The 288,358-nt window shown below is 37.0% G+C and overlaps 2 protein-coding genes and 1 pseudogene across 3 annotated transcripts; 1 reads left to right on the forward strand and 2 right to left on the reverse strand.

Annotated features, from left to right (window-relative positions):
* Nucleotides 1-38,581: 38,581 nt before the first annotated feature.
* COL5A2 (collagen type V alpha 2 chain) lies at nucleotides 38,582-193,272 on the forward strand. 2 transcript variants are annotated; one of them, XM_006073706.4, is made up of 54 exons: nucleotides 38,584-39,003; nucleotides 114,896-115,120; nucleotides 117,997-118,010; nucleotides 123,020-123,052; nucleotides 124,122-124,154; nucleotides 125,592-125,645; nucleotides 130,593-130,703; nucleotides 132,063-132,140; nucleotides 134,012-134,056; nucleotides 135,205-135,258; nucleotides 135,675-135,728; nucleotides 136,819-136,872; nucleotides 139,741-139,794; nucleotides 140,750-140,803; nucleotides 142,748-142,792; nucleotides 143,198-143,251; nucleotides 147,785-147,829; nucleotides 148,951-149,004; nucleotides 151,300-151,398; nucleotides 151,736-151,780; nucleotides 151,895-151,993; nucleotides 153,518-153,571; nucleotides 153,794-153,901; nucleotides 155,607-155,660; nucleotides 156,242-156,340; nucleotides 157,529-157,582; nucleotides 158,396-158,494; nucleotides 158,600-158,653; nucleotides 158,745-158,798; nucleotides 159,861-159,914; nucleotides 160,718-160,771; nucleotides 165,721-165,765; nucleotides 166,103-166,201; nucleotides 167,260-167,367; nucleotides 167,635-167,688; nucleotides 169,978-170,031; nucleotides 170,248-170,301; nucleotides 170,726-170,779; nucleotides 171,295-171,402; nucleotides 171,517-171,570; nucleotides 172,107-172,160; nucleotides 172,927-173,088; nucleotides 173,808-173,915; nucleotides 175,023-175,130; nucleotides 176,735-176,788; nucleotides 178,670-178,777; nucleotides 179,272-179,325; nucleotides 181,191-181,298; nucleotides 181,689-181,742; nucleotides 183,233-183,340; nucleotides 185,221-185,512; nucleotides 188,397-188,584; nucleotides 190,621-190,860; nucleotides 191,598-193,272. In XM_006073706.4, the coding sequence occupies exons 1-54, from the start codon at nucleotides 38,907-38,909 to the stop codon at nucleotides 191,742-191,744; spliced, it is 4,500 nt and encodes a 1,499-aa protein (XP_006073768.2). In that variant the 5' UTR covers nucleotides 38,584-38,906; the 3' UTR covers nucleotides 191,745-193,272. The 2 variants fall into 2 exon arrangements, with proteins under 2 accessions (XP_044788527.2, XP_006073768.2); XM_044932592.2 differs by lacking the exons at nucleotides 158,745-158,798; nucleotides 159,861-159,914 and having other exon boundaries at nucleotides 38,582-39,003; nucleotides 158,600-158,639; nucleotides 160,722-160,771.
* A 16,282-nt stretch (nucleotides 193,273-209,554) lies between these two features.
* On the reverse strand, nucleotides 209,555-249,260 carry COL3A1 (collagen type III alpha 1 chain). Its single transcript, XM_006073705.3, has 51 exons — nucleotides 249,047-249,260; nucleotides 238,420-238,622; nucleotides 238,144-238,194; nucleotides 237,609-237,722; nucleotides 236,233-236,313; nucleotides 234,427-234,480; nucleotides 233,911-233,964; nucleotides 233,103-233,156; nucleotides 232,433-232,486; nucleotides 232,229-232,282; nucleotides 231,515-231,568; nucleotides 231,042-231,086; nucleotides 230,849-230,902; nucleotides 230,382-230,426; nucleotides 229,749-229,802; nucleotides 229,243-229,341; nucleotides 228,474-228,518; nucleotides 228,228-228,326; nucleotides 227,977-228,030; nucleotides 227,752-227,859; nucleotides 227,509-227,562; nucleotides 226,820-226,918; nucleotides 226,155-226,208; nucleotides 225,900-225,998; nucleotides 225,513-225,566; nucleotides 225,149-225,202; nucleotides 224,765-224,818; nucleotides 224,247-224,300; nucleotides 223,868-223,912; nucleotides 223,227-223,325; nucleotides 223,029-223,136; nucleotides 222,765-222,818; nucleotides 221,267-221,320; nucleotides 221,130-221,183; nucleotides 220,386-220,439; nucleotides 219,288-219,395; nucleotides 218,796-218,849; nucleotides 218,463-218,516; nucleotides 218,056-218,217; nucleotides 217,833-217,940; nucleotides 216,756-216,863; nucleotides 215,862-215,915; nucleotides 215,633-215,740; nucleotides 215,094-215,147; nucleotides 214,599-214,706; nucleotides 214,251-214,304; nucleotides 214,047-214,154; nucleotides 212,851-213,148; nucleotides 211,985-212,172; nucleotides 211,370-211,612; nucleotides 209,555-210,642 (listed from the first exon to the last, which is right to left on the reverse strand). The coding sequence occupies exons 1-51, from the start codon at nucleotides 249,123-249,125 to the stop codon at nucleotides 210,496-210,498; spliced, it is 4,401 nt and encodes a 1,466-aa protein (XP_006073767.3). The 5' UTR covers nucleotides 249,126-249,260; the 3' UTR covers nucleotides 209,555-210,495.
* Nucleotides 249,261-263,865: 14,605 nt separating this feature from the next.
* On the reverse strand, nucleotides 263,866-267,425 carry LOC102397813 (annotated as a pseudogene).
* Nucleotides 267,426-288,358: the final 20,933 nt, after the last annotated feature.

Genomic DNA, 288,358 nt, shown 5'->3' on the forward strand with positions numbered 1-288,358 from the left:
TGTCAACTCCTTCAGCTCGGGTCTCAGCTATAGGGCATCTCCTCACTGAGGTCATGTCCTTCTTGTGGTACCCATGACTAGCGACTCCAGCGTTTGTGATCTTAACATATTATGTTATGTTATGTGTTGTTATTTATTTAGAATCCCACTGTTTGCTCTTTATTGTCACTACTATTTAATCGATTAATTTATCCTAGTGATGTGTATAGCTTTTGTGTGCATACTAAGTCACTTCACTCGTGTCTGACTCTTTGTGACCTTATGGACTGTAGCCCACCAGGGTTCTCTGTCCATAGGATTCTCCTGGCATGCATACTGGAGTGGTGCCCTCCTCCAGGGGATCTGTCTGACCTAGATATCGAAACTGCATCTCTTTCCTTAAGTTTCCAGCATTGGCAGGCAGGCTCTTTACCACTAGCGCCACCTGGGAAGTCCTGTTTCAGTTCAGTTCCGTTCAGTTGCTCAGTCGTGTCCGACTCTTTGCGACTCCATGAATCGCAGCATGCCAGGCCTCCCTGTCCAGCACCAACTCCCAGAGTTCACTCAGACTCACATCCATCGAGTCAGTGATGCCATCCAGCCATCTCATCCTCTATCGTCCCCTTCTCCTCCTGCCCCAAATCCCTCCCAGCATCAGAGTCTTTTCCAATGAGTCAACTCTTCGCATGAGGTGGCCAAAGTACTGGAGTTTCAGCTTTAGCATCATTCCTTCCAATGAAATCCCAGGGCTGATCTCCTTCAGAATGGACGGGTTGGATCTCCTTGCAGTTCAAGGGACTCTCAAGAGTCTAGCACTAATCACATTATAGTTTGTTGTTGTGTGGTTTATAATCTAGATTTTGAGATCCCCAGGCTGCAGGTATTTAGTTTTCTCATCTTTGAATTCTCATGCCCTAACTCCTAGAGAAAAGAACACTGAATGAATGAACGAGTTAGTTAATTGCTGAATGAATCTAATAGCAGTTAGTAGAGAATAGTGGCTTAATCCAAAAGGGTCACATTTTCTATAGAAAAATTTTAAAATGAGCTACTAAAACTTGGTCTGCTTTACATTATTAGTCTCCACTGACACAATGTCATTGGCAAAATAATTCTCTCTACCTAGATGGATCAGTCTCACGGTGCCACCTCCCCCTCCAAGCAATTGATCCCAAATTGGCTTACTGGAATTTTCAGGGAATACCTGCTGGCAGCTGTTTGGGGATTGTCTCCTTTGTCAAATCCACCAGATGCCTCTTGTCGTCCCTTGATTTCTGCACAGCTTCCCTTCTCTTGAGGGTTTGAGGCTACTGGTGGTTTTTTTTTTTTTTTTTGCACTTTCATTTATTGCCTTCTAGTTTTGCTGAACATGTTTCCCATGGGTTTTTGATTTTACTCTCTGGCTCTTTTGTCCATTTTCATACAGGTTTTCCAGAAGATCCAAAACCTCTGCTGTCCCTACTTCAGTCGTCTTCCCAGACTCCCCCTCAGTATTTTCATTTTTCATCTTTGGCAACATGAAATCTGAGAATGGCATCTCATTGCTTTTAATTTTTTTACTTGATATTTACTAAACCTGATAATGATTTTACAATATTATGTATATATTGATTATCAGCCTTTTGAGAATTTTTTTTCTTTTGTATATGGCCTTTTCCTTAATATGTAAGAACTCTTCTTAAGATATACATTTTAATTCTTGAGTATCACATAATGATAATAATGATGATATAATAATGATAATAATTTTTAACAGTGTGGTATTTATCATCTAAGTTTATTTTGACATAATATAGTTTTAAGTGAATAAGTTTCTCAATTTTTTCTATGTTGTTTTTGGCTATATTTAGTGACCCATTGACACAACATTGTAAATTAACGATATTTCAATTAAAGAAAAATAAAACTAGAGAGACTCACCCACTAGTTGGTAAAGAGCTTGATAAGTTTTACTGATGAATGATATTTAATGAATGCCACTTCAGGATGAAAAAAATGAAATCTTGGAAAGCAGAGCATTTTCTTAATAGGAAATGGCCCCAAACAGTGTTATTCCTATTCATAGATGATTCCTACATGTTCTTATCTATTAAACAAGCAATAACTAAGATTTTTGAAGTGCCTCATTATTTAAAGACTTCTTTCTCTTATATAATTTGTGTCACAATAATTCACATTCTTAGAAAAAGAATTGCCTAAAATCAGCAGCAGTGGGTTTGTTTTCCAAGTGCATTCTGCCTAATTATAAATCTCTCTTGTTAAGGGATCTGAAGGTCAGTATTAGTAACTACAGTACAGGAAAAAGAAAAAAAAAAACAGAATCATGGACAAACCAGTTAGAGACATTTGCCAGGAAGTGGATTGTTTGCAGATTACTTGGCATAAAGCCCTGTGAAGAAGCAAATCTGCCCCCCACCTCTTCAGTCTACTTTTCTTGCTGTGCTCTGTTCCAAAGACGGAAACGTTTAGACACATTTGAACCATCAAAACCAGCAGTTTCTACTAATCTGAACCAAATCAGTTATAAAGACCAGATGATATTCAAATATTACCCATTTTTTCTGCAGCTGACAAGATTTTTATATTTTTTTAAGTATTATAGATTACCCTTTTATAAGGTTTTCTCGGCTTGGTATGAAGTTAAAAGTTAAAAAAAGCTGTAAAGCACTTTTTATCCAACTTGGGGACTTACTTCTTAAAGAAGAGGTTTTTTTTTTTTTTTTTTTTTTTTTTAATGTCTCTCTTAGTCAAAGTTATTAGTTCCTATGATGCTGCAATTTAGTGAGTCAGAAACACACCGTATTTGGACTTTCAATTTTCCCTTCTCAATGGCTTCCTCTGTCCTTTTTTTTTCAAGCTGAACAAATGTAAAATATTTTAATCAAGTGAAAACAGACAAAATGTGACTCATTCTACTCGGCCAGGGGTTGGTCTGCTGATGTCATCTCATTCTCTGCTGCCAAGTCATTCTAAGGGGAAAAATCCATCTAGAGGAGCTTGCATTTCAGTGTGGGCACTAAAGCATTTTGTTTTAAACTCTTTATCTCCCCTTTCCCTCTCTTTTTGGTTCCTTAAAAAAAAAAAGTCTTGAATAATTTCATACTTAGCTTGTGTGTCATACCACATACATTTCCTTTCATCCCCCATGTCTCCATTCCACTGCTTAATATATATTTCTTCTAAAAACTGTTGGCTATGCTTTATGTAGGAAAAAGAGTATGAGATTTATATTTGGCAGCTTGAAAACTCGGCTCACTCTCTTTCCATAGCCTCCATTTCAGGACTGGCATTACTATCAATATCTGCTTTTCTTTTCTTTTTTTTTTTCATTAAAAATTATTTTTAATTGGAGGATAATTGCTTGACAATGTGTTGGTTTCTGACATACAACGACATGAATCAGCCATAAGTATACATATGTCCCCTCCCTCCTGGTCTTTGCTCCCACCTCCCACCATTCCCTCCCTCTAGGTTGTCGCAGAGTACTAGGTTGAGCTCCCTGAGTTATACAGCAACTTCCTACTAGTTATCTGTTTCACGTGTGGTCGTGTATATGTTTCAATTCTCCTCTTTCACTCTGTCCCACCCTCTCCTCCCCGTACTGTGTGTGTTCTTTATGTCTGCATCTCTTTCCTGCGCTGCAAACAGATTCATCGGTATCATTTTTCTAGATTCCATATAAATGCATTAATACAAGATATTTGTTTTTCTCTTTCTGTCTTACTTCACTCTGTGTAACAGGCTCTAGGTCCATCCACATCACTACAATTGACTCAAATTCATTATTTTAATGGCTGAGTAATATTCCCTTGTCTATACATCACAACTTGTTTTATCCATTCATCTGTCAGTGGGTATTTAGGTTACGTCCATGTTCTGGCTAGGCAAATCAAAACTACAATGAAGTGTCACTTCACACTAGTCAGAACAGCCATCATCAAATAATCTACAAACAGTAAATGCTGGAGATGGTGTGGAGAAAAAGGAACCTTCTTGCACTGTTGGTAGGAATATAAATTGATACAGCCACTATAGGGAACAGTATGGTGATTCCTTAAAAACCTAGGAATAAAACTACCATATGACCCAGCAGTCCACTACTGGGCATATGCCCTGAGAAAACAATAATTGAAAAAGATGTATGTATCTTAGTATCTGCTTTTATAACTTCATCTAACATCTGTATTCTAAGAGCTCTGAAATCTTTACTTTTATGAAGCATTTAAAGGACTTGATCAAAGTCAGCTTTCAACTGACATCACTCTTCAGATGTCCCACAAACATCTTTAATTCAAAATATCAAAATGGCATTTATTATTCCTACTGAGCACCCAAATCTGGTTTTTAAAATAATTTTTCATTGTTAATAGCTTCATTCACCCAATCTCCAAAACTAAGTCTCTGATGTCTTTTTAAACTCCTCCCTCTCTGTGATCCTTCTTGTTGAATAAGTGTTCAAATACTATTGCTTCCTTTTCAGAAAGAACTCAAGAATTTAGTCCTTTTTTAATTGTTCAAAGGAAGGACTTTGGAACCAGGTTTAAATCCTGTCTCCACCCACTACTATCTGTGTTACTTAGCCTGTTTGTTAAAACCTCTCTGGGTCTCAGTTTTCTTGTCTGTGAAAAGGAAATAAGTATAATACCTATATCATAGAGATTATGAATTTAGAAGAGTACTTGGTATATTGTAAGTACTCCGTATATATTAGTTATTACTAGGTTCATCATTATAATCTTCACAGCTTTACAGACTTACTTTATCTCTTGTTTAGAATATTGAAATGATCTTTTAAGTAGTCTTCTAACTCCAGTTCTTAATCACTTAATTTCCTTATTTAAGGAAAATGTGAGGGCTCAGTCAGAACAACTGAAGTTATACTAGGTATTTTAACAGGATTGAAAAGGTATTGAATAATAGTTATTAGAGAACTGAAAAAACAAAGAAGTAATCAGAGGAATAACTGCGGAAGCTGCTACCACTCCTAAGGCTGAGTGAAAAGAGGCCTTAGGCTGGGGTTTTCGGAAGCTGGATGATTAAGGGAAAAGCCCTGAGAAGAGGACTCAGACTTGGAAGGAGCACTACCTGAAGGTTCTGGTATCCACCCAGGGGCCTCATGAGGAGAGTCCGGGAAAGTCAGGAGAAGCCTGATCCACCCAGGGGCCTCATGAGGAGAGTCCGGGAAAGTCAGGAGAAGCCTGATGCACCCAGGGGCCTCATGAGGAGAGTCCGGGAAAGTCAGGAGAAGCCTGATCCACCCAGGGGCCTCATGAGGAGAGTCCGGGAAAGTCAGGAGAAGCCTGATCCACCCAGGGGCCTCATGAGGAGAGTCCGGGAAAGTCAGGAGAAGCCTGAGGGCCATGGCAGGGTGACTGACAAAGCCACACAGCGACCAGCCAGGAGCGAGTCCTTGTCCCTTTCCCCAGCCTTCTAGTCCAGTCCCCTACTGAAGAATCTAAAAGAACCAGATAGCAAAGGAGTGTTATTTGCAGAATCCCAAGCACTAGCCTCCCAGGAGAGAGTATAGAAGGGTGGACTGGAGACGAGAGTCGAGAGGTTAATAACTAGTACAGTGTGCTTTTGAAAATGCAACCTCCCCTCTGCACTTTGAAAACAATCAGCGGCCCTTTGCTACCTAAGGGACAGAGTTTTAGACTCCTCGCTCTCCAGCCAAAACCCACTTCTTCCGCTCTTTCCCCCATCCTCCCTTTCCTCCCTTATTTCTGTCCTCACTCACCTCCTAACTTTCAGCTGCCTCTTCACCATGCCCTTTGCTGTGCAGTCTTTGATTCATTTCTTCTGAAACATTTAATTACTTCCATTGTGTTACTCTGTTGCCTCTTCTGACTTTCTTTCATATTTTGACAAGATCTTGTCCATTCTTTTAGTCAACTCTTCCATTAAACTGAGTTCTAGACAAAATTAATGATGTATTCCTCTGTACTTCCATAGATTATTGGTAGATTCATTCAAATCAGGTGTGTATTGACTCTATATTATGTAATAGCCATTGTGCAAAGCATAGTGTATACAATGATGAACCAAATGCCCTTGGTCTTTGCTACATGGAGTTTCCTGAGGAAATTATTTTTGAACTTGGATTGGAGGAAACTGGGATTGATACATCCAAGAGAATTGATACAACTATTGTATAACTGAGCATGTAGGGTCAAAGTAAGGGCTAACTGGAAAAGTACATTGGCACTCTCTAGTATACACATTGGAGAGGGCGATGGCACCCCACTCCAGTACTCTTGCTTGGAAAATCCCATGGACAGAGGAGCCTGGTAGGCTGCAGTCCATGGGGTCACTGAGGGTCAGACACAACTGAATGACTTCACTTTCACTTTTCACTTTCCTGCATTGGAGAAGGAAATGGCAACCCACTCCCGTGTTCTTGCCTGGAGAATCCCAGGGACGGGGGAGCCTGGTGGGCTGCCATCTATGGGGTCGCACAGAGTCGGACATGACTGAAGTGACTTAGCAGCAGCAGCAGCACCATACACATTCTAATCACAGTCCTGGGAAGAGAGGAGAGGAAAGAGAAGAGACAGTTTCTAAATTTTTAATAGCTTTAATAATTAAAGGCTGAGTCATGGGGAATTGAGAGGATTAAAAGCAGAAACAATAAAAAAAAACATTTCAAAAAGATGAATTAGAAACAGTGTTGAATGCTGCTGAGGTTTAATAAAATGAGCATGCAGATTTTGCACGGGATTAAAATGACCTCATAGTGATCATAGGGAGATCTTTTTCAGTGAAGCAGTGGCACCAACACATAGAATAAGAACGAGGGAGTGAAATGGAGATAGCTAAATAACTTAAGAGGAATTTGACTTGAAGAACAAGACCCAGGATACTTATTTTCTTGTGTTAGAGTTCTTTTCCAGTTTTTCTAACCAGCTACAGCATGTACTTTCTGCAGGTACCTTATGTAACCTTACCACTTAGACCAGCAACTGGCACCTACTAGATGCTTGTTAAGGAGATGTATGACTGATGAAGGTTATTACAAGGGATTAATTAAAACTACAAAATAACAGAGTGTCTTAGTCTGTTTGGGCTGTTAATTACAAACTACCACAGACCAGGGAGCTTATAAACAACAGAAATTTATTTCTTACAGTTTTGGAGACTGGAAATCTGAGATCGGTATGCTTGCCTGGTCATGGTCTGGTGAAGACCCCCTGTTGGGTCACAGACTGGTGACTAGGGATCACTCTGAGGCCTCTTATAAGGGGCTATTTTCATTCATGAGGGTTCCCTCATGACTTCAACATCTCTCCCAAACTCCACCAACAAATATCATCATGTTTAGGGTTAGGATTTCAGCATATGAATTTGGGGTGGTTAGGTTCATTCAGGGACTTCCCAGGTGGCTCCGAGGTTACAGAATCCACTTGCAATGCAGGAGAATTAAGAGATCTTCCCTAAATCGGGAAGATCCCCTGGAGGAGGGCACGGCAACCCACTCCGGGATTGTTGCCTGGAGAATCCCATGGATGGAGGAGGCTGTCTGACTACAGCCCATGGAGTTACAAAGAGCTGGACACGACTGAAGCAACTGAGCAAACACGCACGTATGCACATTCAGGTCATGGCACAGAGCAAGTTTTTGTGGCTTAGGTTTAGTAGAATAGAAGCTAAAATATTTGTTACTTTTTTTCCTGAGTTATTTTTGGCCTAAATTTGAAGATATGTTTCAATGATTCAAAAAAACTTTGCATGTTAAAAGTTAAAGTTTAAAAAATAAAATAAAATTAAAAAAAAAAAGTTAAGAATAGGAATCAATGAGAAAATAAAGCCAATTTTTGAAAATAGCACAATGCCATAAACCTCACAGCTCTAATCCATATTCCTATTGTTTAAGTTTGAAAAGTCATAGGTGTACCCTAGTTTTATTCTGACTTAACATGTACAAGAAGAGTTTGGTCTGCAGTGGTATTACTAGTTTCTTTCAACATGTATTCTCCACTGTTATAGGAGTAATAGGCATCTTAATTTTTGTCTTTAATTTGTGTGAAGTCCAAGGTTATGTTACAAAATAACTTTTGATACTTTAAAAAGTATACATTTGAATTATGTATAAAAAATATCTGCAATATTGCAAGTCAAGCTCAGTAACATCTGACTCTTTGTGACCCCATGGACTATAGCTCACCAGGCTCCTCTGCCCATGAAATTCTCCAGGCAAGAATACTGAAATGGGTATTCCCTTATCCATGGGATCTTCCCAAACCAGGCATCAAACCTGAATCTCCTTCATTGCAGGCATATTCTTTACCCTCTGAGCCACCACGGAGGTCCCTCCAAGTTTAATATTTAATTGATGTTCTTACTGAATAGTTACTCATAATTGCAATTCAAAACAAATTATCAGAGGCTATTTGGCCCAATTCTACACAAAATTGTCAAATAAATGATATTGTTATGAAAACCTTTCAGTGTTACCTTTCATAGCCTTGTCGCCCCCTGTGGTTCTTCTTCTCTTCTCTGTTTCCCAGTCTTAAATAACTTTCACAAAATTGCTGTCAGGGTGACTTTGTTGGGCAAATACTTTTTAAGTAAGTCATAAATGACAAATAAAGATCAGTGGTTTTTCTTTCCTTTCCAATGGTTACTCAGGCTTGGTTCTATCCTTCATGTGTTTAACAGAGAGCCACCCCTTAGCTCAAAGGACTTTTATTCATCACAGGGTATATTTTAGAGAAGAAACTTCTTATTTCCTCACAAATCACAACATACAGGCAGCTACTATTTCTGTTCTGCATGCAGCTGGCCTGGAGGGCATTACATCCAAGATAAAACCACATCTGCCTTTGGTCCAACCAAACTGGGTATAGTGTCTTTAGGAGCTAAGAGTGCTATGACAGGTAAGGATGGTGGAATTTGGTCTGGGCCTCTGTACTTGTACTTCTTTGTTGAACCAACCCCCTTGAAGTTCCTTTCAGCATTTGTTTTAAGATTGGATGCTCTAACTCTTGCCATCTGCTTGTCTGGTTATAATCCCATCCCAGACTTTGACGTATTTCTACCACTTGCCCTTCCTATGGAGCCCATCATGAACTCACTTGAACCAGCTCTTTCTCTGTTAATTTCCCATTCTTGGTGTCATGTTGAGGCTCAGCATCTTGACACACATCATGTTATCCCTCCCCGTGCCCTCCTGTGGTCCTCTGCTCCCAGGCTCTGATGTGACATGTACATGGAATAATCGTTGAAAAGTTTATTGTAGACTTAAGAGATGCTAACAGCAGTTTGGAAAAGGAAGGGAGTAATTACTCTTTACTTTAAATAATTCATTTTAGGAAATTGGAATTTTGGTGGGATAATATGATGTTGGTGCCATATTATTACTTCAAAATCCACCAATTTTTCTAATAAATGTGATACCCTGGTTCTAGCATATTATACAAATTTGTAAATCACCAAAAATGCTCATGACTTTTGCTAGCTAATGAATTATAGGTCCCTTTTTAAACCTAGAGATCTTACTTCTAGGAACTGTAAGAAATTAAAATATGAGTGTGGAAAACTAACAATTATTGAAATCAACTGTTGGCCAGATATCTTTCTTACATGCGGTTATTTTACTAATTTTCATAATTTTTTCACAATATAGGAAACATTATCTCCATATTTTATGTAAGATAAGGGTATCTCTATAAGACACAGTTGGGTGGAAAATAGAGCATGAACACAGAAATCTAAGTTAAGGCCAAATGTAAACTGTCCTGTAACATTAACATTCAGTTCAGTTTTCTTACTAAGATCTAAATGTGGCCTTATTTCATGGGAAATAGATGGGGAAACAGTGGAAACAGTGTCAGACTTCATTCTTTTGGGCTCCAAAATCACTGCAGATGGTGACTGCAGCCATGAAATTAAAAGACGCTTACTCCTTGGAAGGAAACTTATGACCAACCTAGATAGCATATTGAAAAGCAGATATTATTTTGCCAACAAAGGTCCGTCTAGTCAAAGCTATGGTTTTTCCAGTGGTCATGTATGGATGTGAGAGTTGGACTGTGAAGAAGGCTGAGCGCCAAACAATTGATGCTTTTGAACTGTGGTGTTGGAGAAGACTCTTGAGAGTCCCTTGGACTGCAAGGAGATCCAACCAGTCCCTTCTGAAGGAGATCAGCCCTGGGATTTCTTTGGAAGGAATGATCCTAAAGCTGAAACTCCAATACTTTGGCCACCTCATGCGAAGGGTTGACTCATTGGAAAAGACTCTGATGCTGGGAGGGATTGGGGGCAGGAGGAGAAGGGGACGACAGAGGATGAGATGGCTGGATGGCATCATTGACTCAATGGGTGTGAGTCTGAGTGAACTCTGGGAGTTGGTGATGGACAGGGAGGCCTGGCGTGCTGGGATTTATGGGGTTGCAAAGAGTCGGACACAACTGAGCGACTGAACTGAACTGAAATGTGGCCCAATGTCTCATTTAGAGACATAGTCTCCCATTGTAATTAAGAATGTGATTTGGAATTAGATTTCCTGGGTTCTATCCCTTTTCTTCTACTCATTAGCACTGAGGCTCTGAGTGTACCACTTAACATACTCAAGACTCAATTTTGTGATCTTTAAGTTAGGGATGGTAATGGTGAAGATGATAATATTTCCTTTCTTCCAGGATTGCCTGTGCCAATCAGATAATACACGTAAAGCAGTTGGTGACTGGTATAGAGTAAACATAAAATAATTGTTGTTTCCTTAATTTGGACATTTTGGCTTTAAAAAAAATAGCTTTTTTTTCATTTGGATAACAAAATAGGAAACAAAGAAAAGCTATATATTTCAGGTAGTTCAATTCAGTCACTCAGTCCTGTCTGACTCTTTGCAACACCATGGACTGCAGCATGCTAGGCTTCCCTGTCCATCACAAACTCCCGGAGCTTGCTCAAACTCATGTCCATCAAGTCAGAGAGGCCATCCAATCATCTCATCCTCTGTCATCCCCTTCTCCTCCTGCCTTCAATCTTTCCCAGCATCAGGGTCTTTTCCAATAAGTCAGTTTTTCACATCAGGTGGCCCAAGTACTGGAGCTTCAGCTTCAGCGTCAGTCCTTCCAACGAATATTCAAGACTGATTTCCTTTAGGATGGACTGGTTGAATCTCCTTACAGTCCAAGGGACTCTCAAGAGTCTTCTCCAAAACCACAGTTCAAAAGCATCAATTTTTCAGCACTCAGTCGCTTTATGGTTCAACTCTCACATCCATTCATGATTACTGGAAAAACCATAGCTTTGACTACATGGACCTGTTCAGTAAGTAATGTCTCTACATTTTAATACTCTATCTAGGTTGGTCATAGCTTTACTTCCAAGGAGCAAAGAGTCTTTGAATTTCATGGCTGCAGTCACCATCTGCAATGATTTTGGAGATCAAGGAAAGAAAGTCTCTCACTGTTTCCACTGTTTCTCCATCGATTTGCCATGAAGTGATGGAACCAGATGCCATGATCTTAGTTTTTTGAATTTTGAGTTTTAAAACAGCTTTTTCACTCTCCTCTTTCATTTTCATCAAGAAGCTATGTAGTTCCTCTTCACTTTCTGCCATAAGGGTGGTGTCATCTGTATATCTGAGGTTATTGATATTTCTCCTGGCAATCTTGATTCCAGCTTATGCTTCATCAAGCCTAGCATTTCTCATGATGTACTTTGCATATAAGTTAAATAAGCAGGGTGACAATATACAGCCTTGACATACTTCTTTCTCAATTTGGAACCAGTCTGTTGTTCCATGTCCAGTCCTAACTGTGGCTTCCTGACCTGCATACAGGTTTCTCAAGAGGCAGGTCGGGTGGTCTGGTATTCCCATCTCTTTCAGAATTTTCCAGTTTGTGGTAATCCACACAATCAAAGACTTTGGCATAGTCAATAAAGTAGAAATAGATGTTTTTCTGGAACTCTCTTGCTTGTTCGATGACCCAATGGATTTTGGCAATTTGATCTCTGGTTCCTCTGCCTTTTCTAAAATCAGCTTGAATATCTGGAAGTTCACGGTTCACATACTGCTGAAGCCTGGCTTGGAGGATTTTGAGCATTACTTTACTAGCGTATGAGATGAGTGCAATTGTGTGGTAGTTTGAGCATTCTTTGGCATTGCCTTTCTTTGGGATTGGAATGAAAACTGACCATTTCCAGTCCTGTGGCCACTGATGCATTTTATAAATTTGCTGGCACACTGAGTCAGCACTTTCACAGCATCATCTTTTAGGATTTGAAATAGCTCAACTGGAATTCCATCTCCTCCAGTAGCTTTGTTCATAGTGATGCTTCCTAAGACCCACTTGACTTCACATTCCAGGATGTCTGCCTCTAGGTGAGTGATCACACCATCATGATTATCTGGGTCATGAAGATCTTTTTTGTACAGTTCTTCTGTGTATTCTTGCCACCTCTTCTTAACATCTTATGCTTCTGTTAGGTCCATACCATTTATGTCCTTTATTGAGCCCATTTTTGCATGAACTGTTCCCTTGGTATCTCTAATTTCCTTGAAGATATCTCTAGTCTTTCCCATTCTATTGTTTTCCTCTATTTCTTTGCACTGATCATTAGGGAAGACTTTCTTATCTCTCCTTGCTATTCTTTGGAACTCTGCATTCAGATGGGCATATCTTTCCTTTTCTCCTTTGCTTTTGGCTTCTCTTCCTTTCACAGCTATTTGTAAGGCCTCCCCAGACAGCCATTTTGCTTTTTTGCATTTCTTTTTTGGGGGTGCTCTTGGTCCCTGCCTCTTGTACAAAGTCATGAACCTCCATCCATAGTTCATCAGGCACTCTATCTATCAGATCTAGTCCCTTAAATCTATTTCTCACTGCTGACCCGTACCTCCACAGGAGATGCTCAAACACACTTCTGTCTCTGTCTCTGTGGGGTCCCTGGGTCCTGGTGCACACAAGGTTTGTTTGAGCCCTCTGAGCATCTCTGGTGTGAATGGGGTTTGATTCTAAATGTGAATTTGCCCCTCCTGCCATCTTGCTAGGGTTTCTCTTTTACCCTTAGGTGTGAGGTATCTCTTCATAGCTGCTCCAGTGCTTACCATCTTACTGGGATTCCTCCGACCTTGGATGTGGGGTATCACTTCATGGCTGCTTGCTTCATGCAAAGATGGGCACAATAAAGGACAGAAATGGTGTGGACCTAACAGAAGCAGAAGATATTAAGAAGAGGTGGCAAGAGTACACAGAATTATACAAAAAAGATCTTCATGACCCAGATAACAAGATGGTGTGATCACTCACCTAGAGCCAGATATCCTGGAATGTGAAGTCAAGTGGGCCTTAGGAAGCATCACTATGAACAAACCTAGTGAAGGTGATGGAATTCCAGCTGAGCTATTTCAAATCCTGAAAGATGATGCTGTGAAAGTGCTGCACTCAATATGCCAGCAAATTTAGTAATCTCAGCAGTGGCCACAGGACTTAAAAAGGTCAGTTTTCATTCCAATCCCAAAGAAAGGCAATGCCAAAGAATGTTCAAACTATCGCACAATTGTAGTCTTCTCACACACTAGCAAAGTCATGCTCAAAATCCTCCAAGCCAGCCTTCAACAGTAAGTGAACTGTGAAATTCCAGATATTCAAGGTGGATTTAGAAAAGGCAGAGGAACCAGGGATCAAATTGCCAACATCCGCTGGATCATAGAAAAAGGAAGAGAGTTCCAGAAAAATGTCTACTTCTGCTTTATTGACTATGCCAAAGCCTTTGACTGTGTGGATCACCATTAACTGTGGAAAATTCTGAAAGAGATGGGAAGACCAGAACACCCAACTTGCCTCTTGAGAAACCTGTATGCAGGTCAGGAAGCAACAGTTAGGACTGGACATGGAACAAAAGACTGGTTCCAAATTGAGAAAGGAGTACGTCAAGGCTGTATATTGTCACCCTGCTTATTTAACTTATATGCAGAGTACATCATGAGAAATGCTGGGCTGGATGAATCACAAGCTGGAATCAAGATTTCTGGGAGAAACACCAATAACCTTAGATATACAGATGACACCACCCTTATGGTAGAAATCGAGGAAGAACTGAGAACCTCTTGAAGAAAGTGAAAGAGGAGAGAGAAAAATTTGGCTTAACACTCAACATTCAGAAAAGTAAAATCATGGCACCTGGTCCCATCACTTCATGGCAAATAGATGGGGAAACAATGGAAACAGTGAGACACTTTATTTTTGGGGGCTCCAAAATCACTGCAGATGGTGACTGCAGCCATGAAATTCAAAAATGCTTGCTCCTTGGAAGGAAAGTTATGGCCAACCTAGACAGCATACTAAAAAGCAGAGACATTACTTTGCCAAAAAATGTCTGTCTAGTCAAAGCTATGGTTTTTCCAGTAGTCATGTATGGATGTGAGAGTTGAACTGTAAAGAAAACTGAGTTTAGAAGAATTGATGCTTTTGGACTGTGGTATTGGAGAAGACTCTTGAGAGTCCATTTGGACTGCAAGGAGATCCAACCAGTCCATCCTAAAGGAGATCAGTCCTGGGTGTTTTGGAAGGACTGATGCTGAAGCTGAAGCTCCAATACTTTGGCCACCTCATGCGAAGAGTTGACTCATTTGAAAAGACCCTGATGCTGGGAAAGATTGAAGGCAGGAGGAGAAGGGGATGACAGAGGATGAGATGGTTGGATGGACATCACTGACTTGATGGACATGAGTTTGAGCAAGCTCTGGGAGTTTGTGATGGACAGGGAAGCTTGGCATGCTGCAGTCCATGGGGTCACAAAGAGTCAGACATGACTGATCGATTGAACTGAACTGAACTGACTGAAGGTGCTTCTTTTTCATTCTTGTTTTTGAAAATGTTAAAGTGAGTTGATTTCTCCACAAGAATAGTATAATTTACTAAGTTGGAGAATTAAAGTGTGGTATGTGAAAATGCCTCAGTTTTCAGAACAGGGATAGTCCTGGGCCAAGTTCTCCAATATTATTCTCAATAATTTTTCAGTATTGCTTTTCAGAATGTCAGTGTAAGGTATTCCAGTTTTATTGAAATTTTCGTACATATGTTTTATATATTCAGGTAAGACTCTCTTAGGCTAACGGGTCACTAGTTCCTCTGGAGTTTGCTGGTGTTACACTGGAGAAAAATAGTAAACGTGGAACAAGGACTGTAGTCATGTAAGTAAGATGTGACCCTCAGTATTGAAGATTGAAGTACTATGTTACAACTGACATGATGACAAAAATGCTTTTTACAGATAACTTATTATATAAAAATTTAAAAATTACTTAGAATGGCGCTCTGTTCTCTAAACTTGCTGATACACCGCAACTTTGGATATTGTTTTATACCTGATTCAGCAGTTTTAGAAACACTGAAATACTCAGCATACAGCTGTGTTCCTATTTGCACAGACTTCACATCTGCCAAAGCAAATACTGGTCTGCTCCCTGTAATTCTACCATGCCACGAGAGTTTCTCCTGTATTTATGGGATGGGTGTGTTGATTGTAAGTTAGAGCTCTGGTGTTTGGTTCTTGACTACATTGTACTTAAGTTCATTCTAAGTTTTTTTGGTTGGAACTTGAAAGCAATGCCACTTTTAGATTTGGGAGGGTGCAAAGAAATAAGGCAGGACTATTATATTATGGTCATGCTATATCTTCATTATATGTCCTTTACTTGTACATACGTTTGAAGAACTCATACATTCTCTTGTTTCCAAAATATACCTTTAAAGACTTCATTTCAGATGTATAATCTGTACCAGTGGGAAGTTATTGAGCTTGAATTTTATTTTTAACATTTCTATGCCATTAGGGGAAAAATTATTTAGCTAAGAAGAGGCTTGGAATCTATCACTAATAATATTGTTCTAGTAATTGAGCTGTTTGGCAAAACTCTTTTGTAGAAAAAGAATTTCATTTAAATGTATGTAAGTAATAAAATATGAATGATTGAAATTGATCTTGAGAAAAGATTAATGAGCTTTATGTCTCTGATTCAGGTTTCCCTTCCCCTCATCCACATTTCTACTTTCTGGCTGAATTTTTCACCAAAGGCAATAATTTTAATGATAACTCAAATTCATCATGCCCACCGTGAATGTATCATAAATTTACCTTACATGCTTATATATGTACTACTCTCATTTTTGTCCTTTTGCTCAGTAGCTTTCACTTTTCTACCACATTAATTTTAAATCTGTAGAGATTGATTTCTGAGCCTCTGAATATGAAACCTCTGCCTTCTTGGCCTGTTCACTTATTGCAACGAATAAATAGAAGTTACTCCATCCTCCACTCTTTCCCTGCACTTATTCTCCTCATCTCTCTCTTCTATTCATTCCAAATCCAGCTTTTCTTCAAGATCCTCTCTGACAATCTTTGGCTTTAAACTGTATAATTCAATTGATTTACATTTACTATGTCTTAATTTTTAACGTTGCATTTCATTCTTTTGCTTTACCTTGTTTTTCTGTTTTATTTTCTTTTTTTCAGAGAGAGGATAAGTGGATTTTGTGTTTGCGTACATTCTACTCCCCTTCACCCAACTAGATTGTCTTTTATACATTTAATTTTTATTTTAAAAATTATTTTTCTACTTTTGTACACAAATATTAAGATGAACAGTCTGAAGAGATTATGTTTAATCTCTTACCAATTATGACAGCAGCTTAAAACGTTTTACTCCCAAAGCCCTACGTGTATGAGTGTATGTTGTTGTTTAGTCGCCAAGTCGTGCCTGACTTTTTTGTGACCCCATGGACTGTAGCCTGCCAAGCTCCTCTGTCCATGGGATTTCCTAGGCAAGAATACTGCAGTTGGTTGCCATTTCCTTCTCCAGGGGATCTTGCCAACTCAGGGATCAAACCCATGTCTCATGCATTGGACTATATATACATATATATAGACTGTATATACATATATACATTTATGATGCTTATATTTTTTATATAATACATAAAATACAACATATATAATGTTATCTATTATGTAGAATATTTATATGTATTATCTGTATTGTATAATACATAGACTATGTATATTTATCATATACTATGTAATACATTGCATACAATGTAACGTATGTATAATAATTAATATAAAATGATAATATATATAATTCTAGTTATTTATTAATCCATTGGACTTTTTAGAAATTGGCTTATATGTTCAATGATTTTTTTTTAATTTAATTTAATTTTATTTTTAAACTTTACAAATTGTATTAATTTTGCCAAATATCAAAATGAATCCGCCACAGATTTACACATATGGATAACATTTTTCTTTGGTTGTGTCGCAAATGTTTTTCTCAGATAATGTTTGTTTTCTTCTTATAGTGTATCTCTATTACACAGGTTTCTGCCTTCTATTTTTGCTTTTGAGAAATTAGCTATTGTTTGTTTGTTGTTTCCTTCACAATAATTTGTCTTTCTCTTTCTCTTGCTGCTCTTACAATATTATGTCTTTCGTGTGTTGCAGTTTCAATACAATGCACATATTTGTGAATTTCTTTTTATTTATCCTATTTAGGTATTTAAAATTTTTATCTTTGAGGATCAGAGTAATTTTGAAAAAATTATTAGCTATTATCATTTTGAATATTGCTTCTTTTCTGTTCTCTTGACTTTCTCCTTCTGGGATTTTAATTAAATGTATATTAGAACTTGTAATCTTAAGTTATATATTTCTTAATGTCCCTTTTATATATTTTTTTATGTTGCATTCTAGATATTTTCTTATATTCTGTTTTCTATTTTATTAGTTTTCTCTTTAGCTGTGTCTAATAGCTTGGCTCTTGGATTAATTGGGCATTTTGTATGATTTCATTTTACCTCCATTATGGAGTTTTTATGAATATATGCTTTTAATATACTTTTAGTGACGGCTCCAGAATTTATAATATACATTTTAAAATCAAGGCCAATCTTCACATGTAATATTAAACTTTACAACAGTAGATTTCCAATTTTTCTTTGTCATCTTTTATGCTATTTTACCTTAGTGTTTACTTTTCTGTATGCTATAATTGTTACTATAGTTGCTTTAGACATTCAGTTATATTTTAGGCAAAAAATAATAACATATATCTCTTATATTTACCATAATTTTAACTATTTACAGAATTCTTCATTTCTTTGTGTAGACCCAAGTTTCTGTCATATTCCTTTTGCCTAAAGAATTTTGTATAACATTTCATATATGCAGGGCTTCAAGTAACAAATTATCTCAGTTCAGATCAGATCGTGTCTGACTCTTTGCAACCCCATGAATTGCAGCACGCCAGGCCTCCCTGTCCATCACCAACTCCTGGAGTTCACTCAGACTCATGTCCATCGAGTCAGTGATGCCATCCAGCCATCTCATCCTCTGTCGTCCCCTTCTCCTCCTGCCCCAAATCCCTCCCAGCACCAGAGTCTTTTCCAATAAGTCAACTCTTCGCATGAGGTGGCCAAAGTACCGGAGTTTCAGCTTTAGCATCATTCCTTCCAAGGAAATCCCAGGGCTGATCTCCTTCACAATGGACTGGTTGGATCTCCTTGCAGTCCAAGGGACTCTCAAGAGTCTTCTCCAACACCACAGTTCAAAAGCATCAATTCTTCGGTGCTCAGCCTTCTTTACAGTCCAACTCTCACATCTATACATGACCACAGGAAAAACCATAGCCTTGACTAGACGAACCTTTGTTGACAAAGTAACGTCTCTGCTTTTGAATATGCTATCTAGCTTGGTTATAACTTTTCTTCCAAGGAGTAAGCGTCTTTTAATTTCATGGCTGCAGTCACCATCTGCAGTGATTCTGGAGCCCAAAAAAGTAAAGTCTGACACTGTTTCCACTGTTTCCCCATCTATTTCCCATGAAGTGATGAGACCGGATGCCATGATCTTCGTTTTCTTAATGTTGAGCTTTAAGCCAACTTTTTCACTCTCCACTTTCACCTTCATCAAGAGGCCTTTTAGTTCCTCTTCACTTTCTGCCATAAGTTATTGTTTGTCTAAACTATGCTTCTTTTCTGTTCTAAAAGATATTTTTTTCTGGATAAATAATTTTTGGTTGACATTGTTTTTTCTTTCACTACTTTAAAAGCAATATTCCATTGTACTCATCTCACCCAATAGCAAAGTGATGCTCAAAATTCTCCAAGCCAGGCTTCAATAGTATGTGAACTGTGAATTTCTAGATGTTCAAGCTGGAATTAGAAAAGGCAGAGGAACCTGAGATAAATTGCCAGCACCCATTGGATCATCAAAAAAGTAAGAGAGTTCCAGAAAAATATCTACTTCTGTTTTATTGACTATGCCAAAACCTCTGACTGTGTGGATCACCACAAACTGTAAAATTCTGAAAGAGATGGGAATATCAGACCACCTTACCTGCCTACTGCATACTCATCTGTATGAGATGAAGAAGCAACAGTCAGAACTGGACATGGAACAACAAACTGGTTCCAAATCAGGAAAGGAGTACATCAAGGCTGTATATTATCACCCTGCTTATTCAACTTATATGCAGAGTACATCATGAAAAATGCTGGACTGGATGAAGCACAAGCTGGAATCAAGATTGCTGGGAGAAATATCAATAACCTCAGATATGCAGATGACACCACACCTATGGCAGAAAGCGAAGAAGAACTAAGAGTCCCTTGATAAAAGTGAAAGAGTAGCGTGAAAAAGTTGGCTTAAAACTCAACATTCAGAAAACTAAGATCATTGCATCTGGTCCCATCACTTTATGGCAAATAGATGGGGAAACAGTGGAAACAGTGAGAGACTATTTTTTGTGGCTCCAAAATCACTGCAGATGGTGACTGCTGAATTAAATTCAAAGATGCTTACTCCTTGGAAGAAAAGTTATGACCAACCTAGACAGCATATTAAAAAGCAGAGACATTACTTTGCCAACAAATGTCCATCTAGTCAAAGCTATGGTTTTTCCAGTAGTCATGTATGGATGTGAGAGTTGGACTATAAAGAAAACTGAGTGCTTAAGAATTGATTCTTTTGAACTGTGGTGTTGGAGAAGACTCTTGAGAGTCCCTTGGACTACAAGGAGATCCAACCAGTCTATCCTAAAGGAAATCAGTTTTGAATATTTATTGGAAGGACTGATGTTGAAGCTGAAACTCCAATCCTTTGGCCACCTGATGCAAAGAACTGACTCGTTTGAAAAGACCCTGATGCTGGGAAAGATTGAAGTCAGGAGGAGAAGGAGATGACAGAGGATGAGAAGGTTGGATGGCATCACCTACTCAATGGACATGAGTTTGAGTAAACTCCAGGACTTGATGATGGAGAGGGAAGCCTGGCGTGCTGCAGTCCATGGGGTGGCAAAGAGTTGGGTACAACTGAGTGACTGAACTGAATGAACTTTTTCTTTCTACCTCAATATTCAGATCTTTTTTTATTTATCATTGAAACTCAATAAGTCCACTAAGATGACCTTGTGTTGACTGTTCAGTAACAACTTTTGTTATGATATATATACTCTTGTTGAAGATATGTAATATATGATATATATATTGTATGTTCAGGATGTTCTCTTCATCAAAAATGCTTTTCCTCTCATATGTTTTGTATACATTTTCTGTTTCTTTTTTTAAAATCAGAAGCACCAATTACATATATATTGAATCTTTGATTTCCTTAGTTTTACAATACCTATCATTGTCTTTATGTACTTTAGTAACTGTATTATCTTCCAGTTATTTTTGTATTAATGCCTTTAACCTGTTCACTATCTTTTCTGTTTTCAGTAATATATATTCCATTGCTTTTGCTTTCACTATGGCTTTTGTTTATATTTATCTTCGATTCCCTTTTCGAGCACTTATAAACTCAGTCTTCATCTTCTATAGACATGTAACACTTGATCTCATAATTTATTATTAGTATAATTTGTTAATAGAAATATCATATACCAATTTTACTGAGAGTCTGAAAAATTCTTTATTTGAACTATGGCTCTGTTTTTTTTCATGTGCCTTCCTATTCTTCCTCTTCTACCTTTTGCTTGCTTTCCTTTTCTCTTTTTATTTTTCCTTTCCTCTTTTTAGTTTCCGTGCTGGCATTAACAGGGCTAGGAATTTGCTGAAAGATAAAGTGGAGAAAGAAAAGTCGTGACAAAGAAACGAGCTGGAAGGGCCTGTGACTCTGGTTTGGATTTTTTTCTTAAGCACCCCTTCAAGGTACATCCTTACTCAGTTTTCAGCATCCATGAGATGGTATGACTGACAGTGATGTTTGCAGTGAAGGTCTCCATCCTGTTCACCCATCCTTTCCCCACAGACTTTCTGAGCTTTGATCTGGTAAATGTTATAGATCATTTGATTAAGTGCTATGCTATCACCTTGTGTAAATGTTATATATAAATACAATAATTGAAAAAGGTAGTAGAAATTATATGGCTAAATAATTATCTTGTGTTGATATTGTCTTGTAGCTGAGGGAATGGACTCTTGTCTTGCAGCTGAAGGTACTAGACTTTGAAACTCAGTTCTAACCACTGTCCTTGCCTGATTATACTTAACCATTCTAGTATTTGGTTTTCTTAACTTTGAACCTACTTCATACATGATGTTTGTATTAAATGATATTAATTTCCAAACAGCACTGAGTAGAATGCTTGGCACAAAGTATTCAATACATTTTATTATTACTGTTAGTAATTTGCATTTATTATATCCTTTTGCTTTCAACTACTCATTCTGTCTCACTTATAAATTTGTGAAATCCTTACCTACAAGTTGCTAAAGGAAAAACTCCCCCTAATCTCATCTGGATCACTTTTTCTTAGCCTTCTTTTTTTTTTTTTTTTTTTTTTTTGCCAATAGTCTGCTGTATCTAACACTTGGAAGAATTCTAGTTTTGATAGATTGTGTATACCAGAATCCTGGCAAGAAACAGATGAGATCCTCTGGGACGCAATAGAGGATGATGAATGAAAACATTTACAACGGTGTGAGAAGGAAAGTATGTTCAACAACAAATGGTAATGCACCCAAGACCTGTGTTTATCATCCTTGGGCCTGGATAAATAAAAGAAGAGAACAGTTTTTGGAACCTGGGGAAATGTTGCTTTAGGAAAAAGCTACCCTGCAGGAATGTAGCCATTCTCTAACCACAGCGGGGCAGGCGGGGGCCAGGAGAATAAATACTCTGACCTCATTCTCTTCCTGCTTTCCAATCCCCTACTGTGCTTCCCAATGCCCAGACCATAACTGGCCAAGCCAGAGAATGAGGTTGTTGATGGAACTGTAAATGTCAGCCTCTTGGGACTAGCAGATGTATAGAGAGAGATGGAGAATGAATCTGATGGGGCAAAAGGAGAAAACCAAGTACATCTGTTGCTTTCTTTGGGAATTTATTGTATCAGAATAAATATTCTAACTGTAGAAAAGTCTGTAGAACCATATCTGTACAGAGTTTAGACTTTAAATTGAATAGTCTTTTTCACCTGACTTTTTAGAGTTCTGGCTATAATTTTTAAATTAGCCACCCTACAGCTTTGTGTTTTGAAATAAAAGCAAACAAATATAACACTGTGGGTTGTTCTATATTTTAAAGAGAAGAGGAAAAAATTTGACTAAATGCTGCCTTAATAAATATTACTCTATAGATGGTTATGGCATTATCTCGTGTTTCATCTTCCTTGCTAACATTTACCAGCTAGTTTTACATTTAAGTTTTTAATGACCACCAATATGTGAATTATAAAAGTTTTTACTACATAAGAGTAGAATTAACAAAATAGTCATTTTACTTTTTCATCAAGGGTCTGCTCAACAATTTGTATTTATAAGAATTCAACTCAAAAATGTTACAAAACGAACTGGTCTTAATTCTGTTGAGTCATAGTCTATTGAAAAGATAGAACATCATGTAAAAACATAGTTTTAGAAAAGGAAGAATATTAATGTGGCTGAATGAAAGAATACATCGATGAAGTAGTTGATGAATAAATTAGAAATTAGAATAGAATTGCTCTGAAAATAAAAATCAATAACTCTCTCTTGCTTTCCAACTTGGAATCTAAAATAACGATTATTGCTGAAACAAAAAATTAGTTTACATCTCAAGTTGATAGATCGGTGGCTTAACGCTGACTATCATTTCTTCTGCTTATTTATTAATATAACTTTTGTCTATCCCTCAAGAGGATGACTTATATATGTTCTACAACAGTAGGTAAAGAGTTGATTTTCAGACCTTTAATTGTTTTCCATCTACTATTATAAAAGCAACTTATGGATGATTATTTAACTTTTTAGACATATCATTAATAGAAGTATCTGATAAATGGCTCTAGTCAGCATGTGTTTCCCACTTGTCAACAAACCAACAAATAAAACGTCATACCTCCATCCATTTTTCTAGCAAATATTCTACCTAGCCTATCCTTTCTCCCTAGATTTTTCCAAAAAAGTGGTACCTACCACCATGTTTCCCTTTTGCTATCGACATTTCATCCACTTAAAGATGAGCTTCATACTGTTTCCTTTTTAATAAGATCTTTTTCTCATAATCAAATAATCACAGAGTGGTGGTAAAAGAGGGGCTTCACACATGGCACTAGTGATTAAAAAACCCACCTGCCAATATAGGAAACATAAGAGACATGGGTTCGATTCCTGGATCAGGAAGATCCCTTGGATAAGGGCATGGCAACCCCACTCCAGTAGTTGTGCTTGGAAAATTTCATGGATAAAGAAGCCTGGCAGGCTACAGTCCACGGGGTTGCAAAGAGTCGGACACGACTGAAGAGACTTAGCACGCACCATGCGTGGTGGTAAAAGATCTCACTTTACTCCAACAGCACTGCGAAAGAGGAGTAACTGCCAGCCTAGATTCTGTGCTTGTAAGTGTATTCCTTATCTTTATGTCTATATATCTTTATCTTTATTGTATAAAGATAATATTTGTATATTCAATCTCCATGTGGAAAATTGATGTTAAAGAATAATATACACTTCTTCCAAGTAGGAGTGATATACTCCTAGATCTAAATATGTATTTTATTAAAGGTTAAATTTGCAGAATGAAAAATAACAAGGGCTTATGAGAAACTTCTGCTACATAAAAGAACAGTAATATGAAGCCTCTGGCCATACTGATTTTCTCTGTTTCTTAACTATATCAAGCAGATCCTATCTTAATGCATTTGTATGAGTTTTTGCCGGAGTTTTCCACCTTTGAAGATTTTCATGGCTAGCTACTTTTTGTCATTTGGCTCTCAGTTTAAACATCGCTAGTAAACTAAATAAACCTAAATAAACATTCTTTTTAAACCAATTCAACAGCTTTAACATATCTTTTCTTAGCCACAATCAAGCATATACTTGTCTCCAGCGGCTTTATCTATCACACAGAAACAGAGAATTCTTTCCAGGAACTCTTTCCATCTTTCTTTATTTATAATATTGTAAGTTAGGGAACAGCTTAATATCTGACAACAGGGGAATGACTAAAGGAATTCTAGATTAGATGTATGATAGAAAATTACATAGTCGCTAAAAGGGCCGTTCACGGACACTAGGAAACCAGTAGGACATCAAGAGATTGCATGTAACATGCATTCGCAAATGAAAGAAATTTGAAACAAATAGTGTGTTAAAAATTATTATATCGGGGTTTATTAAATGAAATCATTTTCTTTGTACTTTCTATATTTTCCATTTTCTAGGGATGGGGAAGTGTATGCTATGTTTACTCTTGTAAATATGAAAATTACATACTATCTTAAAAATGTAGAAGAGAACTGGACATGCTTGGATCATTGTGTGGAGCAGTGTTTCCTGAACTTTTAGTTTGGTTTCAGGAGACTTTTTCACTTGTATAATTATCAAGGACTCCAAATAGCATTTAGTAGTTTATACTTATTGATATTTACAATTTTAGAAGTTAAATCTCAGAAATTTTTAAAAAGTTATTAAGTCATTGAAAACAATATACCTATTTTATGTTAACATCAAAGATGCGTTATTATAAAACAACCATATTTAACAAAACAAGAACTTAATTAGATGAGTGGCATTATTTAAAAATTTTGCAAATCTCATAAATGTCTGGCTTAAGAGAATACAGCAGATTCTCATATTTGTATCTGATTTCCATCTCTCGCCATATTTTGTTATGGTTAAAGTATATTGAAAAACATGGACTCATACAGATATGTGATTGCAAAAAGGAAAGCTTCACAGACTTACTCTTACATTTTTACACCCCAACTCCCTAAATGTAGAAAGTCTTGGGAGCACCCGAGTATGTAGACCTTCCTCCGAGGTAGAGGAAGAATTGGAAGTCAGATCTGGGTTGAGTCCTAAATAAGTGATTTATTTACTAGTTGTGTAATTCTGACATTTCATTTAACGCCACTGAACTAAATGTTACGGAGAAGGAAATGGCAACCCACTCCAGTGTTCTTGCCTGGAGAATCCCAGGGATGGCAGAGCCTGGTGGGCTGCCGTCTATGGGGTCGCACAGAGTCGGACACGACTGAAGCGACTTAGCAGCAGCAGCAGCAACTAAATGTTATCTGTGAAATGAGATTCGTATTCCACTGTGTGGTTGAGAAAAGTCATTGTTGTTGTGAAATTCCTTTGCATTGTCAAAACAAAGACTTGAGATACAACATATGTCATTTTCCTATTTTCTCTGTTTAATCAGATAGTAGTAGTATTTATGTTTGTAGCTTTCATAGTCATAAGTGGTAAAGAAATAATATTTTAATTCTGTGCATTACTTCTATGCAAAAGGAAAAATCTTTTCTTTTTTTTCAGAAGGTTGTTGGACTGTCCCCCTCATTATTCTGTCCCCTCCTGTCTCTCCCGGAGAAGGCAATGGCAAGCCACTCCAGTACTCTTGCCTAGAAAATTGCATGGATGGAGGAGCCTGGTAGGCTGCAGTCCATGGGGTTGCTACAAGTCGGATGCGACTGAGCGACTTCACTTTCACTTTTCACTTTCACACAATGGAGAAGGCAATGGCAACCCACTCCAGTGTTCTTGCCTGGAGAATCCCAGGGATGGGGAGCCTGGTGGGCTGCCGTTTATGGGGTCGCACAGAGTCAGACACGACTGAAGCGACTTAGCAGCCTGTCTCTCCAAACTCTTGCTCTCCTCTTAGCTCATTCTATGAGATCAGTACTCAGTTGGAAGTTGTTTCTGAGTTTAGGCAGTCTAAAGGGAACCCTGCAAACCAAGGAACATCGCATTGTTCACTTGTCTTGTCCTTTTACCCATTGAAAATATGCGTTTAATGGCTAAAAATAGCTTTAGGATTCACTGTCCTTTCCTAAGCAAAGAATGGTATAGGATTTTTCTTAAATGGTCTGTTTATATTTAATCATTCTTTAAGTGTATTAATAATGAGAATGATAGCTTATATTTTATTAATTTTTAGAATTTTTAATGCTCATTCATGAATAGCCTCTGTGACAATACCTGGGAATATGAAGGGACTTCTACTACTTCATTTGGTAAATAAGAAACTGGGCTCTGATAATGTAGAGGGGTCCTTCTCAGGTCAAGAGGTTGATCCGAGATCGTCCCAGGACCAGGTTTGTGTTTCCCAAGGCCCAGTACTGCTGCTGATAATAGTCTATCAATTCTTTCAGAGATATCACACTTCAAGTTCTTAATGACAGAAGATTAATTTTTGTATTTTTTTTGTAATCTAAAATTACTTTGATTTTACTAGCTACTCATTCCCTCTCTTCAAGATTTGGAATTTGAAATGGTATTTAATCTTTCCAAATATTTTAAAGGGATAGTAACACTCACAGACAGATAAGATAGGGATCTTCAGATGTGTATTTTCTACTTCTCCTTGGTGTGTTGACTCAAGCTGCTGAAAAATCACTTTGGAGAGAGCTTAGATGAGATGAGGTTGCTATGTGAAAAACAATTCAAGTTTATGTATGGTTACTGATTCATGCATTTTTTCTTGAACTATGTCTTCTTTTGGAAGCTAAGATATGGGTGTGGTTCTACAAGAAACAAAACCATGCAAAGTATTAGAAAAGTTTTTTATTTTTGCTACAAGACTAAAGATGTGGGGATATTATCAATGTCTTTCTGTGCTTCTTGAATGACAGAGAGTTCTGCAGAATCCAGTACAGTAGTTTATTAGTTTAGTGAAATCATTAAAAAAATCCCTATACCCTGAAATACAATAATTACCATAGATGTTATCTTGAAATACTAAATAGACTTTTAAAAGATAAAGGTATTTTTAAGGTTGGGATTTATTGCAATTGGCTTTTAAATATTTTGGGGCTCATCTTCCTATTTCTTTTACTGTAAATACCTTATACTTTTAAAATATCAAGTTTTCAGAGAAGGAAAAATATTGTATGGCATCTCTTATATATGGAATCTAAAGAGTAATGATACAAATGGACTTATTTACAAAACAGAAACAGACTCATAGTCCTAGACAATGAACACAAATGCCATGGGTAGGATGGGTGGAAGAGGTAGTTTGGGAGTTTGGGATCCACGTGTACACACTGCTATATTTAAAATGGATAATCATCAAGGACTTACTGTATAGCAGAGGGAAATCTGCTGGATGTTATGTGGCAGCCTGGGTTGGGCAGGTAGTTTGGGGGAGAATGGATGCATGTGTGCGTATGGCTGAGTCTGTTTGCTGTGCACCTGACACTATCACAGTATTGCTAATTGGCTACACACCAATATAAATTAAAAGGCTTAAAAAATAAAATATTAAGTCTTACTAATAATATTTTAAGTTAATGTGTTTTACTTTAATACTTCACACTTTTAAAAACACCGAGTTTTTATTCCTTCCTTTGTACTGTTAAGTGGCTTCTGATTTAAATCTGCTAGATTACGATCAGATTCTCTAAGTCACTTGTTCTCTGTATCTTCCCTAACCTCCCTTCAGTCAATCTTTGTTGAAGCATTATTCATTCTTTGATGCTCTGCTTAAATTCCATCACATCCATGGGCTCTTTCCCAGATTCCTTGCGATTCTGTCCTTCTGCCCCGCTCTGTTCTTCCATTGCTCTGTGCACTTTTACAATACAGAACTCATGCCAATATCATGTGGGTTATATCAATAGATACCAGGGCTTAAGTCTATTACCACCAAACCCGGTAAGCCCATGGAGGACCCAGACTAGGTGCTATATATATTTGCATCCTCAAAGTAATTTCCTGAAAAATGTACCTTATATTGAATTGCATATATCTTCTGAAGCCAGAACCTCCTCTTCCCTAAGTAAGTAGAATGGACATATTAGGATGGGCAAGGTATACTACTCATGCTTCAGCAGTACAGTGACTTATTAACTCCCCCTGTTACTGCTGATTTCCATGTCACAGATAACTGAAGTAATTTTTAGAGTTTTTAACAGATTCATAAAAATTGAGCAGAATCCAGAATAAATTTAGTCAAGTAGTGCATTGTGGCTTTTGGAGACAACTGATGGGCCTTAGAGATTCACTACAAGACGTGAATTAATAAATGATCTTTTCTTACAAATAAATGTGTATAAAATTAATGCTAACTAGTGTAACAGGAAGGGAAATGGCCAAATGTTCTAAGCGTCCCTTGATTGTTTTAGCTATATATTTATGGAGAAAGGACTTCTAATGTCCTAGGAACAATTTTCTGGATTCCTCTCATTCCAAAATCATGGAAGTGGAGATGATACTGAAAGAGAAGACAAGGCACATTTATAAAATTTCACTCATTCAATAGTATCTTATGATTGCAATTATTCCAGAGAAAACAAAAGTAAGTCTTTGTAAAACAGAAAATGAGATCCATGTGTTCCTTCTAATCTCATGACACGATATCACTCACATACTTAAAAAATAAAAATAAAACATTATTCAACTGGTGAGTGAAACCTACATTGGTATTTTCTATATATTAGGAATAATGACCCATTTTTTGGCAGTAAGTGATCACAGGAGGCTATGATTTTCTTATCCTTCGGTATTCAGGACTCAAATTTATGTGGCTGAAATAACTCAAGAACATATTAAAAGTCAAGCTTGTAAATTGTTCTCTTGCCAACTCTTTGTATATGTGATATCTAAATATTTTAATTAAATAGTAATTAAGGCAATATGTGATAAATATGTAGAATGCTCCTGATTTCTAAGGCATATTGTCAGTCAGCCACTGGGTCCTTGTGGTGTTTTGAAGACTGAAAAACTTGGATACAGAGTGACTAATTTTAATAATTAATTAAGACTTTAATACTGCAGTCAGAGCCTATCTTAATTTATACTTGTAAATTCATTTCAAAGTAACTCGTTAATTACTTGGAGGTATTCAAACAAAAATTGTAATCTAAATGTGTCATATGTTTTTAATCAATATATTTCAGCTTTTTCATGATTATTAAAGTACTTGCATATGACAAATAGTTGTGATAGTAGAGACTGTGAGCAGAAGTTTGGCCATTTCCCATTTGATATATGCACATTGGAAAGCGGGAGTTAGGGATGAATTTTTTATTGCTCATAGATTATCTAAAAGTGCTTTAAAAATTGGCATCAAATACTTCTGACATATTGACAACTGATGTAATTTTTGGTGTAGTTATTTTTCATATTCACATTCTGCACACAAATATAAAACATCAAGCAAAATTATAGCATAAATCACACTTGAAATGGCAGGCTATATAAAATGCTATACTTTCTCAAGTAGCCAATTATACAAAAATTTCTTTTATGACCTCTCAAAGCAGAGAATTCCATAGCTCTGTAAAACAAAAATGAACTTATAAAAGGGTCTGAAGGGTAGTTTGCCCCAAGCAAGGAAAATGTAGAATATTAAGCAAAATATTGATGGAGGTATGAAGTGTGATAAAATGTATTACTTTGATTTCTTTGCTTTCTGCTGCCCTCTCCATACCAAGGACCAATTTCCCAGACTTCTGATCTCCACATAGTTGTCAGCTGAACAGTATAAGAACTCAAAAGTCTTATGGGCTGAAAGAGTCCTTATTTTGTTGAGAAACAACTTGGGACTCTCAGGCCTTTAATTTTCTCAAAACAGTATACGGAGCATGGCAAGCTCATTTGGTATAAGTGGCCTTTGGTGTCATTGAGTTTCTGGACAATTTCCCCTTTGTAGCTTGTATGTACTCCTGCCATCTAAGAAGTTTCCCTTAGGGGAGCCCTGACTCATAGACTCTCATTTTAGCTACAGAGAATTGTCTATTCCAATTCAAACAATCATCCACATTTTAGGATTTATTAGGCTTAATAAATAATGGATTAATGGTTAAGAATGAGGGTCAAATTTTAAAAATGTGAACATAAGTTCTTTAAAAATAAGGAATGAACTACTGATACATGAATGAATCAGGACCAGATACAAAAGTATGCATATGTCTGATTCCACTTACATAATGTTCTGGAAAAGCAAAGCTATGGGAATAGAAGTCAGATCAGTGGTGCCAGGAGTAGGGTTGGGAAGACAAGGTTGAATTCACAAGTGGAGGCAATTTTGGGGGTGAAAAAAATGTCCTCTAGGTGGTGATGGAAGTTATACAACTGTACACCTTTGTCATACTTAAAGATCTGTACATCTAAAATGGTGAATTTTACTCTGTCTAAAATATACCTTAATAAATATAACACAGTTACCTTTTTTTTTTTTTGGTGGTGAGAACAATTAAGACCTACTCTCCTACCCAGCTTGCAGATTTTTTTGATGCTATCTTCCTACTTAGTAAAATGAAATTATATTATAGTTTAATTATCATGAAGTACAGGGCCTAGACTGCTAGGATTTAGAAACCATTTTATAACTATTGTTTGCATTGTCTAAAAAGTCACTTAATCTCACTGAATCCCAGTATAAAATGGGAATGATTATCCTGCTCATTTCACTGGGTTATTGTTAGTCTCAAAGCGTATGTACTCAAAGAGTATGTAAGCAGTTAGGTGCTATATGAGCTAACATTATTTGCTAGATCATTTTATGGTTTTCATTTACAGGACTCTCCATAACTTCTAAATGTGACCATTGATTGTCTTAAGAGATAAGAAAATATTTTAAAATTTAAAATTGCAAACTTCTTAAAATATGACTTATTCTAAAATATAAAGATCCAGATTAAAATGAAAGTTCAGAGTTTAAGAAGTTAAAAAAGAAAATATTCCTTATTATGCCTACCTGTAAAAAATTACATTTTTAATACAAATATTCAGATAGAGCTAACCTTTATTTATAGAGTTTGAATATAGATAACATTTATAATTAAATTAATTGATTCATATATTTGTTTACTTGAAAAGCTACTATGCTAAAGACATTTTGAAAGATTCTCTAAGTGTTGTCATTTGTTTTAAAAAAATCAGTGATGGAACTTAAGCTAAATAAATAATTATCATATAATTTATTTGCACCACATCTCCTTAAGAGAAAAGGCTGTGAAATGAGAGTTCCATCCAGGACCTAGCCCTTTCTTGACTAGTATGTCATTTCTTGACTAGTTTAGTATGACTTGACACAAGTTATTTAGCTTCTCTGAGCCTCAGTATCCTTCCTTCATTTGTAAAACAGAGAAAATAATAGGACTAATTCTACAGTATTGATATGATGATTAAGTTGATGAGTCCATACAAAGTACTTACATAGTACTTGACCCATAATAAATACTTAATATGGGCTTCCCAGTGGCTCACACAGTAAAGAATCTAACTGAGGTAGGAGACAGGGGTTTGATCCCTGGGTCAGGAAAATCCCCTGGAGAAAGAAATGGCAACCCACTCCAGTATTCCTGTTTGGGAAATCCCACCGACAGAGGAGCCTGGTGGGCTACAGCCCATGGGATTGCAAAAGAGTCGGACACAACTTAGAGACTAAACAACAACAACAAATATAAATAACCAGACAATGAACATAATCTTAAGGCACTTTCAGTCTGACAGGGAGGTCAGACATGTAAATATTGTGTAAGATTAGGGAGGGCCCTGGGCTTCCCTGATGGCTCAGATGGTAAAGGATCCGCCTGAAATGAGGGAGACCTGGGTTCAGTCCCTGGGTTGGGAAGAGCCCTTGGTGGAGAGCATGCAGCCCACTCCACACAGACAGAGGAGCCTGGCGGGCAGTCCATGGGGTTGCAAAGAGGCAGACGTGACTGAGCGACTAAGCACAGCACAGCACAGGAAGGAACATACAGAACACGCTGGTCAGCTCTATGAAGGAAAAGGCTAGTTTGTCGGGGGACCAACACTTGAGCTTTGCTGGCTCTATCATCCACTTAGTTGGCAGAAGTTTCCTCTTCAAATTCGTACTTCAACTTCTCATAACTCATTAGGGATTTTATTTCCAGAATATATTCTGAATTTTTCTTCTTCTTTCTATTTTCATCATATCTCATTTGGACTAAAAGTGCTTCCTAACCTGTGTCCCCACTTCTATTCTTGCTTTGCTATAATACATTTCTCACAAGCCATTCAGATTTTTTAAAAAATCAGTAAATTAGAGAACATCATTCCTTTGTTTAAAACCCATCATTGGATTCTAATTGCATATAGAAAAAAAATCTCAATTCTTCCACACGACCTACTTTACAGTAGGTACATAGAGTAGGTACTTTACACTAACGTACACAGATCTTATCTCCAACCTCACATCATATCAGGCTGGTTATAACAGTTTTCTTTTATTCTTGCACACTCAAAGCTTATTCCTATCTTTGGAAAGAGGAATTATAGCTTCCCAAAGATGTCCATGTCCTGGTGTCTAGAACCTGTGAATATGTTACTTTACATGTCAAAAATGATTTTGTGATATATGATTAAGGATATTGAGATGGGGAAATTGTTCTGGATTGTTCAGATAGAACCAATGCAGTCATACGTATTATTACAAGCAGAGAACCTTTCCTGGCAATGGTCAGAGAAAGAGACATAACCCCAAAAGTAGCGTCAGAGAGGCTCTACCTTGCTGGCTTGAAGATGAGACAAGGCCGTGAGAATGCAGGTGATCTCCGGAAGCTTGGAAAGGTAGAGACACGGGTTCATCCCTAGATCCTCTGAAAAGGGGCACAGTCTTGTTGACACCTTGATTTTTGCTTAATGAGACCTAGGCTTCTGACCCATAGAACAGTAAGATGATACATTTGTCTTCTTTTAAGCCACTCAGTTCAGTTCAGTCACTCAGTTGTGTCCGACTCTTTGCAACCCCATGAATCTCAGCATGCCAGGCCTCCCTGTCCATCACCAACTCCCAGAATTCACTCAGACTCACGTCCATCGAGTCAGTGATGCCATCCAGCCATCTCATCCTCTGTTGTCCCCTTCTCCTCCTGCCCCCAATCCATCCCAGCATCATAGTCTTTTCCAATGAGTCAACTCTTCACATGAGGTGGCCAAAGTACTGGAGTTTCAGCTTTAGCATCATTCCTTCCTAAGAAATCCCAGGGCTGATCTCCTTCAGAATGGACTGGTTGGCTCTCCTTGCAGTCCAAGGGACTCTCAAGAGTCTTCTCCAACACCACAGTTCAAAGCATCAATTCTTCGGCACTCAGCTTTCTTCACAGTCCAACTCTCACATCCATACATGACCACTGGAAAAACCATAGCCTTGACTAGACGGACCTTTGTTGGCAAAGTAATGTCTCTGCTTTTGAATATACTATCTAGGTTGGTCATAACTTTTCTTCCAAGGAGTAAGCGTCTTTTAATTTCATGGCTGCAGTCACCATCTGCAGTGATTTTGGAGCCCCCCAAAATAAAGTCTGACACTGTTTCCACTGTTTCTCCATCTAATTCCCATGTAGTGATGGGACCAGATGCCATGATCTTCATTTTCTGAATGCTGAGCTTTAAGCCAACTTTTCACTCTCCACTTTAAGCCATTAGGTTTGTGCTAATTTTTATGGCAGCCATAGAAAATTACTACATCATTCCAGGCCACTTGCATTTGCTGTCCCGTCTGCTTGGAATGCCATTTTCCTCATACTTCTCCAGGGATAGATCCTTTTCCAATTTTATGTCTCAGATTCATTGTTACCTCCTACAGTGGTTTACTCTTATGGCCTTATCTGCAGCATCCTTTCCACTCCTGACTCCTGAGCAACTCTAAACAACACACTGTTTATTTCCTTCATGGAGTATCACTGTCTGGAATCACCTTGCTTGCTCACTTATTTTTTGCCGTTTTAAGCTTTGTAGCATCAGAGACCCTGTCTGTGTTGTTCATAGCTCTACTGCAGACCTTGTTTGTGTTGTTCACACTGTATCCTTTGGCAAATAATATACAATCAACAAATAGTTGTTGAATGAGAAAATAAACCTGGGAGGTGGTTATTTCAGGCAAAAATCAGAGCCTGAATAAATTTGGAGGTGTGAAATTGCTTATGTTCCTGGGAAAAGCTGTGTTTCCAATGGCTGAAGCCAAAAGAGGAAAGCAGAGGAAGATGGAGACCAAGAGCTAGGCATTTTCCTTCTCTTCTTTTATTATTATTTTAAATATCAGGTTGCTACTTCATGTAATTATTTAGGAATTAACAAGTATAAAATGGAGACTCATAGAGAATGAACTAGTGTTTACCTGTGGGGAGAGGGTGGGAGGGGCTACACAGGAGTAGGGAATTAAGAGATACAAACTATGTATAAAATAAGCTGCAAGGATATATTTTACAGCACGGGGAATATAGCCAATATTTTATAATAACTGTAAATGGAGTATTATGTATAAAAATATTGAATTCCTCTGTTGTACACCTGAAACTAACATAATATTGTCAATAAACTACATTAAAAAAATTCAAACGCATAACAAAGCTAACAAGACCCAGTGAACAATTGTGTGTGGGCTGAGTGGAGAAGGAAGAGTGTCCTCTGTGTCTCATCTTGGGACGAGGATAATTGTGGTAGTGTTAACTGGTATAAAGAACAATGTGAAATCATGATTTGTCTCATTCTGGACTCAGAGCTATATGGACTTGTCCAGAAGGAGATGTTCAGTGCAAGTACTTAGGGTCTGAAACTTGACTGGAAGTTATTAGGATGTAAATAGACACAAAGTCAAGGGATCTAATAATTAACAGATAAAGACAATGGGCAAGGAGAGTAAAAAGCTGATAATACAGCACTAGAAAGCACAGTAACTTTCTGAGAGGGACTGGCAAAGGAAATTGGACCCCAAAAGCAGAGGAGTAAAAGTAGTATCTGGGTCCAGGAAGCCATGGGGAAGAAAATTTCAGAAAGAAGGAGGGAGTAGTCTGAATATCACACACTACATGAGGAAAGAGGAAAAACCTTTGGATTGATCAACAAAGGGGTGAAAAGTGAAAGTGAAGTCGCTCAGTCGTGCCTGCACCAAGCTCCTCCGTTCATGGGATTTTCTAGGCAAGAGTACTGGAGTGGGTTGCCATTTCCTTCTCCAGGGAATCTTCCCAACCCAGGGATCAAACCCAGGTCTCCTGCATTGTAGACAGACGCTTTACCGTCTGAGCCACCAGGGAAGTCCAACAAAGGGGTACTGGTGTCTTTTGCAGAGCTGGTAATGATATCCTCACGCACAGGTGAAGTATAACCAGGAGAGGACTGAGAGGAAAAAAAAAAGACGGTAGAAGATGTGGAGTTAAAAGAAACTTTTGGTTTTTTGTTTCTCTTTTGAAGAAATTGAGGAAGACACATAGTAATGTCTTGAAGGACATGTAAAGAGAAGGGATAAAGAGAGCAGAGGGAGGGATTAAGCCTGCAGGGTGCTGAGACAGCTGAGATTGGAAGTGTTGGTGGCAAGTAGATCAAGTGTCGGGGCTTCCCTGGTAGCTCAGCTGGTAAAGGATCCGCTTGCAATACAGGAGACCCCAGTTTGATTCTGGGTTGGGAAGATCCCCTGGAGAAAGGATAGGCTACCCACTCCAATATTCTTGGGCTTGCCTGGTAGCTTAGATGGTAAAGAATCCGCCTGCAATGCGGGAGACCTGGGTTCGATGCCTGGCTTGGGAAGATCCCCTGGAGCAGGGCATGGAAACCCATGTCAGTATTCTTGCCTGGAGAATCCCTATGGACAGAGGAACTTGGTGGGCTACAGTCCATGGGGTCATGGAGAGTTGGACATGACTGAGCGACTAAGCACAGCATAGATCAGGTGGCTCAGTGATAAAGAACCCGCCTGCCAAGCAGGTGATATGGATCTGATCCCTGAGCCAGGAAGATCCCCTGGTGAAGGGAATGGCAACCCACTTGAGTATGCTTACCTTGGAAAATCCCATGGATAGAGGAGTCTCGCAGGCCACAGTCCGTGGGGTTACAAAAGAGTTGGAGTTGGACTTAGTGACTAAATAGCAGCAGCAGATCTAAAATCTAGAAAGTGGTGAGAACACTCGTTTTTAGAGTAATAGAATACTGAATCTACCACTTATTAGCTAAGCAAACTTGAAACTTCTTTGAAGCATAATCCCATCATACATGACTTGAGAAATATAATAAATACCTTTCAGTGTTTCTGTGAAAAATTGGACTAGTAAAAATTCACCCACTAGGCACATATTATTATAATATGCACAATTCACTGGAATTGTGACAGATATCTGAGCTCTGCACTCAAGCACTGAGGCCTAGAATCAGTTCTTTGGGGACCAAGAAATGGTCAAGTCTTCCTGAATTCAGCCACATGTATTAAACAGACGCACCTGGTCAACACCTGTATATGTTTCACTTTTTTCCAAATTTTAATGTAGAACCTAAAGCCAACCATAGAAGAAAAGCCCAGGTCACAAACTTACAAAGATAAGAGATAATGCTAATTTATCTCAGTTCTCCTGAAAATATTTGCGTGGTCCCTATCGTAACATGTGCTTTTGGTATGATGGGAAGAGGAGACTGAAGCTGGAGGAAACTAGGAGAGGTTGCTTTAGACTTTTAACCACTTTTATAGAAACTGTGCTTACATTTAAATGGAAAATAGCTGTATTGTTATGCTGATGATATCTGTTTTACTAACAGATACTGAGATGCAAGCACGGAGTGTTCATGGACACTGACTCTGCTACAAGCCCTGTTACCATCTCTGTGCCCTCAGCACCTAGAATACTTTATGAGAATTGCAGATTCTCCATAAATGTCCTTAGTCTCTGTGGCTCAGTAAAGATTCCACACAAGATGCCTGAAAACTGGGCCAGCCCTTTGGTATTGTGGTGTTGGTGTCTCAAGATGGTTTCAAAGTAGAATAGAAGTGGGAAGCACGTGGAGTAGTTAATTTTTTTTTCTCTGCATTTTCCACTTATTCTTTTTGAATATTTGGCAAAATGTTTTTCAAGTCCTGGCCTCTCTCAGATATTCTAGTTAGAATTAGCAGAACGCTGACTTTTTGATCCTTACTCAATGCATTCATTTAAGTGGAAGCAGGGCCCTGTGTTAAGTGTGGTGGTGCCAGAGCAATTGAAAAGGTTCTTGGATTTCTTCTACAAAAAAAAGTAAGGATAATGCATTAATTGCCTAATCTTACCCTATAATCTCTCCTTTCCCTGAATTTCTGCTGGGTCTAATGTATATGCTCTGGCTTATGGTTCTTGCTTTACGTAAATCTTTTTTCTTAGTGTGTTCCTTGGAGACAGTGGGCATGCCTCTCACTTATTTTGTGTCATCCTCTCCCTCCAATGCTTAGCACAATGCAGGGTTCCTGGTCATTGCTGAGTAATTTTAAACCACTGACTCACCTGTGTTGTGTAGCACAGCCATTCGCATTCTGCGTGGACTCGAGGTAGCAAATCTACTAGATTATGTGGAACTCTCTGAGGTCATTAAGATCTTGGCAAGCATGAGTGTGGCACAAAAACTCATGAACAGTGCTCTCGAATGACATGTACAACTGGAACTACCAAATTCCCTGCAGAGCTAGTTTAGGGGTAATATCACCACTGTAACTACTTTTAGGTAGTTCTTTGCAGCTTGAAACTTAGTTAATAATGTATTACTCATTTTAATGTCACTAAACTCTGTCCTCTGATGAGAGCAAAGCTCTGTTCTCAAATGAGAAAATTGGAGTGCACAGAGATAAAGGGCTTAGTGTTTACAAAATGGGTGAGTGGCAGAGCTGATGTCTGAAGCAAGGCTTTCTGCATCCAAATACAGTGTCCTTCCCATCCCTCTACACTGACAAAGTGGACTGCTTTTCCGCATAATAAAACTCTCTGGGACAAGAAGGCGATGAAGATGTATTTCCCCAAATAAGAGAGATGGAGAGATAAGGAGATGATCTTAATCCCAAGTATGATGCATTTGTCTAAAATAATTTCTTCACCTGGACATTTAAGGGTCCTGTTCCAGAATCTGGGTAAAGAAACAGAATGTAGCAAGGGGACAAGAATAAGTCCTGCTTAGTAAAAAAGAAAGGGTTAAAATTTGACCCTTTGAAAGTTTAACGCGGACAGTTTAAGGTTTAATTATCTAGATACCAAAAACTAGGCTGAAAGGCTGTGTTTCCTTCCTGATGTCTTTTCAGCTTATAGGGAAAAAGTGAAGGGGTGTGTGTTTGGGGGAAGGGTTAGGGAGGGAAGAATAAGACTCTTTCCTTCTAACAGGCTTTCTTTAAAAAAAAAAGAAAAAGAAAAGGAAAGAGAAACAAACGTTTGCTTCTGTGATTAAGCCATATTTATGTTTAAAACATAAATGAAATAGGGACAGTTCAAGGCACAGGGGCTTGTGTTCTGATTTGGTTGTTTACCATCAATCATACCGTTGCTTGGCAGACACTGGATGGTTATGAGCCTGAACAAGCTGAAAAGGGGCAGGAAAAGAAGTGGAGGCAGCATTCTTCCTATTTAAAGCTGCATCGCTTGAAAAAAGTTTTCGCAGACTGTGCTGGAGCCGGTGCTGAAAAAGGGGGTTTGCAGAGGCTGCCCTGGGGCTGGTGCTGAAAGAAGAGCCCGCAGCTGACTTCATGGTGCTACAATAACCTTAGAATATACTTTTAACTCCCAGGAGGACCCACATGTCTAATATTTAGACATGATGGCAAACTGGGTGGAAGCAAGACCTCTGCTCATTCTTACTGTTTTATTAGGGCAATTCGTCTCAATAAAAGCCCAGGAAGAAGACGAGGATGGTAAGTTTGCCGTTTGCTTTCCTTCTGGTGTTTATTGCACGGTTTGGGAAATGGGTGGAATATTAAACCTCAGGAAGAGCATGAAGAGGAGGTTCTGGTTTGAAGTTGAGAAGGGGGCTGACAGATTTGCACCTGGGAAACGGCTCGGAAGACAATCGGGGACTTTGTAAATCCGGAGCCTCTACATCTGCCGTTCGAAGAGTACACTACTGAATTCTTTTTGGGAAAGCCTAGGATAAGTCCTTTTCCCTGAATGTGGAGAGTGGGAAGTTTAAAAGAAAAGGAGAGTGCTTAAAACGGAGGGCTAGAGACACTCTTAGAGGAGGTCTGTTCTGTGGGCTAGCGTTCTCAGAGCAAGGAAAAGTCGCGGCAGAAGCAGAGTAGGGTGGAGCCTTTTTTGTACGGAACTTCAGCTGCTACATAAAATTCTTTGTTTAGAAAAACCTCTGTAGCCACTCGTAACTGATTTTTCTTTTGTCTTTGGCTTCTTATTCTTTTCTCTTTATAGATTTTTGCGTCCCTTCTGGTTTCATTTGTGATCTTACAATCACTTTTGCTTTCTGTGAGACAAGTCTTTCTTTCTCCATAGCAGAGGTTGATAGAAGCCAGATTTCTTATTTTCCCACCCTACTGACTTGACTATCAGGACAGTGGTGGTTCCCTGTTGGAGGCGGAAGGCAGGAAATCGGCATGTCTTATATAATTTATTTATCACGGAGTATTTGCACGGGCATTATTCATTAGACACAAGTTTCCTTTCTTCTCTTTTGAAAAAATGTAAGACAAATCTTGCCTGGTTACCAATTTTTTCCCTATGAAATTTGCATATGTTAGGGTTGCTTTCTATGGTATGGTTAAGCAAAAATGTGTGGCTGCTAGCAAATATAAGAAAATATTTAAATTGGTTTCACATTGTTAAATCCTTACCCTCCAGGCCTGAAGTTTCAAATACAGACATGTACTCTTTCATAATAGGCTTTAAAGATTTTCATAACAATTTAACATCAAACTCAAGCTTTTAAAACTTAGCACACTTATTAAACTTTTCTGTTACTGTCCTTCATATATATTTTATGGCTATATATATATTTAAAACCTTTCTGTGTATTTTTGCTCTATAAATGTTCATAAAATTAATCTAGAGACCCCGAGGTCTAAAAAACATTTAGAGTGAAAATAAGAATCTGGAATGAATACCCAAGAATCTGTCCAGAGTCCCATAGAGGGGGCACTTTCTGAAATCTTGAAACTTTTATGTTACTTTCTATGCTTTAAAAAATGAGACAATTCATAGAACATTAAACCTCTTGAGTTTCTTGTAATGTTGTGAAAAGCATGTGTAGTTTGGAAGGGCTGTGGGGTAATAGAATAAGAAGTAGAAGTCAGGAAAGGGGAGGGAAAAATGCACAAAATTACTATAGCAATAGAAATATCTGAATATAAAAGAAGTCGACTCCCCTCCCCCACCAGAAAAACCAACAACTTTCATTCAAAATTTTACACAACTTTCCTTGTTACTATATTTTAAGATAAAAATTTTCATTTATAAGGTATGAAAATAATTGAACATGTGAATAAATGAATGTTTCCTAAAGTATATGGAGTAGGCCATATGTTAAAAGACTTTCTCAAATAGCTGTAATTACACTGTAGGTGTTTCTAAAAAATGCGCAGAGTTCAATTTACCTTAATACTAATTTATATAAATGTTATAAATGTGATGCTTGGTGCAGAAAAGCCTTGTCTCCCCAATATAGCCAAATAACATAGAACATGGAATTCCAAACATTTTACAGAAAAAGGGTAAATTGCTTGCATACATATTGTAAAAGAATAAATTGCTCAGTTATGTTACTCAAGCTAAGAGAATATATGTGATAAAAATTCAATAGCAAAAGTAAATAGTTAAGGTCTTAATTAAAGGTGATATAAAAAAGAATTCCATAATCCAGGATATTCAGAACTACATAACTTGAACTTACCATGCATATTTTAGTTTAAGTTATATTGTGTGAATACTTGGCAATACTTTATTTTTCCTGTTCAGGCTTGTCACAAACTTAATAGAAGAATCAGAATTTTGAAACTCCATGTAATTTTAAGTTTGGAGAAGAGTAAGGTAAATGTTTTAAACTAAAGAAGCTTCTAAGGCACTCATGCAAAACAATATGTTTTTCAAATTTTAGCTCTAAGTCATATAATGTGGTGCTGACTTTGTGTATGAATATGTCCTCTTTGAAATGTAGAGACTTATTATCATATGTAAGTACATACTTAATAAGTTTTTTTCTTTTCAGGACTTCAAAGTATATTTTTATTCTGTTTGTGATTATTTTTACTGGAAATTTAAAATTTATATTTTACACAAGTTACATATATAATGTCTTATAGAAATACTTATGAATGATGAGATAAAAGAAAACAAATAAAGCTTTAGGTCTCTTAAGCCAAAATCGTTACTACTTCTCACTAAATTTTAAGAACTGAGTTGATTTTTTAAATTCGTAAAAGTGAGAAAGTTTGAGAGTTGGACTAACTTTAGTTGGGGCTATTAAGTAAAATTAAGTAAACAAATGAGTTAAGATAACAAAAATCAGCTTTTCATGAGTTTGTGTGTGTGTGGAAGTGTGTTGGTTTTGGGGGAGCTGCTTGAAGAGATTTTCCCATTTGTTTTTTGTAGGAGAAAATACTAGTGCATTTATACTAATTTTTATATTCCTGAATAAAGGTCTAATACCTAGGTCTAATACCTAATAAAGGTCTAATATCTAATACTTGAATACATTCTTGTTATTAGAAGTGGACATACTTAATCTTGGAAAATAATCTTTGATATGAATCATTGATTTCAACAACAGAGAAACAGTGGAGAGAAGGAAAGCTACAGAAGTGTAGTGTTTTATTTCCAGAGACTATAAATGTCAGTGCTTCTCAGAGGTCAGGCAGATGACATCAACAAGTGAAGCAAGAGCGTGTGTATCAACAGGTGATGGCGGGGCTGTGGGGAACTGAAGATGCATGCCCACTTGCAGCCATTCATGTCTAATGTTTTCACAAAGTATTACCTAAGCCAAATACAGTATATTTGGAATGTCAAGTGTGGCTCATGGACCATAAATTTGCAACCCTCTTATTTGTAACCCTGTACTAGTATCACGGACCCAAGCTGACTTCTGATTACAAAGAGATGAAGGGCTCACAGAGGATGAGATGTTTGGATGGCATCATTGGCTTGATGGACATGAGTTTGAGCAAGCTCTGGGAGCTGGTGATGGGCGGGGAAACCTGGAGTGCTGCAGTCCATGGGGTCACAAAGAATCGGACACCACTGAGACTGAACTGAACTGAGGGGCTCACAGTTCTTTCTATAGCATGAGTGCTTAGTCGCTCGGTAGTGTCCAACTCTTTGTGACCCCATGGACTGTAGCCTGCCAGGCTGCTCTGTCCATGGGGATTTTCTAGGCAAGAATACTGGAGTGAGTTGCCATACCTTCCTCAAGGGGATCTTCCCAACCCAAGGATCTAACTCAAGCCTCCTGCACTGCAGGCGGATTCTTTACCGTCTGAGCCAACAGGGAAGCCGTTTCTGTAGCATGGCCTCTTGCATTTTTATTATATTGTGTCTGGCATTTATCTCATCATTCAAATACAAATAACAAGAAACGATGCTTAATATTCAGCAATATTTGGATGGGATCATTTTAAAGGCAGTAGAGAATGCAAATATATAGTTTAAGATACTTGTTCACTCATAAATTGTTTTAAACTTTTTACTGTTGAAATTGATACTTTGAATCATTCAGTTCAGTTCAGTTCACTTGCTCAGTTGTGTCCGACTCTTTGAGACCCCATGAATCGCAGCACGCCAGGCCTCCCTGTCCATCACAAACTCCTGGAGTTCACTCAGACTCACGTCCATCGAGTCAGTGATGCCATCCAGCCATCTCATCCTCTGGCGTCCCCTTCTCCTCCTGCGCCCAATCCCTCCCAGCATCAGAGTCTTTTCCAGTGAGTCAGCTCTTCGCATGAGGTGGCCAAAGTACTGGAGTTTCAGCTTCAGCATCATTCCCTCCAAAGAAATCCCAGGGCTGATCTCCTTCAGAATGGACTGGTTGGATCTCCTTGCAGTCCAAGAGACTCTCAAGAGTCTTCTCCAGCACCACAGTTCAAAAGCATCAATTCTTCAGTGCTCAGCCTTCTTCATAGGATATGCACACTTTTCTTTTATAGTGAATGTTTTAAGCTAGGTCCACCTGCATATAGGAAAGTGTAGTAGTTTAAACAACAAAAAAGTGTTTTTTTCTTATTTTATAAGCTTCTAGTTTAGTAGTGAAAGGTTGGTTTACCAACTCTACAGAATCATCAGGGATTCAGTTTTTTCTAGCTCTCTTATATTCCCCTAGGTACAGTTTTTGATGTTCTAAATTCCTAGACAGCTACTGGAATCCCAGCCATTATATTTACTTTCCTGGCTTCTAGATAGAGAATAGGAGATAAAGGCTGTGATTCTTTTTTAATGGAGATTGTTAAGTCATCATATCATTTCTTACTTGTAAGTCATGTGGTCACACAAAGCTACAAGGGCTGCTGGGAAATGTAGTCTTAGCTGGGTAACACTGACAATGTACTCTGTTGAATAGCGTTATGGAGGATATAAAAGAGAGAATAGCTAATAGGAGGCAACTGTAATCCTGGCCACAGTGGGCATAATTGTCAACCACTTTCAGTGGAATGGATCTGGTTTCAATGGACAGAATATAGTTGAGTAACCAGACTTACCCTGGTTATTGTTCATTCCTAGGTAGAATACAAAGCCAAGAACACCGGATGGCACTTAAACATTAGGTTTTATTCTTTACAATTTTTTCCGTAGTCTCTTCAAATAACTTTACTTTTATAAAAATTAGAATGAGGCTTTATTTTGGAGAGTATCTCTCTACATATGTGATTGGTAGATTGATAGGTACAGTCCATTTTTTATATTGACACATACAGGGTAGACTTTGATCATGACTCTTTAGGTTAGTTGGTAAGCAATCCACACAGATCAGTGCTGAGCTGATTGCATAAAAAGTCACCTGAAGAGCTTGTTGCCAGTATAGAGTCTAGGCTGCTCTTGTTCCCAAATAGCCTGATTTGGTGGTTGTGGATGGGATTTGGGAAGCTTTCTAGGTGACGGATTCATGCTGGTGAACCAGTGTTAAGTCCCTGCCTAGACTCTTGATCTTGATGTGGCATCAGTTGGCTTCCTCTTCTAAGGCTACACACTGTGACTTTGCTAACAACTTGCTATTCTAGTCATTCCTTTCACTTATAAACCTGCTTATTGAAAATTTGTAGATAAGACATTGTGAATTCACAATCATTTCTGGAAAAAATAATCAAGACCCCAATCCTCCTTATGGCAAGTTAGATGAATCATTCTACTATACAAAGGCCACACTATTAAACTGTATTTCCAGGTGACTATATAGTCTCTTTTTTCTTTCTTTTACTTCCTGCTCTTCACACTTTTATCATATCCCCGAAGGCCAAAGACTCATTGCGTTGATCATTCTAGAAGTGCACATAATGCCATATGTTAAGTAAAAACATCAAGAGGAAGTTTTGTTTTCAGAGGAGGAGACTTGGAGATTAAAGTTATGTTAATCTATTTTTTTTCTTTTTTTAATCAAATGGTTTGTTCCTACTTGAAGGAGAATTCATGTATCATTTCTCAGTCTTACATGGCAATTTATAAAATATTTAAAATTGGATTAGTCACTTTTTGATGTTTTGTGTTCTGAGATTACAACATTGAAAAGTTTAGAGTTATATATGAGAGATATAGTAATAGTAGGAAAAAAAGACTAAAGTTATTAATTATTAATTGACCTACTATGTACATTTTGGCCAGTTGAACAAGTTTATTTAAGACAGTGGAATTGCTAGGAATATATTGACAATTCAGTTTTCCTCTAAATTTCTTTTCATGTAAATTTCATGTGGCTTTTTCTAAATTTTATTTAATGCTGCAGAGCTATTACACACAAAGAGTATCTATTCTTGGCATTTGTGTGAGAAGTAGTCTATCCAGTGGAAAATTTTTCTTTGAAGTTGTGACTTGCATTGGTGGCTTTAGTGTTTTTACTTTATTTTATTGGTATGTTTAAAACTAAACTCTTTAACAGAAATCAGGATGGTTCCATTTTATACTGAGTATTTTTCCTAAGGAACAGTGTCTCAGGGACATTATGATAGCACAAGATTTTCCTTACCCACTTGTTGTCTTCTACAGAGAAGTAACATTAACACTGTTAAAAAGTTAGCATCAATAAATTAATGAACGTTGTCTCTATACCTTTCTGGTATCATTTTCAAACTCGAAAATGTTTGTGTGCTTTAAAAAGTTTTTTTTTTTAGTGTACATCTGGGAAGGAGGAAAGACAGTCTCACAGTTGGTTTTCTCTCCTTTTTCTTTCTGGGTGTCTATTCAATCAGAATTATAAGTTCAGTTTAAAGATGACACTGTTGCTTCATAGCATCACAGCCCTGTTGTAGTCTACATACTTTAGTAAGTAAAGTAAGCCACGGTCCTGCCATCACTGGGAGGACACCTGGATTCTGATCCATCTCTGCTATTTAGGAGTTTGGCAACCTTTAGACTCCTTTCTTGAGGGCAGGAGGAGAAGAGAGCGACAGACAATGAGGTGGTTTGGTGGCATCACCAAATCAATGGACATGAGTTTGAGCAAACTCCAGGGAAACCTGCCATGCTGCAGTCCATGGGGGTCACAAAGAGTCAGACACGACTTAGTGACTGAACAACAACAACAAACCTTACAAAACCTTTGGGTCCTCATCTGAATTTGAAGAAATTATACACACCCCTGTCAATCTGATGGAACTCTTAAGAGGGTCATTTGGGAAATTTACCTGAAGGCAATTTTAGAGCATTTACATGAGACTCACAAAGTGATATTTTGGCCTGATCTCAGTCATCACAGCTATAAATCGTGGTGGCATAAATTCTACTGTTACCAAATCTTTGAATTTGTTTTGAAGAACCTTCCGGATTTGTCTTCCTTCTGTATTGTGTTTGTTCTCCACCTCCTGGGGCAAGTTGCTCCGTTAATTGTGCTCTCTTTTCCATAACTTCAACAGCTTCCTTCCTATGAGCTCTTTCCCCTTAGCCTGTAAACAAGCTCAGCTCTCTCCCAGGGACTGCTTCCGGCTTTCACCCTTTATTCTTAGCCTAGCTGCTTTAAAGGAGCAGAACAGTTTTCTGTCTGACTCCGTGCCCTCGCTCACCCCACGCACCCTCACTTTTGCTCCCTCTGTTCCTCTTAAGCTTGTCCAGTAATGTGTGACGTTCCAGTGGACTCCTTTCACCTACCGTTAACTACCCCGGCTTTCTTGAAAGGCAGTGCTCTGAAGGTTCTCGCTTTACCTTCCTGACCTTTCCTTCTCAGCTTCATGGGCTCCTCCTCTCTCTCTTTTTTATCCCTTAGCAATTTGTTTTCTCATAGGATTTAGTCCACTGGTTCTGTCTATTCTCTTCCTAGATTATCTAGGAATCTTACTCTCAGGGTTTTGCTTAACAACTAATTGCTGATCATTTTCACATCTCTCTCTTCAACCCTGACCTTCCACATGAACTTCGGAATACCCAATTTCCCACTGGCTGGTCCATAACCACTTCAAGTTCAGCGTACCCAAAACTCAACACATTATCTTTCCTTCCAGACAGGATCATCTTTCTCATGTATTCTTTATGTCAGTTAATGGCAACATCATCCTACTCGGTTATTCAAGCAAAATTCTAATCAGTTACTAAATTCTACCATTGTACCTGCTAAATATTTCTCAAATATACCTCCTCTCCATCTCTACTACAAACACCCCAGTTTAAGCTCTCATGGATTACTGCTTTTTACTGCAATAGCATGTAAGTTTATCTCTTTGGCTCCCATGTGGCTACTTCCCATCTGTACCTATTGGGACCACTTCTGTTGCTAAAATCTGATCACTTCATTACCTTCCTTAAAACCTTCCATTGACTCCCATAACTTGAGGAAGGAATAATGTTCAAGCTCCTAAGCAAAGCATACAAGACCTTTCATGATCTGTCTCATTTCTAGAATTTAAGTCCCGTGGCTATCATTCTTTGCCTCAAAATAAGGAATTGCCTGCAGTTCTCACCTCCCATGACATACATGCACACACACTTTTCCTTAGTCTACTTCCCAGGTTCCACTGTATGTCATAAAATTATTTTATGTATTAGGTATATGATTGCTATTCCTTGCACATAGGCCAATTGAATATTATTTTTTTTAAATCTAAAAAAATCTCTCCCACTATTTATTCATTCAAATATGAGTGAACCAATTTCAGATTTAGATTTTTCAAGTTATATTTGCATATTCTTGAGTAATTTTCTTGAGTGCTCTATGTTTTAGTTTTCTCATCTATAAAATTAGAGTAGTAATATTTAACTTAAATAATTATTTTGAGGACTATCATGTATTAAACCACCTACAAAGTAGTATGGTTCCTGACAAAGAGTAGGAGCTCATCAAATGATTATTGATACTATTATCCAACATAATTATCCAGTTGATATTATTATTCAACTATTTAATAATATAACAATAATAATAAATGCTTATTGGGTAATTATAAGAACCAAAATGTTAGATGTTATGGAAAAAATAAACAACTTTTCTCTCAAAGAGATTAAAATTATTGTAAAACTTAAAATGCACATTTTATCTACTACAGTCACTTAGGCAATGCGTCAGTATTTTTATCTAATGTCTAAATAGGCTATAATTTAAGCTTACTTATACATTTTGCCTTTCAAATAGAAAAGCAAAAGGACTGTAGTGTCTTCTTGTGTAGGTTTACTATAGGAAAAAAAAGAAATAAAAACCTCTTTCCATTAAATACTTTCTAAGGGCCATGTGATTTGAAGCATTACTCCTGCTCTCCTGATTCACACCCCACACACATTTCATTCTCTGCGATTGTCTCCAAGATGTGAGCAAGCCAAGCACGATCCATGCCATGCCACAGTGCTGCCTCATGTCTGTCTACCAGCTCTCTCTGTTTCAGAGTTTATTTTCTGAAAATATGATAGTCATAAAAGTCTGTATTAAAAACTGGAAGCGTGTTTTCCACCCTGCATTGCTCTGGGTTGCATCTGGAATGAGAGGAATTGCTTCACTGCACGGGGATTTACAAGGCAGCTCCCAGGACTATTGGATACAGTAGTGGGAGTGACCATCTTTTCCCAGATTTTGCAGCAAGTCTCCTCATTTTCCAAAGGCTGTTGGTTTCTTCACTCCCTTCACTCCCAGGAGATTTTTGTGAAATTGACTCCAGAAAGCAGACACTGATGTAAAATGTAGGCACATTCTTCATGCTCACACTTTCCTTATTTTGCTGCAGTTTTCTTTCTTCTCAGTTTTTCAGACTTGAACAAAATGATGGGTTTCACTTGGAAGAAGGTATGGACATGGAATTTCACCAGATAATTAGTAGCTATGAATTACTTTAATTAAAAAAATTTTTTTATTCAATAGAGCTGTTCTGTCGCCATCAGCTTTAGAGTTTTTCATTATGGAATTTAAAAATGTGGATACTTCCCATAGCAAATACAACTTATTTATAGAGATTTAATATTTTCATTAAAAAGTTTAACTGCTTAAATAGCAGTTATATAGTTATTATTTGCTCCTGATGTAGAAGAACCTATCAGATTCATTTATGCTAGTTTGAAATTATTTTTAAATTTTTTCTTTCTCATTCTTTCCAGAGCTTTCTATTGAAGAAATGATCAAGTTACAATTTAATTCAGAACATTATGCTTCTCATTTAGTGCTCAACTTTTATCTAGAGTTTCTGATAGGATGGACTGGTGGGTGAACAGTGAGGTTAACTGGTTACCATGGCAAGATGAACTGCAAGGAAAAAGTTTCTAGTTTTCTGGTCTTTGGCTACAAACACAAACCCTCTGAAGTTTTATAAAGAAAGCTTATACTTTCTTTTGAAAGGCAGAAGGGCACTGGCCATTCTAAGGCAAATGCGTGGTTCTGATATAGGAATCTTCTTTTTGTGCTGAAACAAAGGAAAAAACACTTGGAGTCAATGAAGGAGGAACAACTGAACATTCCATTGACAGCTTGTGTTAAAGCTTTCAGGTGCTACAAGTATTATGTCTTTCTGAGTATTCCCCAAGAAATGACTTCTTTTTTCATCCCTTCCCCATTTCCTTTTAAATCTTGGTCTCTACATGTTAGATTAGGCATTTGTTTGTTTGTGTTTTTATTTTCTCCCTTAGGCACATTAAAATTGAACTGAATTTTATTGAGAAACAACTAATAAGTTCCTGAACCAATGGAATTCTCATTAGCCTGGGAAGATTTCAGGATGCTTGTAGTCTATTTCATTAAAAAAAAAAATGGGGTAATTACTTTATGAATCAAGAAGGAAACAATGAGTTCTAAAGAAATTAATCAGTGAATGCATTCAAAGTTCCGTTGGCAGTGTTTGTATTTGGGTATGTGGAGGATGATGAAATTAAATTAAGTGTTTTATGATCATTAGTATTTTCATGATATTTTGGTACATTCAGGATATAAATATTTCATAAAACTGTTAAAGCTATACTCACTTGATCTACCTGGTACCCCCTCCACATCTATTCTGTGGACGCAGTGTTGCTAAAGTCCTAGGAGGACAAGCAGTTCCAGTTTTAAGAAAACAGATTTGAAGTAGATGACTTTTAATTTTTTTTTTTTAAGGGAAATATGCTTTAAACTTTCAGTTTGAAGGAAAAGCATTCAGGAATCTACCTGAGAATCAGGGTCTCACACTGAAGGTTTATTTGGATGTCTCCTTCTCAAATATGGGCTTCTCAGGTGGCACTGGTGGGAAAGAACCCTTCTGCCAATGCAGGAGACTTAGGAGATATGGATTTGATCCCTGGATGGGGAAGATCCCCTGGGCTGGGAAGATTCCCAAGAGAAGGGCATGGCAACCCACTCCAGTATGCTTGCCTGGAAAATCCCATGGACAGAGGAGCCTGATGGGCTACAGTATCATGAGGTCGCAAAGAGTCGTACACAACTGAGCAACTGAGCATTCACCCAATCTGAGTGTATTATTATATGGTAATTTGCCTTTTATGATTTTCCCCCAATAGTCTCTGGCCATCAAAATCAGCTGGCATCATGGCTCTGGGGGAAAGTCCCAGTGCTGGGTGGGCTCTGGGGGAAAGTCCCAGTGCTGGGTGGGCTCTGGGGGAAAGTCCCAGTGCTGGGTGGGCTCTGTGGCTCACGCCACAGGCAGATGAAGCACAGCCGTCATGCGCAGTCCATGTTTGTCCGTGGATGGTTCCACAGTCAACACTAGAATCACTTCAAATCCAATCTAATAGAAACTGAAAGTTGACTTCGTATAATCAAAATGGAAATTTGTCCGCAGGATTCCCGCTGTTTCTGAAGAGGATATTTGAGTTTCTCCAGAATAGAACTGTATGATTGTGCATCATATACAAGGTATAAGTACATGGGAAGAGGAGTTTTCTGTGGTACCCAAGGATACCAATTAACAGTTGGCACAGATAGCCTCATTAAAGGCTATTGTGTCTTGTGGGATTTATTTGGAAAATTTCAAAGAGGCTGGGAAAGTTTGTGATATCTCTTAATTTTTTTTCTTAGATTTCTCTAATTTTTTTAACCCTATATGCCTAAGACACGTTCATTTTGGAAAGAACACATAAACACAACCACAGTCCTGTATCTCTATTATTTTGAGCTAACAACATAGATACTTATAACTAGGCCAAATAGGCCATAGGAATAGTAGGAAGAGGGTAGCGTCTCACAGTTAGATTTTTTTAATTCTGGGAAATTTCTTCAACTCCTAATTACTACCATTTTTCTACACTTAGGACCTTTAACAGTGAACAGTTTCTACATTTAGAACTTCTCCTTTTCCATTTAGTTTCAAAAAGCAGTTAACAGAGCCTGGGTTTTTGGAGTCTCACATTTGAATCCTGTGTTTTTGCAACCTTGTGACCTTGAGCAAGGTACGGATCTTTGAGATTCAGTATTTTCATCTGCATATTGAAAAATTGAATTGCAATTTATAGGCACTGAAGAAAAGTAGATATTATTCTTTTAGGATGAATCCTCTGGTTGGGCCATTAGAGTTTTCCCCATAACTGAAATAATTTTTATCAGACCATTCCCAGTTACAAAAATGTGTAAGAGAAACGATGGAGGAGCAGAATTCCTGGAGCAGAACAGGGCCGGGGATGGGGGTGGGGAGGAGTGAAATGGTGATAAGAAATTTTGTTTATTTCATGCTTTTCCCTTGGGCCAGGCCTGTGCTCAGCTCTTGATTATTCACAAAGGAAAAGCAAACTGGTACAACTCCTGAAAGTTTTACTTTGGTATTAGGATGCATTCACAAACTTGAGTGGTACATATACTCATTTGATTTTATTCTTTTTTTCTATTGTAATGCTTTTGGTAATTGAACATTTGGTTCATGTAGAGTTGTTCCAGAAAAGTAAAAGTATGCTCAATACATACAGCATTTATTTCCTTTCCTGAGATTTCACTGGTTCAAGACAGACTTATCTGGACCCTGGCAATGCTTTTATGAGGGATGGTGTGCACCTCCACCTGGGTGGTCAAGGTGGAAGAAGGAGCTGTGTAAGCTCATTCCACTTCTCCTAAGTCAACATGGCAACGGGGTCCAAAGACCACTTGGCCCTAAGTCAGACAACTCTAGTAAAGTCCTGATTCTTTCCTCATAAATTCCTTATAAATACAATATGTTGGCACCTTAATTTCCTCATTTATAAAACATGGATAATACTTTGTATTTTTCTATCTCACAGGTTCAGAATGAAGAATTCATAATATCTGCAGAAATTCTGTGTCAGATTTAAAAACCTCAGTAAGGGTCCATATGATTTATTGTAATTAAATTTTAGATGAATATAAAATAAGTGTTTATTTTAGGTAAATGAGAAATATTTATAATCCAAAGGAACAGAAAATTCTTCATGAAAATGAAAGAAAGTAAGTTAGTGGGTTTCTTTAAAACCTTGAATTGCAGAAGTAAAATACCTTGCTTACATAATCATCCAGAAAACTCCCAAAGCCCCAAAATAGGAATTAAATAGGAAAAAATGAGAATAGAGACCTTGCCTTGAGGATAAACAGAACAGATGGAAAAACAAAACGTGATTTTTCTAATATAACTGGACTGCAGTCTCTCTACAAGCAAAAATGTAGCTTCCTGGCAGAAGGCTGAATCCACTGTTATTATTACTTTTCCCCTATTCATCTCTCATCAGGAAGCCTGTCTCAAAATCAAAGTTAAGCTCTGAGGGCCTGTTTGCAGCATGGTATCCCTTTTCCCGGGGTCAGAAGGTGACTGTGAGACAGAAGTTTAAACTGATGATAAATATCCACAGCAATCTGAGCCAAGTGTTTAGACAAAGGTTCCATCATCCCTCAAGCCTGTCTACTTTCTGGTATATTTTAAGACTCTCTACTTTTTCAGAGAGAAACATGCAGTTAAAGAGATGAGGGCCTCAACTAAATAGACTGTTTCTTTCTTTCATGAATGAATTGTTGAAATAATTTTAAAGAAAAGTTTCTAAATTAAAACTAGACCAGGTCGCATGAAATCTGCATTCTAAGTGTAGCTCTGTCATGAACTAAATCGGTGATCTTGCGGAAGTGGTTTAAAATCTCTGGGCCTCAGTTTCCTCCTCTGTAAGACCGATGGCATATTATCCAGGGCTACTTCCTACTCTGAAAGTCTAGGACTATAGAAGGTTTACATAAACTTATTCACATGGGTTAGATTTGTGCTATACCACCATGAAGAATTTCATGTATGAGTTTTGGTAGGTTGAGGCATTATGCATAATTTCTATAGGTAATATCTTTCTGTACTTTAAAATTAGGATTTGAAGTTTTGATCCAGGTTTCTGATTATTTACCTGTGTGTAAGGCTGAGCACTGCAGAATTGATGCTTTAGAGCTGTGGTGTTGGAGAAGACTCTTGAGAGTCCCTTGACTGAAAGGAGATCAAACCAGTTAATCCTAAAGGAAATCAATTCTGACTAGTCATTGGAAGGACTGATGCTGAAGCTGAAACTCCAGTACTTTGGCCACCTGATGTGAAGAGCTGACTCACAAGAAAAGACCCTGATATCACTGACTCAATGGACACGGATTTGAGCTAGATCCAGGAGATGGTGAAGGACAGGGATGCCTGGCATGCTGCAGTCCATGGGGTTGCAAAGAGTCAGACATGACTAAGTGACTGAACAACAGCAATGTGCTAAGTCGCTTCAGTCGTATTTGACTCTGCGACCCTATGGACGGCAGCCTGCCAGGCTCTTCTGTCTATGGGATTCTCCAGGCGAGAATACTGGAGTGGGTTGCCATTCCGCCCTCCAGGGAATCTTCCCGACCCAGGGATTGAACCTGAGTCTTATGTCTCCTGCATTGGCAGGAGACTACCTTACTGTGATTTATTTAAGTAACGCAACTTCCAAAATGATCCGTTTTCCAGTGAATGGCTTTTCAGGTGTCCTAGGTGGCTCAGATAGTAAAGAATCTGTCTGCAATGCAGGAGACCTGTGTTGGGAAGGATCCCTGGGTTGGGAAGATCCCCTGGAGGAGGGAATAGCCACCCACTCCAGTATGCTTGCCTGGAGAGTTCCATGGACAGAGGAACCTGGCAATCCATAGGGTCACAAGGAGTCAGACATGACTGAATTGATTTAGCCCACACACACACAAATGGCTTTACAAAGTTTCAGACTTTGTTGTAAAGGTAATTGTGGAAAAAAAATTCACAGTAATCTGGCAATGTTTTGTATATTTCAGATTAACTTTGAATTTTTCAATTAGAAAATATGGAAATACATTCAGTGCTGTGTTATACTATTTCAATCATAAGACTTGATACTCTATAAATATTTTTTGGTGGGATAGTGGTCAAAGTTTAGTGGCATCCTAGGCTCTTGCCCTTAAAGCTGATGGATTTGTCTTTGCAGAGAGGACATTGCTTACTTTTCCTGGCAATCTGCTGAACCTACTAAACTGCTATTTTATCTAGCCTTTTACAAAAAGTTGGAAGGAAGGAAGAATAGAAGTAAGGAGAATTTAAAGCTTATGAGATTTCCCTGAAGAGTAGATCATGAGATTATCATGATTGTTCTTGATTCCTTATACCTGTTCCCGAGTCCTTATTTTTCTTTATTAATAATGTTTGTTGGGAGATATTTACATATTTAGTTTGAATATTTAGAAGGTTTGATTTAATCCATTGATATTTTTTGAGCATATGGGGTTGCAAAGAGTCAGTCACGACTGAGTGACTGAACAACAACAACACCATGCTAAGTTGCTTCAGTCATGTTTGACTCTTTTCAACCACCTGGACCGTAGCCTGCCAGTCTCTTCTGTCCATGAGGTTTTCCAGGCCAGAATACTGGATAACTTTTTGGAACATGCTACTTGCCTCCCATTTTCTTCAGGGAAAATGAGGAACTCCATTTTTGTGTTTTATTTCCCAGTTTTCCTCTTTCACTGATAGGGATTTAGTTCTCTAAACATTTAGGTACCCAAGATCTGCTAGAATTTCACTCCCAGGCATTCTGGGCAGAAAATGGCCTTAAAAATGTCTTTACAAGAAGTATGTTTGTTTAATTAAGATACAGGAAAAATTTAAATTAAAAATCTGACAAGATTTTTAAAAGGCACTCACAAATGCTCACAATCCATGTTAAAATCAGAAATACCAGTAGGAGAAAGCTGTCAGGTTTTAGATTAAGGTACTCGTTGATAATGAGATATACTTGGTCATCTCAAAGCAGATAACAATAGTTTACTTCTTTAGGGAATATAAATCTCATTCTGTTCTCAAAAACCATTATATAAGTGTTTTAGTGACAGAATTTCCTTCAGATGATTCTGAAAATTTTGATTTTTTTTTTTAAAGAAATAGTTTTCTGATCTCAAGCAATGATGATTTTGACTTGCTTTTCTCTACAGAGCAGTATATTCCCACCATGCAACCTACTTTCATCCCTTCATTATTTATTATAATGATTAATGAGTACTTATTGTTAACCAGGCACTTTACTGAACTTTAAATACAGAAACAAGTATTTAATCTCCCCGCCGCCCCACCCCCTCCTCCCACCACCTCTGGCTCAGGGAGCTAATTGTCTAATGAGTACAATAAAAATCAAGAACAATTGACTACTACATGCCAGGCGGTGTCTAGGAGGCATCCCTACTACACAGTGCCTGAGAGGTGGAAGGCGGGATGCAAGGTCAGGAAAGGTTTCAGAGGAGGGAACACCTGAGCAGTCTTCCCCTGCATTCACCCCATTATTTCCTCTGTCTATGTCATCCTCGTCTAGCACATCCTCGTCCTTCAAATCATAGTCAAATCCGATGTGTATCCTCTTTGAAACCTTTTGATTATGCTCTTTTCTCTAAACTGTAGCACTTCTCCTTTCTTTGACATAGTTAGCATTTAATAAAAACCTTTTCCGTATAACCTATTGTTTTAATTTCACTTAATAAATGTCATTGGGGAAGAACATGGTAACCTACTCTGGGGTTCTTACCTGGGGAAATCCCATGGACAGAAGGAGCTGGATGGGCTACAGTCCATGGAGTCGCAAAAGAGTCGGACACAACTTAGTGAATAAACAACAAGAGTAATAAATGTCATTAGTTCCCTACTTATATCATATGCCCCTTGAGTGTAAAGACCATTTCTCAAACCCAGAAAGTCAGATACAGATTCAGTGCTATGCATGTATTAGCTACTCAATAAATGCTTGTGATTAACAGTTTGAACAAATTATATTTCTCTTGACGATTCAAATAAAATGCCTTCTCTCCATTGATTGTCAGATTGCCGTCTGACAACAATTACTCAATCTTGGTTGTTTTTACATTTGTAACAGCAAATTTTAAAAAGTGGAACCAGTTTTTACATATAGGTTAGCTGTATTTCAGAGAAGGCAATGGCAGCCCACTCCAGTACTCTTGCCTGGAAAATCCCATGGGCGGAGGAGCCTGGTGGGCTGCAGTCCAGGGGGTCGCTAAGAGTTGGACATGACTGGGCGACTTCTCTTTCACTTAGCTGTATTTAGTGCACTTTTGTGTGAAGCCGCATAAAAATACATACCTCAAAGCACACTAATTGACTTAATAAATACAAATGTAAGTTAATTTTATAACGTACCTATTTTACTTACCATGATTTTACTCAGGTTATAGGGATGCAAAGATATACTACCTGTATTTAAGGGACATCTAAATGAGAGCAATAGACATATGAACAAATAATTATAAAACAATATAATAATAAATATGATGAAAAAGAATTGCATGGGAATATTCAACTCACCCATTAGAGCAAAGGTTGGTTTCCTGGAGGAGATAAATCCAAAATATGAATGATGAATGGACACTAACCAAAATGAGATAAGAGGAGCAAGTAAATAGTATGTAGATAGGAAAAAAAATGCTTGAAATACTCAGAAGTAAATTTAGTATTGTTTCACAGGAAACTACAACTACTTTGATGGCTTGGAGAATGGAATGCAGGATGATCTCATTTATTATTAATCATTGTTGTTTAGTCACTAAGTCACGTCCGACTCTTTGTGACCCCATGGACTGTAATGCTAGGCGCCTCTGTCTGTGGGATTCTCTAGGCAAGAAGACTGGAGTGGGCTGCCATTTCCTCCTCAGGGGCCTCTTCTCAACCCAAGTATCAAAGCTGCGTCTCCTGCATTGGCAGGAGGATTCCTGGATACTACTGAGCCACTAGGGAAGCCCCATTTATTATTAGAGACTTGACTTTTTGGGATAATTTATTACTTATTTTAAAATTCAATACAACAACAACAGAGACAGAAGGTATAGACTTTTTTTTTTTTATTTCCCTATTTATTAAGCAACTTCAGTTGTAAGAAGAAGAAGAGATATTGGACCATAGTTAGGTAGAGTCAAATGAGGATTTTTGTTTTATTTTGTTTTCAGATGACAGTTCATAAACTGAAAGAAAGAATCCCTTGGAGGGACAGATGTCAGATGTCAAAGATACAGAAAGAAAGAGGGTATAGACTGGCCAGGATTTAGAAAGATGCAGCACTGGGTGTGAGGGGGAGAGGAGTTAGGGTCTAAGAGAGATTGGCTATTGTATGTGATCTTAGATACAGGGAGGTAAAGATGCAGGTGTAGCTTCAGGGGAAAGAGATATGTTTGCGGTACAAGAGGTGAGGGTGTGATTGTTCATGCTTGAGCACATCAACTCTTTTTATTGTCTCAATCATTTTTAATATCTCAGTCATTTTAATGCAACTATTTTAATTTAAGTTAAAATTGAATCAACTTAATTTAAACAGAGTACATATACTAGGAGGTTGTTTGAGACCAGTTGTTTCACCTGTTGCTCTGCTTGTGCTAGCATCATGTAAAGATTAAGTTATCAGTAAATCATTTGTTTTTATTGTGAATGTCGATTAGATACCAAACAGTTGCTCAAAATGCTTGCATCATGACACGTGATGTTCCTTTTTCTGACTAGGCAATGTGTTGTGATTTTGTATAGTCAGCTTCAAATTTCCATCAGTTACTAGCTCTCCCCACCCCCCACTTCAGCCCCACTAAAGGTCAACTGTTACTAAATCACAACAATAAAAAGAGATTCACTCTCTCAGAGGCAAGGCTAGAGTAGTATAGCCTTTACAGGCCTATAGGCTATATTCCGTTGATGTTTATTTTTAGATTTTTCTGCTTTTATTAGTAATAATATCACACTATACCTAAAAAAAAATCATACAATTCACAAAGTGCATCCAATCTTTTGATGTCCCTGTAAACCTAAACACCTTAGATTACAGATGAGGGACTGAGGTGCATAGGCATAGATGATGCAGCAGACATTGGGCAGAGAACCGAGGTTCCCAGTCCAAGACGCTTTCAATTGTATCTCATAGAGAGAAGAAAAGGAAAGAGAAAGACAGTTTTAGTTACCAAGAAAAGCACTCCACACTACTATATGAAAATCACTTCTATGCAGTGCCACATTCTTAAAGACTTCGGTAAGACCAAACCTGTGACAGGCAAAGACTAGGGAAAGTATAAATCTATCTTGTAGAAGCTTAGATATTTTTTTAAACCTGGAAGTTAGGGATTTTCATGAAGACTGTAGTGAGGAGGAAAGAACCATACAACTTTTGATTTATCCAACTAAAATTTTTCCTTGAGATGTAATAGGAAGCCTTGTAGTCTGGAATCTGTATAGCTGTGAAAGCAAATGCTATCACAGGTTGTGTTACAGGGCAGGAGGCAAAAGGGACTCTTGGAAAGAAAAACTAATGCTGATTTAGCATTTAGTGAGATCCCTCTATTAGGCTTTCTGTCCTGGTTTTATGTACCCCACTGATTATAAAATTAAGGAAACCATCATTGGCCATATATTTATTAAGTGTTTCATTGAACCTTAACTACTAAGTGCCATACTAAAAATAGGAAGTAGAAAGAAAAATAATAAGTGATCTTTATATTGAAGAATTCCATTACGAGAGACCCAATCTGTTACTCATTTTTGTAAAAAGATGTGATGGATGTATAGGTAACAACATGTGTGTAGACCATCTTAAGCTGGTTTATAAATTAGTCAAAAACTATAAATATCAGACATCTGAACCAAACACTTTCAATGGGAGTATCTGCAATGAAAATATTTATTTTCTAAGAAAATATTTTTCTTCCCCCTGCAGTGACATTTTTGGTCAAAACATTTGAAAGAGTTTCTGTTGATGTTGTTACAAATGAGTTAAAACTTCAATCACCTGCAAAAATGTTTTACCAATTTGTGTACATGCTGCCATTGATAATCACTCAAGCTGCCAATAAGAAATATTTATTTGACTTCTATGTACCAAGTCAAGTGCTATGGTGCAGTTAACCTATATATTTATTAATAAATTAGGAAGTAGAATCCTTGATTCCAAACCATGAGGAGTTTCTAATTTAGTTGGAAAGTAATTAGGCTGAAAAATAGAATATGTAACATGAACTAAAGCACATTAAACCTTTCAGAATAAACCTGGAGTCAGTTCAGGAGGGGGGAAAAACAGCGGGAGTTGTCAGGAAATGAATGAAGGTTTCGACTGGAGGATGTAGTGTTGTGAGAGCTATCAGAAGTGTCCTAAGCAGCAATCAATGTCATTTTATCACCGAGAGCCAAGGGAAGGGTGATGGAGACAAAGCTCTGGGTCTGGCAGTGTGGAGTTTCCTGCTCATCTTTGAGAGTGGTTGTCCAAACAGTTAAGAACCAAAGCAAAATTTCCACAGGTCAGACTTCTTGTATATTCTAAATATACTGATTTCTGAACTAATTTCATGTAGTAGCCATTTAGGTCATATATTTAACTAGTTTGTACTCAGCTAGTTTTAGTTCTGTGCTGTTTTCTAATTCTAATGGCTTATTGGATGTCATTAATGAAATGATAGATATGATCTGTTGGTGTTTCCATTATGTGAATATTTTTAGTGCCAAGAAATGTTTGTGGTTCAGGTTAGGTATTACAAAAAATAGAGAATGGTGATCTTGGATTAGGTAGATAGCTGCATAAAATTCTCTCTGGCTTGATGATATTTAATCTACATGTGAGAAGAATACTTGTTGTTACCATGAAAGTAACATAAATTTCCATAAATTACTCAATAAAGTCATCCTTATGGAGTCAGTCATTGCACATATCTTCTGCTATCATTGTGCTGATACTCAGAGACTAATCTATTAAATATTGGTATGATTACCTAAAAATCTTGACTTTCTTATTACAATTATACATACATTTATTGGACACTACTGTGGTCCAGATATTATGTGAAGCTGTAGTCAGGGCTATGGTTTTTCCTGTGGTCATGTATGGATGTGAGAGTTGGACTGTGAAGAAAGCTGAGCACCGAAGAATTCATGCTTTTGAACTGTGATGTTGGAGAAGACTCTTGAGAGTCCCTTGGACTGCAAGGAGATCCAACCAATCCATTCTGAAGGAGATCAGCCCTGGGATTTCTTTGGAAGGAATGATGCTAAAGCTGAAACTCCAGTACTTTGGCCACCTCATGCAAACAGTTGACTCATTGGAAAAGACTCTGATGCTGGGAGGGATTGGGGGCAGGAGGAGAAGGGGACGACAGAGGATGAGATGGCTGGATGGCATCACTGACTCAATGGATGTGAGTTTGAGTGAACTCCGGGAGTTGGTGATGGACAGAGAGGCCTGGCGTGCTGCGATTCATGGGGTTTCAAAGAGTCAGACACGACTGAGCGACTGAACTGAACTGAGGGATACTGCAGTGGATAAGACATATATATATAGTCTCTCTAGAGAGAGAGGAAAAACCAAATACATAGAATAGGGATGTTTAAAAATTTAATCGTCACAAATAAAGTACTATTTTCTATTTAGATCAAGAAAAAGTCATATATGTATCTCTGCATGCGTCTGCGTGCTCAGTAATTTCCAGCTGGATCCCATAGACTGGAGCCCTTCCCGCTGCCCTGTCTGTGGAATTTTCCAGGCAAGAATACTGGAGTGGGCTGCCATTTCCTCCTCCAGGGGTTCTTGGCAGGCGGATCCTTTACCACTGCGCCACCTGGGAAACCCTGTAACTAATATCAGGTAAAAACTGTTTATTACTTCAGTGATTTCATTGATGGTAAAAATATTGTTTCTTTAAACCAGGACATACCAGAGGGAGTAGGGCATTTTGACCAAACTCTTGGCAAAGTTTTATTTCAAGCAAGAATACCACAAAACATTTAGTTCCACTGAAGACTTAGCCCACATTTTATTTTTGTCATCCAGAGCACTTTGTATTCCGGACTTCCTGTAACTGGTACGTGTGAAAATCACTGTGAAGCAGACAATAGTGTGGGCTGGAATTCCGTGTTGTTTACTCCATCCAGTCAGTTCAGCAAAGTGGTGTGACTAGGCCTTCCTTTGGCATAAGGAAATAACGAAATCCTCTGTTTGTGATTGTTGTTCAAGATAATTGGTGAAATTGAATTCCTGTTCTTTGTGTACTTTTTACTGAAATGTTCTTAGAATGCCCTGTTAACTGAATGAATATTTTAAATTCTTTTGTAACACTGTGTTGTTTTGTACTTTGGTTTTAGGTCAAGCTTCCAGATGTGTTATCATTTACGTATGCTTTAACAAACATGGAAGAAACACATTTTTGAAAAAGAAAGCAAATTTACACAACTTACACTTTAAATGTGATTGAGTAGTTTTAGCACTGGTTGTATTCAGATCTTCATATTATCTCACAAAACTCATGTAGAACATTGTACTGTGCATTGTAATATAATCTATCTATCTAGATCTCTAATCTTCATTGAATGGTATAGAACATTTAGCTACTTGCTAAATTATAGCCTGAGTGCTGAGGGCTCTCTCCTGGAAGATGGGTGAAAAATACAGAAGTAGAAGGCAGTCAAAGCTATTACATAGTCATATTAACAGCTTCTTAGGCTGAATTTTTCATTTTGTTACCAGATGTTATTCTTCATCTACCATGGCAACTAATCCCCCATCATATTTCCACTATTTTATTGCAAATTATTAGAGTAGCTTAATAGACCATATGCTTATTATATTCCCTAGTGTGAATTAACACTGGATTTTGCACTAGCTTTTTGGAAAATTTCAGGAGATAACATACCACTGAAAATTTAATGGAAATTATTCTTAGATAACAGAATCAAACATTTAGCACACAATCGTCATTTTGGCACACCAATATACATTTTGAGGTATGCAAAAGTAACATTAATTTTATTCTGTTAATGCATCTATGTGTGATATTTTTCTGCTTATGTAATGCCTGTGAGTCTTTGGGGAATCTCTCCAACAAAGCAGGATAGCCAGACTCTTTTTAAATTAATATATGAGGGCAAGACCACTAATATGTATCAGAAAACAGTATATTTGAAACTTTCAGGTCTTGACAAATCCTTATTAAAGGACAATATGTTGCAAAGAAGAAATAATGTACTGATTTGTTTTCAAATAATGTAAATTGTGATTTATGGTATGCTTTATCTTGTATTTTTTAATTCTGTAATCTTCAGTATATATAGTAAAAAATTGTTCCCTAGGGACTTCCTTGGTAGTGCAGTGGTTAAGATTCTGCAGAGGGTATGGGCTGAATCTCTGGTCTGGGAACTAAGATCCCACATGCCATATGTGTTCCCCCCACCCCGCCAAAAAAATTGTTCATTAAAAGGGAAATTAGAATTGAGTTATTTATTGACTGCAATGTGACAGACACAATTCTGAGACTCTGGGAATGCGGCAAGGAGTAGAGCTCTGACCATGTGGAACTGGAATTCTGCTCCAGGGTGTGGCTGGCAAATAATGGCCCTCCAAAGAAGTCCATGCTCTAATCCCTGTGACCTGTGGATATGTTACTTCACACAGTAAAGAGGAATTAAGTTGATCCGTGGCATTATGGATCCATGGTATTACTAGTTGACTTTAAAAGAGGGAGATTAACTTGGATTAACTGAGTGGGCCCAATGTAATCACAAGAATATTTATAAGAGGAAAAAAAGAGGCAGAAGAGATGCAGTCAGGAAAAATATGATGACTAAAGCAGGGGTCGGAGTCAGAGAAAGACACATGAAGATGCTACATTGCTAGTTATGAAAATTGAGGAAGGGGCCATATGTCACAGAATGCAGGCCTGCAGAAGCTGGAAAAGGCAATAGAACGGATAATCTTCTAGGGCCTCCAGAGTGAGTGTAGCCCTGCTGGCACCTTGAGGTTAGCCCAGTGAGCCCTATTTCAGACTTCTGATCTCCAGCGCTGCAAGGTAATACATTTATGTTGTTAAGACAGTAAATGTGTACCAGTTTGTTACCGCAGCAATGAGAAGGAAATTCAGCAATATAAAAGTAGAGGAGGGAACTGGAAGAGAGAAAGAGAGAAATGGCAGCATTGGGCGTACTGGGCTGTTGTTGCTGGCTTTGAATTTGGAATGGCTCCATGAGCCAAGGAACACAGGCAGTCTCTGGAAGCTGGAAAAGACCGTGGCATTAATTCTCTGCTAGAGCCACCAGAGGAATGCCAACACCTCGCTTTTAGTCAGTGAGACCTGTTTGGGATGTTTGGGATTTTTTTTATCTCCAGAACTATAAAAAATAATACTGGTGATACTTTTAAGACTCTTTAGTCAGTGAGGTTGTTACAGTAGCAATTAAAAATTAATACAATGGGATAAGACAATACATGAGTAAAATATTTCTCTTAAAAAAAGAGATAATTTCAGTTATTAACTGGCATAAAGGAAGAGTAGGATCCTGAAGCTGTGCTGGCTAGTATATATTCACTATCCACTTTTAACAAGTTAAATTTAATTTAATTAAAATCTAATTGCTACTAGTATAGCTAGTGGTGTTGGACACTACCGTGTTGGACAGCGCAGGCAACAGAACATTTTCATTGGAACAGAATGGCCTCTTGGGCAGTGCTCTTCAGGAGAGCTGGAGTGTTGTGCTGCTTTACATAAGGTGGGTTTAGTTTGTGTGAAAATCTGAATGAGAAAAAGGAATCAGGCATGTGAAAGGCCAAGGAAAGGCATTTCTGGCAGGAGGTGTGGAATTCAGAGCAATATATGCTATAAAATAAGTAAAACAGACAAATGAGATGCAGAGCACTTAAAATCCTCTCAATGTCCTTTAGAGACATGGTTCCATTTTAAGTACCTGTAAAGAAACATTCATCCACTCAGCAAGCATTTATTGACAGCCTAATTTTGCATCAAAGTCTATGTCACATAGTTCAGTTCAGTTCAGTCTCTCAGTCGTGTCCGACTCTTTGTGACCCCATGAATCGCAGCACGCCAGGCCTCCCTGTCCATCACTAACTCCTGGAGTTCACTCAGACTCACGTCCATCGAGTCAGTGATGCCATCCAGCCATCTCATCCTCTGTCGCCCCCTTCTCCTCCTGCCCCCAATCCCTCCCAGCATCAGAGTCTTTTCCAATGAGTCAACTCTTCGCATGAGGTGGCCAAAGTACTGGAGTTTCAGCTTTAGCATCATTCCTTCCAAAGAAATCCCAGGGCTGATCTCCTTCAGAATGGATTGGTTGGATCTCCTTGCAGTCCAAGGGACTCTTAAGAGTCTTCTCCAACATACATACAAAAGTGATATGACAGAGTTGTTAGACTCATGGAACTCACAGTTTGGTAGAATTCTCCTTTTAAAAATTATGGTTCATTGGAAATCAGTCCTGATTATTCATGGGAAGAACTGATGTTGAAGTTGAAGCTCCAATACTTTGGTCACCTGATGAAAAGAACTGACTCATTGGAAAAGACCCTGATGCTAGGAAAGATTGAGGGCAGGAAGAGAAGGGGACAACAGAGGATGAGATGGTTGGATGGCATCACCGACTCGATGGACATGAGTTTGAGCAAGCTCCGGGAGTTGGTGATGGACAGGGAGGCCTGATATGCTGTGGTCCATGGGGTCACAAAGAGTCAGACACAACTTAGTGAGTCTCTCTAGTGTCTTTCTAGAGGTAGAGAGTTAAACTAAAATTTTGCTTTGTTTTAGGGAGGGTGAGGAAAGAGGGGGTTTGTCAGAATTCTGCTCTGCTGGGAACTGCCCACCTGTTCAGTATCAAAGACATTTTCTTGATCATTTTCTGGAATTGATACATCCCTGCCAAAAGCACAAATTCACATCAGTGGAAGGTGCAGAAGTAAGAGTTGTGAATTATGGCTTCCCTAGCTGATAAGGCTCATCTTCAGTAAAACCTAAGTCCTTCTATTAGTAAATCTTGAACTAGAACTTTATCTTCATAGTGTATTTTTGTTGTTGTTGCTACTAAGTATTCATTTCATTGTTGTTTTGCAGTTTATATTAGTGATATTGACTTTCAACTGTCATGTCTTATAGGATGAACAATAGAGTTTCTGGTATGGCTTTCTCCTTTAAGGAATCCAGGGTGTTGTGTATGTGTATGTGTGTGTGTTGTTGCATGCTTTCTTGTTTGCTTCATCATTTGTTTTAATTTTTCCTTTTAAAAGTATTTTACTTTGCTGCTAAGTCGCTTCAGTTGTGTCCGACTCTGTGCAACCTCATAGACGGCAGCCCACCAGGCTCCCCTATCCCTGGGATTCTCTAGGCAAGAATACTGGAGTGGCTTTCCATTTCCTTCTCCAATGCATGAAAGTGAAAAGTCAAAGTGAAATCGCTCAGTCGTGTCCGACTCTTAGCAACCCCATGGACTGCAGCCCACCAGGCTCCTCCATCCATGGGATTTTCCAGGCAAGAGTACTGGAGTGAGGTGCCATTTTACTTTAGAATGCTACAATATTGACTTGTAAAATACATCATTATTCAGCTGATAGAAAGTGCCAGAGTTTGCAGTCAGTGGATTGCAATTTCCATAGTGAGGAAACACTGAAAAGTTGTTACTCAGAGGTAACGTGGAATCTCCAGGGGTCTATATGGGAACTACCTTTTAAGGCAAATGCATTTTACCAGGGAAAGTGATGGGGGATGATTTCCAGATGTTGAAATGCTTGTTTTGGCTTTTGCTCCAAAAAAAGCTAAAGCATGTCTTGCCAGAACAACCAGAAGGGATGTGAAGCCCTGATGTAAGCAGAATCAAGCCCGTGGAAAGCAAGGTCAGAAGAACCCAGAGAGTATAGATACAGGGATGATAGATGAGCCAAGAGATCAATATTCGGTGCCCCCATTGATTGCATGAAATGAGAGTATGTCTGTCTCTGTCCTGGCATGCACACACAAGCTTATCACAGCTGTGCACCTCACCTGCCCCTTCCTGTGTCTTCGTTATCTTTCTTATAACTGTTTTTGACAATATATTAATAAAGAAACTCTTTCTGGATAACATGTTTGTCAGATATTATGGGGTTAATAAAACCAGTGTGGCTGGAGGGAAACAGATTTGTCTTCAAATTCTGGGTTCCGTTTAACACCAGGGTGGTTTTGACTGAGTTGTTCAACCCCTAAGCTGTCCAGTTTCTTCATACGTACAATGGAGGTTATGATATCATTGCCAGAGGCCTGTTGTGAGAATCAAATGAAATAATGTGAAGTGCATGCATGAATGAATTTTTTCTCCTTTTGGTCCTCTTCAGCCCACCTCCAGGATTAGCATTATGCTTTTGTCCAGTTAGGAAAAAGACATTTTCAGAAGACATCTGAGAGTTAAATATATGTGATATTGGCTGACTTACCAATTGGATATTTTTAGCCAGGTTGACTTTTTGTGAGCTCTTGTAATAGAATCACACACCATGTATTCTATCTATGTATCAGGCATCCTCTTGGAAATGTTTCATAAAGGGTGAGGAAAACATGAAAATAAAAATCTGTCCTTGATAAATTTCCTTTTACACACTGAATAGCCATGATGCTTCTTTTATTCCAGCACTCTTTTAGCCTATGTGGTGATTTTAAATAGGAGACTGGTAACTGCCCTACCAAAGTAGTCAACCAGTTCCAAGCAGTTCCAGACAGATAAATTCCCCATCTGCCTTCACATCTTGGTGAGATCTTGGACTTCCCTTTCTAAGTCATTTTCATTTTCACCTTCCTCTACAATCCTTCTGCCCCAGATCTTTTCTGAAATAGAGATCTTTTTTTTTTTTTTCCCAACCTCTGTGCTAAGCCTGGTCCTGGGCCAGAAAAAGCCAGGTTCTTCCAACAGGTCAACCTCTGCAGGAGTCAGAACCTAAAGACATAATTTATACTCCAACTATTTCCCCAAGGGGCAAAGTAAAGGGAGCCAGGATTACAGGAAGAGATCCCCATGGGGAGCTAGTCATTCCACACCTGGACCTTTGGCTGCGTTCCTCTGTGACTTTACTGTGGAAGCTTTGAAGTATGAATTTTGAGCTACACCTGTGTCAATCTTCCTGCCACTTCAATTTACACATTAGTTGCCCACACACCTTGCCATCCTGGTTTCTCTGAAGAAACAGCACAGGGATACAATTCATAACTTTTTTGTATCATGATTCATGTAGTACAAAGGTCATAGTGAAATTCTCTAGGCAAGAATACCAGAGCGGGCAGCTGTTCCCTTCTCCAGGGGATCTTCCCAACCCAGGGATCGAATCCAGGTCTCCTGCATTGCAGGTGGATTCTTTACCAGCTGAGCCACCAGGGAAGCCGAAGAATACTGGAGTGGGTAGTCTACCCCTTCTCCAGTGTATCTTCCCCACTCAGGAATCAAACCGGGGTCTCCTGCATTGCAGGTGGATTCTTTACCAATTGAGGTATCAGGGAAGCCCTTACCTGTGATTATCCTTGGAGTTAAAAATGTTCAGTACAACTCTTAGCTCTTCCATTGACTAGCTGCATGATCTTCTAGTTTAAATCATATACATAAGCCTCAGACTCTAGACCTATCAAGTGTAGAAGATAAGAAGACTTGCTCTGACTGCCTTGTACTGGGTGCAGACTGAAGGAGCTCATGTGTGCAGAAGTACTTGAAGCAGAGTGGATGGCTCCTCAGTTCTCTGAGATTTTGAATAATTCTGTTTACATTGTAATTTATCTGGTTCTGTATGGTGCTCGTGTTTAGTCATGTCTGACTCTTTGCGACCCCATTTACTGTAGCCCGCCAGGCTCCCCTGTCCATGAGATTCTCCAGGCAAGAATACGGGAGTGGGTTGCCTTGCCCTCCTCCAGGAGATCTTCCCAACCCAGGGATTGAACCCAGGTCTCCCACATTGCAGGTGGATTCTTTACCATCTGAGCCACCAGGGAGGCCCATGAATACTGGAGTGGGGAGCCTATCCCTTCTCCAGGAGATCTTCCCGACCCAGGGATCGAACTGGAATAGCTTGCACTGCAGACGGATTCTTTATCAGCTGAGCTACCAGGGAAGCCCCTTGACTCTGTCGGCTTAGTGACTAAAGGATGGAAATCATTTTTATTTCTGTGCATTTGTCACAGCCACAGTATCTAGTACTTGGCTGATCCAGGGGAGGTATATAGAACATTTTTGAGTGGGGCCTTGGAAATCAAGCTGCAGCAAATCCACATTTCAGGCTGCCTTGTTCTGTATGACTTTGAGCAGGAATTTAACCTCAGGAAGCCTCATTTATCTCATTAGTAAAATGGGATGAAAGTCTTCACTTATCTAATTGGTTTATCAAACAAGAGAATATAATTACAGTACTTAACACAATGTGTAGTATGGATTAAACTCACAAAATCTCTTAGATTTAATTTTGACTGTGGGTAACCAGTGATTTTTTAATATAAATGTTTCTAATGAGTTTTTTTTACCTAAATATGTTTTCTTCTACATTAGATTAGATGATTATGCTTTTTATTTTTCTGGAAGTTTGAAAACAATGTTATGCCTTGAATTATAAGGTGTTATCTTTGTAAGCTTCTAAGTAAGCAAAGGAACAGAACAGCTCTCTTTCAAATATAAATGCTAGGATCATAGACCCAACAATACAACTTTCAGATGAATTCCATAGTTATGTGATCTTTTAAAGAAGCAATGTGCTTTTTAAAATAAAAATAGCTTTTATATAATTTCTTACTGGCTTATGTAAAGTGTGTTTAATTTTTTTTTTAATTTTAATTTAATTTTATTTTATTTTTAAACCTGAAACACTGTATTAGTTTTGCCAAACATCAAAACGAATCCACCACACTTTTAAAACTCATTGCGGATGGAGAATAAGCTAACTGAAAAGGAATCTTTTACAAGCAGTAGCTAAATGTCAGATGTTTACTTGATTTTTAGATTATCTAGACCATCATTTGCATTGGAGAAGGAAATGGCAACCCATTCCAGTGGTCTTGCCTGGAGAATCCCAGGGACGGGGGAGCCTGGTGGGCTGCCGTCTATGGGGGTCACAAGAGTCGGACACGACTGAAGTGACTTAGCAGCAGCAGCAGCAGACCATCATTTCTTTTTAAGCTTTCCCATGCATCCATGTCTTCAGTCATGGGTACCATAGAAAAAAGAGTCAAACAAAACCCAGTTATTTTCACTATTGCTTGTCTTGAGAGGACCTTTTATGTTGATTATGAATGTCTTCACTCTGAAGATGCTTCATTTGTCATCATGCCTTTATTGAATATAAACCATAAAACCATCTTGGGATTGACTGACTGTAAGACCATTTGCCAAAGAGATCATTTTAGTTTAAAGAAAGTACATTTTGGAAGTATGTTCAGGGAAGAATATGGTAATTCTATTGTAATACAAAGGGTAAAGCGATTGAGTATGTATGAGAGAAGATAATAAGGTGGTGGCCTTGTAAGTGCATCTTAAAATATTTTAAGGGATCATCTGTGTGGGAATGAATTAGGTTTATTTCTTGCAACTCCAACAGGCCACGGTAGCTCCATATGGTAGAAAGTATAGGTAGGACGATTTGGCTGCTGCATAATCCATGACATGTTCATTGTATTACATCAAAGACTGCTCTGCTGTGTATTTATACATAGGAACACTCTGAAATCCCCTCTAGGATTCCCTGTGGAAGAGCTTTTTAATGGTTTGACCTAATCAAAAGTAGAATAGGTTACCATTTAGACGGTGAATTCTCCATCTCTTAAAGTAACCAAGCAGACAAATATCAGGGAACATTTATTGCATGTACAAAACTCTTTATCTTCCAAGGATCTTTTTAAACAAGGAATAAAACCCAAGCCTGGTTTAGATTTATTTTCTTAAAAAATAGAAAATAATGATAGCCTACAAAGATAGTAACATTTCAAACTAACATTTCAATCTTTGAGAACCTTTAAAGGACTTTAAAGTTTACAATCTTCAAAACTATTTGTGTCCCAGGGAATTCTAGTTGACTAAATTTCAAATAGAAATCTCTTCTGTGAACCGTGTCTCAAGGGTTTTTATACTGACGTAACAGAAAGTTTGTGTTTTGCCTTTATATGTGACAAGAGCATGAACGCTGCTCACTTCCTGTGATGTAGCTGTCATCTGAGCGCATTTTGGACGTAACTTATTGCCTGTTAAGCCATCTGCAAAGTGCAATTGTAATTCAGCAAACCATCACAACCGTTCAGTGGCTGAACATTTGGTTGCTTTCGTTTGACCTTGTTATGGACTGTGAGCCTGTTAGTTTGATTTCTGAAGGCACACACATTTTTCAGGAATGTTTGCCAGTAATGAGTGAGGGCTACTTTTCCATATCGACCTCATACATAATTACATAAATTAAAGCAAACCATAACAACTGAGGGTACACATAAAATACACTTCACAGAGAGATTTTAAAGCCCTTGCACTAAGCTTGAAATTATATAGCTATATGGTACATATATCATTTTTGCAAAGGGTATGTTTTAAGTTTCTAAGACTTCACAAAGAACACTAAATAAAAGGTTCTATTATAATAACTGTTATCATAAAGTTTTTCTCTAGAAAATTTGGTTATGGAAGAGGAATGTCAGTTTGTAGAATAGAAGCCCATATTTTTATTCTGGAGGTTAATGACTTGATGATAGAAGTTCCTAACGCTAGCCTTCCAAGCTGTCTGGAAGCCAGCAACTACTAAAAGGGAAAAGGGGAACACGGAATTTAGATCCTAACCTACCGGAAGGATCAGGCATTTTTAATGCACTTTATTTTCTGTATTATCAGAATATGTTGATATTAAGCCAAATCTAATTTAATTTTATAACTAACCTTTATCATGTGTGGGTTTTTTTGTTACTAATATGGGAGATAATTGTTTTTTTAATGTGAAGTATCACATTAGTTTTTATTCTATTAGACTTCTACAAATAAAATTGCATTTCATTTAATTATTAAAAGAATCATATACTCTCAGAATTAAATGGAATTTAAACCCAATATTAAAAATACTTGTTGTTCAGTTTCTCAGTTGTGTCCAATTCTTTGTGACCCCAGGGACTGCAGCACGCCGGGGCTCCCTGTCCATCACCATCTCCCTGAGTTTGCTCAAACTCATGTCCATTGAGTTGGTGATGCCATCCAACCATCTCATCCTCTGTTGTCTCCTTCTCCTCCTGCCTTCAGTCTTTCCCAGCATCAGGGTCTTTTCCAGTGACTCAGCTCTTCACATCACGTGGTCAAAGTACTGGAGCTTCAGCTTCAGCATCAGTCCTTCCAATGAATATTCAGGGTTGATTTCCTTTAGGATTGACTGGTTTGAACTTCTGAAGTCCAAGGGACTCTCAAGGGTCTTCTCCAGCACCACAGTTTGAAAGAATCAGTTCTTCGGCACTCAACCTTCTTTCTGGTCCAACTCTCACATCTATACATGACTACTGGAAAAACCATAGCTTTGACTATATGGACCTTTGTTGCCAAAGTAATGTCTCTGCTTTTTAATATTCTGTCTAGGTGGTCACAGCTTCTCTTCAAAGGAGCAAACATTTTAAATTTCATAGCTATAGTCACTGTCCTCAGTGATTTTGAAGCCCAAGTCAATAAAGTCTGTCACTGTTTCTATTGTTTCCCCATCTATTTGCCATGAAGTGATGAGACCGGATGCCATGATCTTCATTTTTTGAATGTTGAGTTTTAAGCCAGCTTTTTCACTCTCCTCTTTCATCTTTATCAAGAGGGTCTTTAGTTCCTCTTCACTTACTGCCATTAGGGTGGTGTCATCTGCATTTATGAGGTTATTGATATTTCTCCCTGCAATCTTGATTCCATTTTATGCTTTATCCAGCCCAGCATTTCACATTATGTGCTTTTAACATAAGTTAAACAAGCACAGTATTTACAACTAATTTATTTTAGCTTGTGGAAAGCCCAAAATTTAAGTTATCGGTTAAAATATTAATGTTCTAAGGTTATTAATCAGCAAAAGTTAATGTATTTGTTTCACTCTCTAAACTAATCTTGTTTGAATTTTGTAGAAATTTAGATCTAGTTGACTTCATCACTAGTGTCTGAAACAACATGAAAGATATAATGGTGAGAAAATCTTAACTTTAAAGTCACATATTAAGTTTTCTTTCTGATAAGGAGAAGTGAGAAGACTTTATGGAGAAATAAAATGTTCCTTTTTTTTTCAAACTTTTATTGGAGAACAATCAGTATTTCTTATGCAGATCATATTTCAGGAATTCTATCTTTGGTTAAGGCCATGGTCTATGTGAATTATCAATCTATATGTGGGATCAAGTTTGTGCAGTAATTCTTTGAGGCAAAATGAAGATTCAGCTTAATCTACAATTCATGGAGATGAAGGACTTTTAAAAATTCTTTGAAACATCTTTGTATTTTTTCTAGCATTCCTAAGTTTAGCTAAATCTTGTTGCAGTACTTCATAATTTTCTAATACCACATAGGAGGCAAATATGGATTTTATGTTTATTACCAACTTTATAATGTTCTTTTATTTTCAATCCTATATTTACATCTTTCAAGCCTCAATTTATATCCTTATGACTAAATAGAGGTCACTGGCCTATCCCACTCTTCTTGGCTTCATCTAAGCCTGGAAGCCTCATCTCTTCTATATGAATGAATTTATCCAGATGCCAGCCTCCCTTGGGTCTGTGCTTAGCCTTTGCTATATTCTTACTAACTCTATATATCTTTCCCTAGAAGTAGCAACCTAAGCTACATTACATGTTCCAGGCTCAGATACATTATGACTTTTAGTGTCAGATACTACTTTGCTTATATACTTTCCTCTCATCACAAATATGTTGCCTTTTTAAACTAGTGTCATGCTGGAATATCTTCCCAGATAGCTGTGCAAAACCTCGGATTATTTTTCTGAGTCTTTCCCATCAGAGCATAATTTTCTATCTAAGGATTCTCCCTTCCCCCAATGAATGGACATTTGTTTTTCTGTAAATGTAACCATATTTTCCACAGATAAGTTCATTAGTCCTTTTATCTGTCTACTTAGAGCATCACAGAACATTTCCTTAATAATCATAATTTGGTTTTTTAATCTTCAGAGGGCTGAGCATTGTTTACTAGCAGTTTTAAAGATTTGTGATAAAATGCTCAAATTTTTTTCTACCAGCTCATTTGGTATAGGTCCAGAAAGTATGAGAGAAGAGATCAGGCTTCTTTTTCTTTTCATCTTCCTCCTCTTATAATGCCCTCCTCTTTCTCCATCTCTTCCACCCTGCCACTCTCTCATCTCCCTACCCAAGAGATTTTGCTGGGGTGCTGGAATATTGGGGAAGACTTGTAGACAGATTTGAAGATAAAAATCACTCTCATTATTCGAGAGAATTCTCGGGGCCCTACTTTGTCTAAAGAAATCAGAGCACTCTACTCCTTAAAATGTTCCAGTATTTGAACTTCTCTATCTTAAGAAGTACTTATTTGCCCCTCCTATTTAGTGTTTCGGAGAAGGCAATGGTAACCCACTCCAGCACTCTTGCCTGGAAAATCCCATGGACGGAGGAGCCTGGTGGGCTGCAGTCCATGGGGTCGCTAGGAGTCAGACACGACTGAGCGACTTCACTTTCACTTTCCACTTTACTGCATTGGAGAAGGAAATGGCAACCCACTCCAGTGTTCTTGCCTGGAGAATCCTAGGGACGGGGGAGCCTGGTGGGCTGCCGTCTATGGGGTCGCACAGAGTCGGACGCGACTGAAGCAACTTAGCATAGCATAGCATACTTAGTGTTTCCTGACTCTAAGCGAGCTCCTTATGCAAGTCAAAACATCTTCCCAATTCTCTTGGTGACTCAATATTCAAGTAGTTTTGGTATGAATCGTGTCAGAGTCCTTTTGAAAATATAAATATATTTCAACCACCAGGTCTTTCCTGTCCAAACTGCTTACTTTTCTTGACAACTCTAACAGATTAGTCAAGCATCATTTGCCCTTCCAGGACAATGATTCCTCTGTGAGTTCTGTTGTATTAAGTACATAGTTATACCCCATTTAATAATAGGTTCCATAAGATTGCCTGGGTGGAAATCAGTCTTAGATTTCCCAGGTCTTCATTGGACTTTGTGTTTATAAATGAGGTCACTATTGACTTTTTACCTTTTCTGGCTTGGTGTAATTTGGTATTGATAAGTCACATGTCTTTCTTAGCTCACTGTCCAACACTCACTCTTAAATTCTTTCATAATTTTTGGGTAAAAGGTAAAATCACAGGTATTTATAATACCTGTATATAATAAATTTCTGGGCTGAAAAATCACTACAGATGGTGACTGCAGCCATGAAATTAAAAGACGCTAACTCCTTGGAAGGACAGTTATGACCAACCTAGATAGCATATTCAAAAGCAGAGACATTACTTTGCCAACAAAGGTTCATCTAGTCAAGGCTATGGTTTTTCCTGTGGTCATGTATGGATGTGAGAGTTGGACTGTGAAGAAGGCTGAGCGCCGAAGAATTGATGCTTTTGAACTGTGGTGTTGGAGAAGACTCTTGAGAGTCCCTTGGACTGCAAGAAGATCCAACCAGTCCCTTCTGAAGGAGATCAGCCCTGGGATTTCTTTGGAAGGAATGATGCTAAAGCTGAAACTCCAGTACTTTGGCCACCTCATGCGAAGAGTTGACTCATTGGAAAAGACTCTGATGCTGGGAGGGATTGGGGGCAGGAGGAGAAGGGGACGACAGAGGATGAGATGGCTGGATGGCATCACTGACTTGATGGACGTGAGTCTGAGTGAACTCCGGGAGTTGGTGATGGACAGGGAGTCCTGGCGTGCTGCAATTCATGGGGTCACAAAGAGTTGGACACGACTGAGCGACTGATCTGATCTGATCTGAAGTAAATATAATAAATCAGAGAAGGTAATGGCATCCTACTCCAGCACTCTTGCCTGGAAAATCCCATGGATGAAGGAGCCTGGTAGGCTGCAGTCCATGGGGTCACTGAGGGTCGGACATGACTGAATGACTTCACTTTCACTTTTCACTTTCATGCATTGGAGAAGGAAATGGCAACCCACTCCAGTGTTCTTGCCTGGAGAATCCCAGGGACGGTTGAGCCTGGTGGCTGCCATCTATGGGGTCACCCAGAGTCAGACACGACTGAAGTGACTTAGCAGCAGCAGCAAATATAATAAATAATCACAGGTATTTATCTGTGCCCAATTTCCTAATGAATAAAACACTTAATATATTTTTTAGCAACTTGAATCTAGTAACTCAATATACAGTTTAAATGTTGAAATCATAAAATGAATACATCAAAACAAAAAGTAACTATTAGAGAATTCCTCCAATATACTGTTTTATATTTAGCATTCTTTTGAATGCTGTGGTTGGATTTCTTCTTTTCTTTGAAAAATGTTAAGAGTCCTTTTCATTACTGGCTATGATGTTCCTTGTAACATAGTTTCCAGATATTTTTCTGATCTGCCTAATTTCTATTTGTATCTGATCCCTCACATTTTGGAATTTTCCCTTTTCTCTCTTAATTTGGAAATATTTACATTTTATGCTTACTGCTTTACTCTCTATGAAGTCAGCTTGTACTGTAGCAATCTGCTGTTAAAGCATTTTTTCTTTTCTTTTCTTTTTTTGCATTTGGCTTGTTTTTATGATTCAGGACAAAAAATTCATCTTGGGCTTCTATTGCTGTATTTTAAAATAGTCTCCAGACTTCCTGTGGTTTATTTTATTTCAAACTATTCCTTTTTACCTTTTTTTTTTTATATAATGGCCACATTTTCCTAGGCTTTCTTTCCTAAAATTAAATTATTTAATATGGCATTCCTTCTTTTGCCCAAATTCTGAACCTAATTGTTGTAAATAATGAGTAGACAGACTCAGGCACTCATGATACAGCCTACTAAATCAATTCCTGCTCAATTCTGTCTAGACACTCTGAAATTTCAGTTTCACCAAGCAGATGTTTGTAATCTCTTGTATTCTTGGTTATCTGCCTGTGGGAGAATGACAATATAAATTCACATGATCATTAATTTATCAAGTATTTTTCACTTTCTTAATTGTTGTATACTATTCTGAATATTTTGCTTAAAATGGTTCCCTATAGCATTTAGAATAAAAGGTTTATATTCTTTAACAAACAAGGCCTTTGATAACTTGGTCTCTAATTACATATCATCATTTACTTCCCACACAAACTCTTCCTTTGCTCTTCCAGTAAAGTTCTTTGTAATTGGTATAATTTCACAACTCTATACCTTCTCCCAGATCTTCTTGGAGTACTTGTTTCTATCTTCATGTATTCAAATGTAATCAAGATGTCCACTATAATCAAAATGTTATCTGTAGGCCACTTTTCAGTACATTGCAGGCAGATTCTTTACTGCCTGAGCCACCAGGGAAGCTAAATTACATATGTGTGTGCATGCGTGCATTGTTGCTCAGTCATGTCTGACCCTTTGTGACCCTATGAACTGCAGCCTGCCAGGCTCCTCTGTTCATGGGAATTCTCTGGGCAAGGACACTGGAGTGGGTTGCCATGGCCCTCCTCTAGAGGAACTTCCCGACCCGGGAATTGAAGCAGGGTCTCCTGCATTGCAGGTGGATTCTTTACCAGCTAAGCTACCAGGGAAGCCCTAAATTACATATGTATATGTTAGTTGCTTAGTCATGTCCGACTCTTTGAGACCCCATGGACTGCAGCCCACTAGGCTCCTCTGTCCATGGAATAATCCAGGTCAAAATACTGGAGTGGGTTGCCATTCCCTTCTCCAGGGGATCTTCCCAACCCAGGGATCGAATCTGGGTGTTCCACATTACAGGCAGATTCCTTACCATCTAATCCACCAGGGAATCCCTTAAATTACATATAACTTTACCTAAATCTATGATCCTTTGCCTTCTCTATAATTCTATTGTCTTGCCCTGTGTAAGTCTAGATGTGAGAGTCAGCATGTTGCTTGGAAACACAATAAAGACCGTTCGTACCAAGTGTCTGAGAATTTAATCATTTAATTGAAAATTTGGGATTCTAAGAAAGAGTCATGTTATTAAGGACTAAGATCACAATTACTTTCTTTCCTCATCCTTCATCACTCTTCTCTGTCTCTGACTCCATCTCTTTATTTCTATCTCTCTTTTTCTTCCATACCTTCCTTCTCAAGAAAAGGAAAAAAATCTTTCCTTATTTCATACATTTTTGTAGTCTGACCTTACCTTCTATACAGACTTTTTTTATACTCTAAAAGGTGAAAGGTGAAGTCACTCAGTCGTGTCTGACTCTTTGCAACCCCATGGACTGTAGCCTACCAGGCTCCTCCATCCATGGGATTTTCCAGGCTAGAATACTGGTGTGGGTTGCCGTTTTCTTCTCCATTATACACTAAACAACTTAGCAAATGTATTCTTTCTTTTGCAATGTTGTGCTTGCCCAATAGAAATCTTACTGAATAAAATCTTCTTCAGCTTATTACTTAACAGTAATTTTTAAAGTGCCCACAGCAATCTACGGAATGTAGTAGACAGCATTTCTACAGTGGTGAAAGGGCAGATAAAATTTTTGCCTTCTTGGAGTTTCTAATTTAGTATGTCATCCAAATAGCCATGCACAGTTACAGATTACTTGGTTTGGATCCCTAGTTGGATTTGATGTCATTCCTACGGCTACCATAGCATCCAATACATACTTCTATTCCTACAGGCAACCATGAATTATTATAATTGGTTATTTGTGGGTTAATTTCTACTAGTCTGTAAACTCAAAGGAAGGATGATGTCTTATTTCACTTGGCAATTCTCAGAGTTGAGTGTTGCTCCTATATATGTGTATAATGCTGTACTTAATAAGTATTGAATAAATATTTGGGTTTGTAGGGACTAATCATTTATATTTTCAGATTAGTTTCATTATTTTAGTGGACCATAGTGCATTTTCATTACCATGATTTTATTATTAAATAAGAAATCCAGTGAACACTGCCTTGAACCTATGTACAAATATTAAACAAGGAACAGATGCTCAGCGAATACGTTATTCTTCATTTCTAATGTAAGTGAATTTTCACATTATTTTACTCATTTAAATAAGGTTTATATTGGATTCATAGTCCCCAAGTAGTATTTTTAGTGCTTTCCAGATGAAAGAATCCTTCTGTCCTCTCATATCCCATTTTTTTCAGAGTTTGGGATTTAGGAAGTCTTTATGAGAATAAAGAAACACTCATGGCTTCCATTGTTCCATAATGTAAGAATTTAGAAGGAATTCTGCCATGCTCTGAAGGCAATGCTGGTTGCGGACTATAGCTCAGCTTTCCGTGAGTTTCCAAACTCAAAGGGCTAATTCAATAAGAATCACTGTAATAGGAAGAAAATTGCGTGCTAAAGTGTTCCGGGAGATGATGAAATCTCTTATCTTATTAATTTGGCAGTGCTGAGTTCCTCTTACGTAGAATGTAATTTCCTTTCTAAAAGAAAATGAGGCATCTGTTCCTACTCAGAACCAAATGGAGAATTCTTCATTCACCTCAGCAAGTCAGGGCTGTTCAGTGCTCACACTGCACTTCCTGCTCAGGATGTTTTATTCATATAAACTACTTAGTGTAGCTAGTGTTTCACATGATTTGTTGGAATACTAAGCGTTTGCCATTTCTCAAGTTCATTATGACTTTAAAAAAACTTTGATGAAAATGTATATATTTAAAAAGTTTAACAAAATGGCTCATGGAATTCATTCAGTCAAAAGTTTTTTGAAAAAGTGTCACATATCATATCAGGTATATCTATTTTTTTGGGGGGGGCTCCCAATCTTTTCAACATTTTGTGGTTACCACAAGGACATTGCAGTCTTCTGAGTCTTGATGAAGCTAAAGATATATTTATAAAGTCACAGTTCAATTTTCTAATCCAGCATTTAAACAAGCACTGATTATTTATTTTTCCTCCCTCTCCTTTTAGAAAACTCTTCTCAGAAATAAAACTTTTGCTCCCCTAACTAGATAAAACTAAACAAATTCCCAACAATGTACTCACTTATTGAAACTGAGATTCCTATTCTTCATGTGTCAAACAGCATATTTCTTTCTTTCCTTTGTCTATTTCTCTGATTTCTTGAATTGTTGAGAAAACTTTCAAGTACTTTTGAGTTCACTGTTTTTAGACTCTTGCATCACAACAACATGTTTCTTGCAGGGGAAGAATGTCTTTGAGAGTCCGCACCCATCTGGTTCGCAGATGAAAAATACAAGCACTAGATTTTTTTTTCCCCCTAATGATCTGGGAAAGAGATTGGACCTAAAATTCTACCCTGCTGATCCCCAATATAATAATCTCCATCACTGTGTCAAATTCTCCAGGAATTCAGTTCTCCAGCTACCTATTTTTTAAGGATGAAGCACACACTACCTATGACATTCCATTTGTAGGACGTTTACCATGGGGCTGTAATGTCTTCATTCTTTTCCATAGCCTGGCCACATCTTCCTCCTTTTTCAAGGGCAAGGCTGGCTTAAGGTTTTTGTTTTTTTCTCTTGTGAAGTCTTTCCTAGTTAAACCAACCTTCATGCATCTCTCTTTCATTGCCCAGAATACTTGTTTTTGCACCAAATCATGGTGTATGTTGGTTTAAATGTTTCACAAGTGTTTGGTTCCTCGATCAGAGTGTAAATTGTTTGATAGCAAGATTCTTTTTGTTTTATTCTGTAAAGTGTAAGAGACAGTATAAGAGACGCAATGGATAGTCAAGACCTCGTTGTTGAATAAATACTAATTAATGCCATTGAAGAAGCCTCATTCTAATAACAGAATGTGGGAGAGACTATATTAGGAAGGGATTAAGTTAGGGAAAAAATTGTAATGTATAATATTAACCTCAATTACAGGGCGGGGTCTAGCATTTACACAGGTGTCAACTCTGGGTGACCTTAGGTAAGAGGTCAGTGTGCTCTTCATCTAGTGGTGCAGCCTTCTAGCTGAGGCTCATAACAAGACAAAGGGAGCTTGGAATTAATTTCAGCTCCCATTGGGCCCCTCAGTTGGAGCTTTGTGAAGTGTTCAAAATGCAAATGATACATAGCAGCCCTCCAGATAGTGACACAGATGATGTATGGAAGTACAGGAAGTTTGGTAGTTTAGGAAGTGCCTACACTGTGTGATTTACTCTGTGTGGCATAAAGCTAGAGCCTATGAACCCAGGACATTTTATGAGTTACATGCCGGAAGAGAGTTGTGAGTAGCTGTGGCTGTTGCAAAAAAGATTTATTTAAGAAGGTAGGTTTTAAAATAGCTGTAGAAATATTTGAGATCGAAAAGGCCAGAGATAGGTAGGAAAGTAAGGGAGCAGTAGGTGAGGTTTGTAGGGTGTGAGCAACAGAGTGAAGAAAATGACACAGTGCTGAAGGTGTGGATGCATTTGCTACTGGGGTAGAGTGCAACCAAGGGCTATGGCTCAGATTCAACAAAGGTGACATGGTTGAGTGCCGTCGAGGAAGACAGTTTTAGAAGCTGCATTTAAAATAGGTTGCAGGGCATCAATAGTATTAAAAAATTTACAAGATGTCTATGGTATTGAAAGCAGAAAGAGAAGGGTGAAAGGATGTTGGTGAACCATGAAGGACGCCGGGATTCTTGGCCTCCAGAGGAGAAGAATTCAATCTGGGGCCAGAGACGAGGCTTGATCGCTCAGAGCTTTTGTGTAATAGAGTTTTAGCAAAGTATAAAAGGGATAGAGAAGCTTCTGACATAGACATCAGAAGGGGGCAGAAAGAGGACCCCCTTGCTCGTGTTAGCAATGGAGTTATATACTTTTTAATTACTTATTACAGTGAATCAAAAGAATGTCTGGAGGTTGTAAAGACCTTACTAGACCTACTCCTGTAATTTACATTTTAAGATAACAGGATTAGCCAGAAGTTTTTTTCTAGAAACTGTCCTCAAGCAGGATACATTATTGTTATATAATCCTCACAAATGTAGAGGAAGAAAAAAACGTTTGTCCTTTCTTCCTCCTTGAAAATTCCAGACCCCTCTCTCTTTGGGGACCCCTGGACTTCTTATCAACCTGCCTAGGAAGTGACTCTCTCAAGGGGAGTGATTAAGATAAAGTATAGAGAAAAATTTCTGGTTGACTCTATGTGGGTATAAAGTCTGAGGATGTGTGCTCTGAAAGCTGAGGAGATAGAATGGATAGTAATGACTTAAATTATTATTCTATTTGGATATTCATGAATGTAAAAATAATTATTACTGTTTTGGGAGTACTGATTATTGAGTTCTTAATATGTGCACTCAATTATTAAGCATTCTTAAAGCAAAACAGTATTGAATTGGCATTCAAAAATATGATCTCCCAGGTATAGGCTTAAAGTATTCATTTTTAATAAAGGATTATTTGTTTTCCTTAATTGAAAATCTGCTTATAATTTTAATGGCATAAACTATCTTCAAAAATTACTCACACTCTAAAATTCTGTGGTCTTATGGGAATGTTTCCCAAAGAATAGAATATTGGTCTATAATGATACACAGGATAATTTCAGGTAGCCCACATTTTATATTTTGCAGTTATGTGTTTCTATGTATGTTAGAGAAAAAACTGTATAGCTTATCAAATCTGAGGTTTGTTTAGAACTAAGTTTAAAAATTTAAAGCTTCAAAAATAGAAGAGTCAAATTAAAATAAATTTTAATGGAAAATACACAGAAATAATGGTTTGTAATATAAACAAGTACAGAAAATTTTTGATTATGGTGAACTAGTTGACTGTCAAAGGGGAAATACTGATCTATAGTTTACTTATTTCATAAATTTTAAGCATGTATCTCAAGAATAAGAATAAAAGGAAATCAGGGGTAATTATAAATGTTTAGCCTGGAGGAGCGGAGAAGGCAATGGCACCCCACTCCAGAAGTCTTGCCTGGAAAATCCCATGGATGGAGAAGCCTGGTGGGCTGCAGTCCATGGGGTCGCAAAGAGTCAGACATGACTGAGTGACTTCACTTTCCCTTTTCACTTTCATGCATTGGAGAAGGAAATGGCAACCCACTCCAGTGTTCTTGCTTGGAGAATCCTGGGGATGGAGGAGCCTGGTGGGCTGCCGTCTATGGGGTTGCACAGAGTCGGACAAGACTGAAGCGACTTAGCAGCAGCAGCCTGGAGGAGGGCATGGCATTCCGTTCCAGTATTCTTGCCTGGAGAATCCCCATAGACAGAAGAGCCTGGTGGGCTACAGTCCACAGGGCTGCAAAGAATCAGATTGACTGGGTGACTTAAGCACAGCATAGCACATAAATGTTTAGACATATTTAGTTGAAAAGAAAACTTGTAATAGAAAGAATTTTACTATTTTAAGGAAATTTTTGATTTAAAGTTATTTTCATTGTAAAGCAATCATCTTCCACTTAAAAAAAATAAAGTTATTTTCAATCACCAAAACATTTAAAATAGTTTTAATTTAAATCTTTTAGGATAGTTTGTATATATTCCAATTGTAGACTGTCATCTCTATGCAATGTTTTTAATATTTACATAAATTAGGGGAAAATTTAGCTGTCACATATCAAATTTATATAATCTGTTAGCATAAACCATAAGAGATTCCAGAAAAATTTGATAGTATCCATAAAACATCTCAATTTTTTCCTTATTATCACAAAGCTTAATTTGTGGTCTTTAGTCTTTGACGTAGACTTCATTATGAAATCAAGCAAGTGAAATCTATTGCACAACTGTATTTCTTTACATTTAGAAGATATGGCTTCACTACTAAGCTCTATAATCTCTTTGATCCAAGTAATTGACCACTTGATTTTGTCTACAGGTCAGCATTTACCTTAAGAATCCAGAGGAAATTTAGCCGTGAATTTGTTCACTCTTTCCCTGCAGCACTGATAAATTTCAAGAATCCAGGGGAAAGTTGAGAGATGAGACTATGTCAGCTATAAAGATTGCTTTAACTGTGTAACCCAAGTGACTATGTAAACTTATTTTATTTATTGCATGAGATGAGACCTTTAACCAGAGCCATAAATAAATTATCCTAGACAGCTGGACATTCTACTGTAGATCAGTGACATCAGTTCAGTTCAGTTCAGTCCAGTCGCTCAGTCGTGTCTAACTCTTTGCGACCCTGTGAATCACAGCATGCCAGGCCTCGCTGTCCATCACCAACTCCCGGAGTTTACTCAGACCCACGTCCATCGAGTCAGTGATGCCATCCAGCCATCTCATCCTCTGTCGTCCCCTTCTCCTCCTGCCTAGTTGTTGGCTAAAGTAATAGAAAAAACACACCTTCTGCAGTCACATTAATAAGCCTTTGAAAACTGACTCTTTAGTACTTTGGGGAAATCATTTGCCTCTGTGAGTCCCAGTCCTTTTATCTGTAAAATGGGGAAAGAGGAAAATAATTTCTATCTCAAATAGTTGTGAGCATTTATCAAATAACATCTGAAAAATGCATTGGAAAAAAATAAAGTTAATAAGTAATTCTTACGATTACTGATGATCTTGATAATCTAAATTAAGTAATATCTTCATTGTTCTGTTGCACACTATAGTTCCACACTAAACCACCTGGAATCTTTAGCTCGTGTTACTCATCTCCCATGTCTGCCTGCGAATCTTGTTTCAATTCTTAGACTGTTTCACTTTCAGCATATCTCTATGGTAAGGAATACATCTGACTGTATTATAGTTCTTTTCAATAAAACAATAATGATTTATTATTAAAAATGTTTTTAAATATCAAATGGGCAAAGTATGCTTTTTAGTACATTTTAGAATAGGATATTTGAATCTTTATTCATTAACAAGTAATATTTTTGTAGTGATTAGTAGAGTGCAGTACCTTCCTTCACACAACGTATCTCACTCAATTTGAGGTAAGCATTATTAAACCTGTTTTTTGAATTGGAAGAATTAAGACTTAGAATAATAAGTAACTTACTGAAGGTGTCCCTGTTAGTATTTTCTAGAGCTGGATCTTTAGATGTCAGAAATGATTTTTCCTAGTATACATGAAAACTCTACAATGGGAAATAATACTTAATAAAAACAAGGGGAAAGGGAGTATGAATATTTAAAGCTCTGACACTATAGCATTAGCATTTAAAGCAAAGATAAACTTCCCCATTCTTTCCCTTCCTTTTTGTATACATGTACAGTGGCTCAGATGGTAAAGAATCCTCCTGCAGTGCAGGAGACTTGAGTTTAATCTCTGGGTCTGGAAGATCCCATGGAGAAGGGAATGGCTACCCACTCTAATATTCTTGCCTGGGAAATTCCATGGACAGAGGAACCTGGTGGGCTACAGTCCATGGGGTTGCAAAGAGATGGACAGGACTGAGTGACTAAGCACACACACATACAATTTCTATATTCTTATCACCATGGACAGAGGAGCCTGGCAGGCTACAGTCCAAGGAGTCACAGAGAGTCACACATGTCTGAGCAATTAGGCACAAGCACATACATAGAATTTCTGTATCCTTATCATTAGCTTCGTTGAATTTCAGTGGTATCTCTGTGTTTAGCTATCTGTTCTACAAACAATTTTGTTTGTTCTAAAAACAATCTATACTTCATAATAATGTGCCAAATGTGTCTCCAGGCTTAAACTCTATGAATGTTCAGAATAGTCCTCTAATCTGTTCCACAGAAGAAATAAAAGAAGGTGAAGGCAACTTGGCCCTCAGGAAAGAGCTCTAGAGCGGGACTCAGAAGACTGTGTTCCTCTTTGATGGCTTGGGCATGATTTTTGTGTTTTAACGATCTGGAATATTTTTGTGTTGCTCTTTATTCTATATGGTTCTCTAAGTCAATGATCCCTACCTGAATTTCACAGGCTGAATGGGCTGGCATATATGTTTTGTTTGGACCACATGGTGTTTTTTTTTTTTTTTTTTAACTCTTTGAATTATGAAACTACCATTCGAAAATTGAGAGATGTCACACATAAGTGTTGATTTCCAGAGTCGCTTTAAAATTTATCACATCTGAGAAACTGTGGCCCCGTATTGTTCATCTATCAATCACTTTGCATCGACTGGTGGTTGAAACCTTGGTGAGGGTCGCACACTTGGACACTGAGGGGCCAGCTCAGGCTTCACCCACGTGCACTGTTTTTTCACATAGTCTTGAACCCGTGACTAGCACATTGGGAAAACAAAAGGTTGTCTATGACACATGTTTTTTAAGTAAAATGAGAGAAAGCACATTTCTCAATGCAAAGGAGAAATATCCCTATTTGCTTGATCTGCAAAGTGTCACTGCAGCAAAATAATACCACTTAAAATGTTAATGCAAAATAAGCCCTGTCCACCAAATTTGTAGGTTTGCCCTAATCCTTGGTTCTCCAATGAGGATCAGAACAAAATGTCTTCCTTCCTGCCACTTCTATAAAATGACTCTATAAAGTATTATGACCTAACATGGAGTTTGGATTTTTGTGTGGCCTTAAGGTATATACTATTATTATACCGTCAGGTTTTAAATCTTTAGAAGACATCTCTAATGTCATATTTTTTCAAGACAATTTTTGTAAATCTTGAACATGTTATTTTGTGTAAATGGCTAATGAAAATAATGTATTCAGGATCCATGAACTACATTTACTGCTATATGTAAAGAACTATATTTGTATTTTTTGGTTGCAAAGATCAGTCTAGTTAGTTTTATTCAGAAAGGAAATGAATAAAGACAACATTCATTAAAATTGTAGAATATAGATTGCTGGTATGCTAAATATAGAGAATATGGATTTAGCATTATATTTGGCATTTATCTTCTGTTTTTAAAATGATGAACATTATGATAAACTAGAAAGCTTGAGCAATTAACAGTAAAATGAAAATAAAGCCCGGATTATAAATAGCTGGAAGTGAAGCAAGCTTATAGTTTACTATGTTTTACTGATTGAACTATATTAGATATATTTGGCAAGACAATGGACTTATGGCAGAAGCAACAACAACAAAAAGGTTATAATTACCTGGAAAAGGTGGGGAGGATTTAAATCATTTTAAGTATAAAAATAAATATTAAAATAAATAAATAAATAAATAAATAAATATGTTTTTTAGTCGCAAGTTGTGTCCAAATCTTTTGTGATCCCATGCACTAGGGCCTGTCAGGTTCCTCTGTCCATGGGCTTTTCCAGGCAAGAATATTGGAGTAGGTTGCCACCCCCTTCTCCAGGAGATCTTCCTAACCCAGTGATTGGACCTGCATCTCCTGTATTGGCAAGTGAATTCTTTACCCCTGAGCCACAACTTCAGTTCAGTTCAGTTGCTCAGTTGTGCCTGACTCTTTGAGACCCCATGAAATGCAGCACGCCAGGCCTCCCTGTCCATCACCAACTCCCAGAGTCCACCCAAACCCATGTCCATTGAGTCAATGATGCCATCCAGCCATCTCATCCTCTGTCGTCTCCTTCTCTTCCTGCCCTCAATCTTTTGCAGCATCAGGGTCTTTTCCAGTGAATCAGCTCTTTGCATCAGGTGGCCAAAGTACTGGAGTTTCAGCTTCAACATCAGTCCTTCCAATGAACACCCAGGACTGATCTCCTTTAGGATGGACTGGTTGGATCTCCTTGCAGTCCAAAGGACTCTCAAGAGTCTTCTCCAACACCACAGTTGAAAAGTATCAATTCTTTGGTGCTCAGCTTTCTTTATAGTCCAACTCTCACATCCATACATGACCAATGGAAAAACCATAGCCTTGACTAGATGGACCTTTGTTGACAAAGTAATGTCTCTGCTTTTTAATATGCTGTCTAGGTTGGTCATAACTTTCCTTCCAAGGAGTAAGCATCTTTTAATAGAAACAAGGGATGCCCACAAAAATAAGTATAGTACAAAAAATTTTTTTTAAGTATATAAAATAAATCAGGTTTAGCAATTTGACCACCTCCCTTCCCCGGTGTCACTGAGTAACTGTCAGTATCATAAATTTTACCATGTTTTTGCATATTGTCTGTATTTATAAATTAAAAAAACACAAGATTCTTATCTTGTTTATGCATGTATAATATTAGGTGTATATATTTGTATTTATGAAAAATTACAGCTGCCTAATGAGTCTAAATAATGATTTATATAAAATAAAATATCTCTAAACACAGTACAAATAGCTGTGAAAATAAGAGAAGTGAAAAGCAAAGGAGAAAAGGAAAGATATACCCATATGAATGCAGAGTTCCAAAGAATATCAAGGAGAGATAAGAAAGCCTTCCTCAGTGATCAGTGCAAAGAAATAGAGGAAAACAACAGAATGGGAAAGACTAGAGATCTCTTCAAGAAAATGAGATATACCAAGGGAACATTTCATGCAAAGATGGACTCGATAAAGGACAGAAATGGTATGGACCTAATAGAAGCAGAAGATATTAAGAAGAGATGGCAAGAATACACAGAAGAACTGTACAAAAAAGATCTTCACAACCCAGATAATCACGATGTTGTGATCACTCACCTAGAGCCAGACATCCTTGAATGTGAAGTCAAGTGGGCCTTAGGAAGCATCACTACGAACAAAGCTAGTGGAGGTGATGGAATTCCAGTGGAGCTATTTCAAATCCTGAAAGAAGATGCTGTGAAAGTGCTGCACTCAATATGCCAGCAAATTTGGAAAACTCAGCACTGGCCACAGGACTGGAAAAGGTCAGTTTTCATTCCAATCCCAAAGAAAGGCAATGCCAAAGAATGCTTAAGCTACTGTACAATTGCAGTCATCTCACATGGTAGTAAAGTAAAGCTCAAAATTCTCCAAGCCAGGCTTCAGCAATACGTGAAACATGAACTTCCAGATGTTCAAGCTGGTTTTAGAAAAGGCAGAGGAACCAGAGATCAAATTGCCAACATCCACTGGATCATTGAAAAAGCAAGAGAGTTCCAGAAAAAACATCTATTTCTGCTTTATTGACTATGCCAAAGCCTTTGACTGTGTGGATCACAATAAACTGTGGAAAATTATGAAAGAGATGGGAATACCAGACCACCTGACCTGCATCTTGAGAAATCTGTATGCAGGTTAGGAAGCAACAGTTAGAACTGGACATGGAATAACAGACTGGTTCCAAATAGGAAAAGGAGTACGTCAAGGCTGTATATTGTCACCCTGCTTATTTAACTTGTATACAGAGTACATCATGAGAAACACTGGGCTAGATGAAGCACAAGCTGGAATCAAGATTGCTGGGAGAAATATCAATAACCTCAGATATGCAGATGATACCACTCTTATGGCAGAAAGTGAAGAAGAACTAAAGAGCCTCTTGAAGAAAGTGAAACAGGAGGGTGAAAAAGTTGGCTTAAAGCTCAACATTCAGAAAACTAAGATCATGGCCTCTGGTCCCATCACTTCATGGGAAATAGATGGGGAAACAGTGGAAACAGTGGATGACTTTTTGGGGGGGGGCTCCAAAATCACTGCAGATGGTGATTGCAGCCATAAAATTAAAAGACACTTACTCCTTGGAAGGAAAGTTATGACCAGCCTAGATAGCATATTAAAAAGCAGAGACATTACTTTGCAAATAAAGGTCCATCTAGTCAAAGCTATGGTTTTTTCAGTAGTCATGTATGGATGTGAGAGTTGGACTATAAAGAAAGCTGAGCACCAAAGAATTGATGCTTTTGAACTGTGGTGTTGGAGAAGACTCTTGAGAGTCCTTTGGACTGCAAGGAGATCCAACCAGTCCATCCTAAAGGAGATCAGTCCTGGGTGTTCATTGGATGGACTGATGTTGAAGCTTAAACTCGAATACTTTGGCCACCTATGCGAAGAGTTGACTCATTGGAAAAGACCCTGATGCTGGGAAAATTGAGGGCAGGAGAAGGGAACGACAGAGGATGAGATGATTGGATGGCATCACCTTCTCAATGGACATGAGTTTGAGTGAACTCCTGAACTTGGTGATGGACAGGGAGGCCTAGCATGCTGCAGTTCATGGGGTTGCAAAGAGTTGGACATGACTGAGCGACTGAACTGGACTGAACTGAAACACAGTACACAGTATGAAACTATGTTATATATATGTGTGTGTGTGTATGTGTATGTGTGTATAAGTATATATACACATATAATGATATATATGACATAGGGATTTTACTAGATATTTTTACATGAATGCGAAAGTGTTAGTCACTCAGCTGTGTCTGACTCTTTGTGACCCCATGGAGTGTAGCCTGCCAGGCTCCTCTGTCTTGAAATTCTCCAGCAAGAATACCTGAGTAGGTAGCCATTTTTTCCCCAGGGGATCTTCTCAACTCAGGGATCAAACCTGGGTCTCTTGCATTAAAGGCAGATTCTTTACTATCTGAGCCACCAGGGAAGCCCTATTTTTACACGAAAGTGAAAAGTGAAAGTGAAGTCGCTCAGTCGTGTCAGACTCTTTGAGACCCCATGGACTGTGGCCTACCAGGCTCCTATGTCCATGGGATTTTCCAGGCAAGAATACTAAGCAGGTTGCTGTTTCCTTCTCCAGGAGATCTTCCCGACCCAGGGATTGAACCCAGGTTTCCCGCATTGTAGGCAGCTGCTTTACCATCTGAGCTACCAGGGAAGTCTATTTTTACATACATAATAGTAATATTTCTATTAGAAGATGCTTCTGAATTCAATAGAAACTTCTGGTTTGCAGAACAATGTGTTGGTTTTTCTTATACAAATTAATTTCTTGTGAAATTATACCACATGAGTTAACATTTAGAGAAATAAATCTGATGAATATAGATTGAGTTAACCATCAAGATTCTGGCCTTTCAGTGCTGAGAAGCCAGAGCTTGAGTCATGACCCTATCTCAGCAAGTCTCATGCTACCAATCATTCTGTACTAATATCCGACTACATCCCATCCAGAAAATGAATGTGGCTGAGAAAAAAATGTATGATTAAATAAAACTTGTTTCTATGCTGATTTTTCATTCTTCATAAAAAAGCTAAAACCAACTATGCAGTCTGATTTCAAATCCAGGATCTATCACTTGTGAGGCGTGGGAATCTTGGTAATGGGGCAAGTTGTACTCATGAGTTACCTACTGGCAGTCAAAGTATGTTTAGGATTAAATGAGATCAAGAGTATAAAACAGTTTGGATAGTCCTTAGCACATATCGAGTATTCAATAAATATAAGCTCCTATCGCTATTTCTAGTGCTACATTACTGTGACTATCATTTTAAATAAAGTCCTTTGAACTTGAATTGTCTTTTATTTTAATAACTCTCAGAAAATCAAAAAAAGATTAGCATCAAAATGCTGAGCCACCAGTTCTTTGTCATTAATCCAGAAATTTCCTAAGTGTGTGTAAGTATGGCCATAGTGTTTGGCATTGTTGGAAGCTGCAACAATTGAAATATTTTAGCCTGCAGATTATTATGAACAATAAACTTCCAAGTGGAATACTACCTTGGGTTTCCCAGTTCACTGTTTGTAACCAATATTTATGACATGGAAGAGTAGAATTTGTTAGAAATCATTATAGTACTTCATTTACAAGCTTAGGTAGTGTTTCTCTTACCGGGTACCCTGCAGCTTCATGGAGAATTGAAAATATTTGGGTGCTGTTCAGAACACTGTATGTGGCAATGTTTTGTCCAAAAATATCTTCTTAATAAATTACATGTTGCATATTATTATCCAAGTTTGAGAAGAAAATAATTTCTAAAGGGGTTGAGATAGGTTCTGTTTTTACTGTTTGGGTGATTTGGATTAGAAATTATTTTTAAATTAAGCTAGTACTTTACTATTTGACTTCAGCCATAAATGTAAGTTGAAATGGAAAATAGAAATAGGAGAACAAAAATAAAAATTACTTTATTATATACAAAGATTCATTATATACATTATATGTATATTCCAGCTAACCATAGATTGTGGAGCTGAAGGTATGTTCTAAGGGCAAAGTGACTTTCCAAAACTTTTAAACTAATGCTTCTTATAACTTCCCAGATTGTACTAATTTCATGTGGTTAATAAGGCATGTAGGAGTTAGTGTTTTTACTAATAATGGAATAATTGGGACTAGGGAAATTTCATTTTACAAATCTTAAAACTGATTATCCACACCACTTCCTCCTTTATAGACAGGCTTAAGACATATAAATGGAAATTTTGCATTGCCATTTATTATATAATTTGCCTCACTTTCCTGAAACGTGCCCTTTATTTCTTGGTATTTGGCAGCTCCCAAATTCTAAAAGGATGTTTTTATGTAGTTTTTTTTTTTTTAACTCTGTGATTTCTTAAATTTAAATTTGCTTTCTGCAACACTGTTGAAAATGATGCACTCCAGCACATTCTACCAAGTTTCGGAGAGATGATTATGTTTCTTTGTAAACTATTTTGATAGAATAATTTTCAATCTCAAGATATAATTACTATCAACTCTGTAAAGACTACTGGCTGGTGAGAGAATAAGTTTTAAATGAGTGACTTTTGGAACAGAATGGAGGGCTAGAAGTATTAGTAACTCTCAGATCAGTATGGAGAGAAAGGTAGATCTAGGAATCTTACTTGATACCAAAGAACATTGATGAGCATATCATTTCCAGTATTTGTTTCTGTTTTTATTAGTCAAAGAAGAGCTTTCAGGAATGGTGAACCAAGTCTACATGGCTGTGTCCTCACTAGACTGTAAGGTCTATAAAGGCAGGGGAGTGATTTCCTACGCATTTCCTTAGTCTCTTATTCAGAAACAGCCACCTAAATGACGAATTAGTCAATCCACTCTTGGAGACAGGACAAACTGCTCCTGAAAAGCCTGTCTTGTAAGAAACATAACTTCTGAACTCCTCTGGCTCTGTCTCCAGTCTTTGGCTTCCCATGGCCTCTCTTGTTTCTTTCTTTTTCTCTCCTCTGTCCTTAGGCTGAACCCTCCTCAGTTCATACTAGGACCAGAATAATGACCTGGTTTGCTGCCTGGAATCTTTCTCTCCTCTGTGATTCTCCCTGTTTACAAGCTCAGGAGATTCAATCTTCTTCCTTTCATTTTTCTGCTCAATTAAGGAAAGGACTTCAGTGCTGTTACATCATCATCAATCAAGTTAAATACAACACTGTTAGTTGGTGTTCAGGATTTCTATGATTGGAAGTAACTGGCACTTTCTGGCATTTCTTCCCCTTGTTCCCTATAAAAGAATACTCAGTAAAAGGCAAACCAAATTCTGCAATGTTCCCTAAGCATATCCCATATTTAACTCCTGGTCTCTGAGTAACTGCTTGAGTATCTCCCCATTTATTGCTTTTAAAACTCCTAATAGGCATTTATGGGCAGTAATTACCTAATTGTTTTATTGAGTTTTGACAATAAATTAAATAGGGGTTATTATACATAATTTTTTTTTGCTATATATTATGATTTGGCCAGTTGAATTTTGTTTTTTGTTTTTAATTCTATTATGCTTAAAAATTCATAGCTTGGGTTTAAATAAAAGTAGAGTCATATTATTAGAAAGTCAGGATAGTTTTTATTTTAAATTTGAAGCCAGGGCTAAAACAATTTATACAACTTCCTTGAGTGTGCAAAATTCATTTTATCTGATTAACATTTTTTTTAATTTAAAAAGATATATCTAATCAAGATTATAACTCTTCCTAAAACAAGATCTTTTTTTCTTGGATTTTTTTGAAGTTGTCTGTACCAAAATGATACTGTTATTCAGGAATGTTGATGTGGTAGGAAACTTCTACTTATGTCTCTAAAAAGTAGGCCATGATTACATATCATAAAAATAGACATAAAACGTGGCTATTCTGGCTTCTTGAGGTCAAAGAAGCTTGCCATGAACATGTTCAATCACATGTCCATATGTCTCAATGACTTTAACCTTTTAAAAAAGAGGCATTTTATACAAGACAAGCAAAATATGAACCTCAGTATGTGAATTATAGATATCTTATAATAAAAATCTAATATCCTCTGAGTTAACCCAAATTTAACATCCATATTTTATTTTATCAGTTATAGTACATAGGATTATTTTGTTCAAAATGTAAATATTATGTTTAAAATCCAAATAGTATTATGACAAATATGATTAACATACATAGCCTCTCCCTTTCCTTTCTAATTTGTTTTGCCAAGTACAAGAGGTGAATTTAGCTAAAATTTTTACATATATATGAAGAAATTCTCTTGGAGAGACTATAAAACTAACCGAATCATAGTTTTCATTCTTTTCAACAATTCAGTTTTTAAATTCAAGTTTCACCAGAGTTGCTAAATTTTTACCTTTTAGAGCTGAAGAGAGTATCACTAGTGTATTCTTCTGAAGCCCAATTGCATCAAGAAGTATCATATATTTTTTCATCCTCCAGGGTACAGACAGTCTGAGCATCATATTAGTGAGCTCAAAGTCTAATTTATTATTGTTTCTGCTCAACAGAAGCCTCCCTGCTTGTGACACACACATCACGTGCCTTTCTCTATGAACTAAGCAGAGTGCTTAAAGCTGCCTTCAGTATTCCGCAGCAGTTCAAACCCAACCTCTGACTCTTAACTCTTCTGTCCAGTGAAGTATCTTAAGACTGTCTATTTTGATGCTTTAAGGCAATCTAATTCATTAGACTTGTTTTCGGCTGAGAACTCGTTAAGCAAAGTTAAATTTCCTCACTAAATGACTGTCATATTTTCTTGAAATTTTTGAAATGGTATGAACAACTTAAGGGCAAAACAGAATTCTTAAAATGCTTTGTATTCTATATGCTGTTAACTATCACTTGCAAAATGCCCCTTTATATGAACTTTCAATACACTTAACTGTCAAAGTCATCTCCTATAACCCAAGGATCAACTTGAAATCACTGTTCATTATTACAATTTTTGAAGATGACATTTCTTCTAATAAGAATGGTCATTTTAAAATACTATGTTATTTCCTTTAGATCTCTGTTCACACTCTGCTTTATCTGTGACATCATCCCTGATTATTAAAACATTTTCCTGCTTTCCTCTCCCCATTCAATTCTTTTCTCTTCTAGCATTCTTTGCCTCTTCCTTGCTACAGTTTTCTTTGCTCATCACTGTTAGACAGATCGTGTGATAATGTAGTTAATTTGCTTACCTTCTCTTTCCTTTCATTAGTTTGTAAGGTCTTTGAGGAAGAAATCTTTTTATATTCTGTCCATACTTACTTTCCTAATACTGGTATGGTGCCAGTACAGAGCAGTACTCAATATATATGTATTGAATGAATGACAAAGAAATATATTGAGCTTTTTGGGACTTTAAATCCAGACTCACAGTTCACAGTTACAGTGCTAAAGGTAAGATTGTAGACGGGTTTATCTTCTGAATATTTCTTCATCTAGAAAATGGACATATCCCTTTATAAGAAATGAAAGATATGTATGAAATCTTTTCTGGGCCAAAGTGGCTATTTAAATATGGTAACAATCCTCTGGTTTGATTTCTTCCTTTCCTTTTAGTTTACCACGCAGCTATAATGAACACCACGTCTCAGGTTGTCTGGTAGATGTCAATGATTCAGCTGTGAACAGAACAGAGTTACCTTGCCTCCGTGGAGAGTTTAGTCTGGGAGATATTAAAGCAAAAATTAGGGTTGAATATGATGAGCTTTTTATAGAAATATCTTTGTTAAATGAATCACATATTAGGTGCTCAATAAATGTTAAATGAGTGAGTAAATGAATTCTAAAAAATTCTCAATCAAAATTTACTCTTTTCACTTTTTAGTGAAAAGCAAACATTTTTTTTTTCATAGAATCTCCTCTCATGATATCTCTGTGATTAACAAGATTTGTATTAAATTGTCCAAAAGTATACACATGAATCCTACCTACCAATACTGTCATCTTTCCATGAATTACTAAAGGAAGGAGAGTTATTATGCAAAGCTGGGTGAGAAGTAAAATTATTCAGACATGTATTGTCCATCACTGTATTACCAGGGTCCAGGGAAATGCCTGACACAGAGAATATAGAAAATGCATTTTTGTCAAATTGAGCTGAAGAAATATAAGGAAGGAAAAGTATTTTAATTCTGTGGCCAAAAAGATCTCTAGATATCACAATTGAGATGTCTTACTTTAGTTAACTATTCATTTCTTTCATATTTCTTTGCTTCAGTGGCAGTTATGGTCATAAAATTCATAACTACTTTTAGACAGGACCATTAAAAAAGCAAAATTTAAAACAGCTAAAGCTTTCATACCACATGGAGCCAAGAACTTTATATCACTATAAACCTCCGAGCATACTATATTCCATAATATGTCTGTTTAGTAAATGGCTAAATTATAATCCAACCTCTTTTCCTATGTCCTTGCATATATTAAGTTTAAATGAATGCACACAATACAGTTAAGTCATTCTTTGATTCCTAACTTGAAAATAATTTCCTAGGCTATAAACTTTGTCTGTTTTGAGATTAAGTAGGTGATTTCCTTGGAGAAGGAAATGGCAACCCACTCCAGTATTCTTGCCTAGAGAATCCTTGGACAGAGGAGCCTAGTGGGCTGCTGTCCATAGGGTCGCACAGAGTCGGACACGACTGAAGTGACTTAACATACATGCATGCGTTGGAGAAGGAAATGGCAATCCACTCCAGTATTCTTGCCTGGAGAATCCCAGGGACAGAGGAGCCTGGTGGGCTGCCATCTATGGGGTCACACAGAGTCGGACACGACTGAAGCAACTTAGCAGCAGCAGCAGCAACAGGTGATTTCCTAGTAGTTTTTGAATGTAAAAGAGAGAAGAGGGTTTTAAAAGACAGCAACAAAAGTGATATTCATCATAGACCCTACTGTTTCGTTTACACTGTTATTCTCTATGTTCTCTTGCGTACTTGAGGAATGTTTCAGAATCATCTCTCAAAAGGAACTAAAAAGTCATTCTTCAATCATTTAACATATTTCATACCCAAAATATGGATTTTCAGATTTCTTTAACAATTCTTTATGGGTTGTACCCTTTTTGGTAAAACATAAGGGACTTTCCATGCCAATTTATAAAGGCACAGAAAATAGGCTGAAGGTACAGCTGACAGCCTTCCAGCTTGACTAACACTAGCATCTGTTTTCTATAAGTTAATTGTTAATAACTTAATAGTTAATAATAAGTTATAATAAGTTAATAATAAGTTAATAATAAGAAGAAGAAGAAAAAATAAGTTAATATTTTTTCTTGTTAAATTCTCCCTGTAATGTTTTCCTTGAGATTTTTATTTTGGTATGAAATCTGCCTAGTGATACGACTCACTAGTGGATCATAAAGACCCAATTGGATTCTCAAGGAACTTTGCAAGTTCTTACATTCACACCAGAGTCTCATTGTACTCGACATTGGACACTCTTCTAGTGAGATTTATTACTGAAATACCAGAGTCATAATTATTAAAGCAACTTAAACTTCAAGGTGTTTACACTTTAAAAGGATGATTATTGAGTGAGATTTCAGCTTTGTGGTCATTCTACATAGTAAATCCTCTATGGAGGGGAATGCTGTGTTGTTATAATGAAGGGGCAGAAAATATATTCTTTAATAACTTGTCCGTAAGGAAGGAAAGGTCCTAAATGGGCAGAATTACACTAAGCAACAATAGTTTTTCTATTGTTTCTTCCACTTAAAGAACATGGTACATCATTGGAAATGCTTGTTGTGATGATACTGCTATGCTGTACTTACTCGCTTGGTCATGTCCGACTCTTCGTGACCTCTTGGGCTGTAGCCCGCCAGGCTCCGCTGTCCATGGGGATTCTCCAAGCAATAATACTGGAGTGGGTTGCCATGCCCTCCTCCAGGGTATCTTCCTGACTCAGGAATTGAACTGGGGTCTCCTGCATTGCAGAAGGATTCTTTACCAGCTGAGCTACCAGGGAAGCTCATTGTGATGAGAGCGGTGTCCCAAATCTGGCATCAAAATACAGAGAAGCGTTTACAGAAATAGAGATTTCCAGTTGCAGAACAAAATTAGAGTCATAAGAGGTAGATTCTAGGAACTGGTATTTCAGAAAAAATCTTTTGAGTAGATTCTACTGGATCAACTTAAAGCGAAGACTGAAATTAAATTTGGGCATTTACAGCATTTAAAATCACAAAAATATATAGTTTTTATAGGAATGATTTTGGGTGAAAACTTTGAAGAAAGAAATAAAAAATCATAAACTGTGGACATAAAAATAACCCGAAACTTTAAATGGCTCTGAAAGATGACACTGAGGTTTGCCTCCCAACCCTGTAGGCTCAATACCACTTACTTTTTAGAAACATAAGTGGCAAGTTATGGATCATATTGGCTGAAATCACAAAATATACTGTGACAACTTTAAAAGCCTCTTGTCAAAATGCCATATAATTAACTGTGATTACATTAAATGCTGGTATATTGCTGTGGGCAGGTAGCTCAAGTATTGTGGCATTAACTGTGCTGTGTTTAGTGGCATCCAACTCTTTGCAACCCCATGGACTGTATGTAGGCTGCCAGGCTCCTCTGTCCGTCTAATTTTCCATGCAAGAGCACTAGAGTGGGTCACCATTTCTTCCCTCAGGGGATCTTCCTGACCCAGGGGTCAAACCCACATCTCCTACATTGGCAGCCAGATTTTTTTACCAGTAAACCACCTGGTACGCCCTTAGCATTCTGTATTTATTTCTATCAAGGTACTTATTATTACATACTTAAATTGCTTGATTATCTGCCTGTCTTCCTCATTGGGCTATAGCTATTTGGAATTAGGATGGCATATTTTGTTTTGTTCAGCTCTAGTACCTGGTAGAGAAATGGCATATAGTAAGTGCTCGATATTTGTTGGCAGGATAAAGACCATATTACCTCTCCTCATGGACTTAGCATTCCTTGGAATGTTTTTGTGGATATTTCTTTGGAGACTCTAATTAGTTGTTTCACTCTGCCCAAAGCTCTTCTGTAGCACATTTGGTTGCATATGTTTCATTTAATTAAATATGATCATTTTTGTCATTGCTGTTGTTGATTTAGAATGCATTTTTATTACAATGTTACTTCATAGGGGAAATAAGATTTGATTAACATTATTTTATTTACATATTTCACTAAGATACATAAGTTATTCCTCCTGAGTTTTAGGACTTTTTGATGTCTTAGTATAACTGCCAAAGAGCTTATTTCCTCTTTCCTTTAAAGAAAATTCTGCAGAATGTTCCACTTGATGTGCTCTAAGTGTTATATCACTTTTCTTGAAATTCTTCCTTGTTTGGCAACATGGAAAGAAATACAATTTTATAAATGTTATAAGGAAGAGAAATACTGTTTTGATTATTAAATAATTCCTAAGTATTAATAATATATTAAAATAGTAACTTTGTGTTAATGATCATGACTGAGGGAAATTTTCCATAGTCTCTTTCTATCACAATAAATACCACCATGTAAAGAATCCACATATATTTCCTATTAGATAATATACATTTTCTACCTTACCGTCACATGGGCTTTTTTCCTTTACTGATATTTTTACTGAAGATTGTTTCAGTCTTAAGATTGACAAACTGAGTGATTGTTGAGCTAAATTCAGTTCAGTTCAGTTCAGTTCAGTCGCTCAGTCGTGTCCGACTCTTTGCTACCCCATGAATCGCAGCATGCCAGGCCTCCCTGTCCCTTACCAACTCCCGGAGTTCACTGAGACTCGCGTCCATTGAGTCAGTGATGCCATCCAGCCATCTCATCCTCTGTCGTCCCCTTCTCCTCCTGCCCCCAATCCCTCCCAGCATCAGAGTCTTTTCCAATGAGTCAACTCTTCCCATGAGGTGGCCAAAGTACTGGAGTTTCTGCTTCAAGCATCATTCCTTCCAAAGAAATCCCAGGGCTGATCTCCTTCAGAAGGGACTGGTTGGATCTTCTTGCAGTCCAAGGGACTCTCAAGAGTCTTCTCCAACACCACAGTTCAAAAGCATCAATTCTTTGGTGCTCAGCTTCTTCACAGTCCAACTCTCACATCCATACATGACCACAGGAAAAACCATAGCCTTGACTAGACAGACCTTTGTTGGCAAAGTAATGTCTCTGCTTTTCAATATGCTATCTAGGTTGGTCATAACTTTTCTTCCAAGGAGTAAGTGTCTTTTAATTTCATGCCTGCAGTCACCATCTGCAGTGATTTTGGAGCCCAAAAAAATAAAGTCTGACACTGTTTCCACTGTTTCCCCATCTATTTCCCATGAAGTGATGGGACTGGATGCCATGATCTTAGTTATCTGAATGTTGAGCTTTAAGCCAACTTTTTCACTCTCCACTTTCACTTTCATCAAGAGGCTTTTGAGTTCCTCTTCACTTTCTGCCATAAGGGTGGTGTTATCTGCATATCTGAGGTTATTGATATTTTTCCCGGCAATCTTGATTCCAGCTTGTGCTTCTTCCAGCCCAGCGTTTCTCATGATGTACTCTGCATATAAGTTAAATAAGCAGGGTGACAATATACAGCCTTGACGGACTCCTTTTCCTATTTGGAACCAGTCTGTTGTTCCATATCCAGTTCTAACTGTTGCTTCCTGACCTGCATATAGGTTTTTCAAGAGGCAGCTAAATTAACCCCCAATAATTTTAACTATAATCTAGTTCTTAAGAATTAGTTTTTAAATTTCTGACATCTGTAGAACACTCTATATAATGGAGTTCGTAATCTGTCATACATGGGCTGGTATAAAATAGCAGAAAGTCATGGCTGAGAGAGGTATATCTCTTCATATTTCATATTCCTTTAAGTTCTGGATAAACTCTTCACTTACTCAAGGGACAGTTTAAGGACTCAAATCTTGGGAGCCTATGAAATGAAAAGACTTTAATTTTATGAGATGTAGTACAATAATGTTGAATGCATAAATTATGCCATACAGGACATACAGTTTGGTGTGAATATGAAGAATGATTTTGTCTTTGCCTTAGAATTCCTAACTCTAAGAGAAGTTGTTTGTAAAGGTTTACAGGCATGACATAATGCCTCTCAATCTATTCTGTTTGGCAATTTAGATGCTGAGAATGACCTGATTCTCCTGTGGTTGAATCTCTAACTCCAGGGAGATTTCTATTGGTGGAGATATACTGTAAGGGTTTTTGTTTCTTTGTTCATTTGTTTGTTTTTATATATAGCCCACATTTTCATCTAATTGTCTTATTTGATAATGTGATGCAGTCATGAAAAGTTTGACTGAGCTCATGATAAATCCCATCAGTCTTTATATTTGATATTTAGCCAAAAATTTCCATTAAATAAATCTTAATTACTGCTGTTCCATTAATATCATAAGAATATCCAGATTAACCCAATTATTTCCTGTTAGATTAAGATTACATTTTTATTAGATCACATTCCCTCTTTTCTTTAACATAAAGCAAAATGTGCAATCACATCTATTCCATTATTTTCTTTTATTTCTGATCATGATTGCCAGTCAAATAGATTGTGACTGAACTGATAGTTATTAAACAGGAAAAACTTGAAGTTGTAGATTGGTTCTTTGAGGAAATTTCTATTTTCAAAGCTCTTAAGAGAAGATTAAATGTTAAAAAAAAGAAAATAGTTAACTTTTGTAAAGACCAGTTCAGACTTCAGGAAAATGAAAGGAAATGAACTGAATATGATGTAATTTAAGAAGCAGGTGTTTGATGGTTTGCTTTTAAATTGTATTTTTTAATGTTGAATTTCCCCCAATGGCTTTTTCAGCATCCTTTTTTAGCTTAAATAAAGTAAATAGAATAAGTATATTGTTTGCTGTGAGGAAAATCACTTTTATGCAATGAAAGCTGAATTTTCTGGGGGAAATTTTCATTTCCTGTGCTCTATAAGCCAATCTGAAAAAGAACTGAATAATAGTTGGTATGCAGTCATTAACTACCCATGCTCATCAAAATGTCTGAGAGCGTATTTGTGTCATGGAGCTAGTTTTCCCCATCAATATCCTGTGAAGCCTCAGGAAAGCTAGGGGGAATTTCACAGGATATTAGAATGGTAACATTTGGTCGCTGCATAGGCACAGCATCAGGAAATGAAATATTGACCGTTTAGAGTTGGGAGCTGAACAGAAAGAAAAAAATGGAGTCCATATTCTTAATATGTTTCATTTGCTTCCCTTTGATAACAAATTCATTAAAAACCACACAACACTCTCTCTCCCTGTCCTTATCTCTAAGAGTGTTTTACTCTTTTAAATTTTTCTCTCAAGTCAGTCCAGACTCCTCTTGCTCATCATCCTTCATATGGATTGTCAGGTTATTATTCTCAATATTCAAAATATACAGTTAGAGTGTGAAGTTTAGGTCCTATATATACAAAACTGTCTTTCTTTTAGGACCTCCCTTGTGGCTCAGATGGTAAAGCATCTGCCTACAATGCAGGAGACCCGGGTTCGATCCCTGGGTCGGGAATGTCCTCTGGAGAAGGAAATGGCAATCCACTCCAGTACTCTTGCCTGGAAAATCCCATGGATGGAGGAGCATGGTAGGCTACAGTCCATGGGGTTGCAAAGTTGGACATGACTGAGCAGCTTCACTTGGTCTTGGTCTTTCTTTTATATACTAAGGTAGCAGTCTAATTTAGAATGTTGTAGTTAGGAGGATGTAGTTGCTCAAATACTGGCTCTGCTACTCACTAATTTTGTAATCCTGATTGACTCCAAGCCTCTACCAGGGTGGTTTAAGGATTAAATATGAAATGTACATAGGAATTTAGCATAGCTCTTACAATGGAATAAATAGTAGCTACTAATATTTATACTTCATTGTTATTCCTTAATATTCATCCAAATATGACTTATACAGGGTTTATAATTTTTTCCAATCAAATTTATGTATCTATCCAAAACTTTCATTTCATTCAATGTCAAGGCCATCTTCCTTTTCTACAGTTATCTGTATTAGTTTTCCAGGACTAGAGTTGGACACAAGTTCACTTTCACTTTTTACTTTCATGCATTGGAGAAGGAAAGGGCAACCCACTCCAGTGTTCTTGCTTGCAGAATCCCAGGGATGGGGGAGCCTGGTGGGCTGCCGTCTATGGGGTCTGAGTCAGACATGACTGAAGCTACTTAGCAGCAGCAGCAGCAGCTGTATAGCAAAGTATAACACGCTGAGTGGCTTGAAACAACAGAAATGTATTGTCTCACAGTTCTGGAGGCTTTAGTCCAAATCAAGGCGTCGGCGGGGCCATGATCTCTCAGAAACCTGAAGATTAGCCTTGTTTGCCTCTTCCTGGGATCTGGCCTTGCAATCTTGGATTTTCCCTGGTTTGCCGCTGCCGCACTTTAGTCCCTCTGCTTCTATCACGTGTGTCTGTGTTTCTCTGTGTGCTCTATTCTCCTCTCTTTATGAGGACACCAGTCATGTTGGATTAAGGACTAACTCTATTCTAGTTCATCCTCAACTTAATTAACTACATCTTCTAAAGACTTATTTCCAAGAAAGTTCAACATACCTTCTGGGTGGACACATTTAATCCACAACTGTATCCAATAGATGTTAATTCCTCCATTCTTTCCTGATGTTATTATTAACCTTGAAAGTTATTTTCTAGTTTTTCTAATACCTTATCCCATCCATAGTTAATCACACTCTACATATTTTCTATCTTGTGTCCTGTGGATTTACCCCTCTTGTTCCCAGAATGACTATTTCTCCTAACTACAGTATAATATTTTAAACTACTGGCCTTTAGTCTAATTTGCTTTCATCTTCAATTCTGTTGTTAGATTAATATTCCTGAAAGCTACTTATACATTCTTCTGTTTATTCACTTACTCATTTATTCAATAAGCATTTACTGGACATGTTGTTGGGCTTTCCTGGTAGCTCAGTTGGTAAAGAATCTTCCTGCAATGCAGGAGACTCCAGTTCAATTCTTGGGTTGGGAAGATCCCCTGGAGAAGGGACAGGTTACCCACTCCAGTATTCTTAGGCTTCCCTCATAGCTCAGTTGGTAAAGAATCCGCCTGCAATGTGGGAGACCTGGGTTCTGTCCCTGGGATGGGAAGATCCCCTGGAGGAGGGCATGGCAACCCACTCCAGTATCTTTGCCTGGAAAATCCCCATGGACAGAGGAACCTGGTGGGCTACAGTCCATAGGGTCACAAAGAGTCAGACGTGTTGTATATGTCAGACACTGTTCTACATTCACAATGCAGAGAGAAATTAAATGTGTTCTCCCTGATGAAATGTATCACCTGGTAGTGTTTACTTGCAAACAAACAATAGATTGTTGCAGGTATTTTGCCAGGTGTGTGGATAAGATAAAATCAGAGCACAGAGAAGCATGTGGGAAAGGGTTAAGTCAAGAAAACCTTCCTAGAGGAAAAAGCATTGCTTACACCAAGAATTCACATCCCCTGTCTTTTCCTACTATATGACATGTTTGCCCTCCTCTCCACACCTCTTTTAGGTGGTTTCTGCTCCCCTTCCCCAGTACTCTTGCCTGGAAAATCCCATGGATGGGGGAGCCTGGTAGGCTGCAGTCCATGGGGTCACTAAGAGTCAGACACGATTGAGGGACTTCACTTTCACTTTTCACTTTCCTGCATTGGAGAAGGAAATGGCAACCCACTCCAGTGTTCTTGCCTGGAGAATCCCAGGGATGGGGGAGCCTGGTGGCTGCCGTCTATGGGGTCACACAGAGTCGGACACGACTGAAGTGACTTAGCAGCAGCAGCAGCAGCACTGTGCTTTCTTCCTTTATTTGTCATGTCCTAGTATATTTCATCCCACCTGAAAGTGAAGGATCATATTTTATCTTTTCCTATACATTAATGAGTAGAGAAACTGAGGCACATTTTCCTTTAACAAACAGCCTAATTAATCTTTTTGTTCAACCTAAGTCTTACCCTCCATATTAGCAAATGTTTTACATTCTTGTCTTCTGATCTCAACATCTGCTAACCCACTGCATTAGCCCAAAAATGTGTTCCACAGCTATTTGGGATTGAACAAATAATAAAAATTATTTTGAAAACTCTAAATCTTTCAACAGATGTTTTAAGAAAATAATGTGTTCCTTTCCTCTATATACTTTTTATAGTCATCATGTTTTAAGAAACTAAAATATGAAATAAAGAGAAATTTAAAAAATTGTAATCTAAAACTAAAATGAATAGTATTGAATAATTATTAATAGTTTAAAGCTTTTGAAATTGCAATAAAGCTTGTCCCTGTTCACATTTTCTCTACATAAGGGTATTTTAATTTCTTCTGTACTTATTACTTATTTGGAGAAGGAAATGGCAACCCACCCCAGTATTCTTGCCTGGAGAATTCCATGGACAGAGGAGCCTGGTGGGCTACAGTCCATGGGGTTCCAAAGAGTTGGACATGACTGAGAGACTAACATTTAGTTATTTAGGATAATAACTTCTCAGAAGCACATGGCTTTACAGGTCAAATTCCTAGATTCCATTAAAAAATTTTTTTTTTCTTATTCAAACATAGGATAATGAAATATCACTAGTTTAGTTCTGCATTTTGCTAAAGAAATTTGAAATTAATCTTCCTTCTCTATGTAGTAAAAGTTTGTTGGAGAAGAAATGGTTATCTTGCTTGTTGGTCTTCTCAGCCTCCTTCCCTCTCCCTCTGCTTCTCCTCCTCCTCCTCTTCTTCCTGCGCCTTTTATCTTTGCTTTTCTTGTCTATTGTTTTCCCTACAAGCACAGAAATTTTACAATGAATAACTTTGTTGTACATCTAGAAAGTTATTAAGAAAACTTCCCAGGAAAGGCCACAACTTCTCTTTCTGTTCCTGAATATTCCTGGAGCATTTGTCCTCTGTTGAGACTGATGTTGAGGCTTGACCCTTAAATAAGGTGACTTCTATACAGTCATGAATGTGCATTATAGTAGGTAAGCTGAACATTAAATTAAAGAGATAGATTTATATTCTGAAATGATGGTAAGGGAATACCAGAAAGAAGGGTAAAATCCATTTCATTACTGTTCTTCAGAGAAATTACCTTCCAATTTTTAATAGCTACAAAATAGACATAAATTAAGTCTTGGTGATAGTGATAGTCGCCCACTCATGTACAACTCTTTGCGACCCCATGGAGAAGGCGATGGCACCCCACTCCAGTACTCTTGCCTGGAAAATCCCATGGACGGAGGAGCCTGGTAGGCTGCAGTCCATGGGGTCGCGAAGAGTCAGACACGACTGAGCGACTTCACTTTCACTTTTCACTTTCATGCATTGGAGAAGGAAATGGCAGCCCACTCCAGTGAGCTTGCCTGGAGAATCCCAGGGACGGGGGAGCCTGGTGGGCTGCCATCTATGGGGTCGCACAGAGTCGGACACGACTGAAGTGACTTAGCAGCAGCAGCAGGGCTGTAGTCTGCCAGGCTCCTCTGTCCATGGAATTCTCCAGGCAAGAATACTAGAGTGGGTTGCATTCTTTTCCTTGATCCTCAGGTATCAAACCCAGGTCTTCTTCATTGCAGGCAGATTCTTTACCATCTGAGCCAAGGGTAGATCAGGACAAAAGTGGGTATTATGGATACTAGTTCAGGTCTCTAGATATACTCAAGTGGATAAACATAGAAATTATGTCTTCAGAATGAAAGCACTAGAAATGAGTTCCAGAAGTGAGGTCCAGAGATAATAGTACACAAAGAGATAGCTCCTTCAGTTTCACTTTCAGTTCAGTTCAGTCGCTCAGTCATGTCCAACTCTTTGCGACCCCATGAATTGCAGCATGCCAGGCTTCCCTGTCCATCACCAACTCCCGGAGTTCACTCAGACTCATGTGCATTGAGTCAGTGATGCCATCCAACCATCTCATCCTCTGTCATCCCCTTCTCCTCCTGCCTCCAATCCCTCCCAGCATCAGAGTCTTTTCCAATGAGTCAACTCTTCCCATGAGGTGGGCAAAGTACTGGAGTTTCAGCTTTAGCATCATTCCTTCCAAAGAAATCCCAGGGCTGATTTCCTTCAGAATGGACTGGTTGGATCTCCTTGCAGTCCAAGGGACTCTGAAGAGTCTTCTCCAACACCACAGTTCAAAAGCATCAATTCTTCAGCACTCAGCTTGTTTACAGTCCAACTCTCACATCCATACATGACCACAGGAAAAACCATAGCCTTGACTAGACGAACCTTTGTTGACAAAGTAATGTCTCTGCTTTTGAATATGTTATCTAGGTTGGTCATAACTTTCCTTCCAAGGAGTAAGTGTCTTTTAATTTCATGCCTGCAGTCACCATCTGTAGTGATTTTGGAGACCAGAAAAATAAAGTCTGACACTGTTTCCACTGTTTCCCCATCTATTTCCCATGAAGTGGTGGGACCAGATGCCATGATCTTCGTTTTCTGAATGTTGAGCTTTAAGCCAACTTTTTCACTCTCCACTTTCACTTTCATCAAGAGGCTTTTGAGTTCCTCTTCACTTTCTGCCATAAGGGTGGTGTCATCTGCATATCTGAGGTTATTGAGATTTCTCCCGGCAATCTTGATTCCAGTTTGTGTTTCTTCCAGTCCAGCATTTCTCATGATGTACTCTGCATATAAGTTAAATAAGCAGGGTGACAATATACAGCCTTGACGTACTCCTTTTCCTATTTGGAACCAGTCTGTTGTTCTATGTCCAATTCTAACTGTTGCTTCCTGACCTGCATACACATTTCTCAAGAGGCAGGTCAGGTGGTCTGGTATTCCCATCTCTTTCAGAATTTTCCACAGTTTATTGTGATCCACACAGTCAAAGGCTTTGGCATAGTCAATAAAACAAAAATAGATGTTTTTCTGGAACTCTCTTGTTTTTTCTATGATCCAGCGGATGTTGGCAATTTGATCTCTGGTTCCTCTGCCTTTTCTAAAACCAGCCTGAACATCAGGAAGTTCACGGTTCACATATTGCTGAAACCTGGCTTGGAGAATTTTGAGCATTACTTTACTAGCGTGTGAGATGAGTGCAATTGTGGGGTAGTTTGAGCATTCTTTGGCATTGCCTTTCTTTGGGATTGGAATGAAAACTGACCTTTTCCAGTCCTGTGGCCACTGCTGAGTTTTCCAAATTTGCTGGCATATTGAGTGCAGCACTTTCACAGCATCATCTTTCAGGTTTCGGAATAGCTCAACTGGAATTCCATCACCTCCACTAGCTTTGTTTGTAGTGATGCTTGATAGCATATTCAAAAGCAGGGACATTACTTTGCCAACAAAGGTCCGTCTAGTCAAGGCTATGGTTTTTCCTGTGTTCATGTATGGATGTGAGAGTTGGACTGTGAAGAAAGCTGAGTGCTGAAGAATTGATGCTTTTGAAATGTGATGCTGGAGAAGAGTCCCTTGGACTGCAAGGAGATCCAACCAGTCCATCCTAAAGGAGACCAGTCCTGGGTGTTCACTGGAAGAATTGATGCTGAAACTCCAGTACTTTGGCTGCCTCATACGAGGAGTTGACTCATTGGAAAAGACCCTGATGCTGGGAGGTTCACTTTAGACACTTCAAAATACTTTAGAATCATTGGTAGTAAAATGAATGTGGTCAAAGAACGATTGAGAACTGTGGAATGTTTAGTTCACTGTAAGAACAAGTTCAGTTTAGTTAGAGTGAGGGCAGTGAATAAAGAATAATCCAATAAAGAATGAATTAGAAGGAATAAACTGACTACACTGATGTCTAGATTTTCTCCAGAAGCCTTAATATTCTTCTACATGAGAAAAGATAAGAAAAGAAGGCAAAATGCACCTTCAAAGAAATCATAAGATACAAAGTTGACTTGATTCTAAAAGTCTCATTATATATAATATTTAATTTTATACTCTTTTGAACATACCATACTAGATATTCTCTTATAATATAACAATAACTCTTTTTAGTCATACATAAACTCTTAGTCATACATAACTCTACAATTATAAGACAACTCTACCACCTAAAGTGGCTAAAACAAATAACTAATAACTAAATAACTAATAATTAAAAATTAATTCAACAGATATTTAATAAGCGTATACTATGATCCTGACTACTATTCTAAAACACCAGGCTATATCAGGATATATCAATGGACAAATCAGAATAAATGATATCTGTCCTTGCAGAGCTATAAATCTATCACAAGGAGGCAAAAAAAAGACAAAAAATACAATAATATAGTAGGTTCAAACGTGCTAAAAACCACATTAAAGAAAAAATAGAGCAGAGATTGTTAGATGGAGAGAGACATGGGTTTGTGTGTGGTAGTTTTCAATTTTTTGTAAGGTGGTCAGGGTAGCTTCATGGAGAAAGTGACATTTGAGCTAAAAACAAAGGAGATGAAGGAAATCTGAAATGTGGGCATTATACACTGCTCAGGATTTGCTACTTACTTATCTCCAGATACTCCATGACCAGAGTCTCGGGAGATAAATTTATCTCCATGACTACCTAAAACTCATGATCGTACCCGTTTGAAGAGAGAAATGGCTAGGCAGATTTTTGATTCTCTTCTTTATTTTAAGCAATGTCATTGCTGGGGATAGATTAGGTACCCAGACTTCATCCAACACAATTCAAAACCTTTCATGCATTTAGGCAGGCAGACACATTTTGCGTGGCACAGATGGTACTTAATTATTCACTTAGGATTAATATAATATTTGAGAATAGGACTAGAGTTTGCTAGAGATATTACTACTAACATTTCTAGTAGGCTCAATTCTTTTGGTGGAGTTTTTACAGCTCTTCATTATTGAGCCTTCTGTTTGGAGGAAAAAATCTATGTCAAATGGATTAACAGATTGAAAGTTGGTTTTCCAGACAAAACCATAGATGAGCGTTGCATGTGCATTATGTGCAGTTTTAGTTTCACAGTTTGGCCACAGTTATTTAGATTTCCCAGTGATACATGGAAAGTTAAGTAGTACCCCATATAAAAGTTTCCTTTGTATTTTTTCCATTTTAAGTAAAGGAAAAACAGCAGCTTTACTAGCTAACTGAAAAGCCCTTGGACATGAGACAGAAAACGTTCATGACTATATTGAAGAAACTAACTACCTTTGTACAGCTTATCTAATCTCATTTTATCTGTACTTCTCTGTTTCACTGAAATACTATGTATTAGTTGTCTTCTTTTTGCTTTCTCAAATTTCAAGATAAGTTTTCATAATTGATTGTTACTATGTTGCTTTTGGAGAAGGAAATGGCAACCCACTCCAGTGTTCTTGCCTGGAGAATCCCAGGGACAGGGGAGCCTGGTGGGCTGCCGTCTATGGGGTCGCACAGAGTCGGACACGACTGAAGCGACTTAGCAGCAGCAGCATGTTGCTTTAGAATATTAAGTATGTTATCTTGGTGGAAGAGAAATTCAACTCAGCTTAAATAATCATTGAGAGGTAACTTTATCCAATTGTTAAAAAAAAAAAATAGAGGACACAAGAAAGTAATAATTTGTGTAATCATCTTAAAAAGAGATTTAAATTCAGATGGTTTATTGGGAAGTAAAAATCTATAAGTGGATTGAAGAAACTAAAGATGCAAAACTTCACAGGTCTGCTTCTTACTCACCTATCCACCCACTCAGACCTTGAGGCTGAGGTGGAAAAGTATTGTCAAAGTATGTGACACGTCCCCCTCCGCTATCTCTGGCGGCCTCATATGAATCTAATTTTTTAAATGTGAGGGGTCAGACAGGGAAAGAGAGATGATCGGTGCAGAACTGTTGGCACTGAGTCAGAAGGGTCTAAAGGAAGGACTCAATACTCTAACCTCTTTGTCTCTCGTGATGATAAACAGTGCCTGAGAGCAGAAGGAAGGGAGGGATTTCCTTGGAAGATTCTCCAGGTCTGAGTCCAGCAGCTGGAGCTCTGCTGTGCATTGGTAAAGGCAGCGTCTGTGGTTTGGTCCATAGGGACCAGAGGGGCTGCCGTGCTGCATCCTCTTTGTCCTGTAAAGCATTCTCTGCCCACTTCAGAGGGGCACCAGCTGACTCTGCCATGATTCTAACCCTGCAAAAAACTTTTGCAATTAGAGAAACTTTAAATAATGTCAGCCCAGACTTTCATAACCTCCAAAGGGACCTAGACCAAGTGGGCCAGGAAGGCTGTGTGTTAGTCAATCAATCACGTCTGACTCTTTGCCATCCCATGGACTGTAGCACATGAGGCTCCTCTGTCCATGGAATGCTCCAGGCAAGAATACTGGAGTGGGTTGCCATTCCCTTCTCCAAGGGATCCTTCCCAACCAGGGACTGAACCCGGGTCGCTTTTCAGGCGAATTCTTTACTGTCTGAGCCACCAGGGAAGCCCAGGAAGTCTGAAGGACTGCTATTAACTTAAAATTTTTTTGTTTCAAAATATGAGCTGCTATGACTGACATGGACTTCTTCCTTTCTGGTCACACAGAAGGCTAGATGTCAGGGGAACACTTAGCAAGAACCACCAAGTGACCCATTTCCCTTTCATTCAAAATAGAGGTCCATAGTAGACATCCTGATTATGTAACATTGGGTATGAAGATTACCGAGATGAATACATGTCTGGCTCCCAAGGAGCTCACAGTCTAGTGAGATACAATGATCTGAACAAACACTTCTCTGAATAAAAGATTTAAAATTTCTGTGATAGCTGAGCATATTATTTCTTCAAGAAAAGTTCTTTAGTTAATGTCTACAGAATGTCCAGCATAAGCTTAGGAAGGTTTATTTTGTATATTTTTCAAAATTTTTAGATAAAGCCCAATAATTTAATATTAAAAATAGAATCACATCGCTCCTGAACAGTCAAAGGTTTCAATAAGGCCATTTCTATTCACACTTTTTTGCACAAGTATGATTATAAAGAAATGTAGCCATAGGGTGTGGCTCATAGTTGTCAAACAGCAATTCTGATGGCTGAGTTTTTAATTATTTATTATAATAAGATGGTGGATTTGGCCTGCCATCTAGTGATTAAGAACTGAATTCTTACAACCAAATTCCACAGCACCTAAAGTTTATGAGAAGACAAATCTATGAGGATGTTTGAGAAACACAGAACAACTGAGTTACTCTCAAACAAAACATGGTCAGATAAAATATATCTCTTCTCTCTTAAGAGATCAGTGCCAAGATGTTTGTGACCATGACTTTGCAATGGATTGGTTCAGTTTGTTGCAACATTTGGTAAGAGTGAAAGAAACATGTAGCTTGGGAGATGAAATTTCTGAAAGTTACAACACCATGAGAGATTACAAAATAATGGCAATACAACCAGGTATCTATCAGTCCTCCTCAATTATAGAAAAGTTAAAAAAATATAAATGGAGAAAAAAATGCAAGTGTCAAAGTGCTTTGGTTTTGGAGGTCTTTTTCAGATTTTATATGAAATGGTTTTTAAACTTCTGGGCCTTCAGTAAAGGCTAATGTCAGCTTACATTAATTTTATGATTTCTATAGAGGAATCCGGAGGGTGGTATTGACCCTCTCAGAATGTCATATAAAAATTCTTAGTTATTTTTAATAATATTGTCATTCATAAAATAATTATGTCATGACTACTTCACTGCAAATTGGCTGCAATTTTGCTTCCTCTATTTTACTTTTCTTTTCATTTAAATAAACATCTATGTAGAAGACAGAAAAGACAACCTAATCATAAGGTACACAACTACCATGTACAAACTTGAGAACTGCAAGCCACCCTGTATTTTCTGCCCAGTGTTTCTTTGTACACGTCTTTCATTCAGACACGAACAATGAGAATTCACTGAGTTTTTGCGCCGTCTGGGATGAGCATGGATTCTGTGCAGGGGAAGAGAAGGCAGGGTTTAGCAGCGAATGTGGTTTTTCATCTCCTTGCCATTTAAAAGCACTCCAACTAACTTTCCACATCATCCTAAATTTAATTATAAATCCTCAGGGGGAAACAGACCAGTGATGACTCAGAGTATAAAACTAACTTTTAACATTGTCATTTAAAGTAAGTAAGATAGTGGCCCACTTCTTTGTCTGTTGGATTGAGGTTGAAACTGTTTTAAGCTTTCAGGAAGAAACTGACTTATGAGTTAACACAAGTCTGAGGAGTGTGTCTTTTTATCCCAACCCTAAAGGAGACACAGAGAGCAGGATAACCCACCCCTGAAAAGGCTCTCACACATTTTAATGATATTTAATCGACGACATCATTGTATGTCGTTTTGTTGTTTGTTTTCCATATTCTCTATTTCCCCATTTATAATTGTTTCATCAGTGAAATTGAGATCCACTTCACAATGATAATATTTATTTTGAGAGCCGAATGCTTTAAATATTTTACATGTGCAGTACTAGGCCCACTTAGCCCTCTGTAAATATATGTGAACACTTTTGCCTCCCAGGGTGTGGCAAGGGAGAAGCAAGCGAATTGAACTTGGGGTGTATCTCATTTTCAGCCAATGGCACTTAGTCCTTGTGATTAGATATTTCTGTCTTAATCATAAAACTTAATGAACAAAAGTATTTTTTTGTTCTTAATGGAATAGCTCAATGGACTATGGGTGTGAATCCATTTCTATGGAAATTGTGTTTTATGGAAACATTCACCTTGGAATTGCATTGTTTCAAAGTGACTTTTCATGTACAAGTAGCACTGCTTTTTTGAAGTACTATTTTCTTATGTTTTCAAAATAGTTCTGTAGAAAAGCATGTTAAAGCTAGATATTTATTTTCTCCTTCCTTGAGCATGCCTATAGAAACACTGGATCAGTTCAGTTCAGTCACTCAGTTGTGTCCGACTCTTTGTGACCCCATGAATCACAGCACGCCAGGCCTCCCTGTCCATCACTAACTCCCGGAGTTCACTCAGACTCACGTAACACTGGATAGACAGAGCCAATTTTATTTTACTAATGAACTACATAGTATGTGATAAACATCTTTTGGTTAGACAGAAATTAGACAGATTAGAAATTTTGTGCTTTTCTTATGAATAGCACAAGAGTCAGGATGTGGTGCCATGCTTTGAAAACAATTTTCCATTTACCAAATATCTGTGATGAGAGACTAAATATGTGAGGCAAAGTATTCCATAGAGCAGTGAGAAGAATGTTATCCAAGAAAAACTTTCTGAAGTTATGAAGATGGATATTTAGACTAATGTCTTTTTAAACTGAAATCATTTCTGTCTGTAGTTCTATATTAGCATTTGACTATATCTGTTGTGAAAGACATATAAATGTTACTAAATATAACTATATTTCAAAAACGTATTGTAAATGCATGTAAAAATTTTTAGTGTTATTTTTGTAAAATAGTGGTACAATTTTAGTGAACCATAATTTAGATTCACTCATTCATTCATGTCCATCCATTGAACAAGTACTTGTTGAATGTTGATTCTATGTAAGGTATGATGTTAAGCTTTAGAAATACCATGATGAACAAGATACACTACTTCTCACTTTCATATTGCCTGGTAGTGGACATAAGAAAATAAACAAGTAAAAATAAATAAATAAATACTAATTGTGATAAACCTTATGAAAGCAGTCATTTTTGCCTAAAGATTCCATTTTAGTAAATGTTACCTTGCTTATAATACAAAATGAATGAATCAATGGATGGATGGATGAATGAGTTCTTTAAAGCGTTCTATAAAGCATATCAATGGGATAAAGAAAGTCTACTTTTAGAGATTAGTCAGAGAAGAATTGTGGGGGGACAGGTAGCAAATGTGATAGTGAGCTCCTGGAGTTGGAGTTGAGGAAAGGAAATGCAGTGCCAGGCAAAGGGATCAAGTTGTAGTGATTCCTTTGGGAGGAAGGGACTGGGAGGACTTTTGGGCTTTAAAAAGGAGCTTTGAATATAAGTAGCTGGAAATGAAAGGAATTAAGCAAGGATTTATGATCCACATTGTGTTTTAAAATACTATAGTTTTGTTTCTGGAGAATCACAATGTTAAAGATGTATGTGTTTATTTTATAGTAAATGTATAACAGAATTGCTATGTGTATAAAAGTGCATATATATTTCCAAGTCTGCATTAAATTTTTATCTAAAATAAAAAGTATTTGGCAGATATTATGTAATAGCTTACCATGTTGTCTTGGTCCTGACTTAGTTAATTTTGATACAAAGATAATTAATGCATTGGCATTAATTTCATTTCCACTACAGTTTAGGAAACTACTTTCAGATGTTTAGCGGAAATCCACTCCATGAATGGGTCACCATTAGCTTTTTTTATCTTAATGTTTAAAATAAATTTAAGTTTTTCTTCATGAGACATGAATACTTATTGTCTTCTGTTGTGGGATTTACTAATGGAAAGTTTCAAGTCAGTTTCAAGTCACATAGGGTTCACCAAACACTGAAATTATGTATTCTCTTTAGAACTATTCTTTTCGCCCTCTTTTCAAATGGTTTACTTTTATCCCTGAAACATGATCTTACATTGTTTGATTATTTGTATCTTCAAAAATGATTTTGGGAAGCACTCTGATAAGACTCTTGAGAGTCCCTTGGACTGCAAGGAGATCCAACCAGTCCATTCTGAAGGAGATCAGCCCTGGGATTTCTTTGGAGGGAATGATGCTAAAGCTGAAACTCCAGTACTTTGGCCACCTCTTGCGAAGAGTTGACTCATTGGAAAAGACTCTGATGCTGGGAGGAATTGGGGGCAGGAGGAGAAGGGGATGACAGAGGATGTGATGGCTGGATGGCATCACGGACTCAATGGATGTGAGTCTGAGTGAACTCGGGGAGTTGGTGATGGACAGGGAGGCCTGGCGTGCTGCGATTCATGGGGTTGCAAAGAGTTAGACACGACTGAGAGACTGAACTGAACTGAACTGATTTAGTATACTTTGGATCACTTTCCCTGCCCCCATCATGCCACAATATAAGTTTCACAATAATTTAATTGTGAATTACATGTTTGTCTTTAAATACTAATGGAGTAAGCCCATTTGTGTTTGGCTCCGTAGGAGGTTACCACTTAGCCCAGAGATTTTAGAACCCACAAGATGATTTACCTTCCTAAATATTTCCCAGATTCTGAAATTTCAGATCACTAACCTCTTTTTTTTTTCTTCTTATTCTAGAAGGATACGGTGAAGAAATAGCCTGCACCCAGAATGGCCAGATGTACTTAAACAGGGACATTTGGAAACCGGCCCCTTGCCAGATCTGTGTCTGTGACAATGGCGCCATTCTTTGTGACAAGATTCAGTGCCAGGATGTGCTTGAGTGTGCTGACCCCGTCACTCCCCCTGGGGAATGCTGTCCTGTCTGTCCGCATACAGCTGGAGGTGGCAATACCAACTTTGGTAAGAATGCATAAGGCCAACTCAGAATTTGTCCAGTGACTTATCTTTATAGTTGCAGTGTTTTTTGCTCTCAGAATTCAGCAACCCAAGAGAATAATCAAGCTGCTATTCAGTAGTCTTTGGTGTAATAATTTTACTCACCCGCTTTAATCTAACAGTAATGAAAAGAAAGTTATTTCTTCTTAAAAAACAAGGAATTTTTTGGGCTGCATTTAAGTGATTATGTCTAATTTGAGAATTCCTTGTACTACTTAAGATGTTCTTTTGTTATCCTATCCATGCTGGGTGCCTCCAACATATTTGTTGGTTTTCTATGAAGTCCATTAATGTCTAAGAGGAGATCTAAAACCACATTTCTCTTCCCTGTGCCAACTTGGCCCTTGGAAATGGAGTAATAATTTCTAATGTAATTTAGTGCCCACAGCACCCTCTGTTACATAGGTTCATAAATGCAGAATGCTTTTAATGTTGGCTAAGAGAAACAAGAGAATGGAATGGGTTTTCTGGAGAAAACGATAATATAAATTATTGGTTCTTAAAGCTTCTTTTTTGGAGAAAAGTGTCTGTGTTTAACAAAGACTGTATTTGAGTATACATGTTAGAAAAACTTACATATAAGAGAAACAAGTTCATGTTTATGTGTTTTAGTGAACCAGATAAGATTGGCATTAAACTTTTAGGTTATTTGTTTTAGCAGTCATGAATGGAGGCTTACATGCACCCTTGTCAAGACAGTGTCAAGGCTTTATTTTCTCCCCTAAATTTCACTGCAAATAACAGCAAATATAATGAAATGCTCAAAAGTATTTTCATGGAAACATTACACAGTAATTTACCAATTAGCCTCTTGGATATCATTCAACAGTAACAGTTGGCCTGGAATAAATACCCAAACTTAACTTTTAGCCACGTAATAAGAAAGATCCCACTTCGGTATTCTTGCTGGAGAATCACACGGACAGAGGAGCCTGGTGGGCTACAACAGGTGGGCTGCACACTACATAGGGTCGCAAAGAGTCGGACGCAACTGAAGCAACTTAGCATGCACACAGTAAGGAAGATATAATGGGAAGAATTAAAAACAGGGCACTAAAGGGCTACCTGAAGTGGATATGATCTGCACAGAATCCCCAGGAGTAAAGCAAAATTAAGCCTGTGGGTATAAGTGCATGTTGAGACAATGGTAACAAAAAAGAAAAAACAGAGCAAAATACACAACCTCCTGCAAAAAAAAAAACAAAACAAAACCAAAAATGAGCAAAATACACGACTTCCTGAAAATAGGTGATTTAGGAAAGGCCAATTTATTCCATGATGAATAATTTTAAAAAGTACTGACAACAGTGTTGATACAAAGATACTATAAGGCAAAAATGAGACTGTTTAACTAAATATATGAGATATCATCACAGAACAGATAAAAATTCTGACCAACCCTTATTTCCATTATCACAGAACAATTTAACATTATTAACTGCACCTGACCAAACAATTAGACAAGAACAAGGCATTGAAACATGTATAATATTATATATGAAATGAATCGCCAGTCCAGGTTGCTTGGGGCTGGTGCACTGGGACGACCCAGAGAGAAGGTACGGGGAGGGAGGAGGGAGGGGGGTTCGGGATTGGGGAACACGTGTACACCCGTGGCGGATTCATGTTGATGTATGGCAAAACCAATACAATATTGTAAAGTAATTAGCCTCCAATTAAAATAAATAAATTTATATTAAAAAAAAAGAGAGGAAAAAAAAGAAATTAGAAGTTTAGATATTAGAAAAGAGGAGGTTAAATGATCAATTTATAGAAAATATAATTGTGTACTTACACAACCTTAAGGAATGGAGTAAAATAATGCTACAAAACAATTTAGTAAGATATTGCAATATAAAATTAACAAATTAATAGATATACTATATACAATTACTTCACAGAATGTATGTGTGTTAGTCGCTCAGTCATGTCCAAGTGTTTTTGAGGCCCTGGACTGTAGCTCTCCGGGTTCATCTGTCCATGGAATTCTCTAGGCAAGAATACTTGAGTGTGTTGGCATTCCCTTCTCCAGGGGATCTTCCCAACCCAGGGATTTGAACCCTGGTCCCCAGCATTGCAGGCAGATTCTTTACCATCTGAGTCACCTATATATGGCTATTATAAATATTATATTTTTATTCCTATTATTAATTCTATGAATATTAATGAATAATAGGAATAAACATATATATATTTGTATATTACTTCATAGAATGAATAATAGGAATAAAAATATCTCATTTATAATAGCAATATATAGGATAAAGTGGTTAAGAATAAACAAAACAAAATATTTAAGATATGTCTGAAGAAAACTATAGAACACTACTAACTCAAATAATGACTTTAATACATGTAATGTTCCATTCTGTTCTTGGTTAGGAAGGCTAAAAGAAAATCAATAATAGTGACCTCTGGTGACAAGTGAAATGTGGGAAATAGAGAAAAGGGGAGAAGGAAAATTTTCACTGTACAATCTATACCTTTATTAATATATTTTAGGTTTGTTTTTTAATCATGTGAATGAATAACCTACTCAAAAAAGTATAAAAACCAAAAATTGAGAATATTGATTGAAGATAATTAGTTATAATTTTAATAGCCAATTTTTTTTCTACATAAAGGTTGTGAAGAATTTTCAAATGTCAGAATTTTCCTAAGGGTACGTTATTTTGCCTCTTATGAAAATATTGGTGCAAAATAATTTGGATTTCTATCTACTGGTGACAGGGAAAGCTTTTTAAATTAAATCTGACTCTATAAAAATTATTGAAATAAATATAGATTCTTAATAACTATGTATGCATAAAATAATATATTTACTCTTTTCTTTTTTATAGGAAGAGGAAGAAAGGTAAGTTTTACTTTGCATAGTTTCATTTTTGTAAATTTAAAAAATTCTAATGATATCTACATAATTCTGTGCTTTGAAGAGTTTGAAAGCTCTTTGTAAAGTACCATACGAATATAACTATATGACCATAGTTTAGCTACTTTGATTATAGATTATAGATGCCTCTATTTTCTTAACTTTTTAAATTTTTATTTATAGATGGTTCTTTCAGAAGCTTGTAAATCCTTAAGGGATTGAGACTATGTCATGTTAATCATATACCTTATATATATATATCAGAATAAGTGTCTAATTGCAATGCAGTAGACCCTGCAAAAAATGTTTAATTGAATGAAGTAAGGAATGAAGAAAAGAAGGAAGGAAGGGTAGGAGGGTATTTGTTCTACTTCAGTGGAATTGTGGTCCCTCTCCCACCAGTTGGGAAGTAAAGATTTGATTGGAGCTTCCCTAATAGCTCAGTTGGTAAAGAAACAGTCTGTAAAAAAAAATACTAATAAAATAAAATAAAATAAATAAAATAAAAAAAAGAAACAGTCTGCAGCGCAGGAGACCCTGGTTTGATTCCTGGGTCAGGAAGATCCTCTGGAGAAGGGATAGGCTACCCACTCCAGTTTTCTTGGGCTTGCTTTGTGGCTCATCTGGTAAAGAATCTGCCTGCAATGTGGGAGACCTGGCTTCAATCCCTGGGTTGGGAAGGTCCCCTGGAGAAGGAAAAGGCTACCCACTCCAGTATTCTGGCCTAGAGAACTGTAAAGTCCATGGGGTCGCAAAGAGTCAGACATGTCTGATTGACTTTCGCACACAAAGATTCAATGAAAAGAATTAATTGAATGACTTCTTATTGAAGGACCCTGAAATCTAATCCCAGAAACAAACATTACACTCAACAGGACAATAATGGGGTGTAGCCAAGACCTTGGTATACCTACTCAGTTTAGTCAATTGTTAATTGGACATGTGTATGTTAGAGTCGCTCAGTCTTGTCCAGTTCTTTGCGACCCCATGGACTATAGCAGGCCAGGCTCCTCTGTCCATGGAATTCTCCAGGCAAGAATACTGGAGTGGGTGTCATTCTCTTCTCCAGGGCATCTTCCCAACCCAGGAATTGAATCCAGGTCTCCTGCATTGCAGGCAGACTATCGTCTGAATCACCAGTGATTGGACATAGGTGATCCCATTCAGTGAGAGAGTTCCATCCCCTTGGAAATGTTCTTTGTTTTCTGGTTAAGTTGAAAAGTATGACATTTGCTCGGTCTTATCCAGATGGGATGGACACAGGAATTAAGAATGAAAATGAGGAGTCATCTCAATTTTCATGGCAGATATTAGATAGCAAATTTAAATTCTTTGCCTTTGCATGCAATGAAAATTTAGTAAATTAATAATTGTACAATGCAATGCAATACCTTCATGGTAAGTAAAAGTGATGTCATCAAGGGGAGGTCCTGGTCACTTTTTACATTTTTGGCTCAGAGGGCTATACTGTAAATTCATCTTATTTGTCATAAATATCAGTGAAGATATTTATATGTCAATATATGTCAGAGGAGAAGGACTGCAAATGCCAGCTCACATTTAATTTACATTTGAAAGCTAAAATATTATGAAACTTAAATGTTTGAATTTAGCCTGCAAACAGATAGATGAATTAGTAGGTAAATAGATAAACAATCTGTGAAATAAAAAAGGAATTGACTGTGAGAACTGCCTTGATGTAATCAATTTAATTTGGTTAGTAATCATCCAGTTTACTGAGGGACAATTGCCAGGCTGTGTCCTCTAGTTTACTGCCTCTTTCCAAAGGTGGTGTGGGACAGCTTGGAGACGGACATCCTCAAAGCAGCTGTTAATTAACACATTCTAGTTACATGATTATCTTCATGTCTCTGCCATTTATTATCAAGTCATCAGAAATATGAAAGCAGAGCAATATTGTATAAACACATTTTGTGCTAGGTTTATATAATATTGATTTTTATTTATAATTTATTCATTCATTCATGTTAAGCACCAAGTGATTATGAACCTTTGTTAAAATCCTGTAGGAGGCAAATAATGCAGATGACGTGATGGTGGGAAAAATAACTGTGACTGCCTCCTGTGGTAAAGGCTCCTATAAAAGTGATGAGGCATATCCACATAGCATTAAGTGATGATTAACAGATGAGAAGTAAAACCAAACTGTAATTCTCATCTGAACATGAATACTTGAATTTTGTTTCCCAGGGGTATGAGAATCAAATTTAGTAAAGCTATCATTCCACATAAATTGATTTATTCAAAGCTCATACTAACAAAAGTGACAAATATTTCCATTTTTGACTTATTTCCAAAATAAAAAATACATAGAATCATTAGATAAATTTGTTATCAAAACTTGATTATATAACATTTAATCCCATATCAAGTATTGTGGAACAGTAGAAGGCTCATTTTTCTAATTTTGGTTGAAATAATTTCTCCTCCCTTTTTACTTGTATTTCTAGGCTTGTTCCAAAAAGGAATTATTCTCATGTATGTGTGTGCTTACTCAGTTGTGTCCAACTCTTTGTGACCCCATGGACTGTGGCCTGCAGGCTCCTTGGTCCATGGGATTCTCCAGGCAAGAATACTGGAGTGGGCTGCCATGCCCTCCTCCAGGGGATCTTCCCAACCCAGGGATCAAACCCAGGTCTCCCTCATTGCAGGTGGATTCTTTACCATCTGAGCCACTAGAGTCCTTTATTTATTAGACACAGATTTACATACCCTCTCCAAACAAGTAAAATTCTCTTGATATTTCAAAGAAAGTTTTTTTTAAACTCTTAAAAGGTTAATTTGTATTACTTTCATGCTAAAAATGGAAAGATCTAGTCTAGAAGTTAGCAGAGGGAGAATGCAGAGATAAGCTTCTCTGCTTTGCTGCTCATATGTGTTGGCCCCTCTTCCTCTAGTCTTTTCGTGGGTGTTTTTCAGTCTCTTGTGTTCTGGCTTGAGGGATGCTCCTGCCTCTGTAGAGCCATTTCCAATACTTCTGAATTCTCAATTTATTCCCGGCTTCCTGAGTATTAGCTACTTCAGCATTAGAATCAGCAAGTATGATCAGGGTATTATTCTGTCATTGAGTCCACGATTAAAACTATCAAGATTGTAAAATAATTTTTTAAATGAAGACAAAATCTGAAAGTGAAATATTGAAGCATTGTTTAGGTAAAACTCAGGTACATGATGAAAAACTAAGATTGTCAGAATGTTAACAGTGATTATCTCCTGATTGACTATGATACATACTTTATCTCTAGATTTTCTATTATAATTCCTCACTAGTAACTCCTATTATTTTTATAAACAAATGTAAAGACAGTGTATATGAAAAGGAGAAGTTAAATAAAATAGAATTCATTACCCTTGTTTTTCCTATAGTTTGGATATAATTCCTAATGCATTCATTCTCTATAATTACCTGGGAAAAAGCATTTTTATAGTGTATTAATGATAATTACTATATTAATTTTATTGAGAACTTCTGTGTGCCCAACTGAGAATATAAAGTAGATAATCATTATCTTGGGGAGACCAATATCTATTGGAAGACAAATACTGAAATAAACGATCCAAGTGAATATGTGATACAATAGAGGCATTGTGTGCATTAGTCGCTCAGTCTTGTTCGACTCTCTGTGATCCCATGAACTGTAGCCCACCAGGCTTCTCTGTCCATGGAATTCTCCAGGCAAGAGTAGGTTGCCATTCCTTTCTCCAGGGGATCTTCCCGACCCAGGGATTGAACCTGGGTCTCCCACACTGCAGGCAGATTCTTTATCATCTGAGCCACTGGGGGAGTTCACAGTAGAGGTATATAAAGATATAATTCAACAATGTTATTTAAACAACATACTTGACATCATGCTATAAGAATACAATTTTTGAAAATGTAAAGTTCCAAGAATCAAAAGAAATCCCATCTATATCTGTGGTGTTAAGATATAGATGCAAAGATGGTGTTAAGATAAAGATAAAAGCAAATTATGCTTTATTTACTTTGAGTTATGATAATTTCTTGTGTTATTTTTTATTTTTCTGTTCAAATAGTCATTTTCCTAGGTTTTCCCCAGATATTGAGAATTACCTAATATCATTATGTCTTTTATTTTCTTTCCTTTTTTTCTTTAAAAGATGATCACATATCTCTTGTTATTTCTCATAGTCTGACATGAGTTTAAAAAAAGAAAATGATGGCACGTGTTTTAGGATTGGCATCTGATAAGTTACTAAAAACTAAATGGCATGTAATATGAGTGTGAGAGTTCAAATATATACATATATCTGGATTTTCCTTTGTGCTTTCAGCCTTTGGGTAGTTTTTCCTATGGTGTTTTGACTTTACATTTTTTAATCACAAGCATTTCTTCATTTTTAATTATATTTCTTATTCTTTAAAAAAAATGCTTGTTATTTTTGGTTGTGCTGTGTCTTCATTGCCGCGCACTGGCTTTTCTCTGGTTGCGGCGAGTGGGGCTCTCTCCAGCCGAGGTGAACGGTCTCGCTGCAGTGGCTTCTCTTGCTGCAGAGCATGCGCTCTAGGTGCTCAGGCTCAGTAGCTGCCGCTCGCGGGCCCAGTAGTTGCGGTGCACGAGCTTAGTTGCTGCGTGGCGGGTGGATCCTTCTGGGCCAGGGATCAAACCTGTGTCCCCTGCATTGACAGGTGGACTCCCATCCACTCTACCACCAGTGGCATTTCTAATCATCTCTTTGGGTCTGATTGCCGTAAAAACTGAACAGAAACTTTACACATTTCACACAGTGGATTAATTTTATTTTCATGTTTTTGAGAGAAGTAGTGCCTTTTCATGAATAAGGTCTGACTAACTATTCTAAAATTGAGTGTTAACCTTTTTCACATTTTATTTTTTACCTTTCTTACTTAAAAATTTCCATTGTTTATATGGAATATTTTGATATAACATGTTAATGCTCAATAAGCCACCATATTTTGCTAATTGCATTTTTTTTTTTTTTTGGCTTCATAGGGACAAAAGGGAGAACCAGGATTAGTACCTGTTGTAAGTATACATGTATATATGTTTTCATGTACCTTTGATAAACTTAGTTATAGCATTGTTGTATATTATTGCTTATATACATACTTTCAAAAATAGGGAATTTAATTATTTTATAACCAAACTTTTAGTATAAAGCAAGCAAAATAAAATAAATCAATTCTTAATTTAATATGATATTTTGTTTATTTTTCCTGACTTTTATTTATTTATTGTCCCATGACTAAAGGTGTAAATCAAGATTTACAAAATTAAATATATTGTATGTGAATATAAAGTGATAATTAAGATGTATATTTTTATAGTATATTTAGCTATATCATCCAAATGGAGAGGCATGATTTAATGTGCCACACTTTTGAAAATATGTTATGTTATTATCATGATGTAAAGTCCATAGTGTATAGAGTTCTTAGGAGTTATTTAGACTTGGAGATGATCATAAAGTATATCATTATATAGGATGAAAGTTCTTCACTATTCTTCTTGCTTTTAAAGGAGTTATCATTTTGTTAAGACAAAAGTAGAGCATGTTGATTTATTTAACAATATTTGCATTTTTGCTTTGCTTTTAAATTGACTTGTTTTTAACAAAGGTTACCTAAGAGGTGAAACCATTCATATTGTTAGTATTTATTTAAAAGCACAATGCCTAAGGTACTGTATTAAGCACTTCCTAAATATTTATTTGTTTGTCTTCACAACAACTCTGAGAGGGAGTTAATTTCATAATCATTATCACCATTTTACAGAAGAGGAATCTTAAGTACAGAGAGGATAATTAATTAGCTCAAGGTCATACAGTTGGTAAGGGTTGGAGTTAGGATTTGAACGCAGGTTTCCTGGGTCCAGCATTGGCTCGTAATCACTATACCAGTACTGCTTCCTTGTATTAGAATTTAAATTAATGTCTTAGCCTTATAAGAAAGTCGGGGAGGGAACGGGCACCAATTGTTAACATCCATTTGTTCTAAAATAATAGCCGGGCCTTTTGTTCTTCTTATCCATTTGACTATTGAGCTTTCTAAAACTCTTGAAACTTTCTCTCTGTGTTGTCTTGTCTATTGTTTAGGTGACAGGCATACGTGGACGTCCAGGACCTGCAGTAAGTAGTTGCCTCCAGTATTCATGGTATTCTTGAAGTGCTTTGAGATACTGAATCTTTATGGATATTATGTCCAAGAAAAGACAATAGATTAGAAAACAATGATGTGCTTGGTTTCTTGAAACATTTTGTTTTGAAAAAACTTAAACATTTCTTTGCAGCAGTGAATGAAATTGATGAACCCTATTTAGGTTAACTGTACTCATTGAAATTAGGGCATATTAGTCTTGTTGACAATGATTAAGGATAGACTACTTTTATCTATTTCATGAAATAAACTGTTAATTCCATCTGTTATTAAAATTAAATCAATAGAATTTGATATTATTGATATATTTCTGATATATTCTATTGTAATATTTACTATTACATTATATAACAATATATTACTATGTATTAGATTGATATAACAGTAAATATTACAGTAGAGTTTGAGAAGATATACATCAGAATGGCATATTTCTGGTTTAGCATAAAAGACTACTGATTTCAGGTTTGGATTAGTGGTAGTATTCACAGGTAGCCAGATGAGTAACACACACACACACACACACACACTCCTGTAAATTTTAAAGCACATTAGGTCAATGTAAGTGAAATACTGATACACTTCAACAGACCTGCTGTAGTCATTCTGAAGCATTTGCTTTGAAACAAAAGATTGTGTTCTGGATTGAGTAAATGCACAATCAAATTTTTATAACTCAGTTGAAACACTTTTGAAGAGAAATAAAATTCTCCTGGCAACTGCCATTTTCTGGGGAAAAAAGTTAATTTAAGATATAAGCACAAAATGCCAGTTTTGAAATATAATAATCATTTGTTATTTTAATGGAAAAATAACTGCAATTGCAGTTACCATTTGGAAAATTCTTGGTGGGTTTTAAATGTACAGTGGAGATGAGGCAAAGTTAAAAAATGATACTGGATACTTCAAGGCACACAAGGTAGGAGCAGAATAAGCCTTTTTTGCCATTGCTTTCATCAGCAACTTGAATAGCGATGAATAGTTTGGGGTATTGTGTACCAACATGAATTCATACCTTTCTTCAGAAAAATTGAAAATTTGGAGCTTGGACAATAATGTAGTTCTCAAAATTTGAATTGTAGGTTTTTGTGTCTAAGACAACAGAGCAAAAAAAAAAAAGATCCTTGCAAATTTACAATTATTGTTCAAACCAATTTATGCAACTCATTGGGTACCACGTTGTTATATTTACTTCTTTACAAGTCTTTAAGCTTCAGTGTGAAAATAAACAGCCTTTCTGTATACACAGAACTTTTATACATACATGGCTTTATTTTCTGTAGTCTTCAGCTGAAATTTTAAAGTAGATGCTATTTCTGTTTTCCAGTTTTCTTATATCAGTAACCTTTAAAGCAAAATTGTCTGAAGTATACATGTTTTACAGACATAACCATCATTTTCTGTTTTAGGGACCACCAGGATCACAAGGACCGAGAGGAGAGAGAGGCCCCAAAGGAAAACCTGTAAGTTGACGATGGAGCTCCCTTTTTGTGAACTTGAACAAGTAAGCCCATCGATGCCAAGTTCCGTGGATGCAGCAAAGAGCCAGTGGCACTCTTCCTTTCTTACCTCTATTAAACATGATGTAGAATTCAGGTCATGAAGTGATTGTGCATTGATCTTGATTCAGAGGAAAACATCGCATGCTAACAATTACCTATGATCTTCTCAGATAACACAGATGATATCCATGTGTCCTTTATGAGGTCAAATTAAAGTAGAATCTAAGGAAACAAAATGAATACCTCATACTGTTTTCAGAAGTTGTAGCTCATGAGTAAACAGTGCCAACAATGCATCCTTGAGAGAAAACACCCAAGTTGTGTGATCTGTGGTTGCTCCAGGAATAACCAAATTGGGTAAAGGAAAAAGAAATTATTAGAGGACAAAATTTTCTTTTAAGTGGTTCTGTGATGAATTTATTTCCCAAGTAATGCTGCCTTTTTCACTGGGTAGCTGCTGCAGAGCTACCAAATGAGTAATTTTAAACATCAACAAATTCATTACCATAGGGAATACCTTTAAATTTAAATAATCAACTCTGTGTTCTTGAGATAAGCCATGAGATTATTATAGAATACATGCTAAATGTTTTCTCTTATTATGTTAAGTCATGTTAAGTCGCTTCAGTCGTGTCCGACTCTGTGCGACCCCATAGACGGCAGCCCACCAGGCTCCTCCATCCCTGGGATTCTCCACTCAAGAATACTGGAGTGGATTGCCATTTCCTTCTCCATCTCTTATTAAGAAGTCCTATTATAGCAATCATTTTTCTTTTTTATATCTCACCCTCAAAATTTGTCTTTTATATATCAATACCAAATACTTAGATGAATTTGTGTATCAAAAATAGATTCAGATGAATCTATCATTATCCTATGTTTCAATCTGAAAACTTTATGCTGTTTAATTTTCTGTCTAATGATATCTACTAAGATATAACTTTCTATTGGGCTTTTTAACCTTCCAAATATGTACTTATCCATATCTAAATGGGGAAAATAGATGAGCAAGGAAGCAACAAACCACCTTAAATATATAAGTAAGGAAAAAAAGCATATTCTAGATCATGTTACTAGGAACCCTTTACTTGGTTTCATCTTTGATACTGTTTTTCGCTTCTACTCATTTCACCAAGAAGGGGATGATGCCAGTACTTTTTCCAAACTGCAGCTGAAGTTATGGAAAGTATTTGCAGGCATGCAGGTAAATGGCAGTGGTCCCAAGGAAGTAGGTCATAGCCATGTAGGTGGGCAGTAAAGCTGGTTTCTGTACCTCACGGCCCATTCTTCGATGGTGTTCTGCCATGCTGTCTCACCAGCACTGGTAGCTGAAACCCTGTTGGTGGATATTCGGACGTCTGTCCAGAAGTCTGGGATGACAGAGGCAGGTGGAACATGACTTCAGCTGGGTGGAGGGTGAGGGTCATGCAGGAAACACTGTGGCTCAATGTCCTTGTGCCCAGAATAATTGATAGAACTGAGTCCTAAGCGTAGGTGAAGCTGCTGTGAAACTCGTGGCTGGGATTACAGAATTTCTTGTTAGGGTTCAATGAATCTATTCCCACTCCTCTTAGTCTTCTCTTTCCTTTCTCTTATCTTCTCGACTTAGTATGTGACAAGCTCCCTTTCCTGTCTTGGTTTAGTCTGAGACAATCAATGGGAAGTGCGTGTGTGTGTGTATGTGTTGAAACGAGTGAGAAGTAATTATTTATTTGGAATTGAGCAAGACAGTTCTGGTAGATACCCAAGTAGGAAATCTGTTCCTCTCTTAATCCTAGCAAGCAGTGGTGTGATGGCCAAGTGTTTAATAACTGATTTATTTAAAAAAAATATGCCTCTAGCTTTTGCTGATTTCTCTGGTGTGAATACTCCCACCACAACTTTTTCCAAGATACTGGCATGATGTCACAAATGCCTATAGGTAGAATGTTTTACCTCCGGTCCTTAGACTGGCTGGTCCTAAGATCCTTACCTGGACAAAAGCTGTGGATGCCGCAACATAAGCTGGTAGTGCAATCATGGATGCCACTTTTCTCCCCTTTGTTACCATCGAACGCTACAGATAGCTCATAAAATAGAGCAGTTTCTCACTCTTAACACCGCTGATGTTTCAGTTCAGTTCAGTCGCTCAGTCATGTCCGACTCTTTGTGACCCCATGAATTGCAGCACGCCAGGCCTCCCTGTCCATCACCAACTCCCGGAGTTCACTGAGACTCATGTCCATCGAGTCAGTGATGCCATCCAGCCATCTCATCTTCTGTCGTCCCCTTCTCCTCCTGCTCCCAATCCTTCCCAGCATCAGAGTTTTTTCCACTGATGTTTGGGGGCAGATAATTCCTTGTGTTTTGTAGGATAATTTGGCAGCATTCTTGGTGTCGACCCTCTAGATGCCAGTAGGAACACCTGCCCCCCCCCCATTCAATTGTAACAAATGAAAACATCTCTTGGTGCTGCCAAATGTTCCCTGGCAGTGGGGAGGGAAGCAAATTGCTCAAAATTGGAAACTACTGATACAGAGATCCTCTCATGAAGCCCTCCTTACTAGCCAGTGATCACCATGATTCTCGCTCACACATATCCTTAGTTTTAAGTGTACTGTCCTGGTAACTTCATAGTGACAAACTAGCAACCTGTCAGGAGATGGGCGGCAATCAACGGTGTGCTGAGTTCTAATCGCGCCTGTCGCTTAACCTGTATAGGTCTCTTTTCTCATCTGTAAAATGGAGAATATACCAGTTATTACTAACTCTCACATTTCATAATGTGGGTGTGTGTGATATTCTAACTATCAGTGAAGAAAGTTCTTTCTGATTTGGGGGCATTATTATTCCTATTTGTGAATGTTTAAACGTGGCCACCTAGTGGCAGTCTACAAGTACTTTTTGTTGTGGATCATCTCCTGAGACAGTGAAGTGTCCTGGGGGAGGGGAAAGAATGAGTATAGACAGAATGCTTACCTTGATTCAAAACTTTTGTGATTCGTCACACCTGGAAATGTGAAAATATGTATTTTGATGTGTTCTGCAGTTATAGTTTCTGTTTTAAATATCATGTATTATAGGCTTTTTTTTTCTTATTTTCACTTATAGTCTTGCTTATTATGCTCACTTAGTTTTGGATGATTTTCACAGGTCTTTATTCATTTTAACCTCAATTTGTATAAAAGTAGGTCATGTAGGCTATTTAGAGGAGATACCATGGAGGCACAGAATGCATCATGAAGTCAGTGAAAAAGTGGGCTGTCTTCAGAGCAGACTTTGAAACAGGATTTTTAATCACAGAGGGCTGGGGAAAGGACCCAATTTTTGAGGATTAATGTTACCCAAACCTCTCTCTACTCCCAGTGACAGTAAATGTAGTTTTTGGTTTTGCTTTGGAAATCTCTTTGGGAGCAGAGAGAATGTTTTAGCTCATTTTTTCGTATTAACAATACCTGATTATTAATGAGCAATTTCACATTTTAAAAACACATTAAGTTTTCCACACATGGTCTGAGTAGTTCAGACTACTATCTTTTATATGCCTCCATTGGCAGCATACATTTCCAGACCATGGTGTCACATTTGTATGACCTAGAAGTCTTAGGCAGCAATGAAAAATTAGCCTCCGTTATGTAATACAATGAAAAAAGAGTAGAGTGAGTAGTCGGTTTCTGAGAAATTAGTTTTCAAAATGTGAGGTTTTATCAGGCTGTTATCTACTTCTGTTTGAATAGATAAATTTGCTTAATTATGCCACTACTCCAAGAAATAAACATGTCAAACAGGAGTGTTTGAATATATAAGAATATATATAAATTATATTTCAGAATAGCTCTTATGCCACCTTCCCCCAAACCATCATCTGCAAGCCACCTCTCCTCCCCACTCTGCTTGTCCTGTGCTTCCTCCCTCCACTGTATCAGCTCATGTTTGCTTATTGTGTGCTGAGAGATAGTCTCAGGTATAGGCATGGTAAACTTCCTTTACTGTTTAACTCATATATATATATATATATTTTTTTTTTTTGATCCCTGCTTCTAATTAGTAAAATCATATTGCATTTTGAGTTCTTTGATCCTCCCTTTTCTTTCTTTGGTCCTATTATGAATTTCCAGTGTTAAAAAGCTAGAAAATACTTAACAAGACTTGTGGGAATGATGAGGTTAGGAGATGGAGCATTTCCAGAACTGGGGACGTGGCTGTTCCCCAAGCTGCCTTCAGAATGTGGGTTAGGAGGAGGGTGGAATTTGGCAGCTGTAGCTCATTGCTCATTTCCTTGAGAACTAGACTTGGCTGCATCCCCATGCCTTTCCCTCTGCTTCTCATGGGTCTGGTCTACCTTTGGGAGTAGTAGGGAAAATAAAGTATATCAGACTTCCAGTACTAAAGAAACTGAAATGCGAAAATGTAGTAATCATATACTGAGTGTCTACTATGAGCCAGGAACTATGTAAAACATTAAAAAATTAGATGAGGAAAACCACAAACACTGTTCAAAGATCCATAATGTTCTTTTCTTTAGTGGGGGAAAGTTAAGCAGGAACATACACAGTTAAGTGAATTTAGAAATCGTTGACTAAATACCCTTAAACAGCAAAACTCAAACAAGTAAGGAAACTTTTTCTAGAATATTGACAAACTGAATACACTCTTATAATTATTCCAAAACAAAGCTGATTACTGGGAATTTAACACATCAAGAATAAAATTCCCACCCAGAATGTGTCCTCTCCTGATGGCAGAGGCTGTGACCAGTGCTGAAGTCTGCAGTTTTGGTGTAGCTGATGAAATTACTCTGGGTGGCTGGATTGCTCTTTTTCAAAAAATAATGAACACTTCACCTCCATCAAGAAGTTTGTGGCTTTTGTTTTCTCCTAGGTACATATTTGGCAATGGGTTCTAATTTCTTCTGGCTTACTTTTCCAGGGGCCTCGTGGTCCTCAGGGAATTGATGGAGAGCCAGGTGTTCCTGGTCAGCCAGGTGCCCCAGGACCTCCTGGGCATCCATCTCACCCAGGACCGGATGGCATGAGCAGGGTGAGTGGTGTGCATTGCTTAAAATCTTCTGTAGATAATATATTAAGTTTTTGGTACATTATTAGGATCTTAAATTGTGTTAGTTCACATATTGGTCCTTAGCTGTAAGAGCAGCTAAATGAACACAGTGCTGCTGTGAATAACAACAAAACTAGGAAATCCACAGGGAATTGTTGGAAAATTCAAAATATCACTTTTTAAAGATGCTGCTTCAAATGGTTTATCTTTCTTAATGTCAGTTCTGGGCACTGGGATTTTGTTCTTTCTGTCGATTCTCAAGGACCACTAATATTGTTCCCACTGTGAACTGGAAAGAGAAATGCGTCTCTCTCCTTTTTTGTTCTCTTGGCTCAGAATGCTGAAAGAATCTGTGTCATGTCCTCCCACCAAGGAAGGATGATACATCCAGATGATGCTTGCTAAAGGGCCACTGAGTTGACATCAAAAATGCATTCTGGTTATGTCTCTGAGTGTTAATTTCCTACCAGAAGTAAAATAAAATGTCTTTCTATGCCTGCCTGTTTGAATTCTTAGTGGCAGACTTTTGAGTAGATTTATGAGCAAATTGCATAGGGCAATTTATGAGCAAATTGCATACGAGGGAATGTATGGAACCCTGAAATGTGATTTTTGTTTTACAACAATTTTTACATTTGCTTTTCAACTCATTGTAGAAGGAATTGCCAATTTATTTTTTAAAAATACACACCTTCTTTTCCCATTAAAATCTGGAAATTGATAGAACTCCTGGAATGAAAATGGACAGTTTTAGTCAATTGGGTTACCAGAGATTTTTAGATGTGAAGGAGAGAAGGTAAAACTGTTACCAATTTTGGAATATTCCAGGATTCATTAAAAAGATCATAAAATTTTAATCAACTTATATAAATACAGTTAAAATTTACTGGCTACTAACAAAGAAAGAATACCATCTAAGTAAAGCAGTCTGGTATAATGGAAAAATCTTTAGGAGAAATGTTTTAAAGGCACCTTTAGGTTTTGTTCAGATGTTTGGCATGCTCTAACAATGGGAAGAAAGCAAATAAAGAGACTTAAACCTGAAATCGATTAGACTGGCTAAATGCTTATCAGAATGATCCATGCTTTTATCAAGTATCAGGCATTTGGCCCATTGCAGTAGTTATTTTGAAGCAACATAATGAGGAAGATTGTTCACTCAAAAACACGTACAGTGAAAACAGCGTGAATCTTTTTCCTTGCTTTGAAGTCAAAAGTTTACAATGATTCTCAAAAGAGTCATTCTTTAAGAATCCCAGATATCTTACACTTCTCAGTTTAAAAAGTATGTTGATACATATCTTTTACTGTGGAAATAATGTCAACACATTTCTTTAACAGCCGTTTTCAGCTCAGATGGCTGGGTTAGATGAGAAGTCTGGACTTGGAAGTCAAGTAGGACTGATGCCTGGATCCGTGGTAAGTGTAGATTTTATTGATAATCAAAGTGCTTTGGAAAAAACGTTATGCAGAGAGGTTTGAGCTAGCTAGTAAAGAAGTAACATGTGTCTTCTTAAAATATATCCATCCATCCATTCATTCAATTTACTTATCAAAAAAAAAATTTACTTATCAAACTCTGCTGTGTAATATTTGAAAGCCCAGTGGTGTTCCATTTGTAACTGTGCAAAGTTATTTGTCCTCATTAATAAAGGACTGTCTGTATTTTTCAGACAGTTATGTTAGGTTATAAGTTTCCTAACTTATAACCACCACAACAAAAACTGTACTTTCTAAAAACTAAAAAAAAGCAAAGCAAAGTCTGTTTTATGGTATTGTTAGAAAGTTATTTGGCAAAATGTATTCTTTCCTTATATTATTTCCTTACTTACTCTCTGGTTGCCTTATGCCGACAACTCTAAAATTCACTCACTGGGCCATTAGCATTCTCTTTTGCATTTCTTCAACAGCCAGAAAGATTCCCATTTTCTCTACTTTAACCTGGGTATTTGGAGCAATGTAATTTTATTAAATGAATTAACTCTCTGCAAAGCGATTCTTCCATACTTTTTTGCTCATAACATACTTCAAAGGCATTCCAGATTAATGACATTTCAGACAATATAAAGTCAGACTGCATAGATAAACACCCCTTCTACCTATCCTTTGGGCTTCCCAGGCAATGCTAGTGGTCAAGAACCTGCCTGCTAATGCAGGAGACATAAGAGACCTTGGGTCGATTCCTGGGTGGGAAAGATTCTCTGGAAGAGAGCATGGCAACCCACTCCAGTATTCTTTCCTGGAGAACCCCATGAAAAGAGGAGCCTGGTGGGCTACTGTCCATGGGACTGCAAATAGTCAGACAAAATGGAATGTTTGAGCACACACACTCATCCTTAAGGCCAGTGAGTAATTTAAATATTGTTGGTATATATTTTAAGTCACTTAAACATTGTTTGATTATACACATTCTAAGTCAGTAGCAGCATGGTCTCATTCAATGATTAACTGGGGATATTTTTCTGAAATACATGTTTTTAATCATTTGAAGTTCAAGTTACAGGTGTGTTTATTATTATTTTTTAATGAAGCTCTTATTTTCTCGCTATCTAAAAATCTGATCAATCCAAAACAAAAATTTAAGTTTTCACCATAAGAACAAACTAGATTTTGATTTAATTGCTTTCAATTTTTAAAGTGTGACATTTAAAAAAAATTACATAGACATTTACTAACAACTTTTTAAAATAGCATTTTCCTTTTCTTATCTTTGTTATGTCACATTGTAAGTGTTTCATAATAAATGGGGGAAGACTGTTTGGATACTTTAGATGTATGTCATGAAAGAAAGAAATAACCTACAAAACTCAGTGCCCCAGATCATTTAAAACTTACATTTAAAATAATCCAGTTGCTATTGTTAATAGTTTCATAAGCCTTTAATTCAATGTGCTCATTTAAATTATGAGTTATTTGTTGTGAAGCTGAAGAATTAAATAGACAGTTTGATAACTTATGCTTGCCAAGATTTTTCTTTGTTGGTTATTCTGCTTCAATTAAACCACCCCTTCAGTATGCAAGAGTTCTCATCCCAAGACATTGGGTGTGCACAGGCATTTTTATTTCTTTTCATGACTCTGAATTTGGGTATAAGATCATCCCAAACCTTATCCAAGCTTTAATCTGTTTGAATTTAGCTGTATTCCAGGTGAATACAGAAGGACAATGTCATCACCTTTTCACTGTCAGAGATTCATTTTTCCAGATTCTAAAGTGAATTCAACATTTTTGAAAGTTGTGAACTGATTGTCATGAACACTATGCAACTTTTCTTCTCATTTGTTTTTAAGGGTCCTGTTGGCCCAAGGGGTCCTCAAGGTTTACAAGGGCAGCAGGTAAGTCTTTTTATAATTAAATCACATACTGTAAAAAAAAAAAAAGAAAAATAAATAAGTTAGTTCTCTGGGAAATGACTGCTTTTGGTTAGGTTTTAAATTGCATATTGTAATGCTCAGAGGACCAGATGGTTGGATAGCATCATCAACTCAATGCACATGAGTTTGAGCAAGCTCTGGGAGATGGCGAAGGACAGGGAAGTCTGGCATGCTGCTGTCCATGGGGTCGCAAAGAGTCGGACACGACTGAGTAACTGAACAATAACAATACTCACTGAATGGGCTGTATTCAATTAATTTTCACTCACTTAGAAATATATTCAATATGTTTTTCAAAGATTTTTCATGACGCTGAAGTTTTATCACCTGTTTCTTTATGTGACTGACCTCCAATACAAAGAATTTTTATGTGCCTGTGTTTGTAAAATAACAGATCATTATCTCATGTCTGGTGAAAATCCTTATAATTAATTATGTGCCAACTCTGGAGCTATGAAATGAGGTCATAGAAGAATATCACCTCTTAGTATTATTAGAAAGAACAGTGACAATGATCACTCCATGAAATCTTTATAAAGCATATAATTCTGTACTTTCCTTCTATAACCTTTCAAATACCAATAAAATACTCATGTAGAGCTATTTTCATTTTTGTAGTGATTTGACAGGCTGTAGAACATGTTTTTTTCTAAAGAGACAGAGAGAAGAATTCCTAGCTCAAATATGCCATATTTTCATTACCATGTGTGTGGAGTTTTACCCCAAGCTATTTTACAGTACTGCCGTTGTGAATGGAAAATGTAGCTGATAAAGAAGGAGGAAGAGAAGAGGGAGATGACTATCACTATCGACACTGTGCCAGCGCTATTCTAGGCTCTCAACATGCGCTAGTTACCCAAAGAGTTACAGCAGCTTAATGAAGTAGGCGCCACGCTATTCTCATTTCACAGATTAGGAAGTGCGATATAGAGAGATGAAGCATTAACAACTCATCCAGAGTCATAGCTGGAGAGTGGTCGAGTCAACATTTTGAGTCATTGCACTGTACTGTGGACAGTATAGGATTCAGTATTGTGTCTTCTTTGATTTGTTCATATAATTTGTGTATTATATATAAATTTTATACAATTTTTTTTTTTGCATTTTAGGGTGGTGTTGGCCCAGCAGGACCTCCTGGTGAACCTGGTGACCCTGGCCCAATGGTAAATGTCAAGTAAGCATGTAGACCCAGTGAACTATGGGTCCACCATTACAATGATGTCATGAGTTATTTATGTTACCACCTCTTTCCTAATATAGCAATATATTCTAGTGCAGTTCAGGAGTCCTGTGTTATGGACTGCGCTTAAGCTACATATTTCTTGTGGCAGAGTATTTAAATTCAGAGGCTTTGAATGTGGTCAGCCGAAAGTGCTAAGATATGTGCATCTGGGAAATTAAATTTTTTTCCTTTGAGCACATAATCTGAAAGATACAACATAAACTTCAGAATATTAATGAAGTTGTTTTCTCTGATATTTTTCATTTGTCTCAATGGTATTTTGGATTATATCATTGAGGGATATGGGTAAATAAGGGTAAATATCCTTACTTTCCTTTTGTTTCATTTTGTTGTTAGGGTCCAATCGGTACACGAGGACCAGAGGGCCCTCCTGGAAAACCTGGTGAAGATGTAAGCTGCTTTTCTTCATTTTGCTTTGAAATTTTTCAAATTTCAACATTTGCAAAATTTTGGCTAGGAAAGAGCTGCAACATTAACATGAATATTATTCATTGGTTCCCATTTCATCCCCCTACTTTTTACTGTCATTAAATTTAATAAAAACAGGAGAGGTCAGAGTGGAATTTTATAAAATCTGAAAGTGCTCTTAGTTGTGATGGTGTTGTATTGTTAGGCACTGTATCTTTGCCTGCTCGGGTTTTCCATTATGATTTCTCCGTGGGGTACTAGAAGTCTTGTCACAACGGCAACAATATTTGGTGGGCAGAGCTTTTGAAGTGATCTTAAGGAAAAACACATTTCTTTGATTCCAGAAGATCATTATGAGGCCCTCATTAAATAGATTTTTAAAAATGTGTTCACAGAATAGTGTCAGTATTGCTCTCCAATGCTCAAAAAGTTGTTTCTTTAATTGAATTTTTAAAGTTCGGCCTAAATTTCAGATTTTAACATTAAGAACATGTGATACGTGTTCTTAACAACAGATTTGCTTTCCTGAATTCCTCTGTTAGTTGCACTAAAGTTGAGGATAAAATTATTAGGTAGGCCATTAATGTCTATGTGACATTAAACCAAGAAAATATTTTCTTTTTGTGTGTCATGAGATTTATTTAAGTGGATTACAATGAATTTGGCCATAAAGAAAATATCTCTGGTAGTTCTTACATTTTTTTTCATCACAAGAAATAAATGGTAAATTTATTTTGAGAAGCACTGTTTCAGTGCTGCATGTTGATGTGGAATTTCATGGCGTGTGTGTATCTGTGTGTGTGCAAATTTTGATGTTGAGTAAAATGGAGAGCTAGGTCAGACCAGTATAATTTATATTTATTTCTTCTCCTGATAAACGAATGGAATCTCCACAGACTGACTTGCTATAATGCACTGCCCTCAGGCGTAGGGCTATGTTCTCACCCTGCTTAGACCACTGGATGTGAGCTTTCTAAGGAAGACATTTTACCTGCAATTGATTTGTCATTTAGTCTCAGGAGAGAAAATTTTAAATTCCTCTTTCCTCCACTTTGCTTTTTTTCCCATAAAGGGTGAGCCTGGTAGAAATGGAAAACCTGGTGAAGTGGGATTTGCAGGATCTCCGGTAAGTTTATACTGATCAATACAACAATACAAAGACAAAATTCAAACAATGAAAAACATTTAAAACTAATTCACCATTCATGGCCTGCACATGTAGTAGACACTGTCACCAAGATATGTTCCCTTCTGTCATTGTGAAACAGGACATTTTGCCAGGATGAGAGCTAATTTGATTTCCCGGCTTTGCATTGGCACCATATGAATGACCCTCCCAGAGCTAGAGAATTAAAACCAAATTTTCAGATAAGTCACCAGCTTGACTTACTTACCTTTCATAATATCTCAATCCCAATTTATCTTTTAAAGATATTTTTAGTTTTTTAAAAGATTTTGTATTCATATGTCAAAAATGACAGCTTTAAAAAGTTTGTTGATTTGTTTTTTATATGCTAGAACAATAAATTGTGGACAGGATGCCTCTTTGGCTGTTCCCTAAACCCTAATGTTGACTGAAATTCTTTATTGATGTTCTGGCCCCTAAAAGCTTATAACCAGATATATTAATCACCAGCTCTCCTAATACAGTTGTTTTCTTCTCACTTGACTCAATACAGGGAGAGTAACTAGCTCTACCAGAATTCAAGACCTGGGTCACTTGGCCGCTCTGAACCCACCTGTCTTTCTTCACTCATGTTACTTTGATAGGTGCTCCCCTGGGATGTGCTACAGAGACAGTGGGGAAAGTTAGAAAATGATAAGTAAGCATAAATGCCCTAACATTCCTGCTCTTAGACTTTCTCTTGGTCCAGAATCCCCTGAACTGATTCAACTTCCTACTTATTATATCTCCTATAATATCCTAATATTTCTACCACCATATACATACAACAATACTGAATTATTTCCATATACTTTATGAAAATTGATGAGGTTCAATGCTAGGGATTTTTTGGACACACAAATGCTAATGATCTTTTACGGGAATTTAAGCACAGGGCTGTAAGGATCATTTAGTTTCGAACATAAAACCAGGCCTGCAGCTCCCTCCTCTCTTTTTCCTTTCTTCCCTAGTCAGCCTGCAAACAAAGCCTGCAGACAAAGACAGGTGGTTTAGTCATTAGCACAGATGTCGGTGTGAACCAATCCAGACTTGAAACTCCCGCCCTGCTGCACACTTGCCCCTACTCACAGCGTGGGCCCTCTGCGGGGAGGAAAGGCGCCCCGCCAGCCCGTCACAGATGCAGTCTGCAAGTGCAGAGCAACGATGTGTGATTGGGGTGTGATGACAGTCTTGGGTCAGCAGAACGAGAAAAATTTTATGAGCGCTAGTACATCTGGTTTATTTTCTTGCTGTATTAGAGATATGTAATCACATGAGAATTCCCTTACAGACCACAAAAACTCAAAAGTTTACTAATCGTTTGAAATAGCATAGCTCAGTAATTCCTCTATAGGCTTAGACGGATGTATGCTGAGTTTCTGCTCAGGATGGTGGGGAGATGAATCTCAGTAAAGGGCAGGATTCCATTCCAAACTCAAAGACCATTTTTGAAGTGAAAGAATTCCTAAGTAGGGCTGTGTAAACAGGAGCTTTAGTGGAACTTCATGTGTTCAGAGTGCAGGGTTTGATGTGCCCTTACTGTGATAACCCCCTACAAAACACTGCAGAGACATTTTTCCTGAAAGAGGTCATTGAAGAATTATTGCTTTGCTTTTATCATACAAAGTTTGTTTATTGAGTTATTTGTTCATTTAGTTAACACTAAGTAAAGGGTATGGTAATACAGAACAGAAGGATTTTGCTGCCTCTGTAAGATTGTACTAACACAAGAGACGTTCCTTGAAAGATTTAGGGGAAGCTCTATGAGTGTTAAGAAGATGAAGAAGATGATGAACGTGAAGCCATTTCTTTATTCAGTTGTTTATTCAGTTTTTATTCTTGAATGCCTACTAATAAGGCAGAAGGCTAAGTGTTAGGGATATGCGGATTGATAATAATAATTGATAGCGTCAGTCTGTGCTACCAAAGTGCTTACTCTACCGGTGGCAGTAGATAGGTTTCAACACAAAACCTATTTAATGCAGGCAACTGGAATAAGTGAGTAATTAAGTCACTGGATCCTTAACTATTTAAAGAGGGTATGAGGAAACAGTTTCAAGCATCATTTCAAAGAAGTCATGCCATTTTGGATTTGATTTAGTGTCTGATTTCGGGTTTTTTTTTTTTTTTAATTTATACAGTTAGGCAAAGGATGCATAGAATTAACAGAAATTAAGAAGTTGAGTCAAGGAACCAACCCATTCTCTTTGTATTACTTGACTTTCTTTTCTGTTGGATATCTCGTTTTCTCAGTTTTTAGAACAATCACAAATCCATAAGCTGCTCCTGAATATTTTATTAAAAAATTCTGATAACATTTTAATATAATCTTTCTAATCATATTTTACTGATAATATTTAGGAGTCCAGAAAAAATAGATTATATTTATTTGCTACAAATGCATTAATTATTCTACCACAAATAAAACACAATATAAAAGAGAAGCATAATTTTCCTTAAGTTTCCTGATTATTTTTCCTATACATTGACCTACTTGATTTAGACACAGAGAATGTAGATTAAGGCTTATTTTCTTATTGTTTATTCTTTACTAATTATAACACAGCAATATCATTTGAAAATTTAAAAATGTCATCAAATCAACACCTGGAATTAATCCATGTCTCTGTGTAAGACTTGTTTCCATTTGCCTTGCTAATTTTTTGATAACCTAGATGTATTCTGACATATAAAAATATATTTCTTCTTTTTCTTCTTAGGTTTGTTGGCAAAAAAAAAAAACTATGTACCAAATATCTTTTTTGGGGAAAAAAAGTGCCTTATGCAGTTAATGACTCTGAAATGCCTTATCTCTTTTTCCCCCCACAGGGAGCTCGAGGATTTCCTGGGGCTCCTGGTCTTCCAGGCCTGAAGGGTCACCGAGTAAGTTCAATCCTCTGTAATCCTTTTAGATACCCTGGCTTATGGAGTAAGGTCTGGGGAGCATTACCTTCAAAATCTTCACAATTTCATTTGTCAATTGCCCTTAACTGGCTATGGTTACAGTAGATGTCAGTTACCAAAATCACAATGCATTTTTACATTTCCTTTGAATTTCATTTGATTCTATAAACAAATGTATTTTGAGTTCTTACAATGTGCTGAATACTGTGCTATAAATAAGAAAGTAGTGATAAATGGGAAATGTCCGTGACTCTCAGCTTCAGTCTAATGAGATTTATTTAAGAAAACAGGCAACTACTACGTAGTGGAATATTTACCTAATACCATAAAGTGCACTGGATCACAGGGGCCTAGTCAACTCGGGTCCAACTCAGACACAGAAGGCTGTAGAATGCTTCTATCTTTAACTCAAGATAATTAATATGCAACTATTAGCTACATACATACTTACATAGAAAGTACACATCTATCTGAAAGCATAGTTGATATTCACTCAGTGTACATTGGCTGGCCTCTGTTTTGAGTGGTTGAGCTTATGATTAGAATGCGTGTGCTGTACTAGTTATTAAGTATTTTTAAAATCACTCCTGGATGTGAACCATATTTTATAACTAAATTCTATAACCATTTGTTTCCCCTAAGGCCACCATACATTTTTCTGTTTCTATTAATTAAATTTCTATGAAGTCACAAAAATTTGAAAGATGAGCCCATTGCAAATTGAAAATGTTAAAGAGGGGAAACCCTACTTTAATTTTCATTGAATAGATGACTTTCAAAAAAAGAGATGAGAATTTGGGAACATTTTGAATAATGACTTTACATTTGCAATCTATTTTCATAAGGCACTTCCTGTGAACTTGTTTTTGGTTCTTCTTTTACATGCCTGAGGCTCAAAAAAGCTGTTAATACAAATTTATATTTTTCTTCTCAGGGACACAAAGGTCTTGAAGGCCCTAAAGGTGAAGTTGGAGCAACTGGTTCCAAGGTAACTGAATAATATCTCAATACAACCTCACTACAAAATTTCTGTTCTGCTTCAAGTCTAAAATTTTTTCAAGTCCCCCTTAAATAGTTCTGGAGGAAAGAGTAGTATAAAGAATGAATACTTCAGTTCAGTTCAGTTGCTCAGACGTGTCCGACTCTTTGCGACCCCATGAATCACAGCACACCAGGCCTCCCTGTCCATCACTGACTCCCAGAGTTCACTCAGACTCACGTCCATAGAGTCAGTGATGCCATCCAGCCATCTCATCCTCTGTCGTCCCCTTCTCCTCCTGCCCCCAATCCCTCCCAGCATCAGAGTCTTTTCCAATGAGTCAACTCTTCGCATGAGGTGGCCAAAGTACTGGAGTTCCAGCTTTAGCATCAGTCCTTCCAAAGAAATCCCAGGGCTGACTGGTTGGATCTCCTTGCAGTCCAAGGGACTCTCAAGAGTCTTCTCCAACACCACAGTTCAAAAGCATCAATTCTTCGGCGCTCAGCCTTCTTCACAGTCCAACTCTCACATCCATACATGACCACAGGAAAAACCATAGCCTTGACTAGATGAACCTTTGTTGGCAAAGTAATGTCTCTACTGCTCAATATGCTATCTAGGTTGGTCATAGTTTTCTTACAAGGAGTAAGAGTCTTTTAATTTCATGGCTGCAGTCACCATCTGTAGTGATTTTAGAGCCCAGAAAAATAAAGTCTGACACTGTTTCCACTGTTTCCCCATCTATTTCCCATGAAGTGATGGGACCAGATGCCATGATCTTCGTTTTCTGAATGTTGAGCTTTAAGCCAACTTTTTCACTCGCCTCTTTCACCTTCATCAAGAGGCTTTTGAGTTTCTCTTCACTTTCTGCCATAAGAGTGGTGTCATCTGCATATCTGAGGTTATTGATATTTTTCCCGGCAATCTTGATTCCAGCTTGTGCTTCTTCCAGCCCAGCGTTTCTCATGATGTACTCTGCATGTAAGTTAAATAAGCAGGGTGACAATATATAGCCTTGACGTACTCCTTTTCCTATTTGGAACCAGTCTGTTGTTCCATGTCCAGTTCTAACTGTTGCTTCCTGACCTGCATACAGATTTCTCAAGAGGCAGGTCAGGTGGTCTGGTATTCCCATCTCCTTCAGAATTTTCCACAGTTTATTGTGATCCACACAATCAAAGGCTTTGGCATAGTCAGGGATGAGTGGTAGATTTAAGAAGATACATGGTACGACCTTACTTTGCCACTAGAAACCCCTACCATGCCATTTGGTTTCTACTGATGTAAGATAAGTGTTATCTTTATATAAAGATGCACTATGAGTCCACTCTCTAAAATGCATTCACTCTTTATTCTTCTTTAAAAATATCAGAGAGGTTTAGATGGTTCATTGGTCCCATTATTTAGTACCCTTTTAATTTTAGGGCCTTTTGGCCATTGTTTCTTCCCCAAATTTATGCTTCTTGAAGGAAAGAGAACATCCAAGAAGTGCATATGACTTTTTAATGGAAAGTACAATGAGACACATGTGTGAAAAAGCATTTGGATTTAAATTTGTCATTTCTAAGCTTCCTACAAGAGATCTTAAAGGAATATTATAGTCAATTTTAGTTTTGTAAAATTTTACTTTTATTGTCAGACATAGACTAAGCACTTGTATTAAAATTCAATTAATGTGGCTAGGTATAATGAAAATGAAAGTGAAAAAAAGATAGTCCCATAAGTCTTGCTTAAATTCCCAGTTTGATTTTAGGCTTATTTCTGTAGACACTAGATTTCCATTGTATTTTGAGAACAGGTGATACAGCATAGTTTTGAGGCCCTTTATTGAAAGTATGCCTTTCAAATGCTCACTTTGAAAATAAGCCTTTTAAATAACACTCTTGGAAGAGAATACTGTGAATATCAATTGTAGGCTTCCTGTATTGTAATGTGATCTCACTTTTGCTTTAGGGTGAAGCTGGACCTACTGGTCCAATGGGTGCCATGGGTCCGATGGTACGTATCAATTTAATTCGTTGTTATTTCTTTGCTTTTTAGCTTATGCTAAGAGAATATTTAAATGGAGAAAAAGACATAGAAAGCATATGTTAGCTGGTGAAATAATTCTTTATTATCAGCTGAAAGGCAAGCATCCTATAAGAACTGCCCCTTCAAATAGAAAAGGCTTCCTGCATTACATTGTTTTTCTTAATTGTTGAGTGCACTTTTCTTTTTCTGTACTCAGGGACCAAATCAGGATTATTATAGATATAGGACATTAATGCTAGATTAAGTGAAATCTATTTGGGCCAATTATAATGAGTAGTGGTTATATTAATGATTGATTTGAGAAGTGAAATCAAAGTACTCTCAGATTCAAGTAAGATGTTTCAAGAGGTGTTCTCTCTCTCTCATCTATAGGGTCCAAGAGGAATGCCAGGAGAGAGAGGAAGGCTTGGACCACAGGGTGCTCCTGTAAGTATGTGTATTTCTGCTCTTTCAAATACTTTGTTGAATATGCCTTTTAAAGGAGAACAAACTTTACTTTGCTTACTTTGTAATTTTTATACTTTTCTTTTTGAAACAAAGTTAAGTTTACAGGAAACTTGCAAAGATAGAATAGAGAGTTCACAGGTATACTTTACCTACTTTCTGTTAATGTTAACATCTTACATAACCAACGTATGTTCGCTGCCTACTTTTTTAATAAAGAAATTAAGAAAATGTTATTACTTATTATTTACCAAGTGTTCTAAATCTCTTTATCTCCTGTTCCTCACAATCCTAAAAGGTAATACTATGAATAAACCCTTTAAAAGATTAGAGTCTCCTGATCATTTTCCCTTGATTGATTTTAATTGTACCTGCTAAATTGCTTTGGAGAAGGCAATGGCACCCCACTCCAGTACTCTTGCCTGGAAAATCCCATAGGCGGAGGAGCCTGGTGGGCTGCAGTCCAGGGGGTCGCTAAGAGTCGGACATGACTGAGTGCCTTCACTTTCACTTTTCACTTTCATGCATTGGAGAAGGAAATGGCAACCCACTCCAGTGTTCTTGCGTGGAGAATCCCAGGGACAGGGGAGCCTGGTGGGCTGCTATCTATGGGGTTGCACAGAGTCGGACACGACTGAAGTGACTTAGCAGCAGCAGCTAAATTGCTTCAGTCACGTCATGCTCTTCGCGACCCTATGGACTGTAGTCCGTCAGGCTCCTCTGTCCACCACGGGATTCTCCAAGCATGAATATTGGAGTTGGTTACCATGCCCTTCTCCAGGGGATCTTCCCGACCCAGGGATCAAACTCACATCTCTTATGTCTCCTGCATTGCCTGGCAGGTTCTTTACCACTAGTACCACCTAGGAAGCCCTTTAATCGTACTGATTGAAAAATAGTCTTGCTCTCTGCCCATCTACCTTAAACCTGGGGCAGGGGCAGTTATTTTATTCATTCTCTTCAAGCTCTCTGGAAGTCAGGCTGTACTTGCTAGTATTTCAAACTTGCAGTTCATTACATTACACCCACTTTTCTTTTGACAATTAAGGACTGCCATCTGACCTTTCTTATTTTAATATCTTATCATCTCCTTTAGAATTAAGAGTTCCAGTTTTATCACATCCCCTACTATGATCCCACAGAAGACAACCACTTTAGAGCTTCTCAGTGGTACTGAAGTCAGGGCCTTGGTTCAGAACAAGGGACACCCTCTCACTAGACCATTCCTTATCACTTATAGGCAAAGCGTCCCCTGGAAATATAGAGAATATTGTAGAATATCAGTTCAGTTCAGTTGCTCAGTCGTGTCCGACTCTTTGCCACCCCATGAACCGCAGCACGCCAGGCCTCCCTGTCCATTATCAACTCCTGGAGTTTACCCAAACTCATGTCCATTGAGTCAGTGATGCCATCCAGCCATCTCATCCTATGTCATCCCCTTCTCCTTCTGCCCTCAATCTTTCCCAGCATCAGGGTCTTTTCCAATGAGGCAGCTCTTCGCATGAGGTAACCAAAGTACTGGAGTTTCAGCTTCAACATCAGTCCTTCCAATGAACACCCAGGACTGATCTCCTTTAGGATGGACTGGTTGGATCTCCTTGCAATCCAAGGGACTCTCAAGAGGCTTCTCCAACACCACAGTTCAAAAGCATCAATTCTTCTGCGCTCAGCTTTCTTTATAGTCCAACTCTCACATCCATCCATGACTACTGGGAAAACCATAGCCTTGACTAGACAGACCTTTGTTGGCAAAGTAATGTCTCTGCTTTTTAATATGCTGTCTAGGTTGTCATAACTTTCCTTCCAAGGAGCAAGCATCTTTTAATTTCATGGCTGCAGTCACCATCTGCAGTGATTCTGGAGCCCAGAAAAATAGTCAGCCATAGCCAGCTCTTACTTTGTCCAGCCATATATATTATATCCAATCTACTGTGTTCACTTCTCTGCCTTATTCTACTGTCTGCCCAGGCAGCTCTGGCATTTCTACCTCACTTAGTGCGGGCCATTGCTCTTTCCAAGTTTCCAAAAGCTATTTTCCCTGTTAATACTGTTTCCCAGAGGCTTTATCCGGCTGTTAAATATATATTATGGTACAGCACTTCCAAATCACTAAAATTCTCCAGTTTCATACCCTGTCCCTCTCAATCCCGTACCTTTAGGACTAGTCCCATGTGTTCTTTCCTGAATCCTGCCTCTACATGAGGTATAGAACTTACAGTGTTTTTGGTAAAGGATCTATTCTTTCTTTTATCAGAAACAGCGTTCCTTCAACCAAGCTATTTTGTGACTAGTTCTTGGCCTAGTGGCCAGGGGAGAAGCAGGTAGTGGTGGCGGAAGCATATGTGGTCTGGTAAAGTAGAGGGCTCTGTATCACCTTTAAGCAAGAGGGAAGTATAAATTGTTAATGGGAAAGGATCACTTCTGTAGGCCCAGAGGCTTCAGGGTCCTTGAGCTTTTGAAGTTCTTAACGTATCCCAGTGCCAAATTTCAGTGCTCATCCTTCCAATCAAGGACCTTGACCATGGCATAGCAGAATTTCCATGTTTTGGAATTCAACCTTTTCAAAAGTACTTAAACCTTTAGCATTAAGTCCTGAGCTGATCTTCAACTTTTTCTTCCCTCTAGCTGTCGAAGATAATAATAGTTTTAAATGCTGCTAAGGAGGTTTATATTGATGATTAATTACTATCAGCCTTACAACATCTTTCTCCAATGGATTCACTCAACAAGACCCATAGAATTCCATTAACTTTACAATTGTTACATCCTCTGCTGCTGCTGCTGCTAAGTCACTTCAGTCGTGTCCAACTCTGCGTGACCCCAGAAACGGTAGCCCTCCAGGCTCCCCCGTCCCTGGGATTCTCCAGGCAAGAACACTGGAGTGGGTTGCCATTTCCTTCTCCAATGCATGAAAGTGAAAAGTGAAAGTGAAGTCGCTCAGTCGTGTCCGACTCCTAGCGATGCCATGGACTGCAGCCCACCAGGCTCTTCAGTCCATGGGATTCTCCAGGCAAGAGTACTGGAGTAGGGTGCCATTGCCTTCTAAACCTTCTCACATGCCTGAGCTATTGCACCCATAGCCCATTCCCTTCTGTGCGTGCTAAGTTGCTTCAGATCAGATCAGATCAGTCGCTCAGTCGTGTCCGACTCTTTGTGACCCCATGAATCGCAGCACGCCAGGCCTGCCTGTCCATCACCAACTCCCGGAGTTCACTGAGACTCACGTCCATTGAGTCAGTGATGCCATCCAGCCATCTCATCCTCTGTCATCCCCTTCTCCTCCTGCCCCCAATCCCGTTGTATCCAACTCTGTGTGACCCCATGAACTGTAGCCCAACAGGCTCCTCTGTCCATGGGGTTCTCCAGGCAAGAATATTAGAGTGGGTTGCCATGCCCTCCTGTAGGGGATCTTCACAACCTAGGGGTGGAACCTGTCTCTTACATCTCCCATGTTGGCAGGCAGGGTCTTTACCACTAGTGCCGCCTGGGAAGCCCCCATTCCCTTATATGTGTACCCTATCTCAGTTCACCGTTGGAAACAATATTTACCACTGCATCACTACAGCATGCCAAGAGAATTCCATACGCCATCTATCACCAGCTGGCCAGTGTGGAAGTCAGATTAAAAATTCCATTTTAGCATCTGCTTTCTTGACTATCTCTGGCACCAGTGGTATATGAGTCAGTTTTCCAAGGAACTGGCATCAAAGCAAAGACTTGTGTGCAGGAAATTTATTGAGGAGTGCACTCAGAAACTATACCTATGAAGAAATTACTGAAATAAGCAGGGCTTGTTACAAGGAGAAATTAAAAGCTGTGTTACATTTGCAACAGAGGCCTCAGTCTCCATGAATCTTCCATTCCATGAGAACTATGGAGCTGAAATGGCTCTTCAGACTGTTTTGAATGGGGCTAATCCTTTGTTTCACTGCACTGACCATGGAAGGGCACAGGCATAATCTTGCAATAGCTACCATCTTGCAGCGGTTTGTGGGGAGGGTCTCAAGTGTGAGCCATCAGCTTACAACACTTCCAAGGGTGATAGGATGCTTACTTCTGTGCTGAAGGGGGATCTGGGTGACATGCACAGCGTTCACTATCACTTAATTTCCTTTGTGGGTGAGTACATGTGCACATCAGCTTTAGTTTTTCGTTTTACTCCAAACACATTATTATTATTCTAGCTATTAAGAAGAGCCCAGTGTTCAAAGTTTCTCTGTCTTTGAGCTCGTTTGATAGAAGGTGACATGTTCAAGTAAAAACGAAATCATTTTACACAGTTTTATATTTCCAAGTTTGATTTTTATTTCCTGTCCTTGGATAGATGTGTTTTATTGCTCCCTTACCCATGTTGTATAAATGTGTATTTTTATTGCTCCTAACCTAGTTAAGGTTGTTGTCAGTTAACCTTAATAGATATTCTCCAATTTTTTAATGTGGAAATTTTGTGAAGTGAATGACTTGTCAGCAAGTGCTATAGAAATGCACTCTGATCTTGTCTCTTCTTCTACTTAGGGACAACGAGGTGCTCATGGTATGCCTGGAAAACCTGGGCCCATGGTGAGTGTATTACTTTCACATTCATTCATTCACTTATTCACTCTTTCTTCCATTTGTACATTCATTAACATGTATGAAGCACCTACTGTGTCCCAGATGCTTGGAGTAACAAGACAATGAATACACTGTGCTTGTTTTTGAACATTTCCCTATCAAAGAAGAGAGATATATCAATTAATACGGTAGCATAATGCTACTGCTAACTGCTGTAATAGGGAAAGCAACACGAAGTATGGGGACCTACTTGTACTGACACCAGTAGAGAGACAGAGATCTCAGGGACGACCTGAAGAGGAACAACTGTTAAGCTTAGTCTCGAAAGATGAGCATATGAAGAGAATAGGAGTATAGTGTGGTCCACAGGATGGACTGATGTAAAACACAGTAAACTCAGGGAAATACAATGAGGGTAAATTGTATTTGAAGTTATTTGTCCTTAAGAGCTCTTCTCCCTCGTTACTCACAAAAATGAAACAAACTATAGGAAGAAAAATCCGTGTAACTTAAAAGGACTTTTATTAATGCAAAACTTGATGGTGTTAAAATGCAGTCCTCAAAGAAGAATCAGGATAACCTAGAATGAAATTCACCTACACTAATTTCCTTTAAATTCAGCTTTAAAATCAGTGGTTTAGACTCTATTCATACCTTTCCTAATGTAGTATAGTGACACATGTTCATTTTTCATTAGCCTGAAAAAAATCACTCTAAAGGTATCCAGCTGATTCTTAAGCATCATTTGTATAAAGTGGGATTCTAGGTTTTGGTACAGCGTGTAACTTTCTAAAAGCTATCTTTATTACTTGGTTAACACAAAGAAAGTAATTTCTCAAGAGGCAATTGTTCCAGACAGTTTGTGCTTGTGACTGACTTACTCTCATATGGTACAACCAGGAGATCCTGTTATGTTTAATACCACTGGACACCTCTTCTACCAATGTCTCATGTCAATATTGCAAGGTTCTTATAATACAATTATAATATTATCCTTGTGATTTTAAAATACCAAGCGGATTATTCCTATATATCAAAGTGCAAAATGTTCAAAGGATAAAAGATTACATGCTGATAAAATATTGATTAAAATACATGCCTCATCACTTTGCTGGTTTCTTTAATAGGGTCCTCTTGGGATACCTGGCTCTGCTGGTTTTCCAGGAAATCCTGGAATGAAGGTAAGATGTTAATATATGTAGCTCTTGAGGACATGAATTACTTCTTAAGCACATGAATCCCCAAAGAATGTCATTTAATTCATTGAGGAGTGTGGACGTTGCTGTTAACTAAGTAAAGTGCCTAGAGTGCTCTCAATGTCCATTATGGTAGGGAAAAAATAGAAAATGAAAAAAAATGATATTATTATATAAGTAATTTGAAAAGAATTACCTATAATCATACAGTTGTAATATCAAAGAATCTGATGGCACTAGGACTCTAAAGCCAGACAATTTAACAGCTGCAAGGAAAAGCTTCAATTCGAATTGTAACTATGTTCTTGAATACTGTGTCTGGCAGTAATAAATAGCATAATACTCTAAACAATAGGAGGTTAAAATAAATCAGGGGTTGTCAAAAGGCTGTTCTCTTATGCAATATTGTCCTTCACATCCGCCTCCCCCCTGCCCTTGTACCCTCAACTTACACAGTCATTAAAGGAATAGGCAGGGAGGCTATTTGTCTCTCCCCATGGGAATGGATTAAGATATTCTGCTGGGATGATTTACATTTGTAGTGAGTCACAGTTTGTTCTTTCTCCCAAGTACTTTGGATGATAAATTCAAGGATTGCAGTAAGAGGTTATAAGCTAAATTAGTGAATAAACTCAGAAAACTCCTTTCAAATTTTGAAAAACACAATACTGGCTCAGCGGTAAAACCGCCTGCCATGCAGGAGCCACAGGAGCCGGGGGTTTGATTCCTGGGTCAGGAAGAGCCTGTGGAGAAGGAAATGGCAGTCCATTCCAGTATTCTTGTTTGGAGAATCCGAGGAGCCTGGTGGGCTACAGCCCATGGGGTCACAAAGAGTTGGACATGACCGGGCTTAGCACACACAGCATAGCGCCTGAGGCAGACGATGCCCTCAGGATAGGCTCCCACTTGTTAGTGGGGTCACTCAAACTGGATTTGAACTTCAAAAGAAACAAGCAAACAAACAGTCTATAGTTGACATTTCAAGTGCTGTTTGAAATGTGGGAGTCATCAAGCCGAATTATTTTTCTGGCTCTCTCTAACGTTGGCTGTAAATTCTGTGCCGCAGGGATGTGGCTGTTTTATTTTAAAATGGTGCCCTCTGACAGTTCAGGAAGCAGTCCCTCCTTTGACTGAGAATTCACTGTGAGCTCAGCCGAGGAGGACCCTCTCTCTTCCCCTCTGTATCTGCTCCCTGAAGTTCCAAGGCTGCTGCTCCTGACTCTGCTCCTTACTCTTGATCTTGGAGCGCCAACCTCCCTGTGTACCTCAGTCAAAGTATGCAAAATCCCTTCCCTTTCTCTCTGTCACTGTGAGACTCTCCACCCCCAAACTGAGCTCTGGATAGAGAATTCAAGAAAGAATACCCACAAAGCCCAGGACCCTGACTTGGCAGGAAGTGGTTTCTGCACCTACTGTGGCTTCTGATCCAGACTGCACTCGCCGTTGTAGTTTATACCAGGGTTCACTCTGGACACTTCCCTCTCCTCCTGGGTTTTTCTAGTACTGTCTGTTGGCGACTGAGAACCGCTTAATAAAGTTAAACACCTTGAGAAACTGTTTCTCTCAGAAATTGTTTTCCACTCCCCACCCCCAGCACAAAGACCCCCACCCCCAGTCTCTTTTCGGTCCAGTTCTGCTATAACCATAATGTCCTTCCAGGGTCTCTGGCTCTCTGCATGAAAAATAAACTTTCACACCTAGTTCTTTGTATTTCAGTGAAGGGTAATAGGATTCAATAGGGATTTTCTATGTTTTATTGATACCAATGAGCCCCCCTAAGCTTAGAATTTTTAGTCCTAAAATTCCATGTCCAGGCTCCTCTAGGATTTGACCTACATTAGGTATTTAGTATCTTGGATAAAATGCAGAAACCCAGGCACATTCGAATTTCAAATAAATAAAGAATAAATTTTTAGTATAAGTGTTTTCCAGACATTGTGTGGGACAGAGTGACCCTGAGATCCATTGTGTTTTATCTGAATTAAAACTTAACCAGGCATCCTGTATTTTTACTGTCTGGACTCCTATCTGGGGTTGGAAACTGGGGTGTTTCAAGGTTATCAGGTGACCTTGACCAGGTCCTCTGCTCTAACATGCTGTACGTATCACTGCATCCCGAGGGCGGGGAAAATATGCCCACCCTTGAAGAAACTGCTTTGTGCACTTGACCTCTTTAAATGATTAGGTGTAAAATGTAAAACTCCAAATAAGCAGTCAGCTTTGAACCACATCGCATTTAGGTTTTTCTAAAATTAACATTTCCCTCTTGTACCCCTTTAGGGAGAAGCAGGTCCCACAGGGGCACGAGGCCCTGAAGGTCCTCAGGGGCAAAGAGGTGAAACTGGGCCACCTGGTCCTGTTGGCTCCCAAGGTCTTCCTGTAAGTTCCTTGTCACTCCAAGTTGGACATGCTTTATAACATCAGAACAAAGGCAATCTATCTTAATATACTCTTTTTCAATTCTGATTGAGTGTTTAGAACTCATGAGAAAAAAAAAAAAACCAAAAAAACATTTCCCATGTCAACTCTGCAAATTTTGTCTATTTTATGGAAAAGAGAATTAGTCATAAAAGTGACTTTTATGATACAATGGTTGATTCCTTTATCCTTTTTTGTTTTGGTTAAAATTTTCTGCTTCCTTTTGGAAGGTGGGTGGACATCTGAACACTACCAACATATGGCTTACTATCTTGTGAACTTTTCCTGTATCCTTTAGGGCGCAGTAGGAACTGATGGTACGCCTGGTGCCAAAGGCCCAACGGTGAGTAACTAACTGCATTTAAGCCACGGGAAGTTCGCAGGGACGCTGTGAGCTTCGGACAGTGACCATAGACTTGTGCTGAGATCTCTGCTTATTACTCTTGCATTCCAATAGGGCTCTCCGGGTACTTCTGGTCCTCCTGGCTTAGCAGGACCCCCTGGATCTCCAGGACCTCAGGGTAGCACTGGACCTCCCGGAATTCGAGGCCAACCGGTAATGTGCTTCAGAGAATTATCCCCCTGTATAATACATCTGATATCACCAGAGAAATATCAATATCAATAATAGATTATGAAATACAGTGAAACATAGATAGTCTAACTTACCTGAATGAGGCAAATGAAGATAGAAATTTTTGTAAAGTGGAAGCCAAATGTTAATGTACAATTCATGTGTTTAAATTCAAAGTGGAAAATTACTGCCTTTTGTTCAATTTTAGTGTTCTTTTATTTAAAATTATAAGTCAACATACAAAGGTTATAACTTCATGATCCACCTCATAAAATTTTATAAATTTTAAGTCAACATATAAAGGTTATAACTTCATGATCCACCTCATAAAATTGTATAAATAGTTGAATGATAAATATTATGAGAATATTTTGCAAGCCGATATGGGGAAATATGGAAGTTTCATGGGGATTTAAAATAACAGTGTGGCTAACATGTGTTCAACAGCTATATCTTGAGATTTGTTCTTGAAGAGTGCCTCCAACATATGGTTTATATGGAATGAATATCCATATTTTGTGGAAATTTGTATATTTTATATTTGTGTATTCATCTATTGGTAAAGTAGTATGGTTAGTTCTTAAGAAATACATACTGAGAAGTTGTGATTATGTATCTTTTAGCTTGATATAAAAAAATTAAAACCTTTACTAGTACTACTTAAAACAAATATTTTGGATCCTATTGTAAGTAATTTGGCTACACTGATAAGTCCTTTTCAAATACTGATGACAAATTTATAAAAACATAAATGTTGCTGATATTTTACATTTGATTTTATCATGTTCTCAATTTAGCAATCTGGTTCCCACAAATTAAAGTACACTATACATGCACCCAAACCCTAGAATACTCTAAACATAAAATACCCTATTTGAAGTTGTCAAATCTTAATAAATACTACATAGATATAAAATTACTTTGGTTTTGGGTGAACAAAATCTATTTCCTAAAATAGACCCTAAATAGATATACCTATTAAAGTTGTCATTGTTAGTTCTTTTTTTTTTTTTTGGAAAATGATTTTATTTTATTTTTAAACTTTACAAAATTGTATTAGTTTTGCCAAATATCAAAATGAATCTGCCACAGGTATACGTGTGTTCCCCATCCTGAACCCTCCTACCTCCTCCCTCCTCTCTCCCCATACCATCCCTCTGGGTCGTCCCAGTGCACTAGCCCCAAGCATCCAGTATCGTGCATTGAAGCTGAAGAAGCATTGAATTATTCTAATCATCTTACTATGCATGATTAAAAATAAGACTTTAAGGGTAAGTTTCTTGAAGATCACTGTAAAATATACAAATTGCTACCTAACTATACTGGGTTTTATAAAATTTCACTCACATTCTATAAGATTTGTGTACATTTAAAAAAATTACTGTATTATTGATTCAGCACAGACTCTGCTGCAGAAATTGTCAAAGCGCATTCACTGTAACAATTAAAGCAAGTTGGGCTGGATGAATATCCTCGTTCTTATAGTTTTCTATATTCCTATTTTAGGGTGATCCAGGAGTCCCAGGTTTCAAAGGAGAAGCTGGACCAAAAGGGGAACCGGTAAGGTTTTATTTCTTTTCAATGATAAGAGGAACATGAATGTGATTCCAAAGTGTAAGCCCCAAATACTCAAATATTTAAAAGGATGATAAAGAGAATTATACTTTTTGATGGAAACAGTTCACTTAATATAATTTAAAGTTTGTGACTAACTGGATTCTTTTGACTGTAACTCGATTGCTAAATGGCTGTATCTGTTACCTGTCCTTTTGTTTTCAATAGGGGCCACATGGTGTCCAGGGTCCAATCGGGCCACCTGGTGAAGAAGGCAAACGAGGTCCCCGAGGTGATCCAGGAACAGTTGGTCCTCCGGGACCAATGGGAGAAAGGGTAAAATTTGAATAACAAAATAAATTCTTATAGTTGTGGGGAGATTACTCAAGGAACTTTTGGGAAATTGAGGAAAACTAGGGCAGTTAAGAGAAATGCTAGCAGGTATATTACACAGTTCAGTATGGCTGTCTGTGAATTAAGGGAGCCAGCTGTCTAATCATTGTATAGTCATTCATTCAATAATATTGATTGAACAACTGCTCCATGCCAATTTTGATACACAGTGCTTGGGACACATCAGTGAACAAGAGTGCTATGGTCCCAGCCTCCATGGAGGGCTAGTAAACAATAGTTTAATGGGGAGGTAAGCACTAAATAAGTCAACATATAAATAAAAATATAATCCCACATTTAATTTTTTTAGATTATTTATTTTCATTGGAGGCTAATTACTTTATAATATTGCGGTGGTTTTTGTCATAGATTGCCATGAATCAGCCATGGGTGTACATGTGTCCCCAATCCCAAACCCCCCTCCCACCTCCCTCTGCATCCCACCCCTCTGGGTTGTCCCAGTGCACCGGCCCCAAGCACCCTGTCTCATGCATTGAACTTGGACTGGTGATCTGTTTCACATATGTTAATATACATGTTTCAATGCTATTCTCTCAAATAATCCCACCCTTGCCTTCTCCCACAGAGTCCAAAAGTCTGTTCTTTATATCTGTATTCATTTTGCTGTCTCACATATAGGGTCATTGTTACCATCTTTCTAAATTCCATATATATGCGTTAGTATACTATATTGGTGTTTTTCTTTCTGACTTACTTCACTCTGTATAATAGGCTCCAGTTTCATCCTCATTAGAACTGATTCAAATGTGTTCTTTTTAATAGCTGAGTAATATTCCATTGTGTATATGTACCACAGCTTTGTGATCCACTTGTCTGCCGATGGACATCTAGGTTGCTTCCATGTCCTGGCTATTGTAAACAGTGTTGCGATGAACGTTGGGATACACGTGTCTCTTTCAACTCTGATTTCCTCAGTGTAATCACATATTTTACATTTAGAGAATAACAGGGTGATGTGGTAGAGAGTAACCATATGACAGTCATGTGTCATTAGATTACGTGTTTAGGAAATGAGATTCTTTGAAAAGTTGGCATCTAGATAAGATCTATAAGATAAGGATGAGCCAGCAAGAAACTTGAAAGAAAGAACATTTTCAGCAGAGCAAGCAACAAATGCAAATCCAGGAAGCCTGAAAAGGTTGAGTGACTTTAACGATCATAAAAAATTGTTGTGACTGGACTATAATGAAACCAGTCTGCAAGGGAGATTAACAATATCACCTTACTTTTGTGTAGAACTTCAGAGAATGTAAACAGTTTCATATCCAAGACAATACTAATGCCTGCAATCACTGATATTGTGATTATCAAACATGGTACTATTTCTTGTCTCTTGTCTCTGTATCTAGGTATCAGTTTTTCTCAAAGTTTGATTTTACAGTGAAGCATTAGAATCTTTCTTGATTTGAATAATTTTGGCTCAGTACATATATATATATATATATATATATTTCAAAATTTAAAGTTTCTTTCTGTTTAGTCAGGTTACTTTTTCTTAGACATATCTATTGCTGTGTAGGCTTGATCATAGCTCCTAAAATCTTATAATACTAAGAGTAAAAATTACCCATTCATTGGATATTACATAAACACCCACAATTGAGAATCACACTTTGGTCACCTGCAGGGTGCTCCTGGCAATCGTGGCTTTCCAGGCTCTGATGGTTTACCTGGACCAAAGGTAAGTTTATCCTGTCAAGGCTGACACTCTTGTGGGTGCTGTTGCAAAAGATGCCATTGTCCTGAGGGGTTATCTAGCTTTGGCTCACGTGGGTTCCAGATCTACAAAAGAGTTGAACACAGATATTAGACCTAATGCCAGATCCCTCTTGTGCAATTTCTTCATTATAGAGGCCTCCAGGGAGAAGGATGATAGTTGGAGGTATACTAGAGTTTGCTTTTCAAACTTTTCAGGGAAGTTCCTGAGAAGAACAGAACGTAAATCTTTCCTTTAGCTGATATAGTTGTTTCCTTTCTTTAGAAATTTAGACTCTTTTAAAATTCTGGGGTTTCTAAATCTGTTATTGGAGTGAGGCTTTAAACACAACTCTCATTAAATAATGTTGGAAAACCTTTATTCCAAGGAATCCAAATGTGAATAAAATGTGAAGTGACATGGTTTACAAAGAGGTCTTTGCACCCACTTTGACCAATTCCTTTATACTAGTGGTTTGATTTATAAAACAAGGGTTTTACATACAGTTGCTTTTGTTTGCCTGTATTCCTTTTGTTCCTGACATGTTCTACTTTGCTTTGGAACAGGGCGCTCAAGGAGAGAGGGGTCCTGTTGGCTCTTCAGGACCTAAAGGAGGTCAGGGGGATCCAGGACGTCCAGGTGAACCTGGGCTTCCAGGTGCTCGGGTAAGAACACAGCAATTTTTTGCTACATCAACCCAAGGGATATGCTCCTGAGAATCCTTTTTTTTTTTTTAAAGGTTTTATTTTTTAGTAACTTGATTTCACAACTTGGGACATTTTTTTTGTTTGTTTTGTTTTTATGGATTTGGCTTTATTCCTTATGAATTGTTTGTTATTTTTATCATGTATAGAAAAAACTAGTAACTTCTAATCTCCTTTTTTCAAAGGGGTATGTATTAGTAACTTTACCACTTGATTAAAAAAAATCCAATTTATCAATTTTTATAATTTTCCTTTATTCACTGATAAACAACAATTTAACTTTTACCAGAGAGTGTTCCTGGTAAACTTCATTTTAACAAAATGTCATTTGAAAATTCATTTGAACAGTATGTAAATATTCATATTCAGTTGTCAACAATGCCCCTTAAAGAGAAAAAATTATACAAAAGTTGCTTGGAAAGATACATTTGGCTCACTGTAAGTTCTTTTTCTTGAAACCTGTGTTAGAGGTAGGAGTGAAAGTCTCCTACAACCCTTTCTCTCTCCTTCTATGTAAGAACCTGTCCTTGGGTTCCTCTTTGCCTTGATAATCTTCTCTAGATACCTGAGAAAGGTGGAATGCTCACTGAATAGCCAATTACTTTTAGTAAAAATGACCCCTGATTGTAGATTTTAAACTTGGAGGACTCTGAAGGGTATTAAGAACCTGGTAGGAGGCGTAGCTTTTGTATTTCTTGAGTTTGCAGAGACTTGCACCTGGGCCTTCACCTTGCTAGGACTGGTATGCTAAGTCCAAGGTGCTGTTAAAAAAAAATTGGTTACCTTGAGATTTCAAACCAGGGTGGCCCCTTGCACTTCCCATGTAGATGGATTTCCTCACAGGGGCCCCCCATTACAGGAGGCTTAGAGACTGGCCCTGCAGGCTGTGCTGTGTGGACTTCTCCCAGTGGAGGGTTCCACCTGTGGTACCTTGTGGGCATGTTGTGCTGTCTGTCCTGAATCCTCTGAAGCCAGTTTGGGTGAAGTCCATGACGGAGCTCTGAGTTTGTCTAGAGGAGCCTCAGGCTCCCGAGAGTGGGCACTGCAAAACAGGACTGGATCTTTTAAATGCAGTGCTATTTTTACTCTTTAGAAACTTTACTTCAGTGGTAGGTCAGCAGGAAACTGACAGTTGCTTTTAATTTTTAGGGTCTGACAGGAAATCCTGGTGTGCAGGGTCCTGAAGGAAAACTTGGACCTTTGGTAAGTGATTTAAACAAAAGTCCACCACCATTAATATTTCTCAATGGACATGCAGCTTAAATGGTAAGAGCCTTAGTTAAGGTTAATGTATGTTGAGCAAACTTTGGGAGATAGGGAAGGATGGGGAAGTCTGGTGCACTGCAGTCTATGGGGTTGCAAAGAGTCAGACACGACCTTTCAACTGAACAATAACAATGTTTTTGATTATGTGGGTGCTGATCATGTCTGAAATAACCCTCCCCTCCTGGAAGCAAATCCTAAGGCTCTGATCATTTTCAAATTGACCAAAAATTGATCACACATTGAAATAAATAAATTGCTTCTCTGACATAAATGAAAAAGTTGAAATGATGTATTTATGAATATTGGTAGAATTTGTCTGTTAGTAACAATCTCATTTCTTGATATCCTCCCAATCTTATACATTTAAGAGATAAATAGGTATAAAATTTGATAACTCACATATTCTGGGCCCTTCCTTTATGTTGTACATGTGAAACAGAAGTCCTGAGTTTTCATTACCATACATAATAAATGAAGGAAGAGAAAGATTTCCCCTATTAATATGAACGTGTAAAGAGATATAAAGATGAAACGTATATAGAATAAGAATTAAGTCTCTGTTCTAAATATTAAAATATTTCAGGTTTTTGTTTTAAAATACTCAACTATTCTGATTCACTAACATAAAAATGTAGCATAATTTAAAGCTTATATATCTTTTATAGTGTGCAAAAACAAGTGACAGCTTGGGCAATGTGACATTTATAGAGAACTGATGTGAAACTTGCATTGCTCCTGTCAACTCTGTAGGGTGCGCCAGGAGAAGATGGCCGGCCGGGTCCTCCAGGCTCCATAGGAATCAGAGGGCAGCCTGGGAGTATGGGTCTTCCAGGCCCCAAAGGTAGCAATGTAAGTACTGTGTATAATGTTGCCATCTCATCATAATCCTTACTTGCCATAACTGTCAATCAGCAAACTGATTGAAACTTAAGTTAGTTTGTATTGATTCTCTAGGGTGATCCTGGAAAACCTGGAGAAGCAGGAAATGCTGGTGTTCCTGGGCAGAGGGTAACTACCCATTTTCTGCTAAAGAAAAAAAAAATGGAATTATCCAAATTCTCTTGGCCTCACCTCATATATTATCTCTGTGTGATGCTAGGGAGCTCCTGGAAAAGACGGCGAAGTTGGTCCTTCTGGTCCTGTGGGGCCCCCGGTAAGTTTTATTGAGAACATATTCACATTACATTTTTCAATGATGGTTGTCTTATCTGTAAGACTTGGCTTTACATATTTATAAGTTTCAGGGGGAAACAAATAAGAAAGTGCAAGGTGAAAGAATTTCAGTTATATCTTTTGATAGCTGAAATAAAAAGGCATCTCATGCCTTATTATTTTAAGCTTCTATGAATGCTAATGGCAAAAGCTACCTCATCATCTCTTTGTTGTCACAGTTGAAAAATATAGCAACTAGGAAAATAGTGTCTGACAAATATTTTATACTGTATTTTATTTAAAGTATGCAAATATTCAATTATGCCTGTTTTTCTAATCTTATACCTTATAGAAATTTATTTAAGCTGGAAAATAATTACAAATAATAATAATACATGTTATATATAATTATGAATTATTATGATAAAAGTTATATTATATAATATAAACTAACATAAATTTATTATTTCCTACTTATTATTCCTCAAAGGAATAATATCTCGAGGTTTATTCTAAATTTATTATTTCCTACTTATTATTCCTCAAAGGAATAATATCTCGAGGTTTATTCTCATCCTAGGAGTCTAAAATGTGTTTATAAGAAATGTTTGGCATGTTTATTTGTTTTGAACTGGGGCAATTTAAACATCTTTCTAAAAAGTTAGCTTTGCTTTCTTAGTTACTCTAGTTTTGAAAGTTTGATTAATACTTCTTATAACACTGAGAAACTACAATGGAAACATTAGACTGGATATATAAAAGTAATGAATTTTTCTGTGCCCAATAGTCAGTTTTCCCACAAATTTCCAGACACTTATGTTTGGATAAAAAAATGAACACTCTATCCATTTATTTGCTGGCTTTAGGAGGTATTTTCTCACCATCAAGGACTTCAAACAATACCATTAGGTGATTTTTAGGACTAGTTTATTATCTAGCTAAAGCGAAAAACTTGTGATTGGAAGAAATGCAAAGAAATATGAATACTTGGGTCGTTCACGCAGGGAGGAAGCAAGTAGATCTGGCTCCTGGTGTTCATGGTTTTCTTTCCTTTGTGACTCAGGGTCTAGCCGGGGAGAGAGGAGAACAGGGTCCTCCAGGCCCCACTGGCTTTCAGGTATGCACTGACTCCATCTTCCCTTTCTTCTTCCCCTAATAAAATGCCTTTTCTTATGAAAAGGATATGGTTGAATGATGTGAAATTCTGTAATTTTCAAAGAAGCAACTCCTCTTTTAGTAAATAGGATAGACATTTGGATGAAATCAAACATTTTTGTTCAAAGAACAGGAATAGGTTTCCCCTGAAAAACTGACCCAAACCCAAACCTTTTAACAAATTAAAAATTATAAAATGCTTTTGATATCTCAGTAGGATTTATTTAACTATATTAAGGCTTATCTAATGTGTTGGTGTCTAAAATTTTTCTTTTAAACTTTTTATGTTGTATTGAGGTATAGCAGATTAACAATGTTGCGACAGTTTTTAGGTGCAGGGGCTCAGCCATAATTTATTGTTGAACAAATTTTCATGATTTATCTAAATATGTTGGTAGAATATTTAATAGCATTGGGTGATCATCATTTGGGGGAAATTTTTCAGGCTAACTTTCCATATTTATTCTATCAGCCTAAAATGTTCTGAGAGCCATTAAATACTTCACAAATATAAAGAAACTATTGCTACATTATCATTTTGTTAAGTGGTGTGCAAATGTAAATCTACACCACAAAAGGATTAGCTGCTGTGTTATATTAGAGGGTATAGGTTTCTAGTTTTGTTTTGCTCAACTTTTCTTTAAACAATATCATTTGCTTGAAAATAGTAAGGGAGCTCCATACATTGTAAAGGGTGAAGGGTTAACACTGGTGGCCTATTAATTTCCATGGAGACACAGGTTTATATTCTTACTTTTACTTTAGGGGCTTCCTGGTCCTCCGGGGCCTCCTGGGGAAGGTGGAAAGCCAGGTGATCAGGTAAGTTTTTGAATAATAAGAGTAGTAATACTAAAAATTTCTGACATAATATCACTTACTATGTGTCAGGCTTTGTTCTCCTTTGGTTGAAATTAATTATCTGTTTTAATCCTCAAAATAACTGTTATGTACTAGGTACTATTATAATGCCCATTTTCAGTTCAAGTCAGTTCAGTCACTCAGCCGTCTCCTACTCTTTGTGACCCCATGAACAGCAGGAAGCCAGGTCTCCCTGTCCATCACCAACTCCTGGAGTTTACCCAAATTCATGTCCCTCAAGTCAGTGATGCCATCCAGCCATCTCATCCTCTGCTGTCCTCTTCTCCTCCCACCCTCAATCCTTCCCAACATCAGGGTCTTTTCAAATGAGTCAGCTCTTCACATCAGGTGTCCAAAGTATTGGAGTTTCAGCTTCAACATCAGTCCTTCCAATGAACACCCAGGACTGATCTCCTTTAGGATGGACTGGTTGGATCTCCTTGCAGTCCAAGGGACTCTCAAGAGTCTTCTCCAACACCACAGTTCAAAAGCATCAATTCTTCTGCACTCAGCTTTATTTATAGTCCAACTCTCACATTCATACATGACTACTGGAAAAGCAATAGCCTTGACTAGACGGACCTTTGTTGGCAAAGTAATGTCTCTGCTTTTTAATATGCTGTCTACGTTGGTCATAACTTTCCTTCCAAGGAGCAAGCGTCTTTTAATTTCATGGCTGCAATCACCACCTGCAGTGATTTTGGAGCCCCTCCAAAAAAGTCAGCCACTGTTTCCACTGTTTCCCCATCTATTTCCCATGAAGTGATGGGACTGGATGCTATGATCTTAGTTTTCTGAATGTTGAGCTTTAAGCCAACTTTTTCACTCTCCTGTTTCACTTTCTTCAAGAGGCTCTTTAGTTCTTCTTCACTTTCTGCTATAAGGGTGGTATCAGCTACATATCTGAGGTGATTGATATTTCTCTCGGCAATCTTGATTCCAGCTTGTGCTTCCTCCAGCCCAGCATTTCTCATGATGTACTCTGCATTAATTAAGTTAGTTAAGCAGGGTGACAATATACAGCCTTGACGTACTCCTTTTCCTATTTGGAACCAGTCTGTTGTTCCATGTCCAGTTCTAACTGTTGCTTCCTGACCTGCATACAAGTTTCTCAAGAGGCAGGTCAGGTGGTCTGGTATTCCCATCTCTTTCAGAATTTTCCACAGTTTATTGTGATCCACACAGTCAAAGGCTTTGGCATAGTCAATAAAGCAGAAATAGATGTGTCTCTGGAACTCTTGCATTTTTGATGATCCAATGGATGTTGGCAATTTTATCTCTGGTTCCTCTGCCTTTTCTAAAACCAGCTTGACCATCGGGAAGATCATGGTTAACATATTGCTGAAGCCTGGCTTGGAGAATTTTGAGCTTTACTTTACTAGCATGTGAGATGAGTGCAATTGTGTGGTAGTTTGAGCATTCTTTGGCATTGCCTTTCTTTGGGATTGGAATGAAAACTGACCTTTTCCAGTCCTGTGGCCACTGCTGAGTTTTCCAAATTTGCTGGCATATTGAGTGCAGCACTTTCACAGCATCATCTTTCAGGATTTGGAATAGCTAAACTGGAATTCTATCACCTCCACTAGCTTTGTTCATAGTGATGCTTTCTAAGGCCCACTTGGCTTCACATTCCAGGATGTCTGGCTCTAGGTGAGTGATCACACCACCTTGATTATCTGGGTCATGAAGATCTTTTTTTGTACAGTTTTTCTGTGTATTATTGCTACCTCTTCTTAATATCTTCTGCTTCTGTTAGGTCCATAGCATTTCTGTCCTTTATCGAGCCCATCTTTGCATGAAATGTTCCCTTGGTATCTCTAGTTTTCTTGAAGAGGTCTCTAGTCATTCTCATTCTATTGTTTTCCTCTATTTCTTTGCATTGATTGCTGAGGAAGGCTTTCTTATCTCTCCTTGCTATTCTTTGGATCTTTGCATTCAAATGGATATATCTTTCCTTTTTCCCTTTGGTTTTTGCTTCTCTTCTTTTCACAGCTATTTGTAAGGCCTCCTCAGACAACCATTTTGATTTTTTGCATTTCTTTTACATGGGGATGGTCTTGATCCCTGTCTCCTGTACAATGTCACGAACCTCCGTCCATAGTTAATCAGGCACTCTATCAGATCTAGTCCGTTAAATCTATTTCTCACTTCCACTGTATAATCATAAGGGATTTGATTTAGGTCATACCTGAATGGTCTAGTGATTTTCCCTACGTTTTCAATTTATGACTGAATTTGGCAATAATGAGTTCATGATCTGAGCCACAGTCAGCTCCTGGTCTTGTTTTTGCTGACTGTATAGAGTTTCTCCATCTTTGGCTGCAAAGTATATACTCAATCTGATTTCATTGTTGACCATCTGGTGATGTCCATGTGTAGAGCCATCTCTTTTGTTGTTGGAAGCGGGTGTTTGCTATGACCAGTGCATTCTCTTGGCAAAACTCTATTAGCCTTTGCCCTGCTTCATTCTGTACTCCAAGGCCAAATGTGCCTGCTACTCCAGGTGTTTCTTGACTTCCTACTTTTGCATTCCAGCCCCCTATAATAAAAAGGACATCTTTTTTGGGTGTTAGTTCTAGAAGGTGTTGTAGGTCTTCATAGAAGCATTACTCTTGGGGCATAGACTTGGATTACCGTGATATTGAATGGTTTGCCTTGGAAATGAACAGAGATCATTCTGTCGTTTTTGAGATTGCATCCAGGTACTGCATTTCAGACTCTTTTGTTGACTATGATGGCTACTCCATTTCTTCTAAGGGATTCCTGCCCACAGTAGTAGATATAACGGTCATCTGAGTTAAATTCACCCATTCCAGTCCATCTTAGTTTGCTAATTCCTAGAATGTCAACGTTCACTCTTGCCATCTCCTGTTTAACCCCTTCTAATTTGCCTTGATTCATGGACCTAACATTCCAGGTTCCTATGCAATATTGCTCTTGCAGCATCGGACCTTGCTTCTATCACCAGTTACTTCCACAGCTGGGTATTGTTTTTGCTTTGGATCCATCCCTTCATTCTTTCTGGAGTTATTTCTCCACTGATCTCCAATAGCATATTGGGCACCTACCGACCTGGGGAGTTCATCTTTCAGTGTCCTATCTTTTTGCCTTTTCATACTCTTCATGGGGTTGTCAAGTCAGGAATACTGAAGTGGTTTGCCATTCCCTTTTCCAGTTCTGTCAGACCTCTCCACCATGACCCCTCTGTCTTGGATGGCCCCAGATGGCATGGCTTAGTTTCAGAGTTAGACAAGCGGTGGTCCGTGTGATCAGATTGGCTGGTTGTGATTGTGGTTTCAGTCTGTCTGCCCTCTGATGCCCTCTCTCAGGACCTACCCTCTTACTTGTGTTTCTCTTACCTTGGACATGGGATATGTCCTCACGGCTGCTCCAGCAATGCGCAGCCGCTGCTCCTTACTTTGGACGTGGGGTAGCTCCTCTCTGCCACCGCCCCTGACTTTGGATGTGGGGTAGCTCATTTTATAGATAAGGAAAATGAGGCACATAGATATTAAGTAATTTTTCCAAAATCACACAGCCAATATGATGTTTAGTGTTTATAGGATTGTGTTATTAATCACTAAACATGTCTTATTGGAACTATAGGGTTTTATTGGAGACTTCATAAACAGTTACAAACAGAAAATTACCATTTTATTTATATCATTTTACCAACATATGGGTTTATGTATTTTATTTTTCTTGGAGTGATTTATTCATTCATTTAACTTTTAAACAAATATTTGCTGAGCATTCTGTGCTAAGCTCTACTAAACTTTGGCCTTAACCAATTGAATAAGATGAATTGGACCTTGCCCTAATTTTTATTTTAATAGGTGACAGAGAGCATAGAAAGACAGTTATGACAATAGTGTGTTTTAAGTGCAGTGGTAAGGGAGGCACTGTGTATGTATAAATCTAGAGGATGCAGATGAATTAGTTCAGACATTGGAGGTTTAGAAAAAGTTCCCCAACAAAGTATTATCTTTTACGTAATCTGAAGGATGAATGATGGTAAGTCGGGAGGAAGGAAGGTAAGAAAATATTCTAGGAAATGGAAACAGCAAGTGCAAAGGCTTGCTTATCAAATGTAGGCGCTGAAAATTTTTGGTAAGTCAGAAATATGATATACAACTTGAGGAGGGTGAAGATGAGGTTAGAGGATGACAGGGAATGTTTTGAGTCTAATTTGTTCTTGTTACTAGAGTAATGGGAAGCTAAGGGAGGGCTTTTAATTAGAGAGAAATACTGTGAGATTTGGGCTTTAGGAAGATTATGCCACAGTGAAGACAGTACATTTAAAGGGATAAAACTGGAGGCCTACTTGATAGTTATTATTTGTATTAAATACAAATAACATTTGTATCATTATTATAATACAAAATTGTACTTGTAATTTTAAGTGACAAATTTTCTTTTAGTTAAGAGCTTTTAGTTAAGACTTTTAACATAGTCATGACTGCATTAATTTAAACTTACAATTTTTAGTAGAGTGTGTTGTCTATATTCTATGTTCAAGAAATATTTAGTAAATTGAATTAAGTTGGTTCTATTTAAAAGATCAGTACTTCATTAGTTTTGATTTCACTTTCCTCTGCTAAAAGTTCTTCACATTCCATTAGGAAATTAAAGTTCTTGTGCTTTTATTGTCACTAAGTAATGCACTATCTTTGTGAGATAATATTTTGCCTGTGCTCATTGCCAAAAAAAGATCATGTGGGTATTTCCATATAATATATATGATATCCCCTCATTTATAAAAGTGTACACATTTTTCTTTATTCAATATTATGAACTTAGTTAGATGTCCAATAACGTATTAGAAGAAATTAGGTATATGGTCTGGAAAACTTTCTAATAAATATCTAAAATTTACTTAAAATTTTTCATTAAAAAAATGTGTTTTATAGGGGGTTCCTGGAGATCCTGGAGCAGTTGGCCCATTAGGACCTAGAGTAAGTATTTTCTTCTTCTTCTTCTTTATTTTTGATTAACTGTGTTTCCACTGGCTTCAGTTTATAAAACCATCTTTCATCTTAAACTTGGCTGTATATTAATCATTGCAGTTCTTTTGCTTGATGAAAATCAGTCTGATGAGAAACAGTCTGTGCTGTGAAGCCAGCATATGCTTACTTCAAGTTCATTTCTTATCACTAAATTAGAAAACTGAGTCTTAATCGTTGCTCATTTCTAAATTTTTTCCCAAAAATCACTTTTCAGATTTCTGGAAACATATTTAAATCCATTTTCAGATCAAGCACTGAGACTGCTTGACATTTCTGTGTTGTGTAGGGAGAACGAGGAAATCCAGGGGAAAGAGGAGAACCAGGAATAACTGGACTTCCTGGTGAGAAAGGAATGGCTGGAGGACATGGTCCTGATGGTCCAAAAGTAAGTGTGGTAGTGAGCTCAGTATTTTTTATTCATTCATTTTTTTAATTGTTAAAAATATTTTATTGTAAAATATTTGCTTTACAATAGTGTGCTGATTTCTAATTTACTGGTCAATGAACACATGATGGTACTAGAATTTATTTTTCTTGTTTTTCCAAAGTAATTTCTTTAACAAATATTTAAAGAGCACCTGCTTGACTTTCCTTTGATGTGAAAGAGTCAGGTATAAAGGAGTCTCTTCCTTGATGGGATTTATGATCTACTACACGAGGCAGTGATATTTCCTCATATGCAAAACCGTTTCTAAAATTTATTTATATATTTTCCTAAGGACTTTTATTTATAAGTAGAGGCAATAAATGGAAAATTGCATAATTTATTAGGAGATGTTCCTAATCATATGCTCCATTTCCCTTGTCTCTGTTTCTGTAATTCTGCTCACTAAATATATAAAATTATGTCATTTTTGAAATCTGAAAGTACATGCATTATAAGGCAAAAATCAGCACCATTTCCTTTTGGGTGCCATGGTAAAGTTGATAGAAGATAATGTGGCCGTTTTCAGTGCAAACTACCAGAGTAGAAATTTTTGTGATCAGACGTTAGATACCTTATCACCTTTAAGGGCCAGAGACTGTGTAAGATCTGCTTCAATTTCATTACTGAATAAGCCTGAAAACCAGCTTCATTTCATGGGTTCTTTAGAGAGAGAATGAATGTACTCTTTAAATGTAATGTCTTCTTTTTCTTATTAGAATCCTTATGATGTTGCCAATAAAAGAAAACAAAAAGGCAACTCTATCATATTTGTTTGAATCAGTACCCAGTTTTCCCAAAGAAAAAATCTGAAAACAAAGCAACAATCAAAACAGAAAGGTAGTATTTAAAGAAAAACAATGACCTCAGAGACAGGTTTCCCAAATGAAAAATATCAACATGAGCTTGAACCATATGTAATTGCCAAGATTCTACTCTTTTGGGTCTACCAAAACAGGGATTCCATGTGGCTAAACCTTAATATATAGATGAGCTTACCTACTGTTGGTTCATTTTAGGGCAGTCCAGGACCACCTGGAACCCCTGGAGATACAGGCCCACCAGGTCTTCAAGGTATGCCAGGAGAAAGGGGAATTGCAGGAACTCCTGGCCCCAAGGGTGACAGAGTAAGTTTGTTTATTTTATTCATTCATTTAGATTTTCTGCTGATAATGATTTTCTGGGCAGACTTTTACTTCTGCCATCCTAAGTTGCAAGTCGTTCATTCTTTCAGTATACGTGTACTGAGAAAATGCACAGTCCCGACATTGTTCAAGGCCCAAGGGGATGCAGTTGTGAACATTAGAGATGAGCCCCTGCTCTCATGAAGCTTCCATGCCAGTGTAGGAAAAAGACAATTAAGTGAATAAATGGCGTTTTGTGTGTTTTCACAGGGTGGCATAGGAGAAAAAGGTGCTGAAGGTACAGCTGGAAATGATGGAGCAAGAGTAAGTGAAATCATTCCTTTCAGTGGCAGGGCTAGGAATCAACGTCATCATTACTGTATGAGTCTGCCTGAACTTTCTAGAATAAGCCTCATATTCCCATGGTGGTCAGGATTTGGGAGAATGATGAAATCTGAGATTTGACATTGATTGCCTGTGGATATTCATTTGCTTACCTTGAATTAGAACAAGCCAAAAAAGTAAAGTCATTATTGAGAGAATGAAATAAGATACATTTTTACTGTGCATATGAAATTGATGCTTTAAGCAGTGGGGCCCTCTTTTTCCTTCTCTATCATATTTATTCCATATGCAATGTTTCTTTTTATTAAAATGCTAATCTAGTGAGTCATCTTAGATTTCCTTCCAGTATAGGCAAGTAGAGTTTTACAGAGTAACCAAAGGTGTGATAAATGTTTCTCAATATGCTAGATGTCAGGGATGAGAAAATTACTGCATGATGAATCATTAATGAGACTGAACAAGTGAAATGTAAAGAAGGATTGCTTAATGCCCTTCCAGAAATTGATGTTTAACAAGCTTTGTGTCCTCAAAACTAGAATGTATTTGCAATTCCAAGGATAATCAAACAATCAGAATGAAAATATATTTTCAGACATGAATGATTCTCTCCGGTAAGAGCAGATTTCTTGTGAAATCTTGTGAAATCACAGTTTCTTGTGAAAAAGCAATACACAAATACCAGAGAGAAAACCTGTTTTAGGAAGGGCTCCAATGCTGTGCAGCAGTTTAAAAACTGTGCTTGTGTGTCAATCACTCAGATAGTCAACATTTTCTGAAAATACTTCCTGATATTTGCTAAATAGTTTCTAACTCAGTACGACTTAGTTTGCTGTTAATTGTCATGCTGTACCCTGACAAAAGCAGCTGTGCTATTAAAAAAAGAGATGACACTGAGCCGCTGTTAACATTTTGATTCTGCCCATTGAGTCACTGTTAATACAGATTATATTAACCTTTGATAAAAAAAAGTATATTATAGGAATTTAGCCTTATTATAATGATTCCTTTTTTCTTTTTCTGGAAAGCTAGTTGAAGGTGAAACAATTTAGCAAACTATGAAATCAAAGTATCTTTGCCTTTTAATTAAATCTAACATTGAATGCAATATTTCAAAAGTGGTCTAAGTGAATCTGGTTTATTGTTTGTGCTTCATATCACAGTTGGTCTGGAGTGCACAGTAAATAATGAAGAGCTGTTTGAAGGAATGATGTGCTGTCAGTTTATTTTAAGGAGAAATATCCATCTATTGCTCCTTTCAACTATTGAATATTTTGAAACTGCAGTGAAATAGGATCAAGACTTAAGCAATGACTGCTTAATTTCTAGTGAGGAAAATATGTTGTTTTAGGCAAGAAGCAGAGAATTTATCTCATTTAAAGGGGAAAAAATTTTAGTGTAGTCACTTTTATATTCAATCAAATCTTTTAAGGAAGTGTATTAGGTGAATGGCAGAATATTGTTTCATTATAGATCTAGAGAATTTAAGATCACAGTTTTCTCATGTTGTTGTCTTAAAATACAATATAAAATTAATAAGTCATTTTATTCCCTAAGTTTCTTCTGTAATGCATACATAAATTAAATGGCAAAGGAATATCTGAGTTTCTTGTGAAAAAGCAATACACAAATACCAGAGAGAAAACCTGTTTTAGGAAGGGCTCCAATGCTGTGCAGCAGTTTAAAAACTGTGCTTGTGTGTCAAGAAAACCCCACGTGTCGCTCTGCTATGCTCTGAGCCAAAGAACACCCTCACCTTCAGTGCAGTGGGGTGGTTCCATTCATCTCCATCACAGAAGAATGTGGAATACTGAGGGCGTTAGCACAACTTCACTTTTCTAAAAAATAAAAGGAATGATATTTCACTTGTATAGTTTAAGAATAAAGTATGCTATACAAAATAAGAAAAGCCTGTTCAATCTATTGTCAAATTTCAAATAGAGATTAGTAAAATTAAACAAGCTAAGAAACACAGAAACCTTGTTGAAGGATAGCATTGGTTTCCGACTAATGTTTGAAGACAGTGTTATGTATACAGACGAGTGAGTTGGATGAAACATATTGAAACGTTCTGTGGAGAAAATCCACTGGGAATTGTTTTAGTCTAGATGTAAAAATATTCAGAATATACAGATTGTATCATTTATTACAGGTGATGTTTTACAAAAGCAGTCATCTGTAACAAAATAGTACCTTCTTGGTTTGTTTGTTTAAACGTGGAGATTCTGCGCATTCTTTTCCTCAATATGCCTATGTTATGTTCATTGACAGGGTCTTCCGGGTCCCTTGGGCCCTCCAGGTCCTTCAGGCCCTACTGGAGAAAAGGTAATGTCAAAAGTTGTTATCTTGTGGACTCAAAATTCCGAGATCTGAATGCTGGCTCTTTTTCATAATGTCTTCTCTTCCATAAAGTATGATAGCTGGGCTAGATCATCTCAGAGTTCTCCTCCCATCCACCCAACACATAGGGCACCATGTCCTACAGTTTTACTGTGTTTTGCTGTTGCTTTGGACAATAAGCATCTAAAATCTGCTTTTCAGGGAGAACCCGGCCCTCGAGGTTTAGTTGGCCCGCCTGGCTCCCGTGGCAATCCCGTAAGTGACAGAATTTTGATGTTCTTTAGGATGAGATTGAGCAGTAAAACAAGCCATCATTTTGTCTTGATATTTATATGAAACCATGTCTATTGGGTTAGGTTACTTTAACTTCCTGGTTTTCACCTTTTACTTTTCTTATTACACTTAAAAAAGAAATTAGTGTATTGTTTCTATACAGTCTATTAAGTCTATATAAGCAGCTCATTTACTAAATAATCAGAAGCTTCTTTGAGACTTTGGGCCTTGGAAATTTTTTTCTATGACCCTCATCTCTATACCACCCTTAGGAGTCTTCCTCAAGCAACATGTCTAATTTCTCTAATGTACATTTCAAGACACTGCAGATTTATAAAATTGTATTTTAAAATACTGTTCCTGTTTAGAATCATGTGTGAAAGCCACAGTAATGTTTGTCTTCTAGGGCTCACGTGGTGAAAATGGCCCAACTGGAGCTGTTGGTTTTGCTGGACCCCAGGTATGATTTTTAAATATCCTGAATTTACAAATGTTCGTTCTTCTTGCTACAGCAATGAATTTAATTAATTATCACTGTCATATGTTTTGAAGGTATATTCAAGATTCTGGAAAACATAGTATTCTAGGCAATAGTCTCATTTTCAATACATTTTTTTTTCATGGACTGGCACAAAACATGTGGTGACATAACTTACTTTTTCAGACTGTCTTTGAAGATCACATTGGGGTGTTTTGTTTTTTTTTTTTCTTTTAAGCTTTTATCCTGATTACAAATCACCATTTTATAATATATGAATATATATTATATATTATATTTATAATATATGAATATATATTATATATTATATTTATAATATATGAATATATATTATATATTATATTTATAATATATGAATATATTTATATATTTATAATATATGAATATATATTATATAATATATATTAAATGATAATTATTATGAAAAATTTGTCTTTAAGTGTTGCAACCATTTCCTTATTTATTCTTTGATGTAGGGTCCGGACGGGCAGCCTGGAGTGAAAGGTGAACCTGGAGAGCCTGGGCAGAAGGGAGACGCTGGCTCTCCTGGACCACAAGGGCTGGCAGGATCCCCAGGGCCTCATGTAAGTTTAAAGTAAAATAAGATAGAACTTGAGTCCAGTGCCCACTGTTTAGACCTTGTGTTTAGACCATCTTTCTTTACTGCAGCACCCTTTTGTTTGTTTCTCTCTATTTAGGGTCCTAATGGTGTTCCCGGACTGAAAGGTGGTCGAGGAACTCAGGGTCCACCTGTAAGTTGGTTTGAAGCTCTGGGAATTATGCATAACTAGTCACAGATATCTAGTACTTTATAGCCATCTTAAAGTTCCTTTGAAGCTATAACAACCAATTTTTAGTTGTATATATTGCAATGGAAAAAAAAGTGCTTAACTTGGATGACAATCTGCATTAAAATTAGTTTTATGACTTTGGAGATCCGGTTGCCTCATATAGAACCTAAAATATAGATTACCTATGGAAGAGGGAATGAATAATGTGAACCCACTTTATGTAATTCTGTTATAAGACATTCTAATGTGATCCTAGTGCTCATCTTCAATACTTGTATATGTTCAAGATAAATGGAAAGTGGCAAGGGAAAAATAGCATCCTTCCTACCAGTTAAGCCAGATCCATTAACAAAAGCAGGATACAAGAAAAAAATTTATTGCTCACCACAAGAAAAGGGATATAAAGTCCTAGGTATCCCTATAAAATAAGTAAGCCCTATAAAGTATATATAACTAATTTTTATTTTAAAATTGCTTATATGATATTATATTTCTAGGGTGCTACAGGATTTCCTGGTTCTGCCGGCAGAGTTGGACCTCCAGGTCCTGCTGTAAGTCAATTCAATAATTGAAATTACTGATAGTGGAATAATTACACACAACACATAAAAGTACACACAAACACACACATGTACATATTATAATGATATGCACACATATATTTGAGTTTTTATTTGTTCTTTTATTTAATCACTTAATGATTTGTTATCCCATGTTGACAGTTCTTGTCCCAGTAATTCATGCTGGTATGTTGTCAAGTAAATCATCTTTAATCATTGAATGTTTCTTGGAGGAGCTTTTTTGCAAATCCTTTTAAGCTCCAATATTTGACTATTACTTCATTTGGGTACTGAACACTCACAGTATTGTGTGGTAATAATCATTCCTTTCAGTTAGGAAGAATCTCTGAGATTATCTGTAATAAAAATTATTTTTTCATTAAAAGATCAAGTCAGACTAAAAAAAATGCATATTCATTGTTGGTGAAGAGCCTTATGGAGTTTGAAAATTCAAGTTAATTTCAAACACTTTTTTTTTTTTTTACAATTTCAAACCATTTTTCGTTCTTAGTTGAAGTTTAGTTGATTTATAATATTGTCAGTATACTTTTCATAATGACTCAGAGGTAATTGTCTGCAGATAATGAAATGAACTTACAGCTGTGTATTTTATTTTTTGTTTAAATCCACTCAGTGATTAACAGGAAAAATGGACCTGTGAAGCATGGGGTTCTGCTTCTAAAGCAGAGATCCCCATATTAGGTATTCTAACATGGCTTCCACTTCGCCCTCTGGGTCTCTTTGCATGTTATACTAGGGAGCTCCAGGACCTGCGGGGCCCTTAGGGGAGCCCGGGAAGGAAGGACCTCCAGGTCTTCGTGGGGACCCCGGGTCTCATGGTCGAGTAGGAGATCGAGGACCAGCTGGCCCTCCTGGTGGCCCAGGAGACAAAGGGGACCCAGGAGAAGATGGACAGCCTGTAAGTTTGGCATCTTGGCTCTAAACTACCTCTAACTAGAAACTCCTAATAACTACTGCCACAAAAATCTGTTTATACATTATCCCGAGCACTTTTATAATCCTTTGAGTACATTGTGCCCTATAGTTTTTTAATTTACAGTTCTCTACTCTAGGAAAAAGTATATGTACAGGTATAAAAATATAACAGTAATGGATGTGGTACTCAAAAACTAAACAAGAAAACAATTGTTTGTTAAATATCTGTACTGAATTAAGAAAAAAATGTTAAAGCAATTTACTGAATATATAAATGCTGCAACATTAATATGTTTAGATAGAGCCCAACTTCTTTCCTTTGTTTAAAAATTTTTCTTGTCAGTTTAAAAGAAGGAAAACTGCCTGAATATTTACCTCTTTTATTCTGTCAATATTCATATTATCTTCAAGTTCTTTTCAACTAATTCTCAGCTTTAATAATGGTTTTATTGGTTTAATTCCAACCAGTTCTCACTTTTAAATATTGTTAGAGGCTCAGCGTGGATTACTCATTTTGACTACTCATATATAGTATGATTTTGTAGAACAGAATCAATACTAACTTAATACTACTGACAATATATTACTATGAGTAATAATGATACTCATACTTAATAAACTATAAAGCTGTCATCTATTACAAAGTATTTGCATATAGTTTTCCCTGGAGAATTTCTTATTATAGTTTGTATTCAACATTAGGGTCCAGATGGTCCCCCTGGTCCAGCTGGAACTACTGGGCAAAGAGGAATCGTCGGCATGCCGGGGCAGCGTGGGGAGAGAGGGATGCCCGGCCTTCCAGGCCCAGCAGTAAGTAGCTGCACCGGTCAATACTTCATCTGATTATGTGCAATATCATTTGTGAAGGGAGAATTTATCTTTTTTTTTTCTTAATAAATTTAAAATCTTTTAAAGGCACAAATACAGAATATCTTAAAAACCTTTTGACTTTAAATGTCAAATTCTTAAGTACCTTTGAAAAATATATTTATTTAACCCTGGGACTAGAGACTTAGACAAATAAGGATATGGATTTTTGGTGACTCTAAATCTTTCTTCAAAGATTAAAAATATCCATGGAGCTAGAGAAGGGGGATAATCTCCTGGTGAGTAGGTAGCCTCTTTTTAAATAAACATGCCTAATGGAAAAATCCATATTTCACAGTTCAGAGACTAAGTTTTCATAAACCATCAAAGGGAAGAAATAGTTGAGCTAAAGTAATACTGGAGGTGAAAGTGGGGTGAACTATAAAGAAGGATTCTGAAAGCAATCTCCTGTTCCCTGGAGGGTGCTAAGAATTTCATATTCCCTGAAGTATGGATAAAAGTTTAACTCACTGTTAGCTTTGAAGAGATTAAATTTTACTGCTGAAAGTTTACATGCTTGAGGAAAAAAAAATGATGTTTTTATATGGAATGTGGAGATAGATTTACTGTTGGGGTCTTGGAACTGGGGACATGTGGGTGGAGATATGAAACCAGTAGACTGGGAGTCTAGAGCAGTCTTATTGTTATCAGGAGTGAGCCAAGGAACTTGGAATATTTGGTCTCCCAATAGTGAGATCAAACTGTCAGGAAACAGCAATAAAGTGAGGAGACTATGCAGAAGAGTAAGGATGAGCATATTTTAGTGACACAGATTCAAGACGGGCATCCAGATCTGAAAATAGTACTTCGGAGTAAAACCCAAAATGCACCTGAATTGGTGCAAAGGATAGTCCCATCGATACATCAGGATGGGTGTGATAAGAAGCGGGCGCACCTCTGGGAAGGTACCGCAGTGGTACTGGTGTTGCGTGATAACTGACAGTTATTACTCCAGAAGGAGACACTGGGTGCCATTTAAACATAGCCTTTATGTGAACCGTCCCCTCAAGCTTCTTCAGAAGTGGCTGACACATTTATACTTTATTTCAGGGCACACCAGGAAAAGTAGGACCAACTGGTGCCCCAGGAGATAAAGGTCCACCTGGACCTGTTGGGCCCCCGGGCTCGAATGGCCCTGTGGGGGAACCAGGACCGGAGGTGAGTACTGCAGGGAAGATCATCCTCCCCTCCTTATCTGGGTGTTATGGGGACATTTTTGAAATTTAGAAATTAATTTAGAAACTAGAAATTGTACATTTGACCTGAAGGACATTTTCTAGCGCTGTTTTTTGATGTGTTTTTCTTCCCTAGATAGTTGACTAAATGATGACATAAGGAAAAGGTAATAAGATTGGTGTCTTGCACTGGCCTTCATCTCATCAGAAGCCAAGCATTTTAGTTGGTTTAGGTTGTTGCCAAATTGTTTTGAAGGTGAAAGGTTACAACTGTTTATCTTTTCTCTTGTTATTATTTCATTCTGTAATGGCATATTTGTCAAAATTGCCAACTTTTATGGTGATAGGATTAATATAATTGTTAAAGCTTGTGAAGAGAGCCAAGTAAGTAGAGGTCATTTTACTTAAATATCCCTATATATAACATTTTGGATATCCACTTCCCTTAGGCTCTTTTGAGAGGAAATCAGCTTGATTTGAAATCAAGAGGAATCAGCTTGATTTGAAAAGTTACAGGTTGAAATTTCCTCTGTTCAGTGCTTTAATGAGTAAATTGCCAAACATTTAGTGTCACATTTTCTTGAAAAAAAAAAAACAATTAATGCCTTTCAGAACAATTTTTGTTCAAATGGTAAAAATATAGTTCTGTGGAAAAAAAAATCAAAATAAAATAGGAAAGGAAGACTATATATTTTAAAATGTAATTTAATGTCTAAACACAGATATTTTATTTTAAAACTTTAAGGATATTATTTGGGTAAGTAAAAGTGAGGGAAACCATTCACTGGTAATATAAAGAAAACAAAACACAAGGAATATAATTGTCTATTTATTTTGAATAATTTGATTTTTTAAAATAAAAATAAAAAAAGACGAGTTTAGACTAAGTATAGGAGGCACAGTAAAAGAAATGTCTGGGGGCTTCTCTGGTGATGGAGCTCCTCTGTCTGGTTGCAGCTCCTCTGGGTCCACCATCGAAGAGATTGATTAAGCCAATGAGTATAGATTTAGTATGTTTCACAACAAACATTGATGAGCCCAGATTTATAGCAATTCCAGGACAGTTTTCAAGTTGAACTGCTACGGTAAATAACTGCTGCTGCTGCTGCTAAGTTGCTTCAGTTGTTCTGACTCTGTGCGACCCCATAGACAGCAGCCCACTAGGCTCCCCCGTCCCTGGGATTCTCCAGGCAATAACACTGGAGTGGCTTGCCATTTCCTTCTCCAATGCATGAAAGTGAAATGTGAAAGTGAAGTCTGGGCATCCTTAATTCTTGACTAAGGAATATGTACACAGAGAAATGAAATAACATTGCACTTTAGAAGCATTGTACTGTAAGTGGAAAATAGTATCTTAAATAAAACTATTTAAAATTGGCACCAAAAGTGTAAAAATGTGTTAATAATTTTACAAGCAAATCAGAATAATAGAAATATGGCAGAAACTTTCTTCTACTGAAGTTTCCATAAATGCTAATTCGTAATGTGGAATAGAGGTGGAAAATATGCTGTAATTTTTCTGGCAATTGAAATGTGAATTTTTTTTATTACTCAGTTAATTCATTTTTCAAATATGATTCTTTATAGGGTCCAGCTGGTAATGATGGTACTCCAGGACGGGATGGTGCTGTTGGAGAACGTGTAAGGGCAATTTCACTGATCAAAAAATCTGAAATAATGTGCATTTGAAATCTCTGTAATACTAAAGAGTAAAAAAACTATTCTTTCTTCTCATCTTGATTCTTTAAGTAATTAGCTATGTAATCTTGAACAAATTTTCTGAACTTCAGTTTTTAAATACTTTAAATGTGATTAATATTTATATCATTGAGCTCTTATGTTTTAAATATCATGTTCAAAGCATCTCATAGGCACTCAAAGAGAGGGAAAGAAAGAGTTTTGAGGAATCCTGGGGGAAGGCCCGCCCCTCCCCTCCATCTTCTGTAAAGCCAAGGAAATGTAAATTCTCTTGGGATCTAAGTTTTTCCCAGGGTTGGTATATATTGTCCAATGTAGTAGTCTTCAGAGGTTTTGCTGATGTACCCCTAATATACTCTGGAAAAATCTCTGAACCCCTGTGCATATTTTAAGTTACCATCACATTTTATTTTAATCATAAGTTTTGATAGTTATGTTGGGTCAGTTCTTTTCCCTCACTTTTTGTCTCCTTGTAGCAAAGAATTGAAACAACAGACCAAGACAGCTCAAGCAGGCACATAGTCCACTCTCAGAGCAGACCAATCGTGTAGGAGTGGTCCTGCTGCATTTTAGGGTTTCCTTTCAGTGTCCTTTGATCCCTGTCCTAAGCAGACCCTGGAGCCTGACTGGTTCTGTCCCATGCAAAATAGGGCTTGTACCCAAGACCAATCAGGGAAGTAAATGCAAATATAGTATATGTTCAAGCAATCAGGGAAGGGGGCGTGCTTGGGCATGTTTTCTTGCTGGAGGGCTTCACTCCAACCGGAAGTGGTTTCCCTTTTTCATGGGCTTTGTCTTTTCTTTGTTTGCCCTCTGGATGTTTCTTCTAGTCGCCACTGTCTCTAATTGCTATCTTGGACTCCTTTTTCCTATTCTAACTGTCTAACAGTTACAAAGGAAGTAGTTCTGGTAAATTCTAAATGTATGTATGCTTTCATCATATATATTTTTTAAAGTCTTGGAGTTGCCAATTCAGCTTATTCAATGTATTTTATTACATGTCCATTCTCTAACCTAATTGCCAAAGTTTATCCAGTTGCCAAACTAATCAGCCAAATAAGACTTAACTTCTGTTAGAAATAAAGATCTGGCTCCATTCTTCAAGTCAAATAACTATATTAATACACATTCATGTAACTATAATCTCACCTCTGACTTCTTAAAGAGACAAGTAAGATTTGGAGCCAAGTAAGACTGGGAAAAATAAAGAGCAGCTTTTCTTTCCAAATACCTCTTTATTTTATTATCAAGTGAACTGTGCATTCTGGAAAAGTCCCTTAGTTTTATGCCCAGTGGGGTTTATTCCTTGAAGCATTGTGCCGTATTAAGGTTGCAGATGGTATGATATATGCTTTTATTTCGTAAAATGGGAGAGGGGTGATTATTAAAGAGGAAGATGCTTCAAATCAATTTTCTGAAAGAACTCATATGAAGTTGTAAACCTGGAAAGTGGTTTCCTTAGAATTTTCCCTGTTTTCACACTCTGGAAAATTTTTGTTTGTGCTATACTAAAAGTACAGATACCCCAGTGGGTCTAAGTCACATGCTGAATTCTGGAGGTGACCACTTCCATATCCAGCAATCTTGACTATGGGAATAATAGGATGAGAATGAGGGTACAGATGATATTGGGGGAAAATATCTTACCCTTTTCAGTTTGATTTATTAATATGTAAATATAAGTAGAACATTTAAGTAATATATAAATTAATAAACAGAATGTTTTAAAAGGTGTGTTTTTCCTTTCATGAATAACATAAGCTTATAGAATTTTGCTGTTTTATAATAAATATTAAAAAGGTAATATCTTGGTTTCCTTGTCAGGGTGATCGTGGAGACCCTGGGCCTGCAGGTCTGCCAGGCTCTCAGGGTGCCCCTGGAACTCCTGGTCCTGTTGGTGCTCCGGGAGATGCAGGACAAAGAGGAGATCCGGTAAGGAGAGTCAGTTTCACATTGACAGTTTTAATCAACATACTGTATTATGAGTATGTGTATATGCACGCATGCGATGACATGTGTGCTTGGAATTATCTTTTCTAGTCTTAAAAATTTGATTTCTAATAGGTCTTCAAAAATCTTGATGCTTTGGCTTTCATTATCTAAAAATGTGATTTATAGGAAATATAGTAAGTATGGATCATGTTAAATTTAAGCAAGTAATGTCTTATGTAATTAACTAAGGTGATCTTCATTCAGAGAAGTCCATTAATAAAATTGACTATAGAGATGTGATTGGGGTTATAGTGAGCACATTCTTATACCCAGGGAGATTAGCCTGGTTTTATTTAGTTAGCCATAAGAGTATACACTTAGATACACTTACACATATAGAAGTATTCAACTACAGACATATATTATTGAATTATAAATCTCTATAATATATCCATATTTTTTTCTTATATTAATTTTGTGAAAATTTCTTCTAGGGTTCTCGAGGTCCTATAGGACCACCTGGTCGAGCTGGGAAACGTGGTTTACTTGTAAGTTCTTGGATTTAAAAAAATAAAAAATATGATTTCTTACATAAAATATTCTCCCAAAGAAAAAACATAATTTTTAAGATTCATAAATGAAAATTACCAAATTCTTCAAGCCCTAGACAAAATATTAATTTAAAACAGCACCCAGGTGTTTATATTTGTTTTTATAGTGTTAGTATAATTCTTCTGAATTTTACTATGAATTATTTCAATAATCAATTAAAACTTTTAGTCACAATTTTCTCCCACAATAGCAAGGGTAACAGTGCCATTCTTTTAGATTTTCTAAAAATTATGTAGGCAAATGGGTTTGAAAGCTCTTTGTAAACTTGAAAAGTACTATTCAAGTATATTTTATTTTTAGCTAGATCATTACATAATGATATAATCTAAATATGTGAAAGAGAATCCAAACTTTCCAAACTTTGGAAAACATCTCAGGCTATATTAAACTTCAGTTCAGTTCAGTTCAGTTGCTCAGTCGTGTCCGACTCTTTGTGACCCCATGAATCGCAGCACACCAGGCCTCCCTGTCCATCACCAACTTCTGGAATTCACTCAGACTCACATTCATTGAGTCAGTGATGCCATCCAGCCATCTCATCCTCTGTCGTCCCCTTCTCCTCTTGCCCCCAATCCCTCCCAGCATCAGGGTCTTTTCCAATGAGGCAGCTCTTCGCATGAGGTAGCCAAAGTACTGGAGTTTCAGCTTCAGCATCATTCCTTCCAAAGAAATCCCAGGGCTGATCTCCTTCAGAATGGACTGCTTGGATCTCCTTGCAGTCCAAGGGACTCTCAAGAGTCTTCTCCAACACCACAGTTCAAAAGCATCAATTCTTCGGCACTCACTTTTCTTCACAGTCCAACTCTCACATCCATACATGACCACTGGAAAAACCATAGCCTTGACTGGACAGACCTTTGTTGGCAAAGTAATGTCTCTGCTTTTGAATATGCTATCTAGGTTGGTCATAACTTTCTTTCCAAGGAGTAAGCGTCTTTTAATTTCATGGCTGCAGTCACCATCTGCAGTGATTTTGGAGCCCAAAAATATAAAGTCTGACACTGTTTCCACTGTTTCCCCATCTATTTCCCAGGAAATGATGGGACTGGATGACATGATCTTCGTTTTCTGAATGTTGAGCTTTAAGCCAACTTTTTCACTGTCCTCTTTCACTTTCATCAAGTTCATCAAGAGGCTTTTTAGTTCCACTTCACTTTCTGCCATAAGGGTGGTGTCATCTGCATAGCTGAGGTTATTGATATTTCTCCCGGCAATTTTGATTCCAGCTTGTGCTTCTTCCAGCCCAGCATTTCTCATGATGTACTCTGCATATAAGTTAAATAAGCAGGGTGAGAATATACAGCCTTGATGTACTCCTTTTCCTATTTGGAACCAGTCTGTTGTTCCGTGTCCAGTTATAACTGTTTCTTCCTGACCTGCATACAGATTTCTCAAGAGGCAGGTCAGGTGGTCTGGTATTCCCATCTCTTAAAGAATTTTCCACAGTTTATTGTGATCCACACAGTCAAAGGCTTTGGCAGAGTCAATAAAGCAGAAGTAGATTAAATTTAAAATACTTCATTTTAGTCCAAATATAGGTTAAATATTTAAATAATTGAATCTTTAGGAATCATTATTATATATACTATGCTTTTAGTGATCACTTCCATTCCTTGAGAAAAAAAGATTAAAATTCGTAGATAATAATAGATAAAAATTCCTAATAATATTATTTAGATAAGTAAATATATTAGTTCATATAAAATAAAATGCTCAAAATTGTAGCAAATACAATTGCACAAAGTAAAATTGTAAATTGTAGTTTCAACAGGCAATGCTCATGCTATGACCTTATTTCTAGGGACCGCAAGGACCTCGTGGTGACAAAGGTGATCATGGAGACAGAGGTGATAGAGGTCAGAAGGGTCACAGAGGCTTTACTGGTCTTCAGGGTCTTCCTGGACCTCCTGTAAGTTATTCTTTTAAGTATTATTTGCTCTCCATGTGAAAATGAAAAGGTATTTTGACATGAACATTTATTTGTCTATAAAATGGATAGACTTTTTGCATCTTATTTTCATTTTAAAGAAAATCTTGATGAATAAGTCATTACCTAAGTACCCAATATAATTGTTCATATGTGTGCTGTAATTTTGTAGGAAAGAAATAAACCAAAAGGTTATATGCACTATTACTCTTACAGTTGTCTTTAGTGTTGGTCAACTCATGTAGACATAGAGATTGATGAATGAAGTATATGCTGCTAAAGTCAATGACAGGACATTTTTAAAAGCTAGAGTGGTTAAATATAGGATATAAATATTTTGGCTTTTTTTTTTTTTTTTTTTTTTCTACTTAGGGTCCGACTGGTGAACAAGGCAGTGCTGGAATCCCTGGACCATTTGGCCCAAGGGTAAGTAACAAAATTTAGCAATAAGTTGCAGGGGTAAATACTAATGCACCTGGGGACATTTTGTTAGTGCTTGAGTATCATTTTCATGGTATTGAAGCTGGAGTTGGCTTAGGTTCTCTGAAGCTGGCAGCAAACATAAGAGACAAACCATTCAGCATTTACATTTAAGTAGACATAGCCTGAAATATATTACTTCATAGGCCCATTTAAAATCTCTTACCTAGGGTAGATATACTCATCTGTTTGTCCATTTTCTTACTCTATGTTTTTTGAAATTTCCATTTAATTGTACTCTTTGAGATGATACTGTAGGATTTACCATGAAGTGGAGACAGATTTTGAAGCTGGATATGCTGTTTTCATTTAAGCAATTCCTATAGTTCCTCAGAAGTAGTTGGCATAAGGCTAATTAGGAAGCAAATCATAAAATGAAACAAATATTTGAAGGTTGTAGAAATTCTACATTTAGCATCAATGCAGTCTAATAGGTCATTAATGCCACAAGATAATTATTTAGGAAAATCATTAGAAAGAATTTCTGCTATTTCTAAATACAGTATAAACAAGTCACACATAAAATTGAGAACAGTATCAAAATTACTGAGATGTGATAAAATTCTGGAGTATAGGACACAAATTTAATTTATGTCAAACACTGAAACTTTTGTGATTTTCATACTCCTACTTAATTGAATTTCTAATTAAGTTTACAATATGTGAAATGTGATGAAACAGCTCCTGCCAATGAAAGTAGATGAAAGAAAGTGAACGTGCAAGCTGCTCAGTCGTGTCCAACTCTTTGTGACCCCATGGACTATACAGTCCATGGAATTCTCCAGGCCAGAATACTGGAGTGGGTAGTCTTTCCCTTCTCCAGGGGATATGCCCAATCCAGGGATTGAACCCAGGTCTCCTGCACATTTCAGGCAGATTCTTTATCAGCTGAGCCACAAGGGAAGCCCTAAAAAGTAGATGACTAGTCCATTAAAAGTAGATGACTGGCCCGTTAACTCTTGCCTGGAGAGTCCCATGGATGGAGGAGCCTGGTGGGCTGCAGTCCATGGGGTCGCTAGGAGTCAGACACGACTGAGCAACTTCACTTTCACTTTTCACATTCATGCACTGGAGAAGGAAATGGCAACCCACTCCAGTGTTCTTGCCTGGAGAATCCCAGGGATGGGGGAGCCTGGTGGCTGCCGTCTGTGGAGTCACACAGAGTCTGACACGACTGAAGTGACTTAGCATAGCATAGCATAGCCCATTAATGTTTTAACTGACACTGGTCTTTTCCCATGCATGGATGGTGGAGAATTCATGTGTGATGAAGCAGTAAATATTAGAAAGTGCTAGAAGTCCATTTATTAGTCATTAGGAAAACAAATATGAGAAATCAGTGTGACAGCTCCAAAAAGAAATAATTATTTGATCATAAAAAGACCTTGTAGAGGTTTTCCTCCTAGGATCTAAAATACAGTCTTTGTTTCTTGCAGGGACCCCCGGGTCCAGTTGGTCCTTCAGGCAAAGAAGGAAGCCCTGGACCACTTGGGCCCATTGGGCCTCCTGGTGTGCGGGGCAGCGTTGGAGAAGCAGGCCCTGAGGTAAAATCACAGAGATTTGTATGTGCTATTGATTCGCATAGCTTGGATTCTGTCTAAGGAAGATCTGTGCAGCACGAAGGACAAAATACTTCAGGAACTCTGAAAATGAGCCTGGAAATCACATATAGCTTGTCTGTATAATAGCTAATTCAAACATTTTAACACAGATTATTCAGAGTACATAAAATTAGAGTCTAAGCTACCTAGGCCTTGACTTCAATGAGAGTAATGGAGTGATATCAATGAGAGCAAATAGTAAGTTATGCTTGTATTATCGTTAGAGTTATGAAAATGTGGCTTTGCTCTAAGGGGCAATAGACTAAATGGGAGATTTGATGAATGTATTTGTTCATGAAAATGTTGGAAAGTGAAGCCTGTGAAATTAACGTGTTATTTACTGAAAATGAAATTCAGAAAGGATTCAAATTGAAACTTTCAATAGAATATTTCAGTAGTATTGACTTGTAAAGCTTTAAATTGCTTTAGTTAGGCTTTAGTTAGGCTTCTCAGAAGCCGAACTTTGGGAAACAGTCTGCTCTAAATGCCATGCATGCGTGTGTGTGCACGTGCATGTGTGAGGTGAGGTCATGCATCCCTCCCTGGCGTCTCTTCCTCTTTTGCTTTATTTTCCATTTCCTATTCTGTCTCTGTCCTAATGATAATACCATTCAACCAAATATTTAGTATTACATAGAAAGAATAGCCTTACATTTCCTATGTTCAAGAGAAATATTTTCTTTTTATTTCTCTAATTTTACATGGAAAACAGCTGCAGAATTGGAATACCTCTTACTTATGTGGCTCTTGATTGACTTTATCTTGCATTTTAGTGGTCCTTGATAGCAAAAAAAAAAAAAAAATCTCTTCCCCTGAGTTTAGCATAAAGGAATGTATGGAATCATGAGACGACCTTAAAAAAAAAAAAAAAAAGGATTTAATGGTTGCTTGATAGTGAGGAAATGTTTGCACTAGAACTTGATACAACTTGTCCAGACCCATTTAATGAGTGGCAGAGCCAGTAACAGAACTCCAGCCTTCTGCCTGCCAGGTCTGTGCTCCCCAAGAGAGATGTGGACCACACATCTTTTCGGTTGTGGAGAATTCTCTCAAGTTGCTGAGTTCTTCCTTGGGAAAATGCAGAAGGAAATTAATAGAGAGGATCTGTTTTTCTAGTCTCTGATATTTTGTGTGCTCATCTCCCTTTTGCTCCAGTAGTTTTTATTTGGCAAAATAATAATAATTATTGAAAGAGCTCTTTAGGCAAGGATAACTTCCTCCAGTTTGGTTTAGTAGAGATAATTTTGATCTACCCACTAATTAATGCACATAAAAAGATTTCCTGTGGTTTCCCCTTATTTAGATATGGGGGAATTCTCTTGTGGGTGTTTCTTCAAGTATTCCCTTGGTATTGATGGACAGTCTTATGGAAGTAGCACCCACAAACTCCTCTGCATCTCCTTGTTCAGCCTTTGTTCACACATCCTTTTAAAACATTTTAGTTGTGCCTTGCCAAAATAGTTTGAAAATGAGTGTACAAATCTATATATACCTAACATAAAATGTATTGTATCTTCAGGCGTAAACATCAAAGCAAATATTTTCTGTTTTAATCTTTAAATAAAGATGCCAACCTCAGATGCCAACTTGCAGATATCTTGTCTGAGAAACAGTTATGCATCGTTTCTCATTCTTGGAATGTTATAAGTTAGCAGACCAGAACCATCTAGTTAAAAAAGGACTCAAGCCACAGATCTCTCAGTGCCATCAAATTGAGGTTTTGCACCGTCCCCCTTTGCAAGTCCCATCAGTGCCTTTGTGTCCAATGGAAAAGCAAAAACTAAAAACTGTTTTAAATATATTTCCGATTTTTTAAAAATTAGGGTCCTCCTGGTGAGCCTGGTCCCCCTGGCCCTCCGGGACCCCCTGGCCACCTTACAGCTGCTCTTGGGGACATCATGGGGCACTATGATGAGAGCATGCCAGACCCACTTCCGGAGTTTACTGAAGATCAGGCGGCTCCTGATGACAAAAACAAAACGGACCCGGGGGTACATGCGACCCTGAAGTCACTCAGTAGTCAGATTGAAACCATGCGCAGCCCTGATGGCTCTAGAAAGCACCCTGCCCGGACTTGTGATGATTTAAAACTTTGCCATTCTGCAAAGAAGAGCGGTGAGTAGACAGCTGGCCATTTGAGCAAAGCTCATTGTTTCTGATGTGTAATTCTCCAATGCATACCAAAATATTTTATTTACTCTCTATTTAGTGATAGACACGAGATAAAACGGTGGCCATTCAGAGTCTGAGGTTTGCTGATGGGAACTGTCACTGATATGAAAAAAATATGGGGTGAGATAAGTACTGTAATAGAGGACATATCCCATTAATGACCCAATTTCATGGTGGTATTTTCATTTCCATCCAGAAACCTTAAAATATGGATAATTTTGTGGTGCTGTAAATGTCAAAACTACTTGCTTGAGCAAGGTTAAATATGTTTAGTTTCCTCAATAATTCTGAGTGATTTAATATGCTAACATATAGTTGGATCCTCAAGAGTAGAATAAAGTTCTATTTTTAGTTTTTAAAGAAACCTTCATACTGTGGAATTTAGAAAAATAGTACAGATGAACCTAGTTCCAGGGCAGGAATAGAGATGCAGACATAGAGAATGGATGTGTGGACACAGTTGGGGAAGAGGAGGGTGGGATGAATTAGGAGACTACATACACCCCGGGCTGCCCTGTTGGCTCATTGGTAAAGAATTTGTCTGCAATGCAGGAGACACAAGTTCGATCCCTGGGATGGGGAGATCCCCTGGAGAAGGAAATAGCAACCTACTCCAGTATTCTTGCCTGGGTAATTCCATGGACAGAGGAGCCTGACAGGCAACAGTCCAGTTTAGTTTAGTTCAGTCACTCAGTTGTGTCCGACTCTTTGCCACCCCATGGACTGCAGCACGCCAGCCTTCCTGTCCATCACCAACTCCCGGAGTTTACTCAAACTCGTGTCCATTGAGTCGGTGATGCCATCCAACCATCTCATCCTCTGTTGTTCCCTTCTCCTCCTGCCCTCAGTCTTTCCCAGCATCAGGGTCTTCTCCAGTGAGTCAGTGCTTTGCATCAAGTGGCCAAAGGATTGGAGTTTCAGCTTCAGCATCAGTCCTACCAATGACTATTCAGGACTGATCTCCTTTAGGATGGACTGGTTGGATCTCCTTGCAGTCCAAGGACTCTCAAGAGTCTTCTCCAACACCACAGTGCAAAAGCATCAATGCTTCAGTGGTCAGCTACAGTCCATGGCTACAGTCCATGGGGTCACAAAAGAGTCGGACACAATTTAGCAACTAAAGAAACAGCAAATACACTATGGTGCATAAAATAGATAGCTAGTGGGAACTTACTATAAAGCACAGGGAGCTCAACTTAGTGCTCTGTGATGACCTAGGTGGGTGGCATGGAGGGGAGGTGGGAGGGAGGTCCAAGAAAAAGGGAATTTACTTATGCATATGAATGATTCACTTTGTTGTACAGCAGAAACTAACACAACATTGTAAAGCAATTATACTCCAGAGATAGTAGAATAGAGTATGCCTTATTTCCCAGATTTATTCGAATATGAAATTCTTTTCATGTAGTTTAATGTTCTACAAATCATACTTCAATAATCTCTGCTGCAGAATTGTGTTATGGTTATTTTATAAAATATTTTGAAATTAAAGTCTTTTCCCCTAGATGTAAACACTATGCCTAAAGTTTGCAAAATTCCATCATTTTGATTAATCTAATAAGACCTGGAAAAGAAAGATCCATAAGAGGGCCATGGGAATGAGCTATGAAATGCTTAAGTGTTTCAAATAACTTTGAAATGATGCTGACAGGGATAGCTAAAATTGTTATCTTTGCAGAACAGGCCATTTGATTACCAAGTCTATACTTTACATCCCACCACCAGTGCCCCTTCATTTATTTAAAATCCAGTTTTTAATGCATATTTTATATATACATACAGACATGGATTTTATACATGTATTCATATTTATTATACATATATTAACATATGCTATTATATAAACTATATATTTACATATGTTTATATAAATATACATGTAATATAATCTATATACATATATTTTACATATATACAGAATATACATATACATACAGATATATACATAAAGATATATGCATAAAAATGTATTTGTTTGCATATTTATTAAGCTGTATCTCTAGCACCAAGCACTAACTTGGTGTAGCCTACTTCAAGGATCTCTTCTACATGGTAAGATCAATTTTTTGCACTATTTTATATTGGAGCATAGATGATTAAGAATGTTGTGTTAGTTTCCAGTGACAACAAAGTGATTCAGTTATAAATATAAATGTATCTATTATTTTTCAAATTATTTTCCCATTTAAAATAGGATGCTACGTAATATTGAACAGAGATCAATTTTAGGGCCATTGAGGGACTTCCCTGGCAGTCCAGTGGTTAAGACTCCATGCTTCTGTTGCAGGGTACATGTATTCAGTTCCTGCTAGGGGAACTTAAAGATTCCGCATGTCACATGATGTGGCCTAAATAAATAAATAGGGCCAGTGAGATAATTCATAGCATTCTGATTACAGTTTGACTCACTTAATAGTTTTGAAAAGACATTATGTTTTTAATATTCAGTTATTATTTGTTTTAAAATATTGACTTTGTAAATTTAATGAGAACCCATCCATTTTGGCAAAGCTACTTGCTCACCATGGATTATCTTTTTGGTATAATTTCTAATCTACAAAATGGCTGTGATGATATTTCCTTCACATTTTTGTGTTTTGAGCCTTAGGTACATTTGGCCAGTCACCTTAGAATAGAAAGGAGAAAGGACCTGAATGCATAGCAGTTACTTTTTCTTAGCTTCAGGTATTTCCTTAACTGGGATTCACTTTAAAAGAGTGAGTTAGTCCTTAATCAGTGAGTTAATCCTCTGTCAATTATTTTAGAGACTCATAATCATGTTTGAGATTCTTTTTATTTAGCAAATATTTTTTATTTTGGAAAACAGGAGAGTACTGGATTGACCCTAACCAGGGATCTGCTGAAGATGCAATCAAAGTTTACTGCAACATGGAAACAGGAGAAACATGTATTTCAGCAAATCCATCCAGTGTACCACGTAAAACCTGGTGGGCCAGCAAATCTCCTGATAATAAGCCTGTTTGGTATGGTCTTGATATGAATCGAGGATCTCAGGTAATTTAATATGCTTGCTTAAAGTTGTATTCATTGCTTGTCTTTATTTATTGTATTTTAGTATTGACTTAGGACTTTTGTAATTATTTTTTTTGACCATGTTTATTTTACTGTGTTTATTAATAATTGGAAGTGATAGATTCTCATTAGTTGTATTTGCAATATCATTGCATAAACATTGCTATGAATTAAATTAATATAGTTTTGAATGATAATCTTTCTATTGATGGAATGTAAAAAAGTAATTATTTTTCATATTAGCTCCTTTAATGCCTGAGACACTGCTTGTGGAGTAGAGTTGAAGGGTTTTGCCATAGCTGACAGACAGGGATTATATTTAGCATCAGGAAACCTAGGTTACTCATACATGGATCTGTTACTACCTCTGGGACCTAGAAAGTCTCTTAACCTTTTTTTGTTTTCAGTTCTGCCATTTTAAAGTAAGAGTGATAATATTTATTTCATAGCTTCTGTGTGTATATAAAGCGTGTGTATATAAAGTATATAGTATCTGGTATTTGGTAAGTTATGGATAAATATTAGATCCTTATTATGATACTTTTGATAATCGAATCCCTTTGTAAACTTCATAGTTATTTAAACTTAACACTTTTATAATTATAATATTACCTAATAATTTTTGCTTGAGTCTTATCCTCTCTGTTTCTTTCATGGTCCAGTATTTAGATTCTTAACTAGTCTTGCCACTTCCTATTGCAATATGAGTATTCTATTCCACATCTCTTTGTGGCAGCTTAACTTTGCAATTTTCTTCTCAACTCTGCTCTGGACCTTTCCTCAGAACTCACGTTCATAATAAACATAGTATGAGGACATTATGGGTATATGCAGGATCTACCATTATTTAAAGAACAGGAAAAAATTTTAAATTTACCTACCTAATTGGAATATAATTTAGTTAACATATTACATAAAAAGATAAGTAGGAAATATCCTACAGAAAATTATTTTTGATTATTTGTTTTTGTTAGCTAATGGAAAACTTGTAATTCATATTTCCTGTAAGTATGTAACAGTTGGGTTAAAAAAAATTTTACCAATAGTTAAGTCCAAATTTTTATCATAATTGACAATAAAAGCAATCAGCTATTTTTGATACATGATTGAATATCCAAACCTATGCTTAAGTATATAATTTCTAAAAAGTAATATTCAATATTTTTTTAAAGAAATAGAGAAGCAAATTTTAAAATACTTAAACTTTCTCTGGTGAGTTATAATTATATTTGGTTTCACCACCATTTGTTTGGGATAGTAAGGATGAAGTTTCTTGTGAATATTCATAGAAATTTTAAGATATTTCCACATTGTAGACAGACGCTTTACCATCTGAGCCACCAGGGAAGCCTTAAGATATATATATATACACACACACACATATATATATATGTAGAATATCTTGTTATGTGAAAGAATAGACGCAATACCCTTCAAAATTAATTTGTCTGAAATCAACACACATACTCACACACAGCACTATAAAACCCATCAGTGTTACATATATTGGGGCTCAGGGCAGGCTGCTCTAGAATTTGCTTCAGTGACACATTGATCATTTTCAGTTAAAGTCATGTAAGTAATGGTTGCTGCAAGAGGAATGCTTTGATCCTGCTCTCTGTCTCCCTGAAAGTAGGAAATAAATCTCCCATGTGAACTCTCCCTGTACTGAGGGTAGAAAGACGACCTTTTATCTCCACAGATAGGGAATTTAGAACCAAGACGCCTGTATAAATAAACATCCTTACTTCCTTAGTAATTTACTACCCAAGCCCAAACTTTAAATTCCTTACCAATTATGCACCCAAACCTAGGTTTCTTTGTTCTGTCAATTCCTCTTAAATTGATTGTTTCTTTGGCTCCTACTTAGGTCCCATTTCTGTGAGACCTCTGACCTCTGTGTCCCAAGTTAAAGTTGTTTCTTTTTCTCTGGCTAATCTGTCTTGTGTTAATTAGTCCAATCACAAGAACTCAGGAGGGGTAGACATGTATTACAAAGACTCTTTTTGTTTTTCTAGTTTGTTTATGGAGACCACCAGTCACCTAATGCAGCCATTACTCAGATGACCTTCTTGCGCCTTTTATCAAAAGAAGCCTCCCAGAACATCACCTACATCTGTAAAAACAGTGTAGGATACATGGATGATCAAGCTAAGAACTTGAAGAAAGCTGTGGTTCTCAAAGGGTCAAATGACTTAGAAATCAAAGCAGAGGGAAACGTTAGATTCAGATACATAGTTCTTCATGATTCTTGCTCTGTAAGTACTTTTGAGTCTTGCTCTGTAAGTACTTTTGATCCATTTTGATTTGGTTGAAGAAAAAAAATTTACTTTGTTAAAAATACTGTCATGGCACTAGAGGTGGGGGGAAATTTACCCTGTGTATAAACACAACAGCAATTAGTTGTTCCTTAGGATAAACCTGAATGTGTGTTGGTATGTGAAACATGCTAGAGGCTTTAAGAAAAACATAAAGGACTGGATCCTTGCAGCTCTTTTGCAAACTCACTTTAGTTCTGCAAGTTACTTAGTTTACTTAATCTCAATTCTATGCTTAAAATTCCTGGATTCTAAAATATATACTCCATCTGAGATACCTTAGGTCTTTCTGATACCTTAGGTTATACTGATTGGTATGTCTTTCCTCTTGCATATCTATATATATAAAAAAGAAAATATTTAATGATGAATTTTGGTTTCAATCATGAAAACCAAAAATGCTTTCATAATTTATGAAACAAAATATGAAATTTAGTGTTGTTAGTGACCATTTGGGAAGCTGCAAAAGAATAAAGGGCTTTTCCCCAATTTAAAGAATGAGAGAAATGCCTGCCAGCTATGACAGTATCTCATTTGATGTTGGCAGTGCTCTTACTTTTAAATAGTGCTCTAAAAATCATTGCTTTTACATTATAAAAATTGGTTTGGAAGTTGCTGTCTAACATTTTTGTACTAATTTGGGTATGCTATTAACCCACTGCACCATTTAATTCCAGAAACGAAATGGAATCGTGGGCAAGACCATCTTTGAACATAGAACGCAGAATGTGGCACGCTTGCCCATCATAGATCTTGCCCCTGTGGATGTTGGCAGTACAGACCAAGAATTTGGCATTGAAATTGGGCCAGTTTGTTTTGTGTAAAGCCAGCCGAGATACATCGACAATGAGCACCACCCCTACCATCAGTGACCACCACCATTCACGAGACTTTGACTGTTTGAAGCTGATCCTGAGACTCTTGAAGTAATGGCTGATTCTGCATCAGCATTGTATATATGGTCTTAAGTGCCTGGCCTCCTTATCCTTCAGAATATTTATTTTACTTACAATCCTCAAGTTTTAATTGATTTAAAGTATTTTTCAATACAACAGTTTAGGTTTAAGATGACCAATGACAATGACCACCTTTTTAAAAAAGTAAACTGATTGAATAAATAAATCTCCGTTTTCTTCATTTCAATGTAATGACAAAGTTGCTTAGTATTTATGAGAAAACCTTTCTTCCTGGCAGATAGCTTAAAGAGTGGGGTATATAAAATCACAACACGTTTATTTCACGTGGCTGCAATTGGAAAAATACAATTTTGTGACCTCTCATTTACAGATGATCAATTAAAAATGAAATCAAAATGTTTATCCTTGTGATTGAAACTGAATGCTTGTCTTGATATTGTATAACTAACACACAGACTCTTTAAAGAGAACCATGAAAAAATATCAATTTCTCATTGTCTTAAATGGAATGTTAAAGTAGTATATATTCAATGGGATTTCTGACCAAAAAAAAAAAAGATCTTAAATTTTTGTAAAATGTGGTAAATCTAGACTTCGTTTGCATTCAAATTTAAAGCTACCTTTCCATATATTGACTCAATCTATCAATTTAGATAGAAATTAAATGAGTATACCATTGAATATATTTGCACTTTCTTGTTTAATAATGCAAAATAATTCCCATACAACTTTAGAAACAAATATTCGGGACCCTTAGTTGAGAGTCTTCCACATATACAATCTCATCTTCCTAAAGCCTGTAATGAAGAAAAAGATTTAGAAACTCAGAGTTGTGGAGCTGACTCTAATCAAACGGTGATGGTTGGAATTAGAACATTTGGTTTTTGAACTCTCTTAGGAAAAATGACCCAACATTTTTTAGCATGAGCTACCTCATCTCTAGAAGCTGGGATGGACTTAACTCTTCTTGTTTATATTTTAGGTACTAAAAGGTGCTATGCGTCTGTGATTATTCCAAGACTGGAGATAGGCAGGGCTAAAATGTATTGTTATTATTATCCTTTAATGATGGTGCTAAAATTCCTTCTATAAATTTCTTTAAAAATAAAGATGGTTTCATCAATACCATTTGTGAAAACGTAACTGTTAGATTTCCCGTTTCTGAAAGAAGGGGCTTCGCTCTGCTGCCTGCTCACTGTTCATCTGTCATACTGTATCAGACTGTTCTGTAATACTTGCATGTTTCTTAGACTAGAACATGTAGGTCCCCTGATGTCTCAAGGATTTTTTTCCTTTAATTCTCTGTTGGCTCCATTTTTTATTTTTTCTTTAAAAATAAACAACTGGGACCATCCCAAAGGACAAGCCATGCACACAACTTTAGTCATGTATCTCTGCAAAGCATTGAATTAAATGCACGCTTTTGTCATGTCAATGGTTTTCGTTTGGTGGAATTCCTTTGAACATATTAGATCCATTTCATTTTCAGTAGTGAAAAGTTAGGTGCTGTGGTATTCTTTGTTTGCTGTTTGTTTAAAAGATAAAACAAATGCCTTTCATCACGTAGATACTGGCTTATAATGAAAATCAGTTTGCAACATCAGTCACAAAGGCAGCATGACACTAATTTCACCATCGATGCCCTTAAAAATCTCAGGGTAGTTCCTACTGATAACAAGAGAAAAGCAGCTAATTCTTCATAGTTGAATAAATTGTGATAATATATGTCTCAGTGTGTCACATATGAATTTAGCCTAAATGTTTTCAGAATTTTATCTTCAACATTTATTTCACAGTATTGTTTCTCTCCAAATTGGTTATTTTTTGAGCTCCACATCTTGAATATGAATATTTGAATATGTATATACCTAAATATTTGTGAGTTTTGTTTGTATTAAAATTTCCTCCAAGTTCAACCTATTCAAGTTTGTACAAGTTCAGCTAGAAAAGCCAGAAACATGTAATGATTCTCTTAAGTCAAAGCACTAAATAATTGCCAGCTATAGAAATATCACTTCTTATTTGGAGCTCGGGAATGTTATAAATAAAGGCTGTCCCAGACCATTCCGGGAGCCCTCAAATTTCTTGCCTGAGTTCCAGATATATAGGTTCCATTTGATAAGTGTACTGCTTTCCTTCATGTCCAACAGACACCTCCAAGTCTACATCACCAAAAGTAAAATAATCTGCCTCTGGGGAGGATGTGACCTTAATTTATTATTACTTTATTAAAAAATACAAATGAAAATTCACCAATTAACTGAAATGAAGAAAAAGGAGAAAAACAGCAAAGAAAACACTAACAAGGCCAAAAAAGTCCCAAAGTCATATAACACAAAATTTGGCAAATTATAGTCAGTTTCAATGTAACTTGGACTTCCCTGGTAGCTCAGTTGGTAAAGAATCTGCCTGCAATGCAGGAGATTCCAGCTCAATTCCTGGTTCAGGAAGATCCACTGAAGAAGGGATACGCTACCCACTCCAGTATCCTTGGGCTTCCCTGTGGCTCAGCTGGTTAAGAATCTACCTGCAATGCTGGAGACCTGGGTACATCCCTGGGTTGGGAAAATCCCCTGGAGACGGGAAAGACTACCCACTCTAGTATTCGGGCCTGGGGAATTCCATGGACTGTATAGTCCATGGGGTCGCAAAGAGACAGAACTGAGCAACTTTCACTCACTCACTCAATGTAACTTATTCTAAATTTAAAAGAGACTGAAATGAATTATACAGAACATCTTTTTTTCAAGTGAAAGTTGTCATACAGCAGAAAGCAAGGGCAAAAAAAAAAAAAAAAATCTGGAAAGAAACAAAATTGATGATTGGAAGCACCTCACTTAGAGTTTCTATCCCACCATGAAAAAAGAACATATCAAGATAACTCCTTTCTTTGAAATTATGAAAATTTCAGGAAAGACTAAGGTCAGTTCATTTCAGTCAGTCGTGCCCGACTCTTTGCCACCCCATGGACTGCAGCGCACCAGGCTTCCCTGTCCATCTCCCGGAGCTTGCTCAAATTCCCGGAGCTTGCTCAAATTCATGTCTAACAAATCGGATACCATCCATTCGTCTTAGAAGAGACTAAGAATAATTTGTTAAAAACTGATTTAGGGGTTGAGATCCAACAGTGGCAAACTAATGCAATAATTCTGCAAAGACAGCTAAAACCTGTGGAGTGTGGGGCATGCCAGTATATATATATATATATATATATATATTTTAAATCAGACCTGCCGGCTTACCCAAGAGCAGCTTTTCTTCCCAGTCTCTTTTATCAATGCATCATTTTACTCCATGTTTCAGTGTCAGCATTCCCCAGGGATCTGCCCTTTTCTCTTTACTCTTACAGGCAATACTCTCATCACTGGCCCCTATTCATACCATATCTATCTAATGCTAGTAGCTCCAATGTATATATACAACCTAAATCTTTCCTGAGAGTTCAAGAAATGCCTGTGTAAATGTTTAACTCACCATCTTCATTTGGATTTCAGAAGTACTTGTAGCAAGTGCCTGCATGAGTGCTCAGTCGCTCAGTCGTGTCCAATTCTGTGACCCTATGGACTACAGCCCTCCAAGCTTCTCTGTCCTTGGAATTTTCCAGGCAAGAATACTGGAACGGGTTGCCATTTCCTACTCCAGGGGATCTTCCTGACCCAGGGATTGAACCCGCATCTCCTGCATTGACAGAGGGACTCTACCACTGTGCTACCTGAGAAGCTTATGATGAGTTTATGTAGCTCATATGTTTAAAAATTATGATAGTTATATCTCAAAGCTGATTTATGTTCTGTATTTGCTATCTCTGGCAAGAGCCTCATCATTCATTGCCTTAGACAGGCCAGAAACCTGGTGGTTATTCCTGTCATCCCTCGCTCCCTTACCATGCCAGAATCCTTATTGCTAATATTCTGAATTTTGCTTCCTAAATGCTCCTTATTGCCCATACCCTTTGCTCCATCTCCATGGTCACTGTCTTAGTCCACAGTATCATTACTTCTCAACTGGGTTCCTTCAATAGCCTCCTAAAAGGTTTCCAGGCATTCTTGCCTTCCTCTGATCCATTCTTCCCAGAAAAGCCAGAGTGATCAACTGCAATATAAACCTGAATACATCACCTCACCCTCACCCACCAACCAACACAACACAGACACAGACACACCCTTTAAAAGCTTCAGTGGTTTCTTGTAGGATTAAGACAAAATTACTAACAGTCTATGAGGGCTCTGACATGATCTGACTTCTTACCTTTTTCTCAAGCTTTATTTTGTTATTCTCTGCTCGACACACAATGTCTTTCTGTCCCTTTCCTAAACCACGCTCCCCACCCTGTTAAAGGCCATTTGCATTTCTTTTGCCTGGTTTACCAGTACTCATCTTTCAGAGCTCTGTTCAGTGTTGCATCCTCATGAACTCCTGGACTCCTTACCCTTTATTACCTCCCAGATTAGATAACATCTCCCATTAAGAATTTTCTTGGCATCTTGTATTCTTTTCCTTATAGCACAAATCATGATGCTTTACATAATTATATGATTATTTGATTAATGTCAGTCTTCTCTATTAATTAAAGGACAGGGGGCTGTTTACAAGGATCCAACATATTACTTAGTATTTGTGTTTGTTCAAAATACATTCATTGGATGAATGATGAGAAAATTAATACTGTATAACTGGAAATGTATATTTAGGGAATATTAATGCTTGATTTATGTACTAGTGTGAAGCACATCTCATTATTACTATGGTATTATGATTACTGTTTCTATTTGTATTACTGAATAGAAAACATATCAGAAGAAATGATTCTATCCACAAAAGCAATAAGATATGTAAAATAAGGTAAAATGGGAATAATTGCTCCTTTTTCTCACATAGAGAAACTTGGTATTTGAAAAATGCAGTTTTTCCTAAATCAAAGCAAAAATTAAGTACAATCTTACTCAAAATCCCTTAAGATCCTAAAAGCATGAAACATGACAAAACCATTTTGAAGCTCATTGGAATAAAAAACATTTATTTTTTTAAAAAATAAATAATGATAAGGAATAAGGAAAGGAAGTGATAAGGAAAAGTGATAAGGAATCCACCCCAAACAGAAATGGTAAGACAAGTCATTGTGCCTATTAGATATGAAAAAAAAATAAAAAGTTACTAACCATGATGAAAGAAAAGTATTTAGACATGAATCTATAGAACAATTTAATATATAATTAAATTGTTGTTGTTTAGTCACTAAGTTGTGTCTAACTCTATGTGACCCCATGGACTGAAGCACAGCAGGCTCCTCTGTCCTTCACTATTAATTCAATAAATGGTGTTATAGTTACGTGATAGACATTTAACATTTTAAAGAATGGTTTCCTCCCTTAGTCCTTAAACCAAGACATATCCCCAATGGACTGAATATTTCCATTTTTAGAAACATCTCTAAATGTAGTATTTGCATAAGATATTTTCAGTAGTTTAATAATCTTGGAAATTTAAAAATATTGAATAATATAATTTAATTTAAAATCTACATTTTAAATCTTACTATAAAACTCTCAATAAGTGTGCTTAAGAGCTTGTTCAAATGGGGAAATTTTTTGTAATAACTATGACAGAAAAGACTTCATATACTTTACTTGCAAAAACAAGTACAAAAAACAAAATTATATATAGCTAATTCAGAAAGCCATAATATAAAGGCCAATAAACATGTGGAAAATATGTAATGTCATTAGAGATAAAAAATGCAATCAAAACAGTAAGATATTAAATTCTATCAGAATTTAACAAATACTAAAATATCTGATTTTGCTAGGTGTAAAAGAAGATGCAGGAAAACACATACACTTCTGTCTGTTTTTCTCACTGGACATGGAAAGTATAGTTAAAGTCATTTTATCAAAGTGGTTTACTTAGAGTTCCTGTAAACGTGAGTACATATTGCCACCAGAAGTGATCTGGGGGCAGGAGAAAGAACAGGATATACTGGGATATCTTCCAGGACCATGAATTTTAATAGATGATGAATGGATTAAAATATCATTTGTAAAAGTTGCAGACACAAATATAAAATAGAACAGAACTTAAAATTCACATAACATAATCAGTTTCACAATGGTGGCCAATTAATTTACATATGTGCTCAGTCACTCAGTTGTGTTCCCCTCTTTATGACCCCCTGGACTGTAGCTGGCCAGGCTCCTGTGTCCATTGGATTTCCCAGGCAAGAATACTGGAGTGGGTTGCCATTTCCTTCTCCAGGGGATCTTCCTGACCCAGAGATTGAACCTGTGTGTCTCTTGCATTGCAGGCAAATTCTTACCACTGAACCACCAGGGAAGCCCAATTAATTCACACTACTGCCTAAGAATCTGCTGTGAGTGCACGTTTTGCTTGTGTAGTTAATGTAAGAACGTTGGTACATATTTTTTGTTTGGAATGTAGTATCCAGTTGATGCTATAGAAAGACATTCTATGCTTTGGTGTTACCGTTTTATAATTTTGTGGGTAAAATAGACCAATATATCAACTGAATTGAGTAAATACGTAGTGATAGGTGATCTAAATAAAGTATGGATAGTGGAACCACAGAACTAAGCCATCTAAAGTAGGCTGGGATTTGGAGAGGAGGTGGAGCAAGGAAGACTATCTGGAAAATATTTTCCCTCAATGAGTTTTGAAGGATAAAGACAGTGTCTTGAGCAGTGAAGTACACCAGATGTAAAGAACATAAACGAGGGCATGCAGTTCTTAAGAGGAGATGTGGCTTATTCAGGGAACCCCATGTAGGCTGATATGGGGATTGTTTGGAAATAAAGCAGAAAGAGGAACCATGAAAGTATGTCAAGCTAAAGAGATTAAAAATTATTCTGAAGAAGTCTTTTTTTTTTCTTAGGTAACTATTTTTGGTTCTCAGCTGGGTGTGTAATCATACTCTCCAGAGGGGCCTTGGAAATGTGTTCATGGTTATAACAATTGGGAAATATTCTAGGCATTTTGTGGTTGGGCTAATGATGTTGAATATCTTGCATACCAATCCCTTTGAACAAAATCTAAACCACCCAAAATATCAATAGAATCTTTATTGCAAAATACTGAAGTTTTAAGCAAAGAAGATACATATTGTGATTTGTATATTGGAGAGATCACCTTGGCAGCATTACTCAGGGAAAATTTTTAACCTGAGTGAGACTGACAACAGAGAGGTTAGTTAGAACAAAATTGGGGAAAATGAAACAAGGAATGAGAAGTCAATGTTACTGAGGATGGAGAAAGAGATGAACTCGAAGATATGTAAGAAATAGAATCAACAAAGTCTGATGCAAGAGTGATAGAGTGAGGCATCAAGAGATTTATATGAGCCATCATATCAAGGAGTTGTTAAAGCTTTGGGTGGAAACGGGATCACTCAAGAAGGATGTCAGAGGAGAGCAGTGAGCCAGAGCAGATACCGGGAAATGTTGCTGTTTAAGGGGAAAAGAGAGAAAGAAAAGTTGTTTTGCTATTACTAGGAATATTATTTCTTGGTTATAGTGTCCTGAACCTTGGTTATTAAAGGTATGACATGAACTCTGGAAAAGCTTGCTGGAAGCCTTCCTTGGTGCTTGTCAATAATGCAGTTCCTCATTTTTTACACTTTCATGACTAAATTCAAGAATACCAATAGAAAGAAATATGAAGAAAGATGAACGTTCCAGTTGAAAAATCAATCTAAACAAAGACACCAGTGAGACCATTATAATAAGGAACGCTGAAGATGAAATTGTACTAATTAAGCATAATCCTATATAATTCATGCTTTTAATTCTCTGCTGGATTTTATTTTGTAATTCATGCTTTTAATTCTCTGCTGGATTTTATTTTAATGCCATTAACGAACACCTCGAAAGATACTTAATTCATATAGATGCCTTACCATGGGTCTCTCTTATAAGTTAAAAAAATCAAAACCAAAAAAAGTGCATTTATTTTTTCAAGGAAATGATTCACCACAATTTAAGGAGTGTATATCAAAAGCCCATGTATATAAGCAATTATGGTTAAATGCCATCAATACTATAAGAAATTGGTCTGCACATATGTGAAGTAAAATAAATGTGGCTCCATAAGGTAAATAGAGGAAGGTAGAACTGCAATGTGAACAATTTTCCCAAGAGTTGGAACTGTTATGAGATAGATCTTATAATGAGAGGCAGCTGGAGATACAGAATGACCACCATTGTTAGTCACTTTAATGAGAAAAAAATGCAACAGAAATTGAAGACATCTGTAGTCCAAATGTAAGCCCTGAAGATTCAGATAGGAAGCTGCAGTCCAAACCCCTCCCAGAGACATCTGACAAGTTTCTCTGCCTAGCGCTGTGCTCTGTGGGTTCTCGCAGCCTTCACTCCTTCAATTCCGTGCTCTTGCTGATGCCACGGAGGAAAGTTTCCAGGTGTGTTCAAGACAAGATGTGAAAATCAGATCGGCATCATTTTTATCAATAGCACAGATGATAAGTGCCCTTCTGTTTCATTTCCTCTGTCTCTTCATATCCCATGAATTAATCACTAAATTAATCACAACCTTAGTCCTCAAAATTAAACCCTACTTTTCTTAAAACATTAAGAACAACAGGATGCCAAATCTGACTCTTGGTGATGCTTCCTCCCCATCACCCCTCCCATCACAGACTCACTGTACTGTCCTTTTCCCCTTTCCTTTGGAAGTTTTGCTCCCTAATGATTTCATTCTGGAGCCAGATGATTTCATCGACCATCTGTATAAGGATACTTTCCAAATCTACTTAGCCGCCCCTGACCTAGTATACTCCAATCAGCCACACATTTTATCGTGTTTGACCACCCTTCCAAATGAATCACTGTCATGGTGAACTGCCACGTAGAGGGTGGTGAGTAAGACTGGGGTTGTGTAACTTTCGACTGAGCTCGTCTGTGTTAAGTAGAAACATCTCTCCATGACTTCTGATGTCCTTCTTTTGCTGTCCTCATTTTTCCCTCTTAACCCAATTTTCCCAGCAAGTATGTCTACACTCCGTGAGTCTTTCCTCAGTTTAGTCTTTGAAAATAAATGTGCTCTTTCCCATGCCAAGGTTCCTTAGTCTCATCCTCTTCTTCCCCAAAATGTCCTTTCATCCTTCTTCCTTCCATGGTAGGTTTTGTAGGTATCTCCTCTTTGGCTATAAAATCTGATTCTGTTGCACTTCACTTCCCTTGACCTTGTGCATTCCTCAAGCAAAAGCCTTCCAATATTTAAAATGTTTATATGGGTTTACATTGAGATGCAGATTAAAGGAAAAAAAAAAAAGACAAAGCCTATTGCTTTGCTAAGCTCTCTGGTCCAGACTTTTACTTCCAGCCTATTTCTTACACCACCACATGAAACCCATGTTTCATCTGAAACCAGGCTAATATAAGCTGCCAAATATTTCACATAGCCTTTCCCAAGGGCCTCAAAGTAGACATGATGGATCCTTTCCTGTGTCCTTAAGTGCCTTAGATCTCTCTAACAAAACTTATTACTTTGAGTCTTGTGATAGGTTATTTTCTAAATTTCATGGAATCTCATTCTCCTTGAAGCTTCTTGAGTACTTGGTTCTGAGGTTTATTAATTGCTCAATAATGTTGTGGATGGAAATAAATAGATTTAGGTAGCCTGGATTCTTCACTATCCTGTGGGCATGGAATAATCATTCCTACTTTGATTTCTCCTCTCTTTTTTTCTTGTTTCCTAAAGTGGCTTTCCTTTTCTCTACAGTTTACCAAAATCTTACTCCTTTATTACACAACTCAAGTTTTATCTTCTTAACCAAGACTGTTATAACAATATAATCATCACTGGCCAATTCCTTTTCTCACCTACTAGCTATATCTTGGATGGTTGGCCCAGCGTAATATAGCACTTAATTGTTCACCATGTTGAAGGCTTTTGTACCTTTTCATATGGGTTCAACTCATCTTTTCTAGACAAGACATTCCTAAGGAGGAATCATATGTTATATTTCCCTATAGTGTTTGGCAAAGTGCTGAGAATGGAGTAGGAGCTCATAGTAGGTAATGTGTTGCTCCATTCATAGTCTCTCTTTAAAGTAAAAGCATCAGCTCCTTGAAATATTGTTACTGAGGACTCACAGGCATGCTCCTCAATGAAAGTTTCTTTCATTCAACAAGACTGCTTTATAGAAGGTCCTCCCACTCCCCACACCTTCCAGATTCTGGCCAGAGTCAATTACCACCTGAGTCAAGGATACGCAGATACATCCCTCTTACTGTGAATTATAACCACTCTGAAAGGTCATCTTGGTTCCAGAGCTTCTTTTGGATTGTCTCAGTGTCAATTATATGTTGGTCAGCCTCTCGTTCTGTTCAAATGTGACTTTCTCTGTCTTCTGAGATGATTCCCCATTAAATATGCATCTAAGTCGTCATCTTAGAGTGTTCCCAGGGAACCTCGTCTAAAACACATCTTAAATCTTTTTGTTATTTCTCCCACCTATTTAATTATGAAATATCTCCTTTTCAAAATTGAAACAAGCATCTTATTGCTTTCCCATTGTCACTAAAAACCGTGAAATATAATAACCCCCATTTATAAATTTTGTGGAGCACGTAGGGTAACCTTTTTTCTGTTAATAAATATCAGGTTAAAAGATGCCAAGTCATGTAGTGTATTTTAGTGAAAACATTCAGGAGTTTAAAGGAAAATATTTTTTGAACAAGATTTAAAGAGGTGAGAAGGAAAAGGAGGAGGATAAATATAATCACATAAGAATTTATTTAAAAAATATTGGTTATGGATGATTGCTTCTTTTTAATCTTTATGGCATTGACTCTACAAGTTGTTCTTCAAAAATTTCTGAAAACCTCAGTTGTGGTAAATTGGGAAACAAAGATATGGGAAGAGCTTTCATGTATGTTCCGTAATATAAAATATTTTCACTGATGTTGTATCAAGCTCAGGGAGCTATGACTCAATGAAGAGTTATGTTTGAACCAATAAAGTTTTTCACAGTTTATGACTCACTTTTAAAAATAAGTACATTCCTCTAAGATAGAACTCAGACAAGTAAAATTTTAACATAAACTAGATAAAAGTACAGTCACTTTGATGTTATTTCTGACTTTGGAGCCATTACTTTAATTTTTCTCTATATTTTTCCAAATTTTAACCCAAATAAAATTTTTTTTCCATGGATAAAATGGTATGGTGTCAAATGAAATAAGAAGTATACAAAACTGCAAATGTAGTTTATCACAATTATATCAGCATATATAAAGAAGATTTTAAGGAAGTATCCACTGATGTGAGATGAGGATAATTAATTTTTCTTCTTACTTTTCTCCAATTTTCAGAAATACTGTTAACGACTGAAGTGAAATAATTTTGCTTAAATGTTACCTTGAAGGTAAAGAGAATTGTTTTCACTTCTTCATCAACAAAGAGATAATAAAGTGATACTATAACCATGAATTAGAAGGTTTGATAATATAATTATTTGACATCTATAGGATAGGAAAACTGATATAACCTCACCTGATCTCGCTTTTTAAAATCCATAGTTAGTGGCCTTAGAATATATCAACCTTAAGTTTCCTTATCCTCTTGAAGTGCTATAATTCTGAAATTTAAGCAACAAACATTTTTATTCACTCGACACCTAGATCATTACACTTTCCTGCTTTCCCTTCATTCTTATTCCATCTCCTTAGCTGCTTCATCCTCACTTCTCCAACCAGTAAATATTCCTATATTCCAGAGTTCAGTTTTATGTTCTCCTTTCTTTCCACACTCAATTACTTTATGATTGCACACACTTGCGTAGATATAAAAACCATGCATATGCTGAACTTCCTAAATTTATTTCTCTAACTTGGACCTTTCCTCTAACTTTTAGATTTATATATAATTTCTAACTCGTCAAGTTTACTTAGGTGATTGACAGGCATTATAATTTAACATACCTTGTTTTGTAAATTCTTTTGTGGTGGTTTAGTTGCTAAGTTGTGTCCAACTCTTGTGACCCCATGGACTGTAGCCTGCCAGGCTCCTCTGTCCATGGGATTCTCCAGGCAAGAATACTGGAGTGTGTTGCCATATCCTTCTCCAGGGGATCTTCTTGCCCCAGGAATCAGACCTGGGTCTCCTGCCTTGCAGGCAGATTCTTTACTGACTGAGCTAGAGGGAAGCCCTGTAAACTCTTTTATCTTCTCAAATCTTTTACCTTGATCTTCTTGTTCAGGTATTCAATTGTAGCTATTAGCAATTCTCCAAGTTACTCAGGCCAAAACTTTTGAATTCATGATTGCATCTCTCATTCTCTTAGACCACACTTCCAATTTGTTAGCACTTCCTGTTGCCTCTGTATTCAAAATAGATCCATAACTCAACTACTTTTCATCACTTCCACTATTACCATCCTGGTGGAGGTTGCCATGATCCTTGGCCCAGATTATTGTACTACACTCCTAACTATTCTCATAGATTCTGCTCCAACATGCTGTTATCTCAAGAGAGCAGATGCAGCAACATTCTAAACCTATAAGCCAAATTGTGTCATCCACTTGCTCAATGGCTCCTCATCTCACTGAAAGCAAAGGCAAAAATCCTGAAAGCAGCCAAATGAAAGTAGGGTGGTCACATAATATTATCAAATCAGAATACTTATCAGAGTCCCCAGATCCTCAATGCTATGAAACATAAAAAGAATCTGCACACACTGGAGCTTTCCCAGGCAAACCTGGACCTTTGGTCATCCTTCCTATATTATGCCATACAATCTGTTTCCCTCACATTTCTTATTTATTTGGCTTAGTTGTGGCATGAGGGATCTTTCCTAGTGGCATGCAGGCTCTCTAGTTGTGGCCTACAGGCTCAGTTGCCCTGTGGCATGTGAGATCTTAAATTGTAGACCAAGGATTGAACTTGCATCTCCTGAATTGCAAGGCAGATTCTTAATCACTGGACCACCAGGGAAGTCACTCCCTCACTATTTCTGTCATCTTTTCTTGTACTAGTCTCCCATGTGCTAACTCTGCCTCAAACATGCTGCCTTTGCTCTTCTTTGAACCCACCAAGAACATCCCTCTCGCAAGGCCTTTGCAATTGCTATTCACTCTGCTTGGAATGGGGGTTTCTCAGGTGGCACTAGTGGTAAAGAATCCACCTGCCAAAGGCAGGAGACAGACGAAGGTTCAATCCCTGGGTCGGGAAGTTCCCCTGAATGAGGCATGGCAACCCAGTCCAGTATTCTTGCCTGGAGAATCCCATGGACAGAGGAACCTGGCTCCCTATGGTCCATAGGGTCACAAAGAGTTGGACACGACTGAAGTGACTTGCCACATACTGCTTAGAGTGATCTTCAAGACCCTCAAGTATATTGCTTGTCTCATGAGAAATATTTGAAAACTTAGTGGGGATCTTAGTTAGACCATAAACTATATGGTCTTTAGTTCCATGAAATGCCGATATAGATTTGTGAACTATCTTCAATGGAAGTGATAAGTAAAGTTGTGGAAATAGATAAGACTGTCAGGGAGAGATACTAGAATGACTAATCCAGTCTAGTGACTGGATAGAGGAAGAAGAGATAGAGGAGGGATGGTCAAGTAATGGTAGGAAATTCACTTACAGTAGGATATTTTCTCAATGAATGGTACACAGTAGATGACCAAGTGGCTTACTAAATAAATGCATGCTCATGTGAAATAAGCATGAATTAACATCATCCTGGATGTACATAATCAAAATCCCAACTCAAGCTGAGAGTGACATTCTGAATATCTAGGAATTGGTGATAATTTATAATTACTCTTCAGTAATTTCTGAATTGCATTTCTTTTCCCTAGTGTGTCTACAACATGGGTTGCTTAGATTCCTTTTGTAGAAACAGTTTAATAAGCATTTTATAATAAACATTTTAATAAACATGTTTATTTACATGGTTAGAGTTTTAGTTCTAAGTTATACTGTTTGAGTTAGAATTTTAGCCCTCCCTCTTACTAACAAGGTGAACTTGGGCAATTACCAAAATCTCATGCCTTATTTTCCCTTTTTTGGTTAATATGAAGATAATAACCCCCACAGGATATTGAAGTGAGTGATATTAATGTGTAAAGTGACTAGGATGGTGCTTGACCCCTGGTAATTGCCCTGTAGCTGTGTCATTTCAGCACAGGACAGCCTTCAAAGCACTGAGCTTCCTCACTGAAGGTGCTGGTCTATGAACTCATCGTCTAGGAATTGGGTGAAAGTACTGTGGCCTGTGTGGTTGCTCAGCTAAGCTCTCCTTTCACCTGCACTGATTTTTTTGAAATTTTTTGTTTATAAAAAACTAAGTAAAACTGCCCCAGGCAGCCAACACCAAAGACATTTCGGAATTCAACTTTTTTTTTAAACCATGCTACCCTGCAGTTCTTCTCACTTCCTTTCTGGTAATCTAGAGATGCCTCTGGCATGTAATCCTGTCAACTCCATTGAAATTTATGTAATCCTGTCAACTCCATTGAAACTTAAGCTCCAAGAAGCTTATGTCAGCTGGGTTTTTTCTGCTTCCATCTCCAGGCTAAAGACACTTTTACAAGAAGGTTTTCAAAGATGCTGTCACACACTTGCCTTTCATTTCTAAAGACCTTGGTGGTCCACCCTGAGAACATAAATTCGAAGGTGAATGGTATGTTACAGATGATAAACCATTCCAAAATTCTATCTTAAAATTTTGAGCTACAGTCTCCTTTTGCCAATTTGATATCTCAAATTCATTTACTTTGGCCTGTCACTGAGGCCTGGTTCAGTCAACCAGCCATGTTCATAATCATAATCTTCCTAGAACTCTCTGTTACCCTGACATATTGATAAATTTTGTCTGATCTGGATTGCACAATTCTCCTTTGTCTAGTAACCTCACCACACACTTACACACATATGGCCCAAATTTTAGACAACATTAATTAGCTAAATTCTTCCATTCTTTTATGCATAAGCCTCCTCCTGAGGTTGGCCTTTTGATTGTTACCCCCCTGAAGCATTCTGGAATCTGACTTTAGTTATAAATCTGGAGACAATAAACAGTGGTGGAAGTGAGGTTTGGGGAGAACCGGTCTTTTCTCATAGGCATCTGTGTTTCAAGAGAAGCAGAATTATTACCAGACAGGAAATAAATGGTCTTATTTAAGAAGGCTAGAGAAACTTAATGTGAAACAGAAAAGTTTGAAGAGCATTAACCCCATGCAAATTCCTGGGTCCTCTTATTTCCCAATTACACAACAATCTAACAGTTAGTCAGAAAATCCATTTAGATTTATGGTGAAGTTTTGTGATCTGCAGAATTACAATTTATATTTGCTTTTCAGTTATCTCAGACTTCTACAAAAGGATGAGTTTTGAAATACATTTTAATTTATGTTTTTATTGTAGTACAGAGAAAGTCTATAGCTTTTCTTTCTGCACCTTGAGTCAAGAAGTTAGGGATTTGAACTTATTCTTTTTTTGTGCATCACTAGAAAAACAGCCATACCCGCATGAGTCCTGCACTTTCTCATGAAATTTGAATATATTTTTGTATAGCAGAGGCTATTCATCTTCTTAAGCCTTGGCTTCAAAGTGCAAATCACTCCAGGAAATCAGAGATGATAAATCCTATTCCCATGGACCACTGACTTCTCATCCCAGGATACAACTTGGATTTTCTTACACTGATCCCTAACCAGTACAAACATTTGATCCCCGAATTTTCCATTTTCCTGCTCCCTGCCATCAGTTCTGTTATCAATTGCTAGTCCAGTCAGGATTCTTAGTTGCAAAAACCTAAAACAACTTTGACTTATTTAAGTAGAAATGTAATTTATAGATTTTATTTGAAGTTTGGGAAAATTCAGAGAAAGCTATAGAACCCAGGTTCATAAAATGAACAAATATGAAGAGAATGTTGACATCCAGAGCCATCTTCAAAATCACACCCCAGAAGCAGCCTGGTAAAACCAAAGAACTGGGCACTGGATGCCATTTCTGTCACTACTGGCCAAGTTCTTTTAGGAACCTGGTTGTTGCTGCCCTGACTACAGCTATGACCACCATCATTCTTCTTACTTGTATTACTTTTCTTTTTTTTTTTTTTTTATAAGATTCCAGTATTTATTGTGATTAAAAAAATATGGGAATAACAAAAATGGATACTTTTTAGGTGAGATAAGAAAATATTTGATCAGAAAGTCAATATTATGGATTCATATATGTACAAATAATAATTTACACTTAATTTTAGTGTGATCATTGGCACAATAAATCCAGAACATTCAATTAAAATACATGTACACACTTATAGAGCTCCTAAGTATATCCACATCCTAAGCCCTGGATTCTGGAAATATGCCACGTTACATGGTAAGACATGAAAGAATTAAAGTGGCATTTAAAATTAAGTTTTCTAATCAACTAACTCTTCAAAAAACAAAGAAAAACTAACTCTTCAAAAAACAAAGATTATGGCATCTGGTCCCATCACTTCATGGCAAATAGATGGGGAAACAATGGAAACAGTGACAGACTTTATTTTGAGGGGCTCCAAAATCACTGCAGATGGTGACTGAAGCCATGAAATTAAAAGACACTTGTTCCTTAAAAGTAAAGCTATGACCAACCTACATATTAAAAAGCAGAGACATTACTTGGCACACAAATGTCCATCTGGTCAAAGCTATGATTTTTGCAGTAGTCATATATGGATGTGAGAGTTGGACTATAAAGAAAGCTGAGCACCAAAGAACTGATGCTTTTGAACTGGTGTTGGAGAAGACTCTTGCGAGTCCCTTGGACTGCAAGGAGATCAAACCAATAAATCCTAAAGGAGATCAGTCCTGAATATTCATTGGAAGGACTGACTGATGCTGAAGCTGAAACTCCACCTGATGAGAAGAACTGACTCATTGGAAAAGACCCTGATGCTGGGAAAGATTGAGGTGGGGAGGGGAAGTGGACGACAGAGGATAAAATGGTTGGATGGCATTACCAACTCGATGGACATGAGTTTGAGCAAGCTCTAGGAGTTGGTGATGGACAGCAAAGCCTGGAGTGCTGCAGTCCGTGGGGTCAGGCACAACTGAGCAACTGAACTGAACTGAACTGAGGATAGGTGGACAGAGTCTTGGCATATGATTGATGGCATTTTTATTTTTGAAAGTATTATTATTAATCATAGAGTGAATAAATTTCAAACTATAAAGTCAGGTATGTAAGATGATACTACTATTATTTACAGTAGCTAAAAAATTAATAACGTGTTGGTGGAGAAAATTAATAACTTACATTGTCCTGACCCAAGAGGGCAATGAGGTGGTGTTTAGAAGCAGTAGAAAAAGCCTAACCTTGCAATTATTCTCAATATTAAAGTCTGTTTTGCTAGAGCCAGCTTACTTTCTTCTAAATTACCAGGAATTTCCTCCTTTATTACTCCCACTTTAGGGACTCGCTAATTTACCATGTTACTATTTAAATAGAAGCCCTTGGTTTTCAACATGTCCCAAGTTCTGCTAAATATGATCTAAAAATCTGCAAGATTCCCCATTGAGCATTATCTCTCTTTCCGTCATGAGTTATATTATCTCATATTCTCGAAGGAGCATTATTGTATTATTAAGTGAGAGAGCTAAGACTCAATATGCTTTTTCCAGGAAAAATCACTGGAGTTCCTGAGTGCAAACGTACATCTATGAAAAGCTGACAAAAGCCAGGAATGTTTTATTATGATCTTTTATTATGGGTGTCTGTCAGAAAAAAAGATCAACAACCACATACAAGCTTACAAAGTTTAATTTCAACACATTCTCTGTGTTACTGTGACAAAAGCAGCCCCTTTATTAGTTTTTTGTTGTTGTTGACTTTCACAGGATGCAGGGAAAGTGTCTCCTGCAGTGATACACCAGGAAACATTTTTGACAGGAGACAAGTACAGATGGTGCAACTGTGTTTTGAATGCAAGGCAACAATTCTGACCTAGAGTTTTCAAAGTGAAAATACATTAGCACCAGACCATGTGTCTTTAAAGACTTGCCAAATATTGGTAAACTTGACCAGCAATGACCAGAAAAAAGAAAAGCACCTTTAAAAGCAGTTGATATTCAAGATTAATTATGGCTTCAAAACTATTTCTTTAAATTCTTGAACTACATTCTACTTTTTTTTTTAACCAATGTTTTAGGAACATAAGTTTTGGCATTTTATACAAATTTTTTCATCTTCTGGGACTCATAGAATTCATTTGTGTTTCTGACCAGGTTGAGGTAGTTGAAACAGGAAGTTCTTTTCTAATTTCTTGCTTGACTGTTTCAGAGGAAAGGTAATCTTTTAATGGTAAGCACCGTCATTGCTCTGAAAATGGGCTAGGATTCAAAGAATGTAACGCAGTGTTATTGGAAGAGTGTTGAAGTTTATTTATTATAGCACCATTGAGACATTTTGAAATTGAAATTGGTAAAAAAATAGAACAATAAGCATTTGAACTGTATTTGGTGTAATAGCAAAAACAAATATCCTTTTTTGGTCAAATTACACTTTTTTCCCCAAAATTTTGGAAATAAATAACTGGAACTTGGTCACTTGTACTGGCTGACAAGATTAGAACAAAAGGAACATATGGAGTGTGAAGCTTTTTCTGGGACTTTGGATAGAGTTTGGTTTATAAAAAGCAAACAGGGCCAATGTCCGCACCAAATTCTTGATCAGGACCACCGATATCATAGGGTGCAATATCTACAATAGGTAGTCTGACGGCCTTGCGTGTTTGATACTGGAAGACTGTTTTGCCCCATTCCCCAGTGTGTTTCTGTAAAAAAAAAAAAGAGCAAATAAAAAATGTAAGTGATAATGACATTACAATTATTTAGTTTTTCTAAATATTTTGCTGAAAGGGAGTTACCAACTTGCAATGTATACATATGAGACTTGCTCCAGTTCAAAGTGATAATCCTCCCAGCAGATAAACCATATCATTAACCAAAAGCCTTACAGTACTTCAGGGTAAACCCAACAGGGAGATTGCCACAGGCCAGTGCCTTCTCAGAAACCTCAGTTCCGATCAATACTAGCAGGTAGGGAGCTAGTTTACTAAGAAGTAGATAGGTCTCTTACATTGGAACTTGTGAGATATTATTAATATTAGGAATGAATTCTCCTTCTGTTCATAATGATAATAACAAAGGGTTGATTTAAAGTAACCTTTAAAATTAAAAACAGATTTTAGATTGAGATCATATGATGGCAGTTATGTAGAATGGATAGCAACCATCTAAATTATCTGATAAAATTTATATGATGGGTTTAAATTTCAATTGCTTTCATAGCAACTAGTTTTCACCAGGAGGTTGAGAAGATAAACTCATTGTTTGTGACATTTAACCTTCCCTGGAATGAATCAGTATTCAATATAACTCACACTGAATGCCATCTTTTGTTCACACTCATTATTTTTATTCCTTCTTTTAAAAATAGCATGATTAAATGAGCAAGCTGAGCTCATCATAAGACATGCTTATAAAAATGCTGATACTTACTGTGCAACCATCCTCCAGAACTGTGTATGTGAATTTGCTATTTCCTTCAGCCTTGAATTCACCTTCATTTGACCCCATCAGCTTCAAGGCTTTCTTTACATTCCCACTGGCATGATCCATGTATGCAATGCTATTCTTGCAGTGATATGTGATGTTCTGAGAGGCCCGGCTGGAGAGAAGTCGGAGGAATGCCAGCTGGACATCGAGGACATCTTCGGGAAGTTCAGGATTGCCATAGCTAAACTGTGGTGGGGAACAAATAAAGCTGATCAAACATTTTAGCAGCAATTATGCCTAATGGATTTATACAGAGAGTATGGTCACTATAATATAAATTGTTTATGTATTTTATCTACAACTTTTTATTGCATGTATAATATGTAATGTCAGAGTAAAGAAGATCTTAAATATGAAAGAAAGGTGATTGTGTATTAAGAATCATTTAATCTAATTTAGCTTTGAGAAACAAGTTATAATAGCTATCTGAGTATATACAATCTTTTGCACTTTTCTCTTTATTAACTATCTTTGCTTTGCGATGAACAAATGGGAGGAACAAAAAATTAGGGAAGCAAAGATAAATCAGTTAAAGAAAAATGGCGTATCTTTTCTTACCTGAAAACCACCCTCCATGGATTCTCCAAACCAAACATGTTTCTTCTCAGCGCCAGAATCTGTCCACCAGTTCTTCTGTGGGATAGTCAAAGGACTGGCACTTATGCACGTTTCCCCGGTTTCCATGTTACAGTAGACTTTAATAGCATCCAATTTGCAACCTTGGTTAGGATCAACCCAGTATTCTCCTGAATAGTCACAAAAAGGACAATGGAATTGGTTATGAAGTCCAGTAATGGGATTTAGGCCAAAATGATTTTGTAAGGCATTCATACTATAGTCCATCCAGTCACAAGGAGTCTGACTCAACTGGAGTGACTGAGTGAGGCATTCGCAATGTTGACTGCCAATGTATTTGTATTTTCCATATTTCCACTTTTTAGTGTAGCGTAATAGAGGAACTTTGGGATAGTTTCGTAATTTGAAAAATTTAGTAATTAGATTATTATAAAAACTGTTTCAATGAATATAGGTTACAATGATTAAATTGCAAATTATGCCTGCATCAAATTACAAATATTTGATCCTGAGAACAAAGTGATATATGTTGTTTATAACTCAAATAACTTTGTGATGATATGAAGAAATGTGCCCAAACATGATTTGTTTTAAAATTTCTACAAAATTGTCTTTAAATTTTCCTATATTGGCATATTTTGAATTTATGTTACAGTTTAAGTACATCTACAAAATTCATGTTTTCTTACAACATCAAGGAGTTTCAATTCAACTAACACTATTTAAGGATTATTCCTGCTATATAATATCTTCTACTCACAGTAAAATTTTCCTTTTCCCTAAATTTTAATACAGGCAGTTTTCTCTGTTATCTTGTTGCTATGAGTGTGAAAGTTTCCCCAACATACCACTCTGGAGTTCAGGATGGCAGAATTTCAGGTCCCTGCAGTTCCGTGCAGGGTTTTTACGGGACCCATCAGGACTAATGAGGCTTTCTATTTGTCCATTGACTGATTTGAGTGAGGTCATAATCTCATCGGTGTTGATTTTGAAATCTATCGGTTCATCTCCATAATATGGGGCAAAACCACCAGCTTTTTCGGCTCCAACACCAGCAATGGCAGCAACCCCGCCAGCACCACAACATGGACCAGGGGCACCAGGAGGTCCAGGAGGGCCTGGTTGTCCTGGGTGGCCTGGGGAGCCCTAGAAGGAGTAAGAACATACATCACTGATGTGTAAGAACATATGTCATTGATGTGAACTTGTTTGGTATCCACGGAAAAAATACATTGCTAGCCCAAGAAAATGTCTTACAAAGAATTAATACATTGTGTAAGCATAATTATTTCGATACAAGTTTGGGTTGTTTTTTGATAGAATATTAACCAATTTATCACTATAATCCTTTATTATGAGGTTCATTGAGTTCTACTGTATAGGAAGAAGTGGTGTTAGATCACAAATTTCACTCTATCGTGTGTTCTTCTAAGATATTAGCGATTCTAATGCTGACAAGTCAGAGGAGTTAGGATCAGGAAACCTAGATTCTGACCCCAGATTTATCATTAACCTTGTGGTTTGGGGTTAACCACTTAACTTTGTGTTTAATTGTGTAACCTGTGGGGTTAATAGTTTTCCTTCCATTTATCCCAAAGGCGTGGGATAGGAATGTGTTAGAAATGATGGTGTAAGCAGCAAAACAGGAATAATCACTGAAGCTGTTTGAGCAGTGGAATGCATCAGTACTTTAAACCTGTCATTATGATGATCATAGTGTGAGCTGTCTAATATGAGATCAGCACTGGCAGAGTTCTTTTTATTCACTGACCTATTTTCATTTTATTCACTGAGCAGTTTTCATTCTGCTATAACTGTTATCTGTAAGGAAGGTTTTCTTATTTTCTCCCTGTTGTGGGCAGTGTGGTGGAGAAAGTTTTAATGTGCTGGAGAATGTCCTAAAGTCAGTGTTCACTCCCTAACTTAAGTTCGGTAATTGTATTGTGTTTAACTAGCCATCTCAATTTTAAAATACTGCAAAGTGTTTCCGAAAATGTGCAGATTATAGCAAATTAAATACACATGTTTATAAGTAATGTCTTACCTCAGATCCTCTTTCACCTCTGTTACCTCGGGGCCCTGGTGGTCCAATGGGACCAGGGTGTCCACTTGTTCCATCCTTGCCAGGGGGCCCGCTAGGTCCAACAGGTCCCTAAGAAATGATCATGATATCACAATGCTAGAATACTTCCCTGCAGTGCAAAAATTTTAAAACATGGAACTTCCAATATCTCTTTCTTGTACATACTCTGGGGCCTGCAGGGCCTGGACTGCCGACTGCACCTTGGTGACCAGCGGGACCCTGAAAGGAAAGGAAGGTGCATTTGAGTGATGCCTTCAAAAAGCTCAGTAAACTGTATTTTCAAGGTCAGATCAAGAAACTTGAGGCTCGAGATGAAACAAGAGTTCTTTTTCCTTATTCTCCCCATTGTCTCATGCCAACTACTATTTCAAATAAGCCCTTAAATTGATTTCTAATCTCTTGTAGCATAGGCTTTTAGAGATGAACATTTTTCTATTATTGATCTCTAAGGTGTGCCTATCTCATCAGCGAAAATGCATTGAGAGGACTTTCTAACAAAGCGGACGCACTTACTGGAGATCCGGGGGCCCCCGGGTTGCCAGGGAATCCGCGATGTCCTTTGATGCCGGTAGCACCACGCTCACCGGTTTCACCTTTGTCACCACGTGGGCCTTGGGGACCCTTTACAAACACATTTCAAATTAGGATCATACACACACATGTCGGAAAAACAAATTAGAACTCACAACAATTAAGTCCATTTTATAATATTCTACAAGCTAGAAGTCCCATCGACAGACTGCGTAGGCGCAACTATACAAACTGCAGTGGTTGTTTCGATTTTGGACTGAGAATTGTATAGAGCCCCAATAATTGCCATGTATACACACGGCCCCAAGGGCGTTTTAGATCCTAAATTACTTTCTGTTTCATGAAAGGACAGTTTAAATTTGGTTCCATAGTTAGGTGTTTATTCATCCCTTTTTCCCGAACATGCTAGAAAATAGACTGTTTCCTACACCATAGAATTAGTTAAAATAGACAACAAACCAACAAACAAAAACTTACAGGAGGACCTCTTGATCCGGCAGGACCTGGGGCCCCAGAAGGACCAGCAGGGCCCTAAAATAAAAATACACAAATAAACAAACACAGGGGGAGGTGTTTACTTTTTGATATAGATTTGTTTTATTTAAATCCTAATCTTTTCATTGTGGGAGAATAATGGTATGCTTGCTGATATTACTGAAAGTTAGTATTACTTTTTCCTTACAAATCCTTGACCTGTTTATAGCTTTACCTGGGGGTCTAAACAGGAAAAAGAGAACATCCTGTTAGTTCAACTATATGTTGACCAAGCGGATATACACTTGGTATGATTAATACCATTTTGAATTTAAAAAATGAATTCTTCATTGACTACTGCCAGAAATTTCTCATATATCTTCATCACCACAATTGTCTAAGGAACGACTAGCATACAAAACTGTAAAACAAATGAGAGTAGATCTTTCGGTTGGCGGATATGACATTCTATCGTCTATCTACTGAGTTCTTTACTGCGGAAAATGGATAAGTAAGGAATGATGGTGTTCATTAGAACTCACAGTTTCTCCTCTGTCACCGCTCTTTCCAGGTGGACCAACAGGACCAGCAGGGCCTGGGTGACCAGGAGCTCCAGGGGCACCGGGAGAGCCGTTTTCACCACGGTCACCCTGTGGACAAGTTCACAGTTCCAAAATCGATCTGATCAGCAGTTATTGCTTTAATTACATCTATTAAAAGGTATAATTAAAACCTACAAAAAAAAAATTACTGTACTTGTGTTTATTATACCTTGGTACCTGGAGCTCCATCTCGGCCTGGCAGACCATCTGATCCAGGGTTTCCCTGATTAAAGAAAAAAAAATAAGAAAAGAAATCAAAATTTTTGGAACTATTTAAATACTATTGAAGCCATGCATTCTCAATGGGTAAAATATCATTCCTAAAGAGAATAAAAATTGGTTCTTGGGAGTGAAAAATCTTAGATGTGACAATGGGTGTGGCCCTGCAAGGGTTGACAATGCCTACATGGAGATGCAGTACACCTGTGATACTACAGTTTCACAGGGTGAGAGAGAAAGAAGTGACTGGGAAGCTAAAAAGGGTTCTTAGGAGAGAGGTAATAAATAAAAGCTTGACACACAGTAATTTAAGCAGATAATGAAAATCTACAATTTAAGAAAGGACTAATCACAGATAATATGCAGAATATTTTTACCCGGAAGGAATGCTGTAAACTGGGGCTTTCCCCATCCCCAACTCTTGTTTATTTAGCTAAAGGTCATATCCTTCTCCATTAATGATCATTCACTGCATAAATATTAAAGAACATGAACGGTTAAGGCTGAGTTGTAATAAATTGTAATAGAAAGAATATTCATTACTAGAGAAAGAAGGTGAACTTTGACATGTGGCAATATTTACACTTTTAGACCCAAGTAAGGCCAATTTGAATCTTGCTTAAATGTTATGGAAGGCAGGAGGAGAAGGCAATGACAGAGGATGAGATGATTGGATGGCGTTACTGACTCAATGGATATGAATTTGAGAAAACTCCAGGAGATGGTGAAGGACAGGGAAGCCTGGTGTGCTGCAGTCCAATGGGTCTCAAGGAGTCAGACATGACTTAGCAACTGAACAACAACAGTGTGCCTCATTGGATATTTTCTGAGAACTAGTACTTACATCTCTTCCAGGTTCACCAGCTGCACCAGCCAGACCAGGAAGACCCTGGGGGCCAGGAGGACCACGTTCTCCATTTTGACCACTAGGTCCTGGTTTACCATTTTCACCCTGTGTACAAAGAAATAAATTCATATTTCTTTCCAGGAAATCAATTAATATGATACTTTTAGATGTCTTTATTTCCCAGGGATGAACTTTGTATTATTCAATTCTTATGGAATTTGTTCCTAAAACTCCCTGCCAGAGGAAAAATGCTTTGGGGAACAAACTTCTTGTATGTTCTAACTTGTTCAATGAACCTGGATGCCTGAGTAATTACATTGATTATCATATTAGAATACATCCTAATATGAGGTGCATAAGTAGACATGGCTATTGTAAGAAAAAAAATAATGATTAATCATCATGAAACCACAGGTTTATGGTGCCCATTAGAATTAGGTTATATCGAATGTTTGGCTGTATTTAAAGAATACACATTTATTGGATATGTTCATATAAATCGAATAGACTTAAATGTTATATTGTAATTTCACTACAATATTATATGACTATCAGTTTAAAAGGGTGCTCAAAGTGTCAAAATGTGAGCCCTAATAAAATACAATTTTATTACCCTATTTGCTAAATGGATATTTAAGATGCTAAGCCCTAGGATGTTATAGCAGTATCAGTGAAAGAAAGTCAAGAGAATAAAATGAATTGAGTTGATGGATAATTGGTATCAATTAAAGGAATCATAGGTCTACAAGCTGAGATTATTTTCCCCTTCAAGACTGACAGTCAGCAAATGGAAGAATGCTGACAAGTTTCCTAACAGAGGTATTTGAGATGACAAGATATTTCCTGTGATATCAAACTATTTGTGTTGGTATTCACAGTTGGTCTATGATGTGCATTGTTTTTGGATTCCAGAGCCTCTTGATAATATGCATGCTTCTTGAAACTGAAAATATCAAGAATTTACATCTAATTACAGGAAAACTTGTTCATTACATACTTGCTATGGTCATATGTCTAAAGACTATCAGTCTTCATAAAGGAAACAAAGGTCCAGTGAAAGATAGCTACACTCACCTTTATGCCCTGTGGGCCGGGGCTGCCCCTAGCACCTGGCATGCCTGGTGGGCCTGCAAGACCTCGTGCTCCAGCAACTCCTGCAATTCCGAGTGGGCCTGGAGCTCCCTGTTGTGATGGACAATGAAATCTGGGTTACTCTTTATGTGACTATGTTTTCCTCTATTGATTTGTTATTGAAAATAAAACTGTTATTAATCAATAGAGCAAAGAAAGCACTCACCGGAGGGCCCTGAGTTCCAGGTGCTCCCCTCTCACCTGGTGGACCAGCATCACCCTTTGGTCCAGAGATCCCGGGGCTACCAGGAGCACCATTACTGCCAGGTGGACCTGGGGGACCATCTTTGCCTGGAGCACCACTGGAGCCTGGGGGGCCTGGGTTACCCTACAAAGAAATGTTTGATATTAGAATATTTTATAATGAAAAAGTACATTTTTTCTTCCCTCTTTCACCTGGATTCAAGTAATTTTATATGGAATTTAATAAAAAGAGAAGTTGCAGTGGATAAGTTTCTCACCCTATGCATATATGAGTAATATGCATATTACTCATATGTAAAATGAGTAGAATGCATATATGAGTATTCTTTATGGAATATATGGCTTAAAATTATTTTAAAAAGTACTTACATTACTGCCAGGAGGACCAGGAGGACCACGACCACCGGGGAAACCAGCAGCACCCTGCGAAATGATAAATATACTTTTGAATGTCAAAAATCAAGGAGAACAAATAATTAACTACTAAAACAAATATGAAATGTAAGAAATGTGGTAGGAACTGCATTCTATTCTGAGATTTATGGTTTGTTTTTTCCTCTTGGAATTTACATATAACTCACACATGAATACGTGATCATAATTTTATACTCTCTGTAGGAAACTAGGGCTTTCAAAGCAGTTTTTATACAGATTGATATTGATTAATGCTTTTCAATAATAGTTAAGACGATCATTACTTACAGGACCACCAGGACTGCCACGTTCGCCTTTGACACCTTGGGGGCCTGGGGGACCCTATATGGAATGGAGATCGAAACGGTCGATAGGAATAGCATCAAAATCAAAATTTGGGATTAGTGTTAAGCCTTTGAAAAATCAGTAACTCTGTTTATTATGACAATCATTTCACAACACATACAGTCATTATGTTGTACTTTAAACTTATACAATGCAATGTATATGTCAGTTTTATCTCAATAAAACTGGGGGAAAACACTACAATGGAAATGAGAACCTACATCAAAACACAAAAATAGTAACTCTCTGAGGACATGAAAATAACTTGATGGAGGTAACTAGATTGTTGGAGCCTAGCTTCAAACTCAGAACTGTATTCCTACAAAACCTGTATTCTTGTCACCATGAAAAGCTCTCTCTCAGTGTGAAAATATTAAATTATTGACAAACCTAAGTACTTTCTTTTAGAAGGCTTAGAAAAAGAGAGATACTTACAGCAGGCCCAGAACCTCCGGCGGGTCCTGCGGCTCCAGGAGGGCCTCCTTCACCTTTCTCACCAGGAGCGCCTCTTTCTCCTTTAGCACCAGGCTCACCGTTCTGGCCCTGCATTCAGAAACAAACACAGCCTGTGAGCTGACACCCTTCACGATGCACTGGGCTTATCCTTATTTTTTTCTTCAGAAAATAGAATTCTTCATGCAGAGAGATATTTTTAATCTATTTTTAATTTTTAAATTAATTTTTATTGGAGTATAGTCGCTTTACAATGTTGTGTTAGTTTCTGCTGTACAGCAAAGTGAATCAGCCACATTACACATGTATCTCTTCTCGTTTGGATTTTCTTCCCATTTAGGTCACCAAAGAGCATTGAGTAGATTTCCCTGTGCTATATAATAGATTCTTATTAGTTATCTATTTTATACATAGTTATGGATATATTTAGATGTTAAAATAAAATTGGAAGACTCTCTGAAGACATGGAAGAAACAAAGTCAATGAAAATGTTTCCATGATAAAGATTTCCCTGGTGGTTCTGTGGTTAAGACTCCATGCTTCCACTGCAGGTGGCATGAGTTTGACCCTTGGTTGGGGAATAAGGTCCCACACTCCACATGAAGCCACCAGAAAATAAAAAGAGTTTCCATGATAAAAAAAAAAAAAATTGTCCAGAAAGTGGTACGATTTCCATTATTTTTTATAAGGGAGAACCTCTCTCTAAGGATTGTACATTTCAAAGCAAGCACCAATAAATGCATTTGAGAAAGATGGGGCTTAGAGGAAGTTTTATTTAGTACCATTTAAAAATGGAAGAACTTTAATAAAAACTTTCAGAGTGCTTTAAGTCTAGGAGATCGTGTCAGTCTTATTAATCTGGTGTAAAGGCAGGCCAGGTGTTTTTGTATCCATCTTTTAAACAGTAAGAATAAAGTTCAAAAAAAAAAAAAAAAAAAAAGGAGGTGGATAAATGAACCCTCATAAGGAATGAGTGGCTGAAATAGACTAGAATTCAGACTTGACTTATTCTCCTACTATTTTTTAGTGAGATAGTGATTCTGGGCTATGTGACATGCATGTTTTAATGATCATACTTACAGGAGCACCAGGGAAGCCAGCAGGTCCTGGTGGCCCCTGTTCGCCTCTCTCACCCTTAAGTGAAAAATATCCTCATTAGTCACAGTGAAATATATTCCTATTGGGAGCACATGTCATCCTCTACATCATCTTATCTTTTCCTTTAAGCTAAGGAAAGATAATGTTAGTGTGCAAAGCTAACAGAGCTTAACCTCTAAAGACCTTTCCATTTTTCAATAAAATTCGAAGTAGCAATTTTTTTATTTTTGTAAGAAAAATAATTTGAGAATTTTGAAGTATTTAAAAAACCTAATTGTATAACTTCTAAAAATGCAAGGATTTAAAAAAATAAAAATAAGGTTAAAGTGTTTAGAAATCATTCAATTAGTTAAAAACATTTACTAAATATCTCTCCTGAGTCTACAAACACCGAAAGCAGAGAATTTTAGATCTAGAAGTAGCCTCGGGCAAAGATCCTATGGCTTTAAGAAATACTCTTTTACAAATGCATATTATTACTTATGCAACTTTTATATTTTTTTTTCCAGAATTACTTAGGAAAGATGGCAAGATTTGAAATGGTCTCACAGTCTCTTGTGAATCTTACTTTAAGAACTTTAACCTTGCCTTGCATGTCATATGATGCTAACAGGTAGTATCCCACCATTGAGACTAGGGCCATGGACAGAATGGCTAAAGAGGGAGGCACAGGTAGCTGCTGCCTGTGTGGGGCTCAAATGATGTTAAAATGTCTGTAACACTTACAGGGCCACCACGAGGACCAGCTATACCCGGAACTCCAGGGGCACCACTTTCACCCTTAAAAAAGAAAAAAAAAAATTGTCCTTCATCCAAACAGCAACAAAAGACACTTTCTGTTTCTAAACAGTGTTAAATGTTACCTTATCTCCAGGCTGACCAGCTGGGCCAGGAGGACCAATGGGACCAGTGGGACCCTAAAGAAATAGAAATATATTTTAATATTGAAGATGAGCAGCATCATTTTCCTTATTAATCAAAAGGCATATATATGGATATATTGTTCATCTAATAAGCTAGATAATGTGGTGTCCTTGATGGCTTGAATTAGATATTTTTACTCAATGTGAAAATACCACACAGTTTACTAAATACAAGATTCAGTTGCAATTTATTGATCCAGTTTTCTTTCTATTGCAGAAGATAAATAAGACATGATGTAAGATCTTACTGTCATATCTTTTAAAATTAAAGTGTACTGCTTTATTTAACTGTATAACAATTCAAAATATTTAATTTAACCAAAGTATTGTTGCACATATCAAAGTTTTCACATCAAAATTTTCAAATATTAAGGTTTACTTATATTACATAAATAAAATATTAGATTTTAAAATATTGGATGATGGCTTACCTATTTAGTCTGTTAAAAGTGAAGTACTTATGAATTTGTTTAAAGCAACTTCAGTAAAGATAATGTCTATCTAATGGCTTAATTACCATGTTTATTTGCTACAGTCATATCTAGGTGTTTTCTAATGTGAACAGAATTGATTGTAATGTGTTTTTTTAACTTTTATTTTGAAATAGTTTTATGGATTCATGGAAGATTGCAAAGAAACATACAGGAAAATTCTGTACATCTTTCTCCCAACCTCTCTCAGGATTGCATCTTACAGAATTATGGTATAGTATCAAAACCAAGAAACTTATATTTGTTCAATCCATAGAGTTTTTCAGATTGCACCAGTTACACATGCACTTCTTTTTGTGTGTATATGTGTATGTAATTTTTAATGCAATTTTATTCTGTATAACCTTGCATGACCACCATTACAATCAAGATATTCAAATATCCAATTACCATAAAACACCCCCTTATGTCATCTCTTTATAGTTATATCCATCTCCCTCTCCCCTATTCCTAACTTCTGGCAACCATAAAACTGTTCCATATCTCAAATGTTTCATGAACATCATGCAGTATGGATCCTTTCAAGACTGACTTTTATCACTCAGCATGATGTCCCTGGTGTCTGTCTGCATTGTTGCATGTATCAACGGTTCATTCCTTTTTATTGCTAAGTAGTATTCCATGGTATGAATATACCATGGAATTTCAATGCTTTTTTTAAATGAAAAAGTTTCTTCATGAGCAGTATTGATTATCTTGGATTTTAGTGAATTACTATGACTTTAGTTTGTAATATTTATCATACTTTTGAGATTTTTCCATTCTCAGGTCATTGTTGAACTGTTAGTGACAGAAATCAGGAATTTTAACAATCATCAGTTCTTTTTAATGCCCTGAAGGTGGCAAAGTATGATCTAACTTATAAGGAGTTTTTGGAAAAAATAAGATGAGGTGAAGGGCTGTTCCATACAACATAAATTTTGCTTCTCCCCAATTTGAGTACTCACCCTTGGACCATCTTTCCCTGGAGCACCATCGACACCTGAGCTGCCAGGCTCACCCTGTCAAATAAAAAACAATGGCATCAGATTAGAGGCATCTCCAATGAAAATATGACAAAAAGAGGAGCAACCCTCAAGAGTCACTGCAATGTATCATAGGTGTCCCGATTAAAAAGTTTCTCTAGAAATGGATTACTTTCCAGTAATGTTGCCTTCCTTTAACCAAAAAAGTCTGTCATATTACATAATTAACAGAAAATAGGTTGATACCTTGTCACCCTTTGGACCAGGGCCTCCAGGACCCCCTCTTTCTCCAGGCATTCCTTGCAGACCAGGTGTACCAGCAGAACCAGGTGGCCCAGGGGGACCAGCAGCACCCTGAAATTAAAGGAGAAATCATAGCTCACAAGAAAGATAAGGAATGCGTTTTGTAAAATCTAAGTGAATTAAATTGGGTGGGGGAGTTACCTTTCCTCCTTCGGGACCAGGGGGGCCAGGTCCACCTCTAGGTCCAGGGGGCCCTCCTGCTCCTGGAGGTCCGCGTTCACCGGGAGCACCAGAATCACCCTGTAGGAGGAAAACAGAAAATCCCTGTTAGGAAACTCAGGCTTAAAACCAAACAAAAACACCCTACATTGTATTATTTTGATACAGATCACAATGCTCTTAACTTTTGAATAATCTGGAAATTTTAACAATTATAAACTGCATTTGATCAATTGAGTGAAAAATGGAAACATAAGCTGAGTTACTCTAAGCAAAGGAATTTTTATACCTGGCCTGATGAGCTAGCTTTGACACTTTTATTATTATTTTATCACGAGGGGAAAATTTGAAAGGTTTTCTCTCAAAACCGTTTTCCTGTAGAGAAGCAATGCACTAGAAAGGTTTTCTTTTGAAATTTCAGGCCCATAGGTGACTCTACTTTGTTTATTCATGTCAGAAAATTCAATTTTCTAGATGATGCAAATTTAATGTATTAGAAATGTCTTGGATTACCCTAAATGTATTCATCAAACATTTTCAATGTTGAGCTTCTAAAACAGGAATATTTTGGTTTGATATACTAAAAATGCTGAAGAAATGAGAAAGTAGGTTGAAATATTTACCTTGCCTCCTGGAGTTCCAGGTGCACCAGACTCACCTTTGGGACCCTAGGACAGTGATGACATTGTGTGATTAGGCTTCTATCAGAATGTATGTTATATAAATAAATAAGCAAAATACACACTTGACTTGTTCAGTTTATCCAGTCATGAGCTATATTCTCTTCTTTAAGGTCCTTTTATGATAAAATTCAAACTTTTAATGGAATAGTTATGATTCAATATTTTTTTTTGTTTTGTTAATGAACTAACAAATAACATTTGTTATTTCAAAACTAAATGTTAAAACTCAGATACCGTGGCATGAAAATGTGAAAGCTAACCATTTATAAATGATTATTCTTTTGGCTTCTGAGTTTTGAAAACGTGACATGCAACTTACAGGTTCACCAGGTTTTCCGTTTTCTCCTGGAGGACCACTCGTTCCAGGCAAGCCCTATAAAGAATCATATTTGTATTGTATAATCACTTCAAACGTTGATTATAGGAAAGCTTCTCTTAGTATGTATGTTTCTGCAGAGTATTCAAAAAATGGTTCCAGCAGTCTTTTTAGGTGTAGAATATTTGTAGCCCTCAGAATCCTGTGACAGAGAGGTGATGTTCATATCTTAGAAACCTATGTTCATCTCCCTCTATTCTTTATGTTGTTGTATATAAAATTGAATTATGAATAGATGAATTTAGCTATATACATTTAAATTACAATAAAAATAAATATAAGCATACTGAATTATGTGAACTTCAAAGTAGAAGTCAGAGGCACACATTTTAAGCTTAAGATGAATTATCTTTCAGTGTCACAAAAAAATTGAAGTGTTGATTAACTTAACAAATATAGCTATCAAATGAAACTACTGATAAAAATAGGGGCCCAATGACATTTGATTAACAAATTCTTACTTGTAGTCCTTGTGGACCAGGGGGTCCTGTGTCTCCTTTGTCACCAGAAGGGCCCTATGTAAAAACATACAATGAGATGCTTCACTATAAAATATCTTTTCATATTTATCCACATATTTTTCATCTCATCAGGCCAACTGCTTAATTTAAAAATTAATGGTATGAAGGAAGGCAGAGTCTGGCTTGTGGAAGTGGTGTAAGGAAGACATATACGGCAGAAACTTTATTCAGTGTCAGTATTTAGCTAGCTGATTAAATAAACAATCTTCATAATTGCTTTGGTGAGCTATAACAATACAGTGGCAGAGACTGTATAATTCCCAAAGTCTTCCCTCAGGCCCACTCCCATCCACTTCCGTTTCCAGTTCACGCGAGGAAACTTACAGTAGGTCCTGGAGGACCCTGAGGTCCGGTCTCACCATTCTTTCCAGCAGGACCCTAAAAGAAAGCAGTTATGGAAGCAGAGATCAAGAAAACAGAAGTCATGGGGTTGGAGAGAAATGCCTCTAATACAACAGGCATTGCCTCAACTTCCAGGATCTAATGCCTGATGACCTGAGGTGGAGCTTATATAATAATAATAGAAATAAAGTGCACAATAAATTCAGTGTGTTTGAATCATCCCCAAACCATCCCTTCTCCCTTGGTCTTTGGAAAAAAATTGTCTTCCATGAAACTGGTCCCTGAGGCCAAAAACGTTGGGGAGCACTGTCAGAGGACTGGAAATGAGTGGATAAAATCTACATACCTGAGGGCCAGGACCTCCAGGGCCACCTCGTTCTCCATTTTTTCCAGGAGCACCCTAAAGAAGTAGCCAGTATTTACTAAATCTCAAAAGGAAATTATTCATTATCATGTTCTCTCATGTTTTTGATCTGCCCCCTACTCACACATGTATATATCCCCAACTGAAAACTCATTTCTAGACTAGGCTTCTGTAAGTGTTCTGCTCTTTGCCCAGAACTCCAGAAAAAAATACGTTAGCTCCGTTCTCACACGGTAGAGGGAAGCTTCTTTCTCATATACTCTTCTGTGCTTTGAAGTGGAAATCAGTTTGGGGCCATCTGCACCCCCATATGGAAAATAAAAGGACTTCCATCAACTATTTATTGAAGAAATGAAGGAAGGAACTCACATCGTTTCCTTTGGGACCAGGGAAGCCCATGACGCCAGGCTGACCTCGTGGACCAGGCGAACCTGGAGGACCGGGTCGACCAGTCTCTCCTTGGCTTCCCTAATAAGAAAAAATTATATTAACAGAAATTTCAAAAAGTCTGATAGAATATGCAATGTACATCCTAAAGCTATACAATATACATGAAGGCTAGTCCAAATTGTGCATTTAACCATTCTCTGGACTTGTAAAATGAGATGTTGAAAATGTACTTACAGGAGGCCCTGGTTTCCCATCACTGCCTGGTCCTCCGGGGCTACCGGGAATACCCTAAATTGAAGAATTCAGTCAGTCAGCTGATTTAAAAATGATAGTTAAAAAAAAAAACTAAAAAATCTATCTATAAAATTTTGAGATTTCCACTGACATATGTAGCCTCATGGAGAAGGCACTGGCACCCCACTCCAGTACTCTTGCCTGGAAAATCCTATGGGCGGAGGAGCCTGGTAGGCTGCATTCCTTGGGGTCGCTAAGAGTCAGACACAACCGAGAGACTTCACTTTCACTTTTCACTTTCATGCATTGGAGAAGGAAATGGCAACCCACTCCAGTGTTCTTGCCTGGAGAATCCCAGGGATGGGGGAGCCTGGTGGGCTGCAGTCTATGGGGTCGCACAGAGTCGGACACGACTGAAGTGACTTAGCAGCAGCAGCAGCAGCATGTAGCCTCATATTTACACACATTTTTCTGTCTTTAAATATCTTACTGAAGCATTCTATTTTATGCTCTTCAATCTATACCAGGTTAAATTTTCGTAAAATAATTTTGTTTCATCTGAGCTTACAAAACATAGTGTCTGACTTAAGTTATTTTTGAACGCTCTTCATTTGCTTTTCCTCTTACTAAATGACAGTGTGGATCAAACAAGTGTTTCTCTTTACCCTCAATCCTGGACCTCCAGGGAGACCATCTCTGCCGGGCTCTCCAGCAACTCCTCTGGGCCCTGCAGGGCCTGGGCCACCACGCTCCCCAGGAGGACCCTATGTAGTGAAATAAACCAACATATATGTAAAACAGCCTTCGTTGACCTGGACATTGATGGTACTGGGGCTGCAGCTAGAGAACTTCTTTTGGCCCCTTCAAGAGAGATGGGACATTGCCGACATGCTCAGTGTAAAGCACATTATCTATTAGCTTGCATAATATATTAAGGTAACTTTGATGAACATCACATGCTGAAGGAACTGATATTTAGTGGGCTTAGCAATATATTTTGGTGCATATAAAATAAAATATCTTGATGTCATGAAATCTGATTTATATTGCACTTCAGAGTTTTCGAAGAACTTTCAGACACTTTAATTTATTCTTGTAATTATATTGAGATAAATAATTCCTAGTTGAAAGATAAGTTAAAGAGTTCTCACAGAGGTTGAGTAATGTTAGTTACAAAGCTAGGAGAATGGCTGAACAGGAGCTGGAATCATTGTTTTACATTGGGAATTATTATTATTTTTAGTTCCAATATATTTCTTTCAGATATTTAGGTTTTAATTAATGGGAAACTGTCAGAAGAATATATCTTTATATAGCACAAGCATTTCTGAAAATTGAAACTAATGTTCTATACCTTTTCTCCTGGAAGGCCATTTGCTCCAGCAGGTCCTCGGAATCCAGGCACACCCTGGAAATAGTGAAAGGCAAATATTTAAGTCCAAAACGTGAAAACTTTTTCATAATTCTCATAGTATGAGATGCTTCAAAATAATCTTTGCGATTGAGTACTACTCAGATTAAGAACAAACACAGTTGCCTCACCACGAAGGTGAAGTTCTATGATTGTTTTCCTTTTCCATGCCCATGGGAGACATACCCTTTCTCCTGCAGCTCCAGGAAGTCCATTTGCACCAGGTTCTCCAGGAGAACCATCTTTGCCATCTTCACCCTTAGGTCCTGGGATACCTGGAGAACCAGCTTCTCCCTGTGAAATGACAGAAATAATGACTGAACTTCAAGCACTTTTTTTTTTAACCTGCATAGTTCTTAACTATGTTCTATATTTCTAAGAAATAACTGAATCTGTTGAGGCAATACTTACGCGTTCCCCACGTGGTCCTGGGTCTCCTTTGGCTCCATTCTTACCGGGTTCACCCTAAATGGAACATAATTGCGGCTTAATAAACAGGGAGAATAGACTAACAAAATCATCAGCAGTCACAGCTGATTCAATTACAAAAACAATGAAATCAATATACATTCAATGGAATAAGAACAAAGAGCCTGTTATTTTTATTGTGAGAAAGAAGCCACACCTCTCAGACAATGAAGGAAAACAAACAAACAACTTACTGCAGCACCTCGTTGCCCGGGAACACCATTGGTGCCAGATGGCCCTGGAGGACCACGAGCTCCTATCAGCCCAGGAGCTCCAGGAATGCCAGCAGGACCCTGGACACAATCCAAGGACATTAACATGAGCCAAACTTGAATTTTCTTTTCTAAGTAACCAACTTAAATGTCTTATCATGCTAAATACAAAGGAAGCCAATAATGTGTGTTGGACTGAGATGAGGGTGAGTTGTGGGGACATCTTACCATTTCACCTTTGCCACCAGGACTACCATTACTCCCAGGAGGCCCCTAGAGGGGGAAAAGAGCATATTCATAATAATGCCAACAGTGCACCTACATTTGAAGCTGCTTATATAAACTAAAATAAATTTATTAATGGGTGTTGTGCTTTATTGGGGTAGGAAATGAAGACCCCCTCCAGTACTCTTGCCTGGAGAATCCCACAGACATAGGGATCCTACCAGGCTGCAGTCCATGGGGTCACAAAGAGTTGGACATGACTGAAGCAACTTAGCATGTATACATGTTGTGCTTTATAGAGATTAGGTGATTCCTCCAACTACAGGACAACACATAAAAAGATAAAAAGTAGCAAAAAAATGATCATTATCTGAATAAATTAAAGATAATATGCACTTGGACTAAATTATTAAATAAGTACATAAAGAGAAGAGTTTTTTTTGGTCTTGTTTTCTTTTCTGACTTTCTCTGATTGGTGATTAGTTTGGGGCATAGTCTTCAAGGTATCAGATAGCTATTCATCCTCTACTTCATTTGGTGTCATATAACCACAACATTCATAAATTCTAGAAAAGCACAGACCTCAAAAATGAATTTCAGTATTTAAATCAGTAATTTCAAAACAATATTTATCTTAGTAGAGGCATTGCAGAGCACTAAGCATTTTTTTTTTTTTCAAAAAAGTAGCTTTAATTGACAGCACATTAAAATATATGCTTTCATGAAATGAAGTGTAGCAACACTCGTCCTCTCAGTAGTTTTTGGTACTTACAGGGGGACCTGGAGCACCAGCATGTCCCTGAGGTCCAGGTTCTCCTCTTTGTCCAGGGGCACCGCTTGAACCAGGAGATCCTGCAGGTCCAACTTCACCCTAAGAGATGAAACCCCTAGTAGTCAGTCTCCCTTTCCACTTCTAATCTCTTAGCTAGTTTATTATTCAGTCCTGCTTAAATTCATCTCCCAAAGGCTGGAGTAGTATGAAAATTAAAGTGAAGTGTCATTAATCATAAAGGCAGAAAAAAATCATAACCATGTATACAACAGTGTTATCTCTGTTCACAGAAAGAGATTGGGAGAAAAGAAAAGACATCGGAAGAGATCAGAATACTGAAAGTCAGGGATAACATCCCCTTTGGAGTCAAAGACAGGGCTTCAAATATCCAAATAAATCAAAGAAATCCATTTGAGTATTAAAAAATCATTTCCAAGAAGCAATCCAATGATTTTATGAAGTCTTCAAGATATATTTTACATTTTTCTATGGAAATACATGCTTACCTTAGCACCAGGGGAACCAGGGAATCCTGCAGTTCCAGGGGGACCAGGGGGGCCCTAAAAAATGAAAAAAACGTTTCAAGATCTCTTAAGTAAAGGAAAACTCATATCACTGGTAAATAATGAATGGGTACATACACAATACAGAGGAAAACTGTACAGATAAAAACAGTATTATCATCAGAGATGACTATTATATGGAGAAACAATATGGCAGAATAAAATGAAAATTTTGATCCCCCTTTCCCCACCATTTATGCCATGAATTCTGTGACTTTGTATAGGTTGCTTAGCCTTGAAATGTCATTTGTAAAATAGAGATAGCATTATTATCCATCTTTGCAAGACTCTTATAATTGTCCCATATCCAATATTAGCCAGTAACTAACATTGTTAAGTACCATACAGATGTTAGCAACTGGCCAAGTATAATAAGGAGTATCAGAATTTTGTTTATGGACTTAGAGTTTTTAGATTAATTGTTCCTAGATTTTGTTTATGGGATTAGTGTCAGTTTGAATCAGATATTTATAAAAAATGTTGAGTTTTAGGTTTACAATCCATATTATTCCAATATCCAATCCCATAATCTCTCATTACACTAAGCACATCAGGGTTTGACAAAAAGTTGCTTACCGGTTGTCCATCACTTCCTCGAGCTCCATCATTACCTCGAGCCCCCTAAAAAGAGAATTTGGTCTCAAACATCTTTCTCTTTCTGAAAGGCTGCTCACAAGTAAAGTGATATTTTAACTAAAAGTCTGATGCAACTGAGTTGACTTTTCTTCTAGTGTATTAAAATCTGCTTAATGATATACTTAAAAAGGCAAATTGTTAAAAATTCTGATATGTACAGCAATGATCTGATGTAGAAAATTTGGATTCTGTGTTTTAAGAACTGAATGCAAGTTAATACATTAAAAAATCCTCACCAGTTAAACTATAAAACGCTTATTTGTTTGCTTATAATTATTGCTAATTATGGAGGTGACTTTAAATGCAACTTTATAAAGTTTTTTGCAGATTGTCATAGCCTGAAAACTAACCGAGATGCTTATCTGTGACTCAGATTGCAATTGTGTAATGTCAGTAGGAATACTCACTGCGGCTCCAGGAAGTCCTGGCCGTCCTCTCTCACCAGGAGCCCCTCTTGGACCCTAGAGGATAAAATTATAAGTGTGGTCTTACTTTCAACTAGACATGTATAAGAATGGCTGGGGAAGCAGGGAGGCAAGTTTTGCATTAGATGGAAGTTAATAATAAAGTTGAAAATTGTATGATAAGAAACATAATTACCATGGGTCCAGGAGCTCCATTTTCACCTGGAATGCCATTTTCCCCCTAGAAACATGTAACATATGTCACCGTTTTGTGTAACAGGAAAAAAATTTATAATTTTTTCAATACAGTATATTATAAAAAACATATGGAACCAAAGAAAAAGATTACATTAAGCAATATCAAATTTTGTAGCAATCTTATATACTGTAAATCTCAATTTTTGCATTTTAAAAACTTGAAGACTAAACAGAAGAAGTCAACATGTTACTTGGGGATACTTAGTCATTTCTAATCTAGACAGTTTAAGTTATCAGCTTTCATGGAAGCTTTAATAGAACATCTCAGTTATATCTCCCTATTATTTAGCTCCTAAAATGTAAAACCCAGGTAGGTTTTAGAAAAATCCAAACCCTAAAACATAAACCTTAAATATAGCTATAACATTTAAATAAATTTATTTATCAAAATGTGAGTTTGTTGTGATTTACCTTTAATCCAGGAGCACCAGTTTCGCCTTTCTCTCCATTTCGTCCATCAAAGCCCTATGAAATATAAAAAAGTAGTAAAAATATTAAGACCCGTTAACAATTCAGAATAGTTAAAAACTTTACATTAAATTTTTATAGCTAGCTTTAGCACATAGCACTCTTTTCAACACTGACATAAATGATTTAAAACTCTGTTAAATGCACTAAAGAACTGAGACATTGATTTTACAATAAAAAAAAATGTGATCTAATTAGAAAGTACAATTTAGTTCAGTTAGGAAGTTGCCTTTACTGTAGAGTAGCAAATATCTGTGTCATAAATTTTATTTCTATGAAGTTGATAGAATTTCCATCTAGTTGTTTGACACTACCTAATATTTTGCCTAGAATAAAGTCATTTGATTTGATCTGTAAATCATATTGACTAAGAATAGTTATCAATAATTTATTTTCATCTTTTCTGACAGTGGCAATGAGACACTTATTCTTTTACAAATATTTTCTGTGTACTTAAGTTCAGCTTTATTGATTTATGTAAAATAAGTAGTTGATTTTGTCAACAAAGTTGATAGATTTAGAAAATGAAAACACAAACAAACAACTAGTTGGAATTAGTCATTTTTGACACACACTCAATTGCCCAATAAAGTTGGCTAGGTAAATAAACACAGCCAAATGGAACAACTTAAGAGTTAATTTAGAAACTGTACTTACTCTATGTCCTTTCATACCAGGGAATCCAGGCATACCAGCTGGGCCTTTCATACCCTAAAAAAAGGAATAAAAAAGATATTAATGAATTTTCAAATAGACTCACAATCCAGTGTCTTCTATTTTAAAGTATAATTTAATCATACAATTTTCAACTGAAGACCATTGTGATTACTCCAACTAACTCATTCTATACTGAAGACTTACAGGAGGGCCAGGAAATCCTCGCTCTCCAGGTCGTCCGGGTCTTCCTGATTCCCCCTAGATGGAGGAGAAAATATATGGGAGCTTGTGTAAGAGAAAACCCACTGCAGCCAGTTAGTGAACTGATTACTTTGTATTTCTCTCACTGAAGATTCATGAACACGGTTAGGCTAAACATATGGTTGTGAGAAAAGATTCCTCAGCAAAAGGAATGAGGCGTGTTTCTCCCACCTTGACATAAACTCATCAAAAATTCAGGCATCACTCCAAACAAATATATGACCAACTCTCAACCCAGTGGGAAGAATTTGCCATTGGAAATTAAAAGGGAAAAGAGAATAGAATAATATTAATGGTGTTTTTTAAGTTTTCAAGTTCATAAAGCACTGATACCGATTTCTTTATTACAAGAGACAAAGAGAAGAAACATCTCTAGTTAAGTGATAAATTCATTGGATGAGGGGTTTTGTTAGTTTCGAATTTTAAAAATGGTATATATACCTATACAAATAGAGCATAGATATTCAGAGATTAACATGAGCTTAAATGTTATTAAGATAGTAACAAATTTTGGAGTAAGGTTTTTCTTTGAGATTCTAGAACATGGGATATATTATTTAGAACATTCCAGCTTGAATTGTACTGCATCCCCATGCATTTCTTAAAAACTTACATCTTTTCCAGCAGGGCCAGATGGACCTATAGCACCAGGAGGTCCTGGAGGACCCTGAAAAAAGGAAATAAAAAACAAATACATCTGTAGATTTTTCTGTTACAATCAATTTATTATTATAATTAGGTATATTCCTAGAAAAAAATCCTTTTAGAAAATACTCTCAATGTGTCTCATTATGAAAATGACACCTTGAGTTAATAGGTTACCTATATTAAATCCAATTATTACTGTTTATTAAACGTATTTTTAAGGAAAATTAAAAGTACCATGTATCTGTGTTTTATATATATTTATATATATATAATTATATATATATATAAATACATCATATATATATAACCCAAATACACTTCTACATTTTTGAGATATTGAACTTTTAAATATATAGGTATTTTGAAATATTAATTCAAACTAACTTCATCTTATTTACACAGCATGTTTTCTTGGTGGACTTTTACAACAAAATTAAGTTTACAAATTATATTTCAAGAAAGTCGACACATAGGTGAACTAATTAATAGATTAATTAATCTATATTTAACAGAACGAGGAGTTGTATTCATACTAGGAAGTGGACTGTTGTGGTGGCTAATTAGCCAAGAAATTCCTAGATTAAAATAGTGTCTCTAAGATATCAAAATGACTGAGTCCAAAAGATCTTTGGAACCAGTTAAACAATCCTAAAAGTACAGCTTATTATTTTAAATAAATTTGATAAATATTTTGTAGGTTATGTTTTAGAATATAAAGGTGGTTTCTATCTAAAACTGTCAATTTATTAAGTATAGCTATAAATGTTACTTACTGCAGGACCAGCTTGCCCAGGTTCACCGGGGGGACCTTGGTATCCTGGAGCACCCTAGTGGATAGAATAAATAATATGTAAATATTTTTACACTAACTTAATTTCATATGATTCATTTACATCTTGAAGATAGTATGAAATCAGAATTTGTGAATGTAGTCAGTGAATTCTATTCGTTTGTAAAGATGGAAACCAAAAATTTTCAGGTCAGAATCATCCATTTATTCCATTTTACCCACTTAATTCTATTGAAACTGCATTGTTTCAGACTTGAAGCCATATGACATGCAAATTAAGAAAATGATTTAATTTTGCCAAGCTTTTAAGTGCTAACAGTTGGTGGAAAGGAACTAAGCATGAAATTCCATCTTTAAAGGAGTGATAGTTTCTTGGTTGCTACTTCTGTACTTAACTGGGATTATGTCTGCTGGAATAGCAAAATTACAGCAAGATCTGTATTAACTTGACTCATATAATATTCATAAGAAAGAAATCGCCATGAATGGCTATACTTACAGGGGCACCAGGATGGCCAGATGTGCCAGGGGGTCCGGGTGGGCCAGGAGGACCCTGTAACACGAATTCAAAGGATAAATACAAAACAAATGCTTCTGAAACACACTTTATCCAGGCATCAGAGATGCCCCTGTTTGGAATGATAATGACATCTTTAAAAATGAGAACAACATACCTCATTATGCAGTAACTATTCATAGATATAATTTATTTTATTAATGTTAAATGAAAATCTCATCACAAAAACTTCATTTTAAATGAAATTCTCTCAGAGTAAATAAAAATTATAGGCAAATGTTATAAAACATTAACCTGAGTTCTCCAAAAGGGGCATTCCAAATCTGGAAAAATCTACATAAAATGCTATGAGAATCTCGGCAACACTAAGATGATGCTAGAGCTGGTGAAGAAGAACACTTTTGCCTGGCAGCCCAACTCAATGTTGGAAAATATTAATCTGCATACTATAAACACAAGTGTCTAAAAATAATGATGTAAATTAACCCAATATCATTGAGTTGTGTTGATATGAAGATTTAGATGTGTATGTAAGACTCACTGTACCTGGGGCAACAATAAATTATAATTATAAATGATTTGTCATTGTTCATAAATACAGATTAAATGAAAAATCTTCAGTTTTCTAGCATACTATTTATAAATACTGATAATAAATTTAGAAAATGAGTTCTTAAATTTTATCTTGTAATTAAAAATATAAGTATTAGATTTTTTTAGCTTTTTTTGTTTGCTTGTTTTTTAGTAAAAACAGTATGTCTGACTGAAAAATAGGATCCATAATGTGAATGTAGCTGAGAAACACGAGATACTGACATTTACATAGTTAATGCAATTACCATTCTGGTTTTAAAAGATACAAAAAATAAAAATAAAACCCAGGCTCTAAAACTTAAAAATTGTCTTTTTACTTTTTGCCTACTAAGCGTCTTTCTGTAATTTATCATATAGATCTAATAGCTGAAGTTTTATACTTTCTGGTTTTAGAAGCTTTAGAAATATGGGGTCCAATGATCTGGGCAGCAATCCTCCATGATCCCTGGCAATCCAGCTCCATGTCTCATTTACACAGTTACCTGTTTCTGGCAGTAAAATGATTACCTTCCCTGGTACTGTTCCTTCTAAGTGCTGTTCTTAAAAAAGGATCATTTACATGGGACACCATGCCTCAAGCACGCATGCCCACGTTTCAATGCTTTTATGCTATTTTCTTCTATCAAAACTCTAGGTCATTTACATGGAAGAAAACCCTTTGGGTACAGTGTGAATTGCTACCACTTACAGTAGATGAACTTAAAAGGACTTGATAAATTCTGGAAACATTTGTTATTTGATTTCAGGATTGGAAGTGAGATGAATTGTGATAATGGATTGTTATCCTGTGGATTGTCATCTAGATAGCAGCATTTAAATAATGAACAAAGATTAAAAGAAGATTCTGAACAACTCAGGTTAAAAAAGAAGAAAAGTGGAAGCAAAAAATAACAAAATTTGGTTAAAATTGGGAAATAGAGTGTAAGACCTAAGCGTGAAGGCAGGTGTGCCCCCTGGTTGTGTAAAGAAGGAAGGAATGGCAAAACAGGTGTGAAATGAGTCAGTGAAGACAAAAATGAATTTGGATAGAAGGATCATGGTAAACCTACCATTTTCTTTCCCAGCCTTAACAAAAATAAGCTATTTTGCACAATTCTGCTGTAATACTGTGTTACTAGAAGAACAACCATTCAAGGTTTAACAGAACGGAAGGCTAAATAATTCTCAGAAATGCTGACAAACACTTGTACATACAGCTGGCCCAGGATAGCCTGCGATTCCTCCTCCTGCTATTCCAGACTTGACGTCATATGCTTCGTACTGGGGAGAATAGTTCTGTAGCAAAGAGACCAGATAGATAAGATCATGTTGCTATGTAGATCATAGTTCTTTTCAAAAGCATTTAGTAGAAATGCATGCAACATCTATTCATTGATAGAAAGTTTTCTGCATGCCAGAGAGTGTATGTATGATTTAATTATCTTGCTCATTCTCTCTGTAACTTTAGATATTAGATGTCCTACAGAAATACTTGCCTATGCAATGCAAATTTTTTTCAACTAACTGTAAGCAATTTGTTTCTAAATAATTTGTTTTTATATGCTTTAACCAAGCATATCATTTCTAAGTGATATCCACAGCTTTGGAAACATAGGATCATAGATTAAGGCCTTGAGATCAAATAACCTGACTCTCATTTTGAGCAGAAAAAATGAAGATGTCAAATTACTTGTCCAAAATTACTGATACAAGTAAAATGTATATCTCCAGTTTTTTGTTAATGCCTAACAGATTCACCAAAAAAATAGACATCCCCATAGAAAACAAGAGGAAGAATAATGGAAAGGTTTATATTTTTATTGGATTGTTTTGGAGACTATTTTATTTTGAATTCTTGGCCTAGCAATGGATTCTGTTTGTTAGTATGATAAGAATAAGTTAGACTCTATCCTTTGCCTCCTGTTGATTTTTTTTAATCTTTTTTTTTCCCCCAACCTACAGTGATTTGTGTATGTGTTTTCTAATTCTTCCTAATTCCATGCAGCAGAAACATTGTCTTATTTATTTATTTGTTTACATGCAGAGTTACATGTAGAGTTTACATGCAGAGATAGTGGGTTGCCATGCTTTTCCAGAGGAGCAGGATGTGCTCTGAAGCCTGGGCAAGAGTAGTTGCATAGTCTTGCATAATCCTTTTGACTTGAAGTCATTAAGGGGTGTTCATAACTCCTTAACTGCTTTTGGTACAGACTTTCAGAGGCTTTATCATGAGGATTATAAGGGGAACAAGGCACAGCTGCAGCGCTTCCTAAATTCTCAGGGTTAATTCTTTGAGTAGTTGATTGCTCATTTCTCAAACATAGTGCATATATTATATGCCTGCTGAGAAGCTGGGAAATTTTATAAAGATATAGTAGCAATGGCATTAGAATTATGGAGAAAGTGAATTTACTTATAAAAAAGGACAGTGCCTAGCACAAACATAAGCACTAAAAAACAATTTGATAAACACATAAAATCAGAGAATAGATATAGGGATGCCACAAAAGTGAGATGTAATATAGACTAAAGAAGAGAAAATGAACCAGATAGTTTTGAATGGGTGATCTTTTAGTCCCAGAATTTATTACCTGGCCACCAGTAGGACATGATTCACAGATTCCAGGAGGGCCGGGAGAACCTGGGGAACCTGGTGATCCTGGAGGACCAGGATCACCATTTCGCCCAGGAATACCAGGAGGACCCTAAAAAAATAGAGATAAAAATAAAGAAAACACTGAAAAGTCTTAGTGATTTAAAATCATTATCAAATTGTAGCTTCTGTGCTTATAAGAAATCAATATATGTGATATGTTTTCTTGGGAATCTATACATTTTTAAACAAATGATGTAAATCATTTCAGTGTAATTTATTCCTTTGTATATTGACCTCTATTTTATTTTTCAAACTGATAAGAGAAGTGAAGACATTAGACAAAGTTTGGGAGATCAAATGCTTACATGCACAATTATGGTTCTCAGTTTGAGCTCTCATGTGTTATTATTTAAATATGTGATACTAAAGGAAATGTATAAATGATGAAAGTTCAAATATGGAAAGGTTATTAGAAGGAAAAAAAAAAACAAACTCATCAATGAACTAATTTCCTTTCACTGTTTACTTACTGGATCTCCCTTGGGGCCTTGAGGTCCTTGACCATTAGGAGGGCGAGTGGGCTAATAAATGGAAAAGATATAGATTAAACACAGAAAAAATTTTCCATGAAATATGTCCCAATTTCTTACCCTAAATCATATCTAACCCCTGGTTTTCAATAGGAAGGTTCATCTTTTACTGGTAATGCCCATTTGACTGTTTGCCAGATATTACCTTCATTTCCTTTCTGGCTCCTATGACATAGGAACTACTCATGAATATATACAGATTTTCTTTAAACTCACAGCTGTTGGAGGCTGTGGGCAAACTGCACAACATTCTCCAAACGGGATTTCAGGGTTGGGGCAGTCTAATTCTTGGTCGTCACATATTATGTCATCACAGAGAACGGATCCTGAGTCACAGACGCATATTTGGCACGGTTCTGGTTTCCATACATCTCTATCTGCATAAGACTGACCGAGATGGGAGCATCCTCCGTCAACAGCTGGAAAATGAGAGAGATGGTGTGATATTTCACATTAAAAAAAAAATCCAAAAATTAAACTACCAAGAATATTATGTTCTCCCTACATAATTTGCTGTAGTCTTAATTATGTAGTAATAATTAAAATACCAAATCTGTTTATTAACATCAAACTAGCACACCAAGATAAAACTGCCTTAGGGCTAGTAGATATTTTAATTTTGCTTGTAGTAAGAATTTAACACCAGTGGAAATCCCATGCTCACTTAAGCATTTATATATTAATTGTGCAATTGAAAAGAAGTTTTTCTAATTGCTATTCTTTGCTTTAGCTATAGATGGAAGCATTAAACTATAAAGATGGTTCTGTCACTGACTCTTAAGCCTTTCTGGATTTTATTAACCTAGTTGAGAAATTCAGGGGAAAACTGAGCTACTCTTGGCAACATAAAACTCTTCCAGATTCCTGGGAAAACCTCAAGAAGTCTCACTGTATGTATTGACTATCACTGTTAGCTCTGTTGGGCATTAATATGATATGCTACAATATATTGTATATCCCATATGGATGTAAAGTGGTCTCCAAATCACTAATTTTTTTTTAAACAAATATTGGCAAGAATATGTTAAAATAATAGGGAAAAATATGAATCATGACCATGTGTATTTGTGGCTTAAAATGGTCAAAAATTCACTTTGACCAAAATTTTAGACTTGTTTCCTAATTATATGTAGGGTACTGAAATTTCAGTGGCTATTAACAATGAATTGGCTTAAGGGTTGCCAAACTAAGAACTGGTCTCAATTTTTAAGGCAGTGGCTCTGAATTGTGGTTGAATACAACTTTAGCTTTTGAGGGCTACCATGATAACTTGCCAGTAACTGAGTAAATAAATCAGAAGTTACTAAATATCTGCAAAAATTTTTGCAAACGAATCATATACTTGTTCAGTATTTGTGTTTTTGTGAAACAGTGAAATTTTATTTTCTCAGAGCCATAATCTTTAAAATGCTTGCTGAAAGAGGCCTGCTTGGGAGAAGGCAAGTAGTTTGAATACACTTTTTGGTGCCTTATGGCCTAAAAGCCTTTGGGAAAGTCCTAGATTTTTCTTTCTGGATACTACATACAGACATGAAGCAAACCTTTCCAAGTTCCCATTTTTGTACCTTCTCCATACCTGAATTAATGTTAAATATAGGGTTGGCCAAAACATTTGTTTGTGTTTTTCCCATGAGATGTTATGGAAAAACCTGAATGAACTTTTTGACCAACCCAATATTTTGGGTTTAGAGGTTTAACTGACTCAGTAAAAATTTAGAAAACAAAGTAGAATTTTAGAAACTATGGACTGTACAGGATCCCTCCATTCCTCATTTCCATCTATGTCTGTACATACAACTTTAATGGTCTTGTGCTACACCTTTGATGGATTCAAGAGGTTTAAAAGTCCATTCTTACATGTTATAATTACCCTATGTGGTTTACAGCTAATAAAAGAAAGCATGATTTTTTCATTGCAATTTTAAGTAGGCAAGAAAGAATCTGTTTATTTTAAAAAGTTATTTTAGTTTCCCCTCCATGTTTGAAACAGATGAGAACATTGGAAAGAAATATTGTCTCGGCCTTAAAGGAGCATTCCTTTATACTTTGTGAGCATAAAAGCTGAATGCCAGAATGCTTACCTAATGTGAATGAAGTAGGCCTATCAAAATGGTGTTTTGAAAGACATGCTTAAGAGAAGTGCAATCTTTTTTCACATTATTTTATGAACAGTAAGGATCCAGACATTAAAGTTTTTTGCTAAGGAGAACTGACATCTTATACTTAGAACTAAGCTCACTGGTTTTCAGAAAAGGTCTGAAAGTTTTGATGAAAGATTGTTTAATAAAATTGCATGAAATACAGTCTTCAATGTTTACCGTGGCTCCCTTTTCTTAAATGAATTATTTAAAAACCTTCTTTAAATTAGCATTATATGGAGTGTTTCAACAGATCAGTTTTAGTTCAAGATTTTTCTCATTAATAATATGGCTCTCAGGCTTCTCAGCTTCTTTGAAAATAACATTAGTGTACAAAACATTGGCTACAGGTAGCAATATTGTATTGTGTGCTTGAAATTTGGTAAGAGAGTAGATTTTAAGTGTTTTCACCATGCATACACACAAAGGAAACTATGTGAGATGCTGGATGTATTAGTTGACTTGATTGTGGTAATCATTTCACAATGTGTATATATATCAACTCGTCATGCTGTAACCTTGAAAGTGAAAGTTGCTCAGTGAAAGTTGTCCGACTCTTCTGGACCCCATGGACTTATACAATCCATGATATTCTCCAGGTCAGAATACTGGAGTAGGTAACCTTTCCCTTCTTCAGGGGATCTTCCCAACCCAGGGATCGAACCCAGGTCTCCTGCATTGCAGGCAGATTCTTTACCCGCTGAGCCACAAGGGAAGTCCAAGAATACTGGAGCTGGTAGCCTATTCCTTCTCCAGAGGATCTTCCCGACCCAGGAATTGAGCAGGGTTCTCCTTCACTGCAAGTGGATTCTTTATCAACTGAGCTATCAGAGAAGTACACCTTAAATATATACAATTTTATTTGTCACTTACACTTCAATAAAGCTAGGAAAGAAAAAAGACACCATCAGTTTATACTAACAATTTTTTTAGTGCTTTGCCTTTGGGTCAAGAATATCTTTCTGTATTTAACACAGGGTCTGTGTTATAAAAATTAGGTACTGGATACTGATGATGTATTAAAGACAAATGAAGATGACAGAGCTAGGGTCAAGCATCTCGTATTTTTAATATCTTCTCTTCCTATGTTTATAATCTGCCTTAAAATTAACATAAAAATTTTCCCTTATGTATTCATACTCCTATGTTTGTGTCTCATTGAAGGTATCATCAAGCCTAGAACACAGTATTTTCCATTCCCTCTGCAAACCAGTAAACAAATAAGCATAATATCGATATTTAAATTTGTAAATGAATTTGTTAGAATTGGGGTTAAGCCCAATGTTACATAAATGGAAATTATTTAGTTTTTTGTTTTCAAATTTTATTTGGAGTCATACATGTGTGTTATGCTTTTTATAACATAAAGGTCTCAATATAAAGATTGAGTTAATTTGGTGTACTTTTAAAAAAATATGATTTGTTCTAAATAAAAGAAGAAAGTTGGAATGGTTGAAAAGTAAGAATTAATACACTTCTATTTATTGCCATAATTTATCTCTCATCCATTTGAAAGAAATTGGGCTCTCTTGAAGTCAGTTCCTATAGAAACTTGCACCTGAATGTCAGACTTTTCTTTACTGTTCTATCTCAGTCACCCTTGTTGAAAGAACAGAGAATTTTATGCAGTTCCCTTTAACTTTTTGTTTTGTGTATGACCAAATATGGTTGGCAGTATGTTCTCTTAGAAGCTAAACCTCTTACACAAATGTCTCACAGTCCTCAGTTTTAGGACCATAGCCTAGTTGTATGTGAGAAAATCATGACAGAGTCAAGGAAAAAAAAAATGTTTTGTTTTTAAAAGGAATAAAATGCTCTGGTTAGCCACTTGCAGTGTTTAGAAATAAAATAGAAAATGGAATTCAGAAACAATAGTCATCTCACGTTATTCCCTTCTTTTCTAGATATCTAAATTCAGAGAAGCTTTGATGAAAAGAAATGTTACATACTTTTGCAAATATGTTAAAGAAAAGGCAAATAATCTAATTTTTACTACTGCACAAATAGTAGATTTTCCAATTCCCTCCTTTATTGTTACTGCTTAAACTAAGTCTCCCTGTTCCAATGTATAACTAATTTTAAACCCCATCTCTCATGTCACTTTCTGTTTCTGAGTACAAAAAGCAGTCCTGAAATCAATTCTTTGTGGTCACATGACAATGCATTAGACTAAATCATCATCTAAGTTATTTAACAAAATGAAACTAATGTATGACATAATCCCTTCTTTGCCTCTTTAATTTTCTAGCTCTTTGGAATTTTAGAGAAAAATAAAATTGAGTAACATAATCTTATATTTTCAGATGTTCTTAAAAGTTTCATTTTGTTGTTTTGGTTTCCATTCTTCATGTAAATTTATGTTGATTTGATAAAATTTTACTCTTGTGACTAAACTATAATACACTGTAAGTTATCTTTGTCTTAATTCTAGTTTTGGAGTAAAAATTATATGCCTTGAAGCATCCAATCAAATTGTTAATTTAGCTTGAGTGGCAGGTTTAGTTTTTTTTCCTCTTCCCTTTTTACTGAATCTTTCTCAGAGAAAAGGTGTTCTTTAATCTGAAAATCTAAAAATAACAGATGTGATATGCAAATTATCATAACATTTTCCTGTTACTGTAGAAAGCTGAATATTTTGTAAGTGTGAACAAAAGGAATTCATAGTTTTCAACTGAAATATATTTGGCTTTTAAATTATACTAATGTTTGGAAAACATACATTTTTATTAAATATGTTTTGGCTGCTATTATTAATCAGAATATGTTAAAATATGTTAGATGAGTTAACAAAAAGGACTGAAAGAAATATCTGTAGACCTATGTAGATGAATAATTTCAATTTTAAAGTGGTTTTTGCATGGACAAGGTAGAGTCTTTTTATTCTTATCCCCTACAAAAAAACCAAAGACCAAGAAATTTTATGAATCATTTCTAGATGTTTTCTTGTTTTATTCCTTATAGATATGTGATTTTTATGTCTCCAATTAGAAATTTCCTTTAAGATTTTCTCCTGTGAAAAATAAAAATAATTAAAGAATTAGAATTAAAAGTGTCATATATCTAACAATCAGCCATTGCATTATAATACAATCTGATTAGTGACAAATTATAAGAATACTGAAGAAAACATATTCTACTTGTATAATTACAGTTGGCAAACATCTTTAAATTTTATGTCTGATAACCAAAATGCTATTCTTTACTTTCCTTATCACTGAATTATGAAGTATTTTAATTTCACCTTCCTTACAGTAATTTTATTTTCCAGTGTTAGTAAAACTCATACTAGGCAGAGTTTGTGCCTGTCTTTCCTGTGTTGCAGGCACTGTTCTATATGTGTTGCATATCTATCCTACTTAATCTTCCCACAAGCCTGCGGAGGTGGGTGCCATCATAATACTCATTTTACAGATAGGGAAGCGGAGATACACAGACAGGAAGTGATTTCCCCAAGGTTATAGGGTAAGAGGTGAAGCTACGATTTGAACCTAGGAAAGGTTATCTCTAAATCTGATATTCTTAGCTACTACATTCTATTCCCTTTCTGTAGTTTCAGGGGCAGGATAGGCTCTGTCCCATTATAATTTCTAAGTCCAGCAAATTTGAAATCAGAATGTAAAAAAGCAGGGTTTTCTTTTCTGTTTTTTTTAAAGGAATAACATTTTTATGCAGAAAATCTTTTCAATCTGGCCTCAAAACAAGAAGACAACATCTGGAATTGAATTCTGTTGTTTATTTTCTTCTGAACTTATGAAAAACAGTTTAATCTCCAAGACCACCCTAATGACATCCAGACCACCAACAGGATTAACTGGCACTGGGAACTCAGCATATGTTTTACTAGATACAGAAAACCAGGATCCTATCTGCAGCAACAACAATGAACATATAAGGCTTATGTATTCATGCAGAAAAATGTATATATTTAGGATGTCTAAGATTGAGTGGCAGCACATATAGTAACTAAATGAGTCATATTAATGAACTTCTACCTTCATTAAGAGATTCCCTTCTGTATGTGGACATAGATGAACATATCAGGCAGCTCCAGAGAGTTTCTCTGATTTTAACTGACTTGAGAAACAGTCCCTGTTTGCTCTCCTCCACACCAAATATTATAGAAAACAAAGTTTTGAAAAAATAAATGCCATTTTGCTGAAGCAATACTTTCTTAATCTGACTTTCCAAAGCAAATATAACTTCTAATAGGTTCTGGATCCTTTATCTTCAGTTTTTACATCTTTGGGGAGCACTAAGTTTTGCACTCTTCTTTGAACTTTTCATTTTGTTCACTAAGATTACATTTTAATGGCAGTTCTTGACCTCAGTCATGGAAAATACAAGGGTTGTATTAGTTAATCTGAAAGGAATCCATTTCTGCTGTGTTTTCATTAGGCGCAGACAGAAATTCTAGTGGTTAATGTAACTTCCCAAGCTGCAGTTAACAAATGATTTGTGTAAGACTTGCTATCTCGTTTTTTCCGTTGTCATCATGACATGAAACAGGCCAAGTTTCCCGTTGGAAAACTCTAGATATTTGTTATACCACACTACCCCTCTCCTTTTTTTTTTTTTTTTTCTTTTCAATGTGGAAAACAAGAGCACTGCACTTTTTTCTAAGGAAAGCTGTTTTACAAGAAACAGCCCTCTGAGACGTTTCCAGAAAGTTATTGTAGACCTGGAAACTTTACAAATGTTCTTCATGTCCAGCAAAGGCAATAACATCTTTCATCTTTAAAACTTTAACTCTTAAGCAATCCACTTTAATCACTTCAAGGTGGTGATCTCATTTGATGTTACAAAATGAAAGAACTGAGCTGCATAATCTTTGAACTCTGCGCCAGTCATCCACAGTGGAAACCATAGGGTTTCAGTAGATGGCGCTCTTCTCCCTGAGTGACTACTCAAAAGTCTTGCATGCAACTCTGTAGGTGTGGAACAGGGACTTTCGTGAGGGTTTTTAATTTCAACTCTACTCCTGGAAAACTCACATCCAACAGTTCTTGATTTTTTATAATGAGCCTGTAGATAAGACATCAACCCAAGAATCTGAATTAGTAAAAAGCACATAACCACAAGTCTTTCTTTCTTTACCAGAATTGTTTCCCTGGCTTTGCTCTTTTCTCTTATAATAGAGATGTTTAATTTCAGAATTTAGTCAGAATCTGTTTACTTATAGGCATTTAGGTCATCTGATGATGAATACTCCAGAGATGGGAAGAAAATGCAAGGTATCATGAATGAAAAACACAAAATTTTGTATCAGTACTTTATTTACTTGAAATTTATATTTTTACAGAACTGAAGATAATGTCTGGTTAAATTATAAAGGAGGCTCCTATTTAAAAAGTAGATGTAATAATTCAAAGTGTTAAACAGAAAAAAATTATCTTTTTTTTAAACCTTAGAAGTGCATTAACTCATGTATTTTCTAGGACAATATACAATTTTTTACTATCTCCTATGAATGACAGTTAAAAAACAAGAAAATTCAGATACCCTGGATTAAATGTTTGTTTTGTATCCTCTAATTACCTAAGATTTAACAGAATTTTTGTTCTAGTCTTAACCCCTAGTTATTTCCTAGTTGTGTAATCTTAGCTAAACCACTGAAACTATGTTATATATATGACTGACACTGATTGACGTGACCAATTATGTATTCTTTCCTTTTAAAAGTACAATTGTTTCTAGTGATTTTATGCTACATTTTTTCAATAGTTTGGCATGTTTCATTTTAAGGGCAACACAAACCAGAAAACTTGAACAAGCTTGATCAGTTACAAATCCCCTCTTAAAGCATAATGGAAATAAGCATAACAAAATAGACTCTTCTTTACCTGTGGTAAAGAACTGATTCTCTGAGTCCATTTACAGTGGACTTTAATTCTAAAACAATTAAATGCTCACAATTCATTATCACAGTGGAATTATCAGAGTAACAAAATATAAGCTGAAACATTAAACCACTTTTAACTAAAATAAAAGTTTATCTCCCTGCCCTAATGAATCAATATAAGTAATAATTTTTAATCCTTTTATTTACCAACTAATAAGCTATAACTAAAATACTTATGTCAAATATTCTAAAAAAATGAGAAACTTTACAAATATTCACAAAAATAGTTATATGTTATATGTGTAAAGTTATATACTGAATTTTGAAAATGGCCATAACATTCAAGTCCATTTCCTGTCTTTGAATATTATTACCATGTGTTTGTGTGTGAGTATGTGTGCTTGACAATATTTTATCAGTAACATACCTATTTTCTTAGCAAAGTAGTATTTAATATTTAAAATTCACAAGTAATATTGTAAAATATCATTCTAAGGTTATGGAATACAGCTGTGTAAAATTTATGTTGGCATTAGTATGCAAATGGTAACTGTCAGCCACTAGGTGGCGAGTCTTTGTATCAATACTTAAAACTTGGCATGTTTATAAACTACAGGAAATATAAAACAGATCACATTTCTCCACTGGTTCAAGAAAACATGTGAATTAAATAGAACTTTCACAGATTTGTAAAAAGACCAAAATTTTGTAAGGACCTGTTTTATGTTCCAGAAAATTTGTGTGAGTCAACTAGAAGTTAGTGTTTACTACGGCTGTTCTGTTTCTCAGGACATTTATAAGAAACCCATACCCCAGAACTATATATGAGTATTCTCAATGTCTTGAACATTCAACCACCTCCTATAACCTTCCTGTAGCTAATCTATCAGAAAGATTTTTTTTTAAACCTGTAAGGAAAATAAGATATCCTATTTTAAAACAATTTTTTTTCATGACAAACAAAAACAGTAAGCTGAACAAAATCTTTTTCAAGTTCTTTTAAGCCTAAAAGCAAAATTTCATGACTATTTATTATATTTTGAAACTAAAGGGAAAATGAAAAGAACTTATGTGATATAAAGATACTGTAGGTATTAAACACTTTTTCCCCTCTAAAGTGGGAATGAGAAGAAAAATAGCCATAACGATTATAAAAGATTGTAACCACCAAGCAACCACAAATATTTTGTCACTCTTTTGAACGAAATGCAAAAGTTTTGTAGTCTTTCCAGTAAATGAGAACTTTGTGATTTTTTTTCCCCCTGGAAATTAGAAGTTAAGAATTTTTAAAAAGGCAAAAGATTTGATTGAGGTGGGGGGATGTGGTAGAAGTCATTTGGTATTTTAGCCTAGGACTGGGAGTTGTGACATCTTCTGGGAGGATAGAATGGGGAGGGAAAGAGAGGAGGGAGGAAAGAGAGTTGAGAATGCAAGGGAAGGAAAGGCAGAGAACACAGGAGAAAGGAAGAGAGAAAAAAGATGGAGGCACATGGAGGACACTTGGGGATGAGGGAGAGAGTGACAGAGAAAGAGGAGAGGGAAGAGGAGACATGGGCTTGCCTAGGAAGGGGGTGGGGTGACAGTGAAGGAAAGACAAGGGGGAGGTGGAAAGAGGCCAAAAGGGGTGGAGAAAGGAAGGGAGAAGAGGAAAGAGGAGGAGAAGAAATAAAGGGAACAAAGAATATGGATGTTTCTTTTCTTTTGTGGCCATGGGCTGAATGTAACTGAAGCAAGATCATTGGGTGTGTCCCCCAACTTACATACACAACCTGTGAGGACATTAAAGGCATGATATTAAAATTGAAAAGCTGTTTTCAGACACGTGTTCACCAAAGCAATAGGCTTAAATGTAAAGTTTTTTATTATGTGTGTAGCAATGTAGAGACTTCTAGCATCTTCAAATTTAGCACTTAAAGATTTATTTGTATGAAAATTTTAATTCTAATATGTCAGATATTTTCATGACTCTGAGAAACATATAAATTAAAAGACATGTTTTCATAGAATGAAATAATGAAACATGGCTTCTAGGAAATTAGAACATGAAAATCACTGCTTGCACTTATTAGAATATAGAGCAAATCAACTTTTTGAAGTCAAACAGCACTAGCGTCTTTACCTTGTTTGCAGAAAAGTCAAACATTCTATTGAAAATATTTTCATAAATCTTCTCCTTATTAACATAAAAGTAGTTAAAATGAAGAACATGCAAAAACACTAGACCCTTAACAATAAAGTATTAGCAAATACATGTTCATCAACTATGTAAGGGCTTGAAACCGAAAAAAATAGAAATGATGAAACTTCTTTGCAGTTTGAACCTGTTTAAAGAACACTGAAGATACTGTTGCTATCTTACAGAAATATATTTGGTGATTCTAATAATATATAATATTTCCCTGTAGACTGTACTTAAAGCATGCTATTTTTAAATTATCTTATCTTACTGGGTAAACAATGCTTAATACTCTATGCTGACAAAGAACCCAGCATACAAAGGAGAGCATAAAAGTATTACAAGAGACCAATAACTTCCAGATTGCTTAGGGAAGCATTCCAAGATGTTAACAATCCAGGAGGGAAACTTTTTAAAGCCATTTAAAGAGTTTCCAGTACTGTTAACATGAAAACAAGTTAGTACAAGAACATCTTTATCTTCAACGACTGGAGAACTTTTAAATACAGAAATGACAATATTCTCTTTAAGCAAATATAAAAGGCACCATCCTGGTCAGTTCTACATTTCACAGCTGGGAGCTGACAGACAAAATTAGCATTTTGAGACAGATTTCCCCTTTCTACCTATTTGTAAGGAGAAGTAAAAACAAAAACCCCATGAAGTTTCTTGAAAGCAATACCTACTCACCTTCCTGTTGTGCCAAAATAACAGTGGGATGAAGCAGAGCGAAAAGTAACCAGGTCCCCTTTTGCACAAAGCTCATCATGTCTAAATGTCAGACATGAGACTCTTTGTGCAAAAAGGAGAAAAGAAAAGCAGGTCAGAGTAGCACCATCAGTTGTTCCCTGCCCTTCAGCACCGGGCCCGTCATAAAACTCAGCCACTGAGATTCCTGTGCTTTGGCCTTAAATAGGAAAAAGTTTGGCTTCCCTCACTTTCCAGCCCCTTTCTGAAATATGAGAGCAGCACCCATCCCCTTAGCAGTAAAAGAAATGATTAATATGCCTTTTTCCCTTATGGAAGACACAACCCACAAAGAAAAATGGCACATCTGGAGTTTGTGTGCATCTGAGTATGTATATGTTTGTTACATATTTTAGTCATGTGTATATTTGCATAACTTAAAATATATATCAAAATGCTCTGCCTTGAGTTTTAATAAAAGAATTACATGTGTGTATTTTAAAATAACCCTTCATTAACAGCTGCATAATTTTAAGAAATTGCCTGATGCCCATTTTTGGAGCATGACTAATTTGCCACCCTGATCTTCCTAGAAGATTTTTATATTGGGATTTTGCCAGAATCCCCCTTAACTCAATTTAAATAGGGAGCTGCAAAAGATTAACTGGAAGAAAAAAACCTCTGTTTTTCCCTTTCATTCATCCACCCACTCTGAGTCCCAGAAATTCAGTTTTAAATAAATGTCAAAAGACTATGTATCTAAGGTATGTTTGAATGGCACCTGAAAAGTTAGATGCTTATCTAGAGCTGTTTCTATTTCTCACAAATTTCTTTAGCCAGCCAAAGAGGGATTCCTTGTGAGATTTCAAATTTTATGCTGCTTGTAAAAGCTGAAATGGATTTTTCTAGAGGAAAATTTAGCCCTTCATGTCTTGACTGTGTAAGAAACAGAAAGAGAAAGAGCTTATCTGTGAAATATCAAAATAGTACCAGAAGTTCTCATTTTATCTGGATTGGTATAAATACTAGTATAAATATTTCCAAATTCAGATTTCCATGTGTCTAACATAGATTTTGTGTTTAACATAGCTTTTCAATGTATTTATTTCTGGATGTGGGGAGTAATTTCTGGGTTGTATTTGGAAGAAGGGCAGATACCATTTATAGGTCTTTGATAAATCTTTGCAAGAAAAATATGCTTATCCACAATACCAAGTTATTTCTAGCAATCAAGATGTTTCTTTATACCCTAATCATCAGCCCATATTTCCTTCATTTATCTCTATATTCTGGTAGAGCTACTCAATTCTAATCACGATCACCTGCATTTATTTTATTTTTGCCATGTCAACTTAACCATGCCATCTCCATGCCTGTATGTGCACATAAAATTCTCCCCACGTCACAGCAATTCATGGAAGTAACTCCTCTAATGCCTAGTTCAAAATTTTCTTCCATTAAACTTGTTTTTGTCTTCTTTTTCTTTCTGCCAATTCTTGTTACTCAATTTTTACTCAATTCACATAATATCTGCAGAATCCCAGGTTACGTCCATGCTATAAGCGAGGAAGTAGTACACAGGCCTCCCTATAGGCCCAGTTACAGAAAGCACACAGATGTTCCAATATAGATGACATCATCTGGTGACAGGAAAAGAAAACCAGTTGAACCAATCTCTTGTACATCTTCTGATTTTAAACCAGAGATTCACCACTTTAAAGGGAAAAAAAAAGGATAATGATTGAACAGTCATGAAAACAAGCTCTGCTCTTGGATCATACAGGACATATTGGGGGAAAAGACTGTTATATCTATCATTCTACCTCTCAGTCAACTTCATTTTATACTTTAAAAAGATCCCCTTGTGTTCAAACCAGTTCAGAAACATGGTTAAATTTTTCTCCTGGTGTCTTTGACACTTGCGTGAAAAAATTCATTATCTGTACACATTATCTTATTAGTTTAAATAATAAAAGTTGAAATGCATTAAATTTCATTATAATTGTTTTCTAATATGGAAAATTGGATATGTTAGTTTTAAAATAATGCTTTTTATGCCTTATTTCAGGGATTACACATACTGATTTCTACTGTAACTTTTGTCTTAAAATTCTCAGTTTGATATCTATTCAAATAAAGGTTTTATACCCATAAGAAAAATTCATGATCAATGGGCTCATTAGAAAAGTTAGTTGATATTTTGCACACACAGACACAAATTGTGTTTTAAGATATCCATGAAAGATCCAGAGATAAATCTCATACTCCAAATTTTCTGATTTAGCATTCTTCACCACCTCGAGCATATTGAGGTCCTGCACCAGGATCCTTTGTAGTCTATGTCCCCGATCCTATTTTTCTTCTTCAAGTCAAAATGTTTTATAATATGGTATCTAGATATGGATCTCAGTTGGTGTTATGACTGGGTGAAATACACAAACTGGTGAATTCTACTGTGCAATCCAAGAGTTGATGTCCTCATGGTAACCTAGACACACATTTCTTTCTATACATCCCTGATTTCTCTGATATTAGCCAGCTCAAACAGAACATGTCATTTTGCTCTCTGGCTTGCATCTAAGGTTTAACACAAATCTAAACACCCACACCAACTAAAGCACTGATTAATCTGGTTCTCCTTTAACAAAAAAGAGTGACTATAAAGATGAGGCAAAGCCAGGGTGTGGCAGATTATCAAACAAAAATTCAAATCTTTTCCAGTTCAGTGGAAAACAGAGCTTGGGAGAGATGCATAAGCACAGCTGTGATGAACTCAGTAGACCAGTGAATGTCAGCAGTGCTCTCTATAATAGCAACAAGAAAATCAATTACCTGGATCATGAAAAACACATGAAAATCTCTCTGTCTCTCTCACTTATATTGCTTCATATGTGATTTTCTTCTTTAAGCAAAAGAGATGCATTTTTAATGGACATTTTCTATATGCTTTCAAACCACTATAAAATGCTTAAAATGTATCTGTGGGAAGACTTACCTAAAAATATACTGAATCCATAGCAGAATTACAGCCTAAAACATGATAACTTACAATACAATTGTAAAATACAACATAAATTTTCTTTGCTACTACTCCTAGAGAAGTGGGTCAGTGGTGAAATGATGTTTGGAGAGATGTGTTCCTTTAAAAATAATTTAAACAAATACTAATATGCATATAGAAGAGCCAAAATGTGATTGCAAATGTCATGCCGCAGTGAAGGACTTGGGCATATCTAGCCATAGATTTATCTAAGATTGAAATTGGTAATGGGATGTAACAGGCAAATTTTTGAATGATTACTGTGATCAATTCTTCAAGACCCTTTAATGTCTTCTTATTCCCTGAAGTACAGTTAAATTGTCCCTTTATTTTTGTTTCTACAGAACTGTGTTGATAATCACTTCTCTTTAACACAGAAATTTTACTTTGGTACAGGACTCACATTTCCTTGATGCTTAATAAAACGAAATGTGCTCATTTTGGAAACACTAGTATCTCTGTTCTTATTTATTTATTTTTTAAATATCTTTGTTGTTAAGCCTGAGGTCCTGTATTTCTCTCCTTGCATTTTTCAGCTGAAAATTATCCCAAGATTGAACAGAAAGTTCAAAGAGGTTAACTGACTCTCAGAATTACTCATTGGAATTGGAATGGGAATTAAATAGCACATTTTCCAAATTTTTTTTTCACCATGTTTTCCACTTGAATTAGTCACTGATGTGGTAACAATATTTTTATGCAATTTAGGAACTTGGTGAATACATTTTTTTAAATGAGGGATTGTAAAAAGATGGAAAGAAGAGAAAGGATACTGTTGTAGAGTTAATACCGATTAAAAAAGGAATATTCTGATTTTGGCTCATCATTAATCTTTAATTTCCGGTGTTGCTGTAACTGTAAAAGTTTTAAGTTAATCCTTATTAATTTATACTGAATGATGGAGTTTAATCTTAGAGCATTCAAGAGAATTTGCATATGTGTTTGTTTTTCTATATGTGCGGTTTGTGTAAGCATACATGTATATATACATGAGCATATATTTTAAAATATATTCACATATGCTTTTAAAGTTTGACAAAAATTTGAGCAAGTAAAATTTCATGGAAACTGCCTTAATATATGTGTTTGAATTGTGAACGTTTATGAAATATTATAATTATTTCCTCCTGGAATGAAGTCTTTATATACTTATGTTTCAGTGATATTTGCCATCTTAATTTTATAATTATGTTTGAAAATTTATAGAAAATTAGAATCAATCTCATTACCTAACATACTGACTCATCTCAAAACAGTGTGATTATTTTATAAATTATGTTGTAATTTATAAATTATAAATTCTGTCTTAAAGATTCTGGGTTGCAACATCTCATAGGAGTTCAGAAGTTCTCTGTTGGGTCTTCAGTTAACTTAATTGTTTTCAGGATTGAAGCTCCACTCTGCAAATCCCACTAGACTCTCTATCAAATAGAATTTGTCATCTGAGTCATACTTAGGAATTTTCAGCAGTATCCAACACAGCTGCAATAGCTTTTCAAATGAAGCCAATTTTGTCTGAAGATAAAAAGAGGACCCAAATTACGGTCTTCTGATAGGAGCATGAGATAGGCCAAAGCCAAACTTATTGGATTTACATGCTTCAAATAGAGTAATTTTAATTTCTCTCAATATTTTTATATTCAGATATTTCATGGGGGGCTATATTTAGGGTTTTTAAATCCAAATAGTTTCTTAGGACAAAGAAATTTAGAGCCATGTGCTTCTCTCTCCCCAAATAAATGGAAGTAAATGTGGCTTTCCTAGGTGTAAATTATGACTGTTATTCTGCACAACTAACCTTTCTTCAGGTCAGCATTGATGTTCATGTAAAAATATTCTGCTTGATTATCTGAAGACTGTATTTTTGTCTATACATTAGGTCATGTTTAAAGAAGCTCCATATTGGTCTATGGAATAATTCAATATTATATTCTTGGTGGAAGAAAGCTGTGGTAAACAGGCTCCTTTTGTCCCAAAAGATTGAAGTGTTGCCCTTCAGAGTCTTGGCTTTCATGTGACAATGCCCATTTTAGTAGCTTTGCTTTGTGTGTGTGTGTGTGTGTATATATATATATATATATATATATATATATATATGTATACATTTTATTCCTGTTTATAGGCTATTCTTATTTTTTACTTCCACCCCCCTTTTTAAAAATCATGCACAGCAGTAAACCCAGTCCTGTGTCAGTCATAGGTAATAAATGTAAAAAAAAAAAAAAAAAAAGAATGGATTGGTATGGAATAGTTAAAATATTAGGCATTCTCTTTCCACCATCTTGGGACCTGTGGAGGCCTGCTGGGAATAGACTTTCTAAAATGCAGATATGTCTGAAAGGCTGTAGTCCAAGACTATTTCTCCTGGCTTAAGTAGGATCTCCAGAGCCAGACAGAGCACCACACAGCTCTTCTAAAAATTGAAGATAATAATCCCTGAAATAAAACTGAATTCTATTTGGGCAAGAATTGCTCTTTTGTGTACAAAGCAAAGAACACAGTGACTCCTGGTGGCAAACCAAGCAAAACCAAAAGAATCTGGGAAAAGCCATTTCACTTGTGTTCATGGAAACAGTGGCATGGTGAGTGCCAAATTCTGAAGCAATCTTCTGCTCAAGCCACTGGACACAGAATCTATGTGATGCTGTACCCCTCAAGATTTTAAACTTATTGAAAATAAATAAATAAAAGTGTGGGGGGAAGTTAGAGTTTAATGATATGGGCATTTCTTAAAATTACAGGACCTATACCAGGACTCCACCTCTGCCCTTCACCATTTACAGATGTTAGCTACATTTCATGAAATAATTAAGTCCAAACATCTGACTAATGAAAAGAAGCCACTCCAAGTAGAAAGTTTCCATATAAAAATTATGCCATCCTGATTATTCAAGGTGTTAATCTTTGGATGATCATACTGAGTAGACTCATGTTACTTTATTTCTATTCTTTCATGTCCAGTTACTGAATCCTTTGACCAACCCCATCCCAACACTCTTTTAGATAATTTCTGATATGCAATTCATCCCGATTCAGACACTAACTTCTTAACAAATCGAAGGCTCTCTTTTTCCAATACCTAACATATTTATTTGTATTTGTGCCTTTGCTCATGCTGCCTTTCTCTCTGAAATGAGCCTTCCTCATCTCTATATGCTTGACTCCAATTCAACTTTTAACACTCAAGATCTTTGATTTAGGAAATCTCTTTGATCTTCCCTGTTGAGGTCTTTCTCCTCCTTTTCTAATCTTCCTTACCCTTCTCATGGCACTTAGTTTCTTTTACAGTGTCTTATCTTTCTTGCTAGACTGAAAGCTACTCCAGGGCAATATTCAGGCTTATTCATCATTTTATACCCAACAGTAATGATTACTGGGTCTTACATACAATATGCAATAACATTAGTAAATGTTAAGTGTCACATGAGTTACAATATGAAACACTTAATCCAACAAAATGCATGTGAAGTAATCTATTTCTTTGTATTCTTTAGAACTGATGCAATTTTTAATAAGTTAATTACTTGCAGTATTTCCATCAACCTGAAAAAAGGAAGGTCACTCTTTCCAGCATAGGAAGTCTTTGGATAATGGGTTTTTAAAACTTACAGATGTTATGAATTTATTTCCAAAATTAAAAAAAGTAAACAATAGGACTAGTTAGCAAACAAATTGAAAGCAGTTGAGCTCTGTGTTTCCCACAAGTATTACAAGTAAAAAAGCATTAAAAAAATAATAATTTTTAATGGAAAGAAATGTAAGTAATTTACCAAGGAATATAAGAAAGAATGACAGGTTAATTAAAAAAAATTAAACAATTGAGCTAGAAATGACCACAATTTTCATCTCTTTTATTTTGGGGATAAAAAAATTTTAAATGGCATATAAATGATTATCATCACAAAATACTTTAAAGAGGAGTTCTCACACTTCTGAACTGTTTCCCTTCCTTTGACTCAATTTCCTTGCAGTCAAAATTTTAAAAAGAAAAAAAAAAATGTAAAATAATCAAGTCATCAAAAGACTGAAATTTCCCTTCTCTTTCACAAATACAGGCACCTCACACATAATGTAAGACATATGTTGAATGCTTGCTTTATTAACTTAAATTCCTTGGAGATGTATGCAAACGCCAGTTGGTTTAGTTGAGTATCCCTAGGAATATATAGAAGTCAGATAGTAGTATTATCAAGAGTAACCCTGTGTATAGGAATCATAATCCAGTTTTTGGTTGTTAGCATCAAGGTCAGCTCCAAAATGAGCAGCCTCATTGACCTAGATTCAGCATCAGGGTTGTATCACTCTTGATTGCTGCTTGGTGTGAGCTGAAACAGTCACTCCTAAAATATCAGTTAGGGTGTGACTGGCAATGGGAGGCCAACAGTTAAAGGTTAATAGCTGGAGGCATGATGTGATCAAACTGCAAAGGGTTGGGTAAAAATTCATTGACCCTCCTCATCTCCCAATTTGAAATGATGTACACAACACATTTGTGGTGGGGAAGGGAAGAAATAAGAAATAAATACATTTGCTATTTATTAGTTGGATGACTAATTGATTAAGAAGAAATCCAGAGCTAAAATAGGCTCTTGAATTATTTCAAAATATCAGAGTTACTATTTCCTATTTGAAATATAATCAAAAAAGGATGGATTCTGAGATCACACAGATTTAGTGGAGGAAAAGGGGAGATGATGCATCTTGAGAGATTTCACTGAAATTAACATCAAGTTGAAGGTAACTTTATATCTGCACTTTTTGCTACAGCAAACACCAGAACAAAATATGGCCAGACAGTCAACTGGGACAGCATGACACACCACTGGAAAAAATGATGTTGAGTGCAAAATTACAAGAAAAGTCAAATCATTGTTGAAGCCACGTTACCATTCCCTGCTCAAAATTATATCTGATTCTCTAGACAGTTCATTTGGAAGATTCCCCAAAACAAAAGCAGAGAAATTACATAAATGGTTTTCCAGGCCAACCTTTCTGATTTGTGTGCCGTAAGTTGCTTGCAGTGTTTCTCCAAGCAAGGAATCCAGGAAAATTTCTAGGGGTTGTGTATTTTGGAATCTCACCAAATTGCTAATGATTGCAGCCATACTAGTTAGCAAAGTCCTTCCTAGCAGGAAGACTTAATAAAAAGTCTTAATAAGAAGAAAGGGTGACCAGTGAACTAGAAGAAACAACAGAAGTGATGACAGGCACCTTGGGTACCCATGTGTACTGACCATGATGTTAGCTCTCTTCCTAGCAGTTTTTTTCCAGCACTACATTGGTACAATCAATTTTCTTCTCCTTGGCTAAAAAAAGGTGAAGAGAACACTTCTCATTTCCTCTTGTCAAAAGTTTAGAACTTAGGGGAAGTGGGCATCAAGAGTTTGAGATAAAGAAATCTTAAGACACAGGATTTTAAAATATTGAAAAACAATGCCAAAATATGGGCTATATTGATTGGCCACTTGCCAAAGTGACTCATTTTCTGGTAGTTATTTACTTATGATAATTTCTTTGATTGCTCATAATTATTATTTTGTATTTTCTGCAAGAATGAAAGCTCCTTGGGGAAAGGACTGGGTTCTGATAGTCACTGTTTCTCTGGCACCTTGCAGGTAGTCTCCAATAACAAATACTCAGTGAGAATCTGTTGACAGATGAGATGCTGAGAATTCAGTCCGATACCAATGATTCTAAGCTTTCTGATGGTTTCGTTATTTTTCCAGTGTAACTTATATAATTCAAATTTAAATGAAAGGCTTCCCAGTTCTCAACCTGGAATAGTGGTTTTATAAGATAATCATTCGGAGAAGGCGATGGCATCCCACTCCAGTATGCTTGCCTGGAAAATCCCACGGACAGAGGAGCCTGGTAGGCTGCAGTCCATGGGGTCGCTAAGAGTCAGACACGACTGAGTGACTTCACTTTCCCTTTTCACTTTCATGCATTGGAGAAGGAAATGGCAACCCACTCCAGTGTTCTTGCCTGGAGGTGGAGCCTGGTGGGCTGCCGTCTATGGGGTCGCACAGAGTCGGACACGACTGAAGCGACTTAGCAGCAGCAGCAAGATAATCATTACTCTGGAATAATAATATCCATCTGTAAAGTCATGACATTTTTCTTCATTTCTAATTTTTTTTAGTCCCCAAATAAAATCCCTGCCAAATGAAAGTAATGCAAGAAAACTCAAATAGAAGTTTATTAACATTTTTCCAAACAATATCTTATTTGAATTATTTATTTTGAATCACCAGCCAGAAGAGAATTCTTTTTAAAGCTTATAAGAAAATACTTGGCTTGTAAATGTTAGTTTGCCTTGACAAAGGCAAGGAATGGGATTCAGGAAGAGGAAGAGTGCCTGCCACAATTAAAATATTCTCAGAAATTGTTTTTGATTGTGTCATTTAAATCCTTATTCTTAAAGAATGTTGGGGCTTCCCTGGTGGCTCAGCAGGTAAAGAATCTGCCTGCAATGCAGGAGACACAGGTTTGATTCCTGGGTCGGGAAGATCCCCTAGAGTGGAAGATGGCTACCCACTTCAGTATTCTTGCCTCGATAATCTCATGGACAGAGGAGCCTGGTGGGCTACAGTCCATGGGGTTGCAAAATGTTGGACATGATTGAAGCAACTGAGCACATCTTAAAGAGTGTTAATGCAGAGAGTTTTAATCATCTCAAAATGGAATCTGAAAAATATTAAATATCTAATTCTTGATGCAGTTCCTGGCATGTAAGTGAAACTGTTAGTCACTCAGTCATGTCCAACTTTTTGCAACCCCATGGGCTGTAGCCTGCCTGGCATATAAGGTGCTCAGTAAATTCCAGTTTAATAAATGAATTATGAAGTGGGTTTTCATGTTTTGATTTAATTGGTATTAAGAAGGTTATTTTCATGAAAAAATAATTGTGGACGATTGTCTTATGATTAAAACAATAAACAAAGCCTTTAATAATAATAATAGTAGTAGTAGTAGCAATTTTTATTTAGTGTTTAGAATATATCAGCATTATTTTGGAGAAGGAAATGGCAACCCACTCCAGTATTCTTGCCTAGAGAATCCTGTGGACAGAGGAGCCTGGTGAGCTGCTGTCCATAGCGTCACACAGAGTCAGATACCACTGAAGAGACTTAACAGCAGCAGCAGCATTATTATTTTGTTTTATTTATATGTATTTATTTTTATACATATTTAATATAATATATAAAAATATAACATATATATAATATGTATATAATTTATTTAATCTTCACTACAACCCCATGAGCATGATGAATGCTATACTTGTTTTGCAAATGAGTAAAGTGACTTCCCGAAGATCACAAGGTTAGTGATCCCAGAGCCAAGATTCAGACCTAGGAAATTTGATTCCAGGATCCATTCTTCTGATCCCCATATATGAACAATAGGTTCAGTTTAGTAGCCCTGAATGCTGTCAATCTTTAGAACCATTATATTTAAATGAGTGTTTTTCTCTTCAGTGAACACTTTGGAGTAGCTATATTTAGTTCATTTTTTCCTCTTAATTGCATATTTTTTGAAATATTATTTTCACTGTTTTCATTGATGAATTCACTAAGAGTAGACTTAATTTTTTTTTTAACTACCACAAACAATTTGCTGCAATTTCTGGTGAAAAAGTAGGATTAAACAAGTCAAGTTGTGTAATACTGCATCAAAAAACAAAATGATGATAATGATTGGTAATGATTCCAATTTTCTTTCATGTCTCAGAAAATGATTTTAAAGATAATCCCAGAGATTAGATTAAAAAAGTGTTTTTTTAAATAATATATCAATTGAGGTTGTAGTCAAAGGTGTATTTTTTTCTGTTATATTAGTAAAAAGAGAATAAAAAAGAAAAACCTCTCAGTGTTTTATGGAATTTAAGTCAGTGGAAGAGTCTTAAAGTCTATTGTCTTGAATTGAGATGGTGTGAATGTACCTTTGAAAGCAGAATCTTTGGGTAGAATCTCATTCTTCTATTAAATTATATTTTTTAATATGACTTTTGTTTGTTTCAGAATCTGTTGGGACAACCCAAGTTTTATTGCAGTCAGCATTAAGCTAGGATTAGCCAAGCAAAACCAGAAAGTGAAAAATTGGGCTTTCCCTCCCCTCAGGGCCTGTCCACGTTGTAAACTGTACAAAATGATCCCATCCTGACAGTGCAGAAATGAACAGTTTCCAGCAAAACTTACATATGTGGCAGGGAGCTGTCCTGAAATGACATACTTAGACAAATATTTCCAAAAGGATCATAAGATTATCTTTACAACAGTATTTCACAGACTTTACAACATTTTTCAGCTGGGTCTTCTCTTTATTGATTTCTCTATCATTTTTTTTAAAGAGCTTTATTAATTTTAAATTTCTGCAAAGAAAATTTTTATGCAAATATTGTTATTTTGATATACATGTTGATTTAGTGCCAAGAAGCAATTGAAAAATATAAAAAACAGTTAGTTGGAGGACACTATGGATTATTAACAGTTAAAGCAGCTAACAAATTCCAATTTTTATTTGATTTTACTTTAATCCTTAAATAGACATGCTACTTGCTCTCACTTTATAAATTTGGATTTTCAAGAACATTGTCCACTTTCTACAATTTTTCCTCCAAATTACTTTCCAACAATTCTGGTAAGTGCCTCTCGGTGGATAGCAGTATTTCCTTGATGATTCCAACAGTTTATGATAAATTAACTAATTACACTACTCAAACACCTATTGTATACAAAGCAAAACCCTAAATTTGTTATGGTATAAACAGAAAAGTAATACAATTCTTAGCCTTATAAAGATTATACAATTTACTTAATAGTCAACAAATACTTTGTCCAAAAAATCCTTTATTCTAAGAGAATAAATTCATTTATAAAGTGATAAGTTTAAACATAATTTGACTGATTTATTTAAAAAAATCATATACTATGTGTTTTTCTCCAATTAAAAATGTGTCGGTTATTTACTCAGATTTGCTTTCCCCTCCTGTAATATGTTTTGTATTTCTACAGCAGTATCTGTTTTCCAAATAGCTCCCACAGAAATAGATGCATCTATTCTCTGGACTTCACAGAGTATCATTCTTTTTCTTAGAGCATATTACTGTAAAACACAGGTAAAGAAAACCAAACACTTTATTTTAATTGCACATAAAGTGGTTCCTATGAGCTATTTAAGCTCTCTCTGGAACTGATATATGGATGCTTTTCACCTAAAGATCATGCTAGAATTTTTTGTACTTTAAAATAGGGGATTATACCTTTTCTAGATTCATTCTTTTTGCTGTTATTTATTTTATTACATTTGACTTCATTTTGTTTTTAATTGAGGTAGCCTGATTCATTGATGTATAAATTTTGAATGAGATGCTTCAGAATGAGGCAATAAGCTTACAAACTCTCACTACTAGTAGGTGGCATCTACTTTTTCTATTGTATATAGTTTAGTGAAATGAACCTAGAAAAAGGAAAAAAGAAACTTACCTTCTCAATCCAACTAAAGTGTTTCTTATAGCAAGATATCAGAGAAATTCACATGAAAATATGTAGCAGTTTTAAAAATAATAAATATTGGAACTGTTAATATCCACAATCCAGAGATAGGGTGGTTAGCCTTTTTGTGACTGCTTTGTTGAGTTACGGGAAGCATAGTCTTCATCTGGCCATCACATTGTTTCGTCAGTCATAGCAATTGAGTCAGATTCATACTGTCCTATAGAAAGCTCAAGGCCTTGCAAGCATGCATTCTTTTGGCATTCTAATCAAAAGCTTCACTCTGATTTAGAAAAGTACTGATAATAATGTTACCCTTGTTTGTGCACAGAAGAGTGAATATGCTTGAAAATGATAGGACAAAAATCTCAATATTACTACCTTCCCATTGGACAATTCTACATATTTGGGACTAATTACATAGTGGGCTGATATCAACATAACAAAGCTATGTAAGAGATGAATGTAATAGCATTTATCACATGCTATTAAAATTTATTACATGCTATTAAAAATTAAGGCATCTATTAAAAATCAGTTGCCCAAGAATACAGTGAAGAGACATGGCTGTGTACTAGTTGTCATCGTATTTCACCCTCAGTTGTGTCCGACTCTTTGCAGCCCCACAGACTGCAGCGCACCAGGCTTCCCTGTCCTTCACCTTCTCCCGGAATTTGTTCAAACTCATTTCCATTGAGTTGGTGATGTCATCCAACCGTCTCATTCTCTGTCATCCCCTTCTCCTCCTGCCCCCAATCTTTCCCAGCATCAAGGTATCTTTTCCAATGAGTCAGTTGTTTGCATCAGGTGACCAAAATACTCGAGTTTCAGCTTTAGTATCAGTCCTTCCAATGAATATACAGAGCTGAGTAGTTGTGTATTAGTACTTGATGTGAAAAAAATAGTTGGTAGGTTTTAGTCGATCTTAGCAAGGAAATATGGCTGTTAAATTGGTCTATGCCCTCATTTGTGAATTAAATGTATACATTTATGTATACTTATGTGTATTAAATGTATATTAAATGTATACCTATTGTGTGCTAAGTGTTGTGCCTGGCATATTACTTAGTGATGAAAGAGACCTGATCTATATCTTTAATAAATCTACAGTCTAGTCTGAAATGCTGACAAGAAGCATTTTCAACTCAGAGTGATAAATACTATGAAAAAGATGGTACAGAAACTTGTAAAGGCCACCTGATCCTATCTATAGCTGTCAAGATGAGTTTTCCAGAGCAAATGATTTTCAAAATGACATTGCTTCTATTTTCCACCAACCTCACACAAAGAGGCTCATCCAAGTTACATCTAAATCCTAACCTTGGCCTGGTCTATAACCATCTTGCTACCCTTCCCGTCCTCTACACTATAAGGGAAAGATTGAACATGGTGTTGTTTCTAACTTCCTTAACCATCCAGAAAATTCTTATAAATGTGAAATTGGGCAATGAAAGATTCTGACGAGCAAAGGGCTTTTGTAATATGCCTTCCCTCTCCTTGATAAGAAACGGACTTGCATTCAGGTTGTGCATCCCAGTAGCTTTTTTTTTTAGGAAAGAAAATAGGAAAGAAGATAGATAAATCTAAAAGGCAGATTAGTTACCCTTTATTTCCAGATTGGAGCAAACACATCTATAAAAGCCATTAGTTCCTGAACAAGCCCTATTCCATACTGTTGTCAATCATATTTACCAGTAAGTGTCAGCTGCTCAATTGTGTCCAACTCTGCAACCCACCACACTCCTCTGTCCATGGGATTCTCCAGGCAAGAATAGTGGAGTGGGTTGCCATTCCCTTCTCCAGGGGATTTTCCCAACACAGGGATTCAATCTGAGTCTCATGCATTGCAGGCAGATTCTTTACCATCTGAACTATTACAGCAGCTCTTACCAGTAAGAGAGCATTTACATTCTATATTCTATTAAAAGAATTAGGCAATTTTATAACACATTTGAGAAAATGCTCATGCATGTGCTCAGTAGTGTTCAACTCTTAGTAACCCATGGACTGTAGCCTACTAGGCTCTTCTGTCCATGGGATTTCCCAGGAAGAATACCGGAATGGGTTGCCATTTCCTACTTTATGGGTTCTTCCCCACCCAGGGATCGAATCCGTGTCTCCTGCATTGGCAGGCAGATTCCTCATCACTGTACCACCCAGGCATCCCCAAGACTTCTTTATAAAGTGTCACGTTACAACTGTATGAAGCGACAGGTTTATCCAAGATTACTTTGAAGATTTTTTTTTGTTTGTTTTTCTTTTTTTTTTTTTTGCTTTTGAGTAGTTTCCTTATCTTTTTTGGGGTTTGGAATCAGTTTATTTTCAGGGGTGTAACATTACAGTTTGCTGACCCTCGGTGAACTTTCTTCGTGGTTTAGATAATTTTTCAATGGAAGTGTCCAAAATCTCGTTGTCTTAGGCTTTCTGAAGATTCTGTCTCCAGGTACTCTCCGAGTTACGGCACATTTAGACTGGGGGTCTCTGGGCGTGACGGCCCTCAGTTGCTCCCTAAAGGCATTGGTGTTTCTTTTGAATCCCAAGGCCAGGACGTATTTTCAGCTCAGGAGTCATTTTAAGCCCAGGGCGGGTGCGAGCCTCTGGCTGGGCTGGGGCATCCTGCAGATGGCGGTACTTCCGCTGATGGCTCAGCTGCCTCACGTGTGCAGTGACGATGGCTGGCTTGGCCGACAGACACACCAAGGCCAAGAGCAGCTTGTTCCCCTCAGGGGCTCTGGTGACCTCGCGGATGCCGATGGGGTTGCTGCTTCCTGAATTCGGCGGGAGTCCATCCTGATGCCTGAGGGCCACCTTCTGTCTTTTCCTCCTTCTGCTCCTCACCAGGGTCCACATCCATGCGAATCCTATCTCCACTTTATTTTTCCAAAGATGGCTGTTTTTTCTTTCTCTTCCTGTCCACAACCTTCTGAAGCTGGAGAGATTTAATTCTGTCCTCTGGGGTCTGCAGTATGAAATTCGTATCCTCCGTGGCCAGGGCACCCCAGCCGATGCTGCGCTGGGTTATTCAATCTTGCCTTCACAGGTAAAGGTCTCTTCTTCAGCCTGGAGCCACTCCCTGGCACTTGGGGGCTGCAGCCATTCTGAAATTCAGTTCTGTGCTTTGGGCATTAGCTCCGTCTTCAGGAGCAGCTGTCCCATTCAAAGCAGAGGAGTGGCACAGTTAGAAAGATGTCAGAGAAAGATCTTGGCGGACTCCAGCCAGGAGGGGCCTGGCTGGAAGTCTTTGCCAAGACTGGAAGCATCATAGAGGCTCCAGAATAGTCTATAAGTGTGTGAGCACAGAGACCTTGCCTTGGGCTGGGGAAGAGGGAAGGTGCAAAAACGGTCAGAGAACACTTTTCATCCTTCTGCATCCTGCGTGCTAAGTTGCTTCACTCACGTCTGACTCTTTGTGACCCTTTGGACTGTAGCCCGCCAGGCTCCTCTGTCCATGGAATTCTCCAGCAAGAATACTGGAGTGGGTTACCATGCCCTCCTCCAGGGGATCTTCCTGACCCTGGGAGAGAACCCGAGTCTCCTGTGGCTCCTGAATTCCAGGAGGATTCTTTATTGTTCTTCTGCACTGGGACACTTCCAAATGGGAAAGTTGGCCTAGGATGTCACAAAAGAGCAAGGCTGGATCTCTTAAAAACCCTGAGTTTAACAGGGAAGAGGGGAGGGCTCTGGTCAAGGCCCTCCCCAACAGTGGAGAAAGAATTCTAGCTAAACATCTATTTTTAGAATAGTCTTTGTATCAGTTCAGTTCAGTTATCAGTTCAGTCGCTCAGTAGTGTCTCACTCTTTGCAACCCCATGGACTGCAGGACACCAGGCCTCCCTGTCCATCACCAACTCCTGGAGTTTACTCAAACTCATCTCCATTGAGTTGGTGATTTACTTTAAAATATCTTTTGCACTCATTATTAGAGAAATGCAAATCAAAACCACAATGAGGTACCATTTCACGCCAGTCAGAATGGCTGCTATCCAAAAGTCTACAAGCAATAAATGGTGGAGAGGATGCGGAGAAAAGGGAACCCTCTTACACTGTTGGTGGGAATGCAAACTAATTCAGCCACTATGGAGAACAGTGTGGAGTTTCCTTAAAAAACTGAAAATAGAACTGTCATATGACCCAGCAATCCCACTGCTGGGCATACACACCGAGGAAACCAGAACTGAAAGAGACATGTGTACCCCAATGTTCATTGCAGCATTGTTTATAATAGCCAGGACATGGAAGCAACTTAGATGTCCATCAGCAGATGAATGGAGAAATGAAGAAAGCTGTGGTACATATACACAATGGAATATTACTCAGCCATTAAAAAGAATACATTTGAATCAGTTCTAATGAGGTGGATGAAACCGGAGCCTATTATACAGAGTGAAGTAAGCCAGAAAGAAAAACACCAATATAGTATACTAGCACATATATATGGAATTTAGAAAGATGATAATGATAACCCTGTATGCGAGACAGCAAAAGAGACACAGATGTATTGTACAGTCTTTTGGACTCTGTGGGAGAGGGCGAGGGTGGGATGAAATATGAAAATGGCATTGAAACATGTATATTATCATATAAGAAATGAATCGCCAGTCCTGGTTTGATGCAGGATACAGGGTGCTTGGGGCTGGTGCACTGGGATGACCCAGAGGGATGGGATGGGGAGGGAGGTTCAGGATGGGGAACACATGTACACCCATGGCGGACTCATGTCAATGTATGGCAAAACCAATACAATATTGTAAAGTAAAAATAAATAAATAAAACTGAAAAGAATAAAATAAAATATCTTTTGTTTTTCTTCCTTTTCTTTTCCTCCTCATTCTGGATCACTCCTTCCCAACATCTACATGGTTTGCTTCCTTGATTTCTGCAGATCTTTGCTCCAATATCAATGAGTACTTCTTTGACTATCTCATTTAAAATCTCATATCCTTACCGGCCTCCTGCTATCTCTTTCCTGCTTTATTTTTCTTCTCACCAGTTATGATCCTCTGATAGACTATATATTTCACTTACTTTTCTGCTGTTGTCTTTCCAACTGGATTATAAATCCCATGAAGACAAGATTTTTGTCTTTTTTGTTCTTTCCTGTAACTCCAGCACCTAATACTCAAGTACCAAGTATTAGACATGGTAGATATGCAATGAATATTTGTAAAAATAAATGAATGAATAAGTAAACCATAAACATTTACTTCACTCTGACCTCTTTCTTGAGTGCCGCACCTTTTTACTCTGGATACTGGCACTCTAGCCCACCTCTTGCCTGGATCAGGTAGCACCCTTCTAGTTTCTTGCCTTCTGGGCTTCCTTCTTTTTGCATTTATTCTGTATACTATCTCTTGAGAAATTGTTTTAAAGTCCAAATGTTATCCTGTGACTCACCAATTTATGGTTTTCCAATGGACTTTACCACTTTGGAAGAAAAACCTACATTTTAAGAAGAATCAGATTAGCTTTCCTCATTCTCACTTTGCTATCTGAGGTCTAACACTCCAAGTCTTCACTCTGACCATCCTAGACTACTTTGACTTCTAACTCATCAGTTTCTTTTGTACCTCCAGATCTTCACCTATATTCTGCTTGACACACTCTTCTCACAATCCACACTATTAGCCTCTCATGTAGACTTCAGGGTCAGATGCTCTTGCCCTGGGAAACTTTCCTTGAAGGACAAAAAAACCAGTTGTTCCTGATAAGCACTTCCTTAGTACTGGCATTTTCTCAAGGCAGTTGTCAATTGCTTATTACTCTGTACCCTCTGTTGGGGTCTCAGTGCCATGCAGACGGTCATCTCATTTGTTTCTTTCACATCCAGATCCCTAGAGCTTAGCATGGTGCTTAGCTTATGGTGTGCATTTGATATTTGTTGCAAGTAAAAGAGAAAGAATGAATAAAAAAAGTGTGGAAAGGGAGGAGGTGGGGGAACTAGACTTTATTCTGTATTTAAAAAGAAACTAGCTTAGATTGCCCATGGAGATAAATGTTCTTAAAAATTTAAATTGGATAATAAAAACACATTTAGGATCCTGCAGAAAATGTATCAGTGTTACCTTTAAATCATTCTCTCATTTTATTTAACCCAATATGCTCCCCAGGCCGTAACATTTTGTAAATAAATATCTAGTAAATAACACACTTCCCAAGTATGGTTCAAAATTGGGAAAGGAGTATGTCAAGGCTGTATATTGTCACCCTGCTTATTTAACTTATATGCAGAGTACATCATGCAAAATACCGGGCTGGATGAAGCCCAAACTGGAATCAAGATTGCTGGGAGAAATATAAACAACCTCAAATATGCAGATGACACCATCCTAATGGCAGAAAGTGAAGAGGAACTAAAAATCCTCTTGATGAATGTGAAAGAGGAGAGTGAAAAATCTCGCTTAAAACTCAATATTCAAAAAGCATGGCATCCAGTCCTATCACTTCATGGCAAATAGATGGTGAAAAAATGGAATCAGTGGCAGATTTTATTTTCTTGGGCTCCAAAATCACTGGACAGTGACTGCAGCCATGAAATTAAAAGATGCTTGCTCCTTGGAAGAAAAGCTATGACAAACCTAGACAGTGTATTAAAAAGCAGAGACATCACTTTGCTGACAAACATCTGTCTAGTAAAAGCTATGGTTTTTCCAGTAATTATGTATGGATGTGAGAGTTGCACCATAAAGAAGGCTGAGCGCTGCAGAATTGATGCTTTTGAACTGTGGTGTTGGAGAAGACTCTTGAGAGTCCCTTGGACTACAAGGAGATCCAACCAGTCACTCCTAAAGGAAATCAGTCCTAAATATTCATTGGAAGAACTGGTGCTAAAGCTCCAATGCTTTGGCCACCTTATGTGAAGAGCCAACTCATTGGAAAAGACCCTGATACTGGAAAAGACTGATGGCAGGAGAAGGAGGTGACAGGGGATGAGATAATTGGATAATATAACCAACTCAATGGATATGGGTTTGAGCAAACTCAGGGAGATACTGAAGGACAGGGAAGCCTGGCGTGCTGTAGTCCTTTGGGTCGCAAATAGTTGGGCCCAACTTAGGAACTGAACAAAAACAACAACAAATAGCACACAAGACTATTCTTTTTTCAGCCAGATAAGACGAAATCTGTGCGAATATACACAGAGTATTTGTTTAGTAAATTTTTACTCTATTTTAGTGAGAGCATTTAAAATGCTCTCCAGGCCAGGACCTGGTTCACCCAGCCCAGTTCACTATGAAAATGATGGTGAGTCCATGGAACGAATGGAATGGGAGACCTCTCAGTAGTCATTTCTATGTGATAGATTTTTAATCAAGTACTTCTAAACTAACCATAATTTATTATGGACATATTCCTCAAAATAGCTATTAAATTGTTCCATCTTCAAACAACATCAACCCTCAGGCAATCAAGTTCCACAAATTATCAGAGAAGTATTAAATGTTCAGTTGTTGTAACACTACCTATTCAAAAATTTCCAAGTTGCCTAATACTTCTAATCTTTCCAGACTTCTTGAACCACCCAAACCACCAAATGATTAACTTCCCTGTCATTTCTCTTAGCTTTGATCAAGTTTTTCTGCTCTTGCCTTTCAAGCGTGCTGAGACAATTATCAAATTCAATCTGCTTGTACCTAGAAGTTGTGCTGTAGAGAGGGCCAGGTGGACCCTCATACATTCACAGCCCAATAAAAGGATTCTCTGTCCATTCATCTCAAATCTGCAACAATAACCACTCTGAAACAAAACTGGAAATGTAGGTGAAGAAAAAGGGTGGAACCAATCTGAGCTTGAAACTGCTGCAAACATCATGTGTACTGATTTTTCCTTGCCAACGTATTATTACCATCTTTCAGAGCTCTGCCAAGGATTTGGAATCCATCTCTTTGCTGAGTTTACCACGTGTTATCATTCTCCTCAGACCATGAGCTAATGCTGCAGGATAGTCCACCATCTGGTTTCTTTGCAGAACTAAACTCCATCTTCATGCTTAAGACAAGAATGCTAAAGAGGAACTCCTATTAAGTAGAACTAAGTAAAACTTTCTCTTTCATACCATGTTGGCAAAATTAAACACACACTAAAAAACCAGGCAATAATAACAACAAAATTTAAAAATCACAGGGAAAAAATTTACATATGAACATTTTCTTCCTTGTTTATTTTATTGTGTTTGTTTTTTTGGTCAAATATGGCATCATATACTAAGTGGACATGAGTTTGAGCAAACTCCAGGAGATAGTGAAGGACAGGGAAGCCTGGTGTGCTGCAATCCATGGGGTCACAAAAAATTGGACACAACTGCGCGACTGAGCAACAACAACAAATGCTCAACTCCCATTTTAGTGTAATGCTTTACTTGTCATTCTGCTTACATAAGATATCTATAACTGTAACAACCATTCCCTAACTGATTAAAGGAGTGAAATGTAGGAGAGAGGTCTTAATAAGTATTAACCTAAGAAAATGAGAGCTTGTCAAATATGCTTTAAAGCCAGATATTGGTTATTAATTCTGTTTGTGTGGTAAGTCACTTCAGGCATGTCTGACTCTTTGGGACCCCACGGACTGTATCTCATCAGATTCCTCTGCCCATGGGATTCTCCAGACAAGAATACTGGAGTGAGTTGCCATACCCCCAGGGGATCGTCCCGATTTTCTGCTTTAACTGCAACAATTAAAATGATTCAATAATAGGTTAGATGTTAATTCACCACAGAATTGTCAATTTACTGCAATGGTGATTCTTAGAAATACGAAATGAACAAGTCTTGGTATGTTAAAGTGAGATCTGAGAAGTGAGACAAATGAATGTGAAATTAAAATATGGCACAACTTGGAAAAGGAATTGATTGAAGTAAGATTTTGAGATGGAAAAAGTATTGAGCAAGTTTGTTATGTATGTGCCAGAGTCCTGGCTTGCTTAGGAGTGAAATAGAAGAAAGGAGAAAGAGTTGTTAAGAAAATGGGTAGTTGAAATAATAAATGGGCTTCTCAGGTGGCTCGGGGCAAAGAATATACCTGTCAATGCAAGAGACGCGGAAGACACGGGTTCTGTCCCTGTGTTGGGAAGATTTCCTGAGGAGGAAATGGCACCCCACTCCAGTATTATTGCCTGGGGAATTGCACGAACAGAGGAGCCTGGTCCGCTACAACCCATGGGGTCACAAAACAGTCAGACATAACTGAGTGAGTGACCATGCACACAAAATAAAAAGGCAAACCCTATTTCATATCCATAATTTGATTATTATTATTGAATCTCTTCTCATTCTTCAGTTAATAAGTAATCCTTTATAATGAGTGTGTTTCAAGTGATGCCAAACAATAGTCCTTGTCTTTATGTTCACAACTTTTGGATAACAAATAAAAGTATTCTAACTGAGTTAAGCTAAGAGAACAGTGAAAAGAGCAGGAGTCAAATTAATAATTAGTAAACAACTGTTGCATTTTCCTCAAGTTCATTTGCATCAAAACCATCATGTTTTGATTTATGAATCGAACTTTCACAGTAGTGTGAAAAGACAAGGTGATGGGAAAACTTGAGCGAAGAATGAAGTAGAAGTTATAAGGGCAAGAGAATAACACTTCCTTGAGTGTATGCTTTTATATAATTTTGACATTTGAAAGCTCTAATTTTAGTTCGATATATAGGCCATTTGTATTTAAAGCTATTAATGTTAAGCTTAGTTTTAAATTTCTACAAATTTTAAATATAAATGGGAAAGGAAATAAGTAACTCAAAAACTGAAAGACACTGAATCAAAAGGATCTAATCATATTTCAATTGACTATCATAACCACACTATAGGGATAAATAAACAAACTCAACTAGTTGCCTATTTGAAACTCAAAATATAGGAGATAATAAATAAGCTTTCCTAATAAGTGTATTAGGAAATAAGAACACCATACAAAATTTTAAAAAATATGAAACAAAAATTGCTTGTGATGTGCTCAATAAAATTAATAATAAACTCTAGTCAGGATAATTAAGAAAAGAAAAAAAAGATACTGAAAAGAAACCAACTGCTCATATTAAGAATAAGAAAGGTGATAGTACTACAGATGTTACAATTATTAAAAAGATAAGAAGGTGATATTATGAAAAATTTATGTCAGCAAATTTGAAAATTTATATTAAGCAAATAACACGAAAAGCACAAATTGTAATGTTTATACAAGACAAAAACAGATAACCCAAATGTCATAGGTTTATTTAAAAATATTTAGTTGCAGTTAAAATCATTATAGAAATTTTTGCAGTTAAAGTTTATTTCTAGAAAAGAGGTGAATTCTAATAGTAAAGAGGAAAGTAATATTTATGCTACTCTATTTCATTGAGAAAAACACACAGGATGAAATATTTCCCAACTCATTCTATGAAGCTAGTGTTACTATGATCCTAAAACCAGATCAAGATAATACACAAATAAAAAATAGCAAACATATACCTTGTGAATAGGTGCAAAAAATTTTAACAAAATGATAGCAAATTGAATCTGACAATACTTTTAACTGTATAATATACTGACCACCTGGGTTTTAATAAAGGAATGAAAAGTTTTAGAGTTGGAAAATCAATCAGTAGAGCTAACAATATTAACACAGTAGAAAAAAAGAAAAAACACATAATCATTACAACAGATGTAGAAAAAGCATATGGCAATATCCAAATCTAGTCCTGACTAAAACTTTCAGTTTGGTTGAAATAGAAGAGAACTTTCTCAACCTGATGAACAGCTTCGATGGAAAATCTACAGCTAAACTTACACTTGGTGAAGAAAGACTGATTACATTGCCCTAAGATAAGCAAGAGAGAAACACAGTTTCGTTTCATTGCTTCTATTCAGCATTGTGTGGAAGGTTCTAGATAGTGCAGTAAGGTAAGAAAACTAAATAAAAAGCATATAGTTTGGAAAATAAAAACTGGAACTACTGAGTTTAGCACAGTGCAGAATATCAGATAAATATACTAAAATTAATTTTATTCTGTATGCTAGCAAGATTAATTGAAAATTGCAATGTAAACAAACACAATATATAATGGCACTAAAATATAAACTGGTGGTGGTGGTTTAGTCACTAAGTCGTGTCCAACTCTTTGTAAGCCCATGGACTATAACCTGCCAGCCTTCTCTGTCCATGGGACTCTCCAGGTAAGAATATTGGAGTGGATTGCCATTTCCTTCTCCAGGAAAATATAAAATACTTAAGAGCAAATCTAAAAACATGTATAAGGCTTATGTACACTCAACATAACAAAACTGATAAAAGATTTCTAAGAAAATCTAAATCAATGAAGATATATGTCTTGTTTACAAATTGGATCACACAATAATGTTAAGATGCCAGTTCTCCCAAAACTGAGCTGTAGATTTAATGCAGTTTCAGTCAAATTATAGCAGATTTTCTGTCATGGAAACTGGCAATGTCATTTGAACTTTCGTACAAAAGTACAAATGATCTACAACTGACAAAACAACTTGAGAAAAGATTAAACTTGAATGACCAGGGATATGACTTTAGAACTTATTATAAGTTATAGTAGGCAATATAGTATGGTGATGGTGTGAGGATAAGCAGATTGATGAAATAGAATCACAATTACAGAAATAGACATACATGTAAATAGTCAACTGATGTTCATCAAAGGTATAAAGTCAATTTCATAAAGAAAGAATACAATTCTTATACTGTGCAGGAATAACTGAATATCCATTTATAAAGTACTTGATCCATATTATTCAAGTACTGGGATTAAGTAAGAACTTGCTAATGCATACTAATGCTAAAGGGAAGTTCCCTCAGATACCATACTGATTCCTTTAATTAATAAATTAATATTTATCTGTAAGTTCCTTCACTAGACTCAGGATATTTTCTTTTTCCTTTCTTCAAGGTTTATTGAGATAAAACTGATCCACAGGACTATATGAATTTAATGCATACAACACATAGATTTGACTACGTACATCACAAAATGATTATCAAAGTAGGTTCAGTGAACATCTATCATCTCATATAGATACAAAAGTAAATAAATAGAACATTTTTTTCCTTTCTGATAATAACATTTAGGATTTACTCTCTTGTTGATTTTCATCTATAACTTAAACAGTGTTGATTATATTTATCATCTTGTATGTTACATCCTTGTACTTATTTATCTTATAACTGAAGGCATGTACATTTTGACTGCCTTCCTCCTGCTGTGCTCCACCACAATCCATCTCTGCTAACTACAAATCTGATCTCATTGTTTTCTAAGTTTGTTTGCTCCTGAAGTATAATTGACCTATACTATGTTAGTTCTTGTTATAAAACATAGAGATTGTTGTACATTTCAGAATGGTCACCACATTAGTCTATTTGCCATCCATCACCATACAAATGGCAACCCACTCAGTATTCTTGCCTGGAGAATCCCATGGATGGAGGAGCCTGGTGGGCTACAGTCCACGGGTTCGCAACAAGTTGGACACAACTGAGCGACTTCACTTTCACTTTCACCATACAAAGATATTACATAATTACTGGCTGTATTCCCCACGCTATGCATTTCACAGCTGTAACTCACTTATTTTGCAATTGGAAGTTTGTACTTCTTAATCTCCTTCACCAATTTCTTTCTCTTTCTCTCTCTATAAAATATATGTCATTCTTTATATACAGAAATAAACTCAAATGGTGCATAGAGCTAAATGTAACATCAAAGATCATAAATTCACTCGAAGAAAATGAGATACAATTTTTTGATCCTGTGTTGGGTACAGGTTTATTTTGTATCAAAGAAATAACTGATAAAAGGAATATCATTAAAATTAAGAACTTTGGGTCTATGAAAAACACTGATGAGAAGTTGAAAAATCACACATGGGGAGAAAATATTTGTAAACCATGCATCTAGTAAGAATCTTGTATCTAGAACATATATAGAACTCTCAAAGGTCAATAATAAGACAAACAACAACCAAGTTAAAAAAGCAAAAGATTTGAACACTTTATCAAAGGATATCTATGGATTGCAACAAACACATGAAAAGATGCTTAACATCATTTGTCACTGGAAAACAGAAATTAGACCAATGAAATAAGTCTGCACATGTATTAGAAAGTCAAAAATTAAAGTGTAGATGAGATGTTAAAGTGTTGATAATGTATAACAACTAAAGCTCTCGTACACAGTTGGCACAAATGTAAAATAATACAACTGCTTTGAGAAGCAATATTTCAGTTTTTTTTTAAATTTAATTTTATTTTTAAACTTTACATAATTGTATTAGTTTTGCCAAATATCAAAATGAATCCACCACAGGTATACATGTGTTCCCCATCCTGAACCCTCCTCCCTCCTCCCTCCCCATACCATCCCTCTGGGTCATCCCAGTTCACTAGCCCCAAGCATCCAGTATCATGCATCGAACCTGGACTGGCAACTTGTTTCATACATGATATTTTACATGTTTCAATGCCATTCTCCCAAATCTTCCCACCCTCTCCCTCTCCCACAGAGTCCATAAGACTGTTCTATACATCAGTGTCTCTTTTGCTGTCTCATACACAGGGTTATTGTTACCATCTTTCTAAATTCCATATATATGCGTTAGTATACTGTATTGGTGTTTTTCTTTCTGGCTTACTTCACTCTGTATAATAGGCTCCAGTTTCATCCACCTCATTAGAACTGATTCAAATGTATTCTTTTTAATGGCTGAGTAGTACTCCATTGTGTATATGTACCATAGCTTTCTTATCCATTCATCTGCTGATGGGCATCTAGGTTGCTTCCATGTCCTGGCTATTATAAACAGTGCTGTGATGAACTTTGGGGTACACGTGTCTCTTTCCCTTCTGGTTTCCTCAGTGTGTATGCCCAGCAGTGGGATTGCTGGATCTTAAGGCAGTTCTATTTCCAGTTTTTTAAGGAAACTCCACACTGTTCTCCATTGTGGCTGTACAATATTTCAGTTTTTTAAATTAAAAATACCATAGTTATTTCATTCTTAGCTATTTACTCAATGTAAATAAAAGCCTATGTTTATACTTGTTCATGAATGTTATTTTTAATAACCCCAAACTAGAAACAATCCATATTTCCAACAACAGATCAATTGATAACAAATTATAGAATTTGGCATATAATGGAATACTACTCAGTAATAAAAAGCAGTGAATTATTGAGCCACATAGCAGTCTTGATGCATATCAAAATAATCATACTGGGTAAAAGAAGCCAGATTAAAAAACTATATAATACATAATTTCACTTGTATTAAATTCTATAAAATACAAATTCATCTACAGTGACATAGAGTAAATTATTTTCTAGGATGGAGGGGGTGGGGAAGAGCAGAGAGAGGAGTTACAAAGAGACCTAAAGAAATTTTGGGGGTGATTGCTTATTATCTTGATTTTGATAATAGTTTTATACATATATACATATATCAATTCTTATCAATTTAAAACTTTAATCATAAGCATTTTATTGTATGTCTATTATTCCTAATTAAAGCTGTTAAAAAAAAAAGAGAGAAGATGACTACATAAAAGGTGTAGAAAATGGCAGGGGCTGGTGGGAGTGATTAACAGGCAATGGATTTCTTACAAGAGAGAATGTGAATAACATTCAGTTCAGTTCAGTCGCTCAGTCATGTCCAACTCTTTGTGACCCCATGAATCGCAGCACGCCAGGCCTCTCTGTCCATCACCAACTCCCGGAGTTCACTCAGACTCATGTCCATCAAGTCAGTCATGCCATCCAGCCATCTCATCCTCTGTCGTCCCCTTCTCCTCCTGCCCCCAATCCCTCCCAGCATCAGGGTCTTTTCCAATGAGTCAGCATTAGGTGGCCAAAGTACTGGAGTTTCAGCTTCAACATCAGTCCTTCCAATGAACACCCAGGACTGATCTCCTTTAGGATGGACTGGTTGGATCTCTTTGCTGTCCAAGGGACTCTGAAGAGTCTTCTCCAGCACCACAGTTCAAAAGCATCAATTCTTTGGTGTTCAGCTTTCTTTATAGTCCAGCTCTCACATCCATACATGACTACCGGAAAAACCATAGCCTTGACTAGATGGACCTTTGTTGACAAAGTAATGTCTCTGCTTTTTAATATACTGTCTAGGTTGGTCATAAGTTTCCTTCCAAGGAGTAAGCATCTTTTAATTTCATGGCTGCAATCACCATCGGCAGTGATTTTGGAGCCCCCAAAACTAAAGTCAACCACGGTTTCTGCTGTTTCCCCATCTATTTGCCATGAAGTGATGGGACCGGATGCCATGATCTTAGTTTTCTGAATGTTGAGCTTTAAACCAACTTTTTCACTCTCCTCTTTCACTTTCATTAAGAGGCTCAACTCAATAGTCCTTCTTCACTTTTTTCCGTAAGGGTGGTGTCATCTGGATATCTGAAGTTATTGATATTTCTCCGGGCAATCTTGATTCCATCTTGTGCTTTTTCCAGCCCAGCGTTTCTCATGATGTACTCTGTATATAAGTTAAAGAAGCAGGGTGATGATATACAGCCTTGACGTACTCCTTTTCCTATTTGGAACCAGTCTGTTGTTCCATGTCCAGTTCTAACTGTTGCTTCCTGACCTGCATACAGTTATTCATACATTGATCAAAGTTAAGTACACAAGTGCCCTGGGGACAGGAAGAGAGACCCCTCCCATGGGCACTCTGCTTTGGAGGGCTCACATAAGCAAACACACAAAAACCAAATGCATATGTTTATAATATGAAAGCCTAAGAAGAAGTTAGATCCTTCCCTAACAATTTTTATTGAAAGAATTCATCTTGAAATTCTAATTAATATAAAAACTTAATGACTTAAAAAAAAAAAAGACTTTAATGGAGTTTAGGCAACATGCATAGTCTCCAGGAATAATACCCCAAACACCGTCCTCACTTTAGGCACCAGCCACAAGTCTGGAGACCCCAGGGCCACCTTCACTTTGGACCAACTTGACTATAGGTTCAGGTGTTCCCAGAACCCCACTGAGGTTTGAGAATTTTCTAGATAGCTCACAGAATGTGAGCAAGCACTATACCTACAATTATACTATTTTTTTTACGTGAAAGTATATAAATTAGAACTAACTGAAAAAGAGACACACAGGTCAAATCTGAGAGGGTGTTGAACATGAAGTTCCCGCTGTCCTCATGGACAGTGTGATGGCGTGATGGCGTTGTAGCGTGATGCTGCTCAGAGTGTTTCAATCAGAAAAGTTCACTTTAGTCTTTGGTGTACAGAATTTTAACTGAAGCTCACATACTACCCATATCGGTGATCCTTTAGACTCCAGTGCACCCTTCATTCCAGAGGTTTAGCCGATATCTTAATGTCCAGTTTTCTCTTGAAAGTCCAAACTAATATGGTGTGGTCTAAAGCCCCTTTCATGAATTACATTGTTGGGCTGTCTGGTGATCAAAGCCTCTGATAACAAAGATGTGCTTATCAGCAATGCATTCTTGTAGCTTGGAATCATTTCCCAGTAGCTAAGGATGAAGACCAGACCTCCTTTTGGATAAAGTTAATTCTTCACTACAGTGAAGAATGCATGGACTTCTGTCACTCAGGATTCAGCACTTGGCACCCCAGCAAAGCAACCCAAACAAAGCTTAGCCTGAGCACCCACAGTCTGTGAACTAAAGCCATTCTGACCCCTAGGAAACTCTTCTGCTTCCCTTTCCCAATGTTCAGAAACTAAAGTCAATCCCGTCCTAATCCTGTGAAAATTTTAGTTTGTGTTAGGCTAAAGTTGGGAACTGACTATGATTACAAGTGCCCAGAGGATTTGAGTGATAGAACTGCTTACACAAGAGAAAAGACAAATTAATGAATCATATGCTTCCATTAAAAGAGCATCATTACCATAGATTCTTGCCTAATGAGGTATACTTTCCCAGTTGTTCTAATATATATTTTATTTTGCTTTTCTTTTTGCTCCATTCTGTGGTTTTGGAGACACTCGCAAATTAGCATGATATTTATTGGTATTGCTCATGACAATGAAGGATACTGTGCAATTTTAAACAACTAACATCACTTTTTTGCAATATTAAACATATCATTTTTACTTTTTTCTGGGACCTGCATGCATGCTAAATCACTTCAGTTGTGTCCAACTCTTGCCACCCTATGGACTGCAGCCCTCCAGGCTCCTCTGTCCATGGGATTTTCAAGGCAAGAATATTGGAGTGGTATGCCATTGCTTTCTCCAGGGGATCTTCCCTACCCAGGGATCAAACCGGCATCTCAATGCCTCCTGCATCAACTAGCAGGTTCTTTATCACTAGAGCCACCTAAGAAGCCCCTTTCTAGGACCTAGCCAAACCATAATAGAAATGTATTAGTTCTTTGAATTGGCAACTAGATGGACATTAAGTAGTATAACAGTATTTAATTTACAAAGTTTTATGACAAATTTAGCTTGATGTAAATAATTTTGATTCAAATTTTTTATATTTCCTGACTATAAGTGTATTTGCCTCTAATTTCTAATAGATAATTTAAAATAATTTAGAAAAATAACGTTTTGGAAAAATATGTAAGTGTCATTTTGATGTTTTATATTTGTTTTTTTAATAGTTTCATTTTTATATATTTTTAAGATTACCATATAATAACATTATGCTAAAATGAAAATAAGTAAAAGCAAATGCTCTGGACTAAATGTATGAACATTTATTATATTTTTATTTTATTTTTTCTCCAAAAATTTCAGGTCATAAACAGAATGCCTACATGCAGAGTAATAATCGATTCCAGTCATCTTTGATATTATTTTGACTTTTAGTAATATACAAATAATATAATATACAAATAAAGCAATATAATATACAAATAAAGTAATATAAAAATAAAGAAAGCTGAACACTGAAGAATTGATGCTTTTGAACTGTGGGGTTGGAGAAGACTCTTGAGAGTCCCTTGGACTGCAAGGAGATCCAACCAGTCCATCCTAAAGGAAATCAGTCTTGAATATTCATTGGAAGGACTGATGCTGAAGATAAAACTCCAATACTTTGGCCACCTGATGAGAAGAACTGACTCATTGGAAAAGACCCTGATGCTGGGAAACAGGCGGGAGGAGAAGGGGATGACAGAGGATGAGATTGTTGGATGGCATCACTGATTTGATGGACATGAGTTTGAGTAAGCTCCGGAAGTTGGTGATGGACAGGGAAGCCTAGCATGCTGCAGTCCATGCAATCACAAACAGCTGGACATGACTGAGCGACTGAACTGAACTGAATTGAATACAGAAATCATTGTGCATGCGTGCTCAGTTGTGCCTGACTCTTTATGACCCCATGGACTGTAGCCCTCTGGTATTTCTCAGGCAAGAATACTGGAGTGAGCTGCCATTTCCTTTTCCAGAGGATCTTTCCAACCCAGGGATAGAATCTGTGTCTCTTGCTTCTCCTGCATTGGCAGGTTGTTTCTTTACCACTGAGCCACCAGGGAAGGCCCAAACCATAGCTTTACACGTATTTCTTTAAATATATTTTTATGAATGTATATTTGTTAGGCACAGGGATAAGTCATAATGTATTTGCAGTTTGTTACTTGATTTATAATCTTTAAATATTTAGCCATATGCTTCATGGAACTCTGTTCATTCTCACGTTTGCTGTGCTGTGCTGTGCTCAGTCACTTCAGTTTGTGTCCAACTCTCTCTGACCCTGTGGACTATAGCCCACCAGGTTTTTCTGTCCATGGGATACTTGGGTAGGCTGCCATGCCTTCCTCCAGGGGATCTTCCCAACCCAGGGATCAAACTCAGATCTCTTAAGTCTCCTGCACTGCAGGCGGATTCTTTACCGCTGAGCCACTGGGGAAGCCCCATTCTCATGCTTTGTGAAATCACTCAGTTGTGTCCTGCTCTTTGCAATCCCATGGAAAGCAGCCTACCAGGCTCCTCCGTCTATGGGATTTTCCAGGCAAAAATACTGGAGCAGGTTTCCATTTATTTTTCCAGGAGATCTTCCCAACCCAGGGATTGAATCCGGGTCTCTCTCATTGTAAGCAGACGCTTTACCGTTTGAGCTACCAGGGAAGTCTCATGCTTAGGGCTGCACAAGTGACAGAATTGAGGGTGCTGGTAGAGATGAGACATAGCTGCCCAAGAAATGCCATAAGGAGACTTAGTGTCTGAAGATACAAAGAGCAGAGTGATTTGTGGGGCTATTATGCAGAATAGTTGAGATCTGTGTGTATGTGTGTCTGTATGCAAAACAACTTAGAGGCCTCCAGGAGATATGTTTTCAAGAAAACACGACAATTTTGTTGAAAAACTAACCAAATGAAAGGGCACATTATTATTATTATGTCAAAAATATGAAGGCAGTCTAGAAACTGAGAAATATACAATGCTCACTAGAAAGTCATGGATCAAAATTTTAATATATGTGATTTTGAGCAACTGATAGAATAAGGAGATTACGTCTATCACATTGATGTCTAAATGCACACGACAATTTAAATCAGTAATTTAAATGAGCCTCTCGCACTCTGAAAACAGTTCTTTTGAATCTCATCCTAGATTCTTCTTAGTTTCTTTTGGCCTCTATTTCTCATCCTAATGTTCTAGTTTTTAATTTTGTACACTCTCTAGCAAATAAACAGAGGTGAGGGAGCCTTTTACTAATCTTAGTAAAATATCTCATTTTTGTGATACACACATTACTCTTGAAGGGATGGGAAATCAATGAAGAGTGAAAAAGTAAAACTGCAGTGGTGGATAATTAAATATTCTGGACAAAATCACAATCTCTCCCTCTTTCAGATTTCTTCCTTAATTGTTAGAACAGATCCTTATGATGCCTATGATAAATTCCAGTGCAGGTTTAGTTTTACTTTAATTTGAAGTTAGACTATTTATTTCTTACATTTTTTTTGGTTTTATAATTAAGTCTTCACATTATTAAAAGTGTGAGGGTATGCATACCCTATATAATAGGTATTAGAAGCAAATGAGTACACATGAAGACATAGATTTGATTTTGTGTGTGACAGCTGGTTGGTAATATGAGTTCAAGAGAAGTAATATATCCATCAAGACATATCTCTTTGACTGATATTAGTTGTATATGATATATGGAGGTGAAAGTGAAAGTGTTAGTCACTTAGCTGTCTCCGACTCTTTGTGACCCCATGGGCTGCAGCCTGCCAGGATCCTCTGTCCATGGGATTCTCCAGGTAAGAATACTGGGTTGGGTTGCCATTTCCTTCTCCAGGGGATCTTCCTAACCCAGGGATCGAACCTGGGTCTCCTGCATTGCAGGTGGATTCTTTACCGCCTAAGCCACCAGGGAAGCCCATGATATATGGAAAGAGTGCTACAAAAGCATTATAGGTGAATAATGTTCTTTATATGAGAAAACTGAACTTTCCAGTTCTTGAGGAAATTAGAACAAAAACAGAAGGGAAGAGGATTACAGAAATTGAGAAGAGGTCATGATTATTTTTCATAACTTCTAGAAATATTAGGACATGGATAAAATGTGAACAGCAACTTTGGCAGGTTTTTTTTTTCTTAGATATACAAAAGAATATTGTACAGTTACAGAGAAAAAGCAAGTAAACATAAGTGACTTAAAATTTAATTTTGAGCTTAGGCAAAATTTTTGAAATTCAAAATAAATATCTCCATTGGACAAAAAATTAGTATCTGTGGCTTTGCAGTTCAGTTCACTAATTTCTACCAATGTTTTCAGAGATCAGAGATCAGAGATCAGTCACTCAGTCGCGTCTGACTCTTCGCGACCTCATGAATCGCAGCACGCCAGGCCTCCCTGTCCATCACCAACTCCCGGAGTTCACTCAGACTCACGTCCATCGAGTCAGAGATGCCATCCAGCCATCTCATCCTCTGTCATCCCCTTCTCCTCTTGCCCCCAATCCCTCCCAGCATCAGAGTCTTTTCCAACGAGTCAACTCTTCACATGAGATGGCCAAAGTACTGGAGTTTCAGCTTTAGCATCATTCCTTCCAAAGAAATCCCAGGGCTGATCTCCTTCAGAATGAACTGGTTGGATCTCCTTGCAGTCCAAGGGACTCTCAAGAGTCTTCTCCAACACCACAGTTCAAAAGCATCAATTGTTTGGCGCTCAGCCTTCTTCACAGTCCAACTCTCACATCCATACATGACCACAGGAAAAACCATAGCCTTGACTAGACGAACTGTTGTTGGCAAAGTAATGTCTCTGCTTTTTAATATGCTATCTAGGTTGGTCATAACTTTCCTTCCAAGGAGTAAGCGTCTTTTAATTTCATGGCTGCAGTCACCATCTATAGTGATTTTGGAGCCCAGAAAAATAAAGTCGGACAGTGTTTCCACTGTTTCCCCATCTATTTCCCATGAAGTAGTGGGACTGGATGCCATGATCTTCATTTTCTGAATGTTGAGCTTTAAGCCAACTTTTTCACTCTCCACTTTCACTTTCATCAAGAGGCTTTTGAGTTCCTCTTCACTTTCTGCCATAAGGGTGGTGTCATCTGCATATCTGAGGTTTTCAGAAGAACTCCTTAATATTCAGTTTTCCTAAGGCTATTTTGTATAACGTGTTAACATTAGTTATGTCTTTTTAAACATGAAGTTAAACTTTAAATCAGTGTTATTTTTGACTATGTTTGTACTGCAACTCATACCAATTATGAATATAAGGAGATAAGATACATATATATTTAAATACAGTGGTTCACAACAGATTTAAGTCATGCAATAATAATAAGCAAAATTATAGAAATAATGCCAAGTAACTGAGCTTATGTTAGAAAGCTGAAACACACCTATATAAATTCATTTTTACTGAACATTCAGAAATTCAGCCTTATGATTATGTAATCTAATCTTGTTTGTATTTTGAAAAGAATTTTTCCTATCAGATTTTACCGGGTTACAAAAGCCACGGTTTGAAGCACCATTTACCATAAGTTGTCAGAATCCCTGGGCTGGAAAGCTGTCTGTGATAATGTATTTTAGTACATTAGGCAAATTTTTCAAGGAGAGTACTGTAGATTTGAGGGTTCCTTATGAATCAGTCATTATTAAAGACTCAGGAATTCCCTGGTGCTCCAGTAGTTAGAATTCCCAGCTTCCATTGCAAGAGGGCTGGTTGGAGAATTACGATCTGACAATGCAGTATGGCCAAAAAAGAAAAAAAAAAAAAAAATCACTCACGCTATTGAAACTATTGCTGAGATACATGCCATTTAAAAAATATGGAAATTTCATAATGTTTTCCACATAGCTTTCAATTAATTTTAGGCTTGAATATATTTCTAACAAGTAACTCATTTGATGAAAATAAATTTTTTTAGAAATAACTTTTTTATCCAAAGAAAGAATATGTTAGATATAATGAAAATGTGGCCTTCAGAAAAGAAACAGATGGTTTTTATTCCTGGGAAAGTTCATGAAACTATATTAATGAGCACAATTTTCACATTGAAAATCACCTTCTTAAGATATTCTTTTTCACAAATGTGTATAGAATAGCTCTGCAGCAGGCAGCAAAATAGACTACCAGAGATGTCATATACTAGTTTCCAGAACCTGTTGATATATTGGTTTCCATGACAAAGGAATTAAACATGCAGATGGAATTCAGGCTGCTAATCAGTTGACTCTAAAATAGGGTGATTATCCTGGATTATCTGTGTGGGCCCAAGGTAATCACATGGGTTCTGAAATGCAAAAAAGGGAAGTGAAAGATTTAGCGTCACAGTGATACCATATGAAGAAACTCCACCAGCTACTGCTGGCTTTGAAGATGAAAGGAAACCACAAATCAAGTAATGCAGGCAACCTCTAGAAACTGGAAAGGGCAAGGAAATTTTTCCTCTAGAGACTCCTGAGATGAATGCAAGCTGTTCTTGATTTTAGCCTGTGAGATCCATTTTCAACTCCTAGTCTCCAGAACTGCAACCTAATAAATGCATGTTTTTTTAAGTCATTAAGTTTGTGGTCATTTGTTATAGCAGCAATACAAAACTAATACAGTCTCTGTGTTGTTGTTCAGTAGACAAGTTGTGTCTGACTCTTTGTGATCCCATGGACTGTCAGCCTTCCCTATCCTTCCCTATCTCCCAGAGTTTAATCAAATTCATGTCCATTGAGTTGGTGATGCTATCTAACCATCTCCTCCTCTGCTGCCCCTTTCTCTTTTTTGCCATCAATCTTTCCCAGCATCAGGGTCTTTTTCAATGAACTGATTCTTAGCATCAGGTGGCCAAAGTACTGGAGCTTCAGCTTTGGCATCAATCCTTCCAATGAATAATCAGGATTGATTTCCTTTAGGACTGACTGGTTTGATCTCCTTGCTGTCCAAGGGACTCTCAAGAGTCTTCTCCTGCACTACAATTAAAAAGCATCAGTTCTTCAGTGCTCAGCCTACTCTATGGTCCAACTCTCACATCTGTACATGACTACTGAAAAACCATAGTTTTGGCTATATGGACCTTTGTCGACAATGTGATGTCTCTGCTATCTGTGGTCTAGTTTTGTCATAGCTTTCCATCAATATAAAAGACTGTGGCTTTGCCTACCAGGACATTATCATCCTGGGTTTTGATGTTACAAGAATGAGTGGATGGAATGACAATTTTCTCTAAGTCACAAAATAAACTAAATATTCTCTATACCTGTAAAGATTAAATCAGTTACCTCAAATTAAAATCTATGAGCTAAGAGAAAGAAGAGACAAAAATGGCAAGTAATCAATATTACTTCAGAAATCCTTTAATTTATTAACTAACAGGAGTGCTACCCTTAACGCTCTTGCTTAATAGTATGGTGGATTTTGGCAAAGGGGCTTTAGTAAACATGGAGAGAAGGCTTAACTTTTAATGAAAAATAAATCTTGCTGTTACCTCCCAACTGGACAGAGATATGCTACTGTGGCACTTGCAATTTGTTTAGAATTTTCATGATGCTTCTGTTTGCCAAATATAACATTATTATGATTATTATTGCCACTACTGCCACTTTAATGCCTCAATTACCCATAGAAAGTTGTATTTTTTTCCTCTGAGTTTTTTTTTTTTTTAATATCAAAGTCAATAGCACCACTAAAGGTTGTAAAGTTCTCCAATTGACTTATTTAAAAGTAAGTGGTTTATTTTGGAACAGTGCACATAGTTTTGAAACATTCTAAAACCATTGCAAGACAAAGAAAACCATACAAGGTCCTCCCCACCCATTGGTCATCATCACCTAAGACTGACACTGTGAATGGAAATATATTAACTTTTCATTCTTTTACCCAGAAGTCATGACTACCGCTGCCAGTGTGTAATACGTGTTCTGACCACTGTACTCTTGACCTCATATGGCACCTGTCCTCAAATGAAGTGGAAGCGTTTACACGGGAACTAGAAATGGTGTGTGGCACTAGGTTGTCACAGCCAGAGAGTGTTTTTTTGGAGGGGGAAATGTTGCTTATCCCAAAAAAAGCATACCCTTTGCTACTGCAGAATTATCTCTTAAATTTTTTCACATAAAAATTAGGACATAGTGAGACTACCTTTCAAATGAGTTGGATATATTTATATATGGATCCATTTTTATACCCATACCCCCCCAAAACAACAATTTACCAACCCCTCCTGAGAAATGCACCTCAAACAATACTTTCCTAATGAGATATAGCTTAAAAATTTGTAATTTTCTCTTTATAGAGAACCACTTGGTCTAAGTATACTAGAACTGGCAATTAGTTTTATGGTACTTTTTCATAAATGTTGAGAATTCAAGAACATTTGTGTGTATTCTCTTGATTTGATAATGTATCCAGTGTTTGAAGTCTCTCATTACCACTCCATGTCCTTTACTGTCAAGATGTTAATGAGTTTGGTTAAACTTTTTTATTCTATTCTATTCTCACAGCCATATTGTATTTTTATGTATAAAGTCACATATACTAACTTCTAGTCAAGTTCAATGAACTATAATGAAAAATACTAAGAAAAAAATAGATTAGAGAAAACCAGCTTTTCTGGGGCTGTACTAGTGAATATGAGAATAAATTAAAAGCAACTTTCCAAAAAGTCAGAAAAAAAAGTATAGTATCAGAGTTTGAGGTCTACAATGAAAGAAATTTTATATATATATATATATATATATATATAAAAATATAATAAAATATGCATCACTTTTCTTTCATCAACCCATCTCTTCCCAGTGTCAATAAAATTATATAGATTTATAGTTTTCTAACCCTAACTTCACTTTAGTGCTAGCTAGCCTCATATTCTTACATTTACCATACACAAGAAGAAAGATTAAAAGAAATGTTTTCACTTTTATTGAGGGACAATTCAGAAAGCGTTTCAACTGGTGACAGATAATTCAACTCAAAGTTAGAAAGGAAAATGTAATAATCAAGAAACTGGCAGTGGTCCACAGGAAAACATTGTTCATGAGCCGACAGGACTGGAACATTTAAAGAGATGGAAGCTGTGGGTGGAAAGCCACTGTCTACATTAAATAAAGTGGGTTTTGGCACTGCTTTAAACTTGATGTCGAATTCCCTGTCTGTACGCTTTTGTCTTCCCAGACAGTCAGTTTCACTGAGGGCAGCAGGCTAAGGGTGGGGGCAGGGGAGCCAGTTGCCGCAATCTCCTCTGGACTTGCCAGCTCCCTGGAGGGGATTGTTAACAGCCCAGCTGAGTCTCATCACAGCCATGGAAAAAAGCCCTCAGTCAATAGTCTGGTCCTGGGAACAAAGTCCTGAGAGACTCAAACGCCTTCTACACTAAAAGTCTTACTTTGTTTTGTATATTTTGAGTTGACACTTTATGGCTCTTTAAATTCATACTTTTAAAATCATTTTCTTGAAATCAATATGTACTCCATTTAATGTTGATATGTTGTTGAAAAAAATACTGTTCACAAACAGGTGTCTGCTAATTTCTTGTCACTGAAAATTTGCACATTATGCATTGAATTTCTTATTTCCAAAGGACATGGGGAACTTTAGACCGTATCTAGGTATTAAAAAACTTGCAAGAAATGTTTTCGTGAGTAGTAATAGATCTTGGGAAATAGGAGAACTGGGATGCATGTCTTAAAATATCTGCCTTCATTTCAGAATAAAATGCTAATATTTATTTCCTTTAACATTTAGTGAAAATGCTCAGTATAATGAGTAGCATACTTCATGCTTATAAAATTTGAGATCCTACATTCCTATTGAGTTGCATTTGTTTCCACCAGTTAGAGTACCTTCAGTTCCCCGTTACCACAAAACTCCAGACGAACTTCTCTGTCAGTTTTCAAATTCTAAAATAGAATTTATTCCAATTCTTATATAAAATGGAGATGTCTTAAAATATATGTTTCTGTGAAAAATAACTGTAAGTGAACACATCAACACATATTTTCCTGATATCACATCAGCTATTGCTTTTTATTTTAAAATTATCTTTTTTGGACATAGGAAAAGGAAGAGGAGAAAGATAGAAAAAAGAAAAAAGAAGGAGAAAAGAGGGTAAGAAAATAAGGTGGACCTAGTACAGTTGAATACTGCTTCTGCTGGAGATGTGTATAAACCTGTTCATTATTTTTCATGTCCCATATCATTTTCTCCAAGCTTTCCAAACAAAATAATAGAGATAATTTGCACTAACTCCAAATGGCACCACTTTTACATTATTGTGCTCTAAGTTGTGTACAATTACATATTTAGGGGTTGGAGTCGGTGGGTGGAGCTAAGAACTCCGGAGACTGAATAGCCATAGAGAAGGAAAGCAGAAGGAGTCACAAAACAA

Source organism: Bubalus bubalis, chromosome 2, assembly GCF_019923935.1.
Source record: "Bubalus bubalis isolate 160015118507 breed Murrah chromosome 2, NDDB_SH_1, whole genome shotgun sequence".
NCBI classification, from domain to species: domain Eukaryota; kingdom Metazoa; phylum Chordata; class Mammalia; order Artiodactyla; family Bovidae; genus Bubalus; species Bubalus bubalis.

Excerpts from the sequence above, each read along its gene's own strand:
- COL5A2 (XM_006073706.4), top strand. The coding sequence starts at position 38,907 with ATGATGGCAAACTGGGTGGAAGCAAGACCTCTGCTCATTCTTACTGTT. Across the intron at positions 151,399-151,735 it reads TTGGCTCCCAAGGTCTTCCT|GGCGCAGTAGGAACTGATGG; the intron begins GTAAGTTCCTTG and ends TGTATCCTTTAG. Across the intron at positions 183,341-185,220 it reads TTGGAGAAGCAGGCCCTGAG|GGTCCTCCTGGTGAGCCTGG; the intron begins GTAAAATCACAG and ends TTTAAAAATTAG.
- COL3A1 (XM_006073705.3), bottom strand. The coding sequence starts at position 249,125 with ATGATGAGCTTTGTGCAAAAGGGGACCTGGTTACTTTTCGCTCTGCTT. Across the intron at positions 237,723-238,143 it reads AAGGCCCCAAGGGAGATCCA|GGTCCTCCTGGTATTCCTGG; the intron begins GTAAGTAAACAG and ends CTATTTTTTTAG. Across the intron at positions 223,137-223,226 it reads CTGGTCCCGAAGGAGGAAAG|GGTGCTGCTGGTCCCCCTGG; the intron begins GTAACTCCCCCA and ends CTTTAATTTCAG.